This window comes from Pelodiscus sinensis, chromosome 32, assembly GCF_052426305.1.
Source record: "Pelodiscus sinensis isolate ZL-2025 chromosome 32, ASM5242630v1, whole genome shotgun sequence".
NCBI lineage: Eukaryota > Metazoa > Chordata > Testudines > Trionychidae > Pelodiscus > Pelodiscus sinensis.
In genome coordinates, this window is record NC_143083.1 from 14,390,793 (window position 1) to 14,655,876 (window position 265,084).

Genomic DNA, 265,084 nt, shown 5'->3' on the forward strand with positions numbered 1-265,084 from the left:
TGGCCGAGCGCCTATCACAAGGTCTTGGTGGGGTGGCCCGGGGGCCGGATCCGACCCGGGCCTGCCCCTGCTGGAGACGAAGTGTTCCCCACGTTTGCTGGTCCCCCGGGGGTAAAGTGATGGGCGGGGAGGCTGTCGCGCCAGCCGACCGTCTTCCTGTCTGAACGTCCCTTGGCACTGAGCGTTGCAATGCCCGGCTCCGCTCCAGCTCCACCGCAGTTTGCAAATCTCGGCCTCCAACCTAACCCAGGCGCCGTGGCCGCTAACCCGGGCTTGCAAAACGATTACAAGCCGGGCAGGGGCAGAATGAACCAGCAAGCAACGCCCCACCGTGTCTGTAACCGCAGCGGGGAACCGGCTCGCCGGGAGACCAGAGTGGGCACGGATCTCCCCCAGGAATGGGCTCCGGCGGGAGGTCTAGGCAGGTTTGCAGCACACGGTCCTCCCCTGGCTGGCTCCCCGTGCATGAGTATTGTTATTTCTCACCACTCCTGGCGCACAGATGGCCCTCATTAAAAAGCAAAATTAGTCTTTCACCCTCTTGTGGCAAACTTCAGAGCCTCGGATCAGCTGTATTAGGCTGAATTAATTAACAGCGGATTGTTCCTATTCTGCTAATTATGCTGAAATATGCATTAAACACGGGAAATGAACATGCGCTGCGCAAAAAAAAATTGTATTTAGCACTCAAAAAAAAAAAATTTTTTTTCTGCAGGAGGGAATTGGCTGGCAATTGGCGTCCCCCCTGCAAAGCGGGTTCTTGCCGGTGCAGCCTGCGCCTGACACAGCCTCCCTGTGCGTCACCAGAGGGTTGTTTTTCCTTTCCTGCTCCTCCTCCTCTCTTCCATGCGACGGAATGGGGAGTGGCACAGCCAACCCGCCCCCCTGGCTAGGAAAATTCCTGTAAGGCCCACTTTGCAATGGGATTGGGAGGCAGCTAGGCATTCCCATTCCCCCACTGCTGGTTGAGCCGTTGATTCGTTTTCCTGGCTCCAGACACACACTGAAGGGCTCAGAGGCCGTGTAAGTCAGATGCTGGGACGCCGCATGCGTCGCGTCCAGCTCTGTGCCTCGGTTGACCTACTCCCACCCTCTCTGTCTCTTTCGGCCTGGCCAGCATGAAGATTTGCAGGGTGGGAACTGAAACCGGTTTAATTCAAGCCCCGTGTGGACGTGCTTGCTTCAGGAGAAGAGTTGCTTGCGCTGGTGAGGCCTCAGTTGGAGTCGTGTGTCCAGTTCTGGGCACCGCGTTGCAGGAAAGAGGTGGCGAAATTGGAGAGGGTCCAGAGAAGAGCAACAAGCATGATGAAAGGTCTAGAAAGCCTGAGCTAGGAGGCAAGGCCGAAGGAATTTGGCTTGTTTAGTTTGGGAAAGAGACGACTGAGAGGGGACAGGATCAGGTATCTAATAGGGTGTTACAAGGAGGAGGGAGCAAACTTGTTCCCCTTGGCCTTTGAGCACAGGACAAGAAGCAAGGGGCTTAAACAGCAGCAAGGGAGGTTTAAGGTTGGACATTAGGAAACACGTCCTGTCCGGGTGGTAAAACACTGGAATCAATTGCCTAGGGAGATTGTGGAATCTCCATCGCCGGAGAGATTCAAGAGCAGGTTGGACAGACGCCCGTCAGGGATGGTCTACGGTGCTGGGTCCTGCCGGGAGGGCAGGCGTCTGGACTTGATGACCTCTCGGGTCCCTTCAGGTTCTGGAGTTCTAGGATTCTTTGGCTGCGCTGGAGTCGAATGGGAACAGGTGTCTGGGAAATTGAAAGCTGCTCCTTCTAAACCAGAAATCCAAGTCATGCAAGTCACCGGGGCTGGGCCTGTCTCTTATGGGGTCTCTACATCCGCTGATTCCATACGAGCCGCAGGCATTGCCACGCTGGGTGCTGTTGTGACCTCCCCCATGGCAAAGATGTAACTGACGATATAGGGCTGGCCCTAGAGAGCTACTGTTGATTCGCCCCAGGCTAAGGGTGAAGACTCCAGCCCGGGCGGGATAGTCCCCTGAACAAGGATGCTAGGCAGGGGGAGGAGACAGGCCGCGTGACCCGTGAGTTGCACCGTGGGGCTGCTCGCTGGGGTGTAAGTGACGCGGCAGCGGCCGGGCAAGGCAAGGCAGTGAGCTGGGGGGCCCATGTCACCATGCCCCTGTGGCAGGAAAGGGGGCTCCTTGTGTTTCTTTACAGCACGGGCGGCGAGTAATGCAGGCAAGGAAAGGCATTGCCTTCCCAAAATTGCCTGCCCTGCCCAGCCGCAGGGAGGGGCTGGGACCACCCTGCACGGCAGCCCTGGCCCACAGCTGGGGTGTTGCGGGGCTTGGCTGGGGTGGGAAGGTTGTGAAGGGGCGTGGTCTTGGGGGAAGGGGTGTGGCTTTGGGCAGAAGGGGCGGGGCTTCTTGTGGGCTCCTGGCTCCTTTTGCGATTTTGTTTCTTGGCTCGCCCGGTGCCTTTGGATTTCTGAGACCCTGCAGCCATGCAGATTAATTGTGATATGAAGGGGTGGGCCACAAAACAACAGCTCTTTGCACTGCTCAAAGCTCCTTGCCCCTAGAGATCTGAAAGTCCTTAATCCTTTCCCAGAGCTACCGTATTTATGTAGCCCAGGAAAACTTGAGCCCCTTGGGGGGAAACTGAGGCACGGAGCTTTTCAGCAACTTGCTCAAGGTCAGAGAGTTGGAAGGTGGAGAGCGGGGACAGAGCTAGGAACCGTGAGTCCAAATTTCTCACTCAAAAGACTAGATTACCCTCCCCTTACAAAGCAGGGACCCAGCCCCCTATTCCTAATTTCAGCCTCTACAGCACATGCCTTCCTGGTGCTCGGAAGAAAACCCAGGACTTCTGATTCCTACTCTCATTTTTGGAAGCTATTCCCTGCCAAACCTTGGTATTTTCCAGGAGGGGAAGAAAACACTCACCAGAGATCAAAAATACAATAATACAAGCCAGGCAAACCACTGGAGAGGGTGCGGAGGAAAAGGCAGGAGTTCTCAGAAGCAATGGGACTCACACGATGTTTTATTTTAATTTTATTATAAAAAATACAGAATCCAAATTAAGTTGGGATCAGGTTACCATCAGCACGACGTCTAGAACGAAAGCTGCATGTCTAAGATCCAAGCTAGGCTGAGCTGAGACCAACAAGCAAAAAACAGTTCCCGTAAGATGAGTTCTTCCCCGAATGAAAAACCAACCCTCCCCCCCAACACAAATCACCCCCCCTCCCCCGGCCCTATTTCTTAAATTAAGAGTTTCGCTGAAATGCTGCTTCCTTGTTTGCTTTTGCTTTATTCTCTCACGGTCGCTGTAAGATAGAAATTACAGACTAAGTGCCGGATTTCACCACTGGTCGACTGCCCGTGGACTGAAGATGATTTATGTTACGGCAGCCAACCCACATGAGGGTCTTATTGTGCTAGACGCCAGACATTCACAGTAACTCTCCTGAAGACGGTAAATCCTACAGTGGTCGATAGATGCTTGGCTGTGTGTGTGCACCACCCCAGCCCTGCGCAGAGAGCTGGCACAGAAGACCGTGAGAAAACCACTCAATGGTCACAAGATCTGCTAAGGGCTGAAGACGCCCGGCCAGGTTTGATGTTGACAAAGCATGATGCTACAGGTGGAACCTCTCTAATCCGGCATTCTCTGGTCCGGCAACATCCATAGTCCGGCATGATTTTAGTTAGGCTGGTGTCTGCTTATCGTAGGGGTGGCTAAATTTCCTGCAGTCCCATAAAGTTTGTTTACAGCCCCCAGTCCTGGCTCTCCGGGTTCTGTGATGGTGTTTAGCTCTGATTTAACCTCTACGTGTCTTCTAAGAGCCCAAAAAGCAGTGGAATGGTGGATAGACAGCATTGACCGATGGTGGTTTGGCAAATTCTCTGCTTCGACACCCGTCCGGTCCTGAGGGTGCCGGAGAAGAGAGGTTCAACGTGTAGGATCCTGCAGACCATAGCGTACAAGCATGCCATAACAACGGATCAGCTCCAGGAACAGTCCTCCGCAAGCCAGACAAAGCTCCAGGAACAGTCGTCCGCAAGCCAGACAAAGCTACTCCCGCTGAGCTCTAGCTTTCTAGCCCCCATACAAAGAACGTAGTTACTGCCCCCTGATGTGGCTACTTATCACTCATCTCCTGATCCGAGCTGCTGACCGTAGCTTTCCGGAGGGATCAGTGGGGGATGTTTTTGTACCATCCTAGCTAGCGGGAAGTGCTGGTCCCATCCAGGATCGGGGTGTGTTGGTGTGAGTGCACCGGGCCTGGCTCTTCTTAGGGTATTTCTGTCCTATCGGCCCTGTCCTTGCCCACTTCCGTGGGCAGGTCCTGCCTCTTTCCTGGCATGTGATACAAGGGCTTGTGGTCTGGCTCTCCTCCTCCTCCACGCCCGTAGACCTGCAAGCTGAGCCCGGCTGCCCAGGATGGAACCCCACCCATCAAAGGAAGCATTGGTACAGCCGGGCGAGCGGGCTAGAATTTTTAAAGGAGGCATTGTCCATGGGAGTTGGGCACTTGAAAAAAAAAAAAACCCTTCACGCTCCTTTGAAAATTCCTGCTGAGTCAGCCCCCGATTTAAACACGAGCACAGGAGCAGTTCCATGGACCCGCGGGGCCACTGACGTCCTTACGTCCCTCGCTGAATCCGGTCCGAACGGCGGACCAAAGGTCCCACCGGATTCACATCTCCCGAGCGCCAGCCCTGCCTCGCCTCCCCGGCACCCCGCTGGCTACTCGACCGGGCCAAGGAAGCAACGCCTGGCCCCCTCCGGACCGCGGGGAGGGGTGCGTGGTGCTTTCGTCTGCCTTGCACAGCCATTCCCTGCTCTAGGTACCATGGGGGGGGGACGGGGATGTGGGAGTGTGTGTGGAAAAGCAGAGCTGGAATTACTGAGAGTCAAGATGAGCTGATTGCGAGGTTTTAGCTTCCTAGTCTAAAAAATAAAACCCCACGAAAATGAACAGAAAACCTTCCGTAAACTTCATTCTCACGAGACATTTAAAAAACCCAAACGGCCACAGTCTAACGCCTGCTGGCTGTATTTACAGAAGTCCCAGGGCCGCGCCGGCGGGGACCCTGGCGTAGCCACGGGCGGGGTGAAGACGACGCCCGGAGAAAGCTCGCTTCTCGCTCTCTTTTTTGTACGATCATCCGGATGCGGGTTTGACATCTGTGCGCTACTGCCGGGCGCGGAGGAGACGCCGGGAGCTCGCACGGGGCCAGCTGGGTCACCGAGGCTCATGGGGACGCCCGCCGATGGGGCTCCTGCTTCAGAACGTGATGCAAATGTCCCCCCCTATTTCCCCAGACAAAGACTCTCCCCTCTCCTCCGCTGCACCCCACGGAGAGACACGTCCGCGCTGGCCGCCCCTCTGATGGGCACAGGCCTGTGCTAGGAAAAAGCAGCCAGTCCCCTGCCCCGGCCGACACCACCGCCTCTACCCTGGCCCTTTGCTTCTCCCCCTTCTGAGTTCTCACTCTCGGGAATGGAACTTCCTGGGGCCCCCAAAGCCTCCTGGAGCCCAGGAGAAGGGGGAGTTTTATTTAGAGAGGGGTCAGGGCCCAAACGCCAGGCCAGGCTGGCCAAAGTGTGGCTGGCAGAGCCCCGCCCAGACCGGTGTGGGGGTGGCACGGGAGGCTACAGGCTTCTGTCCAGTGGGGAGGGAGGCTTGCTGAGACCCACGCCCGGCAGGCATCCCCCATGGGGCTGGAGCCCCCGGCCACAGACAGATGCTCTAAGTCCAGGGCCTTGAACCGCTGAAGATCCGGGCGTGCGGCTTGGAGAGGCGGGAAGCCGGGGGCCTTCCAGTAAGGATGGGAGGGGCTGGAAGCCGGGTTTGGATGGGGGGGGGGAGTGTTAAATTTTGCAGAACGGGCTCTGCTGAGTCACCAGCGAGGCGCCGGTCGGCGGAGGCAGGAGGAAGGAACGGAAGCCAAGCCAGTGGCTATTCCAAGCCAGGCACCGTGCGACCGAGGGACAAGCCATCAGGACGTGCAGGATCGACCGAGACTCGTAAAGAGAAGGAAGGGCGCCCGGGGAAAACTCCAGAGATCTGCCCCCTCTGCTCTGCCCTTCTTCTCTCCTGCCGGCTCAGCCTGATTAGCAATCTGGCGGCGGAGCAGCGCTGAGAACAAGACCGATGGGGCTGCTCTCGCCGCGGCCACCGGAGGGGGAATTCGAAGGGCAGCGCCGGTGGCGTGGATCCGTGTTGGGATCGGGGGGGTTATGTAAGACGGGGCCCTGCATTTGCCACGTGGTTTGGGGGAAGCAGGGAGGGGGGAGGGGAAAGCTGCCCTCAGTGCTGGGAACGGATTAAAAACCCGTCAGGAGCCACGCTAGATGCGAGGAGGAAGGGCCCCCAGTAAAAATCCTCGCCTGGCATAAACCGACGTTAAGTCAGAGGAGCAACACAAATGATTCGGGGGCTGGAGCACATGACCTACGAGGGGCGGCTGAGGGATCGGGGCTTGTTCAGTCTGCAGAAGAGCAGAGTGAGGGGGGGTTTGGTAGCAGCCTGCAACTCCCTGAAGGGGGTTCCAAGGAGGCTGGAGAGAGGCTGGTCTCAGTGGTGGCAGCTGGCAGGAGGAGCAATGGGTCTGAGTCGCGGGGGGGAGGTCTAGGTTGGAGATTAGGAAAAATGATTCCCCTGGGCGGGCGGGGAAGCGCTGGGCTGGGTTCCCGAGGGAGGGGTGGAGTCTCCGTCCCTAGAGGTGTTTACGTCCCTGGCTGGGAGGGTTGAGTTGGGCTGGTCCTGCCTTGGGCAGGGGGCTGGACTCGATGGCTCCCGAGGTCTCTGCCCTCCCTGGGATCCTGGGATTCTACGCTCACATTCCTGCCATTGCCCCACCCCAGCGGCCCCTTCCCCAAACCAGAGTTTTGATCCTGCTCTCAGTGGCGAAGGCCCCTCCCCACATCTCCCTCCCCCCCCTCCCCGCCAGCGTTGCCCTTTGCTTCTCCACTGATGTCAGTTGCTCAATTACCTTTGCTGGCTTACTGGCAGCCCTGCCCATCCCTCCCCCACAAAACCAACAACCCCCCTCCCACGCCCACCGAAGAAACAACCCACCAAGCCACGAAAATGGTACCGTCGTCCCGCAAGGATCTGGCCACTGTCCCAGGCCAGCGCTCCGCCCCAGAGCCTGGGGGCAGGGACAGGCATGTTTGCATCTGGCCCCCCTGCCTGCAAACTACAAGCCAGCAACGGCCAACAGCTGGGCTAGTTCAGACTCCAAAGCAAACCAGCCGAGAGCGCTGCAGTTCTTGTCCCGGACCCAGCATGTCCCAGAGTCCGGGCACTTCGGTCGTTTGCCAGCCACCGAATCCCCAGTTTGGGGACGGGGAGGGAGCCCCGGAAGGAAAACCCAAGCCCCATAGTGATCCTGCAATGCCTTGACGGGTCGTCCGGGAATGCTGCTCAAGGAGATTTCTGACGGGGGAGGGTGTCTCGTTTTGCAGCTGAGTCTCCAGAAGTGCAAGAAAAGCACGAAACCAAAAACAACCAAAAAAAGGGTGAGGGCGGGGGAGGGGAGCCTCTAATATTTGGTCTAGAAATTTAAAAAGCAAAATCCTACAAGGAGGATCAAAGCGAGCTGAGCCCCGGCACCAGGAAAAGTGGCCGTCCCGGCAGCAAGAATCCAGCGCGGAGCCCACGCTGCTCTTATCCACCGTCGTTTTGTCGATACCCCCTCCCCAAAACCAGACTGCTGGGGTGCACGGCGGGGGTGTTATTTTGTACCTCGTCGGAAACGTTGCAGCCTTCTTCCAAGTGACTCCGTGCCATGACCAGCAATTCTCCGAGCTAGAGGCTGGGCTAGAGGAAAAAAAATCCTTCTTTGCATCCCTTGCCCAACCTCGCCGCCCCGCCCAGCTGATGCAGTTCAAAGGTTCTTGCGAAAGAGACAATTGTTTTAAAAACAAAGCAAAAGGCTGGCCCAAGAGGGTCCGTTCCCCCCAAGGCAGGCAGAGCGCGTCTCTTCTCCAGCGGGCGTCTGTCTCTCCCCCTCGCCCGGCTCCGCTCACCTCTTCCTTTGCTTTCTCCTCTCGGGGCTAGGAGCTGAGAATGGTCCAAAACACGGGCACCACCACCAGGACGACGTGTGGGACCCGGAGGCTGCAACACGAGTTGTTGCTGGTGAAAATAGGCTCCGGAGATTCGTACAGGGAGTCATCTGGGAAGGGGGAGGAAAAGAGAGACACGTCAGAACACCCCCCGAGCTTAGCACCGCGGAGAATTGGTTGGGTCTCTCCCAGGATCAGAACTGTCAGCCCCAGGGGGTTGGAAATCGCGAGTCAGACCCCCTCCCTCCCCCCAAAAAATCACAATTGACTTAAAAGTCATGGGACGTTAAAGTAGCAACTATTGGCTTCTTTTCCCACGTGCGCTCTGGGGTTTATTTGCCTTCGCGGGGGCGTGGCGGGGAGCCACATGTACACTTTTCTCCCAGCCAGCATGGTGAGAATGGTGCTTCCCGAGGGTGTTTAAATTAGGGATGTTCAATAGCGGTTAATGGAAGAGTCGATTAACCTCGAGAATTCTTATCGGTTAGTCAACTAGTCCAGAGTCCCCGGAGGTGGGGTCGGCAGCCAGCGCACTCTGGCTCCACCCCCGAGGAGCCCTCTGCAACTCCACGCTGCTGCCTCTGTAGCAGGCACATTGCAGGAAAGGTGGAGAAATGTTTAGTGTCATTAATGTGCATAATCAGAGACGTGACCTCCTTCTTGGCAGGTCAGTCACTCGCTGTGTGCAGAGCAAACCTCCAGTTTCTAACCCTTTCTTCTTGGGTGCATCAAACTTCTTTCCCAACCGATTCTGTCATCTCCTAGAGACGCATGGGCTGTGTCTAGACTGGAAAGCTTTTCCGCAAAATCATCTGCTTTTGCGGAAAAACTTGCCAGCTGTCTACACTGGCCGCTTGAATTTCCGCAAGAACACTGACCATCTCATGTAAGAGCGTCAGTGCTTTTCCGGAAATACTACGCTGCTCCCGTGCGGGCAAAAGTCTTTTTCCGAAAGACTTTTGCGCAAAAGGGCCAGTGTCGACAGCACAGTCGTGTTTTCCGCAAAAAAGCCCCGATTGCGAAAATGATGGAAAAGCATCCTCGGAAAATCATGCCAGTGTAGACGTAGCCACGGTGTTCTGGGTCATCTCCATTGTGGGAAACTAAACTAACTGGCATTGGCCACTCTTGGCAGACAGGACCCTTGGCTACATGGATCTTTAGCCTCACCCAGTCTGGCCGTTCTGATGTTCTTCACTGAACTGCTTAAACCTTGATCGTTTTTCCTTTTGGATTTTATTTCAGTGGGTTCTTCCACATTCACCTGCCGCTTTCCCCTGGCTTCCTTGGGTAAGCTATTGTTGGTCTTTGTTTTACATGATTTATTGTAGCCACAGAGACACAAACAAAGGGAGCAGAAACACCCCCACAGTCGGGGGACGTGATTAGGCTAAAGAGCAAGAACGCGGCCAGCCTCTCGCAGTCGAACATGGAGCGTGAGGCCTTCGGACGTGCCAAGAGTGGCTTAAACGACTTAAAAAAGCCAAACGTGGGTTGGGCTCTTTTTAAAATTCGCCCTCCGGTGTTTGAAACTTCACGGGGCGCGTCTTCAGACTTTCTCCTCCCCGCCGGGGAATTTTGGTCCTTTATTTCAAACCAAACAGCGGGACCCGAAGCTAGAGAGGGGGACTGGGATTGCTGCTTCGCTTCATTTGGGGAATGAAGAGCCAAAATGCGTATGCCATCATAGGACCCCTGGAGGCAGAGTTTCGAGGAGTAATTTACCACACTGGCCTCTTACCACACAGGAACCGAGTCAGGGAAGGCCCAGGGTCCGGGGTCAGGCCAGCCATAACCTCTCGCTCTGTCTGGCCAAGGGGGATCGATTGAGCACGAATAAAGGGGTAAAACGTGACCCCCGGAACCAGAAAACCAAGGGAGCTGCAAATGTGTTGCTGGCAAGCGCCAGTCCAGGAACCAGCGCCGGCTCTGATCTAGGGAACGCATAAGCGGGTGAGTCACTTGGCCTTTTATAAAGATGCCACATCCCAGGGGCCTTGTCTGACGACAAGGTGATCACTCTGGTTGGGACCGGCTCTCCTGTGCACCTGGGCGGTGTCACTGCACACTGACGGCTCCTTCCACGCCTTGGACCACGTGTTTGGGGCCTTCCTTGTGGCTTAATTCCCCAGCAAGCAGGTTCTGCAGCACCTCGGAGGTGAAACCTGACTTCTGCCTCAGGCCACGCCCACCATGCCGCCTAAGCCCCGCCTCTTCCCACCCTTGCTCCGCCCACTCCCTGCTCAGTTCTGCCCCTCCCTCCGCCCAGCCTCTAGAATGCTCCCAAACAGCTGGTGGCAGCAGGCAGGAGGTGCCGAGCTCCACCCCTGCAGCACCCAAGGAACCGCCGCCCACGAATCCCACATTGTAGCCTATCAAGTTGCTTTCCTATCATGATCACAATAGGTTTGCGTTCATTTCGATTAATTTGGTGATAGTGAAAAGCTGTAATGCAAAAAATCTTCTCCAAGCTGCCCTCAGCATTCCTGTAGGTCCTTTGTGTTAGCTTGACTGATGTCTGGGTTCAGGTGTAACACACTAGGTCTTACGTCTGCCCAAGGGTGTGAAGGCCACTAATACTAACACAGCAGCACTCAACTCCTTGGGGGCGGACTTTGCCATTAACCCCCCTGGGTATAAAAGTGGGACGTCAGCCAAGGGTGGATGGGGAGGAGAAGATATCGTCCTTGGAAGGGCCAGAAGGATGGTCCCTGGGGATGATGGAGAAGGTGAAAGTAACGAGAAAGATGATGGGCTAACACCTAAGATTGTGCTAGAAGGAGCGATGTCAGTAGATGGTCAGGAAATATGAATGGCCATTCTCTGTCTTACGAAATTGAGGGGTTTGTGACTGTGCCAGCTTTATTAATACACTGTCAATATTGGAAATACACAAGAGTGTCTATCTTGTGAGTGTTGTAACGTGCACATCAGGGTTCCCAATCACAGTATAATTGAATACTGGGCCTGATCCTGGGACAGAGAACCTGTTAACCCTACAGCGGGTAATTAGAATTTAACATAATCTTAGATCAGGCTACAGGAAGCAATTAACAGAACGAGGCAATTAGCGCATGGCTCCTCCCGTTGTGCAGTCCAGTCTCTGGCTGTCGAAAGCGTAGGGACGTCCAAGCCGTCTCCTGGCCGGCAGCCCCGGGAGGGGCTATCCGCGGGGAGCGGTTCTAACTCCGTTCTGGACCCCGTCGCGCCTCTGGCTTCACAATGCCCCTGGCAAAGCGCTGTGCGGGTTTACGGTGCAGCGTGAGGAGGGCTCAGTTCAACCCGCTGCCTGTTAATTTCGTTGCATGGCACCTGGCCCTTCCGTTACAGGAAGGAGTAAATCACACGGCCTGATCACCGTCTCCACCCCAGTCACGGTCATCCAAACCTCTGCCCTACCCCCCCGCGTTGTCGCTGCTCCAAGCTGAAAAGTCCCAGCCCTTTGCCAATCTCCTCGTCAGGGTTTCGACTAGAGGCCACGGTGCCGTCTGAAGACGGGTGCTAGCGAAGCAGCCACGCACTCCTCCTCGGGCAGCCCCGCCGGGTGTCAGAGGAACCCCTAGTGCCAAGACAAACACAAGCCCTTGCAGAAGGAGTCGAGGGATGTAATGGTTTCACCATTGCCTTAGTGGCACGCTTACCCGGGTCACTGGCTAACCAGCGCCCGGCCCGGCTGGCTCACGCCCTGAGTTCGGAGGCTGCCTGCAACCAGTGAAAGTGGGAAAGTCAGAACAGCCTGCAGAGGGGATGTTGGGAAATGAAAATACCTGCTGGGCAGGTATAAAACTGCCAGAGTTGCCAACCCTCAGAAATTTCATTTACGGACAAAATGGGAAATATTTACGGACAGACACATTTTTTCCCGGAGATCCTTTTTATACGATAGCAAGACAACATAACTGGCCAAAAGTGAAGAGTAACCAGTGTCATTCCTACACCACTGTGCTATTTAACTCACTTTCATTTCGTGAGTCATGGTCCTGGATCACGTGATTCACACAACGTCACCTCAACCACTGAGCTAAATAACCAACTAAACCGCCCAATTTCCACTGCTCCGCAGTGAAATGTCTGAAGCAGCACAGAAGAAATTGAATTGCTATAGAATAATTGCCACGTTTTGAAATTTTATTGCACTTTTACGAAGTTTACGGACACCTAAATTTTTTTACGGACTTCACGGACATGGCCAATTTCGGCTAATTTTTTAGAGACTGTCCATAAATGTACTGACAGTTGGCAACCTTAGTCGCTGCTTCTGGCTTTGTGGGTCGATGTTCTCGAGGGGCAGAGGGCAGGGTGGTTTTGTTCTGCTTCGTTCCCACCTGGCCGACAGCCCTCCGGGACTATCTGCCTGCCTGCAGGGCATCCCGCGGGGTTGGAGGCCGACGGTGGGGTTCCCAAGCTGGCTGGGACCCGGAGCTGTCCAACGGGGTCTTGGGTTTTGGACTGTCAGTTTGGAGAGAGGAAAAAAAGCCAGGCCCCGGGCAGCTTGCAACTTCCCAAGACACCCGGCGGTCATCCCCCACTGGCCAGGCTGCAGCTGGAGCGGGGTAGCCAGCTCTGTGCCGTGCTGCAGGTGAGAGGTGAGTGAACTGCAGAGTCCAGAGGAGAGCGACAAAAATGACGGGCAGGTGAGAAGACCTATCCGAGGAGGGCAGGCTGAGAGAACTGGGCATGGTAAGTCTGGAGGGGGGGAGGCGGAGGGTGGATGGTCATCAGTCAACAGGCATCTTCACCATGCCCAGAATCATGTGCAACAAGGGAGATTACAATCAGACATTAGGGGAAACTCGCTAACTGCACGGAAGAGGAAGTACTGGAAGAGGTTACTAGGGCGGTTGTGGAATCCCCATCACCGGAGGAGATGAGAACGCATTAGACGGATGCTCCTTAGGGATGGGCTAAGGATATTCAGTCCTGTCTCAGCACAAGAGGCAGAACTAGACGACCTCTGGAGGCCCTTTCCAGCCTGACATTTCTCTGAGTCCCATTATCTCTCTCCGTGCGTCTGTCTGTATTTCACACGCGCTGTGATGCGTCCCCAGCCGTGTGTCTGTCTGTATTTCACACGCGCTGTGACGCGTCCCCAGCCGTGTGTCTGTCTGTATTTCACACGTGCTGTGACGCGTCCCCGGCCATGTGTCTGTCTGTATTTCACATCCACTGTGATGCATCCCTGGCCGTGCATCTGTCTATATTTCACACGTCGTGACGCGTCCCTGACCATGCTTCTGCCTGTATTTCACACACGCTGTGACGCGTTCCTGGCCATGTGTCTGCCTATATTTCACACCCACCGTAATGCATCCCTAGCCGTGCGTCTGTCTGTGTTTCACACATGCTGTGACGCGTCCCTGGCCATGCGTCTGTCTGTATTTCACACGCACTGTGACGCCTTGCTGGCTGTGCATCTGTCTGTATTTCACATGCGCTGTGATGGGTCCTTGGCCGTGCGTCTGTCTGTATCTCACACGCGTTGTGACACGTCACTGGCCATGCATCTGCCTGTATCTCACACGCGCTGTGACGGGTCCCTTTCTGTGCGTCTGTCTGTATTTCACACGTGTTTTCTTGTAGTATAAACTGCAGCTAAGCGAACAGGTCGTAGGGAGGAGAATTCTTGGGGGGTGAATCCCGGGACGGGCTCTTATCTGCTCTTGTTCTCAGCGGCTGTGCACTATGGGAGAGGGCGCGGGGCACTCCCCACGCTGACCCCGAGATAGGGGGTACGGTTCTTGCTCTGTAAACGGGATTAGGAGGCATTTCAGCCCAATTCTCTCCTAAGCCTGTCCCTGACAGCCGAGGTTACCAAATATGCGGGTGGCATTGTGCGAGGCGGATTAGATCCGACCACTGTTGCCAACTTGTAAGAAGCCTGGGAGACTCTGTCACTCTGGCCAGACCTGGAGATGGACCCAGGTTTGGGAAGTCAAAGGGCAATTGCTTAATAACAATCCAATAATCCAGCGTCCAAAACCCTAAGCAGCAAGCAAAGCAAAGGGCATTCAAGGGAATAAGTTAAATTGTGACTAACGCTGTTAACATGGTCCCTGGCCTCTGCTCTCTTATGTTTATTGCTGGATTAAGGATCTTACAGACACGAAGCCAGGAAAAGCAAGCTTTCTCCTGGCCGTTGGCGCGATTTTCTCTTGCTCCTGCCTGTCCAATTTCCTTCCCTCTCCTGCGTCTTTTCTTCTGCTCTTCTTCCTCGGCTGCTGCTCTTTGGCAGTGGGCTACACACGTGTCACGCCTCGAGGCTCCGTGCAAGATCCCAGTGCAAGGTGCTGCCCAGATCTATCGTAACAGGTTCTGCCTCCGAGAGCCTGCAGTGGAAATAACTCCCAGCAGCGTACCACGGGGGGCTGGGCCCGTGAGGCGCGGAGTATGCCCCGTTGCCCTGCACACGCCCGCTCAGCCACGGATGGTTTTGAGCAGCCTAGTACGGGTGCCACGCCGAGCGCCCGCAACGCTTGAGATCAACGGGCGCATGTGGGAGCGTTCAAGACCTTGGCAGCTCTGCAAAATCAGGAGCACGCCCTGTCTCGGGTCGCACGTCCAGAAAACAGAAGCATTCGAAAACGAGTAGTCTCGTGGCACCTGAGAGACTAACTGAAGTACGGAGGCTTAGGAGCTTTCGTGGGGAAAATCCCCTTCCCAGGATGATGCAGTGGAGTGGAAATAACAGAAACCAGGTTATTTATACCAGTGGGAAAAAAAGGACCGGGTACTTGTCGGACCGATGCTAATGAAGACTTTTGAAAATATAGACCAGCTCCCGTGACACAAGTTGGCATATCAGACCCTCATCTGATGCTGAACAATAAATAACAGGTTGATTTAGGGTCTCACCCCAAACGCGCCGACATCAATGGGGGTTTTCTAGGTACAGCCCCTCCGCCGGCGCGGTCCCCGAGCTCAGCTGGGGAGGCCGAGTGGCAGCGTTTTTTTTCGATCGGCAAAAGTTGCCCAAGACCTAGACCGTGTTTTAAAGCGGTTTCATTATTCGGAGTTTCATTGTGATGACAAAAAGAAGCCGCGTCCTTTTTACCGGTGTAGCCGATCCTTCGTTCCCAGCCGCTGCTGCACACTAATGACATGAGAACCGGAGGCGCAAATTATTCATTTGGGGTTTTTTTAAACGCCTGAGTTATTCGGTTCTGAAAAGCGGCCACTGTGCCGAGATTATTGGGTTTTTTTCCCCTCATTTGAAACTCAGTGGCAAGCATCCCTCTTGCAGGTTATATGCTTGGCATGAATCTAGGGACCATGCAGTCTCTCGCCGACTTTGGCAAGGCTGGTGTGTTGCGAATTCAGGTGCCCTTCAGCTAGGAGGGGAGCCCGTGTGGTGTGTTCTTCCCACACAACGATCCTGGCACAAGGCTGACGTCAGCGCGCTTTCAGGGCTATTACAATAGCAGGTGGAAAGGGGGGTTTTAACACTGCAGCCGGATGACCCGTGGGCACAAGTTCGAGAGATGGGGATGGCTTGAAGAGCCACAGGATGTTTTTATTTTTGTGCATTGCAAATTAAAGCAGGAAGAGCAAACAAATGCACAACAAGGCACCCTCTGCACCTAGGGAGACGCAGCACACGGTCCCAAACTCCTCCGCTTGTGTCATCCAGAGTAAGTCCACCAAAATCAGCACTGGAGGATCTCAGCACGAAAATCAGCACAGGCTGGAGGATCAACACTCTGGCAATCGATCCTCCGGGGTGCGATTGAGCAAGTCTAGTAAAGACCAGCTCAATCGAATGCTGAGGGCACCTGCGGCGAGGAGTAAGGGAAGTCGATGGGAGTGTTTCTCCGGTCAACCTCCCGCTGTGGGGCTACCCCAGAAAATCGATGCAAGGTGCGCCGGCTCCAGCTATGCAATTCACGTACCGTGCATCGATTTTCTTTGCCGGTGCAGACTCACATCATGGATCTGGAATTCTCCCCATGCATCAGAGGTTAACGAGACTCTTCTCGGGATCCTCGGAAGTGTTTCCTGAATGCGTTTCTGTGCTGGTATAACATCTCCCTGGGAGCAAAACCCTACAGCTAGCAACACGCACCCTGCACCGTCTCTCAGGGCAGGGAATGGACGGGCGCAGTGACTGTAGAGGGGGTTCTTTTATCCAGGGTGCTGGACACAGACCACTCTACCTCCACATGTGCTGCCCAATGTCACTGCAGGGGGGTCTCCCTATGTCCTGGCTTGGATCATTTGACAGCCCCCTGCCTATGCAACGAGCACAGGCCAAACTGGAGGAGACTGGAGGAGCCAATGGTGATTGTGGGGTGATGCGGGGCAGAGCCCCACAGGTTGGGTCTGGGTCCGAACTTTTGAAAGTTTAAGGCTGTTGAGATCCAAGCGTTTGGCTCAGCTCTGCCTCTCGCATGGGGCTTGGCCAAATCTTTTCCCCCTTCACTGAAGCCGTTGTCCTTGAAGGGAAATTTAATTCGTAAAATCCCCAACCTCCCAGAGCTCCACATGGCCATGGGCATGACGGTTTGCCTGATTCCCACCCTTGTCCTAGCACCGTATGGGGAAGCCCACGAATATTTGCGTTTGGCTCTAGGACTGGAACCGTGGCTGGTTCTGGGCCTGGCTCCATGTGGCGAGTCCCTGTGGTCTAAGCTCTGCAGAACAAGTTCTCCTCGCCCGCATACCCAGCATCCTCACTTGGTCGCGGGCCACGCCCGGGAGCTACTTACTTGTGGGTCGCACATACACCTTCAGCTTCAAGCAGGGCCTGTCCACCATGTTAGGAGGAGTTGCAGCTGGAAGAAACACAAAGGAGGGAGAAAGAGAAACACGGCGGTGTTAGAAGAGGCGTGGGTGGAGGCAGGAGATGGTCAGGCGGGTGCAATTTTATTAGACATACATGTCATTGCAATATTTAAACCAATGTGGGCCAGCATCCCCCACCTGCCCCCCCAACCCAAACTGGTATCAGCTGATTTCTTACAGGCGTCGCACCAGAGCTGGGTGCGGGGGAGATATTTGCAGAGGGCATTAGCCTGAAAAATCATTGATCTGTTTGTAACCCCTCCTGAATTCTCCTATAAATAGCAGCTTGGGCTTAGCACACAGATTTTCCTTCTATGGCAACGGCTGAGTGGGCATTATAGCTTTGTCTCGCGCCTGGGAGCGGGGGGTTCCATACTCTCTGGAGGACCCTGTTTCTGTTCAGTCATTAGCAATTGGATTTCAAGGCTCCACATTCAAGCAGGACAGAAATGTGGGGCTGCTCCCATGTCATGGGGCTGGATCCCCCGGACGGAGCGCCCGCGCTGGGAGACAGACCCTCGGAAAATGTGATTTTGTTTGGGGGGGTTGTGTGCTGTGCATTTGGAAAGATTTGGAAAGGGAGCCCGTTGTGCGGTTTTTGTGATGCGCACAGCCGGTGCCAACAGGCTGAGGCCTTCCAAACTCGTTACCCCCCGGGGCCTCTGAGCACCCAGCAGACATGGGGTCATGGGGACTGGGACTCTCATTCTGGGTCTGTGCAGCACCTGACACAAACAGGCCGTGATTGCAGCTGGAACCTGCTACGGCCAGCCCCCACCACAACATAGGAACAGCCGCCCTTGTCGCGCGCTACCACACTGGCACTAACAGTCTGATGCCCTGCAGTGCAGGGTGAGTCTCCCCTCCCCCAGATGATTTCACTTTCAACCTGAAATGCGGGCAAATATCAGGCAGCCTGCAGACTCTCCAGGGACGCTGCTCATGAGCGGAGGGTCCCTGCGCGGGTGAGAGCAGGGTGCAACTTTCCTTTAAAACTGCTACTTGCAAAGCTACTGCTGAGGGCGAGCGTGCCCGAAAAGCATTTGCTCTGGCTTTTTGCCGAAGGGAGAAGTACGCCTGGTTTTCTCCTGTTTCCCTTCTCCCAGCAAAGGAACTCACTCTCAAAAGGCAATGAATTACAAACTGGCGAAGCGTAAGACTTTATCTGTTCTTCCCAATGTCGACGCAGCCGGCGGAACTCACTGCCACTTGACAGTATGGCGGCTTCACACGATTCCAAAGGGGAGTTGACATTTATACAGATAATAAAAACCTCCACACTTATATTGGATAGACTGAAAATGATAAATGGGACACAGGCTCTCATGCTCGGACATGGGCCAGCCCCAGGCTCACAGGAGCGGTGTACCCCATTATGCACCCTGCTCTGAAGTTACTGGAGACGGGACAGAGGGCCAAGACAGACTGACTACGAGTGTGAGCTGGTGTGTTAGTCCCTGCGTCCCTGACACGCTTTTTGTACATGCAGCAGCGAAATCTTTTGCTAAATTTAATGTTTGACGTGATCATTTTTAGCCGGGGAGTCCTCACCACCACGGTGACGACCGCAGCTCCGGAGCGGTGGCAGGCAGCAGACAGAAGTGCCGTCTAGTCTCCCTAGTGTTTTCCCACCTCTAACCGACTTGGCTCTCCAGATAATGGGGTTTCCTACTGAGCTCCCATCTGGCTTGGAATCCGAGGCTCTAAAAGGGGAGACAAGCTAGTCTGGGAGAGATAATGCACATCCAGCCATCTCGGCTTGACCTCCGGCCCCTCCCAGCTCCCTCTAAGGAGCTTAAAAGTTTCAAGGCATCAATTGCATTACTGGCGCGATCCCTGCCACTTAAACCGCCTCTTTGATCAACACTTAACTGGTGTCAAAAGTTGCCCGACCCCGAGCGGTGCATTTCTGCCGGACTGTCCTTGGATACATGTTCGAACTGCAAAAAACCCCCAGTCTGCCAAGTCAGATTTCATGCTTGTTACAGGCTGCTTCCAGCCGCAGGAAGGGAAGGGAGGCAGCGGGGGGGGGGGGGGTTTGCGTGTGAAACCCCCGCTGTGCAGGAACCACAGAGGCAGAGGATACGGGCCCCTCAAAGTCTGTCTGAGTGGCTACTGAAGGGGAACACTTTGCAATTAGAAGGGGGGTCGTGTGAAAAGCGTGGGGGGGCAGAGATTAAGGAGGCTAGGGAGGGGGCTAAGCCAGAGTGATGGGTGAAGGGAGTGTGTGTGGGGGGGGGCCAGACTCTAACAAGGTAAGGTGGGTTTTTTAACTCGCTCTGAGACTGATCGGCTCTGACAGCCCCAGCCCCACGCTGGGCTGATGAGAAAGGCTTGCTGTTCCCCCCCTCGCGGGGTCACCTCAAATAAATGTTCAAGCAGCTTGAAACACTGATCGTGAGGATGTTCGTGGGGGGAGGGAGCAGACGTCCTTTCGCCCGTACTGGGGCTGCCCTCTCTGCACCTGGTCCATGCCAGCAAAACCCCGCGGCGCTTTCTCCGTGGGAGGAGGCGACTCTCCCAGGAAGGGCCCTGTGCCCCACGAGGAATCGCCCCCCTGGGTTTTCCAGTCCCGGCCGCATGTGTCACCCACACACCAGGGTAAGTCTCCACTACAGAGTTTTGTCGGAAAGACGGCCACATGTCCGACAAAACTCGCGGAACGTCCACACTGCAATCGCGTTCTTCTGCAAGAAAATCGAAAGAACAGTTTGGTTTTTTCCCGGCATTGGTAATCCTCATTCCACGAGGAAGAAGCCTTTTTCCGAAGAGCTCTTTCTGCAAACAGGCGTGTGTGGCTGGGGAAAAGGGAGTTCTTTGGGAAGAAGAGGGACGAGGAAAAAGCGCAGCTTGCCCTGGGGGTCATTCTGCCCGCAGTAATCACAGCTTACACGCGAGAGAGCCTCCATTCAGTCTGGGCGCTCGAACTTTTGAAACTTTTCTGAAAAAGCCAAACTTTTCCGTTAAAAGCGTTTGTGGAAAATCATGCCAGTCTAGACATAGCCCTAGTGCGGTTCACGGTCCCACGGATTGGCTCTTAGATCACTTACAGCAAGTGATAAGAACAAGGGAACGCCAGGCTGCGAGCCAGCTGGCTTTCTTGCTCAAGCTTGTAGTGGCTCCTACACTAAGCTTCCCAGGTTCAAATCTGCCTGGTGACGGTTACACGAGCAGGAAGAGAATTGTCGGCCTTACACCCGGCCAGAGACTGAGCCTTGCGATCCAGCCCCCGGCTCCTGAGATCAATTGCGCTGCTTTTCTGGGAATGTTTTGTCAAGACAGAGGAACCTCACTGGGCCAGGACTCTCTGATCCAGTAGCTACAGGCAGACCACAGAGCACTGGTGGCTGGGGGCAGTTGCTGCTGGCGGCCAGGAGTGCAGCAGAGCCACGCTAGTGGGCTGATGGCCAGGAGGGAAGCCGGGTTGGGAGGCTGGCAGCCGAGGGGCCCCAGAAACATAAGAACAGCCACCCCCACTGGCTCAGACTAAAGGCCCACCTAGCCCCGTGTCCTGTCTGCGACAGGGGCCAATGCCAAGTGCCCCAGCGGGAAGGAACAGAACGGAGAATCCAGTGCTCCCTCTCCGGTCAAACACCATCCTCCCTGCCCATCCTGGCAAATAGGCATTGATGGACCTGTCCTCCATGAATTAATCTAGGGTTTTTTTTTTTAACCTTGTTATCACCTTGGCCTTCACATCATCCTCTGGCAAGGAGTTCCACAAGTTAACAGTGCACTCTGTGTGTGTGGGGGGGGAGGGGGGAGACACTGTTCCAAGCAGGGTTGCACGAATACCATGGGACTAACTGAAGATGTTTTGATAGGATAACAAGCCTTGTGGATAAGGGGGAAGCAGGAGATGTGGGAAACTTAAACTTTAGTAAAGCATTTGATACAGTCTCATATGACCTTCTTTTAGATAAATTAGGGACATACAACCTAGAGGGGGCTATTATAAGGTGGGTGCATGACTAGCTGTACAACTGTTCTCAGAGAGTAATCCAAGGTTCGCAGTGATGTTGGAAGGGCAGAACAAGTGGGGTTCTGCAGGGATCCATTTGGGGACCCCGCTGTTCAATATCTTCATCGGTGATCTAGATATTGGCCCAGAGAGCACAATTATCAAGTTTGCAGATGATCCCAAGCTGGGAGGGGTTGCCAGTGCTCTGGAGGATAAAGTCATCATTCCAAATGGTCTGGACAAACTAGAGGACTGGGCTGAGAGAAACAGGGTGCAGTTGAGTAAGGACAAATGCAAAGCACTCTGCTTAGGGAGGACCAGTCGGTGTCACACACAGAGAATGGGAAGCGACCGTCTGGGAAGGAGCCCTGCAGAAAGGGAGCTCGGGGACCACAAGCTAAGTACGAGTCAACCGTGTGACACTGTCACAAAAAAAGCCGACATCCGTCTGGGCTGCACGAACAGGGGTGTTGGGGGCAAGACAGGAGGAGCAATCCGGCCCTGCCCCAAATCTGCCCCCAGGCTCCCCCTCTCTGCCCCCACTGTGAGGACTCCTTAGCTAGCCCGGTCCATATGGCAAGTGATATTACGCCATCCCTGCTGGGACCCTGGGACGGAGGCTGGGGCCTTTTTAGCAGGGGATTCCGTGATGCAGCTCAGCCCCAAGCGAAGGCCTTTTTGCCCTCTCTGTGCTGTGCCCACTGGCTCCCATGCCCGTGTGCTTCCTGTGCCCTTCGCTTCTGCTGCAGGAGGGGAGCTGGCATCGGGACAGGCAGGAAATGGCCCATTTTCCTGCTGTGCGTGGGCCTGCCAAAGCCAGGTCCTGCTCCTGCATGTTTCACCCTATCCGGAGCCAGCTGGCGCCCGGCTCTTTCGCTCTAGTGCAACAGCCCCGGGGGTGGGGACTTATTAACTCTAGGAGCCTTCGCATCACCCCCTCCCAGCCCGTCAGGCGCTGGTACCTGGGCGGGGCGTCCCTGGAGGGCGGGGATAGAACTCACCCACTCCACTGACTCGCGGTGTTGTCTGTTCGGAGTGGCCGGCTACACCCGGCTCCCCCTTCCCCGGGAAAACGGAGATAAAAGCTCGTAATAAAAATAATACTCATCGGAGAGATAAAAGAAGTAATTGCAATAATTATCTTAGCAAAACTCCCCTCTCCACATGGAAAATGGAATTTTTTTTATGTCCGTTTTAAAAGGAACTTATTTATTTTTTAATTAAAAAGGGACGGAGAAAATTATTCTCCATAAAGTTTCATTTAAAATGTAAAGCCGGGAGAGCGAGGAGGTGAGATTCACCCAAGCACGGACGTTAATGGGCCACATCCGGGCCACCCCTGCGGACACACAGCGAGCTCCTCGGCAAGGCGGGGGGGACATCCACACCCGTCTCCAGATGGGTCCCCCATGTGCTTCTAGGTGTGGGGACTCACAGCCCTCTCCGAGGGACGGGTGTGCATACAACCCCCCACCCCCAACTTCGTAGCTCCTCTCTGTCTGCAAAAGAGAACTCTCACAGGCTTGGCAGCTGCCCTGCAAGTGCCAGCTGGACCCAACAACGCTGGCTGAAGAGCCCAAGAGGCATGCTTTTCGGGATGCGCCACCCGCTGCCCCTCGCTCGGGAAGCTGCAGCCCGGCTCTGATGTGGCCAGCCGGGCCAGGGTTCTGCCGTCCCTCTTTGCTGGCTGCCTGCAAAGTGCTGAGTTGATTTTAATCCACCCCTCACCCACCCATGGCTCTGAAAGCTTTTTAACAGCACAAGCCCCTGGCTGTGTTCCAGATCCCCCCTCCTGCCAGCTGTGCTCCAGGTAAGCCGCATGCACACCCAGCCTGACCCCGCCTGCCAGGCCTTCTCACGGGGCTCGGCTGCGAAGGGCAGAGGTTCTGGATCAACCCTCCCCCCCCCCCCCCCCCCGTCTCCAGGCTTGGGGCCGAGCCCGCCCTCTCATTCGGAAGAGACGTGCCCGCCGGAGCTAAGCCCGCCACGCCGGTGAACTCAGAACCGGGCTCCCTGCCCACCTCCCCGGCTCTTGGGGAACTGCTGAAAACCAGCCCGGCCCCTTGGAGGCGTTGTGGGCACGGGAAGAAAGGGGGTCTCGGTGCTGGATCTGGCCTACAGGGAGCAGAAGGGGGGATCCAGGCATAAGAGCCTGCCTCCACAATACTCCGCAGAAACCCAGCTTGGAAGCAAGATGACCCTCAGCTGCATGGAAAGAGGGCAATACGAGGAATGCCTCAGGAGTAGAGGTTTCTTGCAAATTAAACCACCAAGTTCCCTAATTTGGGGCCTTACCATAAATTAGGCCCTCCAGTTACCCAAGCTGCTGCCAGTAAAATAAGGTTTCAAAATGCACCGTATAAGAAATCAATAGGTAGGGTCTGGGGAAAAGTAGCCTCTCCATATTAGGAAGCAAAGAGGTCGGGTCCGGGAAGGGGCAATCTTCACCTTATTAGGAAACAAAAGGATGATTTGGAAGAAGGGGAGAGGGCAGGTACCAAGGGAAGGGTGGGGATAAAAGATGCTGTAACCATAACTCAGGGCTCACTTCGTGGGGCGCGAGGCGAAGGGGAACGAGTGGTCTGGATATCGGAACCGAATAAATCGCCTCTTACCACTCCACCCGGCTTTGTCCATCATTCGGCCCGGCAACAGGTCCGCCCCAACATGCCAGCCCCTCTTCATCCCCTTCCCCCGGTATGTCTGAGCGCTCTTGGAAACGGGGCTCTTACTGCAGGCTTCACCTGGCCTCCCCCGGGCCCAGGGCTGGCTAGCCAGGGCGGTAACCCCGTGGCACAAAGACTGGCTTAAGAGGTGTCTCTGGTGTGCCCTGGGCAGGAGGTTGTGGGGGCCTCGGTAACTATTGTGCTATCTGGATCTTAGAGATTTGTGCGTCTGTCTGTCTGTGTGTCCCTCTGTGAGTCCGTTTGTCCAAGAACGCCTCCTAAGCGGGAAGAACAAGGGCCACTCAATTCGGGAGGCAGCTTCCTCTTATCATCAGAGCGAGGTCAGGCTGGGTTGTGCCAGGACAATGGGAGGTGCAGAGAATGGGACTGTTTTCCATAACATGGAAAGGGAGGGGCACAAAGAGGAGGGATGTAATTTGGAGAGTGGCCACTGGGGGGCAGCCGCACCACCGCTGAGGCGCCACCTTCTTGCCTGCCACCAGACTGGGTAAGTAGCCCCTCTGCCCCAAACCCTTCCCCCCAGTCGTTGGGCACATTGCTGTGGGGCCTACAGGGACACAGAAGGTCCCTCGAGGCGGGGGGAGCAGAGAAAGCCCTGCCAGTAGGGTTGCCAGATGTCCAGTTTTCGCCTGGACAGTTTGGTATTCAGATCCCCCGTCTGGTTAAAAAAAACCAGAAAATATGTCCTGCTTCTCTCGGACGGAAGCCCGGCAGGGACAGTTTCCCCTGCTGCTCTGGGGGGTGGGGGGGAGTAAGGAGCGTGGGGCACAGCGCTTTTTTTTTTTGCTCAACAACTTTGGTCTCCCGTTTTTGTTGCTCAAGCACGTTTGCCATGTTTGGGATTTTTGTTGAAAGCATCTGGCAAGGCTATCTGCCGGATGGTACCCCCCTCCCTGAGCCCCTCCTCACCCCCCAGTCGTCACTCTGGCACCTCCCCACGCTGCCAGCCCCCTGCTCTGAAGAACCCGGGCAACACAGGCTAAGTCTTCTAGTTAATTCATAAATAGCATGGTTATGAGTAAGCTGATGGGGCGAGGGACCGGTCACGTAAACGGGTCGCTGTTTATAAATGTTAATGGCTGTTCTAAGGTAACGTATCTCGTGGGACTGTCTTGAAGCCAGCTAAGCTGCGCCCCATTATGCAAGGTGCTGTAGGCACCGATACTCAACGGCCGTCCCGGGAGCGTTTCTTCAGCTGTTCAATAATCACAAGATCGCTCTCAAAATTGTAGCGTTTTTTCACGTTGGGTTCTTTTCTATTTGCCGTCCGAGTTTTATGTGGGACTTCAAGGCGTCATATTTTCAAGCCTTTGTCTGGACTCACGCCAGGGCCACGAGGGTAGGGCTACTGGGCTGGCAGAGGTGCGTCTGCTGCCCACGGAGGAATACCCACGCTGGCGTTGATCTAGCTAGCTGGCTAAAAACAGCCGTCAAGCCGCAACCAAGTGGGCCCGCCCCGAATGCTAGGTACGTACTGAGCCTGCGAGCAAGCTAGATCAAAGCTAACTCAGGTATGTCTGCACCTGCCACGCTCACACCTCCCAACTGCGGTACAGACATACCCCGACAGGCCTCTCCAGCCATCGTCTCTTCCCCCGGCTCGGTTCTTCCGTCCGGATCTCATGCGGGTCCAGGTTGTGCTGCTCTCTGTCTGAGTCTCATCACATCCTCTATTACGGGTGTATCTACAGGCCCCGGGGGAGACCAGGCCAGAAACGGAAATGAGAGGCGAAGTGATGTGCCCAAGGACATGCAGGAGGTCAGTGGCAGAGCTGGGAATTGCTCCAAGGAGTTCATTCTGCCACTGCAGCCCTCTACCCAGCTGCTGCCTGGGCGTGTCAGCACAGAAGCATCGCAAGAAGCTGCGAAGCCTCAAAAACAGCAGAGGGCTGGTTCAGGAGACCAGGCCAGGCTGGAGTAGGGTTGTAAAATCCTGTTTAATCAGCTAACCAGTGAAACACTAGGGTTAACCAGTTAACTGATCAAGTGGGATTCTGGGCAGGGGATCGTTACAGCCTGGCCGGAGCAGCTCCCGTCCCGTAGGGCTGCCAGCCCTGCAGGACTCCTAGCTCAGTGGGGGGCTGCTGGCTCCTGCCTCAGCCTGCGGCATGGTGGGCCCGATGGGGCGGGAGCAGCCGGTAAAGGTGATGCTGACCAGGTAACCGATTACCTGTTGACACCCCTCGCCTGGAGGGGGGTAGGTAAGGTGTCCAGAGCCCGCCCCCCGCTGCGCGGATCATCTCTGAGCGTAGGCACCCGAGGGTGAATTCTGGGACTTGTGAGCGTCCCTTCCAGGTGCAGCCAGGACGCCAGCCCTGCCTCCAATGTCAAGCTACAGAACGGGGCAAAGAGTGAGCGTCCCCCGATTTACCCTGGGAACAGGCCCTTCCTGCCACCCCGGGGGGCCAGCCCCGGCCTGCCAGGAGCAGCGCCAGGCCCCGCGGCCGAGCAGCACCGGGGCAAGCGGCGGCTGGTTGCAGCTTCGTCTAGTCACGCCGGGGACTGTGCGATGACGCCGAGAATCCCCCCCCCCCCCCATGGCTGAAATCCCCAGCGCAGACAAAGCCGCCGCACCACCGGCCCGTTCTTCACTGCACCGCCTAAGGGATGCAGCCGTGGCTAGGGAGAGACAATGCAGCATCCTGGCAAGTGTGTGTGTCTGTGTGTGTGTGTGCGTGTGTGTGTGTGCGTGTGTGTGTGTGCGTGTGTCTGTGTGTGTGTGTGTGTGTGTGCGTGTGTCTGTGTGTGTGTGTGCGTGTGTCTGTGTGTGTGTGTGTGTGTGTCTGTGTGCGCCTGTTCCCATCCACCCCCTGCTGGGCCTGTCTGCTCCAGAGGCTTGTTTGCAGGCGGGAGAGTGAAATGTTACCAAGCGCTCCAGGTTTAGCGCTCATCTGGTTTGTACCTGCCAGCTCCCCCGCCACCCCCGGCTCGGAATGTACCTGCCGCTTCCCCCCCCCTTTGTAATGTATCTGCCAGCCCCCCCCCACTTGGAATGTACCTGCCGCCTCCCTCCTTTGGAATGTACCTGCCACTTCCCCCCCCTTTGTAATGTACCTGCCGCTTCCCCCCCCCTTTGTAATGTATCTGCCGCTTCCCCCCCCCTTTGTAATGTACCTGCCAGCTCCCCCTCCCCGCTCGGAATGTACCTGCCACTTCCCCCCCCCTTTGTAATGTACCTGCTGCCCCCCCCACTTGGAATGCACCTGCCAGCCCCCCCTTTGTAATGTACCTGTCAGCCTCACCCCTCTCTCACTCCCCCCCCTGCCCTTTCTTGTTCCAGGTTCCAGTATGATTCATGTTGTTTTTAGAACGTCCATTGTCTGCCGCTTCCAGGGGATTTGATCTGCAGGTTGACGCTCCCTGGTCCGATGTGACTGTGGTTTGCCGGACGGCCACTTACCATGGGGGTGGCCAAGTTCCCCGCGGTCCCACAAAGTTTGTCTACGGCCCCAGGCCTGGCTCTCAGGAGTCTGGATTGTTTTTTAGCTCGAATTTACCCCTCCATGTCTCAGAGCCTAGGAAGCAGGGGCCGTGCTGGTCATGCTGCTAGCCAATATCAACCTCCCATGGTTTGGCAAATTCTCTGGTTCGGCGCCGGTCAGATCCCTAGGGTGCTGGACTAGAGAGGTCCACCCTGTAGTGGCCAAGGGCGTGGACTAGGATACCTGGGTTCACATCCCAGCTCTGCTTCTGACCCACTGCATGACCTTGGGTGAGTGCTGGCCCCTCTCCATGCCTCAGTTTCCCTTCTCCACCCATGGTCTATTCAGATTGCTCTGTGGCAGGGACCCTGTGTCTATGAAGCCTCCAGCACAAAGGGGTTCTGGCGCCGGCTGGGATCTCGGTGCTATTCGAACACAAATCATTAACCAGCATGTTTAATTGAGCTTTTCTACGTCAGCCCACGGATCACTGTATCATTGTCTCTCCCCCCGGGGCGCCCACATCCTCTTCCTTTGGCTTCACAACCTATAACTTCCTCCATGCGACTTTCTCCCGCTAGGAAAGACGTCAGTCTCTCCCGGATAGTTTGGCTCCTCTCTGCTGTCTCGCCGCTCTTTGTTTTAAATGGAATATTGGGATCCAAAACTGAAACAAAAGCGCGGTCGAAAGAGCAAAGCAGCCGCTCTCTGCTTCAGATTCTGCGCAGAATGATTTTTTTCGCTGAGGAGTAAATACATCATGCAGCTCCCCAAACATGAACTCACCTCCTCAGCCGGGCAGAGGCCAGAGAACCCTGTTCCCAAACCCGGCTGTAAATTCTGATCCAATCCAGATCAGCCGCCGGGCCCTGCCATGCGCTTGTGTCCCCAACGCTGGCACTTAACCTTGACCCAGAACTGGGGAACACAACGCTGCATCTCGTTGCCTGGGAGGTTAATGGAATTCCAATTTGTGAGCTCTAGAAGGAGGTAATTTCTTTTCTTTCATGTCTGCTAAATACGGTTCCTCAAAGAGGCATAATTTCTAATGTTCCGCATGACATGAATTCTAACTGGTTTAGCAATGATCAGTTTCACCATTTACTCCTGTGTAATCTCTCCCTAACGACATTAAAAAAAAATAAAATAATAATAAAAAAAACAGAATAAGAAAAGAGAGAGTTGTAGATGCAGTTATTTCACGAGTGACATTTTCTAGGGGGGGGGACGAATGGTAATTTAATATAGATAAAAGGAACAAATTAAGTGCCTTCCAAACAGATGCTTTAGAAAAAAGGGGAAAAATAATAGGAAAGATAACGGCGCCGGTTCGCTCCTGCACAGAAGGAGAAGGGTTTCTGGCTTCAAATGACACGCTCGAGTGCTTTGGGGTCAGGATTTTTAATTTTTTTTTTAATTTTAACCTTTAATTGCAAAACTCCTGGGGTCGGAGTCAAAGGCTGGTGGGACTTTTTTCCACTGGCCCCCGTCCGCTTTGGCTTAGCCCCGTTGGATTACTGCCCTGTGTCCGTTGACAGTTAGCGATGGGCCGGGTCTGCCTCTCGCGAAGGGCCCGATCCGGCATGCGTGTGCTCGGCTGTAAGTCAGGGACTAGCCCTGTGCATGTCAATGTACTAGTGGGAGTAAAAAGCCGGCTTGGGGTTAAATATTTGCAGGATCGAGGCCTGGGAGTAGGGCAAACCAGGGAAGCTGGCCGGCCCCTACAGTGGGTGTGGGGGGGTGTTTGGCTCCTATGGGGCCCTGAGTGGCAGGGGCGGGGCCTCAGGAAGAAGGGGCGGGGCCCAGGGATTTGCCTCCCCCAGCCCTAGCACCCGGGCGTGGGTGGCTTCAGAGGAGGCAGAGTTTGAATGGCGCGCTGGTCCTTCTCTTACGACAGGGCTGAGACCGGCCATCTGCCGCACCCTCTCCACCCTCCATGGCCACAGGCTTTGGGGAGCCGCACACCCTCCCCCCCACTTCCTGCCCCCTCTCGGCCTTTCGGTAGCAGCTGAAACGGTGCAGCCGTGGCCAAAGGGAGCTGGCCTCCCCGCCTTTGCTGAGCTCCCGCTAGCCATTACGCCGCGGGCAGAGAAGGGAGGGAGGGGCTGCTTTGGAGCCGGGCTCTCCCCAGTTTTTCCCCCTTCCCTCCCGGGTCCAGACGGCATTTCCCAGGGTGTAATCCACGGGGTTCCCCCAGGATCCATTCTGCCAGCTAAACCCGGGACGTTCGGCCGACTCGGCAGCGCCACGCCCAGGCCCTGCACCCGCCCCTCCGAACGAGGAGCCCCCTTCTCCCTCGTCCCTGCCGCCCTGCAGCCCCACTTCGCCCCAAGGAAGGCTCAAAGCCCCGCTTCTGACCCCGCTAAAAGCCATGAGGCCAACCAGCCTCCCCAGCGGGTGCCCAGGCAGGTCACTCCAGCCCCTGAGTGATTTTGGCTTCATGGAGACCCCCTGGGCGGCGGCAACTGGCCCCCGGGGCGGAAGCAGGCGGTTCCCAGCCTGGGCTTCTCTGAGCACTCAGCGGTTCTGGCTCTCAAACGCCAGCCCTTAGGGTCTCAGCTTCCGGCAGGCTCAAGGGAGTCCAGGGAGTCGCTGCTTTGAGGCGTAACAAACTCGCTGTCCCCTCCCCACGGAAAGGTGGGTTTAGTTCTGAGCAGCACCAAGCAGGCAGCGGTTACCCTCCGGCCACGTTTTCAAGCTTTTCTTTGCTCCCCGGAGGACTAGAGACGTGGGGCTTAGGGTAGGGATGGGAATGGTTAACCGGTGGGCGTCACCCTGATGGTTACTGGTTACGGTTCACTGGACGGGGATGGAGCAGCCGCCGTCCGTGGCTGGGGGGGGCGGGGAAGGGCTGCTCCCGCCCGCCCCGGCTAACCGGTTAATTAAACGGGATTTGACATCCCTCGTTTGGGGGGGCCTTTTAAAGGAGAGCTGAGCTCCCGGCGTTCCAGGCCTCTAGTGCCGAAGCTTGAATCCAGCCCAGGACCCGGGGTTGAGTTTAACACAGCGACCCAGTAGAGCACGTGGAGCTAAGAGAGCCCCCCTGTGACGCAGCGGGGGGCTGGCTGCTCTGTGACCCGGGGCTCCCCTGCGCTGGGCTGTGCGATTCCCACCGACTCCCCCACATGTGCATTGGCCCAGACACCCAGGCCCAGCCTGGGCAGAGAACAAGGCTCTTCCCAGGGGGAGAGACAAAGGGAGGGAGGCGGAGACGGACACCAGGTTTCAGGGGAAGGGGCAGTCGCTGGCTGGAAAACATGAAGGGAACAATCTAAGCTGAGGACTGAGGGTTGGGGGGGGCGATGGAGGCATCCGGGCCCTGACTCCTGTAGCCACATCACGTCCGTGCTGGGCTGTATCCCGGAGGAGCAGTAACCCCCCGGTTCTACTGGCTGCGGGGTCTGTCCTGGCTGCTCCGGGGCTACAGGACCAGGGGAACCCCGACTCGCCGTCACCCCCCCCCAGGAAGGAAGAGCCCCAGCAAGGTGGCAGGGCTGGGGTTCCCAGAAATCCAGCAGGCCGGGGAATCCTTCAGCATCCTCCTACCCCCCTGGAACACTACGGGCGGGCCCGTTCGGAGCTGACCCCGGGGCCCTTCCCCTGGGCCCAGCGCACTGGAGGGCTCCCATGGCTTTGAACCTGACCCAGATTTCGAGTCCGGTGGGGGTACGCACGCTGGACCGGGCAGCCCACGACCCTGGGTGGCGCTGCCAGCCTCCCCATTCCCCGGCCAGCAGCAAGGGGCTGCCCGGCTGCGTGCAGGCCACGTGCTCTGACACGGAAAAGCACGAGGAGTTCTTCCCCGTTTCACCAGGGCCACGGGGGGCCCAGCACACTCCGGCTCCCACGTGCCCCTCTGGCAGCCAGAAAGCAGGGCGGGGGGAGGCTGCGGCAGGTGGCTTTGCCGCTGCTTGGCATCAGTGGAGCGGCACGGAGCGGCCAGAGCCTGGCTCCCGCCTACTCCGCAGGCTGTGAGCGTCCCGATGTTTTTTCTTCTCCTCAAGGGAGCTCTGCACCTTGCAGGAGGGAAGAGGCCCCAATAACAGGCCGGGGGGTGAACGGATTCCCCAGCACACGACACCCCAGCCTCGTGCTCTGCCCTTCCAGCTATGGAAAATGCCTCATCCCCCACAGGCCTGCTGGCGCGGGAATGGGGGACGGGTCCAGCCACCCCAGGACCCACAGTGCTCCTGGTGGCCACCGTGCGCTCCATGCAGTATCAAGGGCTGGGGGATGCCCCGCCCCCTCTGTCTGATGCCCCGCCCCTTCTGTCTGATGCCCCACCCCCTCTGTCTGATGCCCCGCCCCCTTCTGCCTAATGCCCCACCCCTTCTGAAACATCACATGGGCAGCCGCGAGAAAGCCTGAATTGTCCTCTTCCAAAATGGCTGGGAATGGGTGACGGGAGATATCCCAGGATGAATCCCTGTTCCGTTTGCTCCCTCTGGGGCCGCTGGTGTTGGCCGCTGTGGGCAGACAGGAGGGCAGGCGAGTTAGACCTTTGGTCTGACCCAGGCTGGCCGTTCTGATCACAGCCCCCGGCCATTAGCGCTTCTATCAGTATGAGGGATATGACACACAGCCGAACGGTTCTGATTCTATCCAGCAGGGGGCAGTGTTGCACAGCCCCACCCACCGGCTCATCACCACATGCTTGCACCACGCCAGTGCACTCGCTCTCCATGAGAACTACCCTCCCAACCCCCCACGGTCACAGATCCAGGACCCTGGGGGCCGCCAGCCTGCGGCGCGCGCTACTCACAGATGTAGTAATACTCGTGGCCCGGCCGGAACTCGAACCCGAGGGAGAAGGGCGTGAAGAGCTGGAACTTCTCCGAGAACTTCAGGGGCCCGTTGGGAGAGTCGGGCCTGTTGCACTCCCACCGCTTGAAGCCTTTCTGCCGGTGGTCGCAGGAGGCGTGGCCCTCGCCGTTCACCATGTACAGGATGTAGCGCTCCATGCGGTCCGCCGGGAGGGGCTCCTCATAGTGCGGGCAGTAGATGTCCAGGTAGTCGTTGATGCTGACTTCCACCGTGTAGTCCCCCTGATGGAACCTGCGGGGAGCGGAAGGAGAGAGCCGGGGTGAGAGGCGGGCGATCCAGGGAAGGGCAGCGGCCAGCCCGGGCAGGACAGCTCTGCAAGGTGCCCACAGCAACACGGCTCCGGATGGACCCGCTTGGCCTTGTGAGCCGCCAGCACCCAGCCCTGGCAGGTTTCTAGGGTAAGTCACACGGCCAATGCTGCAGAGCCAGGAAGAAGACTCGGGTGTCATAGACTCATAGAGTCCCAGGAGGCATCGAGTCCAGCCCCCTGCCCAAAGCAGGACCAACCCAACTCAATCAGCCCAACCTGGGCTTGGTCAAATCGGAAATTAAAATCCTCCAGGGATGGAGACTCCACCCCCTCCCCGGGGAACCCAACCCAGCGCTTCCCCACCCGCCCAGGGAAATTGTTTTTCCTGCTCTCCCACCTAGATCTCCCCCACTGCAACTTGAAACCATCGCTCCTGGTTCTGCCATCTGCCCCCACTGAGAGCAGCCTCTCGCCAGCCCAGCTTTGAGTCTGAGCCTTTGTATTTCCTCTGCCCTCCAGTCACTGCAGGATTTCTGAGTCTCTCTCCTCGCTTCCTTTAACCACTAGACCGCTCTCCCCTTCCAAAACCAGGGGCAGAGTCCGGGAATCCTGATGCACAGGTCCTCCGCGCGGCGCACCCGTCAAACATTCCCACGCCACCTTCACCGTGCAAGATTACAGTCGGCGCCGCATTGTTTTAAGATAAACAAACCGGCAACACTTGGTAATAAGCAGCAAAAGAAAAAAGAAGAGGAGACGCGTGTGATACCATCAAACCCTTTTGGTATTCCTGCAGATGTGTGCTGCAATCCTATTGTAATTTAGGGGTTTGGGCGCTGATTATCTGAGAGATTAAGGGATTAGCGGAGCTGGGAAGCGACTCCACAGTACACTGGCAATTCCCAATTTAGCCCATGATGCTCCACCGTCCCCTATGAGCAGCCGGCTCCGTTTGCCACCTTCCAAACCCACGCTCGTCTTCTGGGGACATTTAAAATAACTCGTGGCGGCAATTTCATTGGCCCGCTCGCTTGACGAAGACTCCTGGGTACAATGCGCGGACGCGCTGGGAACGATCCTGACCTCTCCCCACACTGAACGGGTTTTCTCTGCTAATTAATTTGAAGGCCCTACAGAGGAACCTTACCGCAAATAGATATTCTCTTGCCAGCATCAGCAAGGCGAAGGCAGGTGGGCGGGGGGGGGACGGGGACCTGATTCGACTTCCAAGCTGCAGAGCCAGTACGGATCACCTGGAGTAACAACCGGGGTGTGTGTGTGTGTGTGTGTGTGTGTGTTTACACGTAGGCTCACACACTCACGAGGTGCCAGGAGACACTTAACATAAAACCGTTCCTCCTCCTGCTTGTATTTTGGCTACGTGACGAGATTTCCAGACACGGCAGAGCTCGGTGCCTTTCCGGCCATGGAAAACACCAGCGTAGAGGCCGGGTCTGAAGTAGGGATGTCACTGGTTAACTGGTTAACCTTAACTAGTTGGGGCCACTCCAGCCCATTAACCAGTTAACCAATTAAATGGGATTTTACATCCCTGGGCCAAAGCCCACAGAAGTCAACACTATGGACCCTACTGCAGAAAGGCAGTTGTGTCTCAGGCCCAGAGCACGGGGCTGGGGCAGGGTCAGCATGCTTGCTGTCTTCTGTCCGCGGTGCTGCAATTCTGTGACTCAGTTTCCCCACCGGGGCCAACACTGCTCCGGGAGCTTCAAGAGCCACCAATGGTCAGAGAGCAGACCCTCGGCCCTGCGCCTGCAGCTGTCAGTGGAAACAGGACAGAAATCAGCACCCAATACGACCCCCCTCGGCTCCTGGCAGCGCTGTAACTGACTGCTTGCTGACAACAGCTGTGTGACCTCGGGCGAGTCACTTCTCGTGTGTGTGTGTGTTCATACACAAGTGTGTGTATTCATACATGTGACTGTTCGTTCATACATGTGAGCGTGTGTGGTCATACATGCGTGTGTGAGTGAGTGTATGCTCATACATGTATGTATGCGTTCATGAATGTGAGTGTATGTGTGAGTCCATGCATGTGAAGGTGTGTGAGCGTGACCATACACGTGAGGGTGTGTGTTCAGGCATGTGACTGTGTGTTCATGCATGGGAGTGCGTGTGTGTGTTCATTGCATGTGAGCGCATGCGTGATGCTGGCTTTGCACCCGTCACACAGAACCCCCAGGGCCCCAGGATGGGACGAGCCGGTCGAGAACGGTTCCCACTGCAGCGCCTCTGGCTTGCTGGCCTCCACCCCCGGCCTGCCCAACAGGCGAGATTGACAGCAGTACACGGGCCCCCTGATGTGGGAGGGACGGGGCGGGGGGGCCGGGCGCCACGGGGAGCCGTGTCAGCTGCCAGTCTCTCTTTAAAGCACTCCAGACAAAACCGCGGGCCGACGCCCCCCCCTGCAAGGGAAGCAGGCAGGTCCCTGACACTGAGGAATTATTCATCAACGGCGGGATGGGGGGGCGGGGGGCTTCAGAGACAAACAACGGAAGTTTGGGGGGCCTGCGGGGGAGGGGCGTGAGTGGCAGGGAGTGCGCAGGCCAGAGTCCAGCCTGCGCCCCGCTGCAACGCAAGCCGAACTGGGGCAGTCCCACGGGTGGGGGGGGAAGGGCAGCTGGGACTGGAGGAACACGGCCAACAGCTGGGCCAGCGGCCACCCGGGAGCCGTGTCCCCCAGCGTGACTGCGCCAAAGCGCTTGGCCACCACGGGGGACCAGATCAGTGAGAAACCAGCCCAGCGTACAACACCCGTACCCCCAGCCCGTGTCAGGCAGCCCCACACCTGCCCACCTGGAGATCTGGCCCATCGCTCTAACAAGCTGGCAAGCTCCGTAGGGCCTGGGGCAGCTAGCCTTGTCCAGACTGCGTTCCTGTGGAACAACAGAAAACTTTGGGGGGTTCCCCTACCTGTGAACTTTTGGGGACCCTCCCGTCAGTTCCGGAATCCCCCTGAGTTTCGGGGATCATGGGATTCTGGCTTGGTTGCAGATGCTGTCAATTAAAATGATTCGCAGAGAGCCCATCATGTCCACATCTGGCAAAATGGGTTTCTATTGGTGGTGCACATCTGCACATGTTTTGTGCACACAACAACATTTATTCCACACATGGGTGGCAAAAATTAGAGGTTACACTGCTGGAGGCCCATCGGGGATTGACGCCTGCCCCTTCCCACTGCAGCTCTCTCAGGTGAGCACCACGTAGGGCGGGCTCACTCGGGTTCTGCCCAGTAGCTCCGGGCGTGAGGGCTGCCTTGTGGCGGGGCATGGACCGAGGTGTAGGAGAGTGCGAATGCAGAAGGGGTGAAAGGCAGAAGCCCTGTTGGAACCCGCGTGGCGTCCGCAGTGGAGAGGGGGCCAGAGCCGGGTCTACACTTAAACTTTGTATCAACCTAGCTACGTCGCTGAGCGGGGTGGAAAATTCACACCCCTACATGCTGGAGATCCACTGCCGCTCGGAGAGGTGTGAACTACCAACCTACATTGAAAGACCCCGCGCATGATTGTGCGTCTCTAGCCCCCACGGTGTGGACACGCCCTGGGGTCAATGACACCAAGAGGCTGAGCTATCTACCCTGCCCTCCGTCACTAGGCCCGGACTGGCCTGACGGAGCGCGGGACGGTTCCCCCTCTCCGTGGCCCATTCACGCACTCCGTGGTCTCTCTGCCACGGCTGCCCAGGAGAGCGGATGCTGTGACCCGGCCCCTGTGCCACAGGGAGCCAGGCTGAGACCCCACAAACTCATCCCAACCAGACAGGCTGTTACTAACTGAAGGGGGGTGGAACTGTGAGGGAACTGGAGGGCAGTGTCTGCACGTAGGACTGGCCCCCAGAGCTGTTTACACACAGGCCTGAAGCTCCCCCCTCCCCCCCCCCAGATCCAGGCCCTCCCAAGTCCTTAAGACCCACGGCTCATGTTCTCCCAGTGGGAAGGAGCCCTCTCCACGGTGGGGGGCGCCCCTGTGTCTAACAGAGATGCTGATTCATGGGCTGCCTCTAACAGCAACGGCTCCTGGGTTTTGCAGTGTAAGAAAGGCTCCAGCGGAGCAGAGAAGGGTCCAGCAGGGTCCTTCAGTGGCCAAGGGATGCTCAGGAGGAAACCACAATCTCTTGCTGTCACTGCTCTCCCCCTCTCCCAGCCCTCCGCACACCTACCTCCCTGACCTCAGCCTGTCCACTCATCTCCCTGCGCACACCAGACGGGGCTGCCTGCCCGTGCCATCCGTCCCTGGCCTCTCCCAGAAGGAGAGGGTGCAGCTCCGGGCCTCAGTTTTCCCATCTGTAGAATGGGGGCATGCACCTGACACTCTCGTCTTTGAGAGCTAGGGATGCCGACGGCGCTTCAGTACTGACCGAGGGACCAGTCCCTGGCCTCCTGGCCCACGCCAGACTGTGCTTGGTGAGACTGAGCCACCGTTCCGAGGGCTGAGCACCCATTTCCCCAGGAGCTCAGCGCCCAAGCGGGTGCATGCTTGGAAAACCCAGCCCGGTATTCTAAATCATGCGCCAGCCCCACCCCCAACACACGAGATTTTTTGGCACTAGATTAAACACGGGGCTTAGATCGTTGCAGCCCCGGCTATGCTAGGGGCTGGACCCAACCAGAGCATGTTATTTCTGTTCCGGGTGTGGATCCAAACGGGCGTTTCCGAGCCCCGCCATGCAGGCCAGGAGGAAATGGCCGCGAAAGCGGAGCACGGAGTGAAAACTCCCAGGACTCCCGGAGGTGGGGCGGTCAGAGAAGCACAGCGCAGCTCCGGACAACCCACCAGGAGCGTTGGTTTAGGCGAGGAAAAATCGACACAGACAGACAATGCCAGTGAGGGCAGAACAAGAAAGAAAACCACTGGCGCCGCCCACAGAACCACCGGGCAACGCGGCAGGGGAGTCGAGAGGGTGACACAAAAGCCATGCAGGCAGCACAAAGGGAGAAGGGGATGGGGAAAAAAAGGAGGAAGGAGAAGAAATGAAAAGCAGGAAAGGGGTAGGCTGGTCTCTGGATATAACAGGAGCAGCTCTCTTGCAGTCTTTAAGCGACTCTACACCTCATTACTCGCTTCATAAGCACTCTGATCACACAGTGAAATACGCTAATTAAGGAGAAGGGCTTTTGCTCTCTCCCTCCCGCTCTCCTTTTCCGATTCAGTCGTGCCAGTCCTGCCCCTGGCAAGGTAACATTTGAAAATGTAAAATTAATACCGAGGGCCGTGAGTCACTGGGCAACAATTTTCAAATGCGCACACACGGTAAAGGAAGGGGGGCGAAAAAACCCTCCGCCTCTCCTCTCGCCTTTTGTTTTTCTTTTCTTTTCTTTAAGGTATTCATTTATTTAGTGACATGATTGGAAAGAAAGAAAGAAAGAAAGAAAGAAAGAAAGAAAGAAAGAAAGAAAGAAAGAAAGAAAGAAAGAAAGAAAGAAAGAAAGAAAGAAAGAAAGAAAGAAAGAAAGAAAGAAAGAAAGGGATTGTCAGGGGAATAATTATTATTATAGGGTGTTTTGGGGGAAAAAAAACCTTAGAGGACTCAGAGAGTGTTTACTGGGTGACAAGCTGGTGAATTAGAACCGATCAGCTGTGATAAATGGGGGGGGGGAGTGGATGGCGGGGGGGGGAAGCGAAAGGTTTAGCCTTCAGCACTGAGGTGGAGAAGATGAAATCGCCGAGTGATAACAATAATCCCTAGCTCTTATCTGGCACTTTTCATCTCTAAGCGCGTCACAAAGTAGTTCAGTATCCCGGCCCTCCCTTTCACAGATGGGGAAACTGAGGCACGGGCTGGGGGCGAGGGTGAGGCAGGCCATGCTGTGGCTGGCTCTGAGGAGTGGGCCTGCGTGATTTCAATGAGAGTGGAGCTGGCAGCCGGAGAGGGCCCTCCAGTAATCTGATCTGCTTGGCCAGACTTCTGTGTTGACTTCAGGAGGGTTCAAAAGGGTAGGGAGGGCTGCAGAGGGCAAAGCGGTGACATAGATCAGGGACGGGACTGGCCCAAATGTCACCAAACAGAATTGGGAAGTCAGCCCAAGCCCTGACTCCCAGGGCCCTACCCACTGGACCACACAGCCTTCCTTTTGCCCACTTTATAAGATTATGCAAAGGAGGATTTCTTTGATACATTACGGTAGGGCCTACACACCCCAATCCAGGACCCTAGATGCAAAGCTGGTCCCAGCCCCTAAGAGCTGCAAGGAAGGATCGTTATCCCATTCTACAGATGGAGTAACTGAGGCCCGAAGGGGCAGAATGACTCACATTCCCTAAATCTCATGCCAAGGCCCCCGTTCCTCTCCAGGATTAGAACGGGATACTACCTTGGCACTGGAAAAAGTTCAGAAAAGAGCAACAGAAATGAGGAGGGGTCTGGAACGGCCGCCCGTGTGGGGAGAGATGAATAAGACGGGGACTGGAAAAGAGACGACTAAGGGTGGATATTGCCAGGGGTCTAGAAAATCATGACAGGTATGGAGAAAGTGAATACATAAGTTATTTACTCCTTCCCATCACACAAGAACTAGGGGTCGCCCAATGAAATGAATAGGCAGCAGGTTTAAAACAAACCAAAGGAAGTGTTTCTTCATGCAGCGCGCAGGCAACCTGTGGAACTCCTCGCCAGAGGATGTTGTGGAGACGAGAACATTAACAGGGTTCAAAAAAGAGCTAGGCAAGGTCATGGAGGTCAGGTCCATCGATCGTTATTAGCCAGGACGGGCAAGGAGCGTGTCCCTAGCCTCTGTCAGAGGCTGGGAATGGGCGACAGGGGAGGGATCACTGGATGTTCCCTCCCTCGGGGGGAGCTGGCATGGGCCGCTGTTGGCAGGACACTGGGCGAGATGGGCCTTTGCTCTGATCCCGTCTGACATACATTAAGCTCATTACTTCCGGCCTTACACACCGTGAACTCGGTGGACGTTGATTCGATTTGTGAGCCTCTCAAACGCCCTTTCCGCAGGCCCCCCACCTGGCCGGTTCGTCCCCAGTTTCCAGCTGATCCTTCCTCCGTGCAGCATTTATTACCCTCTCCCCGTCGGGTCGGCCGCGGGCACCTCCTGGGGGCTGCTCCCCCGCCGGGCTGTGTGAGAGAGAGACGGGGAAGCGCCGCGATTGCCGCTCGCTCGGGAAGCTCCGTCCGGCCCCCTCGCTCGGGCGCTATTCATGGCTCTTGCAACAGCCCCGCCGGGGATTACATTTCCGTGTAGCCAGCAGATAGTCGCCCGATAACATTCTTCCCCGCCTTGTAGAGCCTGTACCTTGCAGCTGCGAGCTCGCTGACAACAGACGGCCCATTGTGCGGCTCCCCACACACCGGGGCAGTGGCACAGAGTGGCTGGGGTTTTTCTCTTTTGCACATTCAAATGCCAGGGTGCAGGCCCCCTGCCTAGGAAAAGGGAGCTGGAGAAAGCCGGGGGCACCCAGGGCCTGTGTCTCGCCCGAGGGGCCGAGGGGAAGGGGATCACCACGCAGGGAACCGCGCGTCCCCCCGAGGCTGCAAGCGTGCTGGCGCGCTCCCCCTCCCTCCCAGCAGCGCTGTCGCCAGCCCAGTCGAGCTGGAAGGATCCCGCCACACGGAACCGCTTCAGGAGCTGTCGCGTTCCCGTCTGCCGAGGCACGTGGGGCGGGACGGGGCGGGGAAGCGCCCGCCCTGGCCTGATCGCAGCAGCCTCTTTCCACTGACCCCCGGCCGGCCTCAGGGACGGACGCCCACGCCCCGCAGAAGGGATCTGCTGTCTGTAGCAAGCTCTTTTTAACTCCCCAAAGGCACAAGAACCCAGGACGCTGGGCGTTTCTAGTCCTGCTTCTGTCAGTGCCTTGGGCCCGCTCCGTACCTCAGTTTCCCCAAACAGGCCTGTCTACCCTGCTTCCTCAGGGTATACACCCTGCCCGCGTGCTGATACACCTGGGCCGAAGAAGAAAAGCCCAGTTTATCTTTGCCCAGTTTACGAGGCATAAAAACAAAGCCTTTTCTATCCTGCGGGACTCTACCCAGCCGGTTCCTCCCCCTTTTTATAACCTGGCTTCCTCTCTGCGGCTGTGGGCAATAGACTCCTGGCATCCCTTTGGGCAGGCCAAAGCCAAGCCGCGGGCAAATGCCGCATTCATGCCGTGCTGCCCATTGCTTCGTGTTCTATCCTCAGAGACCAAGATGAACACGTTTTCTCCCTCCTCCCTATGACACCCTTTTAGATACCTGAAAACTGCTCTCATGTCCCCCCTCAGTCTTCTCTTTTCCAAACTAAACAAGCCCAGTTCTTTCAGCCTTCCTTCATAGCTCATGTTCTCTAGACCTTTCATCATTCTCGTTGCTCTTCTCTGGACCCTCTCCAATTTCTCCACCTTTCTTGAAATGCGGTGCCCAGAACTGGATACAAGACTCCAATTGAGGCCTAACCAGCGCAGAGCAGAGCGGAAGAACGACTTCTCGTGTCTTGCTCACAACACTCCTGTTAACGCATCCCAGAATCATATTTGCTTTTTTTGCAACAACATCACACTGCTGACTCATATTCAGCTTGTGGTCCACTATGACCCCTAGATCCCTTTCCGCCGTACTCCTTCCCAGACAGTCGCTTCCCAGTCTGGTGTGTGAAACTGATTGTTCCTTCCTAAGTGGAGCACTTTACATTTGTCTTTATTAAACTTCATCCTGTTTACCTCAGACCATTTCTCCAATTTGTCCAGATCATTTTGAATTATGACCCTATCCTCCAGAGCAGCCGCAACCCCTCCCAGCTTGGTATCATCTGCAGACTTAATAAGCGTACTCTCTATGCCAATATCTAAATCGTTGATGAAGATATTGAACAGAGCCGGTCCCAAAACAGACCCCTGCGGAACCCCACTTGTTACTCCTTTCCAGCAGGATTGTGAACCATTAATAACGACTCTGAGTACAATTATCCAGCCAGTTATGCACCCACCTTATAGTAGCCCCATCTAAATTGTATTTGCCAAGTTTATTGATAAGAATATCATACGAGACCGTATCAAACACCTTACAAAAGTCTAGGTATACCACATCCACCGCTTCTCCCTTATCCACAAGACTCGTTATCCTATCAAAGAAAGCTCTCAGATTGGTTTGACATGATTTGTTCTTTACAGATCGGTGCTGGCTGTTCCCTAGCACCTTGCCACTTTCCAAGTGTTTGCAGATGATTTCCTTAATTACTTGCTCCATTATCTTTAAGGTCTTCTGTGTTCCAAACACTGCTCCTAACTAGGGATGTAGAAATCCCACTTAATCCGTTCACCCATTAAACAGTAGGGAGGCCTCATGTTTAACCAGCTAACCAATCACAGTTGGGTCAGAAACGGGCAACAAAAACGATGAGGGGTTTGGATCGGGTCCCATAGGAAGAGAGATTAAAAAGACTGGGACTCTTCAGTTTAGAAAAGAGGAGACAAAGGGGGGATAGGATCGAGGTCTATAAAATCATGAGTGGTGTGGAAAAAGTGAATAAGGAAAAGTTATTTACTTGTTCCCATAATATAAGAACTAGGGGTCACCAAATGAAATAAATAGGCAGCAGGTTTAAAACAAACCAAAGGAAGTTTTTCTTCACTCAGCGCACAGTCAACCTGTGGAACTCCTCGCCGGAGGATGTGGTGAAGGGTAGGACTTTAACAGGGTTCAAAAAAGAGCTAGATAGATTCATGGAGGTTGGGTCCATCAATGGCTATTAGCCTGTTTGTCTGGAAATGGGTGACAGGAGAGGAATCACGTGAGGATTCCCTGTTGGGTTCCCTCCCTCTGGGGCATTTGGCATTGGCCGCTGTCGGCAGACAGGACACCAGGCTAGATGGGCCTTTGGTCCAACCCAGTCTGGCCATTCTTGTGTTCAGCTCTCCTATGGGGCTGGCTTCTGCCGGCTCCTGGCCCCCACCAGAGCAGCCCCTGTCTGTGGCGGGCTGGAGCAGCTCCCCCCGGTTACGGGTGAACCGGAGCCAGTGAGCATCCCCCGTTTAGGGTCAACGTTTCACACCCCACTGCTCGCCGGGGTTGCCTGCCCTGCCTCTCGCTGCTATTGCCTTGCAGCTGGGGCGGGCTGTGGGATCCAGTCGCCCGTCCGGGGGAAGCCCTGGCGATCAGGTTGGCTGATTTTCCAGCCCAGGGCAGACAATCAAACGGGGGCGTTTCCCTCCTGTTCTAGCGTGATGCCTGGGAGCCTGCCCTGCAGAGAGGTGAATGCCCGTTGGCCACTCCCCAGCGGGCCTGGGGGCCTGCCAGCCAAGTCCCTGCGCTCACCAGGGGCCTGGCGAAAGGCATGACAGGGTGGGAGCGGAGATTCTCCCGCGGCTAACGGGGCAAAGCCGGGAGGCGGGTCCCCAACCTATTCTACCACCGCCTGCTCCCGCCTCCTCAGCGACCAGGCGAGGGAACGCTCCCGCTCTTGCTCCACGGGGGAGGACAGCCTCCCCCAGCGCCAGAGCCGGCTTCCCGGATCTCTCCTGGATTGGGGGCGGATTTACTGTACCGCAGCGTCGGGCGCCTGGGCCGCCTGGGCCAGGTACCCACCGTGGACGACAGAGTCCCTGCCCGAAAGAGCCGGCAGGCTGGCAAAAGGACGGGTTATCCCCCGTTGCAGCTGGGGGCGGGGTGCGCCGAGAGGCAGGCAAGCCCCCGGCCTCGCTCTTCAGAGCCCAGAGCAGTAATTTAACCACAGGCGCCGTCTTCTTCCAGGGCGCAGCGTCGATCTGTCTTCCCGCAGCCTAGTGCGTTCAACATGAGCACATCAGAGCGGCCAGGCCGGCTCAGGCCAAAGCCCCGTCCAGCCCAGCGTCCTGTCTGCCGACAGCGGCCAACGCCAGGTGCCCCAGAGGGAGGGAACAGAACAGGGACCCATCCAGCGATCCCTCCCGTCGCCCACTCCCAGCCCCTGGCACCCAGAGCCGAGGGACACCCTCCCCGCCCAGCCCGGCTCACAGCCACTGACCTGCCCTCCAATCCCCCTCCTTCTCCGCGCACTGGGTCACTGCGGTGCACGTGCTCGGCCTGAACGGCCCAGCTGCCGTGGGCTGCCTGGAGGCAGGGAGCGCGTCTCGGGAGCCGGGGGCTTCTATTCCCCATGCAGCCCCTGGTCCAGCTCACCGCCCCCCAGACGGGGAGAATGGTCCTTTGGCTTTTCTGAGTCAGCAGCCCACCCCCCCAGCTGATGGGAACCGGAGGAACTCAGCTGCCCCCCCCCCCCCCGGACCCTGCCGGATGCACGACTATTATTTATTGATGAACTCTCCCCCCCGCAAATGTGACCCGCTCCTGGCCCCGTGTGCTGGGGACCGGCAGGCGGGATTGCGCCCCGGGGCGGGGCTCTGAGTGGCAGATGGCATCCAGGTGGCTCCGCGAAGATTCGCGTCGCACTGGGAGGCGCTAATTGGCCCCGGGGGACGGCCTGCGAGAGGCTGCGCTTCCCGGCGCGTTGCCCCGCGACAAGCCCGTCCTCGGCTCGCCGCTGCAAACCGGCCCCGCTGCGCGCTGGGGCGGCCGAGGCCGCGTGGCCCTGGGGTGCCTGCGAAGGCCCCAGCGACAGGCGGAGAGGCCCTGAAACGCCAGCGTGCCCCATGGGTCCGTCCCCATTGCAATGGCCGGACAGACGGACAGCCTGCTCCCGGGGAAACGGGCCGTGCACCCGCCCCGCAGGGATGCCCCGGAGCTCCCGCGCTTTGCACGCCTGCAAAGCTTGTCACGGCCGCTTTTGCGTCCAATCCACCCCTCCCTGCCTGTTGCACTAAAAACACCCTGCAAGCAAGGGCTGGGCACCATGGCTCTCCACGGGGCCTGCCCAGGAGCAGCCAGGAAGGGCTGAGGAGATCAAAGCCAGGCGCCCTCTGAGCACGGCACCCTGAGAGCTGCAGGAGCTTTAGGCTGGGGAGGCGATGATCCGCTGCCGGCTCCTCCCCAGAGCTGGGCGCATGATCTCCAAGGCCCCTGGTCGGCTGTGTCTCAGCACGTCTGGCTCTGTCCTGGCTCTTCTTTGCTAGCGCCTTTTATTTATGTGTCTGTTTCCCCCTGCTGATTCCCCCCCTATAAATATTACATTTCTGCCTGATCAAATATTCCCTCCCGATGGCTTTGCTGAACGCTCCAATGAGCACATTCGCCAGGCCCAATTGGTTTCTAAAGCAGTGTCTCTCTTTGCATGAGTGTCCGAGTGCGTGTGCGTGCACGTGCATTCGTGTGTGCACGAGTGGGCATGCACGAGGGTGCCTGGATATGTGTGTGTACACAAGTGTGTGTGTGTGTGTGCGCTTGAGTGTGTGTGCACAAGTGTGTGTGCATGAATGTGTGTGTTAATCAGTTAACCGGTTAAATGCAGGGTTAACCTAACATTTAGCTGGTTAGCCAACTAAGTGGGATCCCAGATTGGAGCTGAGCGTTTGCTGGCTGGAGCAGCCCCCAGCCTGAGGGCCTCCTGGCCTCGCGCTGGCGCCGGGGTGGGGGCTGCAGCAGGCAGGTTCCCCCCCCCCCCAAGTGCTGGGTTGTGGCTGCTGCCAGCGTTCAACCCGCGCTGCAGCCGGCCGTGGGCGGGGGGCTGCTCCCAGGCACTGGTTGACTGGGTATCCGGTAAGGGTGACGATTACCAGGTAACCGGTTCCCCATTCACCTCCCCAATTTGGAGTACACCCCGTGCTACAACCCTTTGGCTGGGGTCTGCCCGGCAGGATGCTGAGGCGCCCCGCAGCTCTGGCAGGGCGCAGGCTGGAAGGTCACGTTCTTGTGGGATGAGGCCCCCGGGGCGGGTCACCGGACGATACCCCCCCCGGTGGTACTGTTCCCGAGGGGTCACCTGTTCGTCAGTTGCAGCCAAAACTCCCGGGAGGCCGGTGGGTACGTCTACACGGCAACACTATTTCGAAATAGCGTCGAAATACAATCGAGCTGGCGGACTGCTCCCGCTGACCCCTGTAGCCCTCACTGTACGGGGAGGAAGGGATGGCAGAGCGCTCCGTTTCGAAATCGGTGCTGTGCCGACGCTCCCGATTTCGAAATAAGCTACGCAACTGACGTCGCTCGCTTTAAGAACATAAGAACATAAGAGCGGCCGTACTGGGTCAGACCAAAGGTCCATCTAGCCCAGTATCCTTTCTGCCCACAGTGGCCTGCACCAGGTGCCCCAGAGAGGCTGGACCGGAGACAATGATCAAGCGATTTGTCTCCTGCCATCCCTCTCCAGCCTCTGACAAACAGAGGCCAGGGACACCATTTTATCCCCTGGCTAATAGCCTTTTATGGACCTAACCTCCATGAAATTATCTAGCTTCTCTTTAAACTCTGTTCTAGTTCTAGCCTTCACAGCCTCCTCCAGCAAGGAGTTCCACAGGTCGACTACACGCTTTTCGTCGCTTATTCCGAGGGAAGCCCTGCAGGGCAGACGCACCCTCCAAGTTTTATGAGAGCAGCCGCCGGGCTCTGCGTTGTTTTCACTAATATAGTGCAGCATGAAGTGCTCTTACCTGGAATACATGGCGAGAGGCTCTACTACTGGGGGACGTGCAAATTCCAGGGGGGGTGCGAGACGACCCAGCTCCCCCTCCATCAATCCCCGCCCAAAAAAGTTTTGCTGCTATTTTTGTTTTTCGGCCCCGGTCAGTTTCTTTTTTTTGCTCAACAAGCTTTGCTGCTATGTGGGGGGGTCCTCAAAAATCAAAAAGGGGGCGTGATGTCGAAACGTTTGGGAACCACTGCTCTGCTACTTCGTGGGACTCTAGCCATGAGTGTGTCAGGGCCCTTCAGCGCGGCTCCCCCCCCCGCCGAGACGCCGCGTCCTGCCGGGGGCAGCGCAGGGCCGAAGGGGAGATACAAACCGCGCTTGCTGTTTGTGCCGCCTGGGGAGCCGCTGGCTCCTGGCCCTGCCCGAGAGCTGGCGGGGCCGCTCGCTGGTCTGACGGGCGGCTGCGGGACTGATGAGCAACAAGAAGGATCGTGCCCCGGATCCTTCTCGTCTGTCTGATTGCGGCGTCCCCGCAGGGGTGAAAAGCTTCCTTCTTCTCCGCCACCCCCGGAGACTCCACCCGCATTGCCCCGCCCGGCGGTGTCGATGCACCAACCTCGCTGCACTTTGGGCAGAAACGGCAGCAGTTTGCAAGGCATCGAGCGAGCTTGTGAGAGGAGCAAAGGCTGCAGTGACAGAGAAAGACTGGGACCCAGACTTCACCACCTTCCAGGGCCAAGGAAGTAAGGCACGCACAACCAGGCGGGGCGCGCACACACACACACACAAATGCACAGCAACAGAGACGCAAAGACGCCCCCAGATGCGCACACACAAATGCACAGCAACAGAGACGCAAAGACGCCCCCAGATGCGCACACACAAATGCACAGGAACAGAGACACAAAGGCACCCCCAGACGCACACACACAAATGCACAGGAAAAAAGAGAGGCAGAGACACACTCAGACTGACATTGTCACGCACACACATACACAGAGTGCGGCAGACAGACAGGCAGACAGAGAGCAACACGCACACATAAACTGACACACCCGGAGACACATCCAAACACACACGTGCACACGGGGGTATATACACCCACAGGCAGACCCACAAGCACAAAGAGAAAGGCAACCATTCAGAGACACGCGCACACACACAAACTCACAACCACCCAGAGCCAAAGAAGGACACGAGAGTGCGACACCCACAGGCAGAGTCACCCGCAGAGACAGGCAGACACAGCCTCACCCGCACGCACAGAGCCGTCTGTTAATTTGTTATCGTTTACAGGCATTCAGTTCGTAAAATGTCAAAAGCATTTAAAATAAAACCCCCACCTGGCAAGCCCCCCGCTGCCCTCTGTGATACCCACAGCAGGGCTGCCAGGCTGGGATAATTAAAACGAGTGGGATTTGAACTGTCTCAATGAGGCACATCACTAATTCGGCTGCTTTAACAAAAAAAAAACCCTCTCATAGAACTCAGCCAGAAGGAGTGAGAATGGGCGGGGGCTGGCGGCGGGACGGGAGCGGGAATTCCGCTTTATTCTTCTGCTTTGCCAAGTTCCTGAGCTCGCCAAGTTCCTGATCTCGCCGCAATGGTAGTTCCTGACCAAGGTCGGGGCCCTGTTCGCACAGCACAAAAGACAGGCCCTGCTCCAAGGAGCCAGCTGTCTAAGTAGACAAAGAAAACATTATGCCCATTTGACAGACAGGACAACTGAGGCCAGATTTTCAAACCCTCGGCACCCTGGGCCTCCAGCTCCAGAACCAACACCCAGAGCTCTTCTGAGGGTGCGTCTAGACTACAGGCTTTTACTGTCGACAAAGTGTCTGTCGACAAAGAGTGTCTAGACGACATCCAGTTCTGTCGACAAAGCAAGCCGCTTTGTCAACATGAGAGTGTAGATGCAAAGGACAGCGTAGATGCAATAAAGCCTTCTGTCCACAGAACTCTGACGACAAAGGGCGTTATTCCGCGCAGAATACTGCCTCATAGAAACTGCCGAGTTCCGTCGACGTTATGTTGATAGAACTCGGCGGTAGTGTAGACACAGGTATAGTTTTGTCAACAAAAGTCCACTTTTGTCGACAAAACCCTGTAGTCTAGACACACCCTGAGATCCTGGCTGTGTATCTTGGTGCCACTGAGCTAGGGATGTAATAGCGCAGTCGATGAACCGATACGCAAAAGTGTATCGGTTAATACTATAGACTACAGGCATTTTCCCCTACTCCCACCAGGAATTTTTTTAGCAGCCTGGCTCAGTCCTGGCTCACGCCAGGCCCAGGACCTACTCCCGCTGCGGCTCTGCATTTAAAGTGTATTAGGAGCCAGGCAGAGGGCAGACACCCAGGTTCAGTTCCAGCTCGCACCAGGTCTGAGAGCTCAGCCCGCCCCGAGCAGGGCTGTATCAGAGGCAGCAGTGCAGTGTCAGGCGGCTCCTCAAGGGTGGGGACAGAGCGTCCTGGCTGCCGGCCCTGCCCGTGGGAACGATAGAACAATCGAGTAATCGAAAAGAATTCGTGAGGTTACTCGACTATTCCATTAACCGATGTGGAACATCCCTAAACTGAGCTATTGAACACCTGGGCGGAAGGGACTGGCCCCAAAATCTCTGCCCTTCTGACACTCGGCGGATCTGTGCCACGGGGCGAGTTGGACACACGGGCCCCAAGGGCACTAACACTGAGCCCCCAGCTCCCTGTGGATTGAAAACCAGCCGGGCCAGCATAGCCCAGCATCCCGCCGAGGTGGGAACATGGAGCCCTCTGCTCCGGCGAGGCTGAGCCTGGGGGTAAGAGGCTCCTGGGCACCAGAGGTTTGCCTCCATGTCTTGGCCAAGGGCTCGCTGTGCCCTGCGCTCCAGCCCAGAGGTGGCTGCATCTCCGTGCTGCCAGAATAGGGCTGATATTATTTTCCCAGGGAGGGGGAGAGTCCTGGCTTCTGAGGCACCCCTGAGTCCTGAGCTACTCGTGTGTTTGCGAACCACTCACCCGCACTCACCCCCTGAAGGCAGGAACAAAAACCTAGGAGACGCCTGCTCCAACCACTAGGCCACCCAGCCCTCTTGGCATTGCGAAGGGAACCCCGGCGCCCTGACTCACCGGACAAACATGCCTGCCTTCATTTATAGCCACGCAGGCCTGTCCCTGCCCCCATGCAATCACGCGTGCTAGGTTGGCACACGTGCACTCGCATTCACCCACACGTGGGTTCCCGTGGGCACGCCCGGAGGTGACCACACACGCGTCTACACGTGGGGCACCCCACGGCCACGCCCACAAGGCCATCCAGGCAGTGGAAAGGACGGCGCGCCCCGCCGTGATGGCGGCAGATGGCCCCTTGATTACCCGCCGTCGGGGCCCCGTCTCCGGGCGGCTGCGTTTTCTCAGGCAGAGAAGACGCGTTCTCCTCTTCCAGAGCTGAGCCGCAACCTGTGATTACAGAGCACTTTGGAGGGAGGGAGGGAAAGTGTCCCCCTGTCTGGGCTTCATACATCTCATGCCACTTAGCTCCTTTGCGAGAAAAAACAAACCCCAGCCCGACCCCCCCGCGACGCCGCAGCACAGCTCCCTCCCGGCCTGACAGCAAGGTCTCAGCTCCTCCCCGGCGTGATGGATGGAAACTTTTCCTCCCCCTCCCTCCACCTAACAATTTCCCCTTCATTCTTCATTTGTTTCCCTCGGTTGCTCCCAAAACGCCAGCACCCAGATTTGCCCGTCGGTCCCAGCCCGGGGGGGGGCTCGCGGACTGTCCCACACCCCAGCGGAGAGGGCTGGGGGCGCGCCCCCCGAGGAAGGGAAAGGCAGCCGAAGCAAACGGCGGACACCGCTCCCTCCCCGCCGTCCGGGGACACCAGAATATTGGCCCCAAGTTGCTCTAGATTCCAGCCCCGTTCTCCTGCCGTTTGCGGGGGGGAGTCTGCTCGGCCGGGTGGGTTATTAGCCAGCCTGGAGCTGGTGAGTTTCCTTCCAGCGCCTGCAGTCACCGTGCAAGGCGGGCACACAAGCACTCATGTCCACAAGCGCACCCACCCGCACGCCCTGTTCGGCCACTCACCCCCCGCAGGCTTGCACCCGCATCCACATGGGTACAGGACCATGCACTCCCCTTCCTCGTACACGTATGTGCACGTGTGCTCACTAGTGCACTTTCACACACTTGTCACTAGCCAGTGATCTCCTGGCTAATGCAGGGAGGGGGGCTTCTGGCACGGGCCTGTCTCTGGACTCTCCTGCCCTCCCGGTTGGCCAGCAGCTGGATCTGATGACCCTGCAAAGCTGGCCCGTGCTCCGACAGCTTCCCAGGCCAGGTAGGTGGCTGGCTGGCAGGGGAGGAAGGGGGGGGCACTAAGCCAGCCTGGATATGGCTTTCAGGAGTGTTTGATACGGTTGTACGGCAGAACCATGGAGAGACGCGAGAACAGGGCACAAGCATTGGCATGGAGACGCAGCCCCGTGTGGGCCTTCCTTTAGAAACCACTGTATCACAGACCCATCCGCACAACCCCCTCCCCCCCCACACAGTGCCCCCCAGTACGCTGTGTCTCACAGGGATCCCCCTCCGCCAGTCGCTCTCCTCCACACGCAACTCCCCGCACGCTTTTCCCCCAGAGCCCCAGCCTTCTCTGAGACGCTCGTCTGTGTTCTTCCGGTGCCGTGTGATTTATCTTGTGGGGGGGGAGGGAGGGATGTGCACACACTAAGCCCATCCTGGTGCTTCTGCCTGAAGACATATCCCCGGTTTTCAATAACAATGAATGGAACCGTGGGGACGGCAGCATGTGTTTCTCCTGGTGGTGCACATCGACACATGCCTCAGTGCACAGAACAAAATTTATTCTGCACATCGATGGGGGCCGAATAGAGGGACCATTGGTCCTGACTCGCCCTTTGACCTCAGACAGGTCTCTTCCCTGTACGTGAAATAGTGTCCAGAGACTTCGCTGTTTGTCGGCAGATCGGGGCAGTCTGGACACTCCCCTGTCGACCTTAAAGCCCTTTGTCGACCTTCCCGGTAAACCTCATCCCACGAGGCATAAAGGGGAGGACAACTAAGCGCTTTCAGGTTGGCGCAGGAGCATCCAGACTGCCCCGATCTGCCGACAAACAGCTGATCATCAGCTGGTCGGCAGAGCGCGGCAGCCATTGAAATTAAAATGAAGCCGCGATTATTTAAATCGCGGCTTCATTTCCCTCTGCCGATCAGCCTCATCTACATGGCTCCATCGACGGAGCCATGTGGTTTAGACACACCCTTGGAGAGCTGGGAATCAGTGATATTTGCCAGGTGCTTTGCCTGGAGTGTAAGGCGCCAGAGAAGGGCAAATTCCTACACTAGAATTTGATTCCACTGATCATGACTGGTATGACCCTGAATTTGGGGGGGTCTGGAAGAAGGGCCATGGGGCAGCCAGTGAAAAGCCTCCAGCTGCTTCGGCTTGTGGGGAGGCAGATAATGACAAAAAGCACCATGGCGACGCTCCAAGTGCCCTGCGATAAGGCTAATAGGATCGCCGGCGGTAACAGCCTCCTCAACACTTTAAATGAATTTCTTCCCGCGACGCAGGAACCGACCGCACACCTGGGGGGGCCGATATTTCAGCAGCAACTTAGAGGGTTGGATCCTTCGCGGGTGTAAAGCAGCGTCGCTCCCACCAGGAGCTGCCCTGCTGGATGCTTTCACTCCAATACGCTTTTCTTTTTGAGCCTGTCCAGCTAAACTTGCATCTCCACCCCCCCGAATGACAAGATTTCTCGCAACGCTGAATTACCCGGCTGCTTGGTACCGCTGACCTGTTAACTGAACAGGGGAACCGTGTAATTCTCACAGACGAAGAGTAAATACCCAGCGCTCTCCCATCTCCGGCTGCATTTCGAGCCAATGCAGGCTGCTTTTCAGCACCTCCCGTCCTGGAAGGGCTGGGGTCTTTTCCCAGCTCTGCTACCGACTCACTATGTGACCTTAGGTGAGTCACGTGCCCTTCTTTGTGGGCCTGTTTCCTAATCAGGAAAATAAGGAAAATAATATTTCAGCCTCATAGTGGGGGGCTGGGAAGCTTACCACTTTAATGTTTGTCAGCTGCTTTGAGATTCTTGGCCGGGGGAAGGATATATTGTTATTGCAACAAGTCGAGCCAATTAAGCCTTCACAGCTGTCACTCTGACGTATGGGCCACCAGAGTTTCAGCAGAGACAGAGCTCAAATTCTCCTACTGCAAAAGCCCCTGCCACTTGAGCTAAAGGAGAATCTCCCTTCGGTATCAGCAGTATAGGACATATGACACACCATATAGTAGGTCCGATTCCCTCCAGGAGAGGACAATGAGCTCTACACACACACATAACAGGGTTAATTCAAGTATTATTCTTATGTCTTGGGTTCTAAGAATACAAACCTCAGGCCTTTGAGATGGAATTGTCTTGTGACATTGCTGCATGAGGCTATTCCTAGAATACATGAGTTTCCTGCATTAAAAAAACTGCGACCAGCTGCAAGTGCGTGAAAGCTGTGCTAAAGGAGGTGGGGGAGGGAGGGGAATCCCTCTCATACAAACTATGTACTCAGCTAACACACTAACTCCGTAAGAAAATAACTAACTCCTAAACACTGACTAGAACGACATCACGGGGGTAATCCAGACCCTTGCAAAGCAAGAGACCTTGGCAGCTCCAGCGAACGACACAACAGGGAGAGCGCAACTAGGCCGGGACTCAGAAACCCGGCTGGTCTGTCCGACTCTGCCACTGGCCTGCCGGAAGACCTTGGGCAACTCACCGCTGCTCGGTGCCTCAGTTTCCCCAACTGTAAAGGAGGGGAGGCGACGATTCCGACTCCTTTGAAAAGTGCTTTGCAACCTCCCAGTGTAAGATCTAGGGATCGCCATCACCAATAAAGGCCTCTCCTCTCTGAGGCACTCGCTGGGGCTGTGACCCAGCCCAAGGCATAACGCCCCGCTCGCCGGCATCACAATGGCGGAGCTGGGCTCGGCAGCATCCCCCCTTGGAATCACCTTGGCCCACTCCGTGCAGGGAAGCCCCGTGAGCACGGCGCTCCTAGGGGCCGTCCACGAAGTGACAGTCTGTGCACGGGAGCGGATGCGGGGAAGACCCCGGCGTTCCTGGGATTCAGCGTTGCGCCTGAGAACTGAAGAAGGAATTGAGGGTTGGGGCCTAACCCGGCCCCGTGTCCGCTCCGAAAACCAGGAGAAGCGTGTGGACTCACGGAGAGCAGGGTCACGAGCCCCACGCTACAGAGGAAGGCGAAAAACCTTCAGGGCCTCAAGTTTTAAGCATAGTCCCCCTCGCGCGACCAAACACCAGGCAGCCAAGAGAGCCTGGGGCTCAAATGGATCTAGGCCTGGCCTGGCAGTGCTGCCTAGCGGTGAGAGCCACAGCGGGGCAGTCACGGCTGCCGGTCTCCTAGATCCCGCGCTGCTATGGACCGGCCGGGTGGCCTCGGACAAGGCATGTGATGGGCCATCAACAGGAGTTTGGCCAGTCTGTGCCAAGCAGCTCCAGACAGACCCAGGCCAGCCTGGGACCTTTCATGGCCACGTAGAGCAGGCTGGGTGGGACTTAGCCCATCTCCCTGGGGATGGGGCGTTAGCTGCCCCGTCTCCCCAGCCCTGCTGGCCAGGGCCCTTCCGGTGGAGGCTCCGTCCCCACACGGGTTAACGCGTGAAGCTTTGTGTTTTCCTGACAGAGACGGATGGAGCAGCCTCCGCATCTCACTCCAGTGGGATGTTCCGCTTGACAATTGACTACTCGCCGCTTTCAGCTCTGTCAGCTACCATTAAGGCTGGGAGCCTGGCTAATTGGGTGCTTCATTAGGGGCATTCTTTACCGTTAGTGCCGGCTGACAACCTGCCCTGGCGGGTGGAGCCCAGGGCTGGCTCCTGATGCTTCCCGCCGGGGCCCCCCCGCCAAGCCTGGGCCCCCGCTCCATTCGACGACGCCCTCCCAGGTGTACGGGGGCCAGGGGCTGGGAGCTGGAGGAAATCCACCTCTCCAGACATCTCTAGATGCTGCAGCACAACCCTGGGCCACTGACGCTCTCTGGAGCCCGTCGGGCGAAGCTCCGGGCCCGGTGCTAACCACGTGCGCAGAGCTATCCCGTGCCTAGGACGGTTCGGGGCAGCCACCCCGAGTCCTGCACTTTGGGGGGCCCTGCAACGGCCGCCCCAACTGCCCCATGGATGGGAAGGTTCCCATCGTCGTGGGAGCCCGTGGGACCCAGCGCGGCCCAAGGGATTACCAGGGGGGTGGGCGGCAGCAGGGACCGGACCCAGGGGCAGCTGGTACACGAGGCAGGAGGAAGCTCTGCCTTCCCGAACCGCCAGCCTGGCCCCGCCCACGCTCCGCCCCCCGAACACCTACAGCAGGTACTCGGGGGGCGGAGTGTTGCTGCCCCCAGCGCCCACCCTCCCCGTGCTCCAGGGCCACCACCAGCACTCCCTGTTGGGGGGGGAGAGGCGTGGCTCTGTGGGGGCGGGGCCTTAGCAGAAGGGGCGGGGCTGAGGGTGGGACAGTGGCAGGAGCCTGGCGCAACACGACAGCCCGTTCTGCTGCCCTCTCCCAGCCGTGGCCGCTGGCCTGGCCTGGCCTGGCCTGCTGTGTGCTCTGCTCCCCTGCATCATTCGTGGGCGGGCCAGACGGGGGTCTCCACTGGGTCCCTCCAGTTCCCAGGCTCCAGCCACATGGTGAGCGCCGAGGGGGGGGGGTGCCGATTCTTGCTGCTGCTCTGTGCCGGGGAAGGGAGGTTCGGGGAAGAGATACAAGGGGGCTGGTGGGGGCGGGAAGACTGAAGGCAGGTGGGCCACTGTGCCATGTTGTCCCACCCCACCTCCCGTCCGCTGTGTACAGCTGTCAGTCTGAAGGAAGGCAGCCATCCTCCTGCACAGCGCTCCTCCGGGAAGAAGGATTCTCTCACTGTGGCTCGTCTGTGTCACCTCCTGAACCTCTGACTTTATGGTGCAGCCTTGTCTCGCAGTAAGGACTGGGAATCAGGAAAGGAAACGGCCACTCAATGGATGGCTGAACTGTGGAACTCACTGCCACAGGATGTTATTGATGTGGTGACATCTATGATTCGAACATCAGAACGGCCAGACCTGGTCAGATCAACGATCCATCCAGTCCAGCGTCCTGTCTGCTGACAGTGGCCAATGCCAGGTGCCCCAAAGGGAATGAACAGAAACAGGGTATCGTCAATGATCCCTCTCCTGCCGCCCATTTCCACCCCTGACAAACAGAGGCTAGAGACACTATTCCTGGCTAACAACGATTGATGGACCTAACCTCCATGCACTTCTCCAGCTCTTTTTTGAACCCTGTTAAAGTCCTGGCTTTCACGACATCCTCTGGCGAGGAGTTCCACAGGTGACTGTGCGCTGCATGTTGAAAATCTTCCTTTGGTTTGTTTTAAACCTGCTACCTGTTCATTTCATTGGGTGACCCCTCGTTCTTATGTTATGGGAACAAGTAAACAACTTTTCCTTATTCACTTTCTCCACACCTGTCGTGCTTTTATCGGCCTCTCGCATCTCCCCGCTGAGTCTCCTCTTTTCAAAGCTGAAAAGTCTTTTTCATCTCTCTTCATATGGCAGCCATTCCAAACCCCTCATCATTTTGGTCGCCCTTTTCTGACCCTTTTCCAATGCCAAGACAGCTTTTTCGAGATGAGGCCACCACATGTGTACGCAAGATTCCAGATGTGGGCGTCCCATGGATTTATAGAGACAGTAAGATATTCTCTGTCCTATTCTCTATCCCTTTTTAAATGATTCCTAACATCCTGTTTGCTTTTCTGACTGCTGCTGCACAGGGAGGGGATGTTTTGGCTGACAATGATTCCAAGGTCTCTCTCTCCCACAAGTAAGATTTGAAGACAGGCTGGGCGTTCCTATGGATAACAAGAAATTCCAGAACTCTAATAGCTGATGCCAACAAACTTTCAGGAACAATTAAAATTGCTCCTCGTGCTTACGCCAAATTTTAACTATTTGGAGGCTGGACGAGACCTTCCCCGGAGCAACTTATCCCACATCTGCCTCCTGCTGGATTCAGGGCCTTCCTCTGAGACATCGGGTGGGGGGGAAGGTGTCACTGTGGGATGCAGGACTTGGAAGAACCATGGACTGACCCTGTGTGGGAATTCCTCCCTTCTGGGGAATCCAGGTTTCTTTCCCGGGCACTGGAAGGGAATGCGGTCTGGTGGCAAGACCAAGGATCTGGAAGGGAGCATGATTGCTGTAGGGACAAGCGCTAGAGACTGGGAGCCAGGGCACCTGGGTCCTGTCGCAGCCTTGGAGAGTGATGCCTGGTGGTCAAAGCTGGAGCCAAGCTGGCAGGACTCCTAGGTTCTATTCCCTGCTCCATCAGGGACTCAGTGTGTGACCCCCGGTAAGTCACTGCCCGCTCCGTGCCTCAGTTTACCCTCCGTACACCGGCGAATAACAAACCTGCCCCCTTCCCGCGGGAGACTGCTCAGCTGCCACTAGGACGTTTCCAGACAGATTTCTGCTCTGGCGTGAGGCCCTTCGCCCGGGTTCCCGTGGGGAATCCCTTGGCGGAGGCCTGGGCTTGGCCGTCCTCGGCCATTCCTGCTAGTGAGCGGCACTGGGTGAGCCGACACGTAGCTCTGGCCGCCCCCGTGGAGAGCCGAGGCTGCAGCCCGCGACGGAGCAGCGTGCGCGTGGCGAGGAGCGGCTCGCCACCCCGACGAGAGGCGAATCAAAGCAGCCGCCTCGCAGCCAGCCCGGGCGGGGGGCGGTCTGGGCGCTGGAGAGGGCTGGCAGCCGCCTGCCCCGCGAGGCCCGACCGTCCTGCCTCGCCCTGCGCAGCGGCTGTCTGCCAAGGCCCCTCTTGGGGGAGGTCAGGAAAGCATGAAGGACTTTGGCCCGCACGCTTCACGTCTTTATTAATGAGCCCTCTCTTCTCCCCCCCCCCCCCCCGTGGCAACTTTCCAGGCGTCTTATTAAGTAATCCCCAGCAGCAGCCGGCTCGCTGACAGGCACTAAACTTTCTAATCATGTTCCTCCAGGTGGCTGGCACTTGGCCTGGGGTCCCTGGGGCAGGGTGGAGATGCGGGGTCCCCCCGGTGGGAGCAGACCACTCGCTGTGGCCTCGGCATTAACCCCCCCCCCCAACGCCCCTTCCGCCGCCCCCTTGGCTCTGACTCAGTTCCACCAGGGCTGAAATAGTCACCCGCCCCTCCTGCCTCTGCCCCGCCCCTTCCAGGTGCCCCCAGCCTGGCTTATCTTGCCCTGGGGCTTGCGTCCTCGGACCAGGCTGGGAGTGTGGAACCCACATGTGCCGGCCTGTTGGAGATGGAGCAACACACCCGTGGCCAAGCAGCTGCTTTCAGAACCGGGTGGGTTACTTCTCAGCTGGCCCCAATCCAAATTCCAGAGGCCTTTTCCAGGACCCAGACACTAACCAGAGAAGTCCACGGAGCTGGGCTGATTTGCTCCAGCTGAGAGGCTGACGGGGACAAAACAAACATTCTATAATAAACCAATAACCTGGGGACTTGGACTTTTCAGCTTCGAAAAGAGGAGACGAGAGGGGGTAGGAGAGAGGTCTATAAAATCCTGACTGGTGTGGGAAAAAGTAAATAAGGAAATAGTTGTTGACTTATTCCCATAGTAGAAGAACTAGGGGTCACAAATGAAATTATAGGCAGCAGGCTGAAAACAAACCAAAGGCAGTTTTTCTTCACGCAGTGCACAGTTAACCTGTGGAACTCCTTGCCAGAGGATGTGGTGAAGGGTAGGAGACTGCATCAGAGAGAGACAGCTGCCGTGAAGTAACAGGTATCCCCAACCAGACTGGCTCTTCCTCTCCTTTCTAACGACTTCTTTGGCCCCTCACCGCTGTTCTACAACTGTCCAGGCTGTCCTGCCAGGGACCCCCCCACACCAGTGTGACCTGCTGACCCCCCTGGCCTGACATCAGGGCTAAATCTGGCCTTGCAATTTGCCCAAAAGACACTCCAACACCAAAGGTTGCAGTACCTGGCACGCCGCTTCCTCCCCGTGCAACCCTCTGCCCCGCCAGCTCTGCAGGGACGCTAACGGCGCCCACAGCCTGTTCCAACACCCACCCTCCCCCCCCCGGTGCAATTTCAGCCTGGCCCACAGGGATCCTCAGCAGGCCCGGCTTGAATCCCCTTCTGAACTCCCAGCTAACATCCAGAGAGCCCCCCATCTCCCCGGATTTCCACCAGGCGCTGGACTGATCTCTCTCCCGGCACCACCGAGATAAGCCCGAAGTTCTATCATTTTTTTCTCCTGTTTCCCTGCTACACCCTTTCTTTTAGTTGATATTTTTCCCTGCGCCAGGCCCGGCTGCCACACGCCTGCCCCCTTTTGCAGACAAGAGCAGAAATCTATTGGAGTGCAATTGCCTGGAATAAAATATTAGAACTAATGAACTGACTTTGTGCGCCCTTCCCCCATTCCACCCCACCCCATCCCGCGACACCCAACCTTTGACAGTTGCTTCTTTATATGCCAGCCCTGTGTTAAACTCAGGGCAGGAAATTAGCTCCTCTTCAGGGACTGCTTTGTGAGCTTTTAACTTCCAAAGTTTTTGACTCTCAGATATTCACCAAAAAAAAAGCGAGTGAGCAAGAGAAAAGTCTTCTAAGAACATTTTCTATTACACAGGGCCCTCGTGGGAGAGTTTGCTCAAACTGGCTCTCGATATTTTTTCCACGGGCTTTTTTTTTTTTTTAAATACCCTGAGAAAATAAATATTCCATCTACTTCCAATTTGTTTGAAAGAATCCTCCGTTCTCAGCGGTTGCTCGCAGTAATTCCGGCAACAGTCTGATTGTGTCTGGCTCTTCCCCTGTCATAATAATGACTTCTCCGACTCGGTGAACAGAATCAAGGCTCGGAAACAGCAAGAGTGTGATTTTAAAAAGGGGGGACACAAAACAGCACCCCCTCCAGGGCCTGATCCTGTACCACCAAAGGGAATTAGGTCGCAGGTGCTACTGTAATCGAAACCGGAAAGGCCTTTGCAAAAGTCTCACTCCCTTTACACTTTTGATTGACAATGTGAGCTTTGGCTACACCAGGAAGAGGCATGGTCACGTACAGAGGGAAATGGTCTAGAAACCTTTGTACTGGAGTTCTAGTGCCAGGTCCGGGGAGAAATGGTTAAAGCAGACGACTGGAAAACAGGACTGCCAGACGCTATTACCAGCTTCTCTGCTGTGTGACTCAAAGAGGGTTTCCCTCCCCATCTGCTGGGATGATGAAGCGGTGCCAACAACAAGTGCTTTTCATAAAGCACCAGCTCCTGGAGTCATGTAATTATACACGACTCGCATTTTTAGAAATGCCCCGTAGGTCGGCCGTCAGGGTTGCAGATGAAAGCTTGAAAACATCGCCCCAAAAGATTCAAAAGTCACAAGCCAAAGGAAAACAGTCCCATCGTTTTCTCCCCCCGTTTCGTGATTTTTACGCTAATCTCTTGATTTTGGGGGGGGGCTTGACTTACGATTTTTGAACACAGAGAATTACAATGTGCCTGTTTTGTTAAAAACGACAGACCAAAAGCAATTATAAAAGAGCAACAGGTTATAGTAACCCCTCTCTGCTGGGTTTCCTTTTCCAGTTCCCATTTACATTTGGGATTTCCCCTGGTCCTGGGGAAAGGTTAAACATTTTGGTTCCTAATCATCGGAGCAAAACTCTATGTATTTATTTTTAGCAAAACCTACATTTGGAATGTAAAATGATTGGAGCAAGAGAGTGTCCCTCGCATCCTCACCAACCTGCTCAGGAAATTGAAAATGAAACGCATCTCATGCTAAGAACTCCTGCCGCACACACAACCCCCCCCTCCCCCCATTCACTCAACACAGCGCTGGATCAGAAATGTTTGTGTGCAAAAAGAACAGGGAATGCATCACGCTCCTTCCAAAAGCGGAGCGGCGTTCTCCTCGAAGGAGGGCCAATTCCGCCAGGCCCAGAAGAACTCGGGCCTCCGATGAGGATAATGGGGCCGTGGACAGCCGGATCCATTCAGGAGTTTAATTATTAGTTAGACTTGCCTACCTGATCAGTTGCGGATGTAAGCAGAGTGGAGACCAAGCCTGAAGTTGCCTACACCGGGATCCTGTCTCCAGGCTGGGATTTAAATTTGCACCCAATGCAGGGTTTGCAACACACACAGACACACGCGCGTGCACATACACATACACACACACACACGCGTGCTGTGCTCACTGCTAAGCTGGAAGGAACCATTCTTGTGTACCCCGAGGGCACGCATTCCCTTTCCCTGCTGAAAAAAAGTATGGGCTGAAAAAAGTTTGAGTCACGGCTCTGCTCCGGGCCTCAGTTTCCCCTTAGTTCCACTCCTTAACTCATAGCAAGTCATGTTGCTGCTCTGTGCCTCAGTTTCCCCTGAGTTCCACCTCCTAACTCATAGCAAGTCACATATCTGCCCTGTACCTCATTTTCCCTGAGTTCCACCACTAACGCATAGCAAATCATGTCGCTGCTCCATGCCTCAGTTTCCCCTTAGTTCCACTCCCAAACTCACAGCAAGTCACGTCGCTGCTCTGTGCCTGTTTTCCCTGAGCTCCACTCCCAAACTCACAGCAAGTCACGTCGCTGCTCCATGCCGCAGTTTCCCCTTCGTTCCACCACTAACTCACAGCAAGTCACGTCGCTACTCTATGCCTCAGTTTCCCCTTCTGTAAAACAAAAAGCACCTTGGGACACTGAAGATAACACGTGGTCCCAAGCCACTCAGTATTAGTCTCCCGATCCCCCAGGAAACCCCACCGGATTAGCCAGTGTCTCAAGAGTTAAATAAGAGTTTTTCCTTCTGAGCAGCCCCCTCTCACAGCGGCTTCTGCTGTGTCTTTCACCAAGGCACTTACAAATCGTACACTTGCCTTTCCTGAAATCCCCTTCATTCCAATGGGCCCAGCTTGAGTGCGGTAACAACCCCACTGCAAAGCAAAATAAAACAAACACTCCAGCCCTCTCCTGCCATCTTTTACACATGATGAAAATGCAAATGAGAGATGACCCCCCCCGGCTTTTTATGTTGCGTTCACCCCCCTCCCCATAAGTATGCAAAATCCAGCTCCTCCTTTCGAATGTGGAGCGGCGCAGGAATGACTCCCGCTGGCGGAGGCCCGCGCGCTTGCTTTCTCTCCGAAATATTTAGGCTTTTTCTCCATTAATCCCGGCGCTCGGTCGGTTCCTGGCATGTCCTTAGCTCGCAATGGACTTCATGCCGGGAGCATTTAAGCTTGTTTTCCCATCTGTTTCTATTTCTCCTTGGACGCTCTGTATTAAAATGCCTCCGATCGGGGCACCGTCCGGTGTGACACTGAATCCCGTGTCTGTCGGCAATGCTAATGCTGCGGCACGGCCATCAGGAGGGGGCCGGAGCGCGTTAGGGTTACCAAGGCTTTGGGTTTTTTTTTTTATTTTAGTTATGTATTTATTAAAACACCCAGGACACAGAATGATTTTCTTTGCTTAACAGTTCCTTTTGTTCCTCCTGGAAAGGAAGGGGGTGTGGGCTGGTGTTTAGAAGAAAGGCTGGAAATCAGCATTTCTTCAGGGAGGCAGTGTGCTCTAGTGGCTACAGGCAGTGCCAGCCGGCAAGACTCCGGAAGGCAGCGTGGTCTAGTGGTTGGTGCAGGCGCCTCAACCTCAAGGTTCTGATCCCCAAATCTGCTTCATGTGACCTTGGCCTCTTTGTGACTCATTCCCCCACCTGCAAATCGGGGTGACAGCAGTGACCTTGCTCCTGGGCACGGGGGCCGTACGGTGTGTTTCTTCCATGTTGGAGACACCTGGACGACAGGCACCGTACAAGAGGGAGCGTTGTCATTATTTCTCCTCCCTGGGAAGGGTTTTCTGATTCCACTCTGGCTCCTGTAAATGCCTTTGAACCTCCTGCTGAAATGCTATTTTGTAGCTGCTGGCAGCAATGTCCTTCGGTGAATTACCACCGTTCTTCCCACGCCTCCTGCCTCAACCACCGCCAGGAGGGGAGTCCGGACTGGTGGGAGAGAGGGGAACGGGACAATTTCCCTTCTTTCTTCCACAGAGGAAGGACCCTGCAAAGCTGGGTGAATGAGACCCAGGCCTCTGTCAGAGCGGGGGCTTGGAGAATCCCAGGGCTGCCAGAGCCCTCAGGAGTCATCACGTCCAGCCCCCTGCCCAAGGCAGGACCAACCCCAACTCCATCAACCCAGCCAGGCTGTGTCAAGCCGGGACTTGTAGCCCAGACCCACAAGAAAAGAACCCACAAAAGGACGGCTGGCTCGGGTCTCTCCCGGCCCTCCGTGCTAACGCGCAGCCTGCATCTGCGACCGAGCGTTAAAGACAAAAGCAGGAGAAGTAAAAGGGAGCGGGGGCGGGGAATAAACACATTTACCGCACGTTGGAAATGGGTCCTCTCTGCCTACAGCTGCCAGCCTGCCCGACCGGACGGTCCATCCGCTTCGGAAAGTTGGCAGCCCTACGCTCCACCCCCAAAATCTCCAGTTCTCTACCTACCCGGGGAGGGTGGGGGGGATCCACATCAGGATTTCAGGGGGCCCTGGCTCTTGAATCGATCCTCCATTTGCACGGGGAGTCAATCCGGAGTGACTCCGCTTCCTTCCCCGGAGCCACTCGCGAGGCGGCAGTCCCTGCCGCAAAAGCTAGGGCTGCTAAATGTAGATTAATGTACGAATCAAATAGTCGATGGGATTTCCATCTACCTCCCCTGCCCACCACGGAGACAGTGCTGGGGGGAACCGGCTTTTAAGCTGGCTCCCCCCCAAGGAACGGCTCTGGCTCCCTGCCCCCCCCCCACTCCGCTGACGCTCCCTGATAGAGGCAGCAAGGGGGGGAAGCGACCAGTCGTGTCATTAGTCGACTATCTGATAAGCGTCGGCTTATCGGAGAGTTGACCCGTCGCGTTCATCCCTGAGCAAGGCAGGTGTAAAATGCTGCTATTCTGGTCTGCGTGCTTGGAAATCACAACCCACGCGTGGAAATCACAACCCACGCGTGGAAATCACGACCCGCGCGTGGAAATCACGACCCGCGCGTGGAAATCACGACCCACGCTTACCCAGAGAATAAGCTTCATTACAGAACTAGCAAGGCTGTAAAACTAGGGTTGCCAGGTGTCCGGTTTTGAACCAGACAGTCCAGTATTTGAGCTTTCTGTTCGGGAAACAAATTGAGAAAATAGAAGTGAGACAATAGAACGGTCCGGTATTTTCCAAAGAAGAAGTGACGTGGATTGTGATGTCATGTCAAGTGTGTCTGGTATTTTTGTGGAAACCATCTGGCAACCCTCTGTAAAACTGGAGCGCTGCGACTCGTGGCCGATGGCCGTGTTTAAAGGGCCAGGAGTGTCCGTTGCGTGAGGGGGAAGCGAAGTCGGGAGCAGGCGCACGGAGCCAGGAGCCCACCAAAGGCCCACGGAGCTGCCGAGTGGCGTTAATGCCCGGTAGCGATGGAGGGGACCGGCCCAGGCCTTGTCCTGCAGATTTTACAGCCCGGGCCCCCGGAGAGTCAGATGCTGGGGTCGTGTTGGTGGACACGGCTGGGTGGTTACATGAGCAAGAACAATGTGCACCACTGTGTGTCCTGCTCCCTGCACTGTGCACACGCATCGCCCGAGGGATGCAGTCACGCAGAGGGCACCACGCTGCACCACGGCCCTGGCTGGCAGCTCGCCTGGGAAACCTCCCGTGACAGCCCCGCCTGGGAAACAGTGAGCGCTAGGGTTCCAGGGACAGGAGCCTTTTCAGTCCCAGCGCCGTGACTCCATCTCTACGAGCTGCAGGGAGGATATCCCCCGCTGCCCGGGCATCCCCCCCCAGCACGGCGAAACTCCCCCAGTCCGTGTAAACTGCAGGATGAACTCTCTGGGTGCAGCCTCGTCTTTGGGGGGGGAGGGGTATCCGTGCACTACCACAGTGGGTACCGGGGGGCACGGACAGAACTCAGAGGGTGCGTCTAATCTGCAGCGCGGGCTTGAAATAAGCTCCACAATCGTACACAAACTGCGTACCTCATTTCGAGCGAGTCTATGGCGAGATTTAATTTCTAAATAGGCCGCTATTCCGACAGGTCCCTTAATCCTCATGGAAGGAGGTTCACCGGGACGTCGGAACAGCACGCCCGTTAGTTCGATTTCATTTCAAACTAACAGGCGTGCTGCCAGGGAGCGAAAAACGCTATTTCGGGATATCGGAAGTATCCCAAAATAGCGCGGCAGTGTGGACAAAACCACAGGGCTGCTTAGCTGAGGATCTCCTCTGATCTGGATTTAGCCTGCCCCGGATGAAAAGAATGAGGTTACTTCTCCCTTCCACTGTCTCAGCCACGGGTGGTGGGTAATCAAAAATGCCTACACTCCACAGCCGCCCGGGAAGGCAGCCACAGGGGCCAGGACTCGTGGGGTTGGGGGTTGGCGCCACGAGGGGACTGGGGAGGTTGTTGAAAGGGCCTCTGCGTAGAAGAGGCAGGGCTAAGACCTGCCTTCCCCAGCTGGCCCTTCACGCGCCACGGATGGTCTCAGCACATGTGCGTCACCCTGGGACGTGGACGAAATATTCCTTCCAGTTTCAGGGCCCAGCTAGAGACACATTTGGCTGCAAACAGAACCTCAAAGTGGCCCTGAACCGGCCGTCTCTGCCGCTGTCTCTGGCTATGTGTGTCTAGGCACCAGGGCCAGAATAAGACAGGCCGAGGCACGGCCTAAGCGATGCCACGTTTAAGAGGCCCCGTGGCATGAGCAAAAAAATGTGCCTTAATCTCACAGGAGGGACAATGAAAACAGAAGTAATAAAGGGTCGGGGGGGGGGGGAGGAAGGGGGACGTTTCTATCTCCCGGTACAGAGGTGAGGATGCCACTAAAAATTAGTGTTTTTTTTAATTCAGAGGCTCCTCGTAATCTGAGGCATTAAAGATGTAGCTCACTTAGCTTGTGCATCAATCCGGCACTGTACCACTAGTACAATGGGGCAGCCGACCTCGCTTCCGGTCTCCAGGGGCAATCATCCAAATTATTATTATTCCCTGGCGTGAGACCCAGATGAGGCCTGTGAGCGAAACTTTGGTCCTGGTTAAACAGGTGTCAATCTAGAGTAACGTCAATGGAGACCCATGGACTCACTCTGGATTGACAAGAGGGATATAAAATCCCGTTTAATTGGTTCACCGGTGAAACATGATGTTTAATTAGTTAACCAATTAAAGGTGGGGATGGGCCAGGGGGCCTACAGCGGGCCCCGTGGGGCTGGAGAGGGGAGCTGCACCAACCTCCACCAGTTAACCGGAACTGGTAAACCTCACCCATTAAGGAGGGCTACCAGTTAACCAGTTAGCCATTCCCATCCGTAACTGACAATGGCATCACTGAAATCAGAATAAAACTGACTGTAGTTTTATCACGTATGTTACTGAAGCACCTTAAAGTCCCAACCGCTCACCCTTATTGTGCTGGGTGCGGTGTGGGCAGTTTGGAAGAGCCTCAGCCCCCAAAGTTCACAAGCTAGTACTGGGGAGAGGTGCAGGGCTCCATCTCCACGGAAGAGGAAGGCTGGCCTTGTGATTAAAGCATCCTCTGGGAACGCAGGAGAGCAAAACACAATTTCAAGCTCTGCCACTGCCTCCCTGCACAACCTTGGTCAAGTCACTTCATCCCTCTGAGGCCTCACTTGCCCATCTGTGAAATGGGAATAATAATCCTTACTTTCTGCCTTGTCAGTGAGCCTTCCTCCCCTGTGTGTAGCGCAATGAGCTCTGGTCGTCAGGCACTACCCTAACACAAATGCCATCCAAGCCATGGGATGGATTTGGCCCTGTGCCTCCAGAATCAGAATGAGGCAAAAGTAGGAATTTCCCACAATGCCACTGGCTAGTCTGATGCTCAATTTGCCAGGCCAGCTGTCAGTCAGCACAACCCTGCTTTGCGGAGGCTGCCCCAGGGTGGGACACGCAGCGTGGGGGGCAGGGAAAGCGGATGTTGGGGCAGGCGGAGGGAGGAAAAGAAATGAGCAAGTGGCTGGATCTCACAGCAAGTCTGGAATGTGGCCTTCAGGGACCTGCCGAACACACTCCACGTAAATTATTTAATTTCTCCAAACTGCTGCACCTTTATAAATCATTAAAAGCTGCTTTTGATCTGTGTTAATGAGGTTTCCTGAGTGCAGTGCCTGGAAATGCGGTTCGACAAGAGATAGCAAATCAGCTAATTAAAAAAATAAAGAATGAGAGAGAGAGAGTGTAACAAAGAGCGAGAGAGGGGGAGGGAGGGAAGGAGGGAGAGGAAACAGGTGTCTGGATAGGGAAATGAAATCAAAATAGGACAGAAAACTACATGTAAAGTCCCCTCTTTGGAAAGGGCAGGAGTTAACGGAGAGTCCGCCTCCGTCTCTCTCTCTCTCTCTCTCACAAATATACACACACACATATACACACACACACAGGTTTGGAGTGAGAAGGAGTTTAGGCAAAGCTTGTTTGTTAAGTTTGTTTCATGACGTTTCTTACGGGATGGAGGGGAATTTACATTAATTTTAAAAGTTTTTTTAAAGTAAACCCAGCACACTGAATGCATCTACTGATTAAGAAAGAAAGAAAGAAAGAAAGAAAGAAAGAAAGAAAGAAAGAAAGAAAGAAAGAAAGAAAGAAAGAAAGAAAGAAAGAAAGAAAGCATTTGTTTCCCATTTATTACTGAATTTGGCTTTCTAGAATACTGGTAATATCTCACACCTGTATAAACACCCCATGTGGGACACTGCAAATGTAAACTCACTCAAAAATAGATACCTGGATTAAAAACACACACACGTCCCACAATTCCAAACGTTCAACGTTCAAACACCTCAGACCAATGAGAGATTTCTTGTTACTCGTCTTTCCGGCGTCTGGGCCTTTAGCCTACAGCGAGCCCTTATTTAAGCCGCCCTCTGCCTGTAAGCTACACACTTGCTTCTTTTCTTTGTTGCATGCAGGCCGAGACACTCCGGCAGTGTTTGGTTTCCAGCAGCCGGGGCTTGAAGAAAAGCCCCCAGTCTCACGAGACGCGGGAAAATCGTAAGAGCTGACAACACAGAACTCCCCCACCGCCCTGGACCGTGTGGCCATGGTGCAGTATTTAGCCAGGCAGCATATGTAGGGTTTAATGTTATCCTGGGCTCCACACCTTTGCATCTTTATGGATCATTCTAGGGGGGGAGTGGCCATTTTGTGCGTGGCTCGGGGCAGATTGTAAGAGAGACGCACACGGTGCTCTCGCTCTCATGGAGCCTTTATGTGTGTTCACTCTGCTCGACTTTGCATCGGGTCCTTAGTCTTAAAATACAGAGTCCTCCTGCTTCGTGCCCGGAGAGCCGCAGCAGCCACCCCAACGCCAAGCCACCCCTGCGAGGCAGATCCCTTCCCTTAGCAGGTGGAAGAAAGGCCATCTCGGCAGCTTGGGGGTCAGGCAAGGGTTAAGGAGGGGAGAAACGGGGGGCTGCTGTGGGAGGGAAGACGGGACCCCAAGATCCTGCCCTCGGCATTTGGGGGGAAGCCGGTGCCATTCCGCCAGCTGGCCGGGAGGACACTGACTAGCAGGGTCAGGCGATCAGATGCCTGCAGAGCCGGAGTCAGACGTCACTTCCCCGGCCTTGACAGCTTTAATATCAATATTTATCTCAACTACAAAACTCTGATCCCAGCTACATATTCAGCAACTCGATTACAGTTATCTGGGATGATGGTGACGGCTTCTAGAGACGGGAGGTTCGTTTAGGCTTAATGCGCTTTGACAGGCCTGCCGCAGCCCGCGGCCGGGCGCTCCGTGCGGTGCGGCGGGAGCCAGACGGCCCCAGTTGCAGGGAATCGCCCTGTAAATAATAACCCTGGGTGGGGTGAAAGGGCGGCTGCAGAGCCAGCTGGGGGAACAGAGACTGGGGCGCAGGAGGGGGGTGCTGAGGCCTTTTGGGCAACCCGTCAAGCCTGAAGGGGCCTTAGAATGGGGTACCCTCAGCAGGAGGCTTCTCGGGGCTGCGTGGAGCTACGCGCCCACCCTCCAGGGCACCCCATGGGCCAGCACCCATCAGAGGCAACTGGGTGAGGGGAATATGTTAGCACCGCCTCCTCCCGCGAGGGTTGCCAGATAGTTTAACCAAAAATTCCGAACACCCCGCCCCCCACAAAAAAACCACCGAGGAAAAAATTGAGAATAAAAAAGGGGGGGGGGGGGAGACCAAAGTTCTCGAAACAAAAAAAAAAGCGCCTGTACCTTTAAATGGCCCCCCGCTCCTCACGCCCCCATCCCCACCAGATGCAGCAGGGGAAAATTGTCCCCACCGGGCTTCCGTCCAAGGGAAACAGGAAATACCGAACTTTTTACACGTCTGGTATTTTCTCGGGGGTTTCCGGATGGGGGACGCGAATACTGGACAGTCTGGGTGAATACCGGACACCTGGCAACCCTACCTCCCGCTACACCAGGCGGGCGCCGGTAGGGTTGCCAGATGGTCTCCCGCCCAAAAAAACCCACTGCCACGAACACACATGCTATGTTCAATACTTAACTTTATCATAAACAGTCTTCATCCTGCACCATCTCTATGGAAAGAGGCTTAGAAGTAATTGTGCAAACGTACATGCTGTTTTCATTGTTTTCTATTCCTGTAAAGCTAAGGCTATCGAAGAATTTCGAAGAACTCCTTTTTATCCTGCAGCTGAAATGACTGTAGAGAACGCCCAGCGCCGATCGCGCTCCGCCTCCCAGCCGCTCCGCCCGCCTCCGCCAGGCTTCTGCGCGATCACAGGCTCCTAGTGCCAGTCGTGGCCCCGCCTTCCAGCGGCTCCCCCGCCCCCACCAGGCTTCCGTCCGGTGCGCAGCCGGAAAAATCAGAAAATACCGGACTTTGCACGTGTCCGGGATGCTCTGATTTTTTTTTACCGGACAGAGAGCGCAACTACCGGACTGTCCGGTTGAATACCAGACATCTGGCAACCCTAGGCACCAACCCCAGAATACAGGGAGTGCGAAGGCAACATAAACCCACCCACGTGCCCCCCCGATTCTCCCCTCCACCGCTTTCCCCGCCCAGGAGCCGAGTCCGTGAGAATCAGGCCCTGAGTTCGGAGCAAGATGGCTGCTGGGCCCTGCCCCAAGGGGTTCTGGGTCCCGTCCACGCCCATCAGCAAGTGTCCTGGGCACGCCACCCGGGGAGAAGGGGGCCTGGCGATTCTTCCCTCTTGTGGCAAAAGCAGAGAACCACCAGCTTGAGCAACAGAGTCACGGAGACGGAGACATGACGGACCAGCAACATCCTAAACTGGGAATCGCTGTGGAACCGGTGTTCGGTTCCAGGTCGAAGTCTGAGTCTGTCCCCTCTGTTTCTCCCATATACATCTGTCCGTCCATCCATCCATACATCCCCCTACACACCCTGCCATCTGTCTGTCTATCTATCTATCCTTCCATCTACCCCATACACAACCTGCTATCTATCTATCTATCTATCTATCCCCACACCCCCATCTATCTATCTATCTATCTATCCTTTAATAGAGCTGGAAGAATGATCTGAGCTCTGGCAAAGATAATGAGAGGCTTAAGAAATGTGGTGTGTTTAGCTTATCAAAGAGAAGGTTAAAAGGCGACTTGCTCTCAGCCTACGTAGGGAGATGTCTGATCGTAACAGGCTCTTTAGCCTGGCAGACAAAGGCATGAAAACGGCCAGCGGCTGGGAGCTGAATTCAGCAAAATTCAAACTGGAATGAAAGGGCAGTTTTTCAGCAGAGGATAATTAGCCATCGGAGCAGCTGACCGAGATAGAGCAGGTGAGGAATGATTTCCCCACCGCCCCAGGAAAAAAATTCAGCAAAAAACATTTTCGTTTTGTCCAAATGTCTCTTTGAAATGTTCCAAGTATTCGTCATACAACTGTAAATGGACATTTTGGGGGGTTGTTTTTCTAGGCACCCCGGCGATTTTTGACCGAACCAAATACAGTCCAGAAAGCCACTTCCCAAAGCGCTCTGAGGGAACGTTTCCAGCCATCCCCCGCCCTGGCTTTGCTATCGCTCAGCATTCTCAGATCCGGGCTGAACCCCTTTCTCAGAGAGACGCTGCTGTTCGGTCACTGGCCCCTGGCAGGGTTCCCTCTAAGCTGAGCCCTTGAGCGGCTGCCTAACGAGAGGTTCAAATGCCGCCCAGACGATTAGCAGAGCACCCACCGCAGACCCACCGCCGGCAGCATGCGTTCCTATTGACGGTGCGCGTCCACACATGCCTCAGTGCACAGAAAAAAGTTATGCCACACATAGATGGAAAACAGGAGAGGTAAGACTGGTCGGGCTGGCTGCAGAGGTCCCACCCAGCGTGAGGTCAGACCGAATGACCACACTGGTCTGTTCTGGTCTGGGAATCAACAGGCCCCACCGCAGAGAGGCATCTCGGAATTCAGTATGTTGTGTTTCCTCCCCAGGCGCTTGTAACCATCAGGGGGTACGTCTACACTACCACCTTAGTTCGAACTAGGGTGGTAATGTAGGCAACCGGAGTTGCAAAGGAAGCCCGGGATTTGAATTTCCCGGGCTTCATTTGCATAAAGCCGGACGGCGCCATTTTTAAATGTCCGCTAGTGCGGACTCCGTGCCGCGCGGCTACACGTGGCACGGACTAGGTAGTTCGGACTAGGCCTCGTCCATCAATGAAACGAGGAGTAACGGTAGTTCAGAATAGGAAGCCTAGCGGACATTTAAAAATGGCGGCGCCCGGCTATATGCAAATGAAGCCCGGGAAATTCAAATCCCGGGCTTCCTTTGCAACTCCGGTTGCCTACATTAACCCCCCTAGTTCGAACTAGGGGGCTAGTGTAGACAGACCCTGGGACTCTTCTCACCCTTGTTCTCCACTCCCGATCCGTGTCTCTCCGCCTCCACCGCTCTTCCGGTCTCTCTCTCCGCTCTGAGCGGGGTGGACGGCCTGCCCCGACCGACCCTGCCTGCTCCAACGTGCTCCTGGAATCCTATTCCCCCGCCATGCACATCGGATTAGTCACTAGGGTCGGCCTGATGTGCCCCAGGAATGTGATTCATCCCCCCCATCCTGTCCTTCCACCGCCCACAGGGAAAACGCCCTTCGGGATCGGGCAGGCAGTCAAGGTTCCAGCATGCGTGTGCTTTTCCATCCGGCACCCAAAGGAAAAAGGAACAGTTTTGGCTGCAGGATCCTGGGGGGCTTTCGAAGACCCCACCGCTCAGACGGCTCCGTGCTCTGCCGGATCCCAGCCACCTTTGGAAAACAGTGAACTGAGTCTCACGGCGCCCTGGGGTGAAGCCGAGCTGTGTCTGTGCGACGGAGGGGGGAAACTGAGGCAGGCGAGTGACATGTTCCAGATCGCACGGTGGAGTCAGTCGCAGAGCTGCAAATAATACCCAGTGGAGTCCGGACCCTTCCCACCACCGCCACCTGCTTCAAGATCGAAGCAATGGACAGCCGCTTGCTTCCGGCCTCACCCAGCTGTGGTTTTACTCCCAATGGAGAACCAGGTGGCTGGGGAGTTTTACTGGGGGTCGGGAGGTGAGGCTGAATCTCAGGCTGTCCTGTGATTCCTGGAGCAGTTTGCAAGGGGGCCGCCTGGCGATGTTCCCTGTGCATCGGCGTCAGGCACCAGCCGGCCTGAGTTCCCCGGATCCTCCCGCAGCAGAGGCACCGCAGAGCAGACAGGTCTCCCGCGGGGCACCGCAGCATCGCACAGGCCCTGCAAGGCACAGGGAGCAGAGCGGCCGATGAGAACGACTCAGCACCCTGCAGCTGCAGGGGGGAGCAGGCAGGAAGGAGGAGTCGCTTCGGACTTGGTTCCGCGGGGCGCCCGGGTATCAAGAGATGCCACCCGGCGGCTGGGGCGAGCGGCAGGTCCCTGTGGCCTCGTTAATCTGATTAAAGATGGAGTTTGCAAAGTGGTTTGGACAGAGCCAGGCCTGGGCCATTCGGGGCCCCAGGCCATCCCTACTTTCTGCCAGTGTTACCTGCTGGCTGCTCAGCTCTCCGCTGCTCCAGCCCCGTTCTGTATGTGCCCCAGGCTCCCCACGCCCCAGGCTGCCCCCAGACTTGTCCAGAACGTGAGGGGTTGTGCAAAGCATCCTACAAGCAGGCGGTATCGGGGGATGAGGTGAAACAGACAAGAGTCCGGACTGGCTGCACTCAGCAATTTGTACAGGCCCTGCCGGATCACGTGGGAACACCGGTCCAGCTAGCCTGCTCTCCTGCCTTCAGCTCTCCCCAGGAATGGATGCTACAGAGGAGAGAAAAACAACCCCTCCGAGTTCCCATGTGCACTTGGATAATTATGTACACTGGGGCGAAGGTTCCTTCCCGACCCCCGTGGCCACGAGCATACGCCCTGGTGCCTCGGTCACTTCATTCACGTGGCTGGAAATAACAGACGGCCTCCTGCCGCCCCAGGGGATCACCCCATGACACAGCACCTCCATCAGAGGGGAGTGTCGAACCCCCAAGCCCAGGGGTTCATGCAGAAGGGCTGAGAAACTGACACCCAACAAACTCCACGGGCCCTCGTTATTCGCAACAGGCCAAAGCAGGCTTTGAATCTCCATGCCCAGGCAGCAGTAGGATGACAAAGCAGAGACGGAGACCACTAAGCCGTACCCCCGGCTGGCATGCGGCTCCTCTTCCAGAGCTTGAGAGTTTCTCCAGCCATCAGGCCCCAGGCAACACTCGCTTGGAAAGACAACAAGAAAGCGCCTCTCGACCTGGCATCTCAGAGAAGTGAGAAACGAGAGAACAGGACATTCCCCCTCTTATTCTATGTTGCAATTATGGGCTGAGATCTTCAAAAGTGACTGATAATTGTAGGCACCCGCAGAGATACCTGCTACTTGTTCCCATCTCAGAAGAACGGAGGGTCACCCCATGAAATGAATAGGCGGCAGGTTTAAAATAAACCGAAGGAAGGACGTGTTCACGCAATGCACACTCAACCTGTGGAACTCCTTGCCAGAGGAGGTTGGGAAGGCCAGGACTTTAACAGGATTCAAAAACGAGCTAGATAGACTCATGGAGGTTAAACATAAGAATATAAGAACGGCCGTAGTGGGTCAGACCAAAGGTCCATCTAGCCCAGTAGCCTGTCTGCCCACAGTGGTCAGTGCCGGTGCCCCAGAGGGGGTGGACTGAAGACAATGATCAAGTGATTTGTCTCCTGCCATCCCTCTCCAGCCTTTGACAAACAGAGGCCAGGGACACCATTCCTACCCCCTGGTGAATAGCCTCTAATGGACCTAACCTACATGAATGTATCTAGCTCTTTTTTAAACTCTGTTATAGTCCTAGCCTTCACAGTCTCCTCTGGCGAGGAGTTCCACTGGTTGACTATGCGCTGTGTGAAGAAGAACTTTCTTTTATTAGTTTTAAACCTGCTACCCATTAATTTCATATGGGGTATGTCTACATTACATGGCTCCGTCGACGGAGCCATGTAGATGAGCGTTGTAGACATAGCAAAATGAAGTGGTGATTTAAATAATCAACGCTTCATTTACATCAAAATGGCTGCTGCGCTGTGCCGATCAGCTGTTTGTCGGCACAGCGCAGTAGTCTGGACACTCGGCGTCGACATCAAAAGCCTTTGTCGACCACCCCTGTAAACCTCATCCCACGAGGCATAACAGGGCAGTCGACAAAGGCTTTTGATGTCGACGCCGAGATCACTGATCTCTTTGCAGGCCAAAGGGACTTGTCCAAGGATACGCCAGTGGATACAAACTCACCCCCGGAGACACAGTTCCATGCTTTAACCACAAGCCCAACCGTCCTCTGGAACGGGCTGGAAATCGGCCACTGTCCCTGCCCGGCATAGATTCCTAGGACATCCACAGCACAAGATGCAGGCCAGGCAGAGCTGTAGCTGCGTGGTGCACACATCCCCAGGCCGGCCTCATCAGGCAGGAGGTCACTGCATGCGCCACGCACCTGCCTGTGGCTCGTGGCGAGGAATGGTTTCTCCCCTCCCCCCGTTCCTAAATTTCCTTTTTTCAAATTGCTTTTTAAACTTTCCAGTGGGTGATATAAATGCCATCAGCTATCTAGCACTGACACAATGAGGTTATGGCGAGCCTGAGCAAAATAAAAAAAAAAATAGCACACGCACACACTTTCAAAGCAGAATTGGAAGGGGTAGGGGATTGTGGGTAATGGTATGCAAATTATCATGCAGAACTGACACTCCGCTGCTGGTGATTACTTTCCCAAGCTGAAGGTAATCACTTCCAGCCCGCCGTGCAAAATGTGCAGGGAAATTTGTACGAAAACTGCCACCAAGGGGCCTGTGAAGGGGGCAATGAACCAGAGGAGGAGACATTGAAAAATCTGGCCTGCCCCCGTCCCAAACAAGCAATAAAAAAAGCGAGAGCGAACCGGAACACTGAAAAGTGTCCCAATCCTGAAGGACTCCAGTAAAGTCTTGCCTTGCACTAGGCGTTCTTAGAAGCATTTGATCTACCCCTTCATACCAGCACATTACTCCTGCAGTCCCCTTCCGCCCCGCCAAGAATCCTATTTGTACCAGGACTGTTCCAATTCCAGGCCGGTTCAACCGTGCCCCCGACAGGCCATTCGATTCTGACCCAAAAACTTCACCGCTTTTTGTAAACGACTTGCAAAAAAAAGCAGGGTGAAGAAAACAAAGAGCCAAGGCAACTTCACACGAGCTCTGCCCATAGTCCCACGGCTCAGTGATGGAACAACGATAGCCGTAATTTAAACAGCCATTGTTACGCTCCAGAGCCAACAACCTGATCACCACTTCGTTGTCAGCCTCATCTTTTGGGAGATATGTGTGTGTGTCGCAATAAGACAGACAGACAGACAGACAAGACAAGACAAGACAAGAAAATGCTGGACCTCATCAATCACATTCAGGTTTCCTTCACAGAAGTTACATTTTGTTTCCACCTCCACCCCAGTCTACTAAAAGAGATAGTTATGTGGCAAAGAGGGAAAACAACCTTGTGTTTTTAACTCAGCTTAAAAGAGCAGAAAAGTCACAGCAACTTCTAACTCAGCTTTGCCACTTGAGTTCAAGCCTGCACTTACCCGACTTGTTGTCGCTGCTATTTGAACCAGAGTTAAGAGCACCGCTTTTCTCTAGAACGACAGAACTGGAAGGGATCTTGGGAAGCCCTCACAACAGGACCGAGCACCGTCTAGACCGTCCCTGACAGGTGTCTGTCTAACCTGCTCTTAAATCTCTCTGGTGTTGGAGATTCCACAACCTCCCCAGGCAATTTATTCCTGTGTTTAACCACCTAACAGGTAGGAAGTTTTTCCTAACGTCCAACCTCAACCTCCCTTGCTGCAGTTTAAGCCCATTGCTTCTTGGCCTGTCCTCAAATGTTTAAGGAGAATACTTTTCTCCCTCCTCCTTGTGACAACTTTTTAGGTACCTGAAAGCTGCTCTCATGTCCACTCTCAGTCTTCTCTTTTCCAGGCTAAACAAGCCCAATTCTTTCAGTCTTCCCTTCTACCTCATGTCTTCTAGATCTTTTATCATTTTTCTTGATCTTCTCTGGGCCTTCTCCAGTTTGTCCACATCTTTTCTGAAACGTCCCAGGACAGGACACAATATTCCAACTGAGGCCTAATCAGTGCCGAGTAGAGCAGAAGACCAACTCCTTGGGTGTGTCTAGACTACAAGGTTTTGTCGACAGAAGTTTTGTCGACAGATACTGTCGACAAAGCTTCTGTTGACAAAGAGCATCTAGACTACATCCAGTTCTGTCGACAAAGCAAACCACTTTGTCAACATAACAGTGTGGACGCAAAGGACAGTGTAGATGCAATAATGACTTCTATCGACAGAACTCTGTCGATAAACGGCGTTATTCCTCGTAGAATGAGGTTTACATACGTTGACAAAACTGCTGAGTTTTGTTGACGTTATGTCGACATAACTCAAAGGCAGTGTGGACGCAGGGATAGCTTTGTCGACAAAAGTCCACTTTTGTTGACAAAACCCTGTAGTCTAGACACACCCCTTGTGTCTTGCTCACAACATCCTGTCCATGCAGCCCAGAATCGTGTTGGCTTTTTTTGCAACAGTGTCCCACCGTTGACTCCTATTTAGCTTGTGGTCCGCTATGACCCTTAGATCCCTTTCTGCAGGACTCCTTCCTAGACAGCCGCTTCCCATTCTGTGTGTGTGACACGGATTGTTCCTCCCTAAGTGGAGCACTTTGCATGTGCCCTCGTTGAATTTCGTCCTATTTCATCCCATTTTGCGGTGCGGGCATACCAGTCGGAATGGGGCTGTGTCACTCATGGAGGATTCTGTCAGAGCTGTGTGCTCCTGCCCCAGCTGGCTTGGGAAACCTGAAAGCAAATGAACGGAGCCCACGTAGCTCTCGGCCCTGTGTTCCACCAAGCCGGCTGAAAGCTACGTCCATACTCCACCTATGTCTCGCCCCGGCCTAGACAACGCTAACACCGACAGAAGGGTTCTCCCATTGGCGTAGGAACACCGCCTCCCTTAGGCCCTGTCTCCACGGCAACCCGAAGTCAATCGGACGTACACCGGCAAACAGCTGCCGCGGGAAGGACGCCGCTGATGCGTGTCGGCACTCGGCTCCCCGTGTCGGCGGAGCGCGTCCACACCAGGAGCGTGAGTCTCGTCGGTGCTGTCCGTGAGGGGCAGCGTGGGAATGCTCCTGGTGGCCAAGAGGAGTCGACGGAAGCAACGCAGCATTTGCACTGACACTGCCTCGACCTACCCACGAGGGATGTTCAATGTCGGTTCATTGAAAAGTCGAGTAACCTCGTGAATTCTTATCAGTTACTCGACTGTCCTAGAGTACATGGGGGTGGGGCCAGCAGCCAGCGTGCTCCGGCCCCACTCCCAGGGGTGTCCCCTGCCATCCCGTGCTGCTGCCCACATATTAGGGGGCCAGGCGGGAGCTGGTCCACGAGGGGAGGCAGTTTAAAAAGCAGCTCGCTTATGCACCGGCCTGTCACCCAGCAGCCCCTATCTAAGGCAGTGTTTCTTAAACTGAGTTCCATGGCACACCGGCGTGCCGTGAGGCAGTTGGAGGTGTGCCGCAGAGAACAACCGAGTTCAAAATGGCCGCCCTTAAAGGGGCAGGCGACCATTTTTTTTCTCAACAAAAAATCTTTGGTGTTCCTCAAAAAAACAACTATTGTTTGGTGTTCCTCAGTCTTAAAAAGTTTAAGAAACACTGGTCTAAGGGGCGGTCTGAGCTCCGGCGTGAGCCAGAACTGAGCTGGACTGCTTGCCCAGCTCCTACTACACGTTAAATGCAGAGGTCCCAGACCCACTGCAAGCCAGGACCGAGCCAGGCTGTTGGCCAGCCTGCTAAAAAGTGTATTGGCAAGTGGGGAGGGAGGAATGCGTGGAGTCTATAGCATTAACAGAGAAGCTTTTGTTTATCGGTTAATCAACTGCACTATTACATCCCTGCTACCAACACAGGCCTGGACTCCTCACCTGTCCTGGAGGCGGAATTATCATGTCGGTGGGAGAAAAATGTATGTGTTGATACTTCTCTACTACAGACCTCGCACCAATCTAACTCTAGTGTAGACCGAGCCTCCCAAACCGACAGAGTCTTCCGTGGACACTTAGCTGTGTCCACACTGCGGGGTCTGTTGGCATTTGTGGGTCAGGGGGGTGGGGTTTTTCACACCCCGATCCACATACCTATGCCCAGGACTTGCCAAGCAGCAGTGAGCCTCGCTCACCAGCCGCGCGCTACCGCGTGCTGCGCAGCCACGCCGGGCTAAAATCTACTCGCCACGGGCGAGCAGATTACGTTAATTGTCGAGCCCTGGCTAGGCCGACGTAACTTTTAAATGTAAACCAACCCTACCCTCCTGTGTCTCTTGAAAGCGTCACAGGTCACCGGTTCTCTCGCAACAGACGAAAACAGTCCTCTCCAGCCCACGAAAACAACCCCCTGGCAATCTGTGCTGATTGAGAATACAGCAGAATCGAAACAATTCCAGGCGGGGGCCTTCTCGCAGCCTGGTCTCGTCCGTCCAGAGAAGCACTCAGCCGTTCTCACATCTCAAATGCTCTCCAGACGACACACTTATCTGATAAGATGTGCCCTCAACCGTACATATTAATTTGGAGCTGAATCATGCAGGCCAGCTCTGGATGCATGAGGCAAGCTACAAAGGGACTTGGACGGAACTTTTCCAATGGGCGTTTTTATGCCTATGGGAGAAGATTTACCTGCAGTGCTCGGGTCCTTCACTCAGTTAATGTTTGCTCATTTCAACCATCGCTCTGGGGCAGGGTGGGGAGGAGGGTTCAGGTGCAGGCTGGTCCAGGGGGGAGAGGACAGGCCCAGACCTCTCTCACCGCAGCAGCTCGGGGCCAGGTGAGACGTGCCATTCCATGACCGCTGCAGCTCCAGTGGGCACAGCCGGGGGACGGGTGCATGTCCCCCAGTGGGGGCAGGTCCAAGTTTGTCTGCCCCCTGCGATCCCCAGCCAGAGCGAGGAATGCAGCAAATGGAGACTTTCCCCTCACTCCGCGACAAAGGGGAATAGCCGGCAACGTCCCTGTGTAAATTGGGGGGGGGGGGTGTCAGCTTCCCACCCTCTGTAAAGGGCGCCTGGGGGTGAGTGGTTGAGGCCTGGGCCAGTCCCAGACAGGGGGTGCGCCCCCCAGCCAGCCCCTTTCACCTGCCTGGTGATTCTGTCTGGCTTTCTGAGAAGCAATCCTTCCGGGCCACAACCCGTTGTCCTGGCCCAACCAAACCCTGGCGTTGCTCTAAGTGACGATGGGAGGAAGCTGCCTCCCGAATTGGGCGGTCCCCGCTCTTACCGGGTAGGACAGGGCTTCCCAACCGCTGGGTCGGGTCCCAAATACAGATCGCCATTACATTTCAAAAGGGTCGCCGAGTGCCTCCCTCAGTGGCTTTCACCCCTCTCTCCTCCCCCCGGTTTTGAATTGCCTTGGGTCACCAGCTCTTCCTGAATTGTCCAAAATGGGTCCCCACCTAGAAAAGGTTGGGAACTGCTGGTGCAGGAGGAGTTCTTGAACAGACAGACGGACGGGCGGGGCTCACCCACAGCCAGCACGAAGGGTCAGTCCAGGCTGCGCCCAGAGCCATGTGGGACAACGAAGGAGAAAGGCTCCTAGGCTACGTCTGGACTGCAAGCGTCTTTCGAAACAGCGTCTAGACCAAGGGTTCCCAAACTGGGGGGCGCGAAGAAATACCGGGGGGGGGTTGCGAAGCGACCCAGCCCCTCCCTCCCGTCAATCTCCCCCCCTAAGTTTCGCTGCTATTTCTGTTTTTCGGCCCCGTTTTTGATTTTTTTTTCCTCAACAAGTTTTGCTGCTATTGGGGGCGGGGCGTGAGGGTTTCTCAAAAATCCAAAAGGGGGCGTGATGCCGGGAAGTTTGGGAACTACTGGTCGAGATGACAACCAGTACTTTCGAAAAAACGAGCTGCCTTTTCGAAAGAGAGCACCCAGGCAGTCCGGATGCCCTCTTTCGAAAAAGCACAGTGTGCATGACATAGCGGCTTTTTTACGAAAGAGCACTTTCGAAAAAAGGCATTATTCCTCGTCAAACGAGGTTTTCTGCCGTCGAAAAAACGGCCGCGGTCTTTCGATTTACCTTTGAAAGAACGCGGCAGCAGTCTAGATGCAGGGGACTTTTTTGGAAAAAACCCTGTAGTCTAGACACACCCCTAGTCTGAAACCAGGAAATGTTCCATTTTGAAAATCCTATGGCCATGAAATTGGTAGGGTCCTAAGTGTAGGCCAATGCTTAGACCCTGGGATCAGAGTCTGGGTTCTGCCTCGTACGGTTCCCTGCCTCGGTATAAAAGAAACAGAAACAAAACCCAAAAAACTCTTCTTGGGAAAAACCAAGAGGTTCCCACATGCCAAACCCTCTCTCGAAACCCCAGACACGTCCAGCCAGAAAGTGGCTTTTTTAACCATTTCTCTGTGCCCCCCTCTTCCCCCACCTCACCCCTTGTTGCTTTTTTTCTTCCCGGGAAATCGATCTAAGAGGCCACACAAATATGACGGTGGATCCTGCAAGCCCCCTCTGTGCTGAGCTCTCGTTAGCCCCCCTAATCAAAGCTCCCTGGAATTGTTCCAGCTGCTGTAGTTCGCACCACTCACCCTTCATTAACATGGATGCTCGTTAGCCAAGCACTGAGACTAATCAATACTGCCATTAACGAAGTATCCTGAATTAATGCATCGTCACCTGGCAGGCCAGGAGTCGATATATGCCGGTGCCACAGGACGACGGGTTGTTTTCAAAGTGACAGACACGTGCGGCGACCCCGCTGCGATTTTTCAAAGCCCCCCGGCCGGCATTCGCCCGCCGGCTTCACTTGCTGTCCCTGGCAGGCGCCCAGATGCCGGGGCGATGGGCACAGAGTCGGCACCGGGAGAAGGTGAATCGAGGTGGAGGCTAGCGGGGACCGCGGTGCTCAGCCCGTCTCTTCCCGCGGGGGAGACGTTACCTAACTCCAGCCCCGGTCACAGGGCGCCGCTCCCCATCCGGCCCTGCGTCGAGGCAGGACGGACATTCCCCGGGACAGGCCCGGAACCCAGGCCGGGCTAGGCCAGCGGCTTTCAAACTAGGGGTCGTGCCCCAGCACTGGGTGGGGAATGCCGGGCCTGAGGCTCGAGGCTGCAGGGGAATCAGGGTAGCGGTGGGGGGGCAAAGGCAGCTCCCTGAGACTGCGCTGCACCCCAGAAGTGGCCGCAGCAGGCCCGGCTCCTAGGTGAAGGGGGGGAGCGCACAGGGCTCCATGCACTGCCCCCGCCCCGAGAACTAGCCCCACCATCCCTGCTGCCGGCTGCTTCTGGGGCGCAGCACACTCTGCGGGGCCAGGCCAGGCAGGGAGCCGCTCAGCCCCCCCCCATTGCACGGCTGCCTGGGAGCCGCTCGACGTAACCCCCTCCTGTCCCAACCCGGCCCCCCCAAAACGGAGCCGCCTCCTCCACCCCAAAGCACATCCCCCGCCCCGCCCCGCCGCCCCCACTCCAGTCACATGATGTCAGGTGGCGGCATCCACCGTGGCCTTCACCCAGGGCACGAGAGAGCCAGCTGGAAACCCGCCGGGCTGGCGACACCGACTCTGAGCCGCGACCCACGTCCCCGGGGTCTGTGCCTCCGTGGCAGCCGTGCAGTCGGCAAAGGGCCGTGCCGGCCCCCGGTGAGCCGACACAGCCGGCAGCGCCCGCGAGGTGGGACGCTGCTCTGCTGGCCACCCCCGGCCGATCAGCAGGGCCAGGGCACCGCTCTCCTCTTCGGACTGCAGCGGGCTGGGCGTGGGCCCAGACGGGAGCTGAATCCGTCCCCCGCAGGGCCTCCAGCTGCACCAGGAGGGACTGTGTTTGGCGGGAGAGGAGCCAGCTTCCCCCCCCACTGCCCCGTGACTCCCTTCGCGCCCGTCTCTGCCCACCGGCCTGGCCCAAAGTAACACGCCACCCGCCTGCAAAGCCACACGAGGGCTGGCCGGGGCGGGAGAGGCCCCAGGGAGACGTCGGGGCCCCGGAGAGCCGAGGGGCTGACTCCTCTCGGAACGTCTCGGGCGGCGAGCTTCCAGTGGCGCGCAAAAGAGCCCGAATCGCCCGCTGCCTTCGCGCGCCCCCCCCCCCCGCTTCGGCCCATGAGGACCAGCGTCTCCCGCGCCGCCTGCAGCCTCCGTGCCACAAGCAAGGGAGGAAAGTCCCCGTGGACGCAGGCTCCGCGGCAGCAAACAGCAGGCCTAGTGGGTCCAGCTCCCGAGCGGGAACGCCTGGGTTCCAACCCCCTGAGCCTGGCCCGGATTTGCTCTGTCGGTGCCTCCGTGCCCCCCAGCTACAGAACAGGGCTCGGGATGACGCCGCCCTGGGGTGGGAGGGTTAATTCATGCCCGTTTGCACGGTGCTTTGAGGAACGCCGCGCCGTAAAACCCCCCCACCCCACCCCCGGGCCTCTGATCCTCAGGCAGGGGCAGGTTTTACTCTGCTCTGGGGGGCCGTGGGGAGACAGGCTGCCGGATCTGCCGTTCCCCATCCTCCCCGCGCCATCGGATCCCCCCCACGCCCTCCCACGGGGGGCCTCTTCTGTCCCACCGACTGGGACCACCCAGCCCAGCCCAGCCCCCCGGCTCCCTCCACCCCAACCCACGAGGGCACCAGAGGCAAACAAGCAGAGTCACCTCTCCCCGGCCCTCCCCTCCTCTCCCCTGGCTGCCTCTCACAGCCTCTGGCTACAGAGATCAGAAATGTTAGATCTTTCTTAACATCTCCTGCCAGTGCTGTCAGTGACCCTCTCCAGAGAACCGGGGCGCCGCATTCTGTAAACACAGCACATCCTCCCTCAAAGATTCACCCAAAAAAAGCCTCATTTGCACATAAAAGCCGCCTCGGCACCAGTTTCGGGCACTGTGGCATGTAAGGAAGACTGGAGGTTAAACTCGATAATAAAGCAAAGCGGGGGGGGACTTTTTCCCCCTCCCCACTTAATCTCGTCTATAAATATTGCTTGACTGGCTGACAATTGAGTGATACAAGCCAGCTCCCAGGAGCTGGGGGGAGGCCAGGCCCGGGCGTGGGTCCTGGCCGGGCAGGAAGGACGGACGGGGGTGGGCACAGACCGGTCTCACTGGGAAATAAAGGGCCCCCCTTTTGTTGTTGGAGGGGACCGCGATGAACAGCTGGGTCGGGCAACTCCACAGGCAGGAGTCCATGGTGCCCATCAGGGGATACCAGCTGGGTGAGCAGACTCGGGGCAAAGGGGCCCCCAAGCCACCACCCGGCTCCACTCCGAACCCCCCGCGATCCCGGCCCGCAGGCTCCCCGCTCGGCTGCCAGCCGCTCAGCTCAGGTCCCACCAACGCGGGCTCCCCCCACCCCACCATCTACGTCCCTGATGCCCCATCCTGGGCTCTCCTGCAGAGACCTGCCACTGTCCCCTCACCGCAACCTGCCACCCAACCCCTTCCCCTTCCCCCACCCTCCTATTCCGGCCCTGCGCTCTCAACCACTTCAACAGGATCCCCTGCCCCCTCCTCTGTTTTCTATACGCCTGGGGCACGTTCCCCCCCCTTTTTAACCGTTCCCGGGATCTTTGGGCGCGACCCACTGCCCCTTTCCATGCTGAGCCGCAGTTCCCCAGGAACTCTGAGCCAGAGAACAGCCTGAATCGTTGTGAGAACACGAGAGCGGCCAGGCTGGGTCAGACCAAAGGCCAGTCCCACCCCAGAGGGAGTGAACAGAACAGGGAATCCTCACGTGATCCTGCCCCATCCCCCATTTCCAGACAAACAGAGGCCAGGGACACCATTCCTACCCAGCCTGGCTAATTGCCATTGGTGGACCTAACCCCCATGAATGTATCCAGCTGGTTTTTTGAACCCTGTGAAAGTCCTGGCCCTCACAACATCCTCTGGCGAGGAGTTCCACAGGTTGACTGGTTTGTATCCTTGAGTTTGTATTCTGTTTGTGGCCAGACAATTGTGTGCTCTCCTCCCCTCTCCCCATTTCTCACAGATGTGGGGGGGTCGCTCCGCTGGATTAGGAAGTTTCAGCTGATCCCGCACTAAGAGCGTTGCTTTCTGCGGCGCAGGTGGCTGCTTCTGCCAGTGGGTACCACTGGGCGGTTCTCCCCGCACAGCTGGCCCAGCTGACCTCAAGTTCCGCGCTGCCAGGGGATACCAGCAGTGTAATTACCCACAGGCCGTGTCCTTGCTTGGAAATACAGCGACGTATTTTACTCCTGGCCCACCCCAGAGCGGAAACCAGGGCCACTTATCAGCCCAGGGATTCCGTGTCAGGCAGGCGGCAGCTGGGACGCGGCCCGGTCTCTGCGTTAGCACCGCCAGCTCCGCTTCCCCCTCTCTCCGGCGTCCCTCCAGAGTCGGAGACGGGGCCAGCCGGGGAGAGCGGTAGCTCCCCGGGGCAGGGCCAGGCAGTGGTGGGAGCACGGGGCTGGGAATGCCTGGTCCCCAGTCCCCCTGCGTGGGGGGACTAGAGATGCAAAAGTACAGCTGGAGACCAGCTTGCCTTGCGTCCCAAGGGCGAGGGGCGGCCAGTGAGGGGAGCAGCTGCAAGGGCCGGGGCCGGGGCAGGAGGCCATGCAAAGCCAGGTGGCCAGATGGCTCGGGAGAGGACAGGGACGGAGGCAGCAGCCTGCAAGGGTTAGGGAGAGAGCTGGACTTGGGGCTGAGTGGGAGGGGAAAGGGGTAAATCCCCCTCCCTGCTTCAGGACACACGCACACCTCCATGTGCACGCACGCCCACACGCGCACGTTCACCTCCCCCTCGCCCACGCACAAATCCACTCCTAGATGTGCCCCTGCCCTTTCACGGGCAGCTTCACATGGGTGCACTGACCCAGCCCCATGCTCGTGGGCTCATGCCGTTCCACGAGAGCCCACATGCACACACTCCCCCCCCCCCGGCCGTGCACACACGTAATTGTGCAAACGTGTTCACAAGGGGGGGGCGTTTGCATATGCCCATGCCCTGCTGATGGAGAACACCGCCCCCTGCTGCTCAGGGCAGCGAGCCTCACCCACGGAAGATGGAGGGGCCAGAAACAGGACTGAGCTGAGATAGGACGTCGCCTGGGAGATCTGGAGCAGCTGAAGAGACACGGAGCCAGAGATGCCCCAGTGGGGGCAGGGGGCAGAGGCAGTGGTGGGCACGCAGGGGAGGGTGAGACAGAGTCCCCGATGCCCGGCCTGTCCTGCAGCCTCTGGCTCCCCAATGTTTCCCAGCAGCCCACCTCCCATCAGTGTTCCTTCTAATTCCACCCATCCGCATGTGGAATAAAGTTTGTTCTGTGCACCGGGGCAGGTGTGGGTGTGCACCACCAGGAGAATCACAGGCTGCCGGCGGTGGCTGCTCTGCCAATCAACTGGGCAGCGTTTCAATCTCTCCATGCGCCCCGCGTACAGGAACCGCTGCCTGCATCCCATCCGCCGGTGCCCAGCCGAGCCAGGGAGAACTCAGACACAGAACCAAGATCCCCTCCATCCACAATCCCAACTCCCTGTTGCCAGGGCTCTTGCCCGTGCTGGGCAGAGCCATGCCAGTGCCTCTGTATCCGCACCAAGTCCCAGCAGCTTGGGGGAGCAGGCAGACAGAGGCCAGGAGGCGCTGATCCGTCCCCCAGTCTCACTGCCCTCGGGGCTGTACATACAGATAACCCCGAGACGGACAGTCTAGGATTTACACAGCTGGCCCCAGGACCCTGATTCAGCAAAGCCAGTTAGCCTGTGCTTAACGCTGTGCACGGCGAGTCACGCCGAGGAGAGGGGAGAGATGGCTGCAGCGGGGCTGAGAGTTAGTAGCGCAGGGGTCTCAGGAGAGGCCGGGCCATCCCAGAGAGCCTTGAAAAGATTTTTAAAAACACCCTTTCGTAGGAACCCTGGGCTAAAGGTAGCTCTGCCCTGGATCCCTTTATGGCAAAGATAGAACATGAGAACGGCCAGATGGGGTCAGACCACAGGCCCATCTCGCCCAGTGTCCTGTCTGCCAACAGTGGCCAATGCCAGGGGCCCCAGAGGAAGCGAACAGACCAGGGAACCATCTCGTGACCCCTCGCCCATTTCCAGCTTCTAACAAACAGAGGCTAGAGACCTGCCCATCCTGGCTAACAGCCAGGGTATGTCTACACTAGAAAGTTAGTTCGAACTAACGGACGTTAGTTCGAACTAACTTTCCTATGCGCTACACTAGCGCTCCGCTAGTTCGAATTTGAATCGAACTAGCGGAGCGCTTAGTTCGAACTAGGTAAACCTCATTTTACGAGGACTAACGCCTAGTTCGAACTAGCTAGTTCGAACTAAGGGCTGTGTAGCCCTTTAGTTCGAACTAGTGGGAGGCTAGCCCTCCCCAGGTTTCCCTGGTGGCCACTCTGGCCAACACCAGGGAAACTCTATGCCCCCCTCCCGGCCCCGGACCCCTTAAAGGGGCACGGGCTGGCTACGGTGCCCGTGCCAGGTGCAAGCCTGCCAGCACCCAGCTAGCAGACCCTGCACCTGGCACGGCACAGAGCCACCCACCCGATGCCCCCCAGCCCACCCCCTCTTGCCGGGACCAGGCTGGCGGCTCCCGGGAGCTTGCCCTGGACCGCAAGAGGCGGGCACCTTCCTGGGCTAGTGCGGACATCGTGGACCTTGTCCACGATCTCCGCACTAGGCACAGGAAAGTGGCCGTCTAGGGCAGGAGAGCTGCCAGCCTGGCCACCCAGGACCAGGTGTGCATGAAAATCAAGGGGGTCCACTGAGACCCCCGACACTGAGCCCTGAGCTTACAATGGCCGTCCTGGGTCAGACCAAAGGTCCATCTAGCCCAGTAGCCTGTCTGCCCACAGCGGCCAACCCTAGGGACCCTGGAGGGGATGGACCGAAGACAATGACCAAGCCATTTGTCTCGTGCCATCCCTCTCCAGCCTTCCACAAACTTTGGGCAGGGACACCACTCCTACCCTCTGGCTAATAGGACTCCATGGACCCAACCTCCATGACTTGATCTCACTTCCCTTTAAACTCTGTTCTAGTTGTAGCCTTCACAGCCTCCTGCAGCAAGGAGTTCCACAGGTTAACTATTTGCTTTGTCAAGAACCACTTTCTCTTACTAGTTTCAAGCCTGCTACCCATTCCTTTCCTTTGCTGTCCTCTAGTCCTTCTTTATGGGATCTCAGGAAGAACTTTTCTGAATGCACCCTCTCCACCCAACCCCTGCTTTTACAGACCTCTATCCTGTCCCCCCTCCGTCTCCTCTTTTCTAAGCTGAACAGTCCCAGTCTCTGTAGCCTCTCTTCATCTGGGACCTGTTCCCAACCCCTGATCATGTTAGTTGCCCTCCCCTCTCCCAGCCTTTCTCTTCCCCTCTCCCACCTCCTTTTCCCAGTCTCCCCCAGTTTTTTTCAATAAAGACAGAGTCAATGTTGGAAGAAACGTTATCTTTATTTTGTACATCAAGAAGAAGGGGGGCTAAGGAAGGGTAAGTGGAAGGAGGTGAGGGAGGAATGGGGTACGAGCCCCCGATGGGGAGGACTGGGCTGGCTCTGCGGGCTTCTGGGGGTGGAAGCTCTCCTGCAGCCCCCCAATTACTCCCTCTCCCCAGATGGCAGCCTGCGGCAAGTGCAGCCGGGCTGATGGCCGAGTGGTGTGATGTGCCCAGTGTGGGCACTCAGGGCACTCCAAGCCAGAACTTCTTTGCAAGCGGGGCACCCCTTAGAACTGTGTGTCCGGGGTGGGGGTCGGGACCCTTTAAGCGCAGCCCTCGGCTAGCCTGAGACAGTATCTCCATGCTCTAAGTCCTCCTTTTATGCCCTGCCGGCACTGCTTCCGGCCATCCTTAAGCCCTGTTCAGAGTCCACTCAATGTGGACTTACTAGTTCGAACTAGCAAAACGCTAGTTCGAACTAGTTTTTAGTTCTAGATGCGTTAGTTCGAACTAGCTTAGTTCGAATTAACTAATTCGAACTAAGTTAGTTCGAACTAGCGCTGTAGTGTAGACGTACCCCCAATGATGGACCTAACCTCCATGAACTTCTCTAGCTCTTTTTTGAACCCCACTGAAGTCCTGGTCTTCACAACATCCTCTGGCAAGGAGTTCCACAGGTTGGCTGTGCGCTGCATGAAGAAAAACTTCCATTTGTTTGTTTGAAACCTGTCACCTACTCATTTCATTGGGTGATCCCCTAGTTCTTGTGTGATGGGAACAAGTAAAGAACTTTTCCTTATTCACTTTCTGTCATGATTTTACCTCTCTCATCTCTCCCAAGTCTCCTTTCCCAAAGCAAGGACCTGAGTTCTAATCCCTGCTCTGCCCTGGTGGGTGATCCTGGTCGAGTTGCTGCCCTGTTTTGTGCCTCAGTTTCCCTTCCTACCTTTTTCTCCATCATACTGTGAGCTCTTTGGGACAGGGCCTGTCTTTCACTGTCTGTCTGCGCAGCCCTTGGCACGGAGGATCTTGGCCGTGCATAACCGACCTAGAAATAAGAAGTCACGGAGATCCGCCTTGCTTTGTTCTAAGTGAGTGCGCGGGGGGTTCTGGAGGCGGATGTGATGGCCTTCTCAGAGGCCTATGAGCTACCGGTTGAATTTGGGTCTCCCCGAGAGTGAGCCGTTTGTTTTAGTCCACGTTAGCGGCTCTGACACCGATACGGTGCTCCCATTCCAGATTTGCCAGCAGGGACGCCTGGCGATTGCTCTCCACCGCCTGATGCTGCTTTTCATTTCTGATTATTTCATTTGCTGGTTTCTTTATTGTCAGGAGGTCTTTTGTCACGGCTGGTCACCGGGGGAGGGACGGGCGGCGGGAGGGGGGCGGCATGTTTCACGGGTGACATTTTAACCTTGGAACACTGGAATTCGAAGGAAATTTCAAAGGAGCGACAGGAGCGGCTGCTAAATGCGCCGGCCGTCAAACGCGCCCTGCGGTAACTCGGTCGGCAGGAAACAGAGAATGCCATCCCCGGCACAGCCTTGCAATCACCCCGATAATGCCTCAGCCGCGGAAATCAGCCGCCTGAAGGGCCTGCCTTGCACGGCACTGCTAGGGCAATGGCACTTGATGGAGCCAGATAAACAGAGGCTGGATAAGTGGATGGCCAGATAATGGGCTATGGATGGTAGATAAATGGACAGACAAACAGCCAGGCAGACAGCGACCTACGAATGTATGATAGGCAGACAGATGGTATGTGCATGTTGTAAAGATAGACAGAGAGATAGCAGGGTGTGTATGGAGAAGATAGATAGATAGATAGATAGATAGATAGATAGATAGATAGATAGATAGATAGATAGATGGGGTGGGTGGGGATAGATAGATAGATAGATAGATAGATAGATAGATAGATAGATAGATGGGGTGGGTGGGGATAGATAGATAGATAGATAGATAGATAGATAGATAGATAGATAGATAGATAGATAGATAGATAGATAGATAGAGGGGGTGGGTGGGGATAGATAGATAGATAGATAGATAGATAGATAGATAGATAGATAGATAGATAGATAGAGGGGGTGCGTGGGGATAGATAGATAGATAGATAGATAGATAGATAGATAGATAGATAGATAGATAGATAGATAGATAGATGGATAGGTAGGGGATGCAAGGGGATAGGTGGACAGACAGACGGATGGACACACAGATAGATGCGTATGGGGGATGCAGGTATAACAGTCTGTCTGTCAGTCCGTGGGAGCCGACGGCACTCAGAGCCTGTCTCCCTGGGCACAGGCAGTGGCCTCCCTTCCTGCCCTGCCCGTGGCTCGGCGGCTCCCTCTCGCATTCTCAGCCGCCCCGCCCCCCGTCCCCCCGTCCGCTGTGGTGTGCGGCGTGGGGCCTGTGCTGCGGAGCCTCCCACGGGGTCCCAACCCCCCCGCCGTGCATCGTGGGAAGGGAAGACTCGCCCCTCCCCGTCTCAGCATCCAGCCTGCATCCCGGGCCTCTTCCGCGGCCCCGCGGGGGCTGGGGTTGGAGGGGGCGCAGCCCCTGCTGCCGGGGAAGGGTCGCGATGGGACAGCACTGGGGAGGGCTGAGGGGGGCCCTGCCCCACCCCAGCAGCACACCCGGCAGCCGGCCCTGCCAGCCCACGGTGGGGGGGACGCCGCTGGCCGGGATCTGAGCCACAGCCCGGCTTCCCGGCCCTGATGCTGACGGACTGCGCAGCAAGAGGAGCTGCAATTTATCAGGCCAGCCCCTGACAGCTCCCTTTGACGGGGTCCCGGGGGCCGGGGGGGGGTGAGCAAGGCCTTTTGTCTGCCCGACAATTAATTATTTCCTCGCTAACGATGAACTCTGACTTGCAAAGCAGGTCGTGGCGGCGGGAGGGACCGATGCCAGTTTCCTCCTCCCCCTCCGTACCCAGACTCCCCGTCCCCACGTGCCCCCCTTAGCTTGAAATGGGGGGGAGGGGCTGTTTAAGGCTTGGTGAACCCACAGCCTCCAGGCAGCAAGGGGGAAAGGTGGCCCTAGGCCACTGGCGTTCGCCACCCGAGGGACAATGGACCCTAGAACATTCCCCATCCACCTGGACGTCCGGCACCCTGCGACCGACGCCCACCGCCCAACAACTCCTATGGCCCAAAACAAGCAGCTAAGGGTTGGGGTGCGCACCCAAGAGCGTCGGCATGAGCGCACCTGCATCGGTGGGGCTGGGGTGTGAATGGTTAACCGGTTAAACAGCTAACCCGTAAGCATCACCCTTACGGTTCACCAGCAGGCTTATCCTGGCTGGAGCCGCCCCCTGGTTATGCAGGGGGAGGGTGCACATGTGGGGGAGAGCGCACGCGTGTGCATGGGGGAGGGTGCACGTGTGTGTCCATGTGTGGGGGGTGCACATGTGTGTGAATGTGGGGGAGACTGCATGTGTGTGTGCATGTGGAGGAGGACGCACATGTGTGTGCATGTGGAGAAGGGCACGTGCGTGTACATGTGGGGGAAGGCACACATGTGTGTGGGGGGGGAGGGCGCACACGTGTGCATGGGGAGGATGCACACATGTGTTCATGAGGGGAGGGCACACACGTGTGTGCATGAGCGGGAGGGCACACATATGTGTACACGTGGGGGGAAGTACATGTGGGTGCACGTGTCTGCATGTGGGGAAGCCATGCCACTTGGCTGTCTGAACCCGGACGAGAAGAGGAGCACGCATACGTGCAGGACGCGTGTGGGAGCAGGCATGTGCGTGCAGCTGCCATGTGGCGGTTCGTGGCTGTGCCACGGCAGGCCTGGGCGCTGCGCTGAGGAGCTGATAACTGGATGATAGGTCTGTGTTAATGGAGAAAATCCATTTAGGTTCACTCGCTCCTCTCCCCACAGGCTTTCATTACCCCTCAGGGGTCCGCAGCGCGCTCCCCCGAGACGGGTACACGGCAATCCCGGCGCCAATCGCCGCCGTTTATCTGCCGTGCGGCAGAGACTCGAGACGCTGCCCATGGCGGCTCCAGGGCTCTGTTTGCCAGCGACTCAGCTGCAGGAGGCTCAGCTACATCGATAGCCCACGGGGGGGTGCCACGTGCCCCGCACGAGAGCTGTTCCATTACGCGCCCGGCTGGTAACGCCGGCACCTCCAGCAGAGCACAGGGGTGGGAGTGAACTGCCTTGTCAGGGAGACAGACTCCCCTAAAACAGCTTCCCGTAACCCGAGCAAGAGCCCTGGATAACGGGGGGCCAATCACGAGAGATGGGCGAGAACCAGAACCCTGGATCCAAACCCCTGAACCTCTGGAGGAGTCTGGATCCTGATCTGAACGGACTGGCACCGACTGCAGGACTTGGCTAGGGAAAGGGGAGTCCAGTGCCATGCTTCAGGGCTCCGCCTGGCCACGTGCAGGGGTCAGGAAGGGACACGCCCAGCCTCCAGGGCCTGGCCAGGTGTGCTTGTGAAAGCCCGGGGAGTTGGCTGGATGTGAGACGCTGGACTCAAGGGGCCATGCTCTGATGCAGGGCGGCAAACAGCAGGCTCTGGCATGCCCAGGGATTCGGGAACATCCTCGGCTGACACGCATGGAGTCACACGTGTCATAGTCTAACCCCTGCGTTAACATCCCTGCCGGACAACCCGGGGCGGCTTTATTTTGCCTCCCCATGGCGCTCCGCAGTGCCAGACAGCCACAGCAAGGGGGAAAGACAAAGCAGGGGGAGGCACAGGGGGGCCAAGGGGCTACAAAGCAAGCTCTTGAGCCCAAAGGCACAAGGAGGAGGAGGGTGCTAGATAAGCGGTGGGGGAGACGGGGTGGCAAAGCGCCGCGATTCACCCTGTCTCGTGCCGTCCCCCCGACGCCAGCGGGGCAAAGCGCGAGGCGCATCGCACCCGGCGCAACTCCGCAGAGGGGTGCACACGCCACGAGGGCTGCTCCGAGCCGGAGCTAACACGCCGCGGCACGTGTGCGAGGACAGAGCGAGCGTGAGCGCTGCTTACGGGGGGGGGGGGGCTGCAAAGGAAGCAGGCAGAGGTCTCTGCAGTAGGCCGACGGCTGGGCCCCTGCTGCGACGTGGGGGAGAAAACGGGGTTCGCCCACCCGTGAGGCCAACAGCGCAGGTGCTGTGAATGAAAGTACAATAATGACCCCCCCATCCCGTCTGTTTAAGGCTGGTTAATAGCTAGTGTTCTCTGGTTAGGCCTGACTGACATTTTCAGAGTTATAATAACTGAGCTATTACTCGCTGTATTGATGCATTCCCCCTGCCGGCAGCCGGCTCATCCCGGCCTCGCACAGAGCAGCCAGTTAAAGCGCCTTTAGTCAATAGCAGTTCTATTTTTCATTACTCCCTGGAAATGTGGCTCTTGGAAGCTCATCCGTCATTCAATTACGCCCTGGTTCACTCCTATCATACACGTGTCATAAAGTTCCTCAGATCTGAACTGCTGTTAATTTTCTGCGCCCTCCCGAGGGGATGCCCGGGACGTGCTTGGAAAGAAACCAGGGAACCAGGGCATGCCGGGTATGGAAGGTGGTTTGAGGGAAGGGGTACGGAGAGGGGCCGGGGGCGAGGGGAAAGGGGCCAGCGGAGAGCACAAGGGCGGGGCAACTGGGGGGGGGCAAAGGAGAACTCAGAGCCCCGCTTTGCAGGACAGCAGAGGTACCAACCTTGCCAATTTAGTCCTCTGGCTGGTTTCTTCTTTTCTCAGGTGTTGGTTTAGCACGGTAGGTTCTCCCCCCCTCCCGCCCCTTTAATCCTTCCAGCATCTGTGGACAGCACGTCTGTACACAGAATAATCACCTGCCTGGCCCATTTGTCACTTCACCAGATGTAATCGGGGGACTTATTTTCTGTGTCTTGGAACCTGACGCTCACAGGCAGAAGGCTGCTGTCACGGACGGTCCCTGCGCTGGGTTCTCTGTCCTAACCCGGGGCCTGCTGGGTTTTGCTTTGTTCTCCAGCTGGGTTTTGACTCAACAACAGGAAAGAACTGCAGGGCCGCAGCGCGTCAGGCGGATTTTGCACCCTGGCACGACGCCCCTCCCTGCAGGAACGTTCCTTGCCGCTCCCGTTTTCGAGCGTGTGTACGTCCGCCTCCGCGGCCGCCAGCTCCACTTCAAACCCCCGGCGCGTTTCTAATGCCGCGGCTGCTCATTAACCCCCACCCAAGGGACTTACCCAGCCTGCCTCGGGGGGAAACTGAGGCACGGAGGGGGAACGTGGCTTGCCTGGGGTTGACAACTCAATGGTAGGGCTTGGGCTTAGACCGAAGGATTGTCTATAACAGAGGCAATTCCTCCAGCGCCACCTTCAATTCTCCCCATTTAACCCTTTCTCTGTTTTAACTACCTGCACTGAGGCAGGCTAGCGCATTCTTTTGGTTTTCTTAGTGTGGTACTTAGCCGCAGGCCAGGCCCCCACGGAGCCAGGCGCCCTACAGCACAAGAAGTCTCTGCCAGGGCCGCCCAGAGGATTCAAAGGGCCTGGGGAAAAGCAATTTCAGAGACCCCTTCCTGGCACTCCCTGTCTCAGACCTCAGACCTTCTCGTGGGGGCCCCTGCGGGCCCCGGGGCAAATTGCCCCATTTGCCCCCCCCTTTTCTGGGCAGCCCTGGTCTCTGCCCCAAAGAGCTTCCAGTCTAGACACAGCAGACTAGTGGGAAGCCCCAGGAAACACCGGGACTGACCAATCATTCTGGCTGGAATGACTGAGTTGGGGTTGGTCCTGCTTTGGGCAGGAGACCGAGGCTGATGCGTCCTGAGGTCTTTTCCAGCCTTATGGTTTTCGGACCATCCTGGGGTCTCTTCGCACAAGCAGGGTGGAAAAACTTGTTCGAAAAAAGCAACAACAAAAACCATCCAGGTTTGGTTTTGGTTTATGTAAATGATGGTGAGTTTTTCTTTTTTTTAAATGCTGCCCGCTCCAACTGAAATCCCAACTGAATGCAACCTGTGCTAAGGCCTAAACTTAGTACGATTCCGTTGCAAATAAGAAACATGCTTCGAGAAGCGACGTTTATGCGTCCAAAATATCTGAGGTTGCTTGGATTCATACAAATAAGTGTTATATGTGGTTCTGTGCATCGGATTATATTCCAGTTACCTTCCTAATGTAGCTGGACACAGATCATGAGCAAAAAGTTAACCAGCTAGTAAGTAAACACTATATGGCTGTGTCTAGACTGGCAAGTTTTTCCGCAAAATCATCTGCTTTTGCGGAAGAAGCTTGCCAGCTGTCGACACTGGCCGCTTGAATTTCCGCAAAAGCACCGACGATCTCATGTAAGATTGTCAGTGCGTTTGCGGAAAAACTATGCTGCTCCCGTTTGGGCAAAAGTCTTTTTCCGAAAGACTTTTGCGCAAAAGGGCCAGCGTAGACAGCAGAGATTTCTTTTCCGCAAAAAAGCCCCGATCGTGAAAATGGCCATCGGGGCTTTTTTGCAGAAAACCGCGTCTAGATTGGCCACGGATGCTTTTCTGCAAAAAGTGCTTTTGTGGAATATCGTCCGTGCCAATCTAGACGCGCTTTTCCGAAAATGCTTTTAACGGAAAACTTTTCCGTTAAAAGCATTTCTGGAAAATCATACCAGTGTAGACGTAGCCTATTAGTCCCCATCTTCTAACAATGGACAATTGAAAGAATCTGAAAATGCTGAGCTATATAATTGCTTAAGCAGATCTACGTAGTTATCGTGTATGGTCTTAGATATCAAATGGATGTACCAACTCTACTGAAAAGGCTCCAGTTAGTTATAAATCAGCAGGTTTTAATCGTGATCTCAACCCACGAGAATGCCCCTTTCTTTAGAAAACAACCAAAGTCCAAATAGAAAGGTTGATTCAAATCGCTGATTTCAATTGAGACTTTCCACTGGATGATTTCAATCACTCACTTTCAAACCAGTCCGCCCAGGGAGGCGCTGCCGGAATACTGCAGTGGACGGACGAGGGCTAGCAGTTGGGACTAGGGATGTAAACAATCGTTTAAAAATGTAACCGTGTAACCGCAAAAAACGAAAAACCCTCGTCACGGTTACACGGTGACATGAGAGTTACCAGTTAACCCGTTAACCATTCACCTCCCGCGGCAGGACTCCAGAGCTCGGTCCCAGCTCTGGGGAGGAGCTGTGTTCCAGTGGGGGGTTTCTCAGCTTGCGGGTCGCAGTCCAGAACTGGCTGCCGGCAACATGCCGACGGGTGACGGGGGAGGCCGGGGTCCTTCCTGGGGGAGAGCAGACACGAAGAGCTGAGCCGAAATTCACCCTGCAGCGGGCTGTGACAGCTCTGCCCCCTCCGCTTTGGCCCCGCCACCCCTCCATCCTGACAGCAAGGCTAAATCTGGTGGACCCGCACGGCACGCTTATGCTCTGGGTCGCAACACCACTCCCGGCACCATGGGCGCCCATCCGGAAACGGCTGAGAAGGGCTGGTCCAGGGCTTCGAGAGATGTTCCAGGAGTCATGACCCCGGCGTTCAGGAGCGCAGAGGGACCCCACCGGTGCCACTTACGCCCCCACCCCCTGCCCCGACTGGCTTGTTCTCCTGCAGACAAGCCCGGATACTCACTACCGCCAGAGACTCCCATTCAAACCAAGCACAGGTTGAACCTCTTTTATCCGGCCCCCTCGGGCCCGGACCGGCACCGAACCAGAGAATTTGCCGGATCACAGGAGGTCAATGTTGCCTCGCAGCGTTACCAACACTGCCCCTGCTTGCAGGGCTCTGAGAAGTGAGAGGTGAATTAGCGCAAAAGAACAGCAAGCCAGGCCGAGCGGCTGTAAACAAACTTTCTGGGACCGCGGGAAACTCGGCCGCAGGATAAGTGCCCATCCGGTGAACTCCGATCCCGCCAGACCACGGATGTTGCCAGACCAGAGAGTTCCGGGCTAGCGAGCTTCGCCCGGCAGTTCCAAATGTCGGATTCTGCTTTTTGACCCTTTCTTACATAAGAACGGCCGTACGGGGTCAGACCAGGTTTGGGCTAGCTGTTCCTCAAAGTCTTGTTTTGCTTTTCTTATTACAGTTTTACATTCGTCCCCCTTGTTCCGTGCGCCAGAGCGGGCAGGGGGGAGGGCTTCGAAAGGAAAAACCGAAACCCGACAATGTTTCTGCTTTGGCTGGGAAAAAGCTGAACGTTTGGGAAACCAAACATTTTCCGTTGGCTGACGGAGGCCCCTTGTCCACCCCCCAGCACATCTCTTGGGAAAACCGCAGCCAGCTCCAGCGGGGCGTCTCCCCGGGGAAAGAACTCTGCAGACCAAGCCATTGGCGGACGGACCAAGCCCCTGAGCTGGTTGCAGATATGGAAAAGTAACGGCGGCCAGGATAAGAACTTCCAAAAAAAGGCAACAACAACCCAAGCATCACAGCTCACCCCAGTGGCTCTGCAGGGGCCACGGCTGCGGCGTGTCCACTCGATATTTTACACCGTTGCACTCTTCTGTGTTTAATACCCTGCGTTTTTAACCACAGAACACAGCAGCGCTTTTACCGTGCGCGCCGCAACGTGCGATTTCCCCGAGGGGTCGGTAATGTGTCCAGGCCCTGTTGTGATCTGCACCGCTGAAAACCCTCCGTGAGCAGGGATTCTTCTTCGCAGGACAGCCACGCACAGCGGCACAGAGGGAGAGCGGGACCCGGAGCGCCAGGCACTGCACACGCACCCCGTAAAAACACCCGACTGCGATCTCACTACAGCTGACCCTCAAAGCTCCTTGGGGCAGAGGCTGTGGTGTGTCTGTGCAGCCCCCGGCACACAGGAGTCGTGGACGGAGGCTCCCAGGCAAGACAAAGCAAAGGGCTCGCTGTTGGTGGGGATCCGAGGCCCAGAGAGATGCAGGGAGTCTGGCCGGGCCAGGGATGCGGGTCACCAGAACCGTCACCACAAAACCAGCCTTCTTGGAACTCCTGCAGCACCCAAATAACAGCACTAATTCCATAGGGCGGGGTGGGAGCCTCCTTGCTGCCTATTTCACAGCCCATGAAAACCCGACAGTATTTACCCCCGTCCCCTTTCAGTGTCACGTACTGGATCGGCAGGTTTCATTCAGTAGCATTTTTTAATGAGAGAGGTGCTTCCAAGCCCCCGCTGTTTTCAGATTGCAAAAAGAAAACCCCCGAAGATGTACCGGGTCCTGTCTCCCTCCCTGGCTTTTTGCAGCGCGGGGGCGTCCAATCCATGTACCAAACCACTGCCTTCTGGAACGGTAACATCCCATTTCGTTAGGCAACTGGTTAGACATGATGGCTGCGTCTACACTGGCCACGTATTCCGGAAAATCAGCCGCTTTTCCGGAATAACTTGCCAGCTGCCTACACTGGCCCCTTGAATTTCCGGAAAAGCCCTGACGATCTACTGTAAGAAATCAGCCGCTTTTCCGGAAATACTGTGCTGCTCCCATTCGGGCAAAAGTCCTTCTTCCGGAAAACTGTTCCGGAAAAGGGCCAGCGTAGACAGCACAGTCGTGTTTTCCGCAAAAAAGCCCCGATCGCGAAAATGACGACTGGGGCTTTTTTGCGGAAAAGCGCGTCTAGATTGGCCACGGACGCTTTTCCGGAAAAAGTGCTTTTCTAGAAAAGCGTCCTGCCAATGTAGACGCGCTTTTTCCGGAAATACTTATAACGGAAACCTGTTCTGTTTTAAGCATTTCCGGAAAAGGGGCCAGTGTAGACGTAGCCGATGTGTAGCCAGTTACAGGGGACATGAACCAGGAGGCAGTCCGGTCCCAGTCAGTTAACCGTGACTGGTTAGCATCACCCGGTAAAGGTGATACTAGTTAACTGGTTAACCATTCACATCCCTACTCCCCTCCCCTCTCCTGCCTAGCATTCAGCACGGCCAATGGGTAGTGGACAGCCCTGGAATACACACAACACAAAGAGACCCTGCCCTGGATTGCGAGTGGGCACCCATCACTCAACGTCCTTTGTGGTATGCCGGGCAGCGAAGTGACGTTCGTATTCCACGGGTCCGTGACCGGCCGTGTTCACCGAGGCCCTGAACTACACGAGGGCCTCATACCCGCCGGGGAGAGTTACGCATCCGTCCAACCACGAGATGCACCCGGGCCTTAATTGTCAGCTCCTGCGGTTAGAACATCGGAGAAAAAAATCCTCCGGCCGTCAATGTTCCCTCCAGGCGCAGACTTTTCCCCTCCATGTGCGGAATAAAGGTTCTGCGCGCTGCGGCACATGCGGATGTGCACCCCCACCAGCAACACAATGCGGGTGCTCTGCTAATCAGCGGGGTGGGGTGTGAATTGGGGGGGTAAAATCCTGTTTTAATTGGTGACCCGGTTAAACATCTTATGTAACCAGTTAACCGATTAACGGGAGAGGGTGCGGGGGCCCGCTGACGGGCTGGAGCACCCTTGCCCACCGCAGGCAGGGAGCTGCTCCTGCTCCCACCAGTAGGGAACGCTACCGGTCGCCGACCCCACCCTGCGCTTGGCAGCTGCTGTCACCGGCGCATCACCTCCTGTTTCTGCAGCTCCCTCCAGCCGCCACGGCGCTTCCCAACCACCGAGCGCGCACCACGCCCGCGCCGCAGGGCAGCCGGAGTCTGAGCGCCACCGCCGCACTGTTCGGGGGCTGCCGGCAGAGGAGGGGTCAGCGTCCGGGGCCATCGTCCCTCCTGGAGGGACCAGCACCCGCATGTACCAGCTCAGTGGTCTCAGGCCAGCAGAGAGCTGCGGGGGGGGGGCGGGGGGGGTCTCTTTTACTGGGCCTGCGCCCGCAGGGGAGGGGGACAAGCTCGCGAGCGGCCTCGGGCTTTGGCTACACCGAAGATGTTTCAAGCGCCGCGGCAGCGCCGGGCCCGGGAAGCGAGGCCCCGGCAGGAGCACCAGGGGGAGAGGCCCCCCTGTGCTCTGTGCAAGCCACCCCCACTGGGGGGGGGTGCTTTTAATGGACTGTTAAGCCGGCTCCCCCCAGCACCGGCTCCTGCTCCCCCCCGCCGGCCGCCTCTCTCTGACAGAGGCAGCAAGGGGAAGCGAGTCGCTTCCACGCCCGCACCTTGCCAGCTGCAGTGGCCATGGCCTCCCTAGGGGTGGAAGGGGGATCCCGGGCGGGGGCAGCCCCCAGCCCCCGGGGCTCCCGGCTCCCGGCCCCAGCCGGCCATTGGTGGGGGCAGTTGCCGGGGACCAATCCACCATTACCCAGTAAGGGGGATGCAACCGCTTCCCCATTCACACCCCTACTCCCCAGCCAGGGAGGCTAACACACAGCGGAGCCCAGCACACGTCCCCCCCCGGCCCACCCAGCCCCCCCTCTCTGCCAGCTGTGAGTCGCACCCGCATCATCCGGCCCTGCCCTTGGTCTTCATCTCCCCCCCCCCCGCCCCCGACTTATGGCTCCGCAGCTCACGCGGCCGAGGCCCGGCCTCTCGGACCCCCCACACGTTCGCATTCACCTCCCCAGCGCATAGATCGGGCGGATCAATACAACAGGAAATCATGAAGGGGGGGCTCCATGGGGGTCCCACGCCCCGGGGCGGGGCTTCCCTTGCTGTTTGGGGGGGCCAGTGGGCAGGCAGCCAGGTGTGGGGCGCCCCAGGAGAGCCAAGCCAGCAGCGGGGGGGGGGGCGTGACATGCCATTCGCGTGTTCCGTGGGACGCTCTGTCGCGCGCTGCTGGGCTCCAGGCCGGGGGCGGGGGGAGGAGATTCCCTGACCCGTGTTGTGCTGGACAAGTTAAGGGGGCAGGCTGGGCCCGGGCGGGCATGAAACTGACCATGGACCGAGAGCCGAGCCCTGCCTGGCTCCCCGGCCCTCTGCCCCGAGCGACAGCAGCCGGGCGGGAGGGTGGAAATGCTTTATGGGGAGCATAAAACGTGCTCCCGGCTCTGCGGGGGTGGGGCGTCGTGCCTCAGTTTCCCCTCCCCGCGCCTTTGCCGGATGCTCTCCTCGGCGTGGACGCTCTCTGGTCACTTCTACCCCGCGGGCAGGGGTGGCTCCGGCCCCTGCGAGCGCCCCCGAGCAGGCTTTCGAGTTCGGGTCCCAAGGGAAAGGAAGCCTTGTGCTGGGCACCCCGGAGCCTCCGGCCTCGCCGCGGCTGGCACCCACAGCTAGCGGGGTTATGCCCCCACCTGCAGGGTGGACGTACCCGCTGGGCAGGGCCTGGCTTCCCCTGCTGGGCTGGGCAGCCCCCGGCACCATGGGGAGCCCCCAGGGGCGTCTGTCTTACCAAGAGGGCAAAGACGATCTGACAGCGGCGGGCACAGGAGAATCGGTACGTGGCGAGCAACTCGGCGGCTTGTCTCACCCGTTCCCAGGCCGGCCCAAGGACTGGTAAGGGCAGTGGCCCGGCGGGAGGGAGGGAGTCTGTTTCCTGCACCCTCCCCCCAGGATCCTTCCTCCTGGAGCGTCCTGCGTTCGCTGAGCCCTGTCCGAGGACTGTGACCGCCCTCCTCCCCAGCAAGGGGGCGTAAATGGGAACTAACACCCCAGCCGGGACGCTGGCTCTTAACTCGCCCTCAAACGTCACCTTCCCCCCGCCTCCGACCTCCCGGGCGGCTCCAGAACCCAATTCCCTTGCCCGGGGCGGGAAGCGCTTCGCTCGGGGTCGGCGAGCCCTCAGCCCGCCCCCCGTGGGAGCCAGAGGGGGTCCTGCCGGCCCCGGCTCAGGGACTCCAGCAAGGCTTGGAGGCCGATGCTCCCTGGGCGGGGGGCTGCTTGAGCCGCGAAAGCCTTTTCCCGGGGTGCCACGGGCCAGGGCAGCTCCGTGGAGAGCAGAGGCGAGGCCGAGCGAGGCCTGTGTCTGCCCGTTTCGCGCTGCTCCCCAACCGGGGCCGCAGCTGGCGGGGGCACCCGACACACCCTGGCTCCTTCTCGGGCCTTTTTCGTTTCCTCCCCCGGCGACCCCCCCAGCCAAATCGCACCTCGCTTGGCGCGACCCGCCGGGGTCTCCGCTTCGCGGCGCACAACAGCCCCCCCCCCGCCTCCCCGCTCCTTTCACGGGGGTTTAAGCCTTTTCGCTTTCCCCAGCCACTCAAAGGCTAATCAGATTAACGCCTTTCCAAAAGGGGCGCCCACGCCCGCTCTGCCTGGCTCCCCCCTCGGCAGCCGGAGCCGCGAGGGGCAGCGCACCAGGATTCCTTACGGCCTTCGCAGCCCCCCGGCCACAGGGGCCAGCCCGGAGCCCGCTGGGCTGACCCCACTGGGGGGCCACAGGTTGGGGGGACAGCACTGGTGGAAGAGGGCAGGACTGGTGCTGATTTGGATGGGCCGATGCCACCAAGGATGGGTCACGGCCAGAGTCAGAGGGCATGACTCAAGTGACAGAGAGACAGACAGAAAGCAGCAGCCGGCGGCCCCTCGCGGAGGGGAATGCTCGCTCTCGGGGACGCCTCCCCTCTTCCCAGAGATGTTGCCCGTTTCAAGTCAGGCTAAAGGATCATCTGAGAACAGACGACATGTAGTAAAAAGGATTTTTTTTTCCACCCACGAGGCGCGTCCGCCAGACAGAAGCTGCCCTTGACCACACTGCTCCGAGCCGATCGCGGCAGGCTGCTCCCTCAGAAGCAGCGACCGCGGAGGCTGTGACCTTAACCCCGCCAACTTCCTCGCGGCTCGACTCGCCCCCGGCCAGCTGGGACTCTGGCACCAGCCCCCGATCCAGCCGCCCGTCCCAGCGGGGCCAGCCGGGCCGACCCGCCGGTTCCAGTGCTGGGCATGGCGGAGACGGGCCTTTCCTGGGCCAACGCGAGAAGGGGGCTGTCGTGAGCGAGAGGCCGGCCCCTGCCCCCCTCGCCTCTCGGTCCCTGGCGCCGTCACACCACGAGGACCCTTCCCCAGGCCGCCAAAGGCTCCAACCTCCGAGGGGCGCGGCCGGAGAGCGATGCGCATGGGGGCCTTTGGCAGCTAAGCGCCTGCCCGTCTCCAGGGCAGCGCTGGGCAGGCCTCAGGCCAATTCAGCAGGCCGGCCCCGGGGGACAAATGGAGGATGCTCTTGCGGCCATGGGCGAGTAACAGCCAGACAGCAGGAAACCCACACGCCCCAGGCTATTGCTTTGCTCTCTGGGCCTCTCTGACAGTGCCCCCGTCCAGACCAACAGACCCAGCCCCCCTGCCCCAGGAACCCCCGGGCTCGCGGTTTATCCCTCTGGTTTCCGCGTGAGCCCAGCAGGCCCTGCGAATTCCACCGCTTTTCTAAACTAGAGCCCGTCGAAGGGAGCCCCGCGGGTTCGGAGGGGAGGAGTAAAACCGTCCCTGGAAACGGCGGTCTCCGTGCGAGGGGGCATAGGGACGTCGGGCAAAGCCGGGCGTTCCACGGCCTCCACGCCTTGGCTCCTCCCCCGCCCGCTGGCTTTAACCCCCCCCCCCCCCGCCCACGGCCCTCCTTCCAGCCCAGACCCACCACCAAACTTTGCACATGACTGGAATTCAGCGGGGCCCAGCGCGGCACAAGATGCATTCGACACGGGCGCGCTCCCCAGCCTGGAAGTGTATGCAAAGGCAGTTAGGGGCCAATGAATAATTCATACGGCGCTGTCTTTCGGAATTATACTGTGGCAACATAAATCGGAGACTATATCTTAAGAAAAGAAAAGCAAAAGAAAAGAAATTGGGGGGTAGGGGTGTCAGGGTGGCTTGGGGGGTACCATGCTCCCCCCCCCACCCCTTTGGCCAGGCCCCTGCCAAAGGATGAAAGGCTTCCAACTTGAGACTTTTCTTCCCTTGAACAATCCGATAGTCACCTTAAATCCTTCCTGTGCTTTGTCCGGGCAGCCTTTTCACTGAGGACTTAGGGCGGTGGCGTGGGGGGACGAGGGAGGCGGGCGGGGACCTTTCAGGCGGGCCCTTTGAAGAAAGCCACTCATCCATTCGGCTGGTTGAGTTCAAGAAGCGCTAAGGCTGCCCAGGGGAGAGGGAAGCGTCTGTCAAAGCCACCAGGCCCTGCGGGGTGGGGGATGCGGGCTCTTTCCCCAGCCCCCCGTGGTGCCAGGTTAGGGCGGTGTCCGTCTGTCTCAGCCGTCCGTCAGCCCTATAAGCCGCATGTGAGCGGACAAGCCGGGGCCGGGCAGTGCGGCATGGCAACGGGCAGACGCCGACGTGCCGGCTCCGCCTGGACACGGGGTGGGAGTCTGCTCAACCAGGGGGCCGGGCGTCTGAAATCGGAACCGGAACCTGGCGCGTTTCCTCCAGATCCTTTGCGTTTTACACTCCCACGCTTCTCCGAGAGCTCTCTGAAGCTGGAGCCGCCTCATTATTTTCCCCCTTCCTAGCCCCCCACCCCAGAGTGCAGATGGGGAAACTGAGGCACAGAGGCACCAGGTGACTGGCCCAAGCTCACGCGGTGAGTCAGCAGCCGAGTCAGGAAGAGGAGACCCCCCCCCGACTTCATTATGATCAGTTCTTTATAACATAGGAGCTCCAAGGTCGGGGCCACGCTGGGAGAGCCAGGCCCCGCCTATGACACGAAACAGGCTAGCTCCAGGGCGCGTGGTCAGGCCCTTTCGCAGGTGGGGGCAGAGCGGAATCCTGCCTTTCGGGGACGTTCGCGTCTCATTCGACTTCATTCTGGTGCCCAACAGGGAAGGGAGCCGCCGAAGCCCTGGCGCTAAGTGACTCGCTCAAGGTCACTGAAGGGGGCGGTGGCAGAGGCAGGAATTCAACCAGGGATCCCAGCCTGTTGGCTCCCCCACCAAGCCAGCCTCCCCCCCCCACACACACTCGGCCCTGGCCAACTTGCCCTGACAGCCCCCTCCCCGCCACACGCTGCCGCTGGTGGCCGAATTCCCAGCCGTACGTGGGGGCCATGCACTTAACGCACAATTTGCTCGCGGGGAGGAAAGGAAGCGGAGGCCTCTTTTCATTTGGCTATTTAAAACTAAAGCCATCCCAGCGGCTCTGATCGCCGGCGGGGGTCCCAGCGGAGAGGCCTCCCTCTCCCCTTCAAAGGCTGCCTCGGCTTTCTTCCCCCCGCTCCTGGCGCACAAAGGTGCCCGGGCGCTTTCGTCTCTGCGGAGAGACCTTTTAATTGGTTCCAGGCTGAAAGTGGCAGCGTCTCCCCGTCCCTGTGCGGTTTTCTGACGGGGAGGGGTTGGGGGTTAGCGAGAGAGAGAGGAGCCCAGTGCTGGACCAGCTGTTGCTCTTTCCCGCTGGCCTGGAGGCACACGGACTTGGGGAGGCCAGCCGAGACACCGGCTACCGGGGCCCGACCCCAGTGAAACAGAGCGGAGGGGAGGGGGGCACGGCCACGCCCCTCTGGCTCCAGGCATCCCGTTTTGCTGAGGAGGGCCGGCCCGCCGATGGGGAAACTGAGGCACACGTGATCACTCAAGGTCACCTGGCGAGTGTGGGCCAGCCATCGTCTGGCGTTGAACCCAAGGGTCCGAATCCTCAATTCCGATCTGCCTGGGTGCACCCCGGCAGGCCAGGAACAGCATCGCCGGGAGCCCCCTGAAGAGAGCAGCCCGCGGGGATGGGTTGAGTGACACCACTTGGCAGTACCGAAGGCCCTGCCCCTAGGCCTGCCCCATGCTGCATGCCCCATGCAGGAGCCCACGGAGCTGGGCACGCTACCGCATTGCAGAGCAGAACCATGATCGCTGCAAGCAGGGACCACGCTGGCAGCCACCCGGCGGCCCACAACAGCCCACGAGAGCAACCGGAGGGCCGGGGCCAAGGCCCTGCTCCCGTGCGTGCACGAGCGTCCTTAGGCATGGCTCAATGTGCGTGCAGGAGCTTGTGCAAACGTGTGTGTGCATGCACTTGCATGCGTGCTGCTGTGTGCAAACGTGTGTGAGTGTGCGCACATGCGTGCGTGTGCTGGAGCCTGTGTGTGTGTGTGTGTGAATAGAGGTGTGCTGGAGTGCATGAAAACGCGTGTGTGTGTGTGCAGTGCAAACCTCTGTGTGTGTTTGTGTGCACGCGGTGCAAACACAGGTGCATATTGGAGCGCGTGCAAACGTGTGTGCACACACAGATACAAACGTGTGCAAATGTGTGTTTGTGCGGGTGCAAGTGTGCGAGTCTGTGCGTGCGAGTGCATGCACGTACGTGGCAAACGGCGGGAAATGGGGACTCCCCGAATCCAGCCACAGACGGCACTGCGGGGGAGGGGGCCCTGGACCTTCGCAGCCAGTCTGGAGCCTGGCACCCAGCGTGCGGGGCACCCTCCCGTCAGCCCCCGCTCCAGCGCCAGCCGCTAACACACCGGCCCGCCCGGGAGCCGCAGCCGGAGTCCCTGCACTTGCCTTTCCCGGAGCATGGGGCCGGCTCCCCCACTGCGCCCCCCTGCCCCTGGCGCTCCAGAGAGACTTTCCTGGAGACTAAGAAACAGGGGTGAGGCCTCTCCCGCCCGGAACGGCAGCCGGGCATGCGGAGCTGGGTTCCCTGCACTGGGTGCTTGGGCGGCCCCCCAGGAGAGAGTCAAACACCGCCCAGCGGACGAGCAGGGCGCCCACAGCCAGCCGTGTGTATCTCCGGGTGGTGCACACCCGCAGGAGCTTCAGTGCAAGGAACAAAATGTATTCAGCACACAGATGGAAAACCCGGGAGGGACCATTGACTCAGACAGGGAGAGAGGCTTTGAGGTAGGGCAGGCTCAGCCCGGATAGAGAGCCAGGCTCTGGGCAAGGTGCCCGTCTTGGGGCGGGGGACGTGGCGCGACCCTGCCCACAGGACTGAGGGGTCCCCGATAAGGGGGAAGCCTTCCCCAGAGGGCCCCGGCGGGACGTGGGGGGTGGCGACCCCCTTACAGAATGCCCCTTTGCCCAGTGGGGAGAGGGACACGGTTCCTTGCCTGGCCCCAGCCCAGCACCTGATCCAGCAATTGGATCCAGATGTTTTCTCCATCCACCAGGAAACTGCCCCCCCCCCATGCAGCCCCCGGCTGCCCCTTCCCAGAGCCCTTTCCCCAGCCGTGATCAGAACCAGATGGGATCGGCTGGGTCCCCTCAGAGCCACATGGAGCCGGGCTGCGGGGAATGGGGGGCACAGCAGGTCAGCAGCGATTTACCACCCCCCAGGGGCCCCGCCCGACTCCAACCGGCCCTTTGGCACCGCTGCAGCTGGGCGACCGGAGGCCAAATTGGCCGTTCCCAGCAGACACCGACGCCTGTGGGGTGCCCTACGGCAGCCACGGGGGTGCACGGCTCCCAGTGCCCATGTGCTGGGTCTGGAGTTCCCCTGCCCCCCGGCACCAGGCCCGCGTGGGCCAGTCCTGGGCCCCACGCCTCTGCCACGGCTCGGGTGGATTTCCAGCCTGGAGGGGACACGGCTGAGCCGGCCGGAGGACGGGGCACTGTTTGAAGGAAGATCCCAACGCAGGGGCCGTCCGGCCCCTCCCAGAGGTGGGGCACACGGGGACTGGCAAGGCAGGGTGGGGGGGCCATGAAGGTTTCCGCTGCTGGGCACCGACAGGCCAGAGAAAAAGACGCCTGCTTTTGCCGGCTAAAGGAAGCGGCTGTGCAAGATCCAGGCCCCGGCTCTCGGCAGCCTCCGAGCCAGGGCCCAGGCTGCGCTCGGTGCCCTCCCTGCTCTGGATCGGAGCCCAGGGCACAAGGTGCCTTGGCAGACGGGACGTGGCGGCTCCCAGCCACGCAGCCGCATCTGGCTCGGCCCCCAGCCCCACCGAAGCATGAAAGCCTGGATACCCCCCTCCCGGAAGGGGCTGAATCTCCTGGCCCCTCCGGGCTGCCGCTCCTGGGAGAGCCAAGGGAGGGGCAGGCAGCTCAAACCAGCCCTGGGAGCATGCGACTATCTCAGGAGGCTGCCCGTCCACGCGAGGCTGGGCTGTTCCGTGCGCACTCCCCGGGCTGGCCCGAGAGCCTCGCTCCCCCCACACGGCCGGGGAGAGTCCAAGGGGCCGGCTGCAGGCCAGAGCCAAGCGCTTGGACAGTCCTCGCCGCCCCGCAAGGTGCCCCCGGTTCCAGCGCTGGCCTCCTCTCCGGCCCTAAACTCCCTGCCATTCACATCGGCATTTCCACATCAAAAGCTCGTGCGGGACACAGCCAGCCCGCTGGATCAGCCTCGTTACCACGGGCCCTGCAACAGACAGAACGCCGCCGCCGTGCCCATCTCGGGTTCGGTATTTCCTCTCCAATACATCTGAGGAAGTGGGCTGTGCCTTCGAGAGCTCCGGATCTCTCTCCTCTGCTTAGAGTCTGAGGCTACATCTAGATTTCTTTCGGAAGAACCTTTTCCCGGAAGAGATCTTCCGAAAACACGTCTTCCGACAGAGCGCGTCCACACACAAAAGCGCATCGAAAAAGCGATCTGATTTTTCAAGAGAGCGTCCGCACTGAATGGACGCTCTCACGTACGTCGGCTGCGATTGCTGTGGACAGAGCGGCCACCAAGGCACCTGTGCGTTCTCCTCTTTCCTCTTCTTGTGAAAGAATTCCCTCTGCCCCGGCCACGCACGCCTTGCTCCAACCGAGCTCTTCCGCAAAAAGGCTTCTGCCTCGTAGAAAAAGGCTTGACGCCGGAAAAAAACCCGTGTTCTTTCGATTGACGTTGGGAAGAACGCCATTGCAGTGTGGACGTAACTCAGGTTTTGTGGGGAAAACGGCCGTTTTTCCGACAAAGCTCTGTCGTGCAGACGTACCCTGAGGTGCCACGGGACGTCTCCTTGTTTTGAACGTTACAGACTCACATGGCGACCCCCAGAGACGTGGCCCTGCCGGCTGTACATGGGAGAGCAGGGGACTTTCCCTTTCCCGAAGGGTCATGTTCCCAGCCGCCTACGGACGAACAGCTCTGCCCACGGCACTGGTTCCGCTGGCACCCACTGGCCCCAGGGCGGATCAGCGCCCTTTGGCGAGGGCTGTGCCTGCAGCTCTCCAGCACATCCCCGGCCCTGGCTCCCTGCTGCGCCCCACGGCAGCTCCTGTCCTGCTCCATTGGGACTCCAAGGCCCTAGATCTCCCCAAACCCTGGCTGCTCGCCGGGCAGGCGAGGGACGTGGTGGGCTCGGTCAGGAGGCAGGCAGCTCATCCTGCCCACGGCCCCGCCACGGCTCCGTGCTTTGCAGCGCACGAGAGGGGGGGTTCGGGAAGCGACGCGGGCGTGGGTAAGTGGAACAGCTGGCTGGGGCGAGCCAGGCCGACTGCCTGGGGGGCAGGTTAATCGAAATGCACATTGCAAAGTGGCCGGGGACTGTCGGAGGCAGAAATCAGAGAGGCAGAAAAGGGAAGCGAGGGAAGGTGAGAGGGGAAAGGCAACAAATACCTCGCCTCCCCCGGCCCGCCGTGCCAGGCAGGGTGCCCGCAGCCCTGCGGGGATGCCGGGACCTGGGAGAGGGGCTCAGGGGGGAGTACAGAGAGCGGGGGGCTCTCATGCGGGTGTGGGGTGGTGGCCTAGTGGGTAGAGCAAAGGACTGCAGGCAGGACTCCTGGGTTCTGGTCCCAGCCTTGGGACAGGTGGGCAGAGCTGGAGGCTCCGCGCTCCCATTCCCGGCTCTGGCCAGGAGGTGCTCTCGGGTGGGTCACACGCAGGGCCTGGAGCCAGGGCTCCGGGGGTCTGCTCTCAGCTTTCCCTCCCAGCCAGCGTCTGCCCCTGGCCGGGTGCTAGCGACCCCAGAGATTATTCCTGCCCCACGGAGTGGTCGTTGCACACGCCTGGCGGAAGGCTCCTCGCTCCCTGGCGCTGGCTGCTGCAGACGGAGCCCTGCTGGCCCCAGCACTGTCCCGACACGGGGCTCCCCGTCACTGGCAAAGTGCGCCCCCAGCATGCCCAGCCCCTCCGGCGCACGTCTGCCCCAGCGAGGGGGGACCGGGGCCCCCCGGAGAGCTCTCCGGGGCCGTTCCCCCCCTGCCCACGCTGCACGCCCACCGCGAGCCCTGGCCATGCACCGCGAGCTCCCTAGTGCAGCCAGCCCCTCAGCCCCAGGCCTGTCTAGGGAACCTGCCCCAAGCCCCTCAGCTGTGCAGCTTATGGGGCTTGTGGGCTCCCCCCCCAGTACTCGGGCTGGTTCAGAAGATGCTTAGCCAAGGCTCAGACAAGCCACGTCCAAGCCACCGGAGACCCCTGAGGTCCATCTCAGCTTGGAGTCCGCAGTGGGTGGGAGGGCAGGGCCAATCCAGACCCCAAGGGGCAGCTCCCTTCTCTGGGGTCCCACGCCCCATGGGCTCGTCCGGGCCAGGGCAGCGTGAGCCCCAGACGCGGCTGGATCCCAAGTAGCCGGCTTTGCGCTGGTGCTGCCCGTCCCGTCGGGGCACAGGATGGATCTGGGCGAGGACCACGAGCCGAGCAGGGCAAAGCCAGGCCGCTGCGAGCCACGGAGACCGGCCCGCGGGGGGTCACGCTCAAAGGGAGCCGAGCCAGGCAGAGCTGCCGGGCCCGCAGCTTCCTCTCTGAGTCGCTCTGCTCCGGGGACCTGTTCTCAGACTGGCACAGCGGGGAAAGCGAGCGGCGTCGGCAAGAGCTGAGCTGCGACCAAAGCCAGCCGGGCGCTATGGGAGGGGCTGGCAGGGACCTGCAAGGAATTGGACGTTACTTTCCCCGCTGCTTGCACGCACTGAATACACTTGGCTCCCTTTCCAGCTACAGCTGCAGAGTCGCTCACAGGCCCACATGGCCAAGGGCTGCCAGCTTTCCTGGTGCGCGTGCGATCCCACAAACTCACTCCACGCGGGCGCCGGCATCCCCTTGGATCCGCCGCAGCGCGCCCGTGATGGAGCGCTCCTGTCTCCCCTCCCCGTGCCCCAGAGCCATCCGGCCCTCCCTTCCCCCTCGTGCGCACGTTTGGGTTTGCCGCAAGCCTCGGCTGGGCCTCCCGGCGAGACACGGAGCCTGCCAAGATTCGCTCCGATGGATCCAGGCTCCGGCGCTGGCTCCGGATTTGCTCTCGGGGAGCGAAACGCCTCCCCCGCGCCTGGGGGAGGATTTTCTCGCGCCGCTCTGTTGGGGGAGGGGGAGGGAATCTGGCTCCTTTCGACAATCACAAATCGGGGCCCTCTGGCAGCCAGGAAGAGCGAGCGTTTCCCGCAGGCGCATTCCTTCTGCAGGTCGAAGGGCGCTCCGCCGCCAGCGAGGGCCCCAGACGGAGAGGCCGGGAAGAGGAGAACGCCCTTCCCGGCCCTCTTCTTTGGTCTCAAGTTCCACTCTGCTGCCCCGGCGAGTCGCCTGCCTCCTCCGACCGGCTGCGCCCCACTTCGCCCTGCCCTGGGCAGCTTGGCTCTTGTACGGTCCCGCCCCCCAGTGACTTGCACACGGGTCCCCCCCCAAAGAAAAGCCAAGGGAAACGGTGCGTCCCGCGCTGAGCTCCGCCGCACACGACGGCTCTGGTTTCCGGACCCAACATCGGCCGCTCAACTCCCACAGACCTCGGACACCCCCTGGCATTTTGGGGTGATCCGCCAGCTGGGGCAATGCAACCGCCAGGACTTGAACTCACCTCCCCTGTGGCTTTAGTGAGAGGCAACTTTTCCTTCCGGGAATCCCAGACCAGGGCTCCAACCCTGCGCCCGGCTGCCAGGGCCCGCCCTCGCCATGCGGTCTGCCAGAAACCCACGCCGCCTGCATCATGGAAAAACCCTGGGGCCCCTGTGCAACCAGAGACCAGTAAAACCTCGGTCCCGGCTCGCCCCTACACCGGGATAAAACCCCACAGTTGGCCCAGATCAGCTGAAAACCCCCAGGCGGACAGCCAGGCCCAGGCTACAGCTACAGCTTGGGCTCCGGTCCAAGCCCAAAAGTCTCCACCGTGATTTTAGCCCCGCAAGCCCGGGTCAGCCAACTCCGGCCAGCCACAGCCCCTGCGCCAGGTCCCCCTCGGCCGCCAGGCCCAGTTCATTCACCTCTGCAGGACGGCTCTGAGCTCTTTGAGCGGATGGGAGTGGGGAAGCCAATTATGACCAGGGCTGAGAGAGGGAGGCCAGGAAACGCCCCCACTAGCGGCTGTTATTAACAGGCCTCGGGGTGCTGCCCGGAGCCGTCCCAGTGGCCCCGAGTGGGAGACGGGGGCTCGGTTACGGGACAGTCCCTTCTCCGAACGTGGACCAGGGCTTTGCAGCACGGGCCGAGGGGCCCAGCAGGGCCCGGAGCAGGGGGGCAGGCAGAGGAGAGAGCGCTGCAAAGCCGCAGAAGCTGCTGTGACCCCATCTCGGGGGAAGGCAACTTGCCAGCCAGCGATCTGGCCAACAGCGAACGGGACGTAAGAGGCCAGAAAACCCCTTCTTGGGCCTGAGCAGCTGTGTCGGCAGCCGCCGGTTTGCACGGGGACAGGCGGGTTCATGTCGGGGCAGAGCTGGCCAGCTGGTTTTGCCTTGCCTGGGGCACACACGGGTACAGGCATGCCGCCCGCCGTGCCCCACCAGCCCCACAGGAATCCCAGGGTCTGGCTTCATTCACCCCCAGTACGTCAATGGGTCACGGACGCGCGGCGGCCCTGGACCAAGAGAGCCCGTTCGCCTGGCTGCCCCAGCGCGGGTGGGAGATGTCTCGGGACGGGCTCCGCGGGGGATGCAGGTACCCAGCACCGGCCCAGCCCCCGAGCCCTGGCGCTGTCCCTGAGCAGCGGACAGTCAGCTTCCGATTGGGGGGGGGGGGCATTTAAATGGCAGGGAAATGCCTGGCGAGGGAGAGGCTCCACTCCGAGGAAAATCTCAGGGGGCCAGAACTCCGGGATTCAGCACCCGGCGCCGGCCGGACTGCCCGAGGGAGCTGCGGCCCACATGCCCTCCGCTCGCACTCAGCCCGGCTCTTCTCCTGGGGGAAGGCTCGGCCCCTTTCGCCCGCCGCAGCCGCCTCCCCGCTGGGCACCAGGGAGAGGCTGTGGCCCGGGGACGAGGCGGGCTGGGAGAACGGAAGCCAAGTTGCATGCGGCTCTGAAGAGCCACTTTCTAGGGTCACCGAAAGCGTAGCCTGGCGGAGCTGCTGAAACAGCCTTTTACCATTGGAGAACCGCGCGTCGCAGTATTAATTAATCCTCAAAGCACTTTGCGAACATTAACTAATTAAGCCTCCCAACTCCTCTGCGAGGTGCGCTGGCCTCATTTTACAGCGGTGGGAACCGGCGGGCGGGGGGTGACGTGATTCACCCAAGGTCAGATGGCGGCAAAGCTGGGACGAGAACCCCGGAGTCCGGTGGCCTCTGCTAGTCCCTGGACCAGGCACCTTCCCAGGACTCCGAACGGGACCCAGGGTCCGGCTCCCACGCTCTTGCGTGCCCCGAAGAAGACGGCAAAGCGGCCCCCGGGCCAGCAAGAAAAGGCCGTGGAATGGAGCCAGGCATAATCCAGGCATTTGTGCAAGTGGCGGCAGGCACCAGGCAGACGGGGGCGTAACGAGCTGGGCACCTCAGCAGGCTGTTTGCAGACCCTGGGAATCAGCCTCTGCAGCCCCCCTGAGATGCCCATTTTACAGCTGGGAAACCGAGTCACGGCACTGGCACATACTGGCCCTGCAGCCGTGGGGAACAGACCCAGGAGCCCCACCCAGAGCTGGGCACAGACCAAACTCCCGGTGCCGGACGCGTGTCAGGGGCTGTTCCCACCCTGGCAGAGAACCCCCGAAACTCGTCCCACCGCTGAACTGCCGGGTGGAGGACAAAGCAAACCCGTCAGAAAGAGGCCAGGGACACGTGGCTCCCAGCGCCTGCCTTGCGGCAACCGGCAGCGTTTGGCTGCCGTGCGGGGAGGCGGCCGTTGGCAGAGCCGGGCTCAGCGCTCGGGAACTCTCGCTCCTGCTGTCAGGCGGTTCTCCGGGTCATCCCGCCCGTGTTTGCCTCCCAGGGTGGCGCAGGGACGTGGCTCCCAGCGCAAACACGTGAGTCATGGAGACAGGAAACAGAGCCAAGGCGCTGTAGGTCAGAGGGAACTCCAGGGTCTCCCATCCCAACGCCGACCTATCCATCGACGCCCAGCTCTGCACCCTGCCGGTGCGGGGGCCGGTGCCGTGTCACGACGGTGCGGGGCCTGGCCGGAGGGTCTCATCCCACGGCACGGAACCAGATCCCAGCAGGCAGCTGCTCAGCTACGAGACCCTCCCGTCCCGGGGAGCGACAGCCGCAAAGCCCCCACCCTGCCGGCTCTCACCTGCTCCGGCTCGGCTCGCCGCGGGCCGGGCTCCGCAGGTTCCCGCGCTCCAGGCCCGGGCCGGAGAACGCACCAGAGCGCTCCCCCAGGCCGTGGCTCCCGCCGCCGTGGACTCGGGGCCCTGCGCTCGCTGAAGCAGCCCCCTCTCCGGCCCCGGCCCTGCAACGCCCCGAGGTCCTCAGGCAGCACGTGCCTTGTGGGGCCGGGGGCCGAGCAGGAATCCCGAGAGAGGGGCCTTGTCTGGGCTGGGGAATCCATCCCTCGGCACAGGGGCTGCAAGTCCCTTCCCTCTGCCCCCTCTGCAGCCCGGCCAGGCTCGCCCCAGCCCTCCCCGCGGCACTGCCCTGTCCAGCAAACCGGGCTGAGACCTTAGCTCTGCCCTGTCCCCCCTCCCGTCACCAGCCTTCCCTGGGCCCAGCCAATGGGGAGACCCCTCCCTCCCCACAGACACACCACGCTAAATCCCCTCCCCCCCAGCTCCTGAGGCCTCATCTCCAGCCATTTCCCTTTGTTCCCTCTGTCTATGGGCTCCGGACTCTCTCCTGGCCTGGCTCCGCCATCTCCCCCGCCCATCTGCAGCAGGGGATCCACCCAGGCTTCCTGAGCTGCTAAGGACACCTCCGTCCCTCCCGTGGGCTCGGACCTACCCAGCCCGGCACGGAGACCTCCTGAGCCCCACGGTGGCTGGGCGCGGGCAGGGCGGGGGAGTCTCCCTCACTTTCGCTCCCCAGGCCTGGGGCCCCTCTGTAGCCCTCCGGTCCCTCCTCTGCCTTCCGCACCAGAGCCCCAAGCTCCGGGCACCCGGGTGGCCTGGGGAAATCGGGTTCCCGCGCTCCAGGCCCGGGCCGGAGAACGCACCCGAACGCTTTTTTTAAGCTTTTTTTTAACCTGAAGGTTTTTTTATGGCAGGGGGAGCAGGAGGGCACTGAGCCCTCTCGCTCCCCCTGGGCACCCCTCCCGGAGACTAGCAGCCACCCCTCGGGGCTGGCGGGGCTGAAAGCCGGTGGCTGAGAATCGCCGTTTCAAGTTTGCATCCATCGGCTTTATGGCAGTGGGGAGGCAGCGCTCCGGGACAGCGGGACCCCGGGCCCCGGACTTTGAAACCTGCCCGCTGTCTCCCCTGCAGCCCTCGCCGGGCTCCCCACGCTGTCACTCCGTGGCCCGGGCGGGAGGCGGGAAGCCCAAGCAAACGCGGGCGCAGGGCACCGGGGGCTTCGCACTCGACGGACGGCGCCGCTCCCGCGGTTGGGCCCAGCGCACTTGGTGTGAAGGTCCCAGACCAGACCCCCCGTCCGCGCTGGTCTCCCACCGACCCTCTCTCCGCAAACCGCTCTTCACTGGCAAACTGAGGCCTTAAAGAGCCGCGGGGGCCTTGCCCTGCACCCCCGAGCCAGGAGGTAGGTCCCTGGGATTACTGTGTAAGGGTGCATGCCCCTTAGCGGTGACGGAGCCACTGGGGAAGGGCTCTGTTCTGTGTCCTGGTCAGAAAGCACGTTCCCCACCCTAACCGCACCCGAGGAAGGGAAGCAGCATCCCCAGACAAGCAAGTCTGCCCCAGGGACTTGCTGGAAGGTGGGGTCTGGGCTGCTGAGCTCCTGACACATGGTCCTCGGTGTGCCTGGCTGGCGGAGGAAGGGAAAGCTTCCGGAGCAAAAGGCCAGGCCAATCCTCCAGGCAGGAATTTGCTTCAAACTACCCGACACCCAGGACAACCTGGCCCATTCCACCCGCAGGGGGGGTTTAACCAGGCCCCCAAGGATCAGTCCCTTCAAGGCAGTGGGGTTTCAACACACCCAGACCCAGAGAAGGAAGGGCAAACAGGCGGCCCGCTGTAAAAACACGGGGGAGTCCTGCAGCACCGTAAAGCGAAACCGGTTTATTTGGGCGTCAGCTTTCGTGGGGCAAACCCGCTTCGTCAGAGGCGAGATGCACGGAAGCTCGTGCGCGAAGACACCGGAGGCTCTTCCAGGTGCCGCGGGTCTCCTCGCTGGTTTTACCGACAGAGACTCACACGCCGACGTCTCAGACTTGTCGACCCTCTCTGTGGCCTAGAAAGCAAGAGGGGAATCGCCGTCCCCTCCCGCCCGCCTTGGAGCTGGTGGCAGGATTTTAACCCAGGGCTCCCCAATCCTTAGAGGCCCACGTGGATACAAAATCTGTACCCGCATCCGTATCCCCCAAAACGAGCCACGGATAGCCGCCCCCACGCCCGCGGCTCTCAAGCAAATATCCGCCAGTCTCCAGGGTTCTAGATGCACAATCTGTATCCACTTCCCTATCCGAGCTGCAGAGACCTGCGGATATCAAGCAGATACCTGCGGATTTGCAGGGTTCTACCCATCCTGCTTCCTCGGGTGCCTCACAGCTGTAGACCTAGTGGCCACGCTCCACCCCAGAGCTGGCTGCATGACCCCTCTCTGCACAGCTTGGGTAGCAGTTTGGGACTCTTCCCGTTGGTCCAGGGGGATCCAGCCCAGGATCTTCACCCCCAGCTTTGCATTCGCTGCTACAGGTTTGCGGTTTTCCAGTCCGCCAGCTCCCTTTCCAGGATGCAGTGTGGGGGAGATCTTTCCCCTTCCTTTCCCCCAGGCTCTCCCCTCACCCCCGCTCACTCTGGACAGGGCTCGATCTACCATCAGCTGCTTCCGACTGTCTAATGAGCACGAAATGTTCCAATTTCACCAATTACTTGGTTCGTTTGTGCTGGTGCGGGTGTGGGGCGGAAGCTCACTGACAGTGTCTCTGCCCTACAGGGATTCTGCCCCTTTCTGGTTTGGTTTATTTGGCGGGAGACTCACCACCCCGTGCCCCAAGCCAGATCCCCGGTTTTCACCCACCTCTGGCCATCCACCAACCCTCCCCGGTGATATTCCTACGATTCAGGCCACCGGCACTGCCCGCACGTTTCTAGCACAACCACTCCCGAGTCGGCTGTCGGCGAGGCTGCGTTAATTCCTAGCCCCAGACCCCGGCTGGCGTGGACTGACCCACTTCTCTTGATTGACACCCCCTGCGAAGCTGGCCTAGTTCAATTCATGCAGAGAACTCCCAACAGCCCAGGGTTCGGATTTAGAACCCTCGTTCCACTTGGTACCATCGGACAGAGCCAGTCACATGGACGCCTCCACCCCAGCGAACGGGTGTCACGCCCCGCACAGGCGGTGCCGACTGACGCCAGCGACACTGGGTGTTGGGCAATGCGATCTGTCGAGGCGCTGATGTGTCAATCAGCATGGAATCATGACAGCCCTCTCTTGAGAACCCCAATCAGCACGGGGGGCTCCCCCTAAATTTGCCATTTTCCTACTAGCAGACAAGGCCGAGGGGAGAAAGAGAAACGCCATTGGAAGAGGCGCTTCTGTCTGGTTCCCCCAGGACCCATGTCACCGCGGGGCAGGACCCTCGGCTGGTACAAAGCAGGCAGCCCCGCTGGCTTCTGCACAGCGCCACTGACTCGCCCCGACTGGGGATCCGGCCCCCTGTGTCCCTGATGGGGATAAACAGAGAGTGGTTTGGCTCGGAGGGGAGGCCCCACCAGGGCCGGTTCGGACCCAGGTCCTGTGTGATCCAAACCCTTCACCCGGAAGAGAGGAGAGACAGAAACCTGTCTCCGTGGTTGGCCCACTTTCCATCTCTGGCCAGAGGCCCACGGGCTGTCGTTCAGTGCAGCCCTCCTGATAGACCCCAACTGCGGAGCTGACCCAGAAGGCAGAGGAAATGTACTCAGGAAGGTGGGAAGCCAGTTTGGACATGACACGGCAGCCTCATGCTGGGTCCAGCTGTCAGCTTCCTAACTGGTTCCCGTCCGGAAACTCACCCCCAGTGCAAAACCATACGGCCTGCTGGATTCCAGTCCGTCGTGCCGGGCCTGTCCCTCCCCGCGAATCTGATTCCTATTCCTTTCACACGTCCCCCGGGCAGCTGGCGGTGCCTCCCGGCCTGTCTGGGGAAGGATTTATGGCCGGGGGAGACCTCTCACTTAACCGAAACCACTCCCGCCATGCCATCATTATAAAAACATTAAAACAGTTTGGTCGCCAGCAAGCGAGTTCATCTCCCTGCAGCTACACCTGGGCCCATAAATCCCACCCCGGCGAGCCGGTCGGGTGGGTGATTTATAAGGTGAAACAAATATTAAAAGGTTTTTTTTAAAAAAAATCAGATGGCTGCCTCTCCCCTGCCTCCCCGAGACTGGAGTCTGGGGCACACGGGCATTTCCGGGTGACGCTCCGCATCCACTCACAGGATGCGAGACCGTCCCGTCTACCCCATCGCAGGAAGCATGTTGGCAGGGCTGGGGAGTTCACGGCCAGAGGATCTGACCGCTCGATCTGTCCCGGGCAGGACAGCCGCATGGGAACGTGAGCTAAACACACCCGGCTGCACCCGCCACGCTTCTAATTACGCCGGAAGCCGCGCTGCGTCGTAACGGGCTCCCCGGTTTTACCGCGCGCATGGGACCGGGGCGCCCAGTGACGGGGGAGGGAAGCACGCCCTTTACAGAGCACCTTTTAAAAGCACGCCAGCCATTTTCACCAGCCTCCTTCCCCCCAGTGGGGGCAGGCTGCCGGCAGGACCAGCAGATTCCAGCTCTCTCGAGTCCCGGTCCGGCCGGCGTCTAGTTTGTGAGTGGACGTGAAACAGAACAAGCCCCCTGCACCGCCCAGGGAGAACCAACTCCTGCAGCGGATGCGGCGCTTTGCGCTGGGAAAGCAACACCCCGCTCGCCAGGCGCTTTGCAACCGTTAATTAATTGATTTTGCCTCCTGCGAGGAACGCTCTTGCTCACGGTGGGGAAACAGAGTCGAAGTGACTTGCCTGAGTTCACGCACGGAGCTGGGAATAGGACCCAGGAGACCTCTCTCCCGGCCCTGTGTCTCTATTAACCAGGCAAGCGCCTTCCCTCCGCCTCGCCAAGGCCCACTTCCCGGTTTGCTTCCAAGAGGAGGAGCGCTTTTAAATCAAAAAGAAACATATTTCCCCACAGCACAGACGTGCAGGTCTGCTGCATCCCCTCCCACCAGGGAATCTAACCCAACGGGGGCTTCCCCGTACGTCCTTGGTGCGCAGGAAATCCATGCAAATCAGGGAAGGCCCAGCGTGAAAATAGAGAGGCAGGTTCTAGACGGGGCCAGGCCCCATTTTCATGGGGCGGATAGAGAGCTCAAACCAGGTGGGAGCCAGGTTGGGGACTGGAGCTCAGAAACGCAACCCGGGAGAAACCAAAACCCTGTGGGGGCAGCGGAAAAAGGAGAAGATGGGGCCCATTTGGGGGACGGCAAAGGTGGTTTTTCAAGACACTTACACAGGGAAGGAGAATCCCCAAATGCGTTGGCTCAAGAGTATAAAAAGCCGTTTACAAAAGGCAGCGCAGGAGCACATGCAAAATCCAGCCCGTTCGCGGCTCGTCCACACGGAGCCAGGACAGCAGGAGGAGTCGGGTTCCGACTGCGTTTCGCCAGGATCCCGGCCAAACCGGCTGCAGGGCTGTGTGGACAGAGCTACGTGCTGCTGGCTAAGCAAGGCACCTGCTGCTCCTGCCAGGCAGGCAGAGAACCACAACACCGAATTTTAAAAGGTCCACAGGCACCCACCAAAGCAGAGATGTGTCGGAACACAGAGCTGGGTTTGGTCTGCGAGCCAAGGGCAGAGGGTAGTTTGGGCCCGAGCTGCTGGATCAGATGTTTTCAGGGCCCACAGCCGAAAGCCAATTCCAGGCCCCGACCTGGGTTTGGACTCCACTTCCCGGTGCCAAATAAAAAGTCAAACGGGGGGGAGCTGAGAAACGGTTTTAGGCGGCACAGTATTTAACGGGGGCTATAATTCACAGGGCGTTTGCGTGTGCTCGGCTCAAAGGAGCTCGGGTATTTACAGCCGATGCCCCGAGAGAGGGCAAGCCACAGTGAGAACAGGTGTCCAAACAGAAGCACTTAAATTATCGGCTTCCAGAGGCGGGCCCCTGAGACGCAGAAGCGTCAGCGCATCTGGGAGGCCGCTTGATTCCAGATCCCCAGCGCTTCTCCGTGCCACGGAGCCACGGGCGGGGAGGGAGGACAAGGGTCCGGGCGCTGGGGAGGCGGGATGCTTTCAGAACTCCCTCTGGAGCCAGGATCTAGCGAGCGGGAGGGATGTCTGGATTCACCTTCTAAGCCTGAGGAAACTCAGGATGGAAGGAGGAAGTGGGAGGGGGGGTTCCAAGATGGCCTCCATTCCCCAATGCGCGAGGTTGCCGTAGAGACAACAGAACCGTCAAGATCCAGAATAACGATCATTTCTTTTAATAAATACCTAAAAAAAACCACACAGCGGAGGGATAGTCCGGACCAGAGTCCCAGCTGTGTGAATGCAGAGACCAGAGACCAGCTTAGAGCTCTCAATTCTCTTCCCTTTGGCCAGTGAACCGGCCAAATTCATCCCGTCACCTGCCCACCCTCGGACACGCTCTCCTCACCCATCTCGGGGGGGGGGGGAGCCTGCCCCCATCCCAAGAGGGCCAGGAGAGTTGGGGGGAGGGAAGAGAAAAGCAACGGCCGGGGAGGACGAAGGGCAGAGCGAGTCCAAGGGTCCATTCGGAGGGGCAGAGATGGGGACCATGGGACAAGGAGGCAGGGGCTGGGGAGAGCCCAGGGGGAGGGCAGAGAGGAGAGGAAGATAAAAGCTGACCCAAGGGAGGGGAGGGGAGGGAAGAAACAGAGGCGACGACTTGAAAGGAAAAACACGTAAAACGGGATTTCTAAGAAGGAAGGACAATGACAAGAACCGTGAGTCGGACGGAAACGCAGGACGGAAGGAAAGAGCCGAGGCAATGGGGCAGGGCCGGGCACATGACTGTTTCTTTCATGGGACAGAAACTCCACTTTCCGGGGCGCCCTGAGCCAGGGTCCCCTGAGCAAAGGCCATTTCCATCCACCACAAACCCCCAAGGCCCAACTCTTCCCTCCCTACAGCTTGGCTCCTTCCATCCCCGCTTGGGCACTGAAGGAAAAGCGCCCGGTTTCCCCGAGGAGCTGAGCCTCCCTGGCTCCCGCTGGCTCTGACGGGGTCGGCAGGCGCCCAGCCCCTCTGGAAAGAAAACCAAACCGGGGTCACTTTGAGTCGACAGCTGTAGGCGGCCATTTTGAAATCCGCCTCGGCTTTGGGGCACCATGAGGAGAGGGGCTGAGCGTCCCCAGCTCCCCCCGAACGGCAGCCAGCAGTGCCTCCCACGACTGCACCCTCAGAGAGGGAAAGGGGGCCCCCCCCCTGCAAACCCGGCCCCTCGATTTTCTCAAGTGGGGTGAAACGTGGACGCACAGCTCAGCCCTGAGCACCGGGCCAAACCTAAGCGCGAGGTTTCGACTCGGCACATCCCGAAATGCCAGAGGCTAAAAGAGACACAGACGAGGGGGAAACAACTCGACACTAAACCCGGCCACCCAGGTCTTGGTCTTGCACCCCTGGCGACAACGGCCCAGCCTCGGACCAGGACCGGGGCTGTGGCTGGCCCCCCCAGCTGAGCGAACGCTGCCCTGAGCAGCCCAATTGCAAATCTCCTGCCACGCCGCTAATCACAGCGCTCACCCTGCGCCCAAATCACTTCGGCGTCCCGGGGCACTTTGCTCCAGGTGGTTTCTGGTCTGGCCGCGACTCGCCTGCCTCGTTATCACGGGCGGCAGGGCCAGGTTCTCTGTAAGAACAGCGGCCAGAACAAGAAGGCCTTTTAGGTGAGTTCCCCAACGGGGGCAAATCAGCAGCGCTCCACCGAAGCCAATGAGGCAAATCTCCCACAAGCGTAGGCCATGGTAGTCTGGGAAGTTACACCAAGTCACACCAGACGAGGAACGGGCCCTTCGCTTTGTCAGTGGTGCAAGGGAGGGAGGTTTGAGATTTATTTTCAAGTAGTAAACTTCATAGGGAAAACATTTCCAGTTTGTTCCATTTGCCTCGGCAGTGCGACCTGTCCCTTCCGCGGTCCAGCCACGAGGACTCAGCCCCTCGGGTCTGGAAGGCAGCGCCACAAATACAGCACATAGAGAGAACGCGCAGAGCAGGAATTAGCGGTGAGTCGGCAGGTGGGACCCAGCACCAAAATAAATGGCTCCAATTTATGAAAACACAGCGCCCTGCAAAGCTAAAGTCCTGCAGCCAGTCACGAAACGAATCTCTCCCGCTAACGAACAGAGCGGACGGGTCCAATGCATGAGTTCAAAAAACCAATCAATGTAATGCAGAGGGGGAGGGACAGGGGATGAAAACTCTGTTTAAATAAAAATGTTTAGGGATGTTCTCAGTGGGGGGGGGGGGGGAAAGAAAGAAAGAAAGAAAGAAAGAAAGAAAGAAAGAAAGAAAGAAAGAAAGAAAGAAAGAAAGAAAGAAAGAAAGAAAGAAAGAAAGAAAGAAAGAAAGAAAGAAAATTCCATCAGTAAGGGAGAAAAACTTTTGGGGGAGAACTCATGAGGAGGTAATAATGTCTCTTGTTGCACCCCTTCCCCTTCAGCTGAGGAATGAGACAAACATTGGAGCTACTCAGCGCTCTTCTTTAGGTCACTTTTTAGTAAGTTTTTTAAAACTTTTTTCAACTTACAACTTTTTAAAATAATTTCAAACACCACCATCCCCCCAACGTCCCTGAATCTGATTCTACAGCTCTCGGCACCCAGACGCATAGCGCTACAGGCAGGCGCACCGGCCTGCACTCACATTTCGATACGTGGCCCACATACATATGCGCAGACACATAGACACACAGCTCTGCATCTGGTACCAGACAGGCGCGTACACGTCGGGCCCGATTCTGTTTCATTCCTTGTGCCCCCGCGTAAGGACGGTGCAGGGCGGCCGAGAGCTGGCCCACAGTGCCATGGCTTTGCGTGCATTCCCACACGCATGTGCGCACACACGGATGTGCATTTTAAAGCTTCTTCCACCCACACCACCAGATCAGCTTCAATTGTCACTTCAAAAGAGAAAAGGCATCAGCCCCGATTTAAACCCTCCTCTTAGCTCCCCCACTCCAACCCCTGGTAAGCTTTTCTCTCTGCTTCCTCCAAAATACCAAGCATTCCTGTGGGGCACTGCCCCGTTTTTTTCCACTCAATTTCCTTCCTGAATCCGTGGGAGATAAATCCGTTCCGAGCCCTTGGCTGAGGCAGGCGGCCGGAACAGCAAATCCAGCAGTGCCAGGTTTAATAAGAATCCTGATCTAGAAACCAGATAATAATTGGGATTATCGAGCCGGCTGGGAAACAGCTTCCCCTGCTCCTGATAGCTCTTGGGTTTTTGGCAGCTGGCTTATTTGTACAGCTTAGCCAGCTCCACGCCAAGCCCAGCTGTGCGGCTCATGGGGAGAGACACCTCATGGGTACCAAAGGCTGCTCCAGGCTTGGTTTTCCACAGTGGAACCCTCCGACTCTCCCGCTTCCTTCTCCCCACCTAAATCCCTAAACGGCCCCGCAGTGGGTGCTTCCTAAGCCTCAAACTCACCCATCTAAGTGACAGAAGGGGGAGCGGCCGCAGTGTGGCCGGAGCGTGGTTGAATTCCTTTACCGACCCTCCGACCCCAGGCTGGGCAGAATGAATCAAGGGAACCTAGCTGGCCACTTCATTTAAAAATCACGCACCGGAGAGTTTCTGCCACGACGATACCCACGTCTGGGGGGAGGGAGCTAACAGTATATAGGACACCTGCCTTCTGTGCTGGAGCAGGGGTCTGGAGAGCTCTTCGCAGCTGGGGGTGGGATTTTGTCTGTACGGAGGAACTCTATGCTCCCCCGCGCCATGAAATACAGACTCTTCCAGTTCAACGTGCCGGAGCTCTATCGTGTCTCCTGCATCTCCTCAGTCGCACTGTGGTTCCTCTGTGCTTTGCACTATGGTTTGATAAGTGTATTACAACGCACTCTGTCACCTTGGGGCATGGCTCAGAGACCTTTGATGGGGCTGCCTGTTCCACACCCAACCCACGCTGCCAGGAATTTCACCGGCCTATCAGCGAGATGGGAACGCAGATCCTGAAAACCCTTCCCTACTACCCCCAAGAATTCCCCACCACCCGACCCTCCTCCCCAACCTCCTCCTGCCGAACCTGCACACCGGTTCCTTCGACTTCATAAAACTCAGCTACTGAAATAATCCCACCGTGGTTGGATTTGGTGCGGGGCAGAAACGGGACTGGAAAGGAGGAAGAACTGGGGTTTTCTGAGTGGTCTGCAGGGTCAAGCTTAGTGAACGATGATTTCCCTACGGATATAGATAGTATTTTTTTTACAAAAAAAATCCCAATCCATCGGAAACAAAAACCCACTAGAAGACACAATAAGAAATCCCTCTGGCAGCCAGGGAAAAATTTCAATAGCTGGACTGATTGATTGGAAAGATTTGTATTAATTGTCCAATCACTTTGTCTGCTTCTTAGCACATGGGGAAGTTTTTACTAGAGTCCGTCTGGTTCCTGGTAGAATATTAAAGAGCCAAAACAGATACAAGTATTTTTCCCCTTCTGCAATCCTACAATATTTGGTTTCAAACATGGAGAGGAAACAGCAGATCTCTCTGAAATAAGATTGGACGATGCGCTAATAAGACGTTCTTAGGAGACAATTCTGGTGCATCAGAAGGAAGGGCTGACCAAGCAATCTAATGGGTCTTTTCCATCTCTGATTGTTACGAATCAGTGTTACCATTATTTTGCCTTCCGTACAGATCCTGCAATAAACAGAAGCAGCTTATCTTGAACCCCCTAGAAAATAAAATCATGAAATTCAAAGACAGGGATTTTTGTTTTGGAAAAAACAAACAAACCTAGAAATAAAAAGGTTTCATCCTTGGGGAAGAGGGAGTTTGGGTGTTTGTTAACCAAGGATGGAACGAGCTCTCTAGTATTCAAATAAGAAAGTACTGGACTCTTGAGCGATGGAATGCTGCTGCCGCATTTGGGGAAGGGAACTTTCATATTTAGATCTGGGTTCTCCTGGGTGCAGCATGTTGTTAATTTCACCGTGCAAGACAAAAGGAATCTTAACTGTAAACAGAAAGCTTGGACAGTTCTGCAGGGCTTTCTGGAGCAGCGGGGACACTGTCCTTCGATGCCAGACGCGTCCGAGTCACCGCTGTACTAGGAACCGAGCACAGAGCAGGTCCGGGGGAAAAATATGTGAGCGGCAGAAAAAATTGGAGCATGGAGTGGAGCAAACACGCTGAAGGAGACCAAGGAGGCCTGACTGCGAGGGATCGGCGTCTGCTAGGAGGGCAGGGGTTTCTCAGGGCCCGGTGTTGTGGGGGGCCCGGACTTTGCTAACACAGCCTCCAAAGGCAGATCAAGATCTCGCTCCAAAACCGGCCTGTTCATGGCACCGTGCCCTGCCTTGTCTGGCATGCTGGAGACACCTGGTGCTAGAACACCATTCTTGGCAGGGGGGGAAAAAAAAAAAGTCTTAATTTCCATCCTCCCGCTGCAGGCCACCTCCCTCGATTAACAACCTGAAGGGAAACATCAAACTAGAGAGGAGCAGTGCTGGGAGGGGAAAGCTCAGATCTTGCCGGCCTGATGCTGATTTGGCTTCACCGGAGGCCAAGGGATGTCAATAGACGTGCTTTGTGGCATTTAAATCACTCTCCCGGATCAATACGGCCAGGGATGCCGGGGGCCCCACTGTCTGTTCATTAGCAACAGCGCAGGAGCTGGCCGCACCGGACCTTCGGGGGGACTTCTAGACAGCCCCCGGCAAACCCAGGGGAATAAGGGGCTCCTGGAGTTTGGATCTCAGTTATAGAGGCCTGTCCAGCTCAGCCCCTGCCTCTCCCTGCGCCCACCCTGCCGCATCTCCGCATTGACATGCTACCTGGACAATCAGGGGAAAGATCAAACGCACACCGGGCTCGCCCCGTCTCCTGCTCCGCCTTCCCTGCTGCAGGAATCGGTCCAATCCCCACCCCCAGGTCTCTCCGTTACCTCCCCTGGCCCTCCGCACACCCTGCTCTCATTGCATTCTCGTCACTGCTCCTCCGGGTCCATCTCCGACCCACGGGCCTGGGCCGGCCCATCACACCACTGCGCCATCCCGTCTAGAGCTAGCTCCCGGGCCGGGGCAAACCGGCCTGGCTCCATTGACGTCAGCGTGGCGTAGCGGATAGAAACCAGTGGCCACACCGCATCCCGTCCACCCTCCGCACAGCCCGGCCAGCGTGCCAGGAGCTAGGCGGGGGAAGAGAACGTTCCCCCTTTTCGTTAGTATTCCAGCAAGTCAATCTCCACCCTTCATCTGTCCATTGATGTGGCTTGGACCCCTTCCACCCTCCTCCCCGCCCCCGCCCCCAGGCCGGGCCACAGCGGGACACAAAGCCCAGCTTCAATCAGACCAGGGGGTGGGTGGGGAAGGGGGGTGGACGCCGAATTCCCTTTGGACAAGACCCTTCTTCTCATCAGGTCTGCCAAGCCTCCCCCTGTCCTCCTCGCCGGCTGACTCAGAGACAGAGCGCGGCGCCGGGACACGCTAGGGAGAGGGGTCCGTCCGAAGGGGGGTGCAATGTGAACATGCCCCAGGTTGGCCCTGCCCCCGCCCTCCCTAGGGAAGGACGTGGCAGCCTTGCGCACCAGCCATCTCTTTCCCCCGCGTTGCTTGACGCCGCGGGAGGAGCAGAGTGGAAGGCCGGCTGCTTCGGACACAGAGACCGGGCGGAGATACACCGCCCTGGCCCCGAGCCTGCTGCTTCGGTAGGGGCGTATCGCCCCCCTCCACACCCACGGGACCCCGCCTGCGTTGGCAGGCCGTAGGACCAGTCCCCCTTTGGCTGCTTGCTTAGAGGGCAGCGGGTCCATTCAAACTGGCCGATCCACGTGGCTAATTAGGGGGCGAAAGGGACACGGCAAACATCGACACGTCCTTCCGTCCAACGGCAGCGAAGCAGCTGAGAGAGCGGGGTAAACGCCCCAGCGCAGTGCGACAGCCACGCACAGAGAGAGCGAGAGAGAACACGTGTTCTTGCCGTGGGCCGCGGAACGTTCTAGAAGCGGAGCCTTTATGTCACGCCACCGTGTGCCCCTACACGACTGTTCCCCCAAACCCTGCTCCTCAGGACTCTCGGTGACGGATCCGGCGAGGCACCGGGCCGCCTTCCTCAACCCTCGGAGGCAAAACCGACTGGGTCGAGTTGGGTTGACGTCAACAAATGGATCACCGGAGGGTTTGGCCCGATAAGGAGGCTGCTATGACAGACTTCTTACTTATTATTATTTACGATTCGTTCCTTTTTCTCCGCAAAGTGCCAACAAGCGTCAGCTGTCTTAGGCCTTGTCCGAGCTGCTCAGAACACCCTGGACAGCTGAACAAAAAGGGAGCGTTTCAAAACGATCCTCTTCCATCGCGATACTCACCGCCGGCGGCCACGCACAATGTTATTTGCCAGCACTGTGAAGGCCAGAAGCGATTGCTAGCATCAAGCCGGACCCCCGCTAACCCAGCTCTCCTGGGCCTCTTGCGCACGCTTTCTGAAACCCACTTTGTAGCCGATAAGTTGTAACCAAAACCAGGCCCCGTTTCCAGGCTCAGGCTGTGACTTATTGGAAAGCGGTTCCCCGCTGAGAACAGGTGCCGAAACACTGGGAGCGTGGAACACGCAGCGTAAGAACCATGGGTATTTGAAGTGTATTTTAATTAACTACGAGAGGGAGCTGGACTTCTCAGTCCCCGCATCAGTGCAAAATTAAACCCCAGCGCTTTAATGATGAGGGGCCTGATCCGGGGACGCTAACGCTCGCCCCAATTTGATTTTCAACATGGAGTCTACCCGAGCCCCCCAACCCTCCTGCGTCTCGCTCTTGGCCTGCCCTGGTTTTTTTCCCCAGGCACACCGTTTGCGCTGGATGGGCATGCCAGAAAAAAGAGAAAAAAGCCCACGCAGCCCACCCTTCCGTTCCTGGAGCATGGAGGCTCATTAAGAGCTAATTAGCCCTCCAACAATGGGAAGCTGTTTAGCAGCCCGGCTGCGGCAGCATCAACAACCAAAGGGGAGAAAGAAAGAAAGTCACTTTTAACACCTAGTAATAAACGCTGATTAACTGTCTGGATGGAGCTGGGCGGGCTCAGAGCAAGGGAAGCAGGCCAGGGTCAGCGCATGCAATAAATGTGATCCATTGCAGGACCACGATTCCTCCTCCTTTCATCCATCTTGCCTAGGCCGGGCTTTTTCCTTAGGGCTTCCCACCCGCAGCCGTCCCAGCCTGGAGCGGTGCACCTGCCACACCCGTGGCCTGGCTGCACTAACGCCCTGCAGCTGCTAGCGATGTTAGAGGGGGAGCAGGCATGTGCCAGGCAACACTGGACTGACGTGAACGTTTTACATTTCTTGGAGCCCCCCTCTCATCCCTGTACCGGGGGGGAAGCGGGCTGCGGGGCGGGGGTGGCAGAAGGGTTAGGTTCGGTGGCGGTTTGTTTTTTTAACAAGCCACGAGCACCTGAGAATGGTGGAACTCAGGGTTCGGAATGCAGCCGCCTCTGGGTTGGAACGCAATGAGCTCCGAAAGCGCGAGAGCACTCCTCCGTGCTACGAGCGACAACGCGCAGAGGCGAGCGCCTGCCAAAAGATTCCTTGAATTCCACGGGCAGGAGGCAGCCCCTAAAAACCCGCTTCGCACCGAATGCAAAAAGGCTAAATGGTCACCTTCCGAGACAAAGGGCTATTTTAGCCACACGCTATTTTTCTAACCGTATACATCTGTGGGGGAAAGTTTCACCAAAACGGCTAGGTATCGGTGTCTGTGTATCTACAAATACACCAATAGCTACGTCTGTTATCCATATTACAGATACATATAGATGTGTGTGCGCCTATAGATATAAGTGTGTGCGCATTATACCATTATACATACTCGTGTGCATATATTATATAAAGGATGTGTGTGCGCCTATAGATATATAATATATACATGTTTATAGCTATCAACACAATTAGATTTATGTGTGCATGTCTATAAGCAGTTCGATTTGTGTGCATACTGTATATAAATATACACGTGGCTTGGATATAAAATAAAATATATGTCAAGAGTAGCTCTCATGTCTCAATTCAAAGGGGCTTTTTCCTCAGCGTTCCCACGCCTGCTCCTCTTCCCGTTGTTTTGCTCCTGCGCTAAGACCAGGTGGATGGCTTAGAGGTTTTAATGTGCGGAGTGCATAGGTGAACAGTGAACCTGCAAACAGCTTCCCCTCCACCTCAAATCTCCGAGCTCCATCCTGATATTAGGATTCTGTGCCTAGCCAGCATCTGGGTACCAAATGCACAACCAGTGGGGAATGTAATTGCAATCCCTGGAAAGAGAGAGAGAGCCAGGTAGAGAGAGAAAATCTTGTCAGAGACATTGGGCCTGTTTGTATCTGCTGTTTATTAACTGTGCTTCTACAGCGCTGGGTGAGTGAAGAATCGCTAACAGGGCTTAACGGTCTGGAAAGGAGAGAGAAAGAGCGTGGGGGCAGGGCTGTAAGTGATCTTTGTACAAGAGGAAAATAAAATAAATGTAAAATTGAAAGAGTGAAGAGGACAGGATGCCGCGTGCAGCGGGGACGGTGGCGGCTTGCGCCTCCAATCAGCATGCCCGAAAAAGGTCTTTTTGCCCCCACTCCACCAAATAGGCTCGCCTACGGCAGCGCACAGGGAAATTATCGGCACTCCGGCCAGGACTCTGAAATTAACCGGCTGGGTGTGGGGAGGGTCAGACGCTTCTCTCGGCAAGGCAGGTGCCAAAATCCCAATGCGACGCGGGTAAAAATCGGGGTGGGGCACGAGCTGGAGAAATTGGAGAGATGACCCAAAAGGCCTCCAACCCCAGGGTCCCACAGAAAGCGCTGGTGGGAAAAAAAGTCTTGAAGACCGAGCCAGCTGGAAGCCTGGCACTGAATGCTCCTAGGGGCATACAGGTCTGCGTGCACCTTCCCAGAAGGGTCTCGCCTCCCCATACCAGTTCCATCCCTGCCACCTGGCATCAGACTCCCCAGACAAATGAAGCCTCCTTCCCCGGTTCCCATATTTTTACAAACAGGGTTTTCACCAGGGCAAATTTATCCACAAAGTCAGCTGATTCTGGCGATGAATTTGGCCCATCAAAGTTTAACTGTTGCCATCTAAATGTAGGAGCAGAACTCCGCCGATCCCAGAATGGTCCAAGGACGCTACGTTTCTGGCCTCTCTCTCTCTCTCCATAGCTCTGTGCAATGAACGCCAGGGCAGAGCATGAACCAAGCCAGCAGGCCTAGAGTACCTTTCCCAGATGCCTTTAGTTGGAGCTTTTCGGGTAGGAGACTCCATGGTTTGTGGCACCAGCGGCATGTGCCAGAGACCCGGGCTGAGGGGTTTTTCCTCCTGAGGGACAGGGGAATGCACATCAGCCTTTCAAACTGCCCTGTCGGGAGAAGAATCCCCCACTTGCATCCAAAAACATCTCACCAGCTCCTCTGCCAGCCCCGCTCCAGACAGTCCCGAAAAGCTTCTCCCCTCCCGAGGCCTTGCTGCGCGTCTCGTCTGCCCCGGGGCCTGCCCCCATCCCAAAATGCTACGGAGCAGCGTGCACCTCGGTACCTCTCCGTGCTGAAGACTATTTGTCCGGCTTGCCATTCTCTGACTTGCACAGAACGGGGGGAGGGCAGACAAGCAGAGAAGAAACCCCCCATGTGCTCCCACAATACAAATCAGAAAATAAACTCTGGGCAAAGACACGACTTGGCTGTTCAGTACAAGCCCTGGGTAAACACAGGCACAGTTGCGGCGTGTGTACCTATCCCGTAAACAGAGCGAGACAATCCCCAATGCGCTGCACGTTTCTCTTTCGATAGACATACATACACGGCTGCACATACCGGGACTGCGTCTGCTGCAGGAAAGCCGTCGTTCTGGAATTACTATCGCCTGCCTGCTACCTACTTGCAGGTGGAATGGGGAATGGAGACAAACATTAAATCCTCAGGCCTCCCTCGGCCTTTGTGGCGATTTTCGATTGCACGCAGGGCAGAGATGGTTCGGGAGGGGGGAGGGAGAGGGGGAGTTATGGCCATTCAGTATCATTGAGTCCTCTTGGAGCGAAGGCATCCCTTGCCACTAGCCACCCGCACCCCCCTCCTGCCCACGTAGCTGCCAGACTTCGTAGAGGTGAGTTCCAATCGCCGGACATAACACGACCCAGTGAGTTGGGCAGGTTTGGGGAGTTTCCGTATCGGTTCCAAGCGATGGCGTGAGATACACACAGGCTACAACTCCATGAGCCATCTGCTTTGTCTAGCCTACATTTTGAATTTGTCCCAAACTCTACCAACTGGCTCACAAGCACTACAAATAGCTGCTCCCTGCACTGTCTTGCCAAATGGATTACAAATATACGCAACGTCTATGCAAGGGCTTCATGAGCAAACCTCATCGCTCAGAACCTTTACATCTCCACGGCTGCAGCGAACAGACCTGCATGGGCCAAAGCAATTTACTTGGCACTGCAAATCAGGCTATTATCCTCTCTGGAGGCTAAACATTCGTGGTTTGTACATTGGGGTTCGCATGCAATCGTACAATGACTCGTGTGAACCAAGAAGAAAGTGGCCTCCTTTTAGATATTGCAGACAGCATACATGCCACATTGTAGGACATACCTTCTTAGAGCTACATGATCCATGGGTAGGAAACACATATGCTCATTTTACATAGCTGGACTGGGGTGCTTACAGCTTCCTGGGAACAAATGGTACCTCTATCATTGAAGAGTATTCAAAAGTATACACGCGCGCTCACAAATAAACATATACATATGTTGTATATTAGTAGGTGTACGAATATGTGTGCGTGTAGAGCAAGAGAAAAAGAACATGCTACATAATACAACATATCTTACTCTCCTTCAGGTATTTCTATACTGTCCAATATGAGGCATTGAATAAAACCTATCCAACACTTTGCAAATGCATGGTTACAAGGCGCTTATAAATACATCTCTCTCAATTTGTCGAGGCTACCCATATTAAAAACGTGTACAGAATGGCTACACCATAGTGTTTCAATTTACAATTCATTTTAAATTTGGCCACAATTATCGAGTGCGGAATTACTGCAACCCGGATAAATCATGTGGATCGTGAGATATAATGCGGGTTTCTATGGAGTAAAAATTATAGTAAAAATCAAAAGGAAAAATACGTATTGCAAAGTCAGATGCGCGGGTTTCACGGATTATGGGTTTTGTTCCTTTTATTTCTTTTTTTAATATTTCTCATTCCTCCTTTATTAAGCAAGATGGAAATGAACAGAAATCAAAACGGAAAACAACAGAGAAAATTTTTTTTTTAAACCTCTGCCACCTCTGGAGATAAATAAATAAAAACACCACTTGTTTTTTTCTAAAAAAAAAACCCAGAAAACTCAACAGATATTTCTGTGTTTACTACATCTAACAAACTGCCCCAAATTTCCGGCACCCAGTCACCCAGAACGGAGACGTACACACGGCAAACCACAATGCAGGACGTAACCGCATCAGGAAAACTGGGTACCTTTAACCAGTTCCAAACGTTGCTAATACATCTAGCTATAATCCACGGATCCTTTTCGTTGTTCTTTTTTTCCTTTTCCTTTTTTTTTGTTTTTGTTTTTGTTTTTTGTTCCCTCTTCCCCTATTTTTTTCTGTGCAGATATACTTTCCTTGTCAAACATCATTTGAAGCGGTAAATACCCCACTCCCTCCTGTATACCACGACGCTGAGGCTTGGACAGAGGTGCAATTATAGTGGGATTTCATGAAGCTGAGAGGTCGTGATCATGAGCCTTACAACAGAAGGGGAGCATTCTTGCTGAGATATTTATATCAAGGGGGAGGAAAGTACCATCGATGAATTTCAGCTTCCGGTACTATTTTAACAATCGTTGAGCTCCTAGCAGCAGAAACTGACCCAAAAATATCTGGCGATACCGTCCGCCAGTTCCAATGACCTTGCTCCTAAAGCTCGATCGGCCACCTAATATACATTAAACCACATCCATGCCGTCCTGTGCGAGGGCCCTTGCACATGTTGGGCATTTAGCCGAACAAAAGAAAAGAGCCAAAGCTCTGGAAGCCAGGGAGGAATTGAAGTTGTAACCAAAAACTTAGTAAGGGGTGGGGAGGGAATCTCTCCCTCCCAACCCCCTACAAAAATGCGAGCGCGCTAATAAAACCCATATGCAACAAAATCGCTCCATAAAGAAGCCATTACAGGGACGCACGCACAAAAGGATGGGATTCCCGAACTTTAGGGCAATGAGCAATGCAGGCACGACACTGGAAGAAACTGTACATTTTCGGGTCCTGTTTATCCCTCAAGTGAACATCCGATGGCTGGTAGGAAGACTCTGACCATACTCCCAATCCTACAGGCATTTGTAAGTCTATAGGTGACTACAGATACGTTATATAAGCGGCATACGAGTCAGACCTACGGACTTGCACCACAAACACAAGTTGCCTCATCGGCCCGCACTTCATACATCATGCTCCACTCGTTTGGACAGAGATCCTCATTGAAATACAGCTGGGAGCTCTAACAAAATGCAAAAATTTCACTGGAGATCAACTCTAGAATGAAGAGTCCATTCATACTGTCAGGAAGCGAACTGGAAAATAAAAAAGTTCTCTATTAAAGAGTCCCCTCGGAGCTTTCCTGCAGCAAGCGGAGGGGAGGGGAGGAAATATCTCCAGCACTAGAAGTGCAAAAAGTCTCCCCTGTGAGCAGCAACATTTTGTCTATTTCACTACCTATTTGTCTATTTCACTATTACAAGGGGGCACAGGTCTTTACATGAGGTTCATGCTAAGGTTCATGTTTCCATACCTGCACAGATTTTAACTCTCGGCTGGTTCTGAGGATAGCTGAAAAATATGTTTTTACCAAATAAAAAACCCAAGATCAAAAGGAAAAGGCACATGTAAACCATCTAGCAAATAAAATTAGCACAATTACTGTTCCTACAAACTCAATGATAATTTTATTTAGTTCCATATAAAAAAAGATTCTGCTAATTAGCATAACTTTTTTCCAATTGTTAAAAGGAGGTTTTTCTACAAAACTGCCCACAAATTTGTCTATTTCAAGCAGTTTTGAGAAGGGGGATTCTCTATAGTCTAAGTCCTTAGAGTCGTGAAGGGGGGAGCCAGAAGAATTACAACAAAATTGACGTGCTGGTTTGTTTAAATTAACCTTGGGAAGAACAGAATTATATGCAAAGAAAGACAAATTAATCTAAAGTAACCTCAAGTCACCAATGTCTTTTTCAAGGGCCGTGAAAAGATTAAAAAAAAAACTTGAAACGTTTTCCTCCCTCAATTCTGAGTTTCCCAAGCCACATGCAATCATTGTTTTGTGGTCTTTTTATTAGAGACTGGTAGACTGAATAATACTTTACATAAGCCATTATGAACTCCTGAACACAGATAACCCATTTTCTAGTCTCACCACTGAAGCAGCCATGGGAGTTTATTTTAAATAATCATGTGGCAATAACTGGCAACACAAGATGCCTTTTGTTATATATTCTGGGTTCTCACAGTGTATGTTCATGGTTCCCCGGCAGACATTTACCACAGTTAAGGTTTCTTTTAAAGTCAGAGTGGAAGACTCGGTTTGTTTCAAGAGCTTCCCCAGCTCAAACTTCTCAAGGAAGGGAAAACTTGAATTTACCCAGAGTTCATTCCCAAGGAGTAGGGAAGACTTTAAATATCTCACAACAGAATCTGGGCAAAATTAAGATGCAATCACACCCACAGGCTGTGGAACCTCTAGTACGGTCTGAAGGGCTGGGCTATCTTATTGGGTTTAATATGAATCTGTAACAGTAATATGGCCCTGCCCAGGTCTGACTTCCTGAGGAATGGAAATCCTCACAACTCAAGACATGAGCCTTTTGTAAACTTTAAAAAGGCAAGTGAGCAAAAGATTCCCCTGCCTGAGCCAGGTTTACCTGCATCCAATACACACCTGAACCAGCAGGCAAGTAATCAAAGAAAGATGAACAACTGTCATTGGAGAGCGGGTGTTTAATTCAACAAGAAGAGAGTTCCTAAGCGACGTGTAATTGATTTTACAGTCTGCAGCGGTTTTGAAAACTGCTATAATTTGTTCACCTTGGCTAAGCAGACTCACAACTTCCCAGAATTGGCTTCTGGGTGAATGGATATTTGGTGCCAGCACTGTGACTGCCAAAAACACAGAGCTGGAAAAATAATATCTATATCTACTGGGTTTGCATCAGTTTTGCTTCAACAAGGGCTTGGAAGTGAAACTCTCACACAGCTTCTTAAACTAGCAGCAGTAAATAAAATAAAAGAGAATAGAATGGTTGGTTTTGTCCCCCATTAAATACGAGACTTGTTGGTTTCTGCTGTCTATTATAAAAAAAAATCCATTATTCATTGCAAATGGATATTGCCCAGAATTGCTTTTTTTTAACAAATCCTTTTATTAATAAAACATACTGATTTCCTGAGAATATCAAATGCCTATGCAAGTGATGCACATACGGAGTAAAATAGCGAGAGCAAATCTATGTCTACCTACACATGGGTACTTGTACCCCTCCCAGCTTTACAACAGAGGCCTCTGAATGAGCAGACTGACACGACTCATTATTTAGGAATGCTTTGCTTTGCCACAAGTCAGCAATCACACACACACACACACACACAAATAAAGGCCCACAGATTTTTTCAACTCTCCAGGTAGGCAGCATCCATCTCACTTTCTTCGGGGAAATCAGGCCTTGGCTGAGCTGAAAAGTTGCTGGTAACTTCCCCATCAAATAATCTCCCCAGCTTGTAGGATAACCCTGCCCTTTCTGCTCCCACTGCATAAGCAAACAGAAAAACCCAGGCACTATCTGATGGGCACCTTCCACCTTCCTCGCCTCAGCCTGACTCAGCTGGAATGGGTCATTAAGTTTGCATTCCGCCCTGATCACTGCCACTGGCTTGTTGTAAAGGAGAGAGGGAGAAGGAAATACACAGGGTGTGTGTGGGGGGGGGGGGGTCTGCATAGACACAAAGACAGAATTGGCCCCAGCAGGAAACGCTTCTGTTCCAAGCTCCCTGGAGGAGAAAAGTCCCAGGCCACACACACATGGACCACAGCAAAACAATGTGAGAGCCAGAAACGCATCACTCCCAGCGCCCCCAGCCCGGCCCTGCTGGCTCCCTGGCGCTGCTCCGGGAGGGCTCCTGCCCCCTTACCTGGGGTTGCTCTTGTTCCAGTACACGGCGTAGCGATCCGAGAGAACTTTCCCAGCCTCGTCCGTCCAGACACAAACCCCGGCCAGGGCCAGCAGCAGCGCGGCCACCTCCGCAGGCACCATGGTCCGTCCTGCGCCTTGCTCCCCGCCGGGCGCCCGCCGGTTCGGCTCTCCGCCGCTTGCCCCTCCGGCCGCGGCATCCAGCGCGGGGCAGCCCCTGGTGCAGCCGGGGGGCAGCCGGGGCAGGGGGCTGCGCTCGGATCCGGCGGGTCTCGGGGTCTCCCTCTCGGAGGGGAGGGAGGATAATCCGGGGGGGGGTGAAAGTCCTGGAAGGGGGGGGGTTCACCGGGAACTTTCTCCCTTGTTCTCCTGCATCCTCCTCCGCGCGGCCTCCCTCTGGCTGCTCCGGGAGCCCCTGTCTGGCAGCGACAGGTTGCAGCGCGGCCCCTCACCGTGTCTCCGCGGTCCTGCGCCCGCCCTCTCCAGCGGGGGGCCAAGCCAGCCGGCCGAATCCGCGGCGCCGCCCCGCGCCGCCCCGCAGCCCCATGGCCCCCGCGCGTCCCAGGAGGCAGCGACCCACTGGCGGGCAGCGCGGGCCGGTTCGTGCTCTTCCCCCCGCCGGCTCCCCAGGGGCCGGAGTCTCCCGGCGAGGCTGGCTCCTCCTCAGCCCCCAAAGTTTGAGCAAGTTCGCTGCGAGCGCTTCCCCTTTCGTGCCCCGGGCGGGGGGGTTTCTGGCGCCTCTTCCCCGCCCCTGGGAAAGCCGAAGGGGGCGAGAGCTGGGCTCCGGCTCTGCAGGGCTCCCGGATCGGCGGCAGCCCCCAGCGGCTCCCGCCGGGCAGCCCTCGCCCGCCGGCGCCTCCCGCTCCGGGCTGCAAAGGGCAGGCGGCGAAGCAGCCCCCGAAAGGCAGCACAAAGGCCGGCCCCTGGGTGGGTTAGCGCCCGCGCGTCAGGAGCGTCCCCCGCGCCCCGCCCCAGCCGGCCCGAAGTTGCAGGGACGCGCGACCCGGCGGCTCCTCGGCCCCCCTCTGCGGCTGCGGCGCCTCGCCCGGGCGGCGGCTCCCGGGCTGGAGTTGCAGGCTCGGAGGGAAACTGAGCGGAGTTGCCACTTGCGGCCCCCCCCGCCCCGCCGCTCGGCCCCCCAGCCACAGAGGCGGGGCGCGGGGCTCACGGCTGGTTGGCCGGCGCCAGGCTCGCAGGCGTGGCCCCACCTCTGCAGCGGGGTGGCTCTCGCCTGGCGCAGCTCGGCGCTGGCGAGCCGGGGAGCGGGGTGGCTCCCCCCAGGGCCCAGCCGGCAGCGCTGCGCTCCCCTGCCCCGGCTGGTGGCGGCGCGGCTCGCTGGGGAGAGGCCGGCCAGGTGGGCAGGCAGCGCGCCGGGAGGGATGGAGACTCCGGGCTGTGCGTTCGCACGGCGCGTTCGGCTCCTCTGGGGAAGTGGGGTTTGCCCACGGAGGCTCGTGACGCCAGGGGGAGAGAAAATGCAGGACAATGTAGCACTTTAAAGTCATCTAATAAACCATCTTGTTAGTCTTTAAAGTGCTACATTGTCCTGCATTTTGCTTCAGCTACCCCAGACTAACACGGCTACATCTCTATCACTATTCTACAGTCAGGGGGAGAGAGATTTTCCTCGGCCTCTGAGGGGCCCGAGGGCGGCGGGTGTTCTCCAGGCATCGCAGCCGAGAAAACCAAAGAGCAACAATCAGAACGTCCCGGCTGGGTCAGAGCAAAAGTCCGTCCGGCCCAGCCTCCTGTCTGCCCACGGCGGCCAACGCCAGGTGCCCCAGAGGGAGTGAGCGGAACAGGGAACCATCCAGTGATCCCTCCCCTGTCGCCCATTCCCAGCCCCACAAACAGAGGCGAGGGTCACCCTCCCCACCCGCTAACAGCCTCTGAGGGGTCCAGCCTCCATGGATTTAAGAAGACCATTCGCAGTCATGCACCACTTTCATGTGTATCGTAGTGAGGGGTGTTAAAAACGGTTATTCTTGTTGCCACGTGGCCGCTAAAAATGTTAGCGGTGACATGGTTATGTGCTGGCTCTCTGGCAGCGGAGCCGACAGCCAGGGCACTCGCCCCTGCCACCCCGCTCCCAGGCAGCCGGCTGCCACCCCATGCTGCAAACTCCCAAAGGGTCAGCAGCACAGGGAGGCAGCCAGCTCTCAGGGAGCCAGTGCGCACAGGGAGCCAGATTTTAAGCCAACTCCTGGCACGTACCGGCTCCCCCCTGCCGCCCCATTCCCAGGGAGCCGGCTGCCACCCCATGCTGCAGACTCTCATATAGAGTCAGCAGCGCAGGGTGGCAGCCAGCTCCCAGGGAGCTGGTGCGCACTGGAAGCCAGATTTTAAGCCAACTCCTGGCATGTACCGGCTCCCCCTGGCCATCCCACTCACAGGGAACCAGCTGGCACTCCCAGGCTGTACCAGAGGTGCCAGCACAGGGCAGCAGCCGGCCCCCAAGGATCTGGACTGGGAGCCGGCGTGTACCACATGAGCTTATTGGTTACCCTGTTACCCTCTTACATCCCTACTTGTAGACAAACACTATCTCAGATTTATAACACTTAGCACTTCTCAGCCAATGCAACTCCAGTCAGCCCCTTGCATTCAAGACACAATCCCATTGTACACAGCCCCTCACAGCCCCTGTAACATAAGTGTGCAGAGGTCAGAGGCGGCCTGCTGGCACCTTCAAGCCAGAATAGAGCAGGGTGTGGCCCTAGTCCTGCAGAACGGCTGATGTCCTGTTCTGGTGCCCAGCTGCAGAATACTTTCTAGCATGGGTAGAAGAACTCAGCAAGGGAGGCAGGAGTAAACCCATGTGAAAAACACCTCGGGCTCTTTACATTCCAAGCAGCCGGCCATTAATCTCATGGGGAGGGGGCCAGCTTGCACAGATCTGGCCCCTCAGGAGCATTAAGAAGCCCATGTTGGTGCTCCAGCCCCCTCCCCCTTCCAACACAGCGGGGTGGAGCGCACAAAATATACCCGCCTGGACTCCCCTAGGCTCTGGTGTGCGAGGGGAATGTGAGGAGGGTCATTCTCCTCGGTGGGGGGCACGTCCGGGCGGGTTTGTTTGCTTCTCACCTGTGTGCGGCCCCTGACTGATTTTTCTGGGGGTCAGCGGTCCCCCACCCTTTTCCCCCATCACACACTTTCCTGTTGGGGGGTGGTTGCTGCTGTTTTCAAAAAAGCACAAGCTCTGTTATAAAGCACCGGGGATACATGCTCTGGACAGGCGCCATATGCAGCTTTGCACCATTATTTAGCAAATCTCAGCTGAAAATACCAGTGTTACACCCCCCCAAATAAAGGCAGACTTCCTTCTCCTGCACCACTGACTGCTCTGTCATCAAGGTTACCCATCTCTGTTTCTGACTCCCATCAAGATATTTCTCCATCAAGCCACTGTCAACCAATCTTTCTGCCTGTCAGCAGGAAGCTATCATAAAGCTGTCCACTTGTCCATCAGTTTTACTTGTTTCAATTCATTAAGCCCAGCCATTAAAAACCTCCCCCCACCACCGACGAGCCTCGCACATGGGCCCGTCATGTTGCAGTGGCAACGGCAAGCAAGAAGAAGAATTTGGGAAGTGGGGCCCGGGCGGCGTCAGCCCATTCGTAGCTGAGCATGGCCTGAGATGCCGAGGATGGGCTTAGGAAGCCGAACTCCTGGGAACAGCTTGGCTCTTGCCGCTGGAAGGGCGTTGGCGTGAGCCATAACGATGACGGGTTCTCCGTGGCGAGGGGAGAGGGGATTTCATCCTGGAGTGGAAGCTTCTTGTGGCCCTGACCTGGCAAAAGCTGGAGCCAAACAGCCCAGGGTAAACAGGATCTGCGTGGAGAGCAGGTAGAAAAGGTGCCCTGGCTGAGAACTTGCAAACGGCTTTTGCCACTCAAATGTGCCTGGAAAGGCCAGAAAGCCTCTCAAGTCCGTGCTGGTCAGACCCTTCACAGCAGTGTTTCTTAACCTGTGTTCCGTGGCACACCGGCAGTCATAGAATCAGAGAACACTAGGACTGGAAGGGACCGCGAGAGGTCATCGAGTCCAGTCCCCTGCCCCCATGGCAGGACCAAATACTGTCTAGACCATCCTGATAGACATTTCTCTAACCTACTCTTAAATATCTCCAGATACGGGGATTCCACAACCTCCCTGGGCAATTTATTCCAGTGTCTGACCACCCTGACAGTTAGGAACTTTTTCCTAATGTCCAACCTAACCCTCCCTTGCTGCAGTTTAAGCCCATTGCTTCTTGTTCTATCCCCAGAGGCCAAGATGAACAAGTTTTCTCCCTCCTCCTCATGACACCCTTTTAGATATCTAAAATACCTAATTAGATACCTAAAAGGTATTTAGTCGGAGGTGTGCCACGGAGAACAGAGTTCAAAATGACCACCCTTAAATGGGCAGATGACTTTTTTTTTTTTTTGGATTGGTGTTCTGCATAAAAAAAATTGTTTGTTGTTCCTTGGTCTTAGAAAGTTTAAGAAACACTGCTTCACAGTGACTCAGAACTGGCCGGCTTTGTATCGTATAGGACAGATACTGACGGTCCCGGGAGATGAAAACATTGGATCCCACAGGACAACTTTGTCACACCAGGTCCCAGGTACAATGGAACAGCTGGCCATCCCCTTGCTGATTGTCCTAAATATCTCCATCAGGGTCCGAGCCCTCTTAGGCTAGGTGCTGTACTGAGACAGTGATACACGGGCCCCGCCCAAGGGACCACTCTCGGGCCACGTCTTCACTATCAGGAAGATCGACGTGGTGGTGTTTGATCATCCGGGGTTCAATTTAGCAGGTCTAGTAAAGACCTGCTAAATGGAATGTTGAGGGTGCCAGTACTCCTCGATTCGCAAGGAGTAAGGGAAGTTGACAGGAGATCTAATTAAGCTACATTGACTCCAGCTACATCATTAACATAGCCTGGGTTTCGTATCTTAATTTAGCCTTCCAGGCAATTATAGACACTGCCTAACTAAACCAGAGAGACACAGTGTTAGCATCCCCATTTTACAGCTGGAAATCTGGGGCCCACAGAGATGAAGTGACTTGCCCAGGAGAATCCCTGGCAGAGCTGGGAATGGGACGGAGTGACCTGAGTCCCAAGTCATAAGAAAAAACAACGAGGAATCCTGTGGCCTCTTAGGCCAAGTCCACACTATGGGGGAAGGTCGGTATGTAAAAAACGTAGCTGGAGTTGCTGAGTTAAGCCGAGATGGGTGCCATCCTCACAGTGGGAGGTTGACAAGAGAAACACTCCCGTCGACTTCCCTTACTCCTCACGAGGAGAAGGAAGAACGGTGCCGACGGGGGCGCCCTCTGCATTTGATTTAGCGGGTCTTTACTAGACCTGCTAAATCACATGCCAGAAAATCGACTGCCACTGCATCAATCTTCCCACAAGTGGAGATGGAGTCTTAGGGTATGTCTACACTGCGAGCTATTTTAGGATCACGGAAGTATCCGGAAATAGTTATTCCGCATCTATTGAAGCAGCCCGTTATTTCCAAATAAGGGGCAGCTTATTCCATCGTCCCAGTAACCCTCGTTCCCTGAGGGTTATGAGGCATTTCGGAATAGCGAGTTATTTCGCAATTTGGCGCTGTGTCGATGGCGCCAAATTCCAGAATAAGCTCTTTCGAAATACACTCAAAATAAGCTCCGTGATTTGTGCAGTGCAAGTAGCGGCGCTTATTTCAAGCTAAGGGTGCAGTGTAGACGCAGCCTTAGAGGCTAAACGACGTGATAGGGCATAAAGCTTTCGCGGGTAAAACCCACTTCATCAGATGGACCGGAGTGGAAGTTAGAGAAGCAGGGACATCTATTTGTGGGATCACAGGCAAAGGAGAAACACGATCCCTCCCGCGGTCAATCCCGCCGAAAAGCTGTTCAGCCACTTGCTTGGACTTTCTGACGCCGGGCTGCCTGGCCACGGTACTTCCCAGCTGGATGGTGGCTGCTGGCGGGAAGCTCGCAAATGCCAATTATGATAAAAAAAAAACTTTAAACTTCAAACACAGTCGAGAGAGCAGGAGCATGGAGAGAAATATCCCCCCTCCCCTGCACAGGAGCTTTCGGAACGTGTGAGTCCTTTTGAATTCACGACCAGCTCCCATCCGGGTTACCCCTTGCTCCTCCATCTTCTCAAAATAATAACAGTGGCACTGCTTACATTTCAGGGAGGGGGCGCTCCGGCTCCTGAACCTGAAGGATCCCAAGCTGTATGCACAGGAAGGAACACTTCGCCAAGGACAGCGGGGCAGCCTACTCTGGGGAGGAACGCAGCAAATGAGAACCTGCAAGCAAAAGGGTAAAGAGAGAGGGAGCCACCATAAGTGGAGCAAGAAGGAGAACTCTGGGGGTATGTCTAGACTAGCCCCTTAGTTCGAACTAGGGGGTTAATGTAGACATACCCTGAGAGCCTATTCAGCCTGGTTGCCATGTTCAGGCAAGAAGAGACCCAAGACCTGGCTCTGCTCTACACAGTCTATGTCATTGCCTGTGTGCGTTTTCTGATTTGGGCAGCAGGCTGAGACGGGACAGGGCACCAGCTGCATGGATCCAAGAAAGAATCGATTTAGCCCTGTCTGCCAAGCACTCGGAGACGCTTCTGCGGAAGGTGATAAAGCAGAGCAAAGCACGATTAGCTCCCGGGCCAGGGAGAGCTGCCAGTGGGGAGGAGCTGAACTGTAAAAGCATATCCAAAAAACCAGGGCCTGGGCCCCACTGACTCAGCACTCAGAGAGAAGAGCGCCAGCTCCTGAAGCTGCCATCTAGTCCCTGGTCTCTACCGATCTGATGCCGGCGAGGCTCTGGGTCCGTGATGCTCATGGGCCGGGTGTTCCCTGGAAGCGTGGGCCACTCAGGAGCAGATGCCAAAGCCGCCCAGTGGATTAGCAGTGCACCCGCGGCTGTTTTTTTGTTTCTGCTGGTGGTGCACTTTCACACAAGCTTTGGTGCACATTAAAACAAAATATTCCGTACATGGGTAGAAACAATCAGAGGGAACGTTGGATTGGACCCACATCAGGATGTGGACAGAGGGATCAACCCCTATTGGTGGGGTGAAGGTTGGGGCCAAGGGTCTTTTTCGGGTATCCTTCCCCTGAGCTGGGCTGGTCCTTCCCCACGTCCTGGGGCCGGCTCCCCACGGAACCCTGAATTTCTGACCCACCTCGCATGACCCCTCACCTCCCATCCCTGCTGCAGCTGCAGGACTGAGAGTCAGGCACACTAGTGCCTCTCCCCGCTCGGTACCACTGGCAGCTGGAGCGAGGGCGCGCGCCAGCCGAGGAAGGTGAGAGGGACCCGACAAAGCAGACAAAATGCCTCTCTCCGTGCAGCCGCTGAAGGGCTCGTTTCCCTGCTGTCTGACGTCTGCAGGCGCAGATTTGGGCCTCCTATCACACTGAAAAGGTGAGTTTGGAAGGGGGGGAAGGGGAGCATCAGGCAGCACTTTCTCCTGGGCCTCAGAAGAGAAATGCCACACGCCAGCAGCTTGGGATGGACCCGCTGCTTTCTGTGTGCCGGTGAGACGTCCAGCAAATTGGATCAGGAATCCGCCGCGTCCTGATGGCGCCTTCTTTCCCCGGCTCCGCACCCAAAATCTTCTCTGCAGCCCTCGGTGCGGGCAGCAGGAGCCGGATTTCAAACCCCCCGAAGTCCCTGGAATTTGGACTCGGCTGTCATTAAGGCAGGGAGGGGTCTGTTTGCAAAAATTAAGGGGAAAAATTCCTCCCTGTGACGGCGCATCGGGTACCCCCCGATCCTGCATCCCCGTCCGCAGCAAGAACAGAGTCCACCAGCCAGTAGAACAGAGAGCGGTTTATTGCTTCTCCAGGATACAGCACAGCACAGACGTGATGTGGTTACAGGAGTCAGGGCCAGGCCGCCCTAGACCCCTTGGGGTGGGGGACCACAGGCCCCTCAACTCCCAGTACTCAGCTTAGTCTCTTCTCTTCATGTCATCCCAGCCAAAAACTGCCCAGCTCCCAGGCCCTGCCCCCCAGCCAGGTGGCCGTCTCCGCCTCCCTTCCTTCGTCTCTCCCCCGGGAAGAGCCTCGTTATCTGCTCAGGCTGGGCCTAGGTGCCTGGGCCAATCCACATGTGTGTGAGTCAGCGGGAATGATACAGCCCAGCGCAGGGGGACCCCGGATTTCAGAGCAGACAGCCCCCCACTACGTCACACCCCTTCCCCCCACGTAGGCAGTCAGGGATTTCAGGCTGCGCTTTCCGATCCAGGGTATGATGCGGAATGTGTTTTGCATTTGCCAAATCTCCTTTGAATGTAGGACGCCACGGTGCCCCATGGCTGGACACTGTATCTCTCTATGGCAGGGGTAGGGAACCTCAGGCCTGGGGGGCAGATCTGGCCCCTGGCTTGCCTGGATCCAGCCCCCGAGGCTCAGGGCCCCCTCAGCACTGAGAAGTTTGTGCTGGTGCTCCAGCCCCCTCCTAACACACCATGGGGCTGGAGCACCCGAAATCTACTAGCCTGGATCCCCCCCTAGGGTCTGATGTGGGGAAATGTGGGGAGAGTCTTTCTCCTTCTCAGTCAGGGGCCACGGCCAGGAGGGCTTTTTGTTTTTGCGTCTCACTTGTGTGGTTTGCAGCCCCCGACTGATTTTTCTGGGGGTCAGCGGCCCCCGACCAAAAACAGGTTCCCCGCCCCCCCTGTCGACACGGCAGCGTTATTTTGAAATAACACCGTCCGCGTCTACACAGCAAGCCGTTATTTCGAGATCATGTCGAAATACGGTCGAGCTGGGAGGACTTCTCACCCCGACTCCTGCCAGCCTCGTGGTCCGAGGAGGAAGGCCAGTGGGAGAAGAGCGCTCTCCCTCGGGCTCCCTGCTGTGTCGACAGCGCCAAAGGCCGAAATAAACTATTTCGCCTTCAGCTCCGCCACTGACGTAGCCCAGGTTGGGTGCTGATGTCGGCGTCAGCCCGGCTGTGTAGACGCGCCCTGTTACGCACACACAGCGCGGCAGGAAAGGAACTCGACCGGGGTCGCTTGCAAACTCCTCCCACGTCATGAACTGCCAGAGTGACGCTTGCGAGCGCAACTTCCATTTAGCCCACCTGTGGCTGCGCCGTGGCCCCCGGTCCTCAATGGAATGAGCGTTTGCTTTATTTTTCCCACAGGGCTCCTGCCCCATTCACTGCTCACTTAACGAGCGGCTCGTCAGTATTTTATTTTCTCTTCCTTGTTCAGAAACTGCAGCTTTATTGGCAGAACTTAGTCCAGCCTTTTCCTACACCGCTGCCTGACATCAGCTAAGCCAGTTGGGGGCGCCAAAGGTCAGGCCACATTAACCCTCCCCTCACCCAGGCTGGGGCCCCGCCCATGTTTTCCGCTGAGGCCCCGCCTCCACGCTAAGGCTCCGCCTCCCTGAAGCTGGCAAAGGCTCAGCTCCAGGGCCATGTCAGCCAGCAAAAGCTCCTCCCAACTCCCATCACCACAGCTGGGCCAGGCCAGGCCAGGATCACCCCTCACAGCAACACTTGCTAGTGCAGACACGGCTGCATCAGCTCCACCGCACAGAGCTCTGCGGCTGCAGCCAAGACGCCCCAGACACGTGCCGGAGAGTCGCACCGATATTTACCGGCAGCGGTGAATCTCGGGAATCGTGGGCTTCGGACCAGGCTCTGGAGGGGAGTGTGCCCTAGTGGTTACAGAGCCTTTTACCTATTGCCCCCCCCCCCCCGGTGTTGCCCCATTCTGCCGTGTCTGCTCACTTGTCCTTGTCTCTTCTCCTTCGCCGCCTGGGAGTCCTCATCCCGGTCCCATTCCCCACTCCTCTTGCCCGTTGTAATCTTATCTCCTGACTCCCCGGCTCAGCCCTAGTCCCGGCTCCCCCTGCTATTTGCCTTTCTCCCCCACCCCCTTCCATTCCCAATCTCCCCCTCGGCTCCTTGTCCCACCCAGTCCCAGTTCTTCCCCCCTCACCAGATCTGCCTCCCCTTCACCCTCCCCTTCTCCCCCCAGCCCACTGGGTCCCAGTCTCCTTGCCCTGAGAGTTGCAATCCCCACCCAGCCCCCTACCCCAATATCCATCTCTGGCTCCTGCTAGTCTCCTTACTCAGCCAGTAAGGAGACTAGCAGCTTCCCTCTCCTTGCTGCAGGGGCCCAGCAAGAGAGACAGACTCCCTGCATGCCCCCAGACTTGGACTCAGGTCAGCCTGGCCTCCAGGTGCAATCGCAAGGTGCACGCCCCGGGCATGACGGACACATGTGCAAACTGCAGTTTTTCCAAGCTTCCTCACTGGGCCAAACTGGGGCAGATTTTCACAGAGATGGAGCAACGGCCCCAGCTGTCAACTCTCAAGTCCCTGCTCCAAAGGACGGGGACGTGAAAGCTTTGCAAAGATGCCCTGGCCCCAGTTCTGGAGCCTGAGCCAACAGACGTAGGTTTCCCCAGCCAGAGTCTTGGAAATGGCTGGATCGGTTTGACCAAAGTGGTCCAGAGAAATCCAACCTCGGGCAGACGCCCAGCCTGGAAAACGGCCCATGTTTGGACTGAAAACAGGAGCTTAGAATGGGAAACATCGGGCCGCCTACCCTGGGCTTTGCTGTCGACTTTGGGCAATGAGCTGCATGCAGGTTGGACGCTCCTGGTGCAGGGTCAGTGGGGCTGGGGTCGAAGAAGGAAGGTGTGGGCAGGCTTAGGGGCATGGGAGCAGAGCAGATCCCTTTGTAGGTGGGTCAGCAGGAAGCTCTTTGGAGAGGAAACCCTCGCTCTGGGGCAGCCGGCCGGGGGGGCGGCCAGGGGGCTGGGTGCTTGGTCATGTCAGGACACATCTGCTGGGGTTCTCACTTTACAAGGTGTCCCTGGAAGAACAGCTTGGCTGGGGGGGCGGGATGAGAGCTATGAAGGGGGGGTCTGTCTGGGCGTCTGTCTCTGCAGACTGTGGCCAGCGACACTCGGTCTGGGTCACACCCCACTGACCGGGGCTCAAGGCAGGAGCCACCAGGGGTCGTTCCCAGGCCCGTGGGGGTCACACAACATGATGCTCCTGGCCACTTCTGGCCTCGGAGCCTGCCAGTCTCTGCCTAACCCTGCCCTGGTGGAAACCCCGGGGCCTTGCAGGGCTTGCGGAGGGCAGGAGCCCAGCTGTTCCGTGTGCTTACCAGCCTTTGTGCAGCTGCTCAGCCCTGACCTGCCCCCTTTCCCTCCACCGGTGGGGGAGCTCACAGGGGGCTGGAGGAGAAGGACTCGGCGCCTTGCTCTCATCCCACTGACTTCGGCCGGAGCGCGGCTCCCGGCGGGCGGGGGGCACGTTCCGTTTCAGGACAGAATCCAGCCGTGGTGCTCACAAGGGAGCCGAGGCGCCGCCGGGCCGCCCAGCCGTGTTAGCACGAGGAACAACACAGGAGTGGGGAAAGGAGCCTGGTCTTACTGGTACCGGCCCAGCTTCCTGCAGTATCGTCCGCCCCCGCATCTCCCGGCCCTGCACTGCCGTGAGCTCTACTTGGCTAGGCTGCCCCCCCCCCCAACTCCCCCACTCCTCCTCAAGCCGGGCCCAGAGAGCCGCTCTCAGGACTCCCCGCCCTTCCTCAGCTGCACAGAACTCCACCTGGGGCCTTCCACTGGAGGCAGATCCAGGCGCGAGGGCAAAACGCCACCGATTTGCACCCCCTGACAGCAGCCGGGTTTCTCCCTGGAAGCTCTTTGGGGCAGAGACCCTCAACGGGTCAGTACCTTTTCCCTTCGGAGGCTACCGGCTGCAGTTCCGGGGAGGGAAGCGAGCCCATTGGCTTGAGAAGGCTACAGGACAGGCCCCTGCAGCGAGACATTAACAATGATACTCACTCCATCGTTAAGCCACACGGCATCCCTTGGGATTCACCCGGGGATCGTGGGGAGGCTGCAGACTCTGAGGCCCTGAGAGGTTTGCATCAATGTTGCCAACAGTGGCTCCTAGTTTTGGGGGCCTCCATTTTGGGGGGCCCGCGAAGATCCCAAAACCAAGGCATGCAAAGCGAATAGCCTGTTTTGACAACGTAGCCTGAACCGCGTATGGCGCCGTGAACCAGTGTCAGTCAGGAATAGACATCCCAGTGGCAGCTGTCAGACTAGACTCCCTCCTGGAGCTGGGAACAGGAGCCAGGCTGAGCCCCCGGCCCCTGCTCTAACCATTACGTTCCGCTGCTGTGAAGAGAAGCCGGGACTCCCAGTCCTTTTCCCCAAGCACTAGACAGCCCTCATTCGGAGAAGGCTCTGCCGGGACACACCTGGGCAGGCAGGTTACTTGGCTCTGCCAAAGTGCTCAGGAAAGGCAAGGATCCCATTTACCGGGAAATGGCTTGTAAGAGGAGAAGCAGGGAGAACACAAGGCAACAGCCCTGAGAAGCTTTCCTCCTGCTCCCTGCTCCTCGCTGGCAGTCTCCTCCCACACAGCAGTGTGTTTACTTTTGTGTTTCACTTTCTATGGGTCCCCCTCCTCAAGCCCAAGGCACAGCTGGAGCTGTTCATATCTTGATTTCTTTTCCCCCCTGCTAGTAATTGGGAGAAAAACATTTTGTAGGTTTTTTTTCTTTCTTTGTAACAAAGCTAATAAAGAAAAACACCCCTGCTCACCGCCAGCTCTCCACTCTCCAACCTTCTGCTACTATAGGAGCCAGGGCCAGTTGTAAGGAAGTGTAATTTACACCTCCCTGCTCAGCTGAGCTAGTCCATAGAGCAGGAAATATATTTGCAAGCAAGCAAGCAAGAAAGAAAGAGAAAGTTCCTCGTTAACCAATAAAGTGATAATGGTTTGAAATGGAACGGTCCCAAAACGGGCGCACAGACAGAATCTGTCTCTTTCACATCACACATGGCTCCTGTGTGTTAGAGGCAACAGTTAAAAGGGGCCCTTGTGACTTGCTGGGCGTTTTGCAGACCTGACTTAGCAGGACACCAATATGCCAGAGCGGGGAAGGGGGAGGCTCAGGAGTGAGCTGCACCATAAGATGCCTGCAGATTTGGGGCGTGATTGGCAGCTGTGCTCGGGAGGCGAGAGCCGGGGCCGCAGGTCAGGAGCGCGGTGCGTTGGCAAAGCTGCGTTGGGAGGGGACGGCGGGGGGTCAGGACGGAGGGGCATTGGCAAAGCGCTGCACATGGGAGCCGCGCCGGGGAACGGCAGAGGCGAGGCAGGGCAGGTCTGAGGGAGGGTCAGGCCTGGAATAACAGGCCCGAGAAGCAGTGGAGGCAGGAGGAGGAGGGGGCCTTGCTCGGGAATAGCGGGGGGAGGGGGCACACAGGCATTGGCGGAGCTGGGTGTGCACAGGAAACCCCAGACTGGAACAGCGGCAAGGCCGGGGTCAGGACTGAGGGTCATGCTGAGCGTTGGGGCAGGCCTGCCGAGCCGGGGGCTTGTGTGTGATTTGGGGCAGTGGCGGGGGAGCCCGCGCTAGGCCTGGCTGGGATCCAGGGCCCTTAGTGCCTCGCGTTCGTGTGCGCCAAACTCACCGAGGGCCGTGGAGCGGGCGGGTGGAGTTTGCTAGTTAAGTGAAGACACATGTGGCAAATTAAGGGCTAATTTACAACTAGGCCAGGCAGCCGCTGGAGGGGGAGGACTGCAGAGAGGGAAAGAGACAAATCCATTAACTGACCCAAATGTCAGGAAACCCAAAGTAATGAACAACCACAAGCGCATTACTCCCCGCTCGTTAGCATCCCCTGTCAGCTACGGCCTGTCCACTCCCCTGCGCCGGGCGGGGCTCGGGGGCCAGAGAAAGAGAAACGTCTGTGCTCCAGGTTCAGGAGGGATCAGCTGGCCCAGAACCGCTGCTCGTCCTCTCCTAACGCCATGGGGACAGAAGGTCCCGGGGGGCGGCAATGGGGTGGCCAGGTGTCCGGTTTTGAACTGGACAGTCCAGTAGTTGAGCTTTCTGTTCAGGAAACAAACAGACAATAGAAATGAGACAATAGAACGGTCCGGGGTTTTCTAAACCCGATGGGATGTGGATTGTGATGTCACGTCCAGTGTGTCCGGTATTTTTGTTGAAACCATCTGGCAACCCGAGGCAGCGACCAAGTCAGCAGCTGCCTTTCTGGAAGAGGCTTTAGCCAGACAAGTCTGGGAGCTGGATGCAGGGATAATGGGGTGAAAGAATCGCTGGGGGTTCTGCAGGAGGTGGATCGGACAATCCCATCCAGCCTTCCAATCTGTTGCACGAAGGGGTTGGAAAATCCCAGCCTGCCAGCAGGGGGTGCTCACACTCACGTGCCTTTATTGCCCCTCCCACAGGGTTGTTTGTGATGGCCGGTGCCAGCCTAGAGACCCTCCTCGCAGTAACCCTCGGCAGCACAGGCGCACAGCTAGGAAGCCAGAGAACAGCCCAGGCTCTGTCTGTCCCCTGAAGTCTAGAGAGAGAAAATCTTTTCTAACTGGGACCCACCCTGCTCTGCTCCTGCTCCGCCACCCTCAGGGCAGCGCGCCGGCCGGGCTGCACAAGGGAAGCCAGTGACGAACCCAGCGCGGTGGGTGAGGACCAGGAACGCGGCCCCTGGAAGCGACTGCGCTGCCCCACCCGATGCTCATGCTGCACGTGGAACCTGCACGCGGAATCCAGCTGCATGTGGAACCTGCACGCGGAATCCAGCTGCACGTGGAACCTGCACACGGAATCCAGCTGCACGTGGAACCTGCACACGGAATCCAGCTGCACGTGGAACCTGCACGCGGAATCCAGCTGCACGTAGAACCTGCACGCGGAATCCAGCTGCACGTGGAACCTGCACGCGGAACCTGCATGCGAAATCCAGCTGCACGAGGAACCTGTACGCGGAACCTGCGCCTGGAACCTGCACATGGAACCTGCACACGGAATCCAGCTGCATACGGAACCTGCACGCGGAATCCAGCTGCACGAGGAACCTGCACGCAGAATCCAGCTGCATGAGGAACCTGCACGCGGAACCTGCATGCGAAATCCAGTTTCACGTGGAACCTGCACCTGAAACCTGCACGCGGAACCTGCATATGAAATCCAGCTTCACATGGAACCTGCACGCGGAACCTGCACGCAGAACCCAGCTGCATGCGGAACCTGACCCCTCCTTTCAGACAGCCCATGGCCAGGCTCCTGGACGTCTAAGGAGCTACGCTCATTTACCTCCAGGCAGGCTCAGGGCAGGGCCAGCGAAGGGGTTCACCACCATCCTGTCCCCGGGGAGGGGCTTCCCAGCAAGGAGAGCGCCCAGCGCAGGACGCTGGGCATTTCTGGGAGCCGCAGATGGGGGGGCCCCTTCTGTGCTGGCGAATACAGCCCCCCCCACTCAGCGGTGGGGCTGGGAGGCGCGGCAGGAACGCATTGGTTCAGGAAGAGCTAACGGAGGCCAGCTCTCCGAATCTGTCCCGAGTGCCAGGAGCATGCGTCTGCTCCTACGGCCCCAGCTCTCGGGGCTGGTGGGCCCGTGGCGATTTCGGCCTCTGCGCTTAGAGAAAAAGTAAGTGCCCAGCCCTTGTGGCGGCAGAGAGCGCGTCCAAGTGTGGGCCCCGTGCACCCGAGAGGCAAGTGAAAGAGCCCCACCGCCACGACTCATCTGATCTGGGGCGAGCCCATTTGGGGTTGGCTGTGCTGTGTGGGGTTCCCATCCTACGGTGGGCAGGGAGGAGGCTCCTGGACAAAGATGGGGGCAGAAGCGAGCAGTCGCTGGCAGGAGAGCCTCAGACTTCCCTGCTTTTCTAAGTGATTTTCAGTCCAGCAGCGGCAGGGGGTCAGGTTTGCCTCTTTCTCCCACTCCACCCCGACACTCTGCAGCCAGACACCTGCCTCTGCAGCCCCCTCCCCTAAAAACAGCCAGACTGGGTCAGCCCAGAAGTCCATCCAGCCCGGTGTCCTGTCTGCCGCCAGCGGCCAATGCCAGGTGCCCCGGAGGGCGTGGACAGAGCAGGGAACCATCCAGTGAGCCCTCCCCTGTCGCCCATTCCCAGCTCCTGGCAAACAGCCTCGAGACACCCTCCCCGCCCAGCCTGGCTGACAGCCATCGATGGACCTCTCCTCCGTGACATGATCTAGCTCTTTTTTAAACTAGAACCCTGCTAAAGGCCTGGTCTTCACAATATCCTCTGGCGAGGAGTTCCACAGGTTGGCTGTGCGTTGTGTAAAGAAACACTTCCTTTGCTTTGTTTTAAACCTGCTGGCTGTTTATTTCATTGGGTGACCCCTGGCCTCACAAGGGCACCTGGAGGATGGGCCCTTTGGCGCTGATCAAGCTCACCCCTTATTTGTCCCGAAGCCCCTATTCCAGAGGGCTCGGAACAGGGCCCAGCTCACAGCGAAAATAACCTGTTTTAACTCCAGCTGAGCAGAGCTCCCGTCGAAAGAGCTCTGCCAGTCACAAACCCAGGCAGGCTGTGCTAATAGCCCAGCCCCTTTTAGCAGCTGTTCCCAAAGCAATCTGCAGACATTAATTAAACCCCAGCCCCTTCCCAGGGAGGGAGGTAAGCTCTCTCCCCATATTGCTTAGCTACAAAAGCGGTCGACACCCTGTATGTGCAATTCACCACATAGTCCTCCGTTAGGGAGAGGGAAACTGAGGCACGGGGCAGCGACTCCTCCAAGATCACAAAGCGGCAGGGCCAGGAATAAAACCCACATGTTCTACACCGCCCGTTAGCACAGAGCTACTCAACACGCGGCCCGCGGGTGGAAGCCAAAACCAGAAAGTCGTCAGTAGAACGGTCTTCTGTGGAGATGTGTTTTCGTGGTTAAATTCCGGGACTGTCATTGCTCATTAGAAGTGCTGTCGTGCGGGTGGAAATCGGGTAAATATTGCGTTTTCGTAATAGCAGAACTGACTTACAGGGGGCCTGCGCGTTGTGTCCTCTTGCCCTAATCGTTGTATTCGTGCCCAGCAGTGTGAACGAAGCTATTTGCATGTCTATGCAACCACACTTAGGTTGCAGCCCTGGGTGTGTGCTGTGAGTATCACTGTGGCCCCTGGGGCTTCCGGAGTTGAATAGCCCTGTGCTAGAGTGTGACCCCTGCCCTTGCTCTCACCATTGGAATCCCTCATCCCAGAGCTGGGAAGAGCTGCTCTCTAACCCCTGGAAAATGCCCCTTCCCGTGTCCGCTGTTGCTGTCCCTCAGCTGTGCCCCCTGAGCCCGGCGTGGCGTCACTCCCATTGCTTCACTGCTCTGCAATCTCCGGCCCCTGTCGCTTTGTCCCGGCAGCAGGCAAATCCCCTAGAGGGGTCGGCTTCGTTCAGAAGCTCAGCCCTCAGTTCTGTGGGCAGCGCTTTCCCAGCAAAGCGACCAACGCCAGGCCCTATCCTCAGCAGAACTGGGATCAGATTTGCTCCCAAGTCCAGTCCCGCCCGAACCGGAAAGTCACCAAGGGGAGAAAGAAGGGCTGCTGGGTACAGATTGGCTGCCCCCAGGGTGCCTTTCCACGTCTGTTTGTCTTGAGCCACAGAGACATTCCAGGGCTGGCTGCAGAGGAAGGAAGGGCATGTTCTGTTACGAGGCCACCCCACCTCTCAACGGAGGGAGCGCCAGCTGGAGGAAGTAGCTTGTGGACGGAGCAAGGGGTGGTACTCAGGAGAGCTGTGTTCCGTTCCTGGCTCTGCCACAGGCTACCCGGGTGATCTTGGGCAAGTCTCTTAGCCTGGCTCCAAGGCGGCCCCATGAGCCAAGTCTGAAGAGTTCAGGAGCTCAGCGCACACACACATACACACACACACACACACACACACACACACACGACAAAGGTCACATTCTCAAATGGGCCCCCAAATAAACCCCAGATTTTCAAGCATGCTCAGCATGGGGTAAAATCTGGCCAGGTAGTTTAGTGTCTAAAAAGGAGCTGAGCTCTTGGGGAAAACTTGCCCCTTTATGTGTCTGGGACTGTTTTTATCTGTGAAATGGGAACAGTAAACTCATCTCTGGTTTGACTGCAATGCCCTCCACTGCTTCTTGGACCCTACATCAGCCTCTCTTTCCAAAAATGAAACTCACCTGCGTTGCTACCAGCGTACCCTGTAAGCGCTTGGGCGGTGGCCCAGGAGAGATTCAAATGCTGCCCAGCTGATCAGTAGAGCACCCACAGTTGGTAGCATGTGTGTCTATTGGTGATGCACATATGCATGTGCCTTGGTGCACAGAACAAAATTTATTCTGCATATGGATGGAAAAAATTCCAGGGAACGTTGGTTGTTACCAAAGCCAGCACTGAGCACCAGACTTTGTTCGGAGTCAGCTCCAGGCCTCCCCCACCGCGAAAAGGGAGGCTGCAGACAGACGGGTGTGCCGAGCCGGGGTGGTTCCTTTGCGTGAGTGGCTGAGAGGAGACTGGTCCCCCCCATGCGCCCAGAAAAGACAGACACGCCCTTCCCACCGCGCAGGGTGAAAGAAACCCTTGGGCAGCCTCATCCGACGTGGGGCTGCCAACTAGGAGATGCGCCCCCCTCCGCCCTGCTCGCAGGGAGCCTCCCACCCAACATGCAGCGGCTGCGCACGGGGCACGAGGCTCGTGCAAGAAGGGCCACCCACATGCAGGCAACTCGACTTGGCGCGGAGCTGACAACGCGCCCACCGGTCATCCCTGCAGCACCAAGCACAACGCAGCTGCCCTTCCCGTTGGACCTCGAGGTGCTGCCACGTGACATCCCTGCACGCAAGGCCCCCCACTTCTGCGCCCGAAGGCTCCAGCCATCCCGTGCCAGCTCCTAATCCAGAGGCTTCCTGCCAGGGGAAGTTTACAGCAGTCTGCGCTCCGGTTTCCCAGGACATAAAATGCTGCATTATGAATAAGGTGGACAGTAAAAGGCATTTTACTGCGCACACAGACAGTCTGCGCCGTGCAATCAGAGGTCCATAAAACATTGAAGAGGGTTTGAGGGGGTTTTTCCCTTTAATTCAGAGATTTTAATAAAAAGAAAAAGTTCTGTAAAAGGCATTAAGAGATCAGCCTCCCCGTTTTTATAGGGGAGGATGGAAAGGGTTGTAGGGCTGCAAACAGAAGACTGGGGAGGGGGCTGCATGTATACAAAACTCTTACCACCAGACAGGGCTTCCAACGAGGCTTGTGTTACCCGTGAAGCCGCGCTGGTAATCGTATCTAGTGTGTGTTTGTCCCAATTGCCAAAGCCCAGTAAGGCAGACCAGGTGGACTCTGCAGAATGCCCCAGGCTGGAATAGCAGGGGGCGGCAGGGAATGGAGGCGTAGCAGCACCCCCACGACAAACACTGTTCCAGCTCCGGTGGAGGGGGCTCTGGGTTCAGACTCCTGGCACCACACAGCTAGGAGAGGAGCCCGGAGCGGAGAAAGCAGGTCTGAGGGGGCTGCAGCTCAGGAATAAGGCGCAGGGCAGGGGACAGACCCTTCCTTCCATCCCCAATGGAAAAGCGGGAGGGTGCAAGAGACCTGGGATCTCAAACTGGGGCTCCCTGTGCCCATCCAGATTGGCGGGGCGGCGGCTGCCAACCCTGCAGCAAGCGTGCCCTGCGGTCCAGGCAACGTGCGAGCGGGGAGAGGAGGAACAGCCACCTCTGTCCCAGCTGGGAGCCAAAGGAGGCAGCTTTGGACACCTCCTTCGGGTCTGCTGCGAAGGGGCCAGCCCAGGCTGTGATCCAGCAGGGAGCCCGGCCCTGAGCCATGCTTATTGGTGGCTCCTTAACCCGACGGGTGCCTCTCACCCTCCTGGCAGGAAAAGGGCCCTCGATCGCAAATACCCCGACTCCACATCCTTGGGTTCTCCTGAAATAGACAACAGGTCTGCAAGGCCCCCCGAGCTACGACGGCTTGCGAAGGGGGAGCAGTCGTCGTTTTGGGGGAGAATGAGCAGCCCAGGACAAAGGGTGCAGGCTGCAGCTGCATGTCCTACATGGGCTGGAAGCGAGAGACACGGGGTCTAAGGGCAGGTCAACGCCACAGGGAATGTGGGCCTAAGGAACACACCTCCAGGTGCGTGACTAGCACAGCCGGACTCCACAGACCTGAGGTCGAGTAGCCACAGAGTCTCCACTGCGGGCGGGGGTCGACGGGAGAAACTCTCCTTCTCACTTCCTTTATGCTTCCCGTTCTGGTGGAGAACCAGAGTTGATGAGCGAGCAATCGGTGGTTGATTTTGTGGGTCTTCACCAGACCCACTAAATCAACCTCCGGGGGATTGATTGCAGCTGCGCTGATCCCCCGGAGAATGCAGACAAGCCCTAAATGGGTAAGAAAGGCTTGTCCCAGCTCCTGGGAAGGAATCTCCCGCCTCTTTTGGGAATCTCCACAGGGATTTCAGAAGCTAGGTAAGAACCCAGGGCTCCTGCAGGGTTTGAACAGGGTTCAAGAAAGGGCTGGATACGTTCCTGGAGGATGGGGCCAGCAATACTTATTAGCCAGGCTGGGCAGGGAAGGTGTCGCTAGTCTCTGTTTGCCAGAAGCTGGGAATGGGCGACGGGGGAGGGATCATGTGATGATTCCGTTTTTCACTCCCTCTGGAGCACCCGGCATTGGCCACTGTGGGCCGACAGGACACTGGGCCGGACGGACCTTTGCTCTGACCCCGCCTGGCCGTTCTGATGTGCTTATGAAGACGACATCTACACTGCAATAAGAAACGTGGGGCATCCATTGACTCAGGCTGCGGGGCGAAAAATCGCAGTGGGGTCCTTCGGCCTCGGCCCAGGCTGTGAGACTCCCCCTGCCTCTTGCTGCAGCGGGGCCCTGCCCGAGCCTGCAGGTCTGCCCTGCCGTATTTAGCCCCGAGTGAGCGGCCCCGGGCCAGCCGCCGCGGCGCAGGCAGGCCCCTCCCTGTGGGGTGAGGCGGGACCAGAGCAGAGTGGCTTTGAGCTGTCCCTTCCCCGCGGTTGGGGGGCGGCTGCGTTACTTGGACTCGTTGTGGGAGGAGCCCGAAGCTGCCATGTGCAGGTCTGGCTCTCCCTTCCCACGTGCCCTGAGTCCCAGGCGGGGTGTTCGGACCCGCTGCTCCGGCGGAGGATCCACGCCAAGACGCCGCTCAAAGGCCTGCGGTCAGGCTGCCTGCTCCCGGGCAGGTCGAGCGGGTGAGGTGCAACATGGCACGGTCACTCGGGGGCAGTACGAGGCAGGAGCTGCTTCTTGAGGCCCAGCTGGACAGATATTTCCTGTGCGCCATTTAACACCCCGCCCCGCTCGCAGCTCCTCTGCTCCGGCAGGCTCTCGGCGGCTCCCCCGGAGCAGGGAGACCTCTGCCATCTCAGCCCTTTTAGACTCACCTCTTTAAAAAGGGTCTCTAGAGGGGGAAGCAATAAATCCAAGCCAAGTGGGGATTTTATGAGCATTTCATCACTATGAATATCCATGGCAGAAGAAACCCAATTAATTTTAACGACAGCAAGAATTATGAGGCCTTTCCTCCCTGCCATGCGGAGGGGACCAATGGCTGTCCTGGCTGTTTAGCCAGTATAACTCATCTCGATGGCAGGCAAGACTGACTGTTTTACGGTGGCCCGTGACGCTACAGGAGTCCCTGAAAGGGAACCACGCCCCATGAAGCTTGTCGAGATAAACAGGAGGCAGAAACACCTTCCGTGGGATTTAGAGGGTCCCATATCAAGTTCTGCCCACAAATGAGGGAGGTATGTAGACCTGTAAATTAACAGATGTGGTACAGTACAGGGCGCTCAAGATTAGGGGTTGGTAGGATCTATCAAATGTACTTCACCATTGGCTTCATGCAAGCAGCTCTTTGCTAGATGCCGTTAACAGCCGCTTAGAACAAGCACAGAGCAGAAGTAACAATCCCTGTGCTACAACCCAACTGTCCCATCCTCCGAGACCCAAATTTACTGGGAAAGTCTGGGATTTTCACACTTCATGCAGTACAACAGAAAAGGTGGAATTAGAATGCTGGGATTTGTCACACTGTCATTAAGGGGAAGCAATTAATCCCGCCTCATTTAATAGCTTCACATTCTTCTATTACCTCCCTCATTCTGCAACACATCCAGATCTTATAGTTCATAAGGGGGGGGGGGGTTAGTGATATATAAAGTAATGTATTAGGGAACATTTGAGAGGTAGAAAAGGAAAGGAAAGGAAAGGAAAGGAAAGGAAAGGAAAGGAAAGGAAAGGAAAGGAAAGGAAAGGAAAGGAAAGGAAAGAAAAGAAAAGAAAAGAAAAGAAAAGAAAAGAAAAGAAAAGAAAATTTAGTTTTAGTTTTACTTTTACTTTTTTACTTTTACTTTTACTTTTACTTTTACTTTTACTTTTACTTTATAAATGCACTTTGCCAAGCTGGACTGATTCCCTGGCTGAGTAATGTTAAATTGTTGCACAAGATTAAACACAAAGCTAAGTTTTACTCAAGTTTTGATTTTTTTTAAACCAAAACTGCAATTGAAGACAAAGAATGTGTTGGGTAGCTGACAGATACACAATCGCTTAGACAATACTTCCTCCCAGTGGCAGCACTGGGTTATGTACCCTCTTGCAATAGTTTCTCTGCTCCTCGAAGCTTTGCATGGATACAAAATCGGTATCCGCAGTCACACCCACATCGGTGGATATCTGCATCCACATCCGCAGGTGCAGATACTAGCAGATAGAAAGCAGTTCTCTGCAAATCTGCAGGGTTCTAGCTACAAAATTGGTATCCAAAGCTGTATCTGCAAAAATGAGCCATGGATATCTGCATCCACATCCGCGGATATGAAGCGGATAGCTGTGGATTTGTAGGGTTCTACTCATCCTCTTGGGAGAATATCCCACCTCTCAGAACAGAGAATCCGCATGCGAGGAGACTGGAATCTCTGCCGGGGGGTCTGTTTGCACGGATGGATGCGAGCGTCACCCTGGGAAGCTGTGTTTGTCCGTGGAGCGCAAACCTCTGCAGATTCCGTTTGCTTGCTGGGGAAAGCGGAACTGAACGTTACAGGGAAACTTTCTAAGAGGATTCAATGCCTGCATCGCAGCATTTGGGAAGCGGGCTGCCCTGCTGGCGCTAAGAGGCCTGGGAGGAATGGGGACACCCCAAAGCTACACTGCAGGTTTTCAGTTGACAGCCCTCCCCCAGGGCTGGCCCTACCATGAGGCAAACTGAGGCAGCCACCTCAGGTGCCAGACTGTGCGGGGGGGCCACTAGGAAATTGTGTCTGCTGCTGGATGCCCAGAGACGGTGGAGTGCTGTGCTGGAGGAAGGAGGGCACAAGAGACCTTTCAAAGTTTTGGCCCAAGCGAGGAGCCATGGGGGCGTCATCTGAGCTCCCCGCCTCAGATGCCAAAATGTGGGCCAGCCCTGCCTTCTCCCCTCCTCAGCTGGGTCTCCCCTGCCTGCTGGTACCCAACTGTGCCAGAGCTTCTCCTCCGGCACCCATTTCTGCAGTATATGCGCACCTTCCACTAGCACGTGTGACTAACCCGTCACGTGCCTGTCCCCGCCGCCTCTCCCAGGGAGCAAGGAGCAGAGCAGCAAGGGCAGTGGAGTGTTCTGGGTTGGATTTATTAACGTGGCTGCATGTCTATGGCAGAGAAGGCAGGTCAAAGACCTGCATCCTGCCCTTGGAGCGGACGATGGGGAGGTTTCCGATGGTCCTTTGTGCCTGGGAAGTTTAGCACAGGCCCAAAGCAAGTTCTGGGAGCTTTGCTGGACAGCTGGGAGTTCCTTTGTGGCAGAGGAATGAAGCTGGCCGCATGGTCTTCATCCCAGAGCTCTTTCAGGTCCCCTGAACCGAGGCCAAGAAGCATCTTTGGAGATACCTGCCTCGCTAGCCATGTCGCCGCTAATCTTTCCCATCCACGTGCGGAATAATGTGTACGTGCATCAAGGCATGTGCAAAGGTGCACCCCCTGAAGAAACAAAATACCTACCCATGGGCACTTTGTGAATCCGCTGGGTGGCAGTGGACTCTCTCCTAAGCGGCTGCACAGGCGCCCGGCTGACAGGGAACAGTGCTCGCTGTCCTACAGGCGGCCAGCGTAGGGTGCAGAGGGTGGACGCCATGCGCTGCCAGTGGTCCCTGCAGCTGAGGAGCTGCACCACAGCATTTCCAGGGGTGCCGCGTCGCTCTGGGCCTGCGGAGAGGTCCCAAAGGCAGATCTAACCAGGCTGGGCGGGTCTCCTAGCCCTCTGGAGCTGGGAGGAAAGGTTACTCGTGGGTCCTGCTGGGTGAAAGCCGCGAGGAAGCTGGCAGCGCTGCGAGGCTCCGCACTCAATGACCTGTTGTTATTATGCACCCTCAGCCCAAGGAAACTATGGGGGCCAACTCTTCCCAGTGCTTTCTCCTGCTTGCCAGCCTGGTTTCAGCATCAGCTGGGGTCTCTACCACCTAGGGCCCGACGGGGTTTGACCCACCAGCTTCCCACACTCCGCACAGACTGTGTAGTCATGGTCCTAACCCTCACTCTCAGCTCTTACCAAGTCCACCTCGTCCTTGCCTAGGATGGGCTGGATCTAGGTCAGACCCTGCATGGATGGGCGCTGTCTACAAACAAACCTGGACAGACCGACACGCCAGACTCACCCCAGCAGCCTCTCTGCCCTCACCCTAAATGTAATCAAATTTGTGCACCAAAACCTTTTGCAGAGGGGTCTGAAAAGATCCACTCCGTGCGCAGCGGCAGTCAAAAAAGCAAGCAGAATGTTCGGAATCATTCAAAAAGGGATGGAGAATACGACAGGGAATATCTCATTGCCTCTGTATAAAACCATGGGACGCCCCCATCTTGAATCCTGAGTACAGATGTGGTCGCCTCATCTCAAAAAACATCTCTTGGCATTGGAAAAGGTTCAGAAAAGGGCAACAAAAACGACGAGGGGTTTGGAACGGGTCCCATAGGAAGAGAGATTAAAAAGACAGGGACTTTTCAGCTTAGAAAAGAGGAGACTAAGGGAGGATAGGATAGATGTCTATTAAATTATGACGGGTGTGGAAAAAGTGAATAAGGAAAAGTTATTTACTAGAACTAGGGGTCACCAAATGAAATGAATAGGCAGCAGGTTTAAAACAAACCAAAGGAAGTTTTTCTTCACTCAGCGCACAGGTAACCTGTGGAACTCCTTGCCAGAGGATGTGGTGAAGGCCAGGACTTTAACAGGGTTCAAAAAAGAGCTAGATAGATTCATGGAGGTTAGGTCCATCAGTGGCTAGTAGCCAGGCTGGGTAGGGATGGTGTCCCTGGCCTCTGTTTGTCTGGAAATGGGTGACAGGGGAGGGATCATGTGAGGATTCCCTGTTCTGTTCCCTCCCTCTGGGGCACCTGGTTTTGGTCACTGTGGGCAGACAGGACACTGGGCCAGATGGACCTTTGGTCTGACCCCATCCGGCCATTCTTGTGTTCTTATGTTATGTGCTAGTCTGTAACTTTAAAAACAAGCACCTTAGGGTATGTCTACACTAGCCCCCTAGTTCGAACTCTGGTACCCCAACTGCCTGTCAAAAAGCTCAGCTCGGAGCCCCTCTCGCACTCCACACCCCTTAATCTGAGACCACAGCCTGCACCCCAACCCTCTGCCCCAGCCTGGTGAAAGTGGGGGAGGGAGGGAGCATGGAGTGAGCAGGGGCGGGCCTCGGAGGAGGAGCACAAAGGCTGCAGGGCCAGGGTATTTGGGTCTGAGGTAGATCTTGGATTGCACTTAAAACTCAAGAAGTGATTTAGTGCTTCAGAAGGTTGGACTCCCCCGCTCTACAGCAATGAAGGGTCTCAAATGCCCCCTAGGCAGGAACAGGTTTCGCCTCGCAACACCCCAGAGCAGCGGTAATTATTCTCGCCATTTTACGCATGGGGAAACTAAGGCACAGAGTGGCACAGTGGCTGGCCCTCCAATGTAACACGTCATTGTAACCATCCGTCCTTGTTTCCCGCTCGTTGCCTCCCGTGTCGGTGCCTAGCGCAGGCTCTTCGGGACAGTGTCTCACTCGGGGTCTATCCGGCACCGTGCCCCACGGAGCCCTGGCTTTGGTTAGAGGCTCTAACTGCTACTGGGACACACATAAATAACTGAATAGCACAGGGCCATAATGCGCCCCCCTCTGCCCCCCAGCAACACCGTGACTTGGGGGGGGGGATTCCGCCCCGTGTTGTGCAGATAACAAGTGCGGTGCCGTTTTGCCAGCAGAGCGGTGTGTGCGCAGCGGGGGCGGGAAAACGCAGCACTAGCTGGGTCCTTAAAAACCCTGGTTTAAGCAGAAAATAAGTTTATGAAAGAAGAAGAAAGTGAGCCAGTAAGCGAGAGTCCTGCTTCTCCGCTCCCCGCTAACCGCCCTGCGGCTCTGGGCCACTGCCTGTCAGGAGCACAGAACCATTCGTGTACAACTGATGTCTCCAAGGGATGGTAGGGCAGTGACCCACATATCTTCTGCCAAGCTGCCTTGGTGTTGGAATGAGAGGAATTCATTACCCTGCGCCCCCAGAGGGGCTATTCTCACTGGAGGAATCTGCAGGCGCTGGCGTACCCTGAAGGGGATTAGATTATCTGCTAAAACGCTGAAACCTGAGACAGCCTCAGAGTGCAGACGGGCCCTGTGCGTTCAGCTCCAGCGTGCAGGAGGCTCTTGTTGAAAGCAGTGGGGCTGGTGAAAAAAGGGGGGGCCATTCCGGATTGCAAGTCCGTCACCTCCTCGGCCATGAGCCAATGCTCACCAAAGCCAAGGGGGGGGCGGGGCTCTCCATGGCAGCCATGAGGCTGTAGGTGCTGAGAACTTGCTGCAAAACTAGCCCCTGGTGCCTCCACTGCGGTAAAGAAACGACCACTGTAATGCAGATAAAGGGGATTCTCTGGACAGCTAGACCCTATAGTGTTCTGACTCCCAGACTCGCACAGCCCCTGCTGCCCAGTGCCCCCCTACTCGGGGTCGCTCATCCTGGCCTGGACCACCCAGCGAAGGCAACCGCGTGATTCTGGGAGGCATTAACAGGTGTGTTGTGAGCAAGACACGAGAAGTCGTTCTTCCGCTCTGCTCTGCGCTGGTCAGGCCTCAGTTGGAATATTGTGTCCAGTTCTGGGCACCGCATTTCAAGAAAGGTGGAGAAATTGGAGAGGGTCCAGAGAAGAGCAACCAGAATGATGAAAGGTCTAGAGAACATGAGCTATGAGGGAAGGCTGAAGGAATTGGGCTTGTTTAGTTTAGAAAAGAGAAGACTGAGGGGGGACATGAGAGCAGTTTTCAGGTATCTAAAAGGGTGTCATAAGGAGAAGGGAGAAAACTTGTTCATCTTGGCCTCTGAGGACAGGACAAGAAGCAAGGGGCTTAAACTGCAGCAAGGGAGGTTGAGGTTGGACATTAGGAAAAAGTTCCTGACTGTCAGGGCGGTTAAACACTGGAATAAATTGCCCAGGGAGGTTGTGGAATCCCCATCACTGGAGATATGTAAGAGCAGGTTAGATAAATGTCTATCAGGGATGGTCTAGACAGTGCTTGGTCCTGCCGGGAGGGCAGGCCTGGACTCGATGACCTCTTGAGGTCCCTTCCAGTCCTAGTGTTCTATGATTCTATCCCTGGCTAGGAGGGCCCATCGCTGTAGTTTCACAGGCCTGGGTTGCCCAGCACAAGAGCCTCGTGAGTACAGCCCCTCCGAGCAGGGGTGCCAATGGCAAACCCACGCGGGACGTGAATTTCCAGGCAATCCGAGGAGCCATGTGGATTTTAGATGAGCAGCCACGTGCACAGGAGTAAGCAGCATGAGATGAAACATGAAGAGCCCTCCCCCTGCCAGTCACTACCTAGAGCCGCTTGCACGTGTGAAAGCTACGAACCGCCTCTTCTTCACCAGGATTTTACCAGGTGCTGGCTAATGTGAGTTAAGAACACGCCTGCTTTCCTAATGAAGCTGGACCCCTTAATCCCCTTGTGCCTCAATTTACCCTCTGTAAAATGGGAATAATCACCCCCTTTGAGGGGTATTCTTACCTGTCTAGATGGTAACGCCTGTGGAGCAGGGACTCTGCCTGTCCGTGCCACGGCGAGCCAGTGCCCCTTCCCCTCTGTTCTCCACTAAGTTAGGGCCACTACCACAACATAAACAACAGTGACCCTGCGAGCTGCTAAGTATTCTGGGGTCAGGACCATTGTTCCCTCTAATTTTGTTTCCATCCATGTGTGGAATCAATTTTGTTCTGTGCACCAAGGCATGTGTGGATGTGCACCACAAAGAGAAAGACATGCTGGGTGCTCTGCTAATCAGCTGGGTGGCATTTAAATCTCTCCCAGGTGGGCACCCAAGCGCTCAGCTTACAGGGAACGCTGGTCTGGATGCTCCACATCAGGCCCCCAAAGCATTCCAGGCACACACCCCCTAAGTGCAGCCACACGCCAGCAGCCCAGCTGCGTGGGTCTGTTTTAACTGCTCCTGTGTTTACAGCCATCTCCCCCCCTGCCCACAGCTGCCAGCTTCTCTCTCAATCATGTCAAACAAATCCAGAGAAAAACATGTTTGACTGCATCAAAGTTCAAGCCTCCACCTGGCTTCACCCCCAGTACGGGCCCTTTAAAGCAGCAAAGATGTAAACTCCCCCAGGTCTTCATTATGTCTTACAGGCCCAACATTATATCAGATTATGGAATCATTAAACAAAAAATTGTACTCCTCTATGTCCAGAGGGGCCTCTAGTTACCTTGTCTAAATATAACAGCATCATTTTTAACCAAGAAGCTAGTACGGTCCCTGGGGCCTTCATTATATTTCATGGACCTCGGCTGGAATCTCTTCCCTCACTCTTTGCTCCAGAATTCATTTGGTGCCTGTGTCAAGGCCAAGCTGAATAAGCCTCCAAACGGTCCCCTTCCCGCCCTCCCCCCCCACGCACGTGCACACCCCTCCCCCCCCAGGCTCTGCAAGGTACCTCCTTGCACACTCACTAATCAGAGATGACCGCACCTGGGTTAGAGGGCTAATGGGGAAAACGAAGGGTCAGGGGCACAGGTTTGCGTGAGGTGTTGCCAAGCTGGAACAAAAGCCTGAAAAAAGAGCAGATGAAGAGAGAAAGAATGGGGGGGAGGGGAGGAAATCAGACCTAGGTAGAGGCCCAATTATTTTAATTGCACGTAGGTGCCGTGGAGGGCTTTAGTGATGCATTGCGCATCATTGTTTACTGCTCCGAGCAGAACCAATTATGTTTGAACACCGAGGGTCCGAGAGACAGCAAATAAACACGCAGGCGTGAGTTAGAATTCACTGTATGTACGTTTGCACCCATCTGTCAGAGAGCAGTCAGCCATGGACTTCGGGGGTGAGCGATTAAAAGGGAGATTCCTCCCCCCTTCTTAGCACTTCCCAGCACTGGATTTATCGGAGGGGGGTGGGGGGAGACCAGGCGCAGCTCACCTGTCAAAGGTAACAAGACAAAGACAAAGGGGAAATAGATCCAGCCGTTTGGAAGGGGGAATAGATATATTGTTTCTTGCGGGGTTTTGACATGATATGTCAAGCCTGGTGGTGCATGCGTTCCTTGCTTTACAGTAAATAACTGTCAGCAATTAGAACGTGTGTGTGTTTAGAGAGGGGTGTCTGGCTTGCTCAGGAGTGTCAATCAGGGAGAGACAGAGGCAGCGAGATCCGGGCCAGGAGGACTGCACCCCGGCAGCTGCCTTTGGACGGCAGTCCTACCGGGGCCCTGCCTGGTGCTCGGTCTGCACTTGCAGGGTCTGAGGAGCAGGAATTGGCTCTATTATACCACAGGCCCCAACCGAGAGCAGAGCCTTTGGGCTGTACAGACACGGTCCCAGCCCAGGAAAGCAGACAAGAGAGAAAGGGGAAACAGGCAGCGAGATGTGCTATGCTCACACAACCCAGGCTCCTGAATCCCGGCCCAGTGCTCTATCCATTAGGCCACACTGCCTCATTTAGTTAATGGATGGAAACAATTCAATCATCGACTGGCAATATTATTCACCCATTGCTAGAGCATGGATACTACAGAGCCAAAGGCCATAAACAGGTACCATGCTACATAGACTATTATTAATTACTTGTATCATGGTAATGCCTAGCTGAGAGCAGGACCCAATTACCTCACTATGGGAACTAGAGGGGGGCCAGGTGATATGGGTTTAATTCCCAACTCTGCCACTGATCTGCCAGGTGACCTTGGGCAAGTCACTTCCCCTGCCCTCTTTGTCTGTCTTGTCTACTCTGTCAGTCCGCTCTTTGGAACAGAGACCATCTCTTATTGTGTATCTGCGCAGAACTGAGCGCCCCTTGGGTAGCGCCAAACGGGCTATGGTTTTCAAGGGTATCCAAGGGAGTTGGGTGCCAAACAGCCACTAATTTCAATGGAAGTTGGGAATCTCACTGCCTTAGTTTAGCCACAGTTACATACACGTCGTACACAAGGCCAAGGCTGTCTAGGAGTTTACACTCCAGGCCAGCATTGGGCAACCTGGGCTAGGGACTGGCCTCCATCATCTCAATGGGCCTCAAGATTGTCGGAACCAAGACGGCCTCCCGGGACAGGGCAGCGTTGCTGACGGCACGTGCGTCCGTCGAATGGGCGGTGCCAAGGGGACTGGAGCAGTGCTGGGACTGGCTGCAGAGGGAGCACGTGGCTCCCACAAGTTGTGTGCCATCGGCACGCCCCTCCCCGCCCGGGCCCTGGCTTTCCGTGCCCGTCACTTCTGTAACACCGGTCGGAAAGAACCGCGGTGGGCAGAAACCAGCGGACTCTGGCAACCCTGCACGTGGGCAACGGGAACAAAATGACTCGTGGGCCACGCACCCCCTTGGTCCTCATGCAGCCACGGACCCCGGGTTGCCCATTGCTGCTGCAGGCAGACAAGACGGATAAAGGGATGGGAGGATGGATCATTACACCCATTTTACAGAAGTAGGGACTTGGCAAAGGTCACGCCTCTCTGGCAGAGCCAGGCACTGGACACTTGACTCTCCGACCAGGGTCCTAGACACACCACCACCCTGCCTGTTATAGATCTTAACTCAGCACATCACACACCGGCCGGCATCGGCCCCTGGCGCAGAACTGTCCAGCCTGCGGAACCGAGCCGGGCCTCCTGCATCCCTCCCTGCCCAGTAGCCAGGGGAATGTTCCAGCACTTCCGCCTCTCGCTCCGCAAGTCGGCTGACTCTAACGACCTTTGCGCTGCGCTGCTCAGAAAGCAGGCCTACCTCGGCGGCTGCCGACAACCTGCTGTGCAGCACATCAGCCTCTGGGGGCTTGTCGCCAGGCTTTTCTAAGGCAAACTTCACAGGCTCATTACAGCACCGCCTCCGGAGCTGGGCCACCAGAGACCCCGGCATCGGGGAGCCCCAGACTCTGGTTCCTATGGCGACCGCGAGGTTGCTGATGTCGCCGCCTCCGGCTGTACTTTTGGTACTTACAGATCAAACAGCCGGGGCAAATGGCGCGGTGCAGAAATGCACAGAGCGCAGGAAATGTAATGACTTGAATTAACAACACAAGAGCCAGCGCCTCGCCTCCACTGCCTTTGGGAAGAGACACCAACTTTGCCTTGTCAGGTTCAAACTTTAAACCCTTTTCTTCCCACCCCCGTCTCCACCTTGGAAATGGCTCTGTGGGCTCAGACTCGGCCAACGGAGCAGAGCGCGCCAGGGCCGCCCAGAGGGGGGGGACGCGGGGCCCACCCCCATGAGAATGTCTGAAGTCTGAGATCTGAGGCCAGGAAGGGGCCCCCCGAAATTGCTTTGCTCCAGGCCCCCTGAATCCTCTGGGCGGCCCTGGAGTGCACACAGGCAGGATAGTGGCCACCCATCCGACCAGCTCCCCGTGCTCACAGCCCTGCCCTGCAGAGAGGGAAGCCGCTTGCCCACGGTCGCCAGGCTCAGGTCTGCATCGCTGGGGTCAATTCACAGCCCGAGCCACGTGGTTAAGCCCCTCCCGCCGTGTAGACGCAGCCGGGCTGACGAGAGAATTCTTCCATTTAGCGACTGCCGTGTGCAAAGATAGACGGGCTGCAGCCATGGGAAGACCCCTTCCGGCCACGCTACAGCGCCAGCGCCGACGCGGTTAGCAAACCCGGAGTCCTGCGCCTCAACCACTCGCCCGTGCTCCTTCCCAAAGTCGGGAGCAGGAGTCGCTTCCTCGTCTTACCCGCTGGGAGGTGGATTCCTGACTGCACAGGAGTAGGAGCCCCAGGCTTTCTTGTGGTGTAACGTCCCAGAAGGGGTGGCCGGGTTAGTCTGTTTCAGCAAAAACCACGGGGAGTCGGGTGGCACTTTCCAGACTAACAATTGTGTAAGAGTATCAGGGCACCCCACTTCCCCCCATGCTGCCGAGCAAGGACCGCAGAGGAGGAAGGGCTGCGGAGACGGGCGGGCGACGTTCGTGCTAATTCAGCCAGAGTGGGCGTGACTCCCACAGTGCTGAGAAGGGGACAGCACCTGACCCGGTGCTCCGGGGAGCCTGGAAAACCCAGGGCCTGGAACACTCCTCTCCCCAAGGCAGCTGCAGGTCCCAGGAGTCAGGAGCCTCATTCCATGGCTCTGCCCAGCACACAGAGCAGTTGGCTGGTTTATGAAAACACTCAGGCAAAAAAATACGCAAATGAGGGGCTCATTTGCATGAGTTGTGATCTCATTTGCATATTTTCTGCCGATCTGTTTTGGCACTAGGGGGTTTTGCGCAAAAACAAGCAGTGTGGATGTTTCCTTTTTGCGCAAAAACCCCTTTTTGCGCAAGATCAGTTCACCTCCTTTTGGGGGGCATCTGGGTCTTGCAGAAAAAGGGGTTTTTGCGCAAAAAGGAAACGTCCACACTGCTTGTTTTTGCGCAAAAACCCCTAGCGCCAAAACAGATCGGCAGAAAATATGCAAATGAGATCACAACTCATGTAAATGAGTCCCTCGTTTGCATATTTATTTGCTGAGAAAACTCGCAGTGTAGACGTAGCCTCAAACTGCAGACCCGAACATCTCAAACCCTTTAACAAACACAGTCCCAGCCAGCTAATCCTCCAGAAGGAAATATACATGGAAGCCTCTTAGCCCAGAGACACATGCATCCCACCCACCCCCACTTCCAGACTGGCCACGGGACGGTTCGCTAACAGCGTCTGTGGGCAGTTTCTCGATATTCCTGTGGCTGGATTGCTCAGATCATTTGGGCTATTAGCAGAAGCAACTGCCACCTGCCAAGACTCAATCCCTGCATCGGGTTTAACAGAAAATCACTCTGCCTTGAAGAGTCTAGACCGGAGATTGATATAAAATATAGATTCCTTGTGAAAACCGTTGCAGCTCGACCACACAAAAAGCAAGCCACTTCCTAGCCTTCCCCTCCCCCCTAAAAGAGCTGAAGAGGAAGTTACTCACCTTGTGCAGTAACGACGGTTCTTCGAGATGTGTGTCCCCGTGGGTGCTCCACGGTCAGTGTCGGGCTCGTCGCGGTGCCAGGATGAGCCCGACCCCTACAGTGGAACACCCACGGGGACACGACTCAAAGAAGAACCTCAGCTATCTCAAGGGATGAAAGGCAAATCTCTCCTTGCCCTTTCCACGGACTATACCAGTTCTGGCTTAAAATCCAGAAGAAACATGCCTTGCTCTAGACCATGGGTTCCCAAACTGGGGGGCGTGAAGAAATTCCACGGGGGGTGCAAGGTAACCCAGCTCTCCCCTCCCCTCCCCTCCCCCAGTCAGTCCTCCCTGCAAATAGTTTTGCTGCTATTTTTGTTTTTCGGCTCCAGTCAGTTCCTTTTCTTGTGTTTTTTGCTCAACAAGTTTGCTGCTATTTGGGGAGGGGGGAGCATAAGGGTTTCTCAAAAATCAAAAAGGGGGCGTGGTGCCAAAAAGTTTGGGAACCACTGAGAGTCTATACGGACACACCATGCCCGCATAAGCACATCACATTCCTCACTGGCTCGTGAGCAGCGGGGGGGGGGGGGGGGAGGGGGTGAGATCTGGAGTTCATGCTGGAAACCAGCCAGTTCCAGCAGGCGTGGCCCCAGCTTTCCTAGCTGGCCACGAGGGAGAGGGTGCTCGTGGGAGATGTGGCTCCAGTTCGGCCCTGCACGTCTCCTGCAGCACGGGATGCACCCAGTGCCGCTGGGAGAGCGTCTCCCAGCCAGGCAAATCGAGGCGCTAGCTCTGCTCAGGCTAGTGCACCCCAGACAGCCGCATGGACAGCGGAACATGGGCGGCAGCTTGAGCTCGCTTCCCAGCCTTGGACCCAGGTGGCTGGACCAGTCTTCCAAGGCTGGGGGGGCACGCTTTCAGCTGCCATGCAGACCGACTTGCAGGGGTTCCCTCCGCCGCAGCCCCAGCAGCTCCTGAACAGGCAGGGCTCGGGGGCTGACAGCCTGCAAGGTTACTTCCCGACGCTTGGAAAGCTCCAAACCACTAAGCATAGTCCACACCGCTCAGCCAGCAGCTGCCCTCCCCTTTGCCAGTGACACAGGAAAAACGATGATTCACTCTTCCAACAATGGCCTTCCAAATGGCTTTGCAAATCCCTAGCCGGGAACCCCTCAATGCCCCAGAGGTGCAGGGGCGGGCTCTCTTCGATCGATGGGGAAACGGCCGCACAGAGAGGTCACGAAACTTGCCCAGCAAGTGAGCAGCAGCGAGGCACGAAAAGAACATCAGGGACCCCTGGCTCTGTCCACGTCACCACTTCGGTCAGAATAGGTCGTGCAGGGGTGTAAATAGCCACCCCCCCCAGGGACGTAAGTCACACCGGCTGACGTGCGGCTGTGGACAGCGCTGTGCTGGCAGGAGAAGCTACCACCGCTCATGGGGCTGGAGAAGGGAGTCAAGGGGGAAGCTCTCTCCCGTTGGTGTAAAAAGCACTAGTCAGAGGACTCACCCCACCCCTCCCGAGAATCTGGCAGGGACTGGCAGCTGCGGGGCGGATTCCCTCACACCGATGGCCAGGATGCCCCTTTCGGCCACTCCCAGCCGGTGGGATCACTCCGATGCAAGGCCTCTGAGGGAGAAAAGGGGAAGCCCACCCCAGTGGACGCTGTCCGAACCCAGAGGGAGACAACTCCCTTGAAAAGCTCCGAGGAGCTGGCGGGAGGCGCCCGGTGGCTTCTTAGCACCAGGTGATTGTAGAGGGTTGTACAGGGCAGAATTGAGGGGCATCGGGGCTGTGGATCCGAGGGGCACTGGCAAAGCCACGTGTGTAGGGGCAGCCCAGGCCTGGAGCTGGAGGGATTGGCAGGCTGAGACTGGGATCTTTGCAAAGCTTGGGGGGAGATGAAGAGAACCCGGGACTGGGTAGAGCAAGGGCAAGGCTGGGGGTTGGGACTGAGGGGGCTACAGCAAGGCAGGGCTTCCCACCAGGCCGGAGAGGCTTCCCGCCCGCGTCAGGTCTGCTGCGAATGAGCCCCACCCACCCTGCCTTTGGAGTCGCTAAATTTGCCCACGCATGCAAGAGAAAAAAGCCAGGCCAGTTGCCGTGCTGGGATCCGTCCCGCCTCCCCTCCGCTGGTGGATTTGCATCTCTTTTGGGGACAGCTCCTGTTTCCAACACAGAAAGGGCCCTCTGTGCAGGCCCTTTCCCCCCCTTCCCAGCAATTGTTATGTTAAAATCCCCAGGACACATTTCTGCAAAGAATTAAACGAGGGCGAGGAAGAGATTGTTTTCATCCGTGTCTCGCTAAGTCTCTGACCTTGAGCGTGAATAGAAAACAAGAAAAAAGGGACTTTATGCTAATATCACTCACTAAGCACAAGGGGGGAGAAATAATAATCGCAAATGAAGATTATGAATGCAAATCAACTCACGGAAGCAATATGGTTTGAGCAGCAGCCCTGGCTTGGCTGTTCCAAAATACTCTTGCCTTGCTTGGCTCTGCTGGACCCTCAGTCTTGTAATTACAAATTAGATCTAGATAGCAAAAGGATAAGGAAGGTTTAATTGTGTGTTTCCCCTGCTCACAGCTGACCCTTTAAAGGAGCAGCGTGGTGCAGCCCTGGAGCCCCCCGGCGTGGAGTTGGGAGACCTGGGATCTCCTCATTAGTTCCTAGATGTGTAGCAGTGGTCCCCAACGTGGTGCCCGTGGGCACCATGGCGCCTGCCGGGGCATTTATGTGCACCCGCGGAATGATCTGGTCACGTCACGCCGTTGCCTGTTCGACCGGCGAGCCCTGTGCTGTCGGAAACCATCTCACGTCACCACCTCTGCACCGCGATGGGGTCCAGCCTTAACTTCCCACTGGCCTCCCACGGGACGTGGGCAAGTCACGTCCCGAGACCCCGCTGCTGCCAGGCTCCGGCCTGCGGGAGGCTCCGGTTCCGGCCTGCGGGAGCCCAAGTCAGTCCACCCAGGCTCTGAGACTTGCTGCCACTGTGGGCCATGGTAGTGGGGGGTACCCCTCCCAGCTTCCAGCCCTGCTCCTGTCACCCAGGACCCCGTGGGGCCAAGCCCCCGCAGTGGGAAGCCTATGGCCCCAGCCTTCCCTGGCCCCAGAGCATGGGAAAGACACCCATCCCAGCCTCAGAGCATGGGCAGCACCTGGCCCCAGCCTCCTTGACCTCCGGGATGGCTGCTGGGGAGATTGGGGGCGTGTGGGCGGGGCCAGTCAGTTTGGGAAGGCTTTACCGTCCCCTGCCTCTTATACCCGCCCCTCATGGTGCAGACCTAGCCTCTGGGCTTGGTTTCCCTTGTCCCTTTTCTCTCTCTTGCAACCTCCTCTGGGCAGAGACAGTCTCGGGGCGTGGGTGTGTACAGCACCAAGCACAACCATCATCTGAAACCCAAATCCACCTGCGGGCACGGCCCCAGAACCCAGTCAAACCAGACTCATCCCTGCTCCAAAAACGCCCCCTGGTGTAGTGCTGGGCACGTGTTCCTTTCCAGGAGGAGGCACTGCAGGGAAGATGGTCGGGGCTGTACCATGCGGTGGGGTCTCTTTGTGTTGTTTCCATACACCTGGGATGATCCAAAAGAGCCGACGTGCCCCCAAGAAAGCTGCCTCGTCATACAGATCCAGCTGGCCTTTGCCTTCATACTAAATCCACAGCAGGAACCTCTCCGGCTGAGCTCAGAGCTCACGGCGAAGCAAGCTCACTCCGATGGCAGGAGATCGCCACGAAAACCCAGTGGCTGCCACAGGAAATGGTGATGGTAACTCAGTGGGAGGTGCTTGCTATGCCCCATAGGCCTGGGAGCTGGAGGGGGGGTGCCCCCAGGCTCCCGCTGTAGGACTCGGGGTCCCTGCTGCTGCTCCTCGCACTGGGGTCCTGGTTAGAGCCTCATGTGGTGAGGGGCAGCAGCTGAGAAGTCAGCGTCCGGGGTCCTAGCTGCTGGCCCTGCCTGCTGGGGCTTTGCTCTGGGCCTCATCTGGGGGTGGGGTTGGCGGTGAGAGGGCTCAGCACCCCCACTTTGTAAAATGTTCCCCCGCCACCGATGGACACAACCCCCCAGCAATGGGGCAACTGGATTTAAAACCAACAGCATCAAACTGGCCCCAGAGGAGCACTGGGCCCCGGTGGCATTCGGAGCGGAGGCTCTGCTCACCAAGTCATCCCACTAGGTCCAGGTAGTACCCGTCCTTTGCAATCCAGAGCACTCGGCACATCCTCTGGCTCCCGTCACGGCCAGGTCCTGTCCCTCTGGGCTCAGCAGCACCTTGCACCTTGCAAAGCAACGGGGCAGCTCACACTCCTTGGAGCCGTTCCCTTAGGCACGCTGCAAACTCAGGCAGGGGTGTGCTTAGGCTTTGCATCCAGGCCCACTAGAGGCGGCTGTGTTCGTGTGGGGTCATTTACACTTTAATGAAAGCTGAGATGATCATGTGTTCCCAGGGAGCTTTGGCATTGAGGGCAGCCCTGGGCAAAGAGCACCTTAACCCAGCTCTGTGTCTGTCTCTCTCCCCCTGCACCTCTGTCAGCTAGGGTAGGTGGCTTCACACAGCACCAACCCAGGCTGCTATTATCTTCCCCTTCCCCTCCTCCTTACACAACATACACAGGAGAGTTTAGGCTGGGAACGCAGCTCTTTAATCTTCAACAAGCCTTTGACAACCTGTCTCTTCCTGGCTTTTAGCTGTGTGAGCGCTACTCACTAATGGAGCATTAACCTTGGAGAGCGTCTGCAATTACTCCAACACTAATTCTGACAGTTTTTGGTGTATCTGTTTGTTCTTTTGACAGGCAAAAGGAATTTTTTTTAAAAAGCTGTTTGATACATTTGAGACCTTCTGTCCATAGTTTCTTTCTTTCTTTCTTTCTTTTTTTTCTTGGAGATTTGGAGGGGGAGGGAGGGAGGAGTTGAAAGCAGTGAGTTATGAGATACAGAGAGGCACAGTCTTCTTACAGCTGGATCAGTATGGGCAGAAGTCAAGATTACTCTCTCCCCCCCCTCCTCCGCCTTTAAGTGACAGAAGTGTTTGGTCTCTCCTGACCTCATTAGGGTAATTAGTAAACCTTTTGAAGCTGGGAGAATGGCTGTGGGAAAGCGAGGGGAGCAGAGTACTTTTTAAAACAGTGCAAATGCATTGGGGGCAGGGGTGAAAAATCGTCTCTAATCATTAATCACGATCTGCAAAGAGGGGGGAGCGAGGAATATGCTAGTGCTTTCTCTGCCCCCTGCTCTGTGACATGAAGTTGGCCAGAATCTGTCCCCAGCCTGCCTCCCAAAACAAGGATTTTGCATTAGAGTCTTGGCTACTTTGGAAGACTCCACAGATGACTGGAGAACTGGGAAGATGAAGAACAATCATATGGCAAAGGCACCATATGGAGGATACGTCTACACTACGAGTTTTCTCGGCAAAAGATATGCAAATGCGGGACTCATTTGCATGAGTTGCACTCTCATTTGCATATTTTCTGCCGATCCCTTTTTGCGCCGGGGTTTTTGCGCCAAAACAAGCAGTGTGGACGTTTACTTTTTGCGCAAAAAACCCCTTTTCTGCAAGGTCCTTCTGCCCCCAAAAAGGAGGTTTATGATCTTGTGGAAAAAGGGGTTTTTGCCGAGAAAACTCGTAGTGTAGATGTAGCCTGAGACTCTTGGAGGCAGGGAAAGAGGCTCTTAGTTAAGGATGCACCATCCCTGCCTCTCCTAGGAACAGCTGAGAGATCTCAAAGCATTGAAGTCAGCTAAGAAGCCACTCACCTATATGAGGGAATAGGAGCCTTGCCAATCCCTGAGATTTACAAGGGGTGGGAGTCTAAAAGCCCTCTGAGAAAAACTAAACTTTCCCTCCCATACACAAAATAGAGGGCAGGAACTCAACCACACCTCCTGCCTTTCATTTGGGAGTGTCGGGTGTGGAAGGCTATGTCTACACTACGGGGTAGACATAGCCTACCATGTCTACACTAGGCTATGTCTACACTACGCGCTCTTTCGGAAGCCCTGTCTTTCTCATTCCACGAGGAAGAAGGGCTCTTCCAAAAGAGGAGCTTTTTCTGAAATTTGGCCCAATGTAGACGGTACATCGTGGAGTGCAATTTACATACCTTTTCCCGATAAATCATTGTAGTCTAGACATAGCTGAAGAGAAGAATCGGTTTCTCGGCCCTTTGCTAGGACCATGACCCCAAGTACTTGTAAGAAAATGTTCCTAGGAGAACTAATACCTGGCATTTAAACTGATGGAGCCTTGGTTCCTGCTGTCAATTCTAGGTATCATTTGTGACATTTATATGACAACTAGATTTTCCCGGTGTTGCTGGGGTCCTGAACTCGGTCTTTGTTTTCTAGCAAATAAAATCAGTAAGCAGGCTGCCCCAAGAAGAGAAGCCAACACTGGCCCTCTCTCACTGCAGCAGCTTGGGGCCAGGCGAGAAGCACCTCTCCATGGCCACTGCAGCTCCAGTGGGCACAGCCAAGGGAGGGCTGCATGTTCCCCAGCTGTGGACAGGTCCAAGTTCATCTGCTCCCTGCGCTTCCCAGCCCGAGTGAGGAATGCAGCAAACTGGGCACCTTCCCCTCGCTTCCTGACAAAGGGGAATAGCCAGAAACACTCCCGTACAAATTGGGAGGCATGGGGGACCTTCAGCCCCCCACTCCCTAAAGGCTGCATGGGGGGTGATAGGCTGGGGCATGCCCCTAGCCAGCCCCATTCATCTGCCTGGTGGTTCTGTCTTTTTTCTGTATGGTTTTATGAGATGCAATACCATTCCAGATGCAGCCCATTGTCCTGGCAAAACAAGGTCAGGGTTTGGTTGTAAGTGATGATAAGAGGGAGCTGCGTTCTGAATTTGCTGGCCCTAGCTCTTAGGCTTCGTCTACACTGCAAGGTTTTTGCGCAAAACCTTGCGGAGCGCCTACACTGCACGCGCGATCTTGCGCAAGTAAATTTACAGTAAAGCGTTGGAAAAGAGGGCTTCTTGCACAAGAGTTATTCCTCTCCCCATGAGGAATAAGCCCTCTTGCACAAGAGCTCTTGCACAAGAAGCAGTGTGGACGGGCAACAGGGGTTTCTTGCACAAGAAACCCCTAAGGCTAAAATGATCATCAGAGCTTTCTTGTGCAAGAGAGCGTCCACACTGCCATAGACGCTCTTGCGCAAAACCATATCTCTTGTGCAAAAGCACATGGCAGTGTGGATGTGCTCTTGCACAAGAATTTTTGCACAGAAACTCTTGCGCAAAACAGTTCTTGTGCAAAGAGCCTGCAGCATAGATGTAGCCTTACTGTTTAGGAGGAGTTCTTGAACAGCTGGACTCTCAGATGGACAGACAGATGCACATTTTTAAAATATATAGTAGAGAACGGCTAAAAATGAGGCAAATCTGCAAATCCCAGCAAAATGTGCCCAGTCCAGAGAAGCCGAGCTATTGGCAGAGCAGCAGCCCCACCATGGGGAATACTCAGTCACCTCCACACCAAGTTTCACCAAACCTCAGTGCAGCCTTAGACGCACAGAATCATAGAATACTAGGACTGGAAGGGACCTCGAGAGGTCATCAGGAAAAATTTCAACAGGAGAACCCTGACTCCGCTTTGAACACGGGCAAAAGATTTAAACGCGGTACACGTAACAGCTTAAAAACTCCACTGGCAATAACGACATGCAGTCCACGGTGCAGTGCGGGTTTACACGGGGCTCTATATGTGGCCCACAGGTGGGTTCCTTTGAACATGGCCTCCACTGGGAACACACCCCACAACAGCGAGTCAATAGAATGGTCTGCTGTTGAGATGCGCGGTGGTAGTTAAATTCCTGGACTGTCATTGCTCATTGAAAGTGCTGTCATAGGGGTGGAAATTGGATAAATATTGCGTTATGAATATCAGAAGAACTGATTTAAACGGGGCCTGCGTGTTGTGTCGTCTTGCCTTAATCTTTGTATTCATGCCTGTCAGCGTGAAAAACTATTTGCATGTATTTGCATATATATTTGCATGTATACGCAACCACACTTAAGTTACCGCACATGCCGAGGGCCGCATCATTGCAGCCGCTGGGGCTTCCAAAGTTGAGTAGCCCTGCAACCGAGGAATGTATTAAGGCACCAGCTCAATACAGATGATAAATAATTATGGAAAATTGGTATTTGCAGGGGAAGGACACCACAACCTATGCAACTCGATACTATTGCAGACAGAGGCCGCTGCTTTGTAAAGGGGGGCCACTATCAGGTTGGTTTTTGTTTAATCACTGTAATTTAGCTGGGTTTTCATCCTCCATCACCAAGGCATCTGAGCAACTTCCCCAAAAGCAGAAATCCCAGCTCTGTAGCAGTGCTAACAAATGCCACAACTACACCACTAATGCTTGGAAGAACTTCCACCTTTTGCTTCCTCACTTGAGACTCTAAATTAAGGACTGAACGGCTCTCTCAAAGAGAAGCTCTATTTTAACCACACATTACTGGGCTCAAGGCAGGAATCTCTGGTCTGCATTCTGCAGGAGACTAGAGGATCGAAAAGGTCCTTTCCAGCCTTAAATCTATAAATCAAGACAGTTTCATTTTCCGGTTCTTTGTGACCTAGCAGGAATCTGGGATAGGTGGGTTGCAAACAGGACAGGGAAGCATTTAAATGCCAACACTGGTTTCTGAGTGGCTCATAAAGTGTGCCACACAGGGACTACCTCCCTCTTAATTCAATCAATTTAAAACACAACCCAGGGCCAAGCTGTGCGTGTGGCCCCGATCCTGTGATGAATTCCATAGGGGCAGGCCCCTGAGTCTGTACACAGCAGCCAGCACAGTTAATGAACCACATGCAGGAGTGGACCGTCATTATGCCATTGATTACAATGAGATTTGAACCAGGTCCCTACTCCAGTTGTGTACTGGCCCATCACATGTTTCCTCTCTCAACAGGTATTCTTGGACCTGGGCTTTGGCTTGTGGCTTTGATCCAGCGCTGTAAGAAATAAAACACTCAAGTGTAACATCTGAGCCATTCATCTTGAGTTTAATTTTGGGGACATCTTCTCGGTTCTGTGTGCACGCGAACTCATTAGCATGCATCAAAAGCACAACAGCCCCTTTAATGTTTACTCCTCCTTCGATTGAAAAATTCCTTCTTCAATTAGCTGTGGTACTCAAAAAAATATTGTTCGGTTGCCAGTGGAGTTACGATCGTGTCTTTCCTTTATACTTTTATTCCCCAGTGCCCCTTGGGGGAAGGGGAGAGGGGAAGAAAAGCACAAACGCACCGAGCAAAACCACCTTCTTTACACATTTTTAAAAACAACAATTAACATTTCTAAGGGAGAGTCCTTTGTGGATGAAATGCCACTTCCAATCACCTTTCCGTCTTGCAAGGAAGAAAAATAAAGATCAGAAGGAGAATTTAGACTAAAAGCCAACTAAGTAAAGCTCATTTTTTATACAGAAGAGTCTTGCTAGCTGTAGAGAGGGGCTCAGTTGAGTGGAACAGACGAGACATCAGAGAACCTACAGCAGATTTCTGGATACCAAGCTAACATTTCCTAGCAGATTCGGTACTCCCTATTCATTGCAGGAGCGATGTTTGCAGCTGTGAACCAAGTAAGCACAACTATCCCACCTGAAAATATGCTCTGCACCTTGCCACGCAGAGGCCTAGACACGCATAAACGGCTACAAGCACAACATTTAGGTGCATGTGGAAGCTCAGCCTGCAGGGGGCGCTAGACCACTCCAAAGTTGGGTAAATTGGCTAGCCTGACAGGTAATAACTTAGGGTACATCTACATAGCAACGCTATTTTGGGATACCAGAGTAACCCGAAATAGCTAACATCCTGCTTCTTTCAGGATCGCTATTCCGACATCCCCGTAAATCTCATTCTACGAGGCGTAAGGGACACTTCAGAATAGCGGCTTTATTTCGCAATTTGGCGCTGGGCAGCTATTTTGAAATAGCATCAAATTAAGATATGCAATTTGTGTGGCTCCAACTGCATATCTTATTTTGGAGTTACAGTGCTGTGTAGACGCACCCTTACAGCAGCATAAGGCAAGCGTTTTCCTGGTCAATGTCTAAACACGGGCTCTTAGTACCACAGTAACTCTCCAATTTGAGGAGCTCAGGACACTCAATGGCTACATCTAGACTGACATGATTTTCCGGAAATGCTTTTAACAGAAAAGTTTTCCGTTAAAAGCATTTTCGGAAAAGAGCGTCTAGATTGGCATGGACGCTTTTCCGCAAAAGCACTTTTTGCGGAAAAGCGTCCGTGCTAATCTAGACACGCTTTTCCGCAAAAAAGCCCCGATCGCCATTTTAGCCATCGGGGCTTTTTTGCGCAAAACAAATCTCAGCTGTCTACACTGGCCCTTTTGCGCAAAAGGGACATTTGCCAGAATGGGAGCAGCATAGTATTTCCGGAAGAAGCACTGATTTCTTACAGTAGGACGTCAGTGCTTTTGCAGAAATTCAAGCGGCCAGTGTAGACAGCTGGCAAGTTTTTCCGGAAAAGTGGCTGATTTTCCGGAAAAACTGGCCAGTCTAGACACAGCCAATGAGTATTAATACACTGACCCTAGGCACCCCTGAAAGAGGACTACTTTTAGGGCACGGACGGGGTGTCACTGGCCCAAGGCCATGCAATTGAACAGGAACAGAACCCCCCTCTCCAGAATTCGAGTCTTAATCACTGGACAATGCCGATGCCCATCACCAGAAGAAAATGAAACTCCAGAACCCTGAGCAGCAATGCTCCCAGTTGGGCTGCACGGTGCAGGGAACAGGGACAATCAGCAGGCTGGAGCATCGTTACCTTTTCTGCCACTGGCCTGCTGCATGACCCTCCAACCCACTTCACTGCTCTCTGTCAGAGAATACGGAAGGTACCCTCCCTCGTGGAGGGCTTCCAGATTTATGAAGAAAAACCTCCTTCGTTCCAGGATCACACTAGGGTAGGGATGGGCAGTAAGCACTTGCGGGCCAGACACGGTTCACCTGAGCATCTGTACGTGCACCCGCCCACAGCTTCCGTTGGCCATTCTCATTGGATGGGAGCTGCGAGGGGACCTACCTGCAGACACTCGGGTAAGTAAAACATCTGGCGGCTTGCCGGGGGGCTAACTCTGGCAAACCACGTCCGGTCCGTGGGCCACTTATTGCCCACCCGCGCCAGGGTTTGATTTTGCTAGCAGACCACACACCCACACAAACGGTCGTTTGTCCCTTCCGCACGCTTGATACATGCTCATCACGAAAACCACAGCCAGAGCCCTGCAATAGCAGGCTTCTGTAATTCTGCCGACGGAAGGAAGATGAAAAATAGTTTCCCCTCCGTAATACTGCAGGGACGGGGGCTAGTGCCTCTCTCCGAAGCACTGCTGTCAGTTTCAATAGCCTTTCACCAGACTACAGCAGAGCCAGAAGAGTTTACAGCAATTCCGAAAGTGGCTTGCCGTCCCATTTCAGACAAAGCACTGTAAGTTAATAGAAAATCAGGACAGACAAGTGTGCTGAGGCGTGACCCAACCCTCTCCCACAAGCTGTACCTCTCCCCATCCAGAGAACATACCAATGGGCTTTTCACACCTGAGTGGGTGTCTCGGGTATTTAGCGCTCCCATGGATATGTGGGAAACCTGTAGAGATTTCATCCTCCCCTCTACAGCCCTCTCATCTCGTACATCAGCCTGCTCAACACTAGAGCTTAAAGGTGCCGTTAGCACTGTTCTATCCCACCCTCATCAATGCAGTATCTGAGCACATGCCCTGGGTGCCTCAACTCTAGGACAACCATTGTCACTTGTGGTTCATTCTCCAAGCTCAGCCACCTGTAACAAAGTACCGCGAGCACACGCAGGAGCGGGGAGATGAGGGTGTAACTCCAGCAGTTCAGCAGGTATTAAACTGTGTGGTCTGTCTGCATGGGGATTTTAAAACACGTGCGCTCACCTCGCACCTGTAACTGTTTAGGCAAGGCCGTGCTGGCAGCTGGGAGAGGCTGCCTCCTCCAGCTTATACCCAGCCATTACAAAATGGGGCCCATAATCCTACTTTGCTCTCCACCATAGAGCCAAGGAGTCTGCACAAGAGGCACCAAACCAACAAGTCTCTGTCTTGAATGAACTGAAACCTCTTTGGGGCAGGGAGCGGCCTCTTGTGCTTGTCGAGTGCCTGAATCCACGGATGCCAAATGGCACCAGCACCTACCGAATCGCACTGAAGCCCATGAACAGTGCTGGGTAGCCCTCCAAAGCTCGTCTCACCCCCAGAAGCTGGTCCAGTGAAATATTCCCTCCCACACCTCTCTCTCCACTAACAGACACGTTCAGTGCAAGACTGCCACCTAGCGGACTTTTATTTTTAAAATTCCACTGAAATTTCAGGTTTCTGGGCCTAGGCCTGGATCAATACCTCTGTTTGGGCTCCATCAGGTGTTTGATCGGCAAACTGCCCAGCAGAGCCATGGGGAATAAGGGCTGTCATGCCACTGAGAGGTACATGTATCAAAGGCCCTCTTCTCGTCACTGAACTGATGGGACACAAAAGTTTTAAGAAATAAAGTTGGCACGAAATTAGAGATGCCCCGAGGGGATTAGATATGCATGAAGAGGGGAGTGGAGAGACGAGGTGACCGGATGAAAAGGAAAGCCAGGTGCACAGTGCAAGGAGAATCTTTATAATGCACAAAAGGTTGAGACATAGAAGAAATGCCATTAGTGGAGAGGACTAAGGCACAATAAACGGAGGCTGCAGGAGACGGCAGAGCACAGAGACCTTGTATTGAATAGATGGTGAACCAGGCGCCAAGCAGTGAAGGCAGCCCACCTAACCTTAACACTGCCCTTGTTCCAGGTGAGTCTGGTGCTCCTGCGGCCATAGGGGTGGGATGCTAAAATCATCTGTAGCCTCTCTGCCATTTTTGGAGGCTATAGGCTGCTGGGAAAAGGAAAGATGGGGCAGTGGTTCTCGGGATGAGGACCCATTTGTAAACGTCAACAGCCTGTCACAACCCAGTAAAGAACCTGGGGGTGGAGGCACTGGGGCGGTTTTGGGTGGATCCTGCCTGGCACTCATTCACAATGGGGATGCGGCTGGCTGGGTTTGGCTCTGTGCTGCAACCCCCCTGGGTGGCAGAGCCACTCAGGTTTGCCCCCCTTCTCTGGCTGGACCAAACTGGCACAAGAGGAAGGGTGACCTGGCTCTTATCAAACTTGGCCTCCCCTCATGGTAACTGGGCCAAATCTGAGATTCACCAGGACCCCGGAGATTGCAATGCCAGGAGCAGGCAGGCAAGTCCAGCTAGCCAGCCACTCAGGTGCTGCCCCACTACCCTTTGAAACCTTCTGACGCCATTTTGAGTCCCAACCCACAGCTTGAGAAACCCTGACCCAGTGGGCGGGAAGTGAGAAAACCTGCCTCAGCCAGACCTGCGGGTGAACGTCTGGGTCTGTCATTTGACCTACACTGGACCTCAGCTCCCCACCTCCAACAGGGACATGCTTCCCTAACTCTTGGGGTGCCAAGGACAAAACCCAGGCACTCCGATTCTATGAAGATAACAGGGAGCAGCTAGACAAGAGAACAGCGCCCTCCCCTGCTTTAGCAAGACAGGGAGCCCAGGGATACTGGTATAAGAGTGACTGCATATGCTAGAAAGAGTGAGTTTGAGACAGAACATATTCTGGATCAGCCCAGCACTGGGCCCTCTGTTGCAGGCAGCCGTTCGGAATAACCAAGGTTACCAGATACCGTCGCTACAAGGGAGGAATCTGCTGAAATGCAACGTTTCATCTTGTTTGAAGATGTGAGGGGTGACCAAAGGGAAAGCAAAAGGGAATGCAAGACTGGCTGCTGTTTAAAAATAAACACAATCAAGTGGGGAGGGAACACTTTATGCACTGAAGTGCTTTTTTATTGACTGTCTAGCAATCTGGTCAGACCACAGGTCCACCTCCCAGCACTTCAGCGCTACAGGTCTCATTGAAGTCATGTGCAAATGGAACAGAAGTACAGCATTAACCGTTGAAAGCTGCAGTTGGTACCAATCTCATTAACGGCAGCAGAAGCCCCAGATAATTTGCCTAGGAGTTCAGCGGGAAGCAGTTCGATGCCAGAACTGGATAACTTGATACAAAGCCCCAAACAGACTAGAGAGAATTATGTAAACTTTGTTAATTAGCCTTCGGCTTCAACAACCCCAACAGTTTCAGGCAGACTATACTGTGGTTACCTGGGGCGCGCCCACTGGGCAATGTCTGCGTGAACATGACAGAGGAGCACACAAGGTTGGTCCGTGTTGAGCTGACACGTGGATGTCTTGCAAATCAGGCTCTTTCGCAACAACCGAGTCAGGGTCTGAAGCTCCAGGGTCAAGGGAGCAAACTGGGCAGGGCAATGGTGAGAGGCAGCAGCCAGAGAGAATGGCCCCTGGCACTCACTCCCAAAACACCACAGAGTAGGACTCATCAAATCCAGATGCGCTGCCAGGGGAACTCTGGGAAGCCCCCAAAAGCTGCAAAGTAGTCGACCAGGGCATCAATGTGGAACAGAAAAACATGCTTAAAAATCATTAAAACGAAGGCAGAAGGCTCCTCCCAGGCTGAACTCCTCTGTGTGGGGGGAACAAGTCCAGATTTAAAAGCCATTACTAGCAATAGCCCTGCACAGCTATACTGGCCTCACTCCGGCTGTCCACTGCTAAGGCGTTTCCACTGCTTTCCAGAGCAGCTCGCCACAGCACCGATTCCCCCTTCTTCCCTTGCGTGGGCTGCAAGGAAGCAAAGGCCCAATGGAGCAAGAGACCCACACTTCCTCCCGCAAGGTACGTTACAATCATTTTCTCAACCAAAAGCCTGAGAGCAGGAATGTGAGATAAGTTTGACTTATGACCGGCCAAGACAGGCTGACATACTGACTCCAAAATACAGAATTTAAGCTGCACTCCGCGGGATTAAGTGAAAAAATAGCCTAAATCAGCTTTAAATCTGGAATCGGCCACAGGTCAGATCTCTCTCCAGTCAAAAAAAGACTCCAATCAGAAAGTGCTAGAGGGTTTTTCCTGGGTAGCAAGCGTCCCCTTCACAGCCCCGGAAATACTGCCTCTATTCTACAGGGGGCAAAAGTAACCCACACACAGCATCTTATTTTGAGGATTTAAATGGGGCATAGGCATCATGCCAGCCTTCTGCAATGAGATGAATTTAGGCATCTACTTTAATTTACTCTATGTAATATCAGCAAAATTGGTAACTCGCAGGCTACATGTTCCAGTCCTACCACCATCTAGATTTTTAATTACTATGGGGACATTGAACTCCATTTAGAACACTTCCATAATTGGCCCTTATTTTGTACCCGAATAATTGAAAGAAAAATATATATATATATATATTTAAAAAAATAAAAGGTCCCATTTTCTTTCGTGAGAATCACTGAACTGCTAACATGTTAAAATCAACATGGTCTTAGAATTGTATATTCCAGCAGACCCAAGAAAATCAAAGATTGCAAACCAACTCTGTGCAACAGAGAAGCAGAACTTAAGGGATGATAAAATAACTTCTCAGCTAATTCAAGGCCAGTGAACATTACTGCCAAAGAGCTGAGCCAAACAGTTAACTGGACTGCAATGCAGTGTCCGATTTAGGAGACCTGTGAAAGATGCTTTAGGGGAACACAGGTATGATGGGAGTTGAAGGGTTACGGCAGGGGTGGGGAACCTTTTTTGGGTTGCAGGCTGCTGAGCCACAGAAAAATCAGTTGGGGGTCGCCACACACAAGTGAGAAACAAAATAAAAACAAACAAAAAAACCTCACTGACGTGGCCCCGACTAAGGAGGAGAAAGACGCACCCCACATTCCCCTCACACACTAAAGCCTAGGGGAGCCCAAGCTAATAGATTTTGTGTGCCCCAGCCCAGCGGTGGGACAGCGGGGCCCAATGCTGGGGGGGAGCCTTGAGCCTCAGGGACTGGATCCAAGCAAGCTGGGGGCCGGATGCGGCCCCTAGGCCTGAGGTTTCCCACCCCTAGGTTAAGGCAAGGCATTATCAAGTACGTTAAAGTAATACCACCCTAGAAGGGTGGAAGGCAACACCATTCAAACGAATCAAAACAACCTAACTCTCTGTATCACCTAATGGGCAGCAGTGGCCAAACTGAACCAGGACAGCTATGCTCAGATAAAACAGAAAGCACGGTCATCCCTCCATCAGTTAAACGTACAAAGGTGCAAACACAGTCATTAACAGATACAAATTAGATGAAATCAGTGACTACCAAGGTGCTATTTGATCATATGAAAGTCGTCCTTTCAAAAATATGTTGTTTTTAAAATCTTAAATAGGCACATGCTCCTTGCGGCAGGCTGGACACCTACGGCAGAGCTGAGGTATCGAGAGCGGCAGAGAAAAATCAACACTTCTAATCATGATGCCTTGGTAAGTAGAAATATTGCCCCTTGCGTAGATGACGTCAGAGGACAAAGTGCTCCCTACACTGTCTTGTTCAAGACTTAGCAGCAACTCAGGGAGATCCCTTCTGCTGCGTGGCTGGTAGCAACCCAATTTAGGCACTGTCAATTTTTCAGTCTCCTTCCTGCTTTTTATAACAGGTCAGTTTCTTCCTCATTAACAAGAGAGAAATCATTGCAGAGAGAAAGGAGCTGCCATCCCAAAGACACCTCCCAAAGCATCTAGCCTGCATCTAGAATAGAGCCCTGTCGGTGTAAAGCACCACCCCAGCTGGTGATTCTCCATCTTGCCGGGTGACTGTGCTGGGATTCTTGTAACAATAACACCCTCTTCCCTGCAAGAGGGGGCGATGTTTACGACTGCAAGGCTGCGTGGCCCTTTATTTGCAAATAAACTGCACCGTGGCTGAAGCCACATGCTTTAGTCCTGGGGGAACCCTGCAACTGTTGCATTTGGAGCCACAGTAAAATGGCAGAATTGCCCCAGGGCTGATGCTGTGCTTGAACCAGGTTTGTTGCTAGCAGAGTTCCCACCACAGCGTTTGCATCCGAGGAGGGTGCGCGGACGGAACCACTGGCTGCACACTTGCAGTACATTCCCAGAGGGCCCCCCGCCATGCTACAACAGGACGTTTCTGTGGCTCACTGGGCTTATTCTAAGACCCAGCCCAGAGCACCAACGCATGGACTGACACAGCTCCTCTCACGCCGGAGTTATTTCTGAACCCTGCACTGCCGCGGCGTTAGATTTGCAGTCGATAGAGATCCGGCTTCGACTCCTCTTCAAGGTCAACAGTCCAGCCAATAGTCCTTCTCAGAAGTGTTCAGAGGGACTTGTCCTCCGTGTCTTTCTGTGCCTGATAACCTTGGTCAGCAATGCCATCGATACTGAATCCAATAGCTTGGTAGATATTCAACGCCTCTGTGAGGAAGGGACTTTGGTTTGAAACAATATAAAACGGTACAGTCTGACAGTGTGTTGATCCCACAGTCTAGCCAAACAAGTTAGAACTACTTCAGTCTCTCCTGGCCCAGAAGCATCCTTTAGCCGTAAACAGATTTCTTCATTCTCTAAGTCAAGTAATGACTTGTACTGTCATTGTACCCCTTCCATCTCTGGGTTGCTGCACTGGCACTAATTGCAACCGCAACACTGGCCCGCCTAACCCACTCCCCACCACCTCCCCACAGTCATTCTCCAAGCTGGCTTCATTAACCTAATACAGGGCAGACCCATTACCAAACACAAGAAATAGCTCCAGACCTCAGATTGATATCACTTGACGAGGAGTCAATTATAAAAGGCAATTAGTAAAAAGTAATCTTCTATCAGCATTACAAGAGCATTGTGTAGTCAACAAGAGAGAATCCAAGTACCTGATACTTCAGCCTCATTGCAACCATTGCTAGGAGGGGTATGAATGTCTACAGGATATTGACTAGATTTCACAGGCAGGCTGAGGTGGCTGCAATACTTCAGTCCATCACTAGGAATGTTAGAAACTGAAAGCCCGCCAGAGATAGTCACATTCTCATCATCCTGAGTTACAAGGCCTCCTGTGTGAGCCATACGACCCAGTACAGTAAGACCTGTCATCTCATCACTCTGCCTTCTTCTACACAATGGAAATGGGGGTAGAGCCCTCCCCCCACGCACACCTATAAAGTTGTGTACTCTTAACTAGCAGTCATCTTAGGCAGTTAGAAACAATAAACCCAGGAAATGGTGAGACGATTCTGCAGGTGGACTTGTAACTTCGCAGTCAGAGCCAAAGGTCCCACATCACCTGGAAAATAGAAGACATCCAAGCACCAGAATGAGCATTTACAACTTGACAGATTGTTAGTATCCCTTAAGATAGCTGGGGGCAGGCGGCAGGGGGAGCGAGTTGAAGGAGGGCTGCACACATGCACACACACTTCTCCTCCTCTTTGAAAATACTTTGAAGGAATCAATCCCACTTATCAAGACTCCACTGCAAAAAGCATGCACTAAAATTAACGTGTCTTAATGGGATAAAGACTGCTTTGACTTAGGACATGATTGGTTCTTCCTATTAAGACTAAGAATGCTTCCTGTGGAGACTCTAGAAAGCTAATATACTGTACAAGCATTTAACGCCCCTAAGGAAGCATGTGGGTGAGCTCTCTATTAACTGCTTCCTCTCTGTAAAGAGAGAGTGTGGTCTAGTGGATGAAGCACTAGACTGAAAACTCAGGAGACCAGGCTTATTCCTGACTCTGCTACAAATCTGCTGAGAAAACCATTTTGCATCTGTGCCTCTATTTCCCCAGCTGTAAAATGAGGAAGATACTGGCCTCCCTTGTAAAGTACCTGGAGAGCTACTGATAAAAAAGCTAGGCATTCTTATTACACTGTATGGGATCAGAACAGAACACAATGAAGAGAAAGTGATTTCTGAACAAAGACAGAGGAGAGCACGTGCCTCCAAATGTAGAGTCGTGCAGAGCTGGGCGCTCAGTGTTAAAGGCCGAGTTTGCTTTATTAGGTGTTCAGTCGGCAATATTCCATCTGGCAAAATTCCAAGTAAAAGAATAACAACTTCAAAGTGCCTTACATGCATTAGCTGATTAAATGCAAAGGAGCCTGACATGGTTAGTACAGATGCAGCAAAAAGATTTCTTGGCTCTCAGAACAGTGAAGAGAGGAGCAGATTGCTTCAGACAGAAGGACACTGGTAGACAATGCAGAGACTCCATGATGCTAGGGAAGATGATTTTGGGATATGCATTGCTAGAGCTATGCAGAGAGAACTCACATGCAGCCTGCCCACAGCATGCCTGCCTCTAGCCACTGTTTTCAGTCTCCCACTTTCAGTAGCTAGAACATTAAACCAGAGACGGGGAACACACAGCACTCTTTGCCCTCTTACACACTGCACAGGAAACCACACCTGCACTCCAGACACTGCTTAAATGCTGCTCGAATTGCTGGGTAATCAGTCCCTTCATCTCCTTTGCTGGGAACTGAGTCCGAAAGGTGTGCACATCAGATGCCCTCCCTCCCTTTCCATCTTTGTAAAGGACTGTTCTACAATCAATTCCAGCACTATGTGATAATGTCATTGTGTTTGTTCTGAATTGTACTCTCTTAGACCTTTGTAGAGCAACCTCTATAGGAGAGCAACATAACTACCTGACACAGATCACCTATTGTACTGCACTGGGTCCATCGCAGAAATACGCGCAATAAAAGTTACTGCGGAAAAGTCCAATCACTATTGCAGACTGGAAGGAGGCAGAAAAATTATGCAAAGCAGAGTAAGGGGAAATTTCACATTGGAAAAAATGTTAACAAAGTCTTATCTTATCAAAAGCCCCTAGTAGATTCTTAAAACAAAGGATCTGAAATCTGTTTACCATTCATTTCACTTAGTCTCTGGGAGAAAATAACCTAGTCAATTTCATTTGGGCAGGCGTTAGTAAGTTTCTATTCAGTTTTACTTGCTGGTTTTCATGCACTAGCACCATGCTACTAAGCTGAGTGAAACCCTGCTCCAAAAAAACAAAACAAAAAAAATACTTCCCCTCCCCCAGTTAAACAACAAATCAATATTTCTATTGCTCTCGGGTTTTGTAAATGCTAATTATTAATGCATGTCTCTAACAAATCCAGATGTATAAAGGCCCTTTAGTATCCTAAACAAGATCATCTATAGTGCTCAGGTCCTTAACTCAATTTTTGCTTTTCTTCATTTAAATCACTGCTATGGGGTGGGTCTTGGGTGAGGGGTTCAATATGCAGGATGAACCAAGGAGAGAGGGCAGCCCCAGCCCTCTCTCACTGCAGCAGCTTGGGGCCAGCTGAGAAGCACTTCTCCATGGCAACTGCAGCTTCAGCAGGCACAGTTGGGGGAGGGGTGCATGGCCCCCGGCTGGAGCGGGTCCAGGTTTGTCTGCTCCCTGCGTTCCCCCACCAGAGTGAGGAATACAGCAAACTATGCATTTTCCCCCAGCTCCCTGACAAACAGCCAGCAATGTCTCTGTACAAATGGGAAGGGGGGAGCTTCAGCCCCCCCTTTTCGCCCAAGGGTGCCTGAGGAGTGAGAACCTCAGGGCTGCGGCAGTTCCACACTAGGGATAAAGGGGTGCCCCCAGCCAGCACCTTTCACCTGCCTTGTGATTCTGTCTCTTTTTGGCGTCTTCCCATTCCAGGCACATCCCATTTTCCTGATACAATCAAACCCTGACCTTGCTTTGAGTTAGGATTCGAGGAAGTTGCATACTGAATTTGGTGGTCCTAATTCTTATCTTTTAGGAGGAATTCTTAGACATAGACAGACAGACACACACTCTTAAATATATGGGAGTGTATGTTCTCTTGAGACTGTTAACATTAATAGAACCCAAAGGCCTGACCCTGCAGTCGGATCTACAAAGTTGGACCCTTGCACCTGAACAGAGTTTCACTTGTAAGGATCCAACTGCAGGATCTGTGCATCTTTTGAAAGAGACAGTTAGCTACTTGTAAACATGCACCTACCGTCTCAGATTTCTTGTTTCAAATACTGTGTCTTCGTCGCTGTCAAGTGAACCCAACTCCATATTTTCATCATAGTTTGAAAGCAGACCATATTTCTTCCGCTGAGGTTTCTTCAACCTGAAATCAGTTTTGAGCTCATTTACAGATACTTCTGAACTTACAGGTACTAATCTCCCCTCCCATCGGCCGCAGCCACCCCCCCAGCGCCATCCTCCCCCGGCCCTGACCCCCTTTCCCCTCCCCCCTCCCACAGCCACCCTCAGCTTCCCCTCCCCCCAAGGCCCTGAACACTTTCCCCTCCCCCCTCCCACAGCCACCCTCAGCTTCCCCTCCCCCCCCGGCCCTGAACCCCTTTTTCCTCCCCCCTCCCCGGCCCCCCCCCTCCCCCTCCCCTCCCCCCCCCAAGTCCCTCCTCCCCCCTCCCCTCCCCCCCCCCCCAACCCCCCCTTTTCCTCCCGTCCCCTCCCCTCCCCTCCCCCCCCTTTCCCCCCCCGGCCCCCCCCCCCTCCCCCCCCCTTTCCCCGCCCCGCTCACCGCAGCGCGCGCAGCAGGAAGTAGAGCGCGGCGAGGCCGCCCAGGCCGCTGAGCACGTAGAGGCCGCGGCGCAGGGCGGGCAGGGGGGGGCCCCAGAGGTCCAGGCCGCGGAGCCCGCCGCCCGCGCTGTGGTTCCCGGGGGGGGCGGTGCCGTTGGCGGGGGGGGCGGCGGTGGCCGGGCGCAGGGGGCCGGGGAGCGCGCAGGCCGCGAGCCCGAGGAGCAGCAGCAGGAGGCGGCGGGCGGGAGCGCGCGGGGCCATGGCGGGCGCGCAGCAGCGACGCTTCCTCTCAGGCCGGCCCCGCCCACCGGAAGTGGCCCGGCCGGCGCCGCGCGCCCTGGGGTCCGGCCGGGGACAACGGAGCCGGCACGCCGCGTTCCGGGCGCGCAGCGTTCCGGGGGCGGGCGGGTACAGAAGCACTGCAGGGTGCGCTGGGGGAACCGGGTGCATGGGGGGGGGGCGGCCAGGAAGCACTGGGAGGAGCACAGGATGTGTGGGGCCAAGGGGGGCGTCAGGAAGGAAAGGCGAGGTGCACAGGGACCCAGGGGGGAGTAGGCTGCAGAGGGGCATGGGCAATGGGGAGTGGCCCTGGGACTAGAGGGGGTAGAGCGGGGTCCCCAACCTTTTTCAGTCCCCGTACCCCCTTGGCTTTTAGTAAACCTTCCCGTCCCCCCTATTCACTATGAAAGGAAATACATTCTAGACTCTAGAATCCACAGCTTTTGTCACTGACACGACTGCTTCTGGAATGTTTCCATTAGGATCATCTAGTTATTTACCAAATATTCCCCCTATCCCCTGGACAAGCTTCTCCTACCCCCTGGGGGTAAACATACCCCAGGTAGGGAACCCCTGGTGTAGGGGGACACAGAGAAGAACAAGAACCAACTCTGCAATGCACAGCCCTGACTGCTTTCCTTCACGATTCTTAAAATTGAAGGGATTTTTTACACAGGATTGGAAGGGGGCTGAGCCCACTCCCCTTCTCCTGCAAGCACCAGACATCATCTCTGAAAAACATTGGAACAGTAAAACATACGAAACAGAAAATGTCCAGCAGATTCTTGCGACAGATGACCCCCATCTAGATCATTAGAATTACTCTTGTGCTTAAAATTAAGCACCTAGCTCAGTGTTTGCAGGATGAGAAGACTAGGCTGCTCCTGCAGCACAGGGAGACAGATTCAATGCCCCTGTTCCAATCATTCTCCAACCTTCCGATGCAATGAATGGAACTAAAATCACGTACTTTCCACCTAAAGCCAGGGATCATTAAACATCATTCCCGATTATGCAGGTTAGAAAGGGGGACAATCTGCCAAAGGAAAATTTCCTGTCAGCTGAAACTTACCCTTGGTTAGGATTCAAAACTTCTATACTGTAGCCCTGTTACACAAAGTTACATAACTCTTCTCCTCCCCCTCCCCCCTTCTGGCAAAAATGAAAGGGAAGGTTTGTGCACGCCCCCGAGACCCGCTAGCAATCTCCAGGTTGAGAAGCAAGACTTTGCAGAATTATTACTACAGTATTTGTTAAACATCAAATGTATGATTTAAAACAAAAACATGGAAAAAATTCATCTATTCCTGGAATTCTATAACTAGTGCTTAAAGAACTTGCTTCTTTAGTCACCTGTAAATATTTACTAACCAGGAACATTCTGGGTTCTCATCTGTGCACACATAACATTGGAACGTCTATAAGTCACTGATTTGATTTTGACCAGGACTAATTCAAAGTTATCAATGACAGTGTAAAGGATTTGGTGGGCTCATCCCAGATTCTGTTGAACAAGCATCCACATCACAAAAGCCACCACTTCAATCAATGCAAAGTACAGGCCGATCCTAAGGTGGCACAACACTGATGGGCAACCTCAGCTAGTGAGAGGGCCGTATGAGCATCCCGTCATCTCAATGGGTCACAAGATTGTCATAGTCTCCCAGAATGGGGACGTTTTTCTAATTGTGCTTGTGTACCTCCAATTTGCAGGGGGTGCCGATTGAACCATAGCAACGCTTTGATTGGATGCGGAGGAATTGCGCAGTGCTCAGAATCAATGTTGTGTGCAATCAGCATGCACCTTACTTCATGTGTTCTTGCTTTACCTGCGTGTCACTTTAGTAATACTGTTAGGGAAAAAACTACAGGCCTGGAAACCAGCAACCTTGCACATAGGCAATGGTAAATAAAATGTCACATGGGTCATACGCAGCTTGCCCATTACCACCATAAAGTATCATAGTTCCATCATGCAGCTGTGTCCATTTACATGTGTTGAGGATCTGCCCGCAGGTTTACAAAACAGTGCTAGACAAGTTAGAATACAGGTGTCTTTTGGGCAGCTGCTTATGCCGAGCTGTTTGAAAATCTAGCCCTAATTGTTTTTGGAAATCTCAGTTAAAGGCCCATGAATGAATAAATAATTCACCTTAGCAGTGACTCCCCCAGGAATGTTGAGTTTTTTGGCAGGCTGGTGTTGGTAACACTGTGTTGCTAGTAAGCCTGTTCTCTGAAGAGAAACCTTTAAAGGACACATTTTAAAGACTAGAACTTCTGGAAGGTTACAGAGCATGTTTTTCAAAATGCCCTAATTCAAGATTTCACTGGGGAAATTTCTCCCCTTTTCGTTAGTTTCCTTTTCACACTGGCCATTAGGTGTCACTAGTTCCACATCTCTAAACCACTCCCTGAGTCTTGTGTAAGAAACTTTCTATTAAGACCTGTCAGCCTGTTATTTAATCTATTTCATCCCAAACTGATTCAGATTCATGTTTGTAACTTCTGAGAGGGCATTTATCATTAAGGCATTCAAGCCCATTAGGGTTCATATACTGTACTGCCCTCAGCTGGCAGGCAGAGCTCCAATTGTCACCTCTAGACAAATTATTAAATATATCAGGCAAAATTCTGGTTGGAGGGTTGGTGGGGGAGAAGGGGTTTAAACTCTCATTGGAGTCAGTAAGGGTATTAAGTAGACTTGAGGATTTGCCCTGCCATGTATACATAAATCCTTCCTTTCATCATTCTTGGAAGTTTCCATCTATAAGACTGGCATAGAAGAGAGTCTTTCCCAAGGTCAGAGAGCAGTTTGGTGAATAGAAGCCAGGATCTTCTGGCTCCTAGTTTAGTGCTCTATTCACTAGCCATCACGATACACAATTTTCACTTTAGAAAGGCTGATCTTCAGTGGGTTTTACTGACACACACACACACACACACACACTTCCCCTCCACACACGCAGGAGCCTCCATGGGTGCTCCAGCCCTGCACTCCCCCCACCCTGCTTTTACACCCCTACTCCCAGGCCACTCTTGCCCCCTCCCTCCCATACGTCACATCACAAACTAGCCCCCAACCCAAAGAAGGTCCCCCACCCTTGCAGGAAGATATGAAATGCATTTGAGCTCATTTATTGAATATGAAAAGGGAAAGGAGAGCACTGTCTTATTAGAATTGCAGAACACTAGAATGGGAAGGGACCTCGAGAGGTCAAGTCCAGACACAGAATCAGAGCTGGAAGAGACTTAAGGAGGTCAAGTCCAGCCCCCTGCCCAAGACAGGACCAATCCCAACTAAATCAACCCAGCCAGGGCTTTGTCAAGCCAAGACTCAAAAACCCCTAGGGATGGAGATTCCACCACCTCCCTAGGTAACCCATCCCAGTGCTTCACCACCTTCCTAGTGAAAGGCTACATCTACATTGGCAAGATTTTGCGCAAATACTCTTTAACGCAAGAGTTTTTGCGTTAAGAGTATTTGCGCAAGAAAGCGTCTATACTGGCATGTACTTTTGCGTAAGAGATGTGCAAAAGCATCCGTGCCAGTGTAGACGCTCTCTTGCGCAAGAAAGCTCCGATGGCCATTTTAACCATCCGGCTTTCTTGCGCAAGAAATTCATGTTGCCTGTCTACACTGGCCACTTGCGCAAGAGGGCTTATTCCTGAGCGGGAGCGTCAAAGTTCTTGCGCAAGAAGCACTTTTTTACATTAGAACATCAGTGTTCTTGCACAAGAACTCGCAGCCAGTGTAGACAGGCAGCAAGTTTTTGCGCAAAATCTTGCAAATGTAGACAGCCAAATAGTTTTTCCTAATATCCAACCTAGACCTCCCCCACTCTAACTTGAGACCATTGCTCCTTGTTCTGCCATCCATCAATACTGCGAACAGCCTCTCTCCATCCTCTTTGGAACCTCCCTTCATGAAGCTGAAGGCTGCTATCACATCCTCCCTCATTCTCTTCTGCAGACTAAACAAATGCAAATCCCTCAGTCTCTCCTCATAGGTCTCGTGTTCCAGCCCCCTAATGATTTTGGTTGCCCTCCACTGGACCCTCTCCAATGTGTCCACATCCTTTCTATAGTCCTCACAGCAGGACCAAGCAACATCTAGATCATCCCTGATAGGCGTCTAGCCACTCTGCTTTAAGTATCTCCAGTGATGAAGATTTCACAAGCTCCCTAGGCAATTTATTCCAGTTTAACCACCTGACCTTGTTGCCCTTCTCCGATTTCTTCACCTTTTTTTGAAATGTGGTGCCCAGAACGGGACCCAATACTCCAAGGCCTCATCAGTGCAGAATACAGCAGAACTAACTTGTGACTTGCTCACAACACTCCAGTTATAATACATCCCCAAAAGTTTACTTTTTTTGCGAGTGTCATGCTTGACTCATTTAGCTTGTGGCCCATTTTGACCTCCTAACTCCCTCTCTGCAGGACTCCTTCCTAGACAGTCGTTTCCAGTTCTGTGTGAAACTGGTTGTTCCTTCCTAAGTGGAGCACTTTGCATTTGTCCTTATAAAACTTCATCCTACTTACCTCAGACCATTTCTCCAGTTTGTCCAGGTCAGTTTGAATTCTAACCCTGCCCTCCAAAGCACTTGCTACACCTCCCAGCTTGATGTCATCTGCCAGTATCTAAATCGTTGCCAATACTGAGCAGATTTGGTCCCAAACAGATCCCTGTAGAACCCCACTTGTTATGCTATTCCAGCAGGACTGAACTAATTACTCTGAGAATGGTTATCCAGACAGTTACGCACCTCACCTTATAGTAGCCCAATCTAGGTTGTATTACCCTAATTTATAAAGTCATGCAAGACCATATCTCATGCTTTTCTATCACTTCTCCTTTATCAATGGAATATAGCAGACTAGTTTGACATTTGTTATTACAAATCCATGCTGGCTGTTACCTCTCACCTTATCTTCCAGATGTTTACAGATTAATTCTTTAATTATTTGCTCTATTATCTTCCCTGGCACAGAAGTTAAGCTGATTGGTCTGTAGTTTCTTGGGTTGGAAAAGGGAAAGTAAGAACTCTCTTCTGGAATCTCTCCTAACTTCCATCACTTTTCCAAAGATGAAAGCTAAAGGCTCAGATACCTCCTATAAGATCAAGTATTCTAGGATGCTTCTATGAATGTTAGCAGCTTACCATAGGTAGCAACAGCCCAGGTATCCACTGGCATCTTTCCATTTATACTTTGTTGTAAGCCATTCACACCCCTTTTTTCTAAACTGTAGCATTCGGCTCCTCTCAAGCAGATCTTGTATTTTATTTAGGTAAGGGAATTGCACTCAAGCAAAATTAGTTTTACCTATATACATAGCACTATAATAGCTCTGGGCGTACTCTGGTTTCTACATGAATAGTTCCAGCAAAACCAAAACTACAGATTAATCCTTACATTAAACAGGTGTGAGGGCTAATAACTCACAGAAGAACCAGTCCAAGACCACACAAAAATCCTTACTGACGTGACACGCAACTGAGAAGCAAAGACATTCCTCACATTCCCCTTGCACACCAGAGCCCGGGGGAGAGGGGGGAAAGGGGCAGCTTAGATTTTTGGTGGAGTAGCAGGGGGGCTGGAGCACCAGTACAAGCTCCCCAATGCAAGGAGGCTGTGAGCCTTGAGGTCCAGATCCAGGCAAGCTGGGGGCTGCATCCATCCTCCAGACCTGAGGTTCCCCCCACCCCTGCATTAAGCTTTTGTAAAGTTAGGTACATGTACAGCACCAAAACGATGGGGCTTCAAAGTAACTCAGAATCCTAAGCACTATGGTAATAGGAAGTCTTCCCCACCTTAACATATTTTTGTAAAATGGATCCGAGTGCAACTCTTACATAGAACAGAACTGGAAGGGACCTCAGGTCATCCAGTCCAGTCTCCCTGCCCTCCGGCAGGACCAAGCACCATCTAGACCAGTGGTTCCCAAACTTTTCAGCATCACACCCCACCCCAATAGTAGCAGCAAAATGAGGGGAAAAAAGGAACTGGGTCTGAAAACAATAGCAGCAAAGCTTGGGTGGCTGGGTCACCTTGCACCCCACCCCCCTGGAATTTCTGCATGTCCCCACTTTGGGAACCCATGATCTAGACCATCCCTGATAAGTGTCTGTCCAACATGCTCTTAAATATCTCCATTGATGGAAGATTCCACAGCCTGCCTATGCAATTTATTCTAGTGTTTAACCACTTGAAGGAAATTTTTCCCAATGTCCAACCTAAACCTCCCTTGCTGCAATTTAATCTCATTGCTTCTTGTCCTACCATCAGAGGCCAAGGAGAACAATTTTCTCTCTTCCTGATAACTCTTAGGTACCCCAAAACCACTATCATGTCCCGTCAGTCTTTTCTAAACTAAACAAGCCCCATTCCTTCTGTTTTCCCCCCTCATAGCTCATTCTCTAGACCTTTAATCATTCTTGTTGCTCTTCTCTGGACCTTCCCCAATTTCACTTTTTTTAAATGTGGTGCCCAGAACTGGACACAATACTCCAATTGAGGTCTAATCAGCACTGAGAAGAATGGATGACTTCTTATGTGTTGCTCACACTTTTAATGCATCCCAGAATGTTTTTGCAACAGCATCACATTGTTGACTTATATTTAACTTGGGGTTCACTATGCCGCCTAGATCCCTTCCTGCAGTACTCCTTCCTAGACAAGTCACTTCCCATTCTGTATGATTGTTCCTTTCTAAGTGGAGTAGTTTGCATTTGTCCTTATTAAGCTTCATCCTATTTATCTCAGACCATTTCACCAGTTTGTTCACATCATTTTTTAATTGTGACCCTATCCTCCAAAGCAATTGCAACCCTTTAGTAAGCATACTCTATGCCAATATCTAAATCATTGAAGATATTGAAGAGAACTGGTCCCAAAACAGACCCCTGAAGAACCTTGTTATGCCCTTCCAGCAGGATTGTGAACTGTTAACTACTCTGACAATGGTTATCAAGCCAGCTATGCACCCACCTTATAGTAGCCCCATCTAAGTTATTTGCCTAGTTTATTGATTCGATCATGTAAGATAGTATCAAATGTCTTACTGAAGTCTAGGTATGCCACATCCACCCCTTCTCCACAAGACTTGTTATCCTAATAAAGCTATCAGATTGGTTTGACATGATTTGTTCTTTAAAATCCATGCTGTTACCCTTCACCTTATTTTCTTTCAGATATTTGGGGACGAATTCCTTAATTACTTGCTCCATTATCTTTCCAGGCATCGAAGTTAAACTGACTGGTCTGTAGTTTCCTGGGTTGTTTTTATTCATTTTTATAAATGGGCACTCTATTTGCCCTTTTCCAGTCTTCTGGAATCTCTCCTGTCTTCCATGATTTATCAAAGATGATATCTAAAGGCTCAGCTACCTCCTCTATCAGCTCCTGGAGTACTCTAGAGTGCATTTCATCAGGCCCTGGTGACTTGCAGACATCTAACTTTTCTAAGTAATTAACTTGTCATCTAAACCTACCCCATTCCCACTAGCATTCACTATTAGGCACTCCATCAGACTTGCATGCAACTTAAGAGTGTGTCAGAGTGCCTCAACATGCCACTTTCATTGTAATGGGGAATTCTTTAAAGCCACTAATAAGTACCAAGTAATTGCCCCACTACACCATTTCATATTGCAGATCTAGACGCCTGGCAGAAAAGGTTTTGCTAGTAATGCATCACCTTCAGTAGCTCAACTGCTAAATGACAACTTAAATGACAGCTCCATGAGAAGGTCATAGCAACATTTGTGAATGCACAAAAGGTAGAAAATGTTGCTCTTATACCTAAATGTAAGGTTCCAGTGATGCTTCAGTGACTAGTTTTTTTAAAAATTGGATTTGCTCAAAGTGGTAAAACCACCATATTTTTTTACCCTGTTCTAAAATGGCAGAAATTTGAAGTATTTTGTTAAGATAGAACACTACAGAGTCTTGCAAGCAGGATAGCTAGAGCCCTGAAAATCTGCAGGTATCTGTGGATCATTTTTGCAGATACCAATTTTGTTATTTGCAGTCTAAAGAAAGAATAGCCTTCATTTCCCATGTCATAAATAAGCCTTTTTGAATCCAGTATAGGGGCTTAACGTTTAGCCTTACTGATCAACTGGACCTTCACAAGTAGGGGGTAGATTTCCACAGTGCTAAAATTTTTAAATTAACCCAAGATTTGTATCAAATCATGCCATGACTATCTGTCAAAAGTGATTCATAACATTTACAAAAAATGATTATTTTTCCAGTCTGATTATTTATTCCATCAGTTGTAATTGTTACAAGTCAGATTGCTCATTTGATCTGCATTGCACACTGCTCAAAGCTCTAACTCCACTGCTCAGTCAACAGCTTTCAGTCCTCTTCAATGCAGCTCACTGCTGAAATAAAACAGGACAGTAAGTTTTACAGAGCAGATCCAGGTGTGTATATTTATTCTCATCTAAGACTGCAACCACTGATCAAGAACTACCTAAAGTGATCAACATTCATTTCTTACAAGACATTAACATAAGGCAAAGTATTAGCATATGTAATTCTGGGACATGCCAAACCTAAAATCAAATTTCTCTAAAAGCTCTCTTATTCCAGCAATTTCTTACAAGGGAATGCACTGTAGTACCTGCATAGAAAGTGGATTGTTGGTACTGCTTTCACATTAAATCCTCAGGAATGCACTTTCAGTTCAAATGTCCATCCTCTCTTCAACCTGGTAAAGCAAATGTGTGTTACTAGCCATATCCAATCATGTTATTTTTCAATGCCACCCACCTCCCCAAACAAGTGACATCATATACAAGGGTTTCACAAGCCATTCGCTGAACCCTATCACATCACAGAAGCACAGTCTGGGAAATTCCAGGGCTGGCTGATGCCTTTGATATACCAGCCAATATATCATTTGATCCTTAAGCAGAGACAGTTAACCACTTTGACATGGCTGCTTAGGAACAGTGTGGGCTATGGGAGAAAGTTAATGGCAACAAAGTAAGATGGTAAAGAAAGCTACAATTAAGTGACTTAATGAGTCTAGGAAGAGTCAATAGATGAACAAAAAAAAATAATCAAGTCAGGGAATTCTGTTTCCCATCTTGCTTCCATACCTACTAGGCAAAACATGACTGTATGCCCAACTCTGACCTGTGGAACTGAAGTTGTGCCACAAACCAAAGATTGCATAGGCATGGATTTAAAAAAAATTCTATTAGTTGATCAATACTGTCAGAGGAATATTTCACAGGCACATTAGACTTTCAAATGAGCTCTCAACAAGAGGAAGGATGCGGACATGAGCAAAAGGAGTTACCTCGAATTACAGGACTATTTCCACATATGAACTAGCCCAGAAAGCAGCTTTCGTCTCAGAGGTTTCTGTTGGAGGCACAACACTTCTTTTCTCCAAGGACACTGCAGTTTCCATACGCTAGCAGAGAATTCTTAGAACTTGTAAGGCAATGACAAAGCTAGCTAATTAAGTCAATTTGTCTACCTTGGAACACTGTCAAACCAGTATCTAGTCCAGTTATCAAAAGACTGATTCAGACTACAAATTTCAATGTCTGCTTATCTTTCATGACAATCCTGAACTGTCCTCAGTGACTAAACTGGCCAGATGTTTTTTCCCCTCCATTTTTGCTGATTAAAGTATTACAAGTTAGGCATTACAATTCCATAGAAGTACTTTCAGCAGTCTGCCACTAGACAATTTGACTATTCTTATGTGGAAACATCTTAACTAAATCTTGACATGTGAATACTGTCAAGATAATATCTCCAGTAGTCAGTGAATCTGCCTTGCTTTAATAACTTCTATCACTAGGCTCTCTTCTTTGGAGTTCTCATCCATATTAAGTTTGTTCACAAGATCTTCAAGGACTGTGTTGTGCAATGAAATGTAAATGTCAGGAGCAGAGTTCATTTCAGACTGTCTTTTAATAGGCTTCGTAAAGCCAAAGAAAACTTTATACAAGAATCCTTTACCACTTCAAATACAATATCAATGGAATATGCATATTTCTTCCAGTAAAAAAAGGACAATATAAATAAACATTTTCAAGAACCTCTTTTTATGGTAAGTTTGAGAGTCTATTTCTGGGTAATTTACATCATACAGTAAAAATACCGTTATGCAGGTTGAACATACAAGCAAGTTTCTCTTTAAGTATATCAAGGTGGATTGCCTTCCAATTTACACCCAGGCTGCATGCCTACCTTGCTACACTAAAGGAATGTTACAAGAGACGAAGGTAATGCACTTAAAAAAAAGTCCACAGCTTGTTCAGCTTCCAGTGAACATTAAATTAAAGGTCCTTTTCTATCTCAAAAAAATGAATTGGGGCCCCAACTTCACAACTTTTAAAAAACACCTTGGCTCATATCAGAGAATAAAATAAAATCCGTAGTGCTTTCAAAAAAGCTTAAAAACACTTGGAAACAGAGCTTTCTTAAAGAAAAGTCTAATCAGACCATCTCATATCAGAAGCTGTCAGGCTGTGTTTGACAAGATCAGAACTGATAATACTACAAAAGTGAAAATACAAGTAGATGTACTACACAATAACGATTTCAGCGAAGCTCCAAAAATCTTTATAAATACAGCCATTGGAAGGACGATCTTGAGTCAGGAAGGATTTTTACTCGTTGTGTGTAGCTGAGGACAAGAAGCAGGCACAATTGTAAAGGCACTGAAGCATAGACAAGATCCAGCATTTCAACTCCCTGTATTATTTTCAGAGGCTAGTGCTAGAACTTAAAGAGAACTTCCCCCACCCTTGATTAAAGTTTGTTAGAGGGCATTTGGAGTTTTGCCTAATTCTCCAGCTTCAGGAATGTATTTACTACTTGCTTTGCCTTAGATCCAAGCAAGTCCTAACACATGCATTAAAGTTAGGAATTTTAAGTGGCAGGTATTTCCAAGGTCTGGTTGCAAATAGACAGTTCTTACGGGCAAGAACAAGAGTGCGATATGGTCCAACTGAGCCTTACAGTATTTCCAGACTTCTGCAGGTCAATCGATTTAGAGCGTTTTCATGACAGTATATTCATTGTTCCCTTTTGAACTAAGACTTACCGTAACTGTCATAATTGTCTCTGTAGGACCCTCCTGAAGACCTGTCACCATAACCACCTTGATTCCTGCTGGAAAAGTAACAAATATTTTATGATTGAGCTAGTTTACATACCAACAAGTTAAATTACTTCAGAAGAGTTTGTGACAAAAACCACAACAGTCAGCTTTTTTAACACTTGTGCTCTACTTTGATTGCATTTACCTGCTGCTGTAATAATCTCTAGATCCATTATATCCTCCACTTCTGGAATCAAATCTGCTTCCTCCATAGCCTCTGTCTCCACCTCCTTGAGATAATAAAGGACTGATTAACACCTTGAAAATTTGTCCATGTCAAGTCAGGTATTGAAAACCAGTTACACAAAGCTCACCTCTAGAGAAGCCACGGCCACCCCGACCTCTGCCTCCACGGAAAAAACCTCTGCCACCAGATGAACCGCCTCTGTATCCACGGGATCGGTTTTCAGATGATTTACCTGCCTGGTCAACTCTAATCTGACGCCCATCAACAGACTAAAATCAGTAAAGAGGAAAAATAAATTGTATCAACATTACATGCTTTTAAAATAGAACAGGGGAGCAATTACAAAGCACTCCAAATGTAAGGTACAGAGTGGAAGAACTAGGTTGTCATTCGTGTCAGTAATGGATTGTGATTTTTGGATATGGGAGCAATCAAGCCATCACCAATAAATATTTACTGAGCATTCAAGAAATAAAAATCATGCTTGAAATAAGAAAAGAGCAAATCTGCCCTTAAGAGTTTTATTCCTATTCATTTTCAGACTTTCACAGTAAGTTGCTCCTAAAAATAATATTCCCTTTTGTTGGTAAAATATTTACTTATGATTTCACCACAATGGTTAATGTTAAGTTTTCCCTGCTTGACACAAAACAGAACGCTATAATACTCTATATAGATATGGTCCTGTGATCATGCATCACAACATCACCTTACCTTTCCATTCATAGCCATCATTGCATCTTTAGCATCATCTATGTTCTCAAACGTGACAAATCCAAAGCCTCTGGATCTCTGGGTCTCTCTGTCTTTCACCACCACAACTGAAAAGGAAAGACAATAATCCACTACCTATGTCTATCCAAAACATAGATCCACTTCAGCCCCCCCAAAAACCTCCATCCCAACCACTTTACGTTGCTCTTACCTTCTGATATCTGTCCATATTTAGAAAAAACTTGCTCCAGTGACTGTTCATTGGTATCAAAACTCAGTCCACCAACGAAGAGCTTTCCCTCATCTGATGCCATTTTGTTCTGTAAAATGAAACATTGTTAAATCCCAAAGGAAAAGGTTTTTTGTTGCTTTGGTACATTGAATCACAGGGGACTAAGGCATTAATTCCTAGACCAGTGTCATCTGGACAAGAATATTTTTATGCAATTTCACAGCAGCTGAGCAGAACTTCAGCTTTAGACATCTCTTTGCTAGTCCAGATCCAAGCGGCTAAGAACTTAGCCAGAGAACAGAAAAGCAACCAGAGGATTAGGTCTGGCAGCAGGCCTGGCCTAACCCAGAGATACATGGTCTATCTCCTTGTTGCTCTTGGTCCCCCAGGCTCAGCACTTCCCATCAGTCAGGCTCTGAGGCCAGAGACCAAAGGGCCCCGCAGCGTACCAGGCGTTTGAATAGGATGAGCCCCGGGGGGGGGGAGGTCCTTCGCGCGCATGCGCGCCGCGGAAGACAGAACGCGCTGCACGCCCCTGGCAACGCGCATGCGCCTTTACGCCCCGCAACCCGAACCTTAGCGCCTCCCGCCTGGCCCCGCCCGCTCAGCGCATGCGTAGTGGGGCGCGAGAATGGGGGAAGCCATTTTGCGCCGGTCAAACGCGGACGCCATTTTGTTTCCGAGGATGCGTCGTCGCTCGCCGCTTCGCCCTCCCCCTCCAGCAGCAGCCCAAACGGCGGCGTTTCGCCCCACCGGGGACGCCAGCGGCTGACGCGGGGACCCACCCCCCGCACACGCGTCTCCCGCTAGGGAAACCGGCCGCTGCCGCGGGGCCGCGCCTCACGGGGTCCAACACCGCCGCCTCTGCAGGCCCGGCTCCCCCGCCTCGCCTCAGGCGCCTTACCGGTCCTCGGTGGGGTGCAAAGCAGTCACAGCGGTTCAAACTCCCAGCACGATGTACGCTGAGAGCTGCCGGCGCAGCGCCTTATATACCCCTCGCCTGGTCCCGCCCTGCTTATGAATATGCAAATCGCCCTCGGCCCCGGGATGAGGTAGCTTCGCGACCTTTCTAGCTCCGCCTCGGCTCCTGATTGGTCAGAACCTGGTTAATATGCATAAGACTCCAAGAGGGAAGCGGGTGCGCGCTCCGTATTCCCCACGTGGGGGTGGAATGCGGCGGGAAGGTCTGATTGGACAGGAGGGGGAAGGGAGGCGAGGCGGGACACAACTAGCCGCGGAGCTCCTGTGAGCCGCAAGACAGTGGAGGCCGTTGATTGGCTTCGGCCTCCCCCGCCCCTCCCCCCACTAACCCCTCCTGGGAAGGGGGCGGGGCCGGCTGCCCTAGTTTCGCGCCCTTCGCAGCAATGCGGCGCCCGCTGTCGTTGGAACAAAGGGGCCGCCTGAGGTGGCGGCGCCATCTTGGATGGGGGAGGGGGACCGTGACCCACTGTCCCCCCCGCGGGGCCGAGCCCGGCATTGCTGGGCCCGCCAACCAGCCCTGTGCCCCACGCACCGCACAGCGGGCCTGCGCACTGCCCGTGTACCCCAAAGCACCGCCCCCCATAACCCCGTGTACCCCAAAACACCGCCCCCCATAACCCCGTGTACCCCAAAGCACAGCCTGTGTGCCCCAAGCACAGCCCCCATAATAACACTGTGTACCCCAAAGCACAGCCTGTGTGCCCCAAGCACAGCCCCCATAACCCCGTGTACCCCAAAGCACCGCCCCCCAAAACACAGCCCCGTGTACCCCAAAGCACCGCCCCCATAACCCCGTGTACCCCAAAGCACCGCCCCCCAAAACACAGCCCCGTGTACCCCAAAGCACAGCCCCCCATAACCCCGTGTACCCCAAAGCACCGCCCCCCAAAACACAGCCCCGTGTACCCCAAAGCACCGCCCCCATAACCCCGTGTACCCCAAAGCACAGCCCCCATAATAACACTGTGTACCCCAAAGCACAGCCTGTGTACCCCAAAGCACAGCCCCCATAATAACCAGTGTACCCCAAAGCACAGCCTGTGTGCCCCAAGCACAGCCCCCATAATAACCCCATGTACCCCCAAAGCACAGTCCCCATAATAACCCTGTGTACCCCCAAAGCACAGCCCTGTGTGCCCCAAAGCACAGCCCCCCAACATAACCCCGTGTACCCCCAAAGCACAGCCCTGTGTGCCCCAAAGCACAGCCCCCCAACATAACCCCGTGTACCCCCAAAGCACAGCCCTGTGTGCCCCAAAGCACAGCCCCCCATAATCCCGTGTACTCCCAAAGCACAGCTCCCCATAATAACTCCGTGTACCCCCAAAACACAGCCCTGTGTGCCCCAACGCACAGCCCCCCATTAATAACCCCATGTACCCCCAAAACACAAGCCCTGAAGCACAGTCCCCAATCATAATCCCGTGTATCCCCAAAGCACAGCTCCCCACAGACCCGTGCCCCAAACACAGCTCCCCATAATAACCCATGTATCCCCAAAGCACAGCTGCCCACAGCCCTGTGTGCCCCAAAGCACAGCCCCCATAATAACCCCAGGTACCCCCAAAGCACAGCCCCCATAATAACCCCGTGTACCTCCAACGCACAGGCCCTGAAGCACAGCCCCATGTTCCCCAAAGCACAGCCCCCCATAATAACCCCATGTACCCCCAAAGCACAGCCCCCATAATAACCCCGTGTACCTCCAATGCACAGGCCCTGAAGCACAGCCCCATGTTCTCCAAAGCACAGCCCCCCATAATAACCCCATGTACCCCCAAAGCACAGCCCCCATAATAATCCCGTGTACCCCCAAAGCACAGGCCCTGAAGCACAGCCCCGTGTGCCCCAAAGTACAGCCCTGCATAATAACCCCGTGTACCCACAAAGCACAGCCCTCCACAGCCCTATGTGCCCCAAAGCACAGCCCCCCATAATAACCCCATGTACTCCAAAGCACAGCCCCCATAATAACCCTGCATGCCCCAAAAGCACAGCCCCCATCCACTCCTTATGTGCCCTCATGCACTGCATGGTCCCCCCCCCCCAGCACATACCCCCTAAAACAGCCTCTGCTCACTCCCCATGTGCTCCCCCAGTTACGTCTGCCCCCAGATGCCCCAGCTGTCCCTGTTCCCCCAAACCTCAGCCTGCCGAACACGCTGTTCATAACTCACTTGTCTGTTTAGATTGTAAGGAACCCCGAGAGTGCTGCGTTATGGGGCCAGATCCTGTGTGGGGCCACGAAATATAAATAATAATCACTGACTACAGTACACCAGGAGGGTGTCTGAGGAGAGAATCAGCCCGCTGGGTAGGGTAAGATGAGTTCCTAAGGCCTCTAGCTGCCATTTCAAATCACTGCAGAAATGAGGTGTTTTTATGTCGATGCCTGTGGAAGGGAGACATACTTGTTTTGGGTTCACTTTAATCATGCAATTCCCACACTAAAGCATGGCACAGGGAGCTGATGTATAAAGCAGAGCTGTGTGGTGGTGTTGCCTCCCTTCCCCACAACAAACACACACACTCTGACAATAGGAATGTCTCTATTAGTGTCACTATCTAAGCACCATGAAGCAATTCTACCTCCCCAGTCTGGTTTGGGCAGGACCTGGGTAGCTAATTTATAAAGCAAGTCAAACCCCTACACTGAAAGGTTATGATGATTCATAAAGTAACCCTAGGCCATGTAAAAAACACAGCAGAGGCAGAGACATAGAAGAAAAGGGGGAAAAGAGAAGGTATTCAGATAAGGTTTAAATGTGATGGAGGTTGTTGTTGCAAAGGAAACACTCAAAACCATTTTACTGAAGACGGGATACTGAGTTCTTCCCCATCTCCTAACATTAATACCACTAATAGTGTTCCCAGTCAGAGCAAAGACGGGAGAAAAACATCTCAAGGGCTTTCTGCCTACTTTACATTTAGATCAGGGCTGCTTATTCCCATATCATGTGGTTGATTTCTTAATGGATGTGGAAACAAAGGCAGCAATAGGAAACACAATCAAACCCAACCGAGTTATCTGCCTCCACTAGTTGCTATGTCAAAGTATTGAGTACTTGTATTCACCTTCATTTTGGGATCTCTGGACAGAAGAAAGGGAAGTCATATGACAATTGCTTTGATATCACATTTTATAAGCAGATTCTCCATGTAGGTACAGGTACAGTAATAATAAAATACTGTAAAATCTCACTAACTCTCACTTCCCTAATCTGTGCACACAAAAACATGGTGGTTTCGCTACTTATCAGCAAAACTTTCACAGTAGACCACTGCACAGGTCTCATATCACAGCACAAAGGCATCACACCACCTTAACCTCTGATGATAGGACAAGAAGCAATGGGCTTACATTGAAGCTAGGGCAGTTTAAGTTGGACATTAGGAAAAACTTCCTAATTATCAGTGATAGGATGGTTAAACACTGGAAAAAATTGCCTAGCGATTGGAGATTTTTAAGAGCAAGTTAGACAAACACGTTAGGGATGGTCTAGATTCTAGGTGGTGCTTGGTCTTGCCATAACGACAAGGGACTGGACTTAATGACCTTTTGAGGTTCCTTCCAGTCTTATGATTCTATATTACAATATGACATATGCAGTAAAATAATCACAATGTTAACCGATAGTATTCTTTTCAAATAAATCAACCAAGAATGTGTAGTGATTCATCTACCATGCTTTATTATTATGTTTTGCTTATTTACTGGTTAATTTGCAAAATTTGTGAATCTTCAATCATTCATGCAAATTAATAAAGAATGATATATTTTATATACAGTTTTAGGGCTTAAATGTAGCCTAGATACTTTGCAATAAACATAGATAATAATACCAACAAATAAAGTAAAGCAACAATTAAAAAGAGCATGATAAGATAAAATTATACAAATATAATAAAAACTGAATAACAAAAATAGGTGGTACAGTATGCAGATATAGAGCTAATTCATTTGTTGCTGATTTTAGATTTAATTTACTTATTTTTTAGTGATGTCAAATCTTGGCTTAAAATATGGAACAAATATGGATTGCTTTTAATTCTACCTAATACTTCATAAGCTTTTGCATTCTTCAGAATCACTAATAACTGAAAAAGTAGAAGGGTACATTTGTGTTGGTTTGGGATTGCAAATGCATTTTTGCCCTTGGAGGAGAAGAGAAACAAAACCACCAGGCCCTGAGCTTGAATTCCTAGCATGGCTGCTCTGATTAAATCACAGACACATCAACATCTGCATTCCTGCTTTGTGATGAGAGCGTATAAAGGGACCTGGAAGTGTGGAGTCATTTTATAAGTGGAGATATAGAACATTTTACTGTGTGTCTGACGCAGCTGCCGTGGCAATGGGGTGGGGAAAGCGTAATGGTGCGTCTTTATCCATATCCAGACCTAGGGCCTCTGACATGGAGAATACGAAAAGACCTTTATCTTGAAAAGCCTTTTTTTGTTCCCAGTACAAAACCAATGCAAGTGAAATGTTTCTAATGTAACACAGTTGATTTTTCATTTGTAATTTCAATCTTTTTTTTTTTTTTTTTTTTTGCTTTAAAATGCTATACCCAAGCTTCAAGGGACAGATACTCAGCTGCAGAGGGCCTATATGGTACTTTTAAACTGTTGCCCCATGCATGCCCAATGTCAGACCGGGAATGGGAAGGGGTAACAATTTTTTAGAGATGTGATTTTATAATCTTCAGCAACACACTAATGAAATATTTGTAAAGCAAATTTTAAACTCAGGTCCTGTCGACTCACACAGCAAATTCAGAAACTGACAATATAGACCTGGGGTAGGCAAATGCCTGCTAAATGCCTTCATTACCACCTGAATGGCTCTTTTGCAGGTTCAGTGTCTGCTAATAGGTCCGGCTGGCTTTTTAACTTTTACATTAACTAGCTCCCCTCTGGAGGAAGCAGAGCCACAGAACAGGGATAGAAAGAGGTGGGTGGTTGGACATTAAGAGCCAGCGGTGCCCCAAATGTTTGGGTGCCCTCCGCAGCTGCATATCCAGTGTACAGGAAAGGACGGCTCCGTTCAATTGATGTAAATCAGCGTTGCTTTATCCAAAGATGAGGCTCTGGCTTCTGTGGTCTGATTTAGCTTCTTTTAAAGTCAGTGGAAAGAGCTGGGAATGGGCCCAAAAGCAGAGGGCCTGATTCTGATCCGACTCACATCAACGTAAGTGAAGATTAATTCCATGGAAGCCAATGGGGTTGCACCAGCCTGCGAGATCTGAATCAGGCTGGCTGTCAGAGCCCCTCACCCTTTCCCTGCCCCACTTCTTGCACTCCCAAGAGGCTTAATTTGCTCCATAGCCACTTACTCCCAGCCAGCTGATCCAGGGCATTAGTAACAGCATATGTCATGCTGGCTCGTAAACAAGGAGGCTGCAGCAGAGGTTCTCCAGAGTAAAGTTCTGTAGGCAACGTTACCACCTGCTCGGCCCTGTAACAAGTGTGTCTGTTCCACACCATTGGGAGTGGCACCTTGAACTCGTCACAGGAAATTCTCTTCACGTTTTCCAGGGGTGCACTGCAACGCGCGGATCGATTTTTACGACATGACAGTGATACCTTGACTTTAGCCAAACTTTTGATATAGTCTCCCATATTATTCTTGCTGGCAAGTTAAAAGAAATTTGGCCTTGGTGAGCGGACTGTAAGGTGGATAGAAATCTGCCTAGAGAGATAGTTAGGCTCAATGAGTAGCAATCAACGGCTCGTTGTCTAGTGGGCAGTTTGGTATCAAGCAGAGTGCCCCCGGGGTTGGTCCTGGGACTGGTTTTGTTCAACATCTTCATTAATGGAGGAGGGGATGGATTGCACCTTCAGCAAGTTTGCGGATGGCACTAAGCAAGGGGGAGAGGTAGATACGCTGGAGGGTGAAATCGGCTCGAGAGTGACCCAGACAAATTGGAGGATTGGGCCAAAATAAATCGGATGAGGTTCAACAAAGACAAGTGCAGAGTCCTGCCCTTGGGACGGAAGAATCCCAAACATTGGTACAGGCTGGGGACTGACTGGCTAGGCAGCAGTTGTGCAGATACACACTGCCAAAATAACTGTATCCGCAAGTGTAGTGCATCCATCTCCTGAGGCAGGAGGCAACCTTTGAAGAGCACCTTAAAGAGCAAACAGTTTCAGGCAGACCATAAAGAATAATTACCTGGTCCTGCAGAAACAAACTATAACTAGTATTTTGGTTTCCCAATGAGACATTATTGTAGTTGCAATGCTCATCAGATTTAAAGTGCCACTTAATAACTGCAGATGGTCTTCTTGGATGCTGAGCTCTTTGAAACAGAACCCAATTCTTCATCTGTGTTCTTACAGTGCTTCACCCAGTGACTTCCTGTTCCAGACTGTCTTTGGTACACTATGAATGTTAAATATCACTCCAATGATAATCCATTAATAATGAAGCTTTCATCAGTAGGATCATCAACCATTAATGTCCTGATGGAAATTGATGGACTGGTGTTGGCACAAAGCCATGTTGGTAAAAGACTAAACTGTATTTCCTAGCCTTAGCCTCGTTACAAGCATGGATCACAGTTACTTAACATAACACTAGCCACTGACTCCACTGGGTACCCAGCACTGATTCCATATAAGCTCGGAAGGAAGCGTGTCACCTATTGAAGCCAAAAGCCCACTTCCTGTAGCACTGACGTTTTCCCTAGAGGCAGGAGGGAGGGGGGTATCTCCTGGTAAAGCTACTTACCCAGCAAGGTCTTTCCCCATAAGATACCAAGGCCTTTAAGATCTGCAAGCCCCCTATTAAGCATTGCGTCCGCTTGACAGAGGATCCAGCGAGTCTGGCCACTTGTCTAGACTCACAACCGTGGCAAAGTCATAACGTGCTCTGGAGCCACGGCATGTATTCCGTCACGCTCCCAGTAGACCACACGACAGCTGCTGGTAACTGCTGTGGTCACTGCTTTGAGTCAGAACAGCATTGAGACGCCAGGCCAGCCCACAAAAGCTTATCCCCAATTACACGTGTTCGTTTTTAAGGTGCCACAGGACTCCTTCGTTTTTTAGGGAAAACAGCCCACACAGACTGGATTTTCCCCCACAATGACCTCCTCTATACACTAGTGAACTGCTTGTGTAAACCGCACACTTAGTGTGGTTCAGTGTCCCATGTAGTGGCACTTAGACCACTTACAGTGAGATCAGAACAAGGGAGCTGTGCAGCCTAAGCCGAGAGCCAGCTGCCTTTATCGCTCAAGCTGTAAAGGTTCAGCAGTCCCAGGTTCAAATCCACCCTGTGGCAGTTATCCTTGGAACCTCTCCATATATTAGGTGCAGGGTCATGCTTAGGGTGGAAGGGCAGGGAATGTGAACAAAATATGCCTTGATGTAGTGTGTGTCTATTAAGCACATGGACAGATGAGCCTGGTTGTTTTTCTTTATTGCTAGGGACATAGGAATGCTGGACTGACCGCTTGAGGTCCCTTCCAGTTCTATGATTCTATGAATCAGACTAGTGATGCATCGAGTTCAGTATCCATCTCCGAGAGGGATATGTTCCAACCCCACAGTGAAATATTCCTCAACTCTGTCTGGCTTATGCCCTGACACAGGCAGGCTTCTCCCTTCGTAACAGCGGGCTTTTTCGGCTCCGACTTCTATTCAGACCCAAAGGCACCGTCAGTTAAATAATCAGTCAGTTCTGCGTTCTCTCAAGGTACTAAGGGCACGAGGAGGAGTGGCCACCTATCTCTCCCCGTTTTTTCAAAGGGGAGCTGCTGACCCAAGCCGAAAGTGTGAAAATCCCTGATGCAGCCTCATTGTTGCAGAAGCCAGAGAAGTTGCTGCAGCAGCATTTATTTTGCGATTTACCCTGGAGGGGTGCTCTGCTAAATTACTGTACAAAACTACAGTTTAGCAAAGGATACAGATTCAGCAGACGCTGCAGTGGAGCTGGGCCATCTGTTTTTGGCTCAGAACTACCATTCTGGCAACGTTCTCCATACAGACAGGAAAACAAAGAGGATGGAGACTCTTCTCTGGTATCTGGGGCAATTTGGGCTCGGGTTGTTACAAGCCTGAGAACAGTAGGCATTCAAAATCTCCGTCTTAGTAAATAAGTACATATCTCAACCAATCCTGAGTCCCACTAGCTGTGGCCAACTCAGGTTTTAAGTCTGTTCTGCTCTTCAGCCATCCTTCCCTCTTTTAAAACATTGCCATATTGCCCATGGGGTCCCATGATACCACCGAAATCTGTTTCAGGGTCTTCCTCTCATCTAGCGTGGAATTTAGGCTGCATTCTATCACTCAAATCTTGGGTCACCACCTCCTAAGCTGAGAATCCATTGTCTGGGTTCCTGCTTTATACAGACGCTGGTGACCCCATGATTCCAAGAAACGGGCAAGATTTTCAAGCTCCTCAAAGTTCTGGGGTGATCGGAGTTTGGAATCTGAACCCCCTCTCTGGAGCAGAGATTGTGTCTGAGCTGAACTGGATTTTCATTTCAGCACCACAGGTCCAGAAGGTCTCTTACTGTGAGTCACTCTAGTAATTCTGTACATAGCAACACAACCCCTGCCTCACACCAGCACCCAGCTCCCGGGGCTTGAAAAAAAAAGCACAAGTCAATAATCTCTCCTGGTTGTGTCCGAGGACTTTATGAAGGGTCCTTGCTCTTGTTCTTGCCTCGTGTGCTGATTGCAGGCATCCGAACCCCTTGGGAGCCTTGGAAACATCTGGCAGGCTCCAGGGTTCTTGCTGAGTCAGACGTCATCTTATTTCATCTCGGTAAACATCCCACACTGGCTTTCTTCAAGGCTGTTTGTGTCGTTAGAGCACAAATCCCTTTCAGCGCACCCCCGCTCTCCCATTAGGGCCTCCCAGGGAGGTGATGCGGGTTACAGTCTGTTGCCTGCATCTGGGTGCATCTGCATCTCTTTGAGAAGTGCCGAGTTGCATCATCACCAGCCTCAGCCACCACTGCTCCTGACCTTGCACCACCATCTAACCGCATTTCTCACATTTATTTATGTGTACAGATGTGGTCGCCGCATCTCCAAAAAGATCTCTTGACATTGGAAAAGGATCAGAAAAGGGCAACAAAAACGATGAGGGGTTTGGAATGGGTCCCATATGAAGAGAGATTAAAAAGATTGGGACTCGTCAGTTTAGAAAAGAGGAGACAAAGTGGGGGATATGATCAAGGTCTATGAAATCAGGACTGGTGAGGAAAAAGTGAATAAAGAAAAGTTATTGGCTTATTCCCACAATATAAGATCTAGGGGACACCAAATGAAATTAATAGGAAGCAGGTTTCAAACAAACAAAAGGAAGATTTTCTTCACTCAGTGCACAGTCAACCTGTGGAACTCCCTGCCAGAGGATGTGGTGAAGACTAGGACTTCAAAAAAGAGCTAGCTAGATTCATGGAGGTTAGGTCCATCAATGGCTATTAGCCAGCCTGGGTAGGGATGGTGTCCCTAGCCTCTGTCTGGAAATGAGTGACAGGGGAGGGATCACATGAGGATTACCCGTTATGTTCCCTCCCTCTGGGGCAGCTAGCATTGGCCACTGTCAGCAGACAGGACACTGGGATAGATGGACCGTTGGTCTGACCCAGTTTGGCTGTTCTTATGCCATCTTTCATCTGAAAAGACTTCTGCTGCTATTCACCGAACTGCTCCTCCCCACCCCCTCGCGCACACACAGCTGAAATGCAGCCACCTCTGGTGTGGAGGTCAGCAGTCAATCAGCATAACAAATGTGAGAGCAAGAAAATTTTGACCAAGGACATCAGAAGCAAACTTCAGTTGTTACAAAGGCCAGCACAGGGTCACGGGTGTCCATGCAATGGAAATAGGAACTCAGGTTAAGAAGGCGTTATCTGAAATTCTCACACAGTAAACTGCAAATTGACCCCGTTTCTCTGCGGTGGAAGAGTGAAAGGCTGAGCAGATGCTTCTGTGAGCTGAATGTGGCATCTCAGGAAATGCCAGGATCCAGTGTGATCACTTACACCTGTGCAAAACGAATGCCCAGTGGATGCAAGAGGCTGCCGTTCCGATTTGCACGGGTTTCGTAGGGCAGTGGGGACGCAGACGCACTGCCATGCTCTTCGGTACCTAGAGCACCGGAGCGGGATTTGAGACAATGCCAGATCTGCTCCCTGCTCTGTCACCTGAGAGCAGAAAGCAGCCACATTGCAGAGAACCTTGGAACGCGGAGACTGCCCAGAATGTTCCAGCGTCCTTTGCTAGAACGTATTTCTGTCCCATAAACGTGATCTCAGCCTGCGCCCTGCCTATTCCTAGGCCTCCTTGCTTCTCCGGGAAGAGGGGCCCAGCTTTAACTGACGTTCTTTTATTGAGCTGCGTGTTCTCGTCATCCCAGGGAAGGAATTAAAAGATAGCAATGGCGGCTCAGATTCTTGGCTGCACTGACGTACCTCTGCGCTAACATTGCCCTGGGCCCCTGCAAACACATTTCTGAGGCACATGCCTTGGCTGCTCCTGCTTGCCTGAAACACCCCCCTCAGCCCCCAAGTCCAGGTGCGGATCCTGAGCAGAGCAGATGATAAAATTGTCTGCACTTCCATGCTCGCAGCCGATGAACGCGTGGGAAGTGGCAGGCTAGATTCGGATCTCAGTTACATGGGTGTAAATCCAGACCAGCCACGCTGGCTGAAACAGAGCGACTTTGGACGTGCAGCTACGGAGCAGAGATCAGAATCTTGTGCTACCAGTCCGGGCAGCGCTACTGGCTCCTAGTTGCCCAGTGCCGGAGGTGGGGAGAAAGCCAGATGGACTGGAATCCCTTATATCTTTCCAGTTGAAAGCTCTTGGGCCTCATTCCTCACTCCCCAGTGCCTTGTGCAGACATTTACACTAGTGCCACGTGGCTGGAAAACGCTCCTAGATCAGATTTGTGGTATACTGCACCTGATTTGCACGGGTGCAAAAGATGTCCTCGTGACTGTGCACTGTGCAATTCACACACACACACCCCGAAGTGAGCCAGTGTTGGTGTTTCAACAGCCTCCAGACCTTGCGGGGCAGCCTTTGCGTTGGGAGGCTGTTAGGCCCCTTTCATTGCAGACTGTGCCTGGCAGTGGCTCTGCCGTTCCGATTGGCAAAGCAAGCCCGCTTTGCAGGTGGGCACAAGGCAGGAGAATCGGGCTCTTGTATCCCCACCGGACACAGCCCCTCAGCCGCTCCCATTCGAAACAGCCTCCCCCTCCGCAAACACAGAGGTTCCTCCCAGAGTCAGCTCCCCTTTGCCCCTTCCCACTATTCCACATGTCAGAGGATCTGCCTGCTTCTCCCCCCCTGCCCCCCAAGGGCGAGTTAAATCATAAACAATAGCTCGGCTGTGCACCCTGGGGATGTCGAGTCTGGTGGCTGTTTCCATGGACGTCACGCACACACCTCACTTGGAAATGCCCCCTCCCCCCGCATTGGGGCGCGTTAGTCAGGGCCTCCGAAAGCCCCGAAACCCTGCTGCTGAAACAGGCCGAGAAAGGGGCGCGCTCCCTGCGTCTCGCTGCCACGCAAGAGCGGCCCCAGCTCCGCGTGCTACGTGACCAGCTTCACAATCGCCTTGCACGGGGTGGCGGGGGGGGAGGAGATGCAGTCACCGCATCTCCATTGGCTCGCTGGCCCCCGAGTATTACTACCTCTGCCTGGATACAAGGCCCGACCATTTACACGCGAGATGATGAAGGGTTGGCAGCAGGGCAGGATGTTTCGGGGGGGGCGGGGAGAGGAAAATCGAACCGTTCAGTGGCTACACACCCCCTCCTTCCATCCCCACTCTGCTGTGCTGCAGAGCCGCAGGGTCTGGTTCATTTCCTTCCAGCTGCAAAGAGGATGGTGGGGGGAAGGGGCATTTGATTTTAAAAGGGGCTTCTGCAGCCATTCCTGCCTCTCCCGCCTGCAATCCCGTGGCAGCTTGCGTGGATTGGGCTTGACCATATATGGCATTAAGTAGGTCAAGCGAGAGGCAGGCTCTCAAGCTGTTTGCTTGCACGGGAGATGGCGTTTGGCAGGGGCCCAGAAGCGAGGCGGAGGGAGAGAGCTGGGATTGTTCGGGCCTGGCCGTGCTGCAGACAAAGGGGGTTTGTGAGCCTGGCGGTGGTTAGCACGGAAACGCTATGCGAGAGGAATGGGAATGGGACTGGGATAAAGGAGCAAATCTGCACGAGGAGATGGGGGAAAACGCACAGGGCACTCTCCTGCACCTGTATCCCCCCTCTATAAAACCAAATTAATCCATGCAAATCCCTCCCTGCCCAAGCAAGCTGAGGGTGAAGGGAGACTCATAAAAGGGTCGTTTTAGGGTTTATGTCCACTATGGCGAGAGAAAAGCTTTCGATGTGGACCCAGGGTGCCAAACGCTCAAAAGTCATGGATTTTTCTTTCTGTGTTGAGAGGGTGTCGAAGGGGGTTTTGTCACTCCCACAATGCAGGGTCAACCTGTGGAACTCCTTGCCAGAGGATGTTGGGAAGATCAGGACTTTAACAGGGTTCTAAAAAAAGCTAGATAAGTTAATGGAGGTTAGGTCCATCAATGGCTCTTAGCCAGGGTGGGTAGCAATGGTGTCCCTTGCCTCTGTCTGCCAGAAGCTGGGAATGAGTGACAGGAGAAGGATCACATGAGGATTCTCTGTTGTGTTTCCGCCCTCTGGGACACCTGGCATTGGTCACTGTCAGCAGACAGGACACTGGGCTAGATGGGCCTTTGGTCTGACCCGGTCTGGCTGCTCTTAGGTTCTTATGAGACCTGGCTGGGCTGCTGGCTGGAACGGCAGGTGAGCCAAATGCGCAGCGAGCTTGCGGAACTCATTGCCACAAGGTATCGCTGAGGTCGAGGGTTCGGTGGGATTCCATAAAGGGCTAGACATTTTGATGAGAAAATCCGCAGCTGAGCCAGACAGGGTGACAGAAATCGGAACGGACATAACGCTGCTCGCCGCAGGGCCGGAGCCAACCGCAGACGGTCAGGGCCAGGAAGAAGCACCGCCTCGAGGCCTGTTCTTCCATCGTTGCTGCCTTCCAGGGCTCTTGCGCTGAAGCTGTCAGCACCGGCCACTGTCAGCGCTGGCACCCTGGGCTCACTGGACCCTGCGTTGCTCCAGGGGCAGCCCCTAGGCCCCCCGACTCTGGGCAGTGTTCGTGGGCCACCGAAACAGAATATAGCTATGAAGAGGGGCCCTGTCCGGGGCCAGGTTGGCGACTTTGCCCCAAGCACCCACGAGCTGCAGCTGGTGGAAAATTCAGCAACTCGCTTCTTGGGCGAACCTGAGGCCTGCTGGCTCCCCAGGGCAGTTCAAGGTGCTGACCCAGTGCGGCCCTCCACAGATGGAGACCTCCCCTCCACCCTTCTGTGCAAGTGCCCACAAGGGGCCCAATCGGGTCTGAAGCAGGGACACAGGAGCCGGCTCCCATGAAGACGGCCGGCTCTTACCCTGCCGAGCTGCTCCCAGAACGCCCACAGCCCACACGGGTCTCCCCCCACCTCTGAGCCAATCCTTCTTTGTGGGTGAGGACCGTCCCCAGCAGGGCTGTGAGGAGACAAAGGGCAAAGCCGCGCGCTGGGGACGGGGCGAAGGCCTCGTGGGCTCGGCTGTGGGAGCCAAGGGGGGCGTGAACACGATCATTTCAGAGCAGGGGGCATTGGAGGGACCGGACGCGAGGGGCTTAGCAGGGTGGCTCCACCGCCCAGCGCGGAGAGGCCTTGACGTAAGTTGATCGTTCTTCCTCCGGTCAGCTCCCGGGCGCCCGCGTGGAACCAGTGCGAGCTGGCGCCCCAGGCTCGCGAGCAAGAGTGCAAAGCCAACGGGGCTGCCTGGTTTACCCGCTGTGCCCTGACCCTTTCTTGCAGCCGCTGCCTCCCACCGGCCTCTTGGGGCTTGTTCCGTGCGGGCCTGCAGGACACTGCAGAAGGCCCGAGAGCTGTTCGCCCCCCAGCTGACCCCAACCCAGCAGAAACACAGCCCCAACGCGCAGTATACACAGGCCTCGCTCGTGCCCCAGGTTTTCACCCACATGCAGCGCCCGTCTACACTGCAGCCCCAGACCAGGTCGTGACCCGGCTCCCCGACTCCAGCTCTGTCTGCGGCCCAGACAGATCTGTAACTAACCGTCTGTCTGCCCCAGAGAGCCGTGGCCGGGGGGGACCCACTTACCTCTACTCAAGCCAGGCAGCGGCTACAGGAGGGCTGAGTCTATCCTTGAACCTTTCTGTGTGTGTATGGGCCAGTCCACAATGCAGGGCCTGATTCTCTTCTCCCTCCAGCGGAAATCGGGAGCAACTCCATGGAACCTCCAAGCGAGCGTTACGATAGTGTCAGATCAGTGCAAGTGAGGGGAGCCGGGGGGGGGGGGGGGCTGTGGAATCCTGATTCTATGTCACATTATACCTTGTGACATCCGTCACACCCAGGGAAAGTGAAATCCAGGCCTTGACTGCCTTGGGGAACTCCATGGCAACCGGACGGCTGGTGAACTGGGGATGAGCTAGGGAATGGTAGATAGTTTGCAGTTATGCGGGGTACTTTCTATCGCTGTAACTCTGATGCCTACTAAACATCTGTGAGAAAAGGGATCTTTGCAGACATGTCAATAACTATGTCAATAGCACCCTGAAGCTCACATCCCCAGGGCCCTGCAAGGAAATACCCAGAAATATCAGGGAAGATTGCGTGAAATTTCTATTGCGGAAGAAAAAAAATTACAGAAACAAACCCCCATCTTTAGAAAAAAAAATCTTTCAGTCTTTTATCCACCATAAAGCATCATCCAGCTCCTTGGCGGGGGGGGGGGGGGGGGCAGTGCGTGTACAGTGCTAAGCACCGGGGAGCCCTGGTGTGCAACAGGGGTGCTACCATGGTGCAAATAATACATCACAAACATGAAGGATCATAACCGGGATGGAAGGCCACGTGCTGACCCGTGCTCCGGGGAGACCCGTTGTCCGGCTCCGATGTTTCTCTGGGCCAGAGCAGGCTTGCCTAACTCGGTGATGATGCTACCGCCAAGGCAAAGCAAAACCGGGTTCCCCCACCTGGCCTGGGGCTGGCCGGGTAGCACTGAGCCGGCACTTGAGAAGGGACAGAGAAGCAAAGGCAGGTGCCAAGCGCCACCTGCTGGGCAAGCCCGGACTGTCCATGCCAGGCTGGGCGTGTGGGTTTGGTTCCTGGGGGGCAGAGATGTCCCAGCGCTGGGTTTGGCCCCTGGGCTGGCAGGGGAGGGGAGGCCTGTAGCCGGGATCACACAACGAGCCATGCAGCCACGTGGGCTGAATGTGGAGCCCCGTCCAGTGCCCCTTGGCTGAAGCGAATCTGCTATGCCCCCGGCGCGTCCATCCGTCTGTGCTCACCCTCTCCCGCTCATCCTGCTCAAATAAGAACATAAGAACGGACAGACTGGGTCATCTAGCTCAGTAGCCTGTCTGCCGACAGTGGCCAGCACCAGGTGCCCCAGAGGGGGTGGACCGAAGACAACGATCAAGCGATTTTTCTCCTGCCATCCCTCTCCAGCCTCTGACAAACAGAGGCCAGGGACACCATTTTATCCCCTGGCTAATAGCCTCTAATGGACCTAACCTCCAGGAATGTATCTAGCTCTTTTTTAAACTCTGTTATAGTCCTAGCCTTCACCGCCTCCTCTGGCAAGGAGTTCCACAGGTTGACTGTGCACGGTGTGAAGAAGAACTGTCTTTTATTAGTTTTAAACCTGCTACCCATTAATTTCATTTGGTGTCCTCTAGTTCTTCTATGATGAAAACAAGTAAATAACTTTTCTTTATTCACCCTCTCCACACCACTCATGATTTTATAAACCTCTATCATCTCCCCCGTCAGTCTCCTCTTTTCTAAACTAAAAAGTCCCAGTCTCTTTAGCCTCTCCCCATATGGGACCCGTTCCAAACCCTTCATCATTTTAGTTGCCCTTTTCTGAACCTTTTCTAATGCCAAAATATTTTTGAGGTGAGGAGACCACATCTGTACACAGTATTCGAGATGTGGGCGTCCCATAGTTTTATACAGGGGCAGTAAGATATTATTCCTCTTAATTTCTATCCCTTTTTAAATCATTCCTAACATCCTATTTGCTTTTTTGACTGCCGCTGCACTCTGCGTGGACGTTTTCAGAGAACTACCCACGATAACGCCAAGAACTTTCCTGATTAGTTGTAGCTACACGAGCCCCCATCGTACGGTATGGATAGTTGGGGTATTTTTTCCAATGTGCATTACTTTCCACTTCTCCACGCCCAGCTCCCACCCTGCCCCCCCCAGCGAAACCGCCTGCGCGGGAGGCGTCGCTGGGATGGGATGGCTCAGAATTCCCGCGGGCAGGTAGGACCCGCTCCTCCAGGCTAAGCCTCTTGTGTCCTGGGGTCACAGGCAGGGGCCACCACGGCGGTCGGGAGCCTCCGGGGCCTTTCCCAACCCGCCCTGATGGGCACCACTCAATAGGCAGTTTACTCAGGAGGCTCAGAGATTGTCGGAGCCACTGGCCAATGGCAAGGAGAGGGGTCAAGGGGTCCCCAGCAGCAGCCTGGGTCCCATCTTTAGCTCCTGCCTGCTTGGGCAAAGTCAGCCCTCGGTGACCGGCCGGCGGTCTCACACCAGCCCCATGGGCACTAGGCCGGCCCTTCCCTCGGCCACAGGCTCCAGAGGCTGTCACTGGGAGGCCGAGGGCTGCTGTTTTTCCAAGGTTGTTCTGCAGCAGGGCCAGCGCTGGGTGTGAGAGAACTCGGAGAATGTCCCCCCCATCCCCTTCCCAAACCGCATGGCCCCAAGCCCCCTCCAGTCGCCCCAGGCTGCTCCGATCGCCAGGCCCGGCCACGCTGGACAAGGACTGGGCGAGGATCCCACGGGTGCAGACCAGGGTTACGATGGGGAGCAGCCTGGGGGCAGGAAGAGGGCAGTCCCCGCCCCCCCCCCCCCAGCTCAGGTGCCCACTGAGGATTCTCTAGGGTGGCCAGGGGTCCGGTTTCGAATGGGACAGTCCAGTATTTGAGCTCTCTGTTGGGGAAACCGATTGAGAAAATACCAAGGAGACAATAGAAATGTCCGGCATTTCCTAACTAAGATGGAATGTCGCTTGGGATGTCACGTCAAGTGTGTCCGGCGGTTTGGTTTAAACCATCTGGCACCCCTAGGATGCTCAGCCCAGCCTCCTGCTGTCGCTCAGCTGTTCTGTCTCCCTCCAGCTCCCCCCCCCCCCCATTTTGATTGGGAGCAAGGCGGGCGGGGGAACCCAAAGAGGTGACCCCCCCCCATCTGGAGTGCCGGCTGCGGCCCCTCCCCCGATGCACGCTGTGTGTTTCGGAAACAATAGAGATGAGGGGAAACGGCCCGGCAGTTCCTGTTCTAACGCCCACGGCCCCAGCATGCGCCTGGCCCCTTGCCTCCTGCCCTGCTCCGAGACAGCCGCAGGCAATGGCAGAAATAGCTCAGCCCCTGCACAGCTGCAGTGGGGGGGTGTTGCACAGCTCAGACCTCCTGCAGGCGGTCAGCCCCTCCGGCAACTCTGCGCCTGGGAGGGGGCGTGCCCACAGCGACGTGCGAGAGGGGGCCACCGCACAGCGTGCACATGGATGCGGACGGAGCAAGGAGTGCATGGATCCCTGCCTGACGCACGCGCGTGTGCAGTGCCTTTTAAGGGCCCATGCTGCACACTTGTGCACCAGTGCGTGTGTGCGCACGGGGGTGGTATGCACGTGTGTCGGGGGGGGAGGCTGCTGCAGGATAAGACTGTCCAGCCCAGATCCCCCCCCCCGGGGCCCCTGAGGCCAGTAACCCCCCAGCAGTGCTCAGCTCCTCGTGCTCAAGAGGAAACCAGCCATCCGCCGGCTGTGCCTCTTTCCTGACTCCACAGCCCTGACGCCTGAGAGCTTAGCTCAGCCCATCTCCCCCAACTAGCCGGCCCCTTTGCTAGCCCCTGCCCCGGGGCGCGAGTGCCCGGGCTCATGCATCCCCTAGGACAGGCGCCTTGCACTGCGCCCGGATAAATCCTGCAGCGGATTTTTCTCCCAGCTCATCTCGAGGGTCTTGCCTCTAGTGCCCGCCCTGCCACAGGAGGAACGGGAGCAGCGTGGAGGAGCAGACTGAGGATGCCAGTGTGAACGGGCAGGAGTAGCCGGGGGGTGGACGGGGCTCAGCTCAGGCGCCGACCACAGGGGACTGAGCAGGGACAGGGCAGCACCCCCTCCCTTCCTGGCCAGGCTGGGAATCCTTCCGCCACGGCCTCCCCTCCAAGGCTGGCTGCTGGGGGACAAATTGGGAACTGCCCTGGCGTGGCAGTTCTGGGGAGAGCCGGCGCCCCCGCCCCTCGGGCCTCGAATGAGCAGCCCCCGCCCCGTTATCCAGCCGCCAGGGGCCGGCGGAGCTGCAGTAATCGCCGCCTGCCATCGTGGCTCCGGGAACACATGCGCCTCGACCTGCTTTCCGACGCCCACGCTCCCCGGCCCCTGCCCCCCCCGCTGTGCTGTGCAGAGAGGCCCTCAGCTGCCTGGCAGCCCCCCCCACACTGCTCCCCGCTGCAGAACACACACGGCCGGCCTCCAAACCTCAGCCCCCGGCAGCGCCTGCCTCGGGGGGGGGCAGGCCAGGGGGCGGGCTGGGCAGGGGGCTGCAGGGGCAGGACTGCGGTTTGGGATTACTGCGGGGGGGGGGCTGGGAGACGGACGTGCTCTGAGCGCTGAGAAGTAGGAGCTGGGAATGTCCAAGGTTACCCGGTTAGCTAACGGGCTTACCCAGTATCTGGGTAACCGGACGGTTGGGCTGGGGAGCAACCCCCCCCCCCCCGCCTCCACTGTGTCCCAGCCGGCCAGAACCGCCCCCCCCCCCCCCGCTGCACCGTGGATCCCCAGCCAGGCAGACAGTCCCTCGCCCACGGTGCAGGGGGACAGCGCTGCCCACCTGCCCGGGACCCCAGTTAACCGCTTACCATTATGGTGTCTGACCAGTTAACCCTTTTGCGTGGATATTTACCTTCCCAGGAGGTACACTGAGGCAGGGCTCCTGCGTTCTTTCCCAGCCCTGGCTCGGAGGAGCGTCAGGGGCCTGTCACGAGAGCGGGGGGCTGGGTGTTAGCCAGCACCCACCGGCAGAACCAAGCCTGGGTGCACAAGCCCGACAGCCTGAGCTCGGAGCCGGCGGGCTGGGCGCCACGGCTCCTGTGCAGACCCCCTGTTCTCGCCGCGGTCCCAGCGCCGCCCCGCCCCCGCCAGCGTGCGGGTTACGGTTTTCCCAGCCCCCTGCCGCTCGGCCCTGCGGGCGGGGTAAACGTGCCAGGCCCCCCATTTCTCCGTCGGCTTGCAGGGGCCTGACAGCGCTTTGCGGGCGCTAAGGAATGTGACCGTCTCAGCACTCTCCCCCCCCCCCCAGCCCCTCAGTCTCCGAGCTGCGCGCTCCCCCGCCCCCCTGCCCTGCCGGTCTGCGCTGCACACGCCGGGCCCCTCGGCCGCCCCCGCTCCAGCGCTGCCTTGCAGCCAGGCCTCTGCGGGTGCATGGGCGGCAGAGGGCAGCCTTGTGCCACTTGACAGCCTGCCTGTGCTTCGAGGCGGCAGATCCCTCCCCGCCACCCCGTCCCCCCCGCCCGCTGCGTGGGGTCCCCTCCCCCCGGGACGCTGCTACACTCAGGCTCCCTGGGTCCTGAAATCACTGGCTAATCCCGGCCCGCTCCTCGCGGTGTCTCCGGCCGCACACCCCGGCCCACGGTGGCTTTGACCCCTTGGCCCGGGGGGGGGGGTTCCATCTCCCCTTGCAGGCAAGCAGTGGGGGCAGGGGCCTCTCCTCTCGGCCGGCCCCAGGCCACGGGGCTGCAGGGTCCCTGGGCAGACACGAATGCCACTGAGCAGGCTATTTGGGGCAGCGACAGTGAATGACCCCGGTGGGGGGTCCCATGCAGGCGTTACCATGAGCTGTGCACAAGCACGACCACAGCCGGCTCTTCCCCCCCACCCGGCCCCAGGGCTTAGACCCCGGGGTAACTGCATTCGTCTCTCCCCTTTGTGCACGGGTGTGTGCACGTCTGGGTATGTGCGTGGTTACATGTATGTGCCTTGTGCACACAAGCATGTGACGGGCTGCCCGCCGGTGCCAATTCGTGCAAATGCTCATGCGTGCCCACAGGCGGGGCCACGTTCACGCCTGGGCTCACACGCGTGAGACTGGATCTGTGGCGTGCACACACACAGGGGCTGCAAGGGGTGTGCACGCATGTTGCACACTCACACCCGTGCCCACGCTCCAGCCCGGGGGTGGGCCTGCACGCCCCGAGGAGCACGCCGGCCCGTGCACGCGCTGGGTTGCGGGGGTGATGCGCTGCAGCTGTGGGCCAGGTGGGCGTGAGCACAGTGAGTAGGTGTCAGTGCAAAGACAGGAACCAAAGCGCCCTCATAATTCACTCCAGACTGCAGCTCTGCCTCCTCCTTCCACGGGGAGCCCTGTCCCGGCTGCCTGACGCCAGCCCAGCAGCCCCCACCCCTCCCACCTGAGCCGAATCCTGGATCAGAGTCTCTCATACCCCTGGGGGGGTCTCCAAACCCGGAGAAATGGGTCCCCCAGGAGCTAGGAACAGCCCCCGGCAGCCTCAGAAGGTGGATGGATTCAGGGGCTGCCTCGTGCTATCCAGGGGCTTTGTCCCTGTCCCAGACCACCCCCCTTGCCCCAGCCAAGCCCATTCAAGCCGACCCAGGAGGCCTGTCCCAGCCGTGGGAGGGTTAACAGGAACTGGTTCTCCAGGCAGCCTGCAGCAAGCAGGAGCCAGGCTGCTGGGAGGAGGGGGGTGGGAGGGAGCCAGCCCCCCCTCCCTGAATCACTCATCAGCCTTCCCAGGAACAGGCCAGCGCCTGCGAAAAGTGTCTGGATCCAGGGGGCGTGATTAGCTGGGAACCGGTCCCCAGGGATGCTGGGGGGCACCGCCAGCCATGGGGGGGAGGGTCAAGCCTCAGCCCTGTGCTCAGAGGTGGCAGGAGGTTGCGATATTGAACTGAGCTAGGGCCCCGGACTCCTGGGTTCTCTTCTTATCTTTAGGAGGGAGTGGATCCCAATGGTTAGAGCGGGATGCTGCCCCCATAGGACTCTGGGGTTCTGCTCTCGGGGGCGGGGGCAGCCTGGTGGTGAGAAGAGCAAAGGGGAACAGGAGACAGAGCTATTTCCCGTTCTGCCCCCGTCGCCCCCCCTCCGTGCCTCGGTTTCCCAGTCTGCACAATGGGGCCGATGACCCTGAGCCACCTTTGCAAAGTGCTTGAAGGCCGGGCTAGAGGGGGGGGAGGGGGATCTCGGCAGCCTTTCTTGAAACTGCAGCCGAGCCGGAGGTCTGTGGGGCCTAGGGGGCCCTGGTCCCTCCCCCACCCAGAAGAACAGGGCCTGTGCTGTGCCTGCCACATTCCAGTGGGTTTGGCCTGGCCAGGGACACCTCCCCCCACCCCCAGCCGTGGGTTTGCCCTTTGCAGCAGGGCTGGGGCCTGGCCCGCGGCAGCGGGAGGGGCCGTAATTACAGCGCCGGCGCTCTCTGAACCACCTGACCACAAACGAGGCGGGTGAGGGGGCGGCTGAGGCAGAGCCCAGGCGGCTCCCTGCTTGGGCCTCTGGCTGCTGAGCCGTGGGGAAGGGTAGGAATCCCAGGACCCCGGGGAACACCCCCCCCCCATCTGCCCCCGGGCTCCAGGGCCAGCGGTGGATGGAGTTCTGCAGCCGCCCACGAGGCCCCTGTGAGCCCCGGGCGAGCCGTCCTGTCCTCTGCCTCGGTTGTCCCCTCCGTAGACCTGGGGTTAAAGGTTGCAGGCGGGACTCCTGGCTCCTGCTACAGAGAATTCCTGCCCTCTTGGACTGTCCCCTTCTCTCCGCTCCTGGCAGGCCCCTGAGCCAACCCCCGCACCCTTAAAATGAGCCTCAGTTTCCCTGCTCAGGAGAGGGCCAGGGCTGGGGGGCGGGAGGGAGGGGCACTGGGAAGGATGAGATGTCTCTGAAGCGTGGGTGGGACTGGAAACGCAGGGCTGCTGCCGGGCAGAGGGTGCGGAGGGGGCATGTCTGGCTCCGGGGCCAGCGCTCGTGGCTTCTCACTATCCTACCGACCGGACGCCAGATCCAGGGTTCGACGCCTGAGCCTCCCTCCCCGCCCCCGCCCTGCGATCCCCTTCAGCCCACATGCTCCTGCAGCTGCCTCAGCCCCCCTATGCTAGCCTGGAGGAGCTGCCAAGCTGGCAGCTGGGGGGCACTGGGGACCTGCTCCCTCACCCCCTCCGTGCACCCCATCATGTACATGCACACACGAGCCTCATGCACACACGTACCACATGCGCACCGACCGCATGCACACCATGCTCACACCCACCCCATGCACAGACGCACACGCAGACACACACTGCATGCGCACACAATGAACGTGCACACACCACATGCACACACCCACCTCATGCGCACACCCACCCCATGCACACACACACACGCAGACACCCACTGCATGCACACGCAATGCACACGTGCACACACCACACATGCACACACACACACGCAGACACCCACTGCATGCGCACACAATGCACATGTGCACACACCACACATGCACACACCCACCTCATGCGCACACCCACCCCGTGCTCACACACCGCACATCATGCACACCTCCCATTTACATATACCCATGCGCGCACCGACCCCCATCACCCCTTGCACCCCACCTGCTCTCTCCCCATCCCAGCCTAGCAAGCCCCTCTCCTGCATCAGCCCCACGGTGACCCAACCGGAAGAGGCTGCCCGGGGCTGGTCCAGGGCGTTGCTCCATGCCGGGGAAGGCCGAGGCAGGGCAGGCGTGAGCTAAGAAGCTCCGAGGTTTGGGCTTCCCTGTGAAGGCGCAAGGAGCTCCCAGGACAGACGCACACGGGAGCAGGGGCCCTGCCCAGGCCGGCTTGTTTGCCTTTGGAGACAGCTCCCACGGATGAACCGTTCTGCTCCAGAGAGAGCCTGACGTCAGCAGGGGAACTGGAGGGCGTCAGCCGCGCAGCAGCGTCCCCCTCGCCGAGTCAGAAACACACCCGCAGCACACCGGCTGTGGCCGCCTGCCTGTGTCCTCCGCCCCAGCAACCGAAAGGGCGACGCACGTTCGCACAGCCCTGCGCACAGTCTCCCTGACCGGCAGGCCCGGGCGTGCACCCTCACGCACCCCCTGGGCACACGCACGCACACCTGGGTGCACAAATCCACCTGCCTGTGCATGCTCCCACGCCCAGGTGCACACATGTACACACCGATGCACGCTCACATAGCTCTGCCTACAGTTGTACCTGTGCACGCTCGCGCACACCTGTGCACGCTCGCACACTTGTGCACGCTCGCACACTTGCCCGCTGTCCTTGCCTCTTCTCCCCTTCACCCAGCAGCTAATTCCTCACTCTGCTCCCCCGGCCAGGCGGGCAGCCCCTCGCCAGGACCGCCTGTCTCGCCACCTGTTGTGACAGTGACAGGTGATTCCTCTTTTCTTTCCACTCCGGTTGCCAAGGAAGGTGTGATCACCATGGAAACGGCTCGGATTTATCAATGGAACCAAGCGAAGGAAAAAGCTCCCAGGAGCGGGAGGCGGCGTTTGGGTGGATAGCCAGATCGGCGCCAGGGGACGCCAGCTAAGGATGGGGCGCCCGGGCCTGACCCAGCCGGGGCTGGGGAGGATGAGAGCTCTCAGACTGTAGCCTGGGTGTGTGCAGGGGGTGGGGTGTGTGCGAGATTCATGTGTGTGCAGGTACATGGTGGGGGGATGTTTGGAGGGTGTGTGTGCATGGGTGCATGTACAAGGGGTGTGTGCATGTGTGTGTGCGTGCATGGGGTGTGTGTGTGCACACATGGGGGGGTGTGCATGGGATGTGTGTGTGCACGGGTGTGTGTATGGGGTGGGTGGGTATGCGAGATTCAGGCATATGCAGGTACATGGTGGGGTGCATGGAGAGTGTGTGCGCATGGGTGCATGTACAAGGGCTGTGTGCATGTGCTCTGTGTCTGTGGCTGTGTGCATGGGGTGATGTGGGTGTGCAAGGGGGTGTGTGAGTGGGTGCATGTACAAGGAGTGTGTGCACATGCTCTGTGTGTGTGCATGGGAGGGGTGTGGGGGTGTGTGTGCATGGTGTGTTTGTGTGCACCCACATGCATAGTGTGTGTGTGTGTGTGTGTGCGCGCGTGCATGGTGTGTGAGAGTGGGAGCATGTGCTCTGTGTGTGTGCATGGTTGTGATGTGTGTGCATGGGGTGTATGTGCGAGAGTGGGTGCATGTACAAGGGATGTGTGCCCGTGCTCTGTCTGTGTGTGTGCATGGGGTGTGTGTGTGTGCGCATAAGGGTGTGTGCGCATAGGTTCATGTACAAGGGGTGTGTGTGCACATGCTCTGTGTGTGTGCATGGGGTGTGTGTGTGTGTGCATGGGGTGTGTGTGCATAGGTTCATGTACAAAGGGTGTGTGCACATGCTCTGTCTATGTGTGTGCATGGTGTGTGTGTGTGTGTGTGTAAGTGGGTGCATGTAGAAGGGGTGTATGCACATGCTCTGTGTGTGTGCGTGCGTGCACAGGGGTGTGTATATGTGCAAGAGGGGGGGTGTACTTGTGCCTGCAGGGTGACGAATTGGCACAGACCCAGCCTGTGCACGCTGCAAACAGCCCCCCCCTCCCGGCAAAGACGCCCGTGGCAGGGCCACACCCAACCCGAAAGGTTCCCCCAGGCCCCGGCTGCGCGCAGAGCTGATCTGCAGCAGGGACCTGTTTATCCAGCACAGAACAGGGGCGCGGCAGCGCTGCCCTGACACCAGGGTGAGGGGCACATTAGAGACGGGAGGGGGCGGGTGTGGGAGGATGGAAGAGCGGCCTCAAGGTCTGTGAGGAGATTCCCTCAGCGCCCAGCGCGGGGGACCGGGGTTAGCGGGCTCCCCAAAGCGCCGCCCCCCCCTAGGGTTCGCCTGGCCCACCCCAGAGCCAGCTGCAGAGCCAGAGGGAAGGGCTGGGGCAGACTCGCTCTATCAGCCCCCTGCCAGACAGGAGCCTCTGTGGGGAGCCGCCCCAAGGGTCTGGCCTCCCAGCAGGGGGGTGACAGTGGGGAGCCGGGGGGGGGCTATAGACTTCGTAGCCCAGGGCCCGGCTGGCTCCCCGTCGGCCAGGGCGCTACCCCAGCTGACTCATCTCCTACCCACCCGAGGGCGGGGGCGGGCGGGGGCGTTTGCCAGAGAGGAGGTTAGGCTGAGTTAAAAGCTTCCCGCCTGCAATTTGCCAAAGGGGGAGCCGCCCTGTCGCGCTTCCTGGAAACCGGATCCCCGTGCCAGGGCAGCGCGTAAACAAAGGGGCCAGCGGAGGGCAAGAGGCCGCCCCGCCGGGCCCGTCCTGCCACGTGCTCGTGGGCCAGCCCCTTCCAGGATCCCCCCCATCCCCATCTCCTGGGTGCCCCCAAGCCAGCCACTTCAGGCCCAGGATCCCTCGCCCCCTGGCCTGAGGCCGCTGTCATCCACAGGGCACGTCCTTCCGCTCCCCCCGGCGGGGCCAGGCCCCCGCCCCCACCTGGCTTTGAGCCCCCCACGCCACGTGGCTCGGAGCCGAAACCCGAAGCCAGCATCTGGGCAACTCGGTCGGTCCCCTTCCCAGGCAGCCGTGGGCCCAGCAGAGGCGCCTCCCCCTGTCGGAGGGGGACAGGGGGTCTGCAGGTACTACAGGGGTGTCAGTGGTTAACCGGTAAGCACCATCCTTCTCGGGTTCACACGTGGCCGACAAAGCAGCCCCCTGCCCACCCTGATCAAGCGGCAAACTGATTCAACAAGATTTCACATCCCGAGTCGCTCCGGAAACCCACCTCTGCCCCTGCCCTGCTGGCTGCAGGGGGGGGTGTCTCCGTGCCTCGGTTTCCCTGTCTGTAAAATGAAGATGACACTGCCCTCCTCTGCGACGTGCTTGGCGATCCTCGGGAGAGACGAGCTAGGAACAAGGATTATACTCAGGGCGCGGGGGTCCTCAAGGGGGTCAGACTTTGTCGGGGGGTGAGGGAGGCGGGAATCCCACTGCCAAAACAGCCCTGGATTTTGCGGACGCTGCCTGTCCCCACCCGCGGTGAGAACCGGGCCGCCAGCGCGGAGTCTGAATGTTGGGGCTGCACTCCCCTTTCTAGCCAGCGCACTGCTCCAGCTCCCTCCAGGCTGGCTGCCGACCTCGCCACCCACTCCTGGGAGGTAAACTGAGGCACACAGCAGGGACCTGCCGTGCCCAAAAACAGAATCCCAGCCCCTTGAGTCCCGTTCCCCGGCTCTAATCATGACGCCTCGCACCCCGACCTAGGACTCAGGTGTCCCGATGGCCGGACCCTAGCTCTAACCGCTCAGCCTCACAGCCTGCAAGTTCCGTCCCCTTCCCGAGGGGCTGCTGGGAGCAAAATGCAGCCTGTCCTCAGCCTGCCCAGCCATTGGCCTGTTCCTGCATGTTGCTTAGGGACCAGGTATGGCCCACAGGGGCTCATCCCTTCCCTCTGGAGCCTCTCATTCCAGTTCCCCCAGGAAGCAACCTACCCTGTCCAGCTGGGACCAGCCGGGCAGCCAGAGCCGGACCAGCTCCTTGGGGGAGGGGCAGTAAATGGCCACATCAGGCCAGCTGGGGTGCCACTGAGCGAGAGGCCTGCAGCCAAGGAGAGAGCAGGGAGGCCCCAGGTCAGCGCTTTGGGGGCCTGCTGCGTGTAGCGACCTGGGCGTGTCAGGCAGGGAGGCCCTGAGGAGCAAGGGGCCAACCCTAGCTAGCTGCAGATGGTTCCTTGGTGCTGGTTCTTCAGCTGGGGTGAGCGTTCCCTATAATGGCTTCGCTGGAGGGCCAGGTCCCTGCCGCATCCATGCTGGCTACGACCATCTGCCTCAGTTTCCCTTCACTGTGGTAGAGCCACATGGGGATGAATCTCCAGCGAGGGGCGAAGTCCAGGGTGCCCCCAGGTGGGCAACACTCCCGCTTGGACAGGGCGTCTTGTGCTAGGAGATGTCTCCCTTACAGCACCAGCTCCAGGAGTCCTGTGACTCTGCGGGACTCTCGGCTCTCCTTTGGAGAACAGCGCGTTTCTAGCCCCCCTGGCAAGGCGACTCGAGGGCGGCCGAGAGGCACAAACTAGGCAGCAAATGAAGCGAACCGGCTACATTTTTAAGTCAATCTTGTTGGGTTCTGGGCGGCTGGGGCCGGCCCCACAGTGAACCGCCCGGTGCTGCGGATGGAGCCCTCGGGTGGCATCAGCCACGGGGTGCTGGGGCACGGTGGTGGCTGGGGCATGGGACCGGTCCGACCATCCCCGAGAAACACGCCGGCACTCTGAGACACCCCCCTGTGGCACCTTAGAGGCTACCAGATTGATCAGGGCCTCGGCTTTCCCGGGCAAAACCCACTTCCTCGGCTGGATGGGAGTGGAAGGGACAGACGCCGGGTGTCTCTAAGAAAGCAGCTGAAGGAAGCTAATCGAGTCGGGGTGGAGATATGAATTTCCAGAGAGGGGAAATTGCCTCTGTGGTGCGTTCCCCAGCGGAGGTCCTTACTCAGCCCTGCGGGGATAGCGTTGGCCTTGCCAGTGAGTTCCAGTCCCGCCGTCTCCTTTTGTAACCGGGTTTGGAATTCTCTTGTCGGAGGACGGCTCCTTTCCAAGGTTAAGTCTCCCCTCCGGGTTATGTGTGTTACACGCACACGTCGCCCATTCATAGAGTGAGCCGCCCACACCCTGACACAGGCTGACACGGTTACACACCGTGACCCAGCCGGACACCTGCCCTGACTCAGCCCGTGACACACGCACACACATGTGCTCAATTTCCTATTCCTCTTGGACCGCCTCTGTCTCCATTATCACTGGCCGCCTCCTCCCTGCCTGTGGCCGATCAGCACCTCCCTTCCCGGCTGAGCCCAGAAGCCCCTGGGCCGTGAGGCAGACCACAGCCTGGCCGTGTGTCCATCCATGCAGCCGGAGAAGGGCCTCTGGGTCAGAGACCCCCGCAGCCGGGCGCTGCTCCTAGTGCAGGGGCTGGGAGTGAGATGTCTGTCTCCTTTGGCCACTCGGGTTCCTACAGACACCCAGGCCGGTCCAAGGGCTGAGAAGGGCAGGGGCTGTGTTGCAGGCACCAGCTGGCCCCAGAAAATCCCATAGCCTCACCCCCTTCTTGCCCTTTAGCAGCCGGTTTGGAGCCTGCTCCCAGCAGACCTTTTCCAGGGTTTTCTGGTTTCCCCAGCCTTGGGGCCAGCCAGGGGCACCCCACCCCACTGCCCACGGCTTGGGGTGACCCCGGCAAGGGGCTGCCCTCTGCCCATGGCACGTGCGTCTCGGTCACAAGCACTAGGAACCCTACGGCGGGGCAAAGAACGTTTTCTCCGCTGCTCTCCTGCCGGCCATCCCCTCTCTGTCCCACTGCAGACCCCCGGGTCTAGAGCTGGCCTTTTGGTAACGATCCGGCGGGAGGCAGATTATCTGACTCCTGCCTTGCACTGGTAGAAACAACTCCCCAGGGCAGCTGGGAACAGGGGCTGCTGTGGCAGGGAGGAGACCAAGGTTCCCTCTATGGTTTGCTGCCGATATGCGGAATCCATTTTGTTATGTGCACCGAGGAATGTGTGGATGCGCACCACCAATAGAAACAAATATTGCTGGGTGTAGCCAGCTATGGGCACTCTGCTAATCAGCTGGGCAGCACCTGAACCTCCCCTGGGCAGCCAGCCAAGCACTCAGCTTAGAGGAAACCCTGGAGGAGAAGCAATCCAATGAGCCACTGTTGCAACGGGCATTCTAACCGGCACCTGCAGCGCAAGCAACCAGAACCGCGCTGTGGGCGGCCGTGTGGGGAGCTGCGGCCTCTCTAAGCATGTTGCCTCCCTGAAGAGGGGAAAGCCCAGAGCTTCTCGCTTCTTTAAGCCTCGGCAGCCTGGCGGGTGGCAGCTGCCCCATGGCAGGCCCGGCGGCCCTTTGTACAGTGGTAGCGGGGTAGATTCACTGAACCGGGCTCAGCTCTGCCTGTGCCTCCAGTTACTAGCCAGGTGTCCCAGAAGCTCCCCTGCCAGGGAGCAGGTGCTGCGCTGGCTCCGTCTGAGACCTGCCTGCTTCGGACGCTGGGCGTTTTCCGGGCTCCAAAGGGCAGGGAGTCGCCTGGGACGCGGCGGTAGTTAGGGAGGGGCTGCTGTGCTCCAGCCACAGCATGCATCTCTGCCGCTGCGTCTCTCCGCCCAGCCGGCTGTGTACACCTGGGGCGTGGGACCGCGGCCCTGCCCCGCTTGCAACAGCAGCCCTTTGACTCCGCATCCTCATGACGCAGGAGCCCAGGTGACATGAGTCATTCGGGGGAAAGAGCTGGCTTCAGGCCTGGGGGGAAGCCAGGGCCTCCCACAGCAGAGTTACATCAGGGCTGGGTGTGGCCCCATGAGCTCCTTTCAATCCCACGGCTGCAGCGAGGCGCCCAGATACCCTAATGATGGGCACAGCCTGGACACCGGAATTAGAGGGGACCGGAGCTTGTGTTTGCCCTGGGATAAGAGCAGAACTGGCCTGTCCACATGGCTCCACAGGCCAGTTCGCATCCCCTTCTCCGCACAGCTCTGGTTGATAAAGCTGCAGGTGCAGGCTAGAACATCAGTTGCAACACTGTCTACAAGATCTTCAGGGTCTAAATGCCATGGGGAGAGAGGGATTGCTTAGCTTTGGTAGGAGTAATGAGCAATGTTCCCTCTTCTTTTTCTCTATCTGTGCAGAATAAATTTTGTTGGGGTGCACATCCACACATGTCCAGGCACACAGCAGTAGAAACACAGGCTGCCAACTATAGGCACTCTGCTAATCAGCAGGGCGGCATTTCAATCTCTCCTGGATGGCAGCCCAAGCGCACGACTTACAGGGAACACTGTGTGCTCGAGGGCCCACTCAAGGCCTAGTCACCAGCATCCGGGAAATGAGCCCAGCAAGGAACGGTTTCCTAACCCACACCCATGAGTATCATGCAGACAAACCCTTGTCTGACTCCTCTTCCCCTCACTGGGCGCCCGGCTCTGGCATCCTGCCAAGCCCGGTGTCGCAGTGTCCGTCGAGCCTCTTGCAGGGCTGTTCACTCTTGTCCCTAGTGACAACCAGTTTGGGGGAGTCATTAGGAACCCAGCTTCCCCTCGCGTTGCATAGTGGGACAGAGTCAGGGGGTTACTTCAGGGACAGCTGCAGAGGGCTGTGGGTTGACTGGGGGGAGGGGGTGTCTGCAGCGTTGTGCAGGAGCGGGAGCCCAGGGCTGGGATTGCCAGGTGGGCGCAAGGAGCACCGCGAATGGGCAGTACCCCCGGCGCTCTACCGACCTGCACACCCGGGCCCTGACTTTCCTCTCTTGCTCACAACACTTCGAGCGCAACCGAACCCGCGAGGGGGGCAAATCCCCCCTCCCCGGCGTAACCCCAGGATGGACCCAGCCCGCTGGGTGGATGGGCAGAGGTGCCAGGCACCTGCGACTCTGCCTCCCTGCCAGCCACTCCTGGCTGACCCGACAGGCTCCAGGCTGGCTGGGATGCACCGGCCATCCCTGCGCCCCCTCACAGGACTGCGCTCGTAGGTGGCTGGTCCCCTTGCAGCCGGGGGAGCTGGGAGATCCGAGACATTTCCCCTTCCTCCTCCATCCCGTGAGCTCCGGGGCGAGGGGAGTGCGGTCTAGCGGTTACTGCACAGGCAGGCGTCTGTCCCCGGCCCTGGACGGGGAATGCGGTCAGGTGGTTAATCCTCAGGACTGGGCGTCAGGACTGCAGGGTTCTTTCTGGGGGAGGAAGCGTTGCTTAGTGGTCAGCGCCCAAGCGGGTGAGTCAGAACTTCTGGGTTTGCTTCCTGGTTCTGCCACTGACTCACTGGGTGGCAAGCTGTTCCCCTTCTGAATGCGGGGGGGGGGGGTGTCTGATAGGGGGGCAGACCCTCCCCAGGCTCCTGGGACAAAGCGCCGTGAGACATACTGCTGCTTGGCGCAGGGCGGCTGGGCCCCGAGGGTGGGGGGCTGATGTGCCCGTGGCAGCATGGCCCGTCGTGGTGGGGGCCACCTCCCCTGGGCAAGCAACACCGCTGGGGGCGTCCGACCCCGCAGGCTGCTCCCTGGGCTGTTTGCTGAGGGGGGAGATTTCCACAGGAGGGAGACAGGCTGAATTCTGCCTCCTTTGTCCAGGGGAAACTCTGTCAGCCCTGCCCTCTGCCCCCCCGCCTGCTTTTCAGTAGGCCTCTGCCTGGCCTGGCTTCCTTCCCCGCTGGGGCAGCTTTCTCCCCCGCTGCGCCTGCCCCAGGGTGCCACCAGGGGGCGCCACGCCTTCAGGGAAAAAGCCATCCCTGGGGAAATGTATTTCCTGGGGGCACAAGGGTGCCCCCAGGTCCCCGAGTTCAATCCCCAGCAAAGCCACCAGGCAGGGAGCCCAGCGGGCCCCCAAGAACAGAGCCGCCCACCCCGCAAAGCCCAGGCCTGACCGTGTCCTTTGTCTGGAGTCTCCGCTTCCGTGCCACCTGCCGTGGCTGCGCTCAGCCACCGTCCCCTGGGCCGCGGCAAACGTGGCGAGCTGGGCCCTGTCTCCGGCGTAGCTGCAGGTTGGCCGGCCGGGCAGGCGGGCCCTTGTTTTCTGCCCTGCTGCTGTTCCACAGCCTGCTGGCTAATCATAATTATCCTCGCTAGCAATTAGCCAGAGCCCCAGATGGGCCTGAGCCCATAATGGCTAATTATGGCTAATCAGGTAAAGCACCGTGGACAACAGCCAGAGACGAGCTTGGCCTGAACTTTAATGGCTAATAATGTAACACGCTATCAGTCTTAGCCAGAGCTGAGTCTGATTTCACACCCCCCCAGACTGGGGGTGTTTCAGGATGTTTCTCAGCCCGGATGCAAAGATCTACTGCATGGAATTTCGCACTAATCCCTAATGAATAACATCCTGGGGTTTACACAGACCCTCCCCCGGATCCCGGGCTGGATTCTCACCTGATGGGGGCCCGTGGAAGCCTCGAGGGACCCCGCTGGCCTTCTGGGAGTTGCTCTGGATTTCTGACTTCCGGGTGCACACCCCGGGCTGTGAGCTCTCTCTAAGCACCTTTGCACGGGGGAGATTCCCTGGCTCCCCCCTCTTTGCAGATCCCTCCCGCTGCCCCACGGCGTGCCTGCTCCGGACTGACGCTGGCGTGAGGGGCTTGGGCCCTGTCACATAGCCGCGGCAGCTAGAGGGTGCGAGGTCAGAAGGGAATTCTCCGGGTGAGATTTGGGGAGGAAGTCAGGGAACCAGGCCTGAGCCGGGATCTGCCCTGGGGGAAACCAGCTGGAGCCTGGCGTCCCTGTGGTAGAATCTTAAGGCCTCAGGACTTTGGTTTGTAACAGCCACTCATGCCCCGGGCTCGCCTGGCCTTGTGACGGCAGCTGGATTTGAAATGGTGCAAAGTCCAAGTCCCTAAGGATGAAACGGGCTTTGTCTGCAGGGGGAAGGGGGGCCAGTCTGTGCCCTCGGATGCCCCACTGAGGAGAGGGGGCCATGGTGCCTGGCTCTGTGCTAGGTATAGGGGGTTTGCTGTGCTTGGGGTATTCCCAGGTTAAGGTGGATCTTTATTACCCCTTTGTACCACCCCAGCTGGAGCAAAGGAGGTCTCAGGGCCTCTCCAATGAAGATGGCATTGCAATGGGCCAGGTAATGATTGAGGGATGTGTGCACACCCTCTACTGGTTGGAATGAGAACTGTGACGTTGTGTGTCATTAGCCCTATACTGCATACTATGGGTGGGGATTCTCCGTTAGCTCTGGGAGCAGGAGGGTCTGAGTGCTTTCCCTGCTGTCGCTGTGAAGTGCATCTTCGTGTCCTTTTTCACACGCTACCCAGTGCCAGGAGCATGGGCTGTTGAGGTGGGCCGCTTGGAGGGGCCCTTCTAGCCCTGAGGAGTAGCCTGGCCCAACTGATCTACTACTCCCCCACCTCCTGCACAGCTGGAGTGGCCCCTCCCGAAGGTGCACACCGCAGGGCTGTTTCAGTGACTCAGCCCAAACAGTGTGCCCCATCTCCATAGCAACTAGCACTTTCATTTCCAAGGCGTGAACCCTGCTCCTTCCCCTTTCACCAGCCCGCGCCCCTCATCAGCTGGGCCAAAGGGGCCCAGGAGCGGGCGTGGATCTCTGACCCCTCTAGCTGGCCCTACCGCAGCAGGCTGAGGCTCCCGGCAGCCCCTAGCACATGCGGGCTGGTGTGGGCTTGGAAAGGCATCCGGTAGGAGATAACAGCCTCCTACCACTCCCAGTCAATGGAGCTGCTCCCTTCACTGGGCTGAGGGAGAGCCAGGCCGTGGGGTGTGGCATGCACTGAAGAGGGACCCAGGTTTCCAGGGTGCTTGTTATTCTAACGTCAATCCCCCCCCCCCCCCCCCAGCAACACTTGCTATTTAAAGGCCCCAGGAGGAAACCGCCTGGAGAGTTGACAGCTGCTCGGATGAGTCAGAGCATCCCTGGCCCGCCCAGGTGTTTGATGGGTGAGCGAACCCTTCTAGGCAGGGCATCCGCCTGTTGCACGGCCCCGACGGCTGGGGGACCCGACCTGCCGAGACCCAGGCCCGGAGCCCGGCAGCTCCGCTGGTCTCAGAGGGAGCCGAGTGGGATGTCGTCATATCGCTAGGGCGCTGAGCTGGGGGGTCCCAAAACCTGGGTTCTCTCTGGTCTGCCACTCCCTCTAGGGTAAGCCTGGGCAAGGCGCTGCCCTGCTCTGTGCCTCAGTTTCCCCCTCCCACCTATGTGGACTGCGAGCTCCTCGGATAGGGGCTGGCTCTCCAGGTCGGTGTTGTTCTCCTGGCTTGGCAGTTGGGGAAACCGAGTCACAGGGCAAGACCACGACTCACCCAGTCGCACCCCACGCCCTGCTCCGTCCCTCGGACCCAGCGACTGTCCAGCGCTGCTGCCAGGCCACCGACCCAACCACACTGGAAACGCAAAAAGGACGGATCCTTCTCCCCAGCCTGGCCACAGGCCCTTGTGCCGGGGGCAGGGACGCCCCCCCGACGCTCACACGCAGTCCAGCAGCTTGTGTCTGGACGGCGCCTTTCCCCTTCGCGAGGCCAGGAGGGACCCCGGCCTCCTCACATCGGCCGCGCACCCTGCCCCGCTAATGCCCGGGGCCAGGCCGTGAGCAAAGCCTCCAGGCGCATCGGCCCTGGAGGGAGAATCCAAGCTGGGCCTTGGCAAATTGCCCCCGAAATAATTCCCCTCAGCGCCGGAAACGGGCCCCTTTGTCCGGCTCCAACAGCCGGCCGTTGGGTCGCCCCGGAATTTGTGCTGGGCTAATGCGCCGACAATTGCTTCTCCCACGCCCACACAAAATCCCCCAGGAGGGACACGCCCCACGGTGGGCAAGAGGAAGGCCCGTGGGCCCCTTCACCCCGAGCCTGCAGCGCCTGCCATGGGGGACAGGCGGGGGGTGGAGCTCTCAGGGCTGAGCTCCCTTGGGGGGCTGAGGCGGGAGGCGGGAGGCGCTCGGACCTCGCCCTGCTGTCTTTTCTGTGGGGGCGCGTGGGGCAGGGGAGGACAGTCCCAGACGGGAACGGCGGGCAGGGTCCCATGGAGGCTGGCCGGGGAGCCCTGGCGTCTCAGCACTCCCTGCCTCCAGAAGAGGAGGTACCAGAGAGCGTCCGCTGCGCAGGCTGGTCTCCTCTTTGAACCGGCTCCAGCGACCAGCCTCCCTCCTGCCCTGCACCGGGACCCGCGGTCCCAGCCCCTCTGCCCGCCTGAGGCTCCTGCTGCTCCACCGCTGATCCCGCTGGGACCCCGAGTCTGCTTCAGCGTCGCTGTGTCCCGGGCCAGGCCCCTTTGCTCTTAGGGGTGCGGCGCCACATGCGGCCGCGGCGTTGAAATGCCTGTTGGTTGCCTGTGCCCGCCGACCTGCCCTCTTTGTTATGCGCCATTCCCCCAGCATGCGTGTCCCCTGCAGACGTCAGCCGCGAGGCCTTTGTTTTCTGCTGGGTAACTGATAAAGCCGTGAACGATCAGAGCGCCGCCGAACCCTGTAGGGACCCACTTGAAACGCGCCGGCTCTGTTTACACTTACACCCGGAGAGTAGCCAGCTCTAAATCCAGCCAGTCATGCCCGGTCTTAGGTCGTGTGGGCCGTGTTGTTTCTTAAGCAAAATGTCTCGCGGTACCAACTCAAGTATCTTACAGACGTCTAAGTGGATTGCATTGACACCAGGATCCTTTCCAACCAGACTTGCAATGTTATTGAAAAAACAATCAAATTAGCTTCCCAAGTTCTATTTTCCATACACCGATGTTGATTGGGGTGAACTGGAGTCACCTCGTTTTTAAATCTTTATTACTGGAAACGCCTCGGCCAGCTCTTTTAAAACTCTTGGGTGCACATGCTCTGGCCCTGCTGATTTCAAACGGTGTCGCTTTAGTGACTGATTTTAGAATCCTCCTGAGTTACTGTGGGAATGAAGAACGTTTCATCGCCTGCATGTCCAGCCTCTTCTGCCTTACTCCCCCCCGATTCCACCACTGCCATCGAGTAGTCGACCAACCTTGTTCCCTGTCAAGGTTAAAGCCACGGGGCGGGCAGGATTCTGTCCCCTTGCCCAGGGGCGGACTGGCCTGGCAAGATACCAGGAATTTCCCGGTGGGCCGTCGTGTCCGCACACCATTGCCCCTGACTCAGAGCAGCTCTGCATCCACGCTGTATGCGGCACACAGAGCCCGACCCACCGCCTGCGCCGCGTGCCGGACATGACGCAGCGGGGCTTGAGGGACACGCTGGGGTGACGTCATGGGGAGGGCCGTTCTCAACCCATTTCCCGGGCCTGTTTTGATTGCCAGTATGCTCCGGCCTTTGCCTGTGCAGGAGGGAATGCAGCGGAGGGGTGGGGTGTCTCCAGGCTGCAGCCATGCCAAGCGCGCTCTGCAATTTTGCCTGGAGTTTCTTTGCCTTGCATGGGTTGGCTGCACGCGCCAACTCTCTCCCTCCCGCCCCACTGGGTATCGCTCCACCCTCGCTGCCTTCCCCGTGCCCCTCCCTTCCCTGGCAGCTGGTCCCTTCCGAGCTGCTCCTCCCTTCCAAGAAATCGTGGCACTAACGTGCCCGTTGGCTGTCGTCAGCTGCTCCCTTGGGTTGGTGAGGTCGACTCCTCCCCCACCCGGCGTCTGTCTGGGCTGCAGGCTCTTTGGGGCAGAGACGACTGTTCTGGAAGGTTTGTCCGGCTGTAGGTTGCTGTAGGCGGGTTGTTCTGCCGTGGCCCTGCTGGGGGAACGTTGCAATCACAACCGGGAGTCTCCGTGGCACTCGAGAGACCCACCGATGTATGAGCAGCGGCGGCTTTCGTGGGCCAAACCCACTTCCTAGTCCAGTGCCTGTGCGCAAGGGAACGGGGGCGGGGGGCTGCGTGCACCTGATCTCTGCACACACGGGGGGTGCGTGTCTTCAGGCACACGAGTGTGTCTCCGGGCTCGCACGCGCGTGCAAAGCCGACGCTCCTCGCCTTCTAGTGCCTCAGTCCCCCTGCGAGGGGGGGAGGGGAAGGCGCTTCAGATGAGATCAAATGTTTGTTTATTTTACAGATGACTCATTCCTGGATCCCCCCCCACCTGTCTGTGCGGTGACGCACCCGGCCTGCACTGCAGGTCTCCAGCCAGCGCGCCGCATCCCTGCCCCCCCCCCCCCCGTGCTGCAGCCTGTTCCCCCAGCCAGGCTGCTCCGCGTCCCCTGGGCTGGAGAACCGAGCGGGGGAGGGGGGTTAGGGCGGAGATGGGGATTGAGCAGCGGGGGAGGGGGTGCCCCTCCAGCTGTCGATTCCGTTGGATGCTCCGGCGGCACGGAGGCCTCGCCCACCCCTGTGCCCACTGGCAGCGCTTTGCTCCACTCCCGGGGGCGGCTCCGGGGCTGGAGCCGGCCTGAAGAGGACCAAGGCTGACCGGGCTGGGGGCTCAGGCTCGGGGCTGGCAGAGCGCAGGGCTCCGTGGCACAGGGCCCACGCCACCCGCGGAGGGGGCCGACCCGCCCTGTGTTTCAGTAGCTCCCCCAGGGGCCCAGGATGGGGCGGGGTGGCCCCGGTGCACAGGGCAGGGAGGCGGCGGAGAAGGCAAACCATGGGCCGCAGGGGGACACGACTGGCCGGCGCTCCCCCTGGGACTCGGCCAGGCAACTGGGAATAGCCCCCACCCGTGTGCCGCAACCCACGGCAGCGGGATCAGGTGGGTTTGATGCCCGGGAGATGGGAGGGAAGGGGGGCCTGCCGGGGACGTCCCCGCTGCCTTGCAGACCTGAGGGGGCGGTGGCTGGCATGGAGAAAAGGCAGCTTGGCCTCACACCGGAGTCAGAGCCCGGGCGCCGTGTAGACGGAACCTCAGACTCGCCGGCAGCCGGGCGCGAGAGCCTGGAAAGCCAGGCCTCCGTGGAGCTGGCTCGGAGTCCTAGCCCTGCCACAGCCTCGTGTACGACCGCAAGCCGCGCACTGCCTCTCCGGCGCCCGCCGCTGGAAACCAGAGGTAACAACCTTCTACTGCCGGCGGCAGGGATGGTCTTCCAGCCTGCGTCCGTGCAGCACCGTGGGGCCCTGCTCCCAGCGGGCCGGGAAACCGGGCCAAAGGACCTGCCCTGTCCAGGAGCCAGCGCAGCGGCAGTGCGGGCATGGTGCATGGGCAAGCACGGGGGTCACAAGGGCAGAGAAGCCAGCTCAGCAGAAAGCAGGGGCAGGAGGAGGGTGACGGGGTGGCTGTCCCAGTCATTGTGAAAGTGACTCTGGCAAGCCGGGCCTGGGAACCGCGCTGCAGCACGGGCTGAGTCAGAATAGCCTCCCCTGCCTCGAAACAGCAGCGACACCTCGGCGAGCAGCTGCTGACCGGCTGAGTTCGGGGAAGTCGGGGCGGGAGCCAGCCGGGTGCTGAACTCTCGTTCGTTTGGGGCGGGGGGCACCTGGCAGAGGTGCCAGGCGAGCAGGTGGGGGCCCATTTGGCATGGGGATGGGAGACATCCCTCTTGCTGCAGGGCGCGAGACTGGTGTCCCCTCTCTGAGTCCCACCCCAGAGGTGGCTGCATTCCAGGGGCAGGTAGAATTAAACAGCTGCCGCATCCCACCCCAGAGGTGGCTGCATTCCAGGGACAGGCGGAGTTAAACAGCTGCCACATCCCACCCCAGAGGTGGCTGCATTCCAGGGCAGGTAGAATTAAACAGCTGCCACATCCCACCCCAGAGGTGGCTGCATTCCAGGGGCAGGTAGAATTAAACAGCTGCCGCATCCCACCCCAGAGGTGGCTGCATTCCAGGGACAGGCGGAGTTAAACAGCTGCCACATCCCACCCCAGAGGTGGCTGCATTCCAGGGCAGGTAGAATTAAACAGCTGCCACATCCCACCCCAGAGGTGGCTGCATTCCAGGGGCAGGCGGAGTTAAACAGCTGCCACATCCCACCCCAGAGGTGGCTGCATTCCAGGGGCAGGTGGAGTTAAACAGCTGCCACATCTCACCCCAGAGATGGCTGCATTCTTGCAGCCAGGACAATTCTTGTCTCTCTCCCTCCCGGGGGACTGAGGCTGCCTTCTGAGTCCAGGGCACTTGGGAACCCCTCCCACCTTGGAAGTTTAAGCAGACAAGTCCCTGGAAAGTGGCGGGTCTACTCACAGATGCCCTGAAGGGGTTAACCTGCCGCAGGTCCGCTCCCCCTCAGGGGGCTCTGATGGTAATAACAGAACTAGCCATCGCTTGGGGCACCACCGGGCCCCAACCGCGCCTTTCACACGTTACCCTTCACCAGAGAGATGGGGAAACTGAGTCACGGGGGGACATGGATTGCGAAACACTGCTTAGACGCTGCACCCGGTGGGGCTGGGACGGGCAGCAGGCAGGCACATGCATGCCCAGCCCCCGGCACACGGGGGCCTGAGCCAGGCTGGCGCGCCCCTAAGAGAATTATTTCACCGGGCTCCGGACAGGGTGGCAGGGGCTGACTCGTGGCCCAGGAAATGCCCCTTGCGTGGCTCTGGCGAACAGGTCGGATGAGAGCCCTGCCACGGTGCCCGGGGCTTGGGCAGAGAGCTCCGTGCCCTGCCCCGCCGGCAGCGTCAGCGTTCCCATGGCTCAGCGAGTTTCCAGGAAACAAACGTGTTCTGGGTCCACCCCAAACACAACAGCCCACAGCGGAAGGGTGAATCCGGAGCCATGGTGGGGATGAGTCACTGTGTGCGCACGGCAGGGCTGAGGGGCTGAGAGCTCCCCGTGCACCTGACTCAGCAGCCAGGCCGCACGGGCGCGGACTGCCCACTGTCACCCCCGCAGCCCCCCACCTGCCAGCGACCCCGGGCACCTTGACCAGCACTCTGTAGAAGCGTGGCTGGCCCAGGCGGCGGGGGCCACCAATGGTCCCTGTAATTGCTGCCGTTGGTGTGCTGAATAAATTTTGTTCTGTGCGGGTGTGCACCACCGGCAGAAACACACACGGCCGGCGGTGGACGCTCTGCTAGTCAGCTGGGCGGCATTAGAATCTCTCCTGCGGGGGGGGGGGCACCCGAGTGCTCCGCTTGCCGGGAACACTGTACAACGTGCCCCCTTTGAGAACATACCCCGGGGGGGGGGCCCCTAGTGCTAAGCCCAAGCCAAGGGGCTCCTTCCCCAAAGCAGGAAGGGCTCGGGGCCTGCCATGGCGGGGTCCTCGACTGCCAAGCCGGATGCACCTTCCCTGAGCCCGGACCCGCAGGCTCCACGCGGCTGAGTAATGCGCGTGAGGGGCTGCTGCGCCCCGAGGGGCTGGGCCACAGGTGGGGGGAGGCAGGAATCCAGGACTGAGTCATTGCTTCCTCTGCTGGCCCATGAGTCATGCCCCAGCCATGTGGAGGAGACACAGGAGGCAGCCATGCTGAGCAGCCCCAGGGCAGGCGGCGTGCACGCTGGTACATGTGAAGGGAACCCCTCGCTACACCCGCATGGCACACACACGCATGTGCCTGGACGTATTCACGGGTGCGCACCCCACGCGCATGTGCAGACGCACGAGAACACACGCGCATGTGCACGCACGGCTGCACGGCCGAGGCCCTACATAGCATGCACACCCATGAGGACGCACATGCACAGAAAGCCACGCGTGGGTACCCAGTGCCTGCTTTACTCCGGAAGGCTTCGTGGAGAAGCCCAGAGGCTGGTCACATCCTGCCTCTCTGATTCCCTCTAGTGCTTGCTGGGGGATGCGTCCTAGGGGCACGGCTGGCTGAGCAGCTGTTAAGCAGCAGCCACTGCCCACCCCACGGGGGATGCGGCTTTCGGGGTGGGAGCAGTGGTACCCAACCGTCTGTGGGATCTGCTGGGCTGAGCGGTGCCAGTTCAGCACTATCAGGGATCAGCACCATGTGTACACACATGCACGCACACATGCACGCACACACACGCACACACACGCACACACATGCACGCACACACACACATGCACATGCACATGCACGCACACACACGCACATGCACACACACACGCACATGCACGCACACACACACACATGCCTGAACTAAGCCAGGTTTGCTCCCTTGCCCGGACCGCATACGGGCCCGTCCATCCCTCCGGACACACTGAGCACTGGGCCCCTGCCAGTTGCTGACCGGCGGGGGGTCAGGGCGCCCAGGAGAACTTGATCGGGTGGGGCACGGCGGCCAGGCTGAGCTGAGCTGCCTATGGGGTTCTGGAGCCAAAGGTGTCAGCAGCCCAAAGAAGAGTCCGACCCTTGCCCTGGGGTGCAGAGAAGGGAGGGAGCATACAGCAGGGGCTGGAGCTGTAATGGGCTTTGCCCAGCCCCTCGCCCGACTCACGGCCACGCCCAGCCTTGGCTCCCACCCCCGCTGCAAACCCCAGGGACCCTCAGGGGCTTCAAGCCTTCCCAACACCCATGTGTGGGGAAATGCAGCCTGCTCCCACCCAGCCCCCCTCCACAGAGCCCCCAGGCAACTGGCCACGCTCTGGGGCCACGGGGGCTCACGGGTGTCGTGGGCAGGCTGGGGAAGGTGGAATGTGGCTCAAGCCACAGCTGCACCGTGACATGCAGCCCCACGTGCAGGGTCCCTGCAGACGTACCTGATCTGCCCCTCCTGCGCGTGCACGCACACGTGTGTGCACACTCAGAGCCAGCCACGCAGTCCCGAGAGGCACATGACCTGCAGGGAACCCCTCCCCCCAACATGGAGCGTGCAGGTGCTCCCGTGCGACGCTCACACGCAAGCTCGCAGGCACACCTATGCAGACACAGATCACCCGCGTGTGTACACACACGTGCTCACAGCAGGTGCACTCTCATCCTACCCTGGTGCATGCTCACCCCGGTCATCCACGCCTGTGATTTCTGTCCCCAGCCCAGCACGGGTCGCTCCTGGCCGAGGGGGCATTCAGCCATGCAAGCCTGCACGGCTCTTCCCCAGAGCTCCCCTGCAGACTGACCTCCGCTCTCCAGCAGCCGCCGGGGGCCCAGCGTCTGGACCCAGGTGGGAAGGAATCTCGCCCTGAGCTTTGGCCTGCAGGCAGCCCTGGGCCAAGGCCGTCCTCGTCCCTTCGCCGGGGGCCGGACCGGCTCTCCAGCAGCCCTTGCTCTCCCAGGCAGCCGCACTGGGCAGGCCTCCCGGCTGCCGCTGGCCTCGCCCAGGCTCAGGGCGGCTGGAGCTCGTTATCTGCTGAGTCCTAACGACCAGCCCCCTGAGCCCAGTTGGGCAGCTCCGGGCTGGGCCCCAGCCTGCCAAATCCCTGGGTAAACAAGACAGGAGCCCCACCCGGCATGGCCAACATGCCCCATGTCCCTCCCCCAGATGTGGCCAGCACATGCAGCCACACGTATGGATCCGTCCCCGGCAGGGCACGGCTGTGCAGGGAGCACAAGTGCAAGCAGCCAGGCACACACACGTGACACACACACGCAGCCCTGGCATGCACCTCTGATACCGGGCTTTGCACCTAAGGCCTGTCCACCCACGTGTGAAGGATGGCTCTAGATGTATGGCACATGCATGCAGACCTTAAACATGCGTGTGCGCCCACAGAAAGCCTGCCTGGGCGTTCAAACATGACACACGCCAACAGACACATCCGGAAGACATGCACATGAAGCAAACAAGGGAGGCTGTCTGCCCGCGGTCCTGCCCGTGTCGGGTAACATGCTTGCCACACGCGTGTTGCCTGGTAAGGCGTGGTGCCCGGCTTGGCAGTGGAGAGGGGATGGAGCAGGTTGTGCCCCAGCGTGCCCGGCCCTGCATGACCTTCGGGGCAGGAACACGGGCCTCCTCCCAGGTGTCCCTGTGTCCAGCCGTCTCCCGGCGGATGGCCTGGCTGACCCCAGATCCATTGCCAATTGCTGCTAGGGGGTCTGACTGGGCCTGTCTGTGCCTCCGACTCCCGGGCTCCCTTTAGCACAGTCTCAGCCTCTCCCAGGCAGGGCCAGGCCGGTGCCCGGGCCCTGTGACTCAGCAGCGCCCGAGAGGGGTGAGTGCGGCCAGAGATGCGCCCGGATCAGCCTTTGTCACTGCCTCCTGCACCCCACAGCTGCCAGCCCAGCAGGCGCGGGAGCGGTTACCCCGGCAACCAGCCTCCCTTGCCCAGCCGTGAATGAATGAGACAGCCCCCCCCCCCCCCCATGGATGGATGGATGAATGAATTTTCTGTGCTGAGCTGGCACCCAGAGGGCGGGCGGCAGGCAAAGCCTGGGCAGCTTCCGCCGGAGCGGAGGAGTCTCGGCGGTCCAGCCACAGCCCAAGCAGAAAGGCAGCCACCTCTGGGGTGGGGGCGGCAGCCGGGGAACAACAATGCTGGGGGGGGGGGGGGAGGCAAAATTTCTGCTGCTAGGCCCGGGCTGTGGGAGGCTGGTGCACAGGGAGGGGAGGGCCGGCCTGTGGGTGCCTGCACATCTGTGCATGCGGGATGCCAGTGAATGGATCAGCTGCTCCATTGATTGATGGATCCGTCGATTCCCGTGCAAATCCGGGTATATACGCCGGTTTCAGGACGGTTTTCTCCCAGTGTGGGGGGGATCATTGGGAGGGGAGCAAACGCTTCCCTCCCACACTGTGCCCCGGAGGCGTGTCGAGCACAGACACAGCCCCCAACGCCGCCACAGTAGTGCCCCGTTTATGCAGGTGCTTGGCAGGGACTGTTGGGCTGGACTCCATTCCACTGCACAGAAAATCCGGTCCGGGTAGTCCCATTGGCCGGGATCCCTTGCGAGAGCTTCCTTTCTTTACCCGGGCATGGAGGAAAACCAGGCCTGGATTCACACCTCTCGGAATGGAGGGTCCAGAAGTGCTGCTGAGCCGTTCCTGGCTGCTTAAGAATCCTCTTATGGCTCAGCCCCATAGGGGTCACCCCACAGCTGTCCCAGCCCCACAGAGCTGCCCCATGGCTCAAACCCTTCCCTGTTGGTACCAGCCCATAACTCAGCCCCATGGGGATTATCCCTGGCTCAGCCTCTGCCCCAGGGGGTTTGCCCCATAAGGACCACCCCACAGCGAAGCCCTGGTGCCCACAGATGTGACAGTCCCCGCCCCCCCCCCCGGGCTCCATCATGGCCGAGGCCTCCTCTCTCCTTCCAAGGCCACGGCAGTGCTGTGGCCTAGCGGCTGCCCGGCAAACACCCCCCCTCCCCGAGAGGCAGCAGCTCAGAGGGGGCAGAATTCTCCCTGTGCTGCTGAGGATCCGGGGGGTGGGATTTCCGTGGCTTGGCCTGGCCGGGCGGAGCTTTCGGGGGTGCAGGGGGTGTCGCTGGGGCCTGGCTTGGGAGGGAGCGAGGCACCGCCAGGGCGCGGACGCATCCCAGCTCCTGACGGGGCCTTCCCCTCCCTGCTCCCGAGGCAGGGATCTGTGAGCTAAGCGCTGGCTCGCCGGCCTTGCGGTTTCCAGTGGCTGCTTTCCACCAGCTGCTGCAGCTCCGCGGGGGGACCCCAGCCAGGCCTGCCCCCCAGAGCCGGTCTTGGGTGCACAGGCTGGGGGGGGAGGGCTGGAAGAACAGCCCGGCGAGCGTGTGTCCCCCCCCCCCACGGGGCTGGCTTGTGGCTTTGGCTCCCGCGAGCAGAGGGGCCAGGCGCTAAGCTGGAAGATGCTGCTGGAGGCAGCGCTCTGCAGGCTGCCCCGTCCCGTCCCGCCCAGCGCGGGCGCTTTGGGTTACGTGGCCCAGCCACAGGCCCACTGAGCTGCACGCAGGGGCCCTGGCGCCAGCCCTGGGGGCCGCTGGGCTCCTCGCCTGTTCTGCCCCCCCCCAGCTCGACCTCCAGCCAGAGCCAGGCTGGGCCAGTCGTGAGGCGCCTGCTTCGTCGTCCATCCTGGCCCCGCCGGAGCGATGCCTCCCCCCACTCCCGCCCCGGCAGGCACCTTCCCTGCCCCGGAGCCCCCGGGGAAGCGCCCGTCTCCTCCCCCTCCCGGCCTGGGGCTCGCCGAGGCGGCTCACGCGGCAGCGTCCGTCCGGCTCTGGCCGCGCAAGCCGAGGGGGCAGGCCTGGCAGAGGCTGGTTTCCCGAAACCAGGGGCAGGCCGCATCCCCCCTGCCCTTAAGCAGGAACAAGGGCCCTCCCGGCAGCCTCCCCCCCCCCCGGGGGATGCATGGGCGGGATGGAAGGATTCCCGAGGCACATGGGGGCCAGTCAGAGCTCCTGGGACCCTTCCCCAGCGCTGGGAGATGGGGGGGCAGTACGCGGTTTGGGGGGGATTCTGTCCCCTGTTGGGGGGGCTCCAGAGAGTAGTGGAGGGAGGCCGGCGTCTCTGACTCACTGTGCAGCCTTGGGGTGAGTCACCCCCCATCCCTCAGTTTCCCCTGCCCCACCTTGCGCCATCTCACCTCTGTCCTCATTCCACCCCCCCAGCTCCACCCCAGCCTGGCCCGGCCCCCCCGCTGCTACACAGCCCAGCCCGGGTTCCAAGAAGCCGGGGGTGGGGGCCGGGGGATTATCTTCCCCCCAAGGCCTGGGTCAGGCCTCGCTCGTCACCCTCCCCAGAACGTCCCGTTCCCGGCCGGGGCGAGCGAGGAAACCGCATTGCAACACCCGCGGCTGCTCCCCCCTTCACGCGGGGGGGGGGGGGGAGACATTCCCGGGCTGCCTGGCGGCTGAGTCACTGCCCAGCGCTGTGCGTACACACGCACAGAGTCACAGCCATAAGGACACACACCACACGCAGACACACGCACAGAGTCACAGCCATAAGGACACACACCACACACACACACGAGAGTCACAGCCATAAGGACACACACAGACACACACGCACACAGAGTCACAGCCATAAGGACACACACACACACACACACACACACACACACAGACACACACGCACACAGAGTCACAGCCACACAGCCATAAGGACACACACAGACACACACACACACACACACACACACACACACAGAGTCACAGCCATAAGAACACACACACACACACACACACTCACACAGAGTCACAGCCATAAGAACACACACAGAGTCACAGCCATAACACACACACACACACACACACACACACACACACAGAGTCACAGCCATAAGAACACACACACACACACACACACACAGAGTCACAGCCATAAGAACACACACACACACACACACACACACACTCACACAGAGTCACAGCCATAAGAACACACACAGACACACACACACACACACACACACACACACACACAGAGTCACAGCCAGAAGGCCACAAGCCACACGCAGAGGGACCCCACTGAGGCCTGCCCGGCACCCGGAGGCCCCATGGACAAGGGTACACACTCAGGCTCCCCAAGTGCCGCACAGATGCAAGCGCCCCAAACTCGCCCCCCATGTGCCGGCAGCTTGAGACCCGGGCTAGATCCCCTCTCCTGGACGGGGGGTGCCCCCCCGGGGACAGCGAGGCCCCACAGGCGATGTGGAGGTGGCATGAGGGGGCATGTGCCTCCTAGATAGATCACATGCCCCCCCCAATTTGCTAACGCAGGGAGCTTTCACTCCCCCCCCGCCCCCAGTGCCTGGGTTCCCTCTGGCTTGCCCCAGCCGGGACTACCAGGCTGCCGACCTGCGGGTGGGACCCAGAGTCCTTCCCCTCCCATCTGCCCCCGGCCGACCCCGGGTCAGCTCCCACTGCCTCCCCCCTCCCTGACAGGGGCTCTGGCGCTACGAGGGGGGGGGCACGGGTACCACATGGGGCGCTCTGCCCGCTGGAACCCAGCCGCGTGGTGCAGCCAGGGGTTCTCTCCCACGGGGCACCCCGGGGTCCCAGCCCTGGACAGACCGCGCACTCAGCTGAGACCCCAGCTGCCCCGGAGCGGGGTAGACAGCTGCTCTGCTGCCCTGCATGGGCCAGATTCCTGCCGGGGAGGTCCAGGCTCCCCAGCAAACACCCACGACTGGGGGGGCACCAGAGGGAGGAAATTGACTTTTTGGCTGAGCTGTCAGCCGGGGGAGGGAGGGAGGGAAAAGGCCCCCCCCCCCTTTATTTGACAGACTGGGGAGGCTGTGACGCACCTCTCCCCCATCCCTCGTTACCTGTGGGGCCCTGCTATTTATAGCCCCATCTGCTTGTCTGCACAGAGGTGGGAGGAAGGACGGAGGGGGAGGAGGGTGGATGGGGGGGCGTGGGCGGAGGGAAAGAACAGAGGCAGAAGGGGAGCGGAGGTGAGGAGGGGGCAGAGGGAGAGGAGGGGGCAGGAAGGGGGCGATTTCCCCCTTCCTGCCCCGGGTCATTTCGAGGAACCCCGGCAGGGCAGGGAGCCCAACGGCGTCTCTAGCCCGGCTCCAGCTGCAGCCAAAGGTTTAGCCGCCTGGCCGGTGAAATCACCACGGTTAACGAGCAGCCCCAGCAGGAGCTAAAAGCGGCGATGGCGCGGGGCCAGCTGGCGAGGGCCCACGCCGACGTCACAGGCCTCTTCAAGGTCCCCGTAAACATGATGACGCACCCGGGCTGACCTCCACGGCTCTGCCCCCCCGCCCGTGGAGGGGGCTGCGGGGGGGCGTGATAGGAGCTATGCAGGCTTCCTCCCCACACACCTCCAGCCCTGCAATGACGTGCCCTTCCCCAGAGCCAGCTGCCTTTAGCCCTGCCCCGGCAAACGGTCCCGCCTGTGGCCCGAGTCAGATGTGCAGCCAGGCCTGGATGGCCCAGCAGTGTTGGGAGGGCGCCGTGGGCAGAGGCCAGCCAGGACGGCTCTGATTTGCCTCCCCGACGGTTCCAACAGGGCTGGGACCCTGCTTGGCCATGCTGGGCAGCGTTAAGCACTTGCCGTGTTCCGCCCCAGAAGGGGCTGCATGGCCACACGGGGCAAAGCGCTGCTGAATCAGGCTCGGTAATCAGCATCCAAAGCCCTGTGCGGCCTAGGAACCGCTCGGGTCTCCTGGGGAGCGGGCAGGGTCTTCTCAGCCGGCCTGGGAGGCAGATTTCCGAGACGTTCAGGAGGGCGGCTGCTCACCGGTGCCTGCCTTGCTCCGTCGGACCAGCCCCATGGCCCCGCCGGCGTCCATGGGAAAGACGAAGAGGGAACATTGTTCCCGTCCCAAACAAATAGCCCCAGTTCTTATGGGCCCTTCACGGACCCCCCAGAGCTCCACCTGCCCAGACGCTCTGCTGATGGGCACGTTAGCAGCGGCTTGCTCTCTGTTACGGAGCCAGGGAGTCCCACGTGGCCAGACGTGGCCCCTGCTCTTTCCCCCGCACTGGGGCCCAGCCCCAATGGGGGCGGAGTAGGGCTGGTCCCCAGTTGTCACACTGGGGCTTTGCCTCCTGTTTGCTTGGCTCAGGGGGCACCTCCCCCCACCCTGAGCCTGCAGCCACGTGTGTCCCCATTGGTGGGATCCTCCAAGCCCTTGCTCTCCCTCTGGCTCCAGGCCCCAGCCAGGGCCTGGCTGGGAGGGATGCTCTTTGGTGCCTGGGCCAACCCCCCCGGGGCCTCACGAGTTCCTGGAAAGGAGGGGCCCAGGGGATCCGGATCCGGGCCAAGCTCTGGTCTTTCCTGTGCCAGAGCCCAGCTGGGGAGGGCTCAAAGTCTGGCCCCAGCTGGTAGCCCGAGGCTCTGCTGGCCCAGCCGTCCGGCCTCCCCTGCCCGCCTGTTGGCGGGGATGGGGTGGGGGGCGCTGGCTGCAGTCAGCCCTCTTGCTGCAGCCCAGCCCCCGGCCCCAGTGGCTGGAAGAGGGGGCAATGGAGACAGAAATGGGAGCAGCCTCCAGAGGCTGGCCTGGGGCCACGCCACTCTCCGCACAGCTGGGCAGAGTTAGCCAGGGCTCAGGAGGGGCCCCGGGGCTGGCAGAGGGTGGGGGATCGAGGGCTGGGTGAGCCGGGGGTTGCGGGGGAGGGGAGGTTGAGGGGCGTGGGGAGGGCTGGGTGAGCCGGAGGTTGCGGGGGGGGATGAGGGGCGTGGGGAGGGCTGGGTGAGCTGGGGGCTACAGGGGGGGTTGAGGGGCATGAGGAGGGCTGGGCGAGCCGGGGGCAGTGGGGGGGGGGGTTGAGAGGTGCAGGGAGAGCTGGGGGAGCCGGGGCTGAGGGGGGGAATAAATGTTGTTCTGTGCACCGAGACACGTGCGGATGTGCACCACATGCAGTAGTAACACCTGCTGCTGGCTGTGGGCGCCCTGCTAATCAAAGGGGGGAGTGTTTGACTCTCTCCTGGGCGGCCGTCCCAGCCCCCATGTACAGGCACACAAGGGTCTGGGCTTTTAAAGCCGGGCAGCTGGCCGCGGGGAGCCCCCAGAGAGCCTCACTCACCCCACAGGGGCCGGGGCTGCCTCCTGCCCCGGTGATCCCAGCCCCCCCCTCAGAAGGCAGGGTGCCTCGCTGGGGGCCACCAGGCACAAAGCGCAGCCTGTTCCCAGCGCTGGGGCGCGCTCACCCCACCGGGCCAGGTTTCGTGGCAGACCCCAGGGAGTGGGGCCGGCCTGGCTGCTCCTGGCTCCACATTCCCCTATGATATCACTGCCCAGGCATCCTGGCCCGGCTTCTCTGGGCTGGCTGGAGGCCACCGCAGGGAGCCGGGCTGCGGGCGGGCGCGAGGGGGGGCAAAGGGGAGACGCAGATGCCGGCTCCGGGCGGGGAGGGGGGCACTGGGGCCTATTTCAGGCCCCAGGAGATTGTGCCAGTTCCAAGCACCCCAGGGGGCTTTGTGCTGTCCTGGGCCCGGTGCTGGGCAGGTAGGAGGGTGGGGCTGGAAAGGGTGAGGCGTCTTCATTTATAGCGGAGCCCAGCCCCAGGCCTGCCCATCGTGCATGCACATGCGCCACACGCTTCCTCGTGTGCACGCACACATCCTCGTGCACACCCACTTCCTCGTGCACACACACTTGTGCACGTACACTTCCTCATGCACGCCCACTTGTGCACGTACGCACGCCCCACCAATGCATCGGCCCACCTTCCCTCCCACCCCCCCATGACACAGACCCCTTACACGATCCATCACACGTGTGCATGCCCCCCATGCCTGCTCCACACGCACCGTGCATGCACATGACTCTGTACATCCAGGCCCCACACCTGTGCTTTGCACGTATGGGCACCGCCTGGATGTGACACAGCTCCCCGCCCGCCCACGCACACCGCACGGACACGCCTGCAGCCTCCCCTACCCCTGCACCTACACACGGGCCACGCGGCCTGGCGAAGCCGAGATGCCCTTTGAGCTCTCGGGCGGGGGGGGGGAGCCGAACCCGGCTGCCTTTGACCTCCGCCCGGTGCCAGGAGCCAGGGAAGGGGTGCAGGCCCAGTGGGGAGGGGCAGGGGCGGGGGTGGGGGGATGGTCAGGGCCGGCGTGTTTGTTCCTGGAATGCTTTTAGTTCCCTGCCCCCCGCCAGCCCCCTGAAGCGATGGCCCAAGGCTGCCCCCACCCCCGCGTCAGCCCCCCTCCCCGCCCTCCTGTGCTGCTTTCCCTGCCCCCCGCCTGCTAGATCTGCCTCCCCCGCCGCCTCTTCCCGGCTGTCTGCCCCTCCCCTCCCGCCTCCCCCTCACTCCTCATCTGTCTCTGCCTCCCCCGCGCCCCAGGCTGCGCCGGCCCCCCCAGCCAGGCTCCGCCTCAGTGAGTGAAGGGAGAGAGAAGCCAGCTCCCCCCCCACACACCTGCTTGCCGCTGGGGGGGCTGCCTGTGGCTCTGCAGTCCCCTGCCTGGCCCTTGGGCAGAGGCTGGGGGGGGCCGAGTGGAAGGGGCAGGAACTGAGGCTCCCCCCCCCCCAAGATCTGGAGTCGGGGCACACGGCCCCACAAGGCCAAGGGGCCCTCTCAGCGCTGGGGCCGATGCAAAGGGGAGCCTGTGTCTGGTGCTAGTGGGGGGGCCCCAGTGCCCCCCCCCCCAGCCAAGGCCATATAGAGGCTCTAGATCCCATGAGGAATCCCAAGGTGACACTAACCACTAGGCCGTACAGCCCATCAGACACTGGACCAGGACCCAGGAATGGTGGCACCAGGCTGCCTAACAACTGAACTCGGCTCCCCACCGAGAACGGGGGGGGTGGAACCCGGGGGGGGGCCTGGCTCCCAGCCTCAATGCGCCGGCTCTAACCACTAGTCCCTGCACTGGGGGGAGCAGCCCCTCCTAGCCTGCACCCTTGTCTCTGCTCCGGCCATTGTGGTGCGCTGCCTCGCAGGGCCCACGGGCAGGGGAGCGGGAGGGGCAGGAGGTTGGTGGGAGGGGCGGGCGGAGCCAGGGACTAGCAGGCAGAACAGGACTCCTGGGAGCTGGTCCCAGCTCTGAGGAGTGGGGCCTAGTGGTTAGAGCAGGACGGCAGGACTCCGGGGTCCTATTCCTCACCTCAACTCATTTTGCCCTGGGGGCTGCCAGCCCTTCCTCAGTCGCCCAGTTTTCTTCCCCCGCCCCCCCCCCCCCAACTCCCATGCAGCTGCAACTTGGCTTCACTCGCAGCTGGGAGCCCCTCGTCACCCCCAGAGGCAGGTGGCCCCCTTCTCCGGGCGCCTCCCCCCCTCGGCACCAAGAGCTCAGCAGCTCCCCGGTTCTGGGCAGTCCTGACCCAGCGGCAAGGCCCTGAACCAGGCCCCACAGGTCTGGGGTGCCCCACAGGTCTGGGAACTCAGGGCGGACTGGTGCGGACGCCCTCCTCCTGGCAAACCAAAGGGGGAGTGGGATGGGGCCAGGCAGGGGGCACCCCTCTGCCCCTGCTCTCCCCACACACACCGCCCCCCCCCCCATGCACTTGGGTCTGGGACCGGCCCCCCGGGAGCCAAACACAACAGGCCCTGAGCTCCTATCTCATAGAGATGAGGGACCTTGTGAGGCCGTTGGGTCCAGTCCCCTGCCCCCATAGCAGGGCCCAGCACCACCCCTGACAGATTCACCCCACATCCTTAACTGGCCCCCTTGAGGGTTGAACTCACAACCCTGGGTTGAGCAGGGCGCTGCTCAAACCACTGAGCTCTCCCTCCCCCCACGGTGCTTCCCAGCCCCATTACACTTGGGGGGTGGAGATTGGGTCCAGCAGCCCCCCCCGCACAGGGGAAAAGGGGGGGAGCAGGGATTCCCCTGCCCTATATAAGCATCTCTCTGTGGGACAGGTCTGCCGCTGGGGCGGGAGCAGGGGCAGGAGGGGCAGAGGAAGAGGGAGCCGGGGGGTAGGACCAGCCCCAGCTGGGGGGTTCAGCTGATAGAGGTGCTCACGTCCCCCTGAGGTGCTGGTGTGTCACCGTCTCTCTGCCCCCCAGGCTGCCGGGGGGGCACGGGGGCGGAGGCGCGGTGCCGGGTAGATTCCCGGGAGCGGTGCCAGGCAGGGCCCAGGGCCAGGCCACACAGAACCCCTCGGGCCTGTTTCTTAGGGGCCCTCGAGCCCACGTGCAGCCAGGGGCCCGGGCTCCTCGGGGCCCCGGGTGGGCAGGGAGGGGCTGTGGCAGCAGGACTCAGCCCCCCCCCCCCCCCAAGGGCGGCGCGTTTCCCGGCTCCCGCGCAGACGCCGCGTTCTCCGCTCCTGCCAGGAACGTGCTGGCAGCTGGGCCGCCCACCCGGCGTCTGGCAGCGCCCGGTCTCTCACCATCGCCCCGCTCAGACGCCAGGTGTCCGGGCAGAGCCCCCGCAGCTGCTGAGCTGTGTGTGGGCACCAGCCTGCGTGGGGTGGGGGGGAGGCTGCAAGAGAAACAGGCTGGAAGCAAGAGGCAAAGGGCATCCCAGGGGACGTGGGGGTGCTGGGGGGCCCGGTGCGGGGCCGCGTTGCAGCCACTGGGTCACTCTGGCTGACCCCATCAGCCCCTGCCTGCCCCCCACTGCCCGGAGGCCCCTCCCTGCCAGCCCCACGGGGCGGGGGGTGCACAACTCGTCCCTGCCAGGGGAGCCAGGCGGCAATTTCTCACCTCGGCAGAAGGTCCCTTCCGAAGAGCGGGGGGCGGGGAAGCATGTGCCAGGCAGCGGCTGCGTGAGGAACACTTGCGCCTCCCACGCTCACGTAACAGGTGTGCAGACACCCACGCGTGTGCATGCCCACCCTTGCACACATGCGTGCACTCAGCCCATACCCTCACCGCCCCCCACGTGCACACAGGCACGTCCGGCCTGGCATAGGCTCACACACACATGCATAGAGGCCCTCCCACCCTTGCACACGTACGTGCACTCACCCCCCCACACGCGCACGCGTGCACTTACACCCTGGCGTGCACGCACACGCACACAGAGGCGCTCCCACCGTGCGCACAGCCCTGTGGCGGCCTGCACACGTCTGCACACATCACTGTGTTGTCGCTGTCGTTTCCCCTCCCCCCGCCCCAGCTTGCAGCTTATCCTGCGACCCACGCGATCGCTTGGCTGGGCCATCCTGCAGTGACCCCGAAGCTCTGCCCGCCCACTGGAGCCCTGCTCGGTGCTGGGGTGGGGGGGGGCATGCGGCACCCTCCACTGGGCGTCACTGCCCCTAGCAGGCAGGCCCGTCTCTGCTATCAGTGTCCGGCCCTGCCCTGCCCAAGCACCCCTGACCTGGCTGGAAAACCCTCCTGCCCACCTTGTTCCCAGACCAACATCCCCTCTATTTTTCCCCATCCACGTGCAGAATAAATTTGTTCTGTGCACCAAGGCACATGCGGCTGTGCACCACCAGTAGGAACACCTGCTGCCAGCAGTGGGCGCCCTTCCTCTCACAGGCTTCATTGTGATTATCCGCACCCACACCCCGTGCGCCTGGGCAAGCCTGCACTCCCCACTGGGGAAACTGAGGCACTGAGCCACTAAGGGACTTGCCCAAGGTCATCCAGGGAGCCTGGGTCAGAGCAGCGAATCAAACCAGGGCATGTCAAGTCCTAGACTAGTGCCCTACCCAATGGGCCTCCTAGCATGGCTACAATGCCCCCCCCCCTTTGGCAGGGAGCCCCTCCCAGTTCACACCTCCCACACGTGTGACCCCCCCCCCCCCGCCACACACACACACACACTCCACTCTCTGGCTGGATGCTCCACAAAATTGAATTCCGTAGCTCCCCTTACCCCGATGGCCGGCCGTCACTCCAAATCTTAAGCCCTCACTAGGAGATTTCGTAACAGGTATCTCCTTACCTTCTATTGAGCGCTCTGAGAGGTTTGGAAGCGGAGTGCCGGCCCGTCTATATGGGCAAGTGGCGCGTTAGGAATCTCGGTGGAACCTCCAAATTGTCGAAGCAAACGCCTCACTCAGTTTACGCGGCTAAACAGTTTTATTGGCCAATAAAAGCCAAGTGAGCCAAACGTGGTCCCAGCAAAGCCGGGTCCAGTGAGGCTGCCTAATACAATCAATCCTGGTATCTTTATACCCTTAACCAAGCAGTCTGACGTCAGGGCATCCAATTACAGAAATAATCAATTAAACTAGGAAAAACAAAGCCTTATCAACAAGATGGCGGACAGGTGCGAGGGAGAACCTCTCCTCTCTGAACCAGCCCAATTAACACATCCCAATGGCACATCTGTCTTAGCCCGGTGCATGGGGTGAGAGAAAGTTCACTCTGGCCTACGTGCAAAGGCAAAAAGCTGAACTGGTTTCTGTTCTACAAGATAGCTTCCAGCTAAACATAAAATAGCTTCTACAATGGCCTATAGGACCCTTCCCTGACTGCCCCCATTGGAATCAGGTCCTGCTGCCCACCCCGCCCCCCGCATCCCTACAGCCCAGGGCGGAGCATCCCAGGCTCCACCCCCAGGGCCCCGCAGCCTGCCCCCGGCTCCCTCCTGCCCCCTCGCCCCCAGCAGCTGCAGGAGCCCCCAGAACTACCGGGAACAGGACGGAGAAGGAGGTTCCACACACACACCCCAGGCCTCCTGGCCCAGGTGCCTTCGTCCATTTCATTCCCAGGAGCACAACCTGCCAGGTCGACAGACAGACACACGGACACCCCCATTCTCTGGCCCCTAAGTATTCAGAGCCAGGTCCCTGCCCTGAAGCTCAGCCACACGCCCGTCGGGGTGCCCCTGCTTTCCCGAGCGGACAGGCCCTCCCTGCACCAGCCCTGCCTACCCCCGAGTCCTCCCCCAAAGCCGTGGCAGGCTCCGGCGCCCGCCCCCATCAGGCCAGGTAGCGGGGGCGTAATGACCATAATGGGGTGCTGCCTTCCTAGCCGCGGAGCCCCCGGACCCTGGCCCAGCCCTGCAGCCTGGCTGTGAGCAGCGTCGGTCTCTCCACAGCTCAGAGGGGGAAACTGAGGCACGCACCCGGCATGTGTCTGATCTGAGATCACAGAAGGAGCGAGCAGCAGCGCCGGTAACAGAACCCGAGAGTCCCAGCTCCCCTCCCCTCTCCCACTCTCCTTGGAACCCAGGCGTCCTGGCACCCCCGCCTGCTCCAACCATTAGACCACCCTTCCGCATCAAAAAGGGCAAAAACAGGGGGGGGGGGACTTTTCTCAGAGCCAAGCCAGGGCTGGTTTCAGTCCCAATTCCTCTTTATGCGGATCCACAACATTCAAGGCTTCTGGGGGGGAGGAGATTCAGATGCTGCTGTTCCCCCCGCCCCCGCCCCCGTGCCCCTGATAACAGGAGCCAGGCCAAGGGAGAGCCACAGGCTTACACAATGCTGGGGTGCAGCAGACAAAACAGCCCCTGGTTCGATTCCCAGCTGTGGGAGGGGAGGTCTTCTGGGCAGCGCAGGAAGGCCTGGGAGTCGGGACTCCAGGGTTGGGTCCCCGGCATTTGGAGTGGAGTAGTGCCTAGTGGTTAGAGGGGGGGGAGCCACGGTGCCTGGATTCCTGGGTTCTGATCCTAGCTCTGTCACTAATCTGCCTTCTCCCCGCCCCCCCACCCCCGGCCTGGGTGTAGCCCTGCCTCCTGGTCACTAGGCCTTGCCAGAGGCTAGGCTGGGTGATCCTGGCATGCACTCGGGGCCCGGCCTGGGGTGTTTTGCATCTGGCTCACACCTTGTGTGCGGGGGTGGCTGCTTTTCCAACGCCCACAGTGCCTCTCGGAGCCCCCCTCGACCCTGCGCCTGGGCTCTCTCCCAACGGGGAAATCGAGGCACAGCAGCATGGCGCTGCCGGGGAGAGAACCCGTCCCACTGAGCTCCTTGGAGGGGCTGCCCTGGGAACAAAGGTTGGGCCTTAAATATCCAAAATGTGCCCGTTTTACACCCCCCCCTTTCGGGACACCCCCTCCCCCGCTGAGCAAGGGGGAGGAGGTTAATTCAGGGGCCCTGCAGCCGGGGAGGGGGGGTCTGGACACTCCGCTGCCAGCGTGGGGATGGGGGCCCCTCTGGCCGCATGGGCCGATGCTCAGGGATCCAGAGCTCCTGGGGGCCTGCCTGGCAGAGGACCGCAGCCCGGGTGCGCACGCCGCCCTGCCGGGATTGCCTTAAAAGGCCACTTGCTCCCGGAGCCGGCAACCCGCACCACTTCCAGCTGCCAAATTTGGTGCGTCAGGCCTCGTGCCGCAGGGGGCCGGGGGGCGTCCGGGGGAGGGGGGGCCGGAGAGGAGGCCCCGGGACTCGCTCTACTCGAAATGACGTCAAAGGCCGGGAGCTGGCAGCGCGGGGAAGGGCTGTGCTCCTGCGTCTGTCGTTGCGGTAACCTGAAGCCACTTCCTCTCCCGAGGGCCCCCCCCATGCACAGAGCTCGGCTCACAAGTCCTCGTGCGGAGCCGCTGGCTCGGCGTGATGGGGACCCGGCCCTGGCCTGGCTCCGCCCGGAGGCCGCTGTAACTAGCCTGGTGGCGCGACTCCCTCCCCCGCCACCCCCCCGGCAGTGTAGACACAATTAGAGCCACAAGGAGGAACAAGCCGTCCTGGTGCAAGGCCCCTTCGTACCAGTGTATCCGGCCGCACTACAGGCTGGACCGGTCCACGCACGGACGGGGGGGGCCGGCCCCGCGTCTGACCCACCCGGCCTGCGACACGGGAAGCAAACGCAGGCTGAGCCCAGCTGTCCCCAGACAGAAGCCAGGGGGGTAAAAGTCCCCCCGGATGTGGGGGAGGGGAGCCCCTTCTTCCCAGGAACACCCCTCTCTGGGGGTAACCCCCGTCCCTAGATCAGGGGCCCAGGTGGGAGGAAGCTGCTGCCATCTGTGAGTGGGAGGATGGGAGAGGCACAGTGGCCCAGGGTTGGGGGGGGGGGGATCTGCCACCCCCTAGTGGCCAAGCCCCCGGGGACAGCCCCTCCCTGGGCCAGTTGGAGCCGAGCCCCCTCCCTTCCTGCCAGGCGGGGGCAGGGCACAGGTGCGGGGGGGGGGAGCATTTTCAGTTGTGCCAGGAGGAAGGGGCCCTGGCTGCGCAGGTGGGGGAGGAAGGGAAGTGGCTGCCTCCCACGCACACAACCCCCGCCCCCGCTGGCCAGCTGAGAGCTGGGGCTGCTCGCTCAGGTGAGCCAGGGCTCCTTATCCGCCCCCCTGGCATTTGCCTCTGCTCCGGGTGGCCGGGGGGTGAGATTCCTCCTTGGGCCGCAAACCCACCCAGTCACCACCCAGGGCCACCCCCTCCCGGGCATCTGAGCTAACCCCGAACCCCGAAAGGAGAGAGGCAAGGGCCATCTGGGAGCTAACCCTGAACCACGGGCACGGAGCTGCAGGGCGTGCAAACCTCAACGTGCAAACTGCAGGGCGTGCAAACCTCCGCAACGTGCAAACAGCTGCGGGGCGTGCACACCTCTGCAATGTGCAAATAGTTGTGGGGCATGCAAACCTCCACAACGTGCAAACAGCTGTGGGGTGTGCAAACCTCAACGTGCAAACAGCTGTGGGGCGTGTGAACCTCCACAACGTGCACACAGCTGCTGAGCGTACAAACCTCTGCAACGTGCAAACAGCTGCAGAGTGTGCAAACCTCTGCAACGTGCAAATAGCTGCGGGGCGTGCAAAACTCCGGAACATGCACACAATTGCAGGGTGTGCAAACCACCGCAACCTGCAAACAGCTGCGGAGTGTGAAAACCTCCGCAATGTGCGCACAGCTGCCGAGTGTCCAAACCTCTGCAACGTGCACACAATTGCGGAGTGTGCAAACCTCTGCAACGTGCACACAACTGCAGGGCGTGGAAACCTACGCAACGTGCAAACAGCTGTGGAGCATGCAAACCTCTGCAACGTGCAAACAGCTGTGGGGCGTGCAAAGAAACTGTGCAAGGAAAGAGGCAAGAATGCATCAGCCAGCCCGCTGTAAAGGAGCAGGAATCCTAGGCTGGAGGGTCCCCTGCAGCCTACTCATTCTCAACTTGAATCAAGGCAAGTTTCAGAGGCTGCCTGGTTCGTGGGAGCGGCCCAGCGCCGCCGGCTGGAGGGCACCAGTCTCTGGCGAGCACGCTGAAGGCAGTGCAAGCCAATGGCTAAGGGCGAGGAGTCCTGGCAAGCAGGGTTCCCTGTGAGCTGGGCGCTTGGGCGGCCCCCCCCGGAGAGCTTCCAATGCTGCCTAGCTGATTAGCAGGGCGCCCACTGCCGGCCGCAGGTGTTTCTATGGGTGGTGCACAGCCGCACTCGCACCTCAGTGCGCAGAACAACATTCATTCCGCACGCGGATGGAAACCGTTCGCGGGCCCATCGCTGGGGAGAACCAAGACAGGCCTGAGACGCCGTAGCCGTGTTGGGATTCGTCAGCAGGCCCCGAGGATCTCGGCACGAGCTGTCTCCCGCAGGGCGCTCAGGCAGCAGTTAAAACTCTCCCTGCCCCATCCCCCAGCTGCACCCCTCGCTGGGGTGTGACACCGTGGCTCTGCCAGGGACAGCTGGTCAGCCCTTCGCACAGGGCACGGTGGTAATCCCCGCCCTCCCCGCTCAATGACAAAGGCCAGCGTGTTCCCCCTATTTTACAGATGGGGAAACTGAGGCGAATTGCTCAAGGTCACCCAAGGAGGCACCGCACCAGCCTTGCCCTCCATGTGCCTCCTATTATCATCGGTTCCTTATCACGCCCGACGTGGCGCTGCCCCTGCACTCAGGCGCTGGAGCGAAGGGCAAACCGCATGCCAAGACCCAGCAAATCCCCGGCCATGGGCGGGGACGGACGAGCGAGCGGCCTGTGCCACCGAGATCACCCGCTGCTGCCCTTGTTTGTCCCCTGGGTGCTCGGTGCCTGGCACCTTTGCCCGTGTCATCCACCCTCCCTCCGGCCTAGGTGCCCCGAGGCCCTTCCAAGAGTCCAGGGGCGGAGGTGAGAAGAAAGGGGGCATTAATGCTTGTGACACGTAAGGGGGGGGGTCAGTCCCACTGCCGACCGCAAAGCCCCTTCTGCTCCCCAGGCAGCAGCTGACAGCGTGTTTCTCCTGGTGGTGCACCGCGCACGTGCCTTGGCGCACCAAATTCCATTTATTCCACACACAGATAGGAAAAAGTTTGCAGGAACATTGCTCCATCCCCACCCCACACCCTGGCTGGTTTCCTACCTGTCACCCAAACACAGCACTGCCCCCCCCCCCCCCCCGATCCCAGCCGGGCTCCCACCTACCTCCCCTTCCAGCGCCCTCCCGAGATGGGCTCCCTTGCCCAGGCCAGGCGGCTCTGGCATGGCTCCAGGCAGAGTGCGGGAAGGATTCCCGTGTGCATGGAGGGGAAACCAGGGGGAGTCCTCGGACAGCAAGGGGTGGGGGTGGGGCACTGGGCTGGCAGCCTTTGGGGGTGGCAGTGCCCAGGCGGAGCCCCCCCTCCCCCAGCAGGAGCGCACCAGCCGGCTGGAAGGACGCCACGTTCTGGGCCACCTGGCCCTGGGCTCAGCCAGCTGGCTGGGGGACGCTGGCGGGAGGGGGGCAGGCGGAGGCTGGCTATGGAGGGGAAGCAAATGAGGGTTCGGGGGAGGCACAAGCTCTTGGGCATGTGTGTCCCTGACGAGCAGGGCAGCGTGGCTGGAAGCCTGCCTCTTCAGAGAGAGAGCATGTGTGTGCCAGTGCGCGGCTGTGCATGCGTGTGTGCATGTGTGTGGCTGTGCATGCGTGTGTGCATGTGTGTGGCTGTGCATGCATGTGTGCATGTTGGCTGTGCATGCCTGTGTGTGTGCGTGCAAGTGCGTGCAGTTGTGCATGTGCGCAGCTGGGCATGTGGCTGGATTGCGTGGGGGGGCCCTGTGTGTGTGGCTATGCATGCATACATGTATGGATGTGTGTGTGTGTGTGTGCCGCTGTGCATGAGTGTGATTGCACATGTGTGTGTGCATGGGGCTGTGAATGTGTGCAATTGGGGAGCTGTGCGTGGGTGTGGCAGTGCTTGCAAACATGTTTGGGGGCTGTGTGTGTGCACGTGCACATGTGGCTGAGAATGTGTGTGTATGACTGCATGCACGTGTGTGTGTGTCGCTGTGGGGGGGCCGTGTGTGTACGTGGCTGTGTAGGTGTGTGGCTATGTGGGGGGGCTGTGCAGATGTGGCTGTGTGTGTGTGGGGCTGTGGGGGGGCAGTGTGGCTGTGTGTGTGGGGGGGTGGCTGTGCAGGTGTGGCTGTGTGTGTGTGTGTGGCTGTAGGGAGGTGGGGGGCGTTGTGGCTGTGCAGGCACACACGCATGGGTGTGTGGCAATGCTCCAGAACGGGTTCCTCCCACGCTCTGAAAGGCCTTTCCGGCCAGGGCTGCGGGGGGAGGCGGGGGGCAGACGCAGGGGCTCACTTAGCACGCGGGGAGCAAACGCTGCTGGTGCCGCCTGCCTGGCCGGGCTCTGCCCAGACCCCCCTGGGGGCAGCCGCCCCAGCTGTGAGCGGGACCCAGCGAGTGGCCTTCCTGGCCCCGGCCCCGTGGGCAACTCAGCCGGCGCTCGGGGGCAGGCGTCGGGGGAGGGGGACCCCTCGCCTGGGCAGGGGCCGTGCCCTAGCTCTGGGCGCCCCCCTCGGCCAGGTGCAGCCAGCTCTCCACACGCTCCAGAGGCGGGCGGTGGTGACGAGTGGCTGCCAGTGCCCGGCCGCCCCCGGCTTCCTGCCTGCTACCAGGAACACCGACCCGGGCCAGGCGTGCAGGGCGTGCGTGACACCCTCAGTCCTCGATTGCCGCTTCCTCCTTCCGGGCTGGGGCGCCCGGGCCTCTGCCCTGCAGGGCTGCGAGTGACTCAGGGGAGCCCGGCTCAGCCCTGGCAGGAAGCGACTGGAAATCAAACTGGGGCGGGAATTCACAGCTGCGCCTTTGTTTGCCTGGCACGAGGACCGGCCTTGGGCCCCGGCGAGCGGGCTCAGGCCTTGGCCGCGTGCCACCGAGTATCCCAGCAACCGCGGAGGCACCGAGCCTCCCAGCCCTGCCCCCACCACTTCGCCTATGTGTTGCACGAGGGAGGGGAAACTGAGGCATGGAGCAGGGACCCTGCCCGTCCCCAAGGCGCACAGCAACGCAGCAGGAGTAGGACCCAGGAGTCCGGCCGCCTTGTCTCTGGCGCGGGGTCAGAGTCCCAAGCCTTCTGCCTGGGGGGGGGGGGGCGAGAGGGGGAAATGCCACTTTCGGCAAAGGCAGAAGGCCCTGCCCCCCACAAGCAGACAGCTGGGATCTCAGGACCGTCTCCCCCGGCCTGGGGTGCGGGGCAGGCTCAAGCTAGAGCCGGGCGGACAATAGCGGGGGCTGGTGGAACCAGGACGTCGCCACCTCCCACCCCGCGCCGGCTCCAGAGTAGGGCGGCCAGGGGTCCGGTTTTGAACCGGCCAGTCCAGTGTTTGAGCCCCCCTGTTGGGGAAACAACCGGAGACAATAGACCGGAGACAATAGACCGGAGACAATAGAACTGTCCCGTGTTCTCTAAATCAGCTGCGATGTCGTGTCAAGTGCCTCCGGTATTTTTGTGGAACCCTCTGGCACCTACTGGGAAGGCCGGCCGGTGCCCAGCCCCGGGGGGGGGCAGCAGGCGAGCAGGCCGGACACTGGCTCCCCCGGCCCGCTGGCTCCTCGCGGGCAGGGAACCAGGCTGGGAGGCAGGAGACGGAAGAGCTGGGCCCAGCTTTGCTTCGTGGGGCTTCGCGCCGGGCGCGTTGGTTCGGCGCCTGGCACGCCAGGGCCGCGCTCTCCGCCGAGGGGAGCCCGGGGCAGGGACACAGCCCAGAGCCCCCGGCTCCTCCCAGGCTACGTGGGAGCCGGCGGGCAGCCGGGGCCCTGCCGAGGCCGGCGGGAGGAAGGGGGAGCCCAGCTGCAGCTCCGCTCAGCCTGGGGAAGTGGTTCAAGTTTCTCTTCCTCATGCCTGACCCGGCCGCGCCTGGGCGGGGAGGCTGCAGCTCCGGCTCCGTGCCTGTAAGAGCTGGGGGGGGGCTGCCAGTTGAGTGGCTCAGCGAGCTGGCCCCCACGGGCTCGAGCATCGGCTCTTCCCCACGTGCCTCCCCCCTGCAAACAGCCCGGCGGGGGCCACGGCCCGGGGGGCTCAGGGCGGGCCGGTCCCAGCAGCGATGGGGGCTCAGGGCCCCGGGGCAGAGCCTTGGACCGGTCCGGCGAGGCGAGGGCAGCGGATTTGCATACAGACCCAGCACGCTCTCGCCAGCAGCAGGGCTGGGGCTGGGAGTCCGGGCAGGCTGGGGAAAACCCTGGGCCAGCAGCACTGACGTCGAGAGCTGCTGTCGGTACGCCAGGGTTACTCACGCCGGGCTCGCAGCCCCGGGGTGGGGCCGAGCCAGGAGCCCAAGCCAGCCCAGGGGGCGTGTGCGCAGGGTGGGCGGCGAAGGGGGGAGCCAGGCCAGGAGCCGGCGCTTTGCCCGCGGCTGCAGGACGATCCCCAACGGTGCTTCTCCCCCAGCGACGCGCAGGCCTGGTGCCCCGCTGGGTATTTAACCTCCCCCCAGCTCTGCTAGTCGGGGCTCTGCCAGCTGCTGGGGGGGCCGCCCCCCCCGGAGGCTGCCCTGGGGTTGACCCTGCCAGCGGCATCCCTGCATCGGCGCTGACGCCCAACGGGAGCTACCCCCGGCCAGGGCTCCGCCGGTAGGACCAGCCGGTACCCCGGGTGGAAGCCCCGGGCTGCCTGCGCCTGACACCTCCCCACCTGGCAGAGGGCAGCGCCCCGCCTGCAAACCCAGGCAGCTCCATAGAG

General features: G+C 56.9%; 3 protein-coding genes across 8 annotated transcripts; all 3 read right to left on the reverse strand.

The window, feature by feature from the left end:
• Positions 1-3,007: 3,007 nt before the first annotated feature.
• On the reverse strand, positions 3,008-135,679 carry EFNA2 (ephrin A2). Its single transcript, XM_006124980.4, has 4 exons — positions 134,576-135,679; positions 31,664-31,956; positions 16,756-16,821; positions 3,008-8,163 (listed from the first exon to the last, which is right to left on the reverse strand). Exons 1-4 carry the CDS (start codon positions 134,695-134,697, stop codon positions 8,042-8,044), a joined length of 603 nt encoding a protein of 200 aa, XP_006125042.2. The 5' UTR covers positions 134,698-135,679; the 3' UTR covers positions 3,008-8,041.
• A 45,963-nt stretch (positions 135,680-181,642) lies between these two features.
• FAM174C (family with sequence similarity 174 member C) lies at positions 181,643-189,583 on the reverse strand. Its single transcript, XM_075902676.2, has 3 exons — positions 189,266-189,583; positions 188,732-188,848; positions 181,643-186,014 (listed from the first exon to the last, which is right to left on the reverse strand). Exons 1-3 carry the CDS (start codon positions 189,523-189,525, stop codon positions 186,011-186,013), a joined length of 381 nt encoding a protein of 126 aa, XP_075758791.1. The 5' UTR covers positions 189,526-189,583; the 3' UTR covers positions 181,643-186,010.
• Positions 189,584-197,789: 8,206 nt separating this feature from the next.
• CIRBP (cold inducible RNA binding protein) lies at positions 197,790-202,867 on the reverse strand. Of its 6 annotated transcripts, none has more exons than XM_075902675.2 (8): positions 202,718-202,867; positions 201,793-201,901; positions 201,582-201,688; positions 200,995-201,136; positions 200,826-200,910; positions 200,624-200,688; positions 198,176-198,262; positions 197,790-197,933 (listed from the first exon to the last, which is right to left on the reverse strand). In XM_075902675.2, exons 2-7 carry the CDS (start codon positions 201,893-201,895, stop codon positions 198,258-198,260), a joined length of 507 nt encoding a protein of 168 aa, XP_075758790.1. In that variant the 5' UTR covers positions 201,896-201,901; positions 202,718-202,867; the 3' UTR covers positions 197,790-197,933; positions 198,176-198,257. The 6 variants fall into 6 exon arrangements, with proteins under 6 accessions (XP_075758790.1, XP_075758787.1, XP_075758789.1 ...); XM_075902672.2 differs by having other exon boundaries at positions 198,176-200,203; XM_075902674.2 differs by having other exon boundaries at positions 197,790-197,930; positions 200,624-200,691.
• Between the last annotated feature and the right edge of the window lie 62,217 nt (positions 202,868-265,084).

Bases quoted from the DNA above. Each gene is read 5' to 3' on its own strand.
- CIRBP (XM_075902671.2), bottom strand. From the start codon at position 201,895: ATGGCATCAGATGAGGGAAAGCTCTTCGTTGGTGGACTGAGTTTTGAT. The intron at 201,689-201,792 runs GTAAGAGCAACG...TTTCCTTTTCAG, and splicing joins ATATGGACAGATATCAGAAG to TTGTGGTGGTGAAAGACAGA. The intron at 200,692-200,825 runs GTAAATGCAATC...TTACTTTTCCAG, and splicing joins AGAGATTATTACAGCAGCAG to CAGGAATCAAGGTGGTTATG.
- FAM174C (XM_075902676.2), bottom strand. From the start codon at position 189,525: ATGGCCCCGCGCGCTCCCGCCCGCCGCCTCCTGCTGCTGCTCCTCGGG. The intron at 188,849-189,265 runs GTGAGCGGGGCG...AACTGATTTCAG, and splicing joins TTCCTGCTGCGCGCGCTGCG to GTTGAAGAAACCTCAGCGGA.
- EFNA2 (XM_006124980.4), bottom strand. From the start codon at position 134,697: ATGGTGCCTGCGGAGGTGGCCGCGCTGCTGCTGGCCCTGGCCGGGGTT. The intron at 31,957-134,575 runs GTAAGGGGGCAG...CGCTCCCCGCAG, and splicing joins TGGAACAAGAGCAACCCCAG to GTTCCATCAGGGGGACTACA. The intron at 8,164-16,755 runs GTAAGTAGCTCC...CCCCCTTCCCAG, and splicing joins GGTGTATGTGCGACCCACAA to ATGACTCCCTGTACGAATCT.